This window comes from Cuculus canorus, chromosome 2 (genome assembly GCF_017976375.1).
Source record: "Cuculus canorus isolate bCucCan1 chromosome 2, bCucCan1.pri, whole genome shotgun sequence".
Taxonomy (NCBI): Eukaryota; Metazoa; Chordata; class Aves; order Cuculiformes; family Cuculidae; genus Cuculus; species Cuculus canorus.
In genome coordinates this window covers 156,996,050-157,284,407 of record NC_071402.1, presented here as the reverse complement: position 1 = coordinate 157,284,407, position 288,358 = coordinate 156,996,050, and the positions used below count along the sequence as shown (strand labels likewise).

The 288,358-nt window shown below is 38.5% G+C and overlaps 2 protein-coding genes across 12 annotated transcripts; one reads left to right on the top strand and one right to left on the bottom strand.

Moving 5' to 3' along the window:
- Nucleotides 1–46,338: 46,338 nt before the first annotated feature.
- On the top strand, nt 46,339–78,034 carry LOC104056966 (pituitary adenylate cyclase-activating polypeptide type I receptor). Of its 3 annotated transcripts, none has more exons than XM_009558273.2 (13): nt 46,339–46,451; nt 54,708–54,807; nt 59,752–59,859; nt 60,584–60,693; nt 62,906–63,003; nt 64,474–64,606; nt 65,035–65,188; nt 66,790–66,850; nt 68,003–68,072; nt 69,071–69,162; nt 69,836–69,965; nt 71,285–71,326; nt 73,948–78,034. In XM_009558273.2, the coding sequence occupies exons 1-13, from the start codon at nt 46,419–46,421 to the stop codon at nt 74,134–74,136; spliced, it is 1,320 nt and encodes a 439-aa protein (XP_009556568.1). In that variant the 5' UTR covers nt 46,339–46,418; the 3' UTR covers nt 74,137–78,034. The 3 variants fall into 3 exon arrangements, with proteins under 3 accessions (XP_009556568.1, XP_053916732.1, XP_053916731.1); XM_054060756.1 differs by lacking the exon at nt 46,339–46,451 and adding an exon at nt 55,754–55,863 and having other exon boundaries at nt 54,712–54,807; XM_054060757.1 differs by lacking the exon at nt 54,708–54,807 and having other exon boundaries at nt 46,428–46,451.
- Nucleotides 78,035–82,635: 4,601 nt separating this feature from the next.
- On the bottom strand, nt 82,636–238,608 carry ADCYAP1R1 (ADCYAP receptor type I). 9 transcript variants are annotated; one of them, XM_054059069.1, is made up of 19 exons: nt 238,527–238,608; nt 237,920–238,214; nt 205,232–205,401; nt 181,292–181,397; nt 149,747–149,854; nt 133,556–133,591; nt 132,865–132,906; nt 130,961–131,064; nt 130,314–130,411; nt 129,706–129,838; nt 127,400–127,553; nt 122,437–122,497; nt 117,895–117,964; nt 115,972–116,063; nt 104,766–104,819; nt 101,432–101,515; nt 95,555–95,684; nt 95,304–95,345; nt 82,636–88,944 (listed from the first exon to the last, which is right to left on the bottom strand). In XM_054059069.1, the coding sequence occupies exons 3-19, from the start codon at nt 205,280–205,282 to the stop codon at nt 88,735–88,737; spliced, it is 1,575 nt and encodes a 524-aa protein (XP_053915044.1). In that variant the 5' UTR covers nt 205,283–205,401; nt 237,920–238,214; nt 238,527–238,608; the 3' UTR covers nt 82,636–88,734. The 9 variants fall into 9 exon arrangements, with proteins under 9 accessions (XP_053915044.1, XP_053915047.1, XP_053915046.1 ...); XM_054059072.1 differs by lacking the exon at nt 238,527–238,608 and having other exon boundaries at nt 82,636–88,931; nt 237,920–238,275; XM_054059071.1 differs by lacking the exon at nt 238,527–238,608 and having other exon boundaries at nt 101,432–101,512; nt 237,920–238,275.
- Nucleotides 238,609–288,358: the final 49,750 nt, after the last annotated feature.

Below are 288,358 nucleotides of genomic sequence, written 5' to 3'. Positions count from 1 at the left end.
TTTGATTCAAGTTCACTTGGTGTCTTACATGTTGTCCTTCTAAAGTACATGATAGAGTTGCAGATATGAAGTAAGATGGGTTGGTAATACGCTGCAGGAGTATAAAGCAGAGTGTATTTACATTGATCCTTTCTAGTGCATTACTGAAGGATGTAGACTGAAGTACCTGCTCAGCAGAGATCCAGAGTAAATTAGAATCAAGAACCATGCTGAGCAGCAAAGCTCACCTGTATGAAATATACCAGACTTCTGTGTTTAGTATACATCATAACCACGGGTCCAAAATCCACTCTTCTCTGTTGTATAGCTCTCAAGATAAATTAATTTCAACAAAACTCAAAACCTGGAACAGTAGGGCTCACCTAACTAAATTTGGGTGTAGGTGACAATATTGATGTTTTTATGACATGTACGTGCCAGTTGTTGGGGAAGTACTCCTGCCACTTTACTACTACATAAAAATTAAAGCTTTTTTTAACACAAATTTTTTGTTCTTTTTTAACATTTATCTTCAACAGAGATGTCAGCCTCTCAAGATCCCTCTTGGACAACCATCAGATTAATTTCATTCCACCCTTCTACATACAAAAAGGTTACAAATGTCAAGTGATCCCTTTGTTCTGCTTATTGGAGCAGAGGCATCAAAGGTTTAAGCAAAAGACTAGCTCACAATGCTTATCTTGATCTTCAGGAATCTTGGTAGTGCTAGTATGATGTATTGGTTTTCTTACTGTGGAGAAACTTTTTCTTAGTCTTTATTTTCTTATTCCTACAAGTAATCCATAGTCATCACATATCAATAACTAATAAAGGAATACTTGAGGACAGCTCAAGTTTTTTTTCTACCACATTGAGGTTCAGACTGATAACCTTTGAAATTCCTCTGCTTCCTCAGTTGTTTAGAGTTTCTCAGCAAAAGGCTGCTTAAGCGTTGTTTTCTTCTTTTACTTGTCTGAGTCCTCAGATACTTGTTAGGAGAGAGATAGAGTAGTGGAGACAATTTCTCTTGCGAAAGAACTTGCAGGGTTGTGCAATGCTCGTAGCATATGTGACAATCGCTCATCAGCAGTATGTAGCAAAAGGGTCTTGAAGATAATTAATATCTTTCATGATCCAGCACATCAAATTTATAAATCCATTGCAAATATTTGAATCCCATACACAGCAATGGGTTTGCCTAATGGCAGAACAGGAACATAACAGAGAGCATCACCTGCATACTGAAATTAAAAACTGGTCATATCTCCTCTGAAGTAAAAATTCAGCAGTCAAGGATTAGGTACATGACAGTGTCTGTTGCAAAAAAATACTACTGGGACTAAAACTTGTGTAGAGCAAAAAATATGAGTTAAAAGTGTTAACAACTTGGAAATAAAGAGCTTGGAAAGAGATGAAATTGCTGAAAGAATATTGAACTGTTATAAGCCTAATGTTAGGAAAGAGATAGATAAAAAAGAACAATCCCCATCTCCCTACACACAGGTGGAAACCCTTGATTTGGCATTTTAAAGAGTAAGGTAGAGACTTCACAGGAATGAAATCTAAAATATATTGGTCCCTATTTTTCAAAAAAATCTGATATTTCTGTAAGTAAAATCTATACAAATATATGGAAACTCTATTTCAGTCACATGTATTACATAGACAAAATATCTCAGCCCTGCGTAGGGAAGCAATCACCACTGAAAGTTGTAGATTCTGATTTTGGGGTGATAAGTCCTAGGAAAAGTAAGTTCTGAGAAGTTTGTTTGTTTGTTTATTGTATGTTTGGGTTTTTGCTTTGAAAGGAAAAGAGATTCTGCACAAGGAGTTTTCCACCATAGAGAGATCTCTACATGAATCCCTCTGTCTCTATATGCTTTGTAGGGAACCTAAAAAGAGTCAGGAAGCAGGCATGGCAGAAGGTGATCAGAAGCAAAGTGAGCCAGGACAACATGTCTGTTTTGGTCACCAGCTCCAGTGATGCTGTCCCAGCCAACAACAGAACAGGGACCACAAAGAACAAAGGACCTCAGAAAACAAAGGGAATCATTCACTTACTTTAGGAGGCAACAGAATAATTGGCTTCGCAGTAGACTGATAATTACTCCTACAGTCCTTGAGACCTGAAGAAGGAAGTCCCATGAAGACTACTCTCTACCAATATGAGTAAGGTGGGACTCAAACTTTATTGAAACTTTCCACAAGTGTTACTACAACACAGTATTTACATCTGAATACCCTGTTGAATAGACTGGATTTTGGGCAATTTGTTCTAAAACACTTGCTGAATTCAGTAGCAGAAATACTCTTTCAGAAACTGTGGACTAGGTTTCTATGTCTCAATTCACTAGTTTATTATTGCATTATTCACCTTATAGCAATATAAGTACTTTCAAGGACTGCACGTATGAAGGAAAATTACTTCTGAAACACAGGGAATAAAGCACATTTACTGTGCATAAGACTGTAAATGTTTCCTCTATTTCAAATTGTAAATGCCTGTGATCTCTTACTGCTGAAAAAAAAAGTAATAATAATAATAGGGCTTTCATCATGGTTCCTGTTCCTTGTTCCCATATGGTTTATAGATTTATTGCCTCTCACATTCTGTGGCGTCTGAATTTTGCTACATTGCGCCACAATACTCTCATCTAGGAGTTTGCCACTTGTGCGGCTTTTCTTCCTCCTCTCTCAGGAAAGCGCAAATTAACACAGATCATCACTACATGTTATGAAGGGATGGACTTGAGAAGATGATTGAGGAGTGTTTCCTTGGGTGGCCAGTTGGTTACCTTTGTTAGTACAACTTTCATACACAATTATATTGCAGAAACAAAAAAGACACATTTGTCACAAATGAGACAAAACTGTTGGTCACAACAGTATTCAAACCATACAAATTCTTCTCTAACATTAATTTTCATTCTGGATTTATATGAGTTTATTTTGCTTTCGGCAGAACTAATTTAGAAAATGTAATTCATTTTGGAGTAATCACACCAGGGCTGTTTAGATGGGGGCAGTTTAATGAAAATGATCACAATAATTATGAAATTACCTTTTTCTATTTATTGGAACATGGATTTTATGAGTGTTTCCTCAAGAAAAAAAGTCCCAAGTGGCACAGAAGCAGGGTAAAAGAATACATTAAGGATTCATTTGCATTTCTACTTCTTTCCGTATTCATATTCTTCAGACTTAATATTCTGGTCCAGCTTAAAACTTCCTTCTGCCTGCTGTGCACTGCTATTATATGTAACAGATGCCCGTGGACCACTCCAGAAATACAATTGACTGCAACTCTATTGCCTACTAGGGAGGTGCTAAATCTGGGAGCTCATAGAGGTGAAGCTGCTGCAGCCCCAAGCCCCTGGGTCTGACCAGCAGCAAGGCTGGATGTATATTTCCAATAAGCCACACACACGTATAGACCACATGGAACCCATACAGATCAACACAGAGAGAAAACACAGCACTCATGCGAGCACAAACGGCACCAGTATTCTCATCCTGTTCCCCTCTTTGGATGATCAAGGGGAAGGCTGATTAGTGGGAAATACATGCTTATATAGATTACGGATCTTTCCAGTAACTGTCCTTAGACATTCAGCGTATCCAAAAGCAAGTCCTGGTCCCTTGGACTGCCCAGATGCCAGCATTTGGGTGCACAAGCCCTCAAAGCCTACAAACCAACTCCAGTTGTTGGTGCCCAAGCACACACTATGGATACCTTCAGTAAACAGCCCTAGATAGTTAGTCTTCCTACTATCTGGCCATGAAACCTTTGGTCTCCTCACACCCAGGCACACACATGCAGGTGTGCTCAGTTGACCTTCAAACACCACTCCAGTAGATGACTTGGACCCCTCGTGCCACCAGCAGTCAACTTGCCAGCCCTGTGTCTCTCCAGTATCTGGCCCAGATTTCTGTCCACCCCAGTACCTGGCACCCAAGTCAGGTAATCTGGCTTTATATCCAGTATTGCTCACACGCAGTAATGCATCCACACAACACGCACATATTCCGGTTTCTCCGGCTGCTGGCAGCATAGGCACACACGCTCTCCAACCTGTGGTGTGAACCTGGCTGCCACACTTAGAACAGATAAACACGCACCTCATCAGGAGCCCTTCACTGAAACACACTGAAATTTTAATTCCCATTAAAATAAACTTTATTTATTTATTTTATTTTAATGGGATGTGAATTTATTTTAATGGGAAAGCTTATCTTTCCCACTCCTAATCATTTCTGATAGCCATTAAGCTGCAAGTACATACGTTAGCCTGAGTGCATTTTGAAATACAATGGCCATAAATTAGTTTGCAGGCAGTCCTGTCTAGAAAGATACATTTTAGATATGCTTTGTGCATAACAAGGCAATTAAGCTGTTGTTGCATATGAAACACAGGGACCAGCAGCTTAGGTTATTGCTGCATTTGAGGCATAGGGACAAGTAGCTTTGGATTCCATTTGCATTAAGGTAAGAGTTGTGCAAGCCGGGAGGTTCATCTAGAAGCAGGGTTCTATATATATATGGGAAATTTTAGAGTCAGTCAAGGCATCTGGTAGGTTTAGATCCCACCAGTACAATCATCACAAAATAGTTTGGGTTGGAAGGGACCTTAAAGATCATCCAGTTCCAATCCCTATTTTGGTGTATTCCGCTTCTCTTTTGCTGTGGTAGGCTGCTAATTTTTACATAAGTGGTATAAAGCTGACATTCTTTAATGAAGTTTACAAAGTGCCATGGTCTGAGAAGACTCTCCAGGGCAGCTGCTGGCATTTTTTCACTATCTATGGAAGCAGAGCAAAGGAAAATTAAAACTGCTTTGTCTACCAGTGCGAAGGGTTACCGCAATAACAGAAATTACAGCTGGGAATTCTGAGGTAGAACTAAGAGAGCAAAATTGCAGCAGTTCTTCTAACAGCAACAGTTCGTATATGCAAAGATGACTTGGAAGCTTCAGCCCTTTGGTGAGGAAAAATAAAGCATCCAGTGTAAAACCAGCAGTTAAGAAGAGATAGGGAATTGTGTCTTTGCTGGAGGCTGGAAAGGATGTCTGGTATTTATAGTTTAATAACACACATTTTTCTCAACTCCACTGCAAGGTTATTTTTGGTTGCTTACCATGAATATTTGTGTTTTACACAAATATTAGCTAATATGAGAAAATAGTGGGGTCTCATTGAGAAAAAGTTTTTCAGAGTGTGTGTGTGAAACTAAACACTAAAAAAGGACCAAATTTCAGGGTAATTTTTAACAACTAGCTGAATTAATTTGGTTTATTTTTATGACTTAAGAATCCATTTCAGAAGCTGAGGGACAGTGGAGGTCAAATTAACTCATAGTGCAATGACACACCACATGCGCCTATCTGGGAAGACTAGATCATGAAATCATGAATCATGAAATGGTTTGGGCTAGAAGTTACCTCAAAGACCATCCAGTTCCAACTCCCTGCCATAGGTAGGGACACCTGCCACTGGATCAGGTTCCTCAAAGCCACATCTAACTTGATCTCGAACAATTCCAGGGATGGAGCGTTCACGACTTCTCTGGGCAACTTGCTCCAGCGCTGCACCATTCATGGTAAAGAATTTCTTCCTTATATCTAATCTAGTTGCTCTCTTCCCTTATCATCCAACTGTAACCCCATTGTAGAAGGCTACCAAGTTTGTCAAGCATGATTTTTCTCTTTGTGAAGCCATGTTAGCTGTTGCAAATCACCTCCTTATTTTCCATGAACCATAACATAGTTTCTTCTTCCCTACCTTGCTAAGCACACAGGAGAGACTGACTGGCTTGTAATCCCTTGGGGCTTCCGTATTACCCTTTTTTAAAAAAATGGAGTTTATATCTCCCCTTTTCCACTAAGTGGGAACTTCACTGGACTGCCATGACTTCTCAAATATAAGAGATACTGTTTTATCAACTTCAGTCTCCAATTCTCTCAGGACCCACTGAAGCATCTCGTCACTTGGACTTGTGCAGCCGTGATGCCAACCTCCCTCCTACAAGGTGCTGAAGCCTCACAAGTGCCTTGTAGTGGTTTATCCTGAAAGAGGCAAAGTTTGGGATATATATTCATCTTTTTATGTCCAGTTAAAGAAGAGAGTCTGATAGCTTTCCTTAAAAACTGCTATTACTTGGAAGGATATCGTATGACAAAAGTTTAGAAGGCTACCAAGGCTGATGAACAAAGTCCAAACACAATTGCTTGTCTTGCTCTATTTGATTCCTGTTGTTTATAATCTCTTCAAAGTTTTTCAGTCAATAAAATATCTCTGTTGTCTTAGAGTAAATGCCAAAAACTAGAAGAGTGAGGCTGAAAGGTTTATACCAAGGAAGCTGAAACTTGTAGTTTGAGTTACTCAGGTTGGTGACTTTATTTTTAACAAATTATTGTAGAAGGCAGAAAGTCAAAAAATCTGAATAAAAGCAACTGTAGCAGACAAGGGACATGCAGAAATTTTGCAAAGCCCTTCAGTGCCATGGGAACACAGTAAACATCTTGTGGTAATTTTTATATTGAGGAAATACAGAGTTAATTCATGATGATCTATTTCTCTAAGTAAAATAATTTACATGAAAGTAGGTTACATTGATTACTGCATGTTAAAATGATTAATTAAAAATTTTATGGGTTTTTTGTTTGATTTTAATGTCATAACACTATAAATCAGACACAATTCCATTAACACAGATAGATTGGTATAGTTTAAATTAGCATAATGAGAAGGCGACAGAAATATAAAGACTTAGAGGAAAAGCAGTAATGTCTTTAGCTTACACAAATCTGGACTCCTGTATATTGGAGTAACTCTATTGATTTGCACCATTAGGAAATTGTGATTCCAGGTTGGAAAAACAATCAAATACAGAATTAAATGATATTCCAGGAAAAGGGCCACATTCTCTTCATCAGAAGATGCAAAAAACTTCTGCAGTTATTTGATTTTCTGTACAAATAAAAAGAATTCTGGTTAGCTGTGTCCATAGTTAAACACTTGTCTAGACCAGGGTTATCAGAATAGGAGTCTTCATCTGAACAAGGGACCATAGCTGGTGCTCTGTAAAATATTTAATTACATACTCTAGACTGTCTATAGTGTTTGTACAGAACCAAACTGAAGTTGTGGGATCAAGTGCTAAAAAATTAATTTTTTTTTTTTTACCTTTAGTCAGACTGCTAAACCCATCATTTATTGTAGCAATAGTGTATTGATAATAACTCTTGCTCCACAATAAAGTCACAAGAAGCTATTTTGAAATAGCGTTGCACTGGGGTCATCTCTCACATAAGCCCTCCCCCAGCTTCACAGACCAATACTAATAAGTCTTACGTCCCTTCTTCCAGCACACAGCCCTTTTACTGGCTCCTAATAAGCTCCAAACCTTGCTGCTTCTTCCTTTTCTACTCTCCAAGCCTTTCACCAGTTTTGGGACCAAAGTGTTACAGACAATGCAGCTTAACAAATCAGGCATAAAACAAAAAGAAAGAAGCAAGGTTTTTCTGTGGTCTTCTTATGTTGGAGGCTGAGTCAACAAAAGATCTTATATGTAGATATTATTTGGAGGAGACAGGCATCTAGAAGTCTAAATGCAAAGCAAAACCCAAGAGCTACAATTGTGAGGGCTTAAAAACAGTTGTCTTCTTGTTATCTGATGCAGTGAATGAGAAAGAAATATGGAAAAAACAATGGCTGGGCTTAAAATGTTTGTCTACTTGTGCAGTTTTATTTGTTTTGAAAAGTATTTCTTTTAAAATGAGCTACTAATTACACAATTACATGAGATGACAAGTTACTCATGCCTTGTAAGGTATATACATATAAAGGTTAGATTCAAAGTTTATAAGCTATGGAAAGAAAACAGCTGAATTTGTATAAGCAGCATTTTCAAGATAAATAGAAAGACAGGAAAAAGTGGATTAAGAGTTTCCTGTGACCTGAGAGATGGTTTAATTCTTTTTCTATTTTTCTATTTTTTCTATTAATGGTTAGAAAACAGATTTCTGAGTTTACACTAGCTATAGCAACCATAAAGAGAGGATCACCTAAGAGATGTAGAGCAGAAAAAGGAAATTATATTAAATACAGGTAAGTGGGAGCAAGGAGTAATGTGTGACACAGCCAACAGGAACAGTGACAGAAGCAGGAAAAGCTTATGAAATAAGTAACACCAATAAATCTGTACAACTTCCACTTTTACCATTCAGCAAGTTATAATATGGGAAACTGTGAGCTTATTTTGCTGTCAGAGGAAGTAGAAAATAGTTTTCTGTGGTCAGAGTGTGGGGACTGAACCTGCGTTAAAAAATGGAATCCAATCCCTGCTGCTACTTTCCCAACAAAAGAGTCACATTTTGAATCACTGGAAAAGAACAATGTCTTTAGGTACAGTCTGCCTTTAGAAGTGCAGAAGGAAGCAGAAAAATCCTACCTGGTTGCTTTTTGCTAGGTCAGTGGGAGTTCTTCAGTGGGAAGCCTGGCAGCAGCCCAAGAGTTAATATAAATCCCTCCAGGTCATCATTGGAGTGACAAGTCTATAATGCACACTCTAGACAGCAGCGAAAGCGATATCAGTGTGTAGGCTGATAAAGTAAGAACTCTGCAAGGATTAAATTGGCTACTCAGCTTCATTCCCACAGCCCGTAAGTGAAGGTGCTCCACTGTCTAGAAAATGATGCCGTCTTTTCTCTGACAGCACTGACTCTAGCAACTCAGCTTTAATATGAAGCAATTTCCAAGTTTGTTTCTATTATGGGGCAGCTGAGAGAAATCAGTAGGTAGCTTATCCCTACTGGACCTTTTTCTCTCCAGCTTGATTTTACAGTAGAATGGAAATGGTTCGTTTGACACACTACGAACACATGGCCAAAGGAGCCAAGAATCCTGACATCCTCTCTAATGTGTTTTTTAAGCCACTTTCCCTCCAATAGAAGGGTGAATTGAATAGCTATACAGCAAACCTTCAATTCTAAAGAAAAATGACCACTGGTTGGAATACTCAGGTATTATTGCTTCAGACTGTGAGGACTTCCTTACAACCATTCAGCCACATTGGCTTCAGCAGAGTTGTGGACCCCTTGGGCTGTCTCATGACATCCTATTTCCTTTTTACTCTTGGCAGTATGGTGCCAATGGTAGGACTCAACTGCTTGTAAGGATAAGCACAAGGAGGTAAGTGCGTAACTCAAGCCCTTTTCTTACAGGGTGTGAAAAGTGACAGTCCTTGTGCATATTCATTATCACATATCTAATAAACCTGGTGAACATGCTGTCAATATAGATTATTGCTCATTATATATAATTAGAGAATATTTGACCCTGTCCTGCACAACATCTTTGTCTCTAAATTGAGAGACATGGCTTTAATGGATGGACCACTTAGTGGATGAGGGATTGGCTGGATAGCTACTCTCAAAGAGTTGTGGTCAACTGCTCAATATCCAAGTAGAGGCCAGTGACAAGTAATGTCCCTCAGTGGGACCAGCATTGTCTGACATCTTTGTTGGTGACCTGGACAGTGGGAACAGGAGCACCTTCAGTAAGTTTGCAGACGACACTAAGGTGAGTGGTGCAGTAGACCCACTGGAGGGAACGGATGCCATTCAGAGGAACTTTGACAGGCTTCAGAGGTGGGCCCACATGAGCCTCACGAAGTTAAATGAGTTTCCAGAAACCTCTGTTCTGTTCTTGATATCAGCAATGAGTCAAAACCCATCAGACAGAGCCATGCATATTTTCTTTAAGACTACAATCACTGTAAATTCTGGGAAAACTTTCTAGTCCCAGGTACTGAGAAACATACATTTTTAATTTTCTAATATCTACTGCTCACTTAAGAGCATAAACTGGAAGCAAATGGATTGCTGTGTCTGACTCTGGTCAGGAAAATCAGGCTGTAGGCTTGATTAAGAATAACAAATGTCTTATGTCCCCCTCCCCCCTGTCTTTCTGTTCTAAAACACTGAATTGTTAGTAATCAGGCTTCTTTGGATCATCCAAAAAGTCTGCTTTTCCTTATTAAATCACTTCTAGGGATTTATTTGGGGTTTCAGTTAGTCAATTGAGCAGTCATTTCCTGAGATATAGGAAAGCAACACTTTCAAAGGTGCTTAAGTAAAAAAAAACAAACAGATTTATGTATCACTATCATATTTGTAGGATTTAATTTGACTTTCCAAGGGAAAACAGACAAGACATTTTCTGAGACAGATTAATTGAATGAAATATGTGATGGAGAAGAGACCACATGGGGCTGCTTTTATTTCTTTAAATACATAAAATATTACTACGAAAACGCATAGAAAAACTCCCATGAAGCAAACATTTCAAGTATATATAAAGCCTGCCTGCCTCATTCATGCTAAGAAAATATTGATCTAAGCATTAGCTGATGCAGGAAAGAATTGATTAACATTAGATCAGATTCAGTCATCATGTCATTTTGCAAAAAGAAATAAGAGTGAAATGAGACTATGCCAATTTGTGCTTACTAAAGGTCTGGGTCTAGGCTTTCTACAGAGCAAATATCAGCTAAACAAGTATCAACAATTGTAACTAGGGGTTTCTATCAGTCATTTAGACTTAATTGGAATTCTTCACAGGTGAACGAGAATAAGATGTTGCAAAGTAGTTTGAAAGAAAGCTGCAAGCATGGTAGTTGAAATTGTTAGGCTCAGATGAGCATATTTACCCTTCACAAATATTAATTATTTTGATGTTATAAAATGATTAATATCAATCTCTCTAATACGCCATAGTGTGAGTCACTTCCAAGACTGAAGTAAAATAATCTTGAATGGATCAACCACAGGGTTGCGTTTTTTTTGCCTACTGCTAGCAAATATATACTACTGCTAATTCATTGATGGGATATCTGTATTGAGAACTTTCCAGAATTGACTTCTGAGCAAGATAATTAGGTTTCCCCATCCCCTCCACAGGCTTCCTTTTTAGTAAAGGCAGATGTGTATTGCACTATTTCTAGTATGATTCTGTAAAGATATTTTTAAGATATAGCCTGGACTTTAGTCTTCAAAAGCTCACCCTCAAGAATAGCCTACAGTCCAGTAATCATAGCATTCAACTGTGAGGCAAAAGTAAGGTAAATTCTGAGTTTAAAAAAAAAAAAAATATATATATATATACACACACACACATAGAACATTTTAGGTTGGAAGGGACATTAAAGATCATCTAGTTCCAACCCCCCTGTGATGGGCAGGAACACCTCCCACTAGATCAGGCTGCCCAAGGCCCCATCCAACCTGGCCTTCAACAACCTCCAGGGATGGGGCAGCCACAACTTCCCTGGACAACCTGTTCCAGTGTCTCACCACTCTCATTCTGAAGAAATTCCTCCTTATGTCTAGTCTAAATCTGCCTCTTCCCAATTTATTGCCATTGCCTCTATTTATTGCCACTCCCTGAACTCAGAAGTGATTTAACCAAAATGTGCATTAACACTGAAACCTGAGCATCTTCCTTTCCCACATGTATGCTCTACTTTTTAATAGATAGAAGGATTAAAAGGTAAAAGAATTTAACCAAACACAAATGCCTATGTAGACATAATGTTAATTTTTGACCCTTGACTCTCTTAATGGAAGATCAAATCAACACCATCAATGAAGTCTATGGTACAATTAACTTTACCATACACATCTAAAAAGACATGATGATTCACTTTGGAAATGCTCGTTTCTTTCCGCTGACTGTGAGTTTCCCAGAGGGAATAGCTGAGCTATCAACTGCAAACATCTAAAGTTAAATGAGAAGAATCTTACCCACAATAGTTAAATCTCATAATTTACTTTATCAAAGAGCTTTTCTCAACAGACCTGTACATGACGGGCATTTATAAAGTACATTAGTCTCCAACTACCTCATCGTAAAGTACCTAGAACAAACTCGGCTGCCAGCAGGAATTAAGCAGTTCATGAACATTTGTTGGGATTTACTGAGGATGACACGTCTCAAGGAGAAGTGAAAAACATTAATTTTGACTCCATTTAGGGCAAGCTTGAGAAAAGCAGAGCTTTCCTTTCTCATACTTGGAGTTAGCTTGGGCAGGCATGGATCCCCTAGGATCCCCAGCTGGGAGCCAGTTCAGCAATACAGATTTGTAACCCTACAGTCCATTTGAGCACATCTGTATGCTCCATGCTGGATGCAATCATACTTTTTTTTTCTCAAATTTGGCCCATTTGGCCCATTCAAGCCATGTACAGTTCGCTGTCTCGTAATACTGATGAGGCTATTTGAAACTTCGATTTGTACTCTAAAAGAAGATTCTCAGACAAATTGGTACAATGAGATGATTTGTCTACAAGGGCCAGTATTCTATGAACACAGAGGAGTGACAGTTACTGGACAACACATATCTATTTACCTACTCTGAAATAAAAATCCCTTGTTACTAGTTTAATTTTCAGGCTTTGTCTTTATGTTAATCAGTCTATCAGCTCTGACAGATAACCTGATTAAGCTATATTATTTTAAGCTGTACTTGCACTTTCTTTATAAGTAGTTCAATGTCCCCAGGCTAGATTTAACAGGCAGGAGCAGAGGGATGTGAGCTCTACTGCTTACATGTCTGAGCTGGTCAGGCATAAACCTGCTCTATTCTGGAAGCTGGAAAGCTACAATATCATAGCCAGTTTAATATACTTTCTTGATCATGAAGTCTCAATAGCTTAGGCATAGCAGAAAACCACCAAAGTCCAAAAGGCAAAGGCAAAGCGGTCTGTTACCTAAGAGCAGACTATCTCAGTAAAATGCCCACGTCTCCGTTACCAACTTTGCCTGTGGGAAGGCAAAATGAGATGACTGCCATTGCTGACATGTATCAGGATGGGTGGATGGAGCGGCAATAACTCCTAACAGTGAGCCGTCACTCTCTGCTGTCCCAGTTTTGAGACTGTTCAAGTAGACATCCTTTCAGCCAAGCAAAGTAAGATGACACATTCAGTCATCACCGAGTGGTTACCAAGAAGAGATGTAAAACATCTGTGCTGGACGGTCATGCTTCCTGCTTAGATCTTGCTTGGTTCCACCTTTATAGGCAAATCTACTACAAGATAAGTTTGTTTCAGCACTCCAACAGATGCTTATACAGGAGCAACAGTAGACACTATATGCATCACTACTTAAAAATTTTAATGAATAATCCAGCCTGAACATCTTGCCTTCAGGGGTGCCCCCAGAGATCAGAAATGCATATACACACGTGATTAAGGACACATGTTCTTCAGACTTAAAGAAAACTTCCCAAACATATATCCTGATCTACAGTGGGATGTGCAATGAGATTAAGAATTTATTGAACTCCTGGGTGTATTTATTATGAAGATAGTGTCCTTTTTAAGGTAGCATAGAAACTGAAATGGTCTTTGTGTTGAAAGGCTTTCTTAATGAAGAAAGTGGTATAAAAATAGAAGGAAAACAGTGTCTCAGGCTTATAATGCTGGTAATATGACAAGTATCACAGGACATAAACTGCTGTTAGCTGAATAATATTAACTGGAAACTCCTTAAGAGTCCAAAACAATTACATTAAGGATTTCATTCTCTCTCCACAGAAACAGAACTCACAAATTTTCCTTTTTAGAAGCATCTGGCTTTTTGTCTGACTGACTGAATTTGAGATAAATGTGAGATTCAGCATTTCCTTGCAGATTTGCCATGCTCTACCATTCTAAATATTTATTGTAAGCAGAAGCACTACATTTACCTACTTTTTCTTGGACCAAAGAGGGAAAACTTCTACATACAAAATGACTATGACATTTGTTTAGATAGGAACCAGTGGAATGTAACCAAACAAAAAATCAAAGCCAAGCTATTCTTTTACATCTTTAATGTTTTGAGGAGGGTTAAATGCCATCGTGCAGCCACAAAGCAAGTGAAAAAGCAATGGGATCAATCAGATAGAAACAACAAATAGGACGGAAACAGTCATAAGAAGTTGTAGAACTTGTGTATCTGATGCTGATCCATACATTGATGCAATATTGGATTTTGGTTTAAATGCTTTGGCACTTAATGGGAATTTCAAAGTCAATAACCTAAGGAAATTTTAAACAGGTAATGAACAACTGAAGAGGCATGAGAATAATCCAATTATCCATAAGATGTCACATGTGGAATTGACTATTGACAGCAGTATAAGGTTGAATGCTTCGACAGTACATTTTACAAATACTTTTATTTTACTTGCATGTTCAGTTTTTTTTTTAACTGCTTTCACTCTGGTGTCTGGGATACAGTGTTTTGTATGTTTTATAGCAATTATATCAGACACCCAGAGAGAATAGAATATTTAAGCTTGTCTCCAAACAGAATGGATGACCTCAGAAACTCTGTCCACAAAAGTAGACACCCTTACTTCTTTCAAACCTAAATTAAGGGATATTTTTGAACAAGGCAGTTAGCTTGTTCTCTTAAAACAAATACTTTCCCAAATGTCTATGGCTCTAATTCCAAATAGAAAAAGCATCAGGGACAGTCGTCCACTCACTTTCTAAATACTATTGAGAAACAAATGTATTTGGATGAAATTTGTGTTATTCAACCAACTACAGATCCTCAGTAAGGGGCTAGAGACATCACTGCAGTATCTCAGGTGGATCCCTTCCAACTCTTATGTTTGAGCTATAAAGCTTTGCACATATGGTTTCTCTTATTCTAGTGCAGAAGTCTAAATAGGTCAAGCAAAGCATGGACTGAAAGTGCCCATTTCACTCCATTGACTATTATGTCAACGTAACTCACTTTGGTAGAGATATCTGTGATACTCTAAAAGCAGGAGAAAGGAATTGTGCCCCTTAAATACCACGGTCCTCAAGTTTCTTACCTTTCCCTTGATATTTGTTGAGACGGTTTTGAGCTGCTCTATTTTAGACTACGGGACTGCATTTGTACTGTCTCTAAAATGGGGTAAGAGCTGCTCTCCTTCAACACACTGGCATAGCATAGCTCACAGCTGTTCAGCTAAATCTTTTCTCTCCCCTCAGTGCACACGGCCTCATCCAAACTGCTTCTTGGAAATAATCAATGACTTGCGCCAATTAATGGGGACAAATCTTGGAATTGCTTCAAATACACAGCCAAAATAATGTCAGAAATCATAATAATTCTACCACATGAGTAATCAAATCTGCCAGTGTTTAGGCTCTATTCTGGCTTTAGTTAGTTTGCTAGGAAGAAACTGTGACATATAGTTTAAAAGCTAATGATATTTCTGATCCTACCCTCAAAAATGAAGGGGCACTCAATTAAATCATAAGGCATTGGATTAAGCTCTGAGCAGTTATTAGAATACTGTCAATTACAGAAATACTGACTGGAAATCAGAAAACCCAAGGAGTGTGAGGGGCAAAGAGAAAAATAAAGAAGAAAAAATAAATAATAGAGCTTCTAAATTGCTTCAGGGTGGAAAAAGGACATCACAGCTTTCTGAATCTTTATTTAGTGTAGCTACCCAAACAGTCATAGACATTCAAAGACATGTTTATTCAATTACCAGCTTGCTTAATACAAAAACCTGCAATGGTTCCAACGTGCAATTAAACACTGATGATCTTCCCAAAAGGACAACTTTCTAAAGAAAGTGCAGTCTGAATGTAACCATTTCATCCATCATTTCAAATGACAACTTCTAGTGATGTGTCAAAAAAACAGAAAAAAAAGACAGGATGGATCCAGGCTCAGTATGTTCTGTAACAACATAATTGACATAACCCCTAAGGAAAAGTATTTGTCAGACATTGTCAGCTCCAACAGCTGCGCAGTCTCAATTTTCTCAAAATTATAAGGTTGGATTTAAGTACTTTTTGTAACATCATGAAAAAAGTAACATGTAGAAAAAAAAGTTTCTCAGTAGGGAATAAAAGATTCAGCGAAACTTCCACTCTTAACCCTATAATAATGAATGTTTGCAAGACGCATCTAAATTTGATTTGAAGTCCACTGTGAAAGTACCACAAATTGACAGTAAGAAGTTTTTTACAGCAGAAATTTGCAGCATAAAGACACTATTTGAGGCAAGATTGTTGATTTTAAAAAGTGTACTGATCACTGAGGTCAAGAGTAAACAGGTTTAAATAGGTAATAACCACTGTTTCAGTGAGGCAGTCAAAAATAGCTGGTAAAAACTGATGTTTTTTTGTTAATGGACTGAGCAACCATGGTTGCACATAGGTGTGACAGCACAGAGGGAAGGGTTTGATATCCACATCTCAAAACAGAAATAGTAATGAAGGGTCTCTTCTGAGCCATATTTCTCACTCTTCTTTGCTGCTTTCCGTAAAATTACACAGCTTAGGAGAAGAAGTCATATTTTAAATAGTTCATATGTTCAAGAGCGGACATTCAATCACTGTATTTTAGTAGATTAATAAATTTGGGCTTTTAGTAATGCTCAAATTCTTTTGTCTTACGGATTTCAGCCAGCAGTGAAAGTAAAAGTATATTGCATCTCTATCTCTTAAGAGAGTTGCCAAGATAGAAAAAAGACTGAAAGCCTCAGATCTCCCAATAATAGGGTCACATAAGACTCAGAATTAGATAAGAAGAACTGACAATGTTGCAAAACTACGTGAAGACTCTATGGATATTCCTGCTTGTTCTACAGATCCATTTAAGCTAAACAAATATTTTCCTAGTGTTACTCTTAGTAAACAGAAAAATCAATCTAGCAAGATCAAACTGAGTTTAGATTACTTGGATAAATGTCAACATCAGTAGTAATATTGAAATGAAAGACGAAAGAGAAGAGAAAAAGAACGTGCAACTTCTCCTTTGTTACATTAAAAAGTTTATAAAAGGAACCAACAAATAAATTTTGTTAAGAAAGCCAGGCCTGAAGATCTGACAACTTACATTTCCCTGCTTTTTGCAGAGCAAAGTCAATTTGAAATGGAACTAACACATCTCAAGCCTAAGAGATGCTGAGAAGTGTGCAATTGTGCAATCTGTGTGCCATTTAACCATGCTAAGTAGCTGTTTCAAAAGAAAAAGTGTTTGACACCTGTGGGGGTGTACAAATACAAGAAAATCTTGAGGCTGTTAGCCTCACTGGAGGGAGCAGGGAATGTCATAGCGATAACAGGAAACAGAGTCCTGCAAGAACAAGAACCCCACTCAATTTCTAGACCCTTTGTATTGTCAAGTTCATCTTCACTAACAACAGCCTCATCTGGGACAGTCAGTATTTTTACATACATGACAAAAAGACCCAACAATATGTAAATATTTCTGTTAAGTTCCAGGAAAAACACCCAACAAAAACCAAATCTGTGCTGTAGTAATGCTGGTAGTTGTACCAACAGCGTCTAAGAGCTTAGGTTTGTAGGCTAGACTGAGGACCCAGTATTCCTTTCTGAATTGGTACTGGAAACCAGTAACATTTTTCCCAAAACCACTTTTAGATCATATCAGCTTATACATGCCTGAAGCAACAAACAAAAGGTCGATGTATAGATTAAGTTATATAGGAAAACTAAAGGTCAGTGTTCATCTTTTAGACCATCAAATATTTTAACCCCCACTCAGCAACATGTAATAGTACACCACCACTGCTCAAGCATCACTATAACTGCTTATCAAATGCTCATAAACCTTACCATGTTGCTGTCTTAGAGACAAGGATAAAGTCTGAGTGAAGAGCAAAGTCTCAAACTCATCCCCTGCAGCATAAGAAAAATATACAGAACCTCCCTCTGAGATAGGCTGTTATCTATTTCACTTGATCTAATCAACCAGTTTGGAAGTGCTAACAATCCAACACATATGTAACTTTGAATTAACCATCGTACAGACTGTGTTTTCCTAGTAAGTAGAGGATGGCAGCTATGGATGGAGGATTACTGAGGGGAGGAGTAGGTATTATCACAGCTGTAGATATGGTTGAGGCAGAATCATGAGAATTAACTCCATTGTTTAGGGCAAAAAATGCTTTAGACAAACAGGGACAGCACCCTGAAAGAAAAATCGAATCAAAAATGTTGTTAAAAAAAAGAAATAAATTCTTTATTCAGGATTTAACATCATGGCAAAAACAGGGGTGTCCCAAGGTATTTCAGGGCTGAAACTTTTGGCTCATATTAAGACACTTTGAAAGCTTCCCTCTGGCTTGCGTAGAGCATCAGAGCCACACAACAATACACTAGTGTCTTTATTACTAGAGAAAAACGTGACAGGTGTATTCATAGCAAAACAACACAAACTTCTTCATCTCTTATCCTTATGGCTGCAAGCATTTTCGACAGAGATGGGAGAAGAGGTTCACCAAGGCAGGATAAAGAACTAACTACTCTGTGTTCATATGAGATCTTTCATAATAAGGAGAGAAAAAAGGACGTTTGTGTAGTTAAAACCCCATTTTTGAAGAGAGAGAAACTGAGACACCATTTCACACGGCAGATAATCTAGGAAGTACCTGATCTGTATTTCCAGCAAGTGCTTATCAGATGAATCCTGTCAGGAGGAAAAGGGAGTTATAAGACAGGCACTATTGTCCTTAGCACTTTCAAGAGTGAGATGCTCAGAGACAGACAGCCCATAAATATAGGTGTCTGAGGCATTTCAGCATTGAAAAGTAAATTAAGGTTAAGTGGCAGATGTGCAAGTGTTTTCAGGATGACAGTTTTAAATGTAGGCACCCAGATGATGCTCAGGTCTGTTTACAGAGCTTTCCTTTGGGTCTTAACTTTGCCAAAGGGCAAAAGCACTTTAGTAGTTTTCATGGATCACACCTCTAAAGTTAATCACGGGTATCACTCATATGACCACAAACAATTTAAAACCCACTTGATTTCTGTCAAGAGGGAACCCTCTATGGATCTGGCCTTTCTTACCTTTCATAGAAGGAAGTGCACAGCAATGCTTTTATGGAGTTGACAATTATTTAGCTGTCTCTGTCTCCCCACTCTCTTTCTCCCTTGGGTGACATCCCTTTGCCCCTCAGGTATCAACCACTCACTCCTAAAATGTCTCATTGACTGACCTACTCAATTTAAACACAGAGGAATTGCTTCTAGTTTGAAGTTTGCTGCTCCTCAGATGCAGAGAAAGGCAGAAGTGTCAAAAACCTTGTCTGTACCTTCCAGCTGTCTCAGACAGATGTCTGATAAAAAGCCAATATGTCTCCATCCAAACCTTTCCTTGCATAAGATAGTGTAATGTTCCCTCTGTGAACGTGGCTGGAACAGCACTTCTGGATTTATTCAGCACAAGTTTCTGAAAGGTCCTTGGGTCTTTACAGTTATGTCTTAGGAGCACAATCATCCTGTTGTCTTTAATTTGCATCAGTCAGGGGCTGAAATGACTCCTTTGCAGAGATTGTTCATTTTTTTGCTTGCTATGCTCCTTCTGACAGGGACAGGAAATCTTATATATGTACAAGGCTACTGTTGTTTTCCAGGAAGCACTAATTAGGGGTGGTTGACTAGATATAAATCACCAGAGGGAAGGAACATAATTGTCTTACAGATTCTGAAAGCTGTTTAGAGGCAAACAAATCAAAAGGCATCTTAATTGCTCAAACTACAGATTCTTTCACACAAGTAAGGTTTCTTTTTTCTCTTACTTTACCTTTCTAGCTGTTTTCTGACAGCCTTACTGCGCTTGGTTTAAATCGCATTTTTTATGCCTTCACCAATACAAGAAAGAAGACACTTAATAAATATTCCTAATCATACCAAAATCAAGGAGACTTGGGAACTTAGATTAAAATTAGAGCTAATGTTCTTGCTGCATAATCCTTTTACTCCTTCCTACTTGGATTCAGTGGGAGAGGAGAGGCCTCACATGGAATTCCTGAGCACATGGACGTTCAAGTGAATCTGTAATAGAGTTCATCAGTGCGGAAAAAAAGAACCCTTGTGCCTCAGTTTTTAAGTTGATGTATAAAATGTTGTCGCACTCGAAATTATGCAGAAGATACCCTTTTCCAGTGCTTCTTTGATGACATAACACAATTTGACATTGGAGGAAAAGAAAAGAAAAGAAAAGAAAAGAAAAGAAAAGAAAAGAAAAGAAAAGAAAAGAAAAGAAAAGAAAAGAAAAGAAAAGAAAAGAAAAGAAAAGAAAAGAAAAGAAAAGAAAAGAAAAGAAAAGAAAAGAATTTTCATGATCAAGGCAAAGAGGCAGAAACAATGAGTTCTAATGCAAGAAAAGTTTGTTGATAAAGCAAATATTTTAATATTTTATTATTATATTTTATCATACTGGAGTCCTAAAGAGTTTCTCCATTTTCCTTTTTATGTTATCCAGTCTGATGATATTTTATTGCTACTCAAAATAAACTCTGCCAACAAACCTTTTACTGCTTCTCTCTGTAGAACATCATAGCTACAAGATGTCACAATTATGATTTTTACATGTTTTCCATCATTTCTGCTCATTAATGATGCAGTTTTGAAGCTGGTCAACAAATAGCAGATTTTCAAAAGCATTGATGTGCCTAATGATGCGCAGAGACATGTAGTGATGTTATTAGGCAGATCTCAGACTTACATACATAATTAACATTAGCCTTCCATTGATTCCCAGAACAGTTAGACACCTAAATCCTTTATGTTTTGTAAAAGTATCTCATATTTTTAAATCTGTGTCAAATTTGAAATGTGGTTCTGCACAGATGAGCAGATAAAGATTGGCATTGACACTGCCCATTTTTGTGCTTTTGTGTGGATCACCCAAGACAGATCAATGATTAAAAAAAACCCAAAAAATTAATGTCTGATCATTGAATTGTTAAAATCCTGTAGGTTTCAATGTTAATGAAGCATAGGGAATAATTGTTTTGACTGCTTCAAGTGGAAACCACTGGAGAAGGGCAAGGAAAGAGTAAGAATACTTGGGTTTTAAGTACATTGTACATTGCTCCCCTGAACTCTCTCCATCTCCCCTCTTCTTCCTTCCATTCAACATGCAACAGAATTTGCTTGCATCTTGTTTATGTTTGGACGAGGGTGAAACCATTCTGCTGGAGCATTATCACGGAAGAGTGGGCAACCAATCCTATTGCCATATTCCTTGACAATTAGTGAATTTTCTGTCAACATATGGTTTCCAGTATAATTAAGCATTCATCAAGCTATAAGTACATGCAACAATGTTTTTCAAACCTGTAGTCCACATATGTGTGAAAACCGCATACTATTTCTAGAGTCTGCACAAGAAACCAAACATAGTGTAAACTAGCTCTAATTCCCTAATTAAAGAGAATGCTAAGAGACAGCAAACTAGAAGCAAATGAAAAATATGATGAACAGAGTCTTGTGGACATTTCTCAAGCAGGTCACCATCTGAAGAGAGGGAATAAAATTGTAAATAAAATTCAGAAAAATAAAATATTCCCCCCCAATATATAAAGAAACAAAAGAAACAAAAAAAAGAAAAGAAAATTCAGAGGAGTTTTTTAGGGGCAAGCCACAAAGGCTAGCAGGCCAAGTGAGGCCCTCATCCAGGGGCCAAATTAGAGTGCAAGGAAAGTCATTCAATGCGCCAATGGGCAGGAAATGTTCCTAAAATACCAGTGAATTTAATGCTAATACTGTATTCATATTAATTGGTCTCAGCTTCAGAAAAGCTTCCTTCAGGCTTGTTTTTCTCTTCAGAAGCTGACAGGACAACACCATTTACTGAAATTAGCACATTGCTCAGTCTTTCTTCAGTGTGCCCTATGACACTGGCTAGAATATTTCATATGGAGTAGCTTTCATTATTAAGTCCTTCTGTTGCTATAATTTTTATTTCAGGAAAGTAAGTGCTCATCTTCAAGAGGACAAAATAACTTGGATAACATAACTTGACATAGTTCTGTGAACTTACAGGTACTTGGACGAAGAAAAGTCCTCTGAAAGGGGCACTGAAGTTAAGACAAAGTCCTGGACTGGCTTCTTTCACTCTTACCTGGACAAAGACAGTTCTTTGCATCCTTACAGATCCTTCTGAGACTCATATAGGTTTGATTCTCGTATTCAGTATAGATACTCCAGGAGAGGGAAAGGAAAAAAAAACAACAAAAAGCAGCAAATACCAAACCCAATGACTGCAAATATTTGCCTACAAACAATCACTTAATATCTTTATATAGTTCTTCAAGGGGTAAAGAGGGAAATACAATAATTAATTTGTTATAGTGTATGCAATGTGCTAGGCATCTATAGACCATATGCAAATGTGAAAGGAAATAGTTCAGTCTCTGGCTAGGGCAGAATAAAAACTTTTGAGATAAGCAAGGAGAGCTGCAAGTCAAAGATTCCTGGGTCAGTGATGCAAAACCAACTTCTAACTGAGGAAAAAAAAAATAAAACCAACATCAAGGGCCGGAAATAGAGCAAGTTAATAAGAGAAAAAAAAAATAGGAGCCAATATTAAAAGTTATTATGGTCCCCTAGATGGCAAAGAACACTTCATTGGCAAAACAAGCTAGTTAAGGAAATCATGATTGTGACAATATGTATCTGATGGGTCCTGCTCTCTCCTCTCCACCACAAAACCCTCAGGCAAGATTTTGTCTGTCCATGACTGTAATTAGAGCTGTCTCCTAATTTAGCATGCCTCTCCTCTTCCTTTGAGTGCCTCAAACCAGTATGACCAAAAGCCTGGAAACAATTCAGTAAATAAAACAGATCCTGCAGCTGAGAGAGCTTTACTAAGAGAAGCCTAATGACCTGATAAGTCATTCCTCATAGCCAAACTTCCCATTAACATCTACGAGTGGAAAACCAGTATCTTGCAAGGCAAATGGAGAGGTTAGAGAAATATTAATGGCAGCACACAGCAGGAGCAGCCTGGGACCTAAACGCCAAAGACAGATGTAAGGGTTTCAGCTTTATCGTGCACTGGAGTAGTGGGTGCCTGCTTAAGTCTACCTGTTTTGGAGCTGTCTACTAAATTAAAGAGTGTCCCCATTGTAACGGTAGGGTATAATTCACTACTAACTCTCCCTCAGTCTCAGTAGGAGACAAGTGCAAACTATCAGGTCTAATGGTTCCTTAATATAACTATTTATATTCTAAACCACTGAGAACACCAGTGCACTGACATACTACAAGGGACCTCAATCAGTCTTGGTAAGCCTTTATTTTTTCTCTTTGGTGGCTTCTTCATAGGATTCCTTGTTGATTTTGTCTCAGAGGTCATTAGGCTCTAAAAGAAGTCATAAATAGACCAAGATGCTTCTTTTCTTGTGTGTCACTAACAGGTCCCCAGCAACTTGTGCTGGAGGTCTTGCAGTGATAACACATCCCTGGACTCAGGGACTGAGAGTCCTACAGTCATCCACTTACAGTGCCACTAGGGTAACACATTATTTACAGACCAATAACAGGCTTTTTTCCATGCTGGAACTTTTGATCTTGAGGTAGGTGTTTATATTTTAGAATAGATTCAGCCAGTGAGAGATCCATGCATTTTTTTACACCAGAGCCGAATGTAAGTGAAGTGGTGCCCAACTGTAAAGTCTTTGCATCAGTTGCATCCCTGACGTTTGTTCTTCATCTTCTACTGCCGTTGGTTAAATAGAAAGGATTATTCTGAATAAAAACTTGGCTAGTCCTAGAAAGCTACTGCAGCCCTCACCAAAATCCCACTCTTTGCATCTGGAAGAAGAGAGAATGCCCTTAACCTAACCAGATATTTTAGAGAAGGGGGGTAGAAGCAAGATAAGCCTGGGAGAAAGCCAGCTAATCTGGGTCACCAGATGGCAGGTTGTAAAGGAAAAGGCACAGTAGTAGGAGCTATCTGAATGACAGAAAACAAAAGGACATGGCCATTGTTGGTAGTTTTAATGTTTTTTTTACTAATGAGCATAGCAACGGAAAAAATCTGTAGTAGACTTCTGTGTGCTTATAAAGCAACAGACGTTTAAGAGAACAACATTGTATGAGACAGAAACAGTGTAGGCTAGCCAGAAAAAAACAGCTTCTATTTTCTAAAGAATGCTGTAATTTTCTCCTACATGTGCCTTTTGGCATTCAGGCCAAGCTACAATCCATACATCCACCCATCCATCCATCCATCCATCTCTACAGCTTTGCGGGTAATGAGCAAAATCCCCACTGTGCATTTCTGTTCAGTCACACCCCGTGAGGACTCTAACGAATACTGAACACCATTTTTAGCCCAAAAAGTTCTTATTTGCTTTTGTCTTCAAAATGTAGCTTCAGACCAAGAGTTCATTTAACACAATAGTCTTTTTCCAATATACAGGGAAAGGGGCACAAAGGCAAGATTCCTTCCTTCATCCAATATCTGCTGCTGATACAGCTGGAAAAAAACGGACAAGTTTTCTTATCTTCATAGCAGTTGATATAATAAATACTATTACTTTGCCCTAAAGACCTTGTATCCAGATATTATCCTTGTTACAAAAGAGTTATTATTGTGTAAAACAAAGGTCTGAAATATGTCCTTTAATATTCCTCCTTCGTTCCATTCATGTGAGAAGATGACATTCATCTCTGGTGATTTTTGGATGGAAAAATGTCCTCCAAATCTACTTTTCAAGAAGAACATGTAAACTGATCAAGTTTTTACAAAAATAGTTAAAAAAGAAAGACATCAACAAGGCCTGATTTGCCCCACCCCTGTCCAGTTTTACTGTGTGGGAGGTATCTGTCTTATTTTAATAACAATTCTGATGTCGCTTTCCAACTGAAAGGATTCATATCTTGTTTTGGAACAGCAGCTAACAGCTGCTTCTTGGTCACTTCACATGATAGACTTGAGATGAATGAGCTTTCAAGGTCTGCTCACATCTGAATTGTGTTAAGCTGGAGATACAATTGCTGTCAACAACAGAGACAGCACATCTGTGAGTTGCACCATAGAACTGAAAGACAAATATATTGCCTGAGGCTAAGGAGAGCATGAACCTCCATGCCTGTCAATAAGGTTTGTCATATACATTAATTTCACTTTTCCATTCTGTTACTCAAAATCAAAAAAATGCATTGTCTTGTTTTGGAAAAAACAAAAAACAAACAATAAAAAACCCTCATCCCCGGTTATGAGTTGGCTGGATACATTTAGGTTCCTTTGGCTTCAGTTCAGTGAGACATAAAGACATGGAAGACAATGTGGAAGACAAGTCTGGACTTGGGACACTTCTTTAAAAGTCAATGGGAACTTAAGGCATTTTAAAGGGAACTTTATTAAGGAAGGAAACCTGTCATGATGATCCATTTTTTTTAATATAATGCTATACCTATGATGATGTTCAGACATGACAGCAGAGCTTTTTTCCTTTTATGTCAATATATAGAGTAAAAAATATTACATCTCCATAAAAATATCAGCTCTCTGAAAACACAGCGCAGATGTGAAGGGATAAAAAAATATCAGTAAGACTGCAAAATTGCTTGCACTTACACAATATGATAAAAATAATAATAGCTGAAAAGAAAAATTTCATAGCGAGATCTACAAAAATAAAAAAGAAAAAAATCAGTCCTCAAAGGCCTTGTTTTAATCAGCTGTGCTAGTTCATAGATTTAGCTCATCATCCTGATTTCTTTCTCAGTCCCTTCTTCTGTGAACTGCCCTTAATCACCAGCAGTCTAACTGCAAGAATAAATGATCTCTGAGAGACTTGCTTGCAAGCAAAATCAGTGTCTGCCACAGCATGGGATTCTTGTAATTAGGGCTTTAATTCCCCTCCTTCTGCCATTAGTGGTCATCTTAGATTAAAGCATAAATGACTTTTTAATGCAGGGAAAGACTCTTAAACCAAAGCATTTTCCTACTTCACCAGCAAGCAGGTATATAAAAGGTATTCAAAGCAGTCAGATGGAAGGTTTAAAAGAGACAGTCAGTTCACATGTGCTCAGAGCAGAAATGTACCCATTAGAGTTAAAACAAACCAAGACATGTTCCCTGATGCACAAGTTCTTGTGGACTCTTCTCCCCAAAGTCTCTAGCATCCTTGTGTTTTGAGCATATTCTGGGTAAGCTTATTAAGTCATTCCTTTAATTAACTTGATAGTATGAACTTGCAGTTGGACTTACTGATTGTAGTTGGATTTTGTTGTTGTTTGTGTTCAGGCAGTTACAAGAAAAAGACTGATCATGGGGAAAAATGTTCGCTGATATTTAATGAAGATCAAACAGTGTCCAACTACTAGCTGAGATAAAAGGCATAGGTGAAGCATCCTGAAGAGAAACAACATCCCCCCAAATAAAACCCAAGCATCTGTTAGCTGACTAACTCCAGAAGGACAGCAGCTGAAGGCACAGGACTAGCCCTGCTGCAGGGAGACATTACACTTCAGCAATCATCTACATCACCTCAGAAGCACCTTTCTTATCTTCCAGGAGCAAGAGGAACACAAAACTCAGTTTTTCTAAATCTCCCTCATCCCATTTCTTGGGTTTGTTATGCCACATTCCCTATAAAAGAATTATCAGGCTTCAGTACTTCAGGAAGAGGAAAAAATCACTCAATTTTGGTTGCATTGCTAAAGTGCCTGCAGCAATGCATGTGGCTTTTAAATGATGCACTGGAGCGATACAGAATTTAAAGACAGTAAACCAGCCTGGTAGCCTATTAGAGTCCCTGCTAAAAGGCATCTGCCTCTTTTCATTTTCTTTTTTTTTTTTTCCCTCCTTTTCTCCTTTCCCTTTTTTTCTGCAGTAACTTTGTTTCTACAAGTCATAATTCCATTGTTCAAAGGACTTTACATAACAGAAGGGCAAATACAACTTTGCTTGGTACAAACCAGCCCTGCTGGCCTGGAGACCAAAGTTGGGCTGATTTAAAAAGATAAATGATGTAATTTTTCTCCAAATAGAAATAAAAACAAATACACTTGAGAAAAAAACTTTCCAGGCATCTAATTTATCAGCAAGTGAATAAAGAATAAATAAACGTCAGATTTACACAGACAGTCATGATTTTCCCCTTCTTCCAGGGCCTGCTTCTGCTTGTGTTGAGGCTGATCAGCATAACAAAGTTAACAGTAAAGCCATTGTCTTCAAGCTCTGTTTAGGCTGAGCATCTTTGCTACTGCTGTTTCAGACTTGAAGAAAAGAGAAGGTGCTCAAAATCTTTGCTTTTCTGAGCTATGTTTGCCATTCTAATGAAAAATATCACCTCTGTTTCCAGGCTTCGCTTCATTTACAGCTGAAAGCAATCTTACTGTTGAATAAGGTCAGATTTTTAATGTTGCTAACGTACACAAAGCAGATAATGGACATGTGAGTCAAAATTACTCACAAATATGCCCTTTTCAAAGTGAGACCTATTGGATCTCATTAAGGGAGAGACCTATGGCATATGAAGTCGGTGGAAAAAAATGTCCTGAACTCTACAAAAGGAGGAATCCTACACATAGTTCCAAAACAAAAATTGGAATCACACAACAAAGAGCAAAAGAAAAAACAAGTCTTTCCTGATAGCTGTCATTTTTGCCTAGCTTTATTGTTATGATTGACAGAGCAATAGAGTCAATTATTTCTCTTCCGTAAGCATCCTTTCTAACCAGTGCCTGCTCTTTCCAGACTGAATGGCAGTAATCATGGCAAAGTTTATCTTCAGTAGAAGGTAAATTTGTACAAACACGTATATATACCACACAGAAACATATATATTTATGTTGCTTATGTACTCAATGACTATTTACACAAAGTGTATGACTTGCGGGGGTCATCTGCCATTAAATCCTGTCATGGTGCTTTTGTCGTCTGATAAAGAGAAAGAACATCTATCTAACTTCCATTGGAGATGGGGAATAAACTTGAATCATTGCTATAGAATTGCCATTTTGTATATTATTATCATCATGCAGGATGTTATTAGGGCAGTACCTGGCACACTTGACCTCCTTGTAGTCTCCTTGTGGATGCTGCTCTGTCTTTTATCAAGCTCCTTTAACCACATATTAGGAAGACAAGAAATGGAGCTGAGGGATAAGTAGCCATTGTCAGATAAACACCTGCATTTGGAAACTGAGCAGCTCTGGAATGACTCGGTATTTGCCCGGGAGAGCATCAAGGATTTCTGGAGACCTTGTGCACAGGTGAAGGAGATGATAGTGAACATTAAACGACAGAGTTACATGAGTTGGCTCTGTGGGAAGTGACAAAGAAATGAGAGAGGTTTGGAACATCAGAGGAATCAGGATGACAATTTAGGGGCAATCTTCCAAGACATGCCGATGGTGGGAAGCAAGGAGGAGGGCTATGTCTGTCTCCTGTGCTTCTGCAAAGATTCAGCTTATCAAAGCCCTGCTTTTAGCAATCTGGTCTTTGGTTTCCCATCCTGTCTTTGCCCTCCCATATACGAGGACAGGCTGAGAAATCTGAGCTTATTTAACCTAGAGAAAAGAAGACTCTGGGAAGGTTTTATAGCAGCCTTCCAGCACTTAAAAGGAGCCTACATGAAAGACAGGGAGGGGCTTATTATCGGGGAGTGTAGTGATAGGTCGAGGGATAATGGTTTTCAGCTGAAATAGGGGAGATTTAGATTAGATACTAGGAAGAAATTTTTTATTGTGGGGGTGGTGAGGTGTTGGCACAGGTTGCCCAGAGAAATTGTTGATGCCCCATCCCTGGAGGTGTTCAAGGCCAGGCTGGATAAGAATATGAGCTAGTGGGAGGTGACCCTGCCCATGGCAGGGGTGTTGGAACTGCATGATCTTTAAGGTTCCTTCCAACCCAACCATTTTATGATCTTTCATTCTTAAGCTTGGGAAAACATCCCCAAACCATCCTTATCACAAACATTCACAAACTCTTTGCTGAGTGCCTTGTTGACCATTCCCATCTCTGAATACTTCCAAAAATCTAGATTGCTCAAGATACATTCCCCCCGGGGGCATCATTGTTCAGAGGAATTGAATAAAACTACATAATCTTTCTAAAGTCATTTTGTCTTCATCCTCCCGGCAGGATCATATGTCTGGACCATCGAAGAGCTTGGATGCCCTCTGCAGGCAGAAGGAGAGATGGATGTTGGCTCCTTCAGCAGATCCGCAGCTCCATCTAGTGTCACCACAGCCAAACAGCGAGGAAGCCAGCAAATACCCAGATTCCAGAGGAAATATCACAAGGAAACTCTTATTGTGTGAAGACGTCTTAGCAAAAATAGAAAGGAGGTTTGCTCTTTGGCAAGGGTTGTCTTGGTAATGTCTTGCAGCTACAGGTCCTTTCTTATCACAGTTCTGCAAGGGACAATTGATGCCTCCAGCAACCAGAGATCCCGAGTGACTCTCGGGAGCACAGTACCAAAGCACAGAGCTTTCTGAGATGAGGGCAAAGCTTTGGTCCTTTGGTGGGAAGCACAACATGAGAAGTTGGGAGCAAGGCTGAGTACTTCCACACAGTTGTAGATCAAAGAAAAACTATGAAAATGTAAGTATTAAAGTCCAAATCATGACTCTAAAAATCTCTGCACAGAATGGACCAGAACTCCATAAGCATATTATTGTATTTTTTTCCCCCTGCTTTTAATTATTCTTTTGGTCCGTAGAAGGTTCTTTTGCTTCCTAGAGGCAGTTAGCCTTCATGTGTTGAGGAAGTCTTTGTGTTTCTCATAACAATGTTTAAACCAGACCTTAAACATAACACATTTTTTACATTAGAATTTCTTTGATATCTTTCTCAGAGGCCTTTAATGGGCTTGCAGATGTTCTCTGAGGTCACCACATGACACAGGATGCAGCAGGCACGTGGAGATGCAGTTGTCCCTTCAAAGAAATAAATATATATTTAGAGCATTCACGCATTTCCAGTACCTGAAAGGGTCCTACAGAAAAGCTGGGAAGGACAAAGGCTTGCAGTGATAGGGCAAGGGGCAGTGGGTATAAACTGGAGAGGGGAAGATTTAGACTAGACGTAAGGAGGAATTTCTTCACTATGAGAGTAGTGAGACACTGGTACAGGTTGTCCAGGGAAGTTGTGGCTGTCCCATCCCTGGAGGTGTCCAAGGCCAGGCTGGATGGGGCCTTGAGCAGCCTGATCTAGTGGGATGTCCCTGCCCATGGCAGGGGGGTTGGAACTAGATGATCTTTAAGGTCCCTTCCAACCCAAATTATTATATGATTCTATGATCTCAGGAAATAACCTGGTGTAGCCACTGCCTCAGACTGTCTGAGCTCAAATTGAGCTTTCCCAGTGAAGTAGGTTTACTCCTGACTGCATGCTGCCCTATGTTGGGGGCACTCTGCTTCCATTCTCCCCTGAAGCAAAGAACGAGCCACTGAGCTCAGTGTGAGCTCAACCAGTCCCAAATCGGGGGTTACTTCCAACGATCACGAAGATGTACAAGCATTTCAATGTGAGATCCATACAGGCAGCCAGAGGTCAGATGTACTGGACTTTGGACTTGAGAAGAAATATTGATTTTTTGCCCAGTGGTATTTGTTCAGCATGTGCAAATAAAGCCTTGTAACTAACTGACTTTGTGGTTTTTTTTCCTTCCTGAGAAATGAGGAAAAGTGTTGATATCAAAGTCAAAGTCAAATGTGAATGTATCTGATACTTTTTTTTCCACAATTGAAAGGATATATGGCATTTTGTTTAGACCTGAAACTCTTCCTGTCTCTTCAAATACAGAGGTTTGAAAGTTCTCAAATATTACAAAAAAAAAAAATTAAGTAAAAAAAAAAAAAAACCTTTGGGAGAAATTACTTACTCCAAATTTAAAAAAACCCAAAACTAATCTTTTTACTTTAGAACGATACAGCTCTCTGTTCTTGGTTTTCAATATGTACATTTATTGAACTGAAGAAAAATTATGAAATTAGCATTTTTCACCAAATGGTCCTGTCAATCAAATCTTAATTTTTTGAAGACTGACCATCCCTCTCAAAGCATACCACACACTGCTATAAAGAAGTAGCATTTCACCTCTAATTAATGGCTTACAAATTATTTATTTGGTTTACTCCTCTATTCTTCCCCTAATTGCCCCCCATCAAGTACAGGAAACAATAATGTCTCAGTGCAAACACAAATAAGATGATTTCAACCACTGAATAATCAAATATTTAATGAATAACAAGGATGTTTTTACAGAAACAGCTTTATTTGCTGACACATATGATACTACTATGTAATCTTTTTCTCTGCCAACAGTGCTTCCTGGACACAAAAAAAAAGTCACAATTAACTCAATGTTTAGACCTTTTAGATCCTAAATAATGCAGATAGTTCTGTGACTAGTGGAAACAGAGGATTTGGTTGGTTGGTTGTTTATTTGTTTGTTTTTAAATGAGAATGAGCCTTAAAATTTAAACTCTGTTTAAATTTCTGTTATTTCTAGACTTGGTTTCATGCACTGTTCTTTCCATCAATGAGAAGTGCTAAAGACATCATCCTCCACTATATTATTCTTTATTTTTGTTAAACTGGACAAAAAGTGATGCTATTTAGCCACCGTTGCTTCATCAAGCAATCAATATTTTGGATTTCAAAATATTGAGGGAAAGTAAGAGCACACAAACAGACAAGAATCAGGAATTTTTCCTTCCATTAAACCGCTGAAGCAAAACCAAAGCAGTTTCATTTTAAGATGCTTTGTACAACTAATTTCAGTCCTGCATTTTGCTGTCACATCATGATTTTTTTCCAGTGCCTGGAGGTCATTACAAAGCCTGATTTCTACTTTCCCAAAGTAGATTTTTTTATTTCTTGATTCTTGTTAATCAAAAATATTTTCCCCGACATTCCTTTTAGCAGTTTGGGAGCAGTTCAGGCATATAAAATGGATATCTAGCTGCACTGCCAGCACCCCGGGGTACCTCAGAGGTCTTCCACAAGGAGGATGGATACAGCCTTACAGTTAAGAGATTGTACTGGGGAAGAAGGAGGAATTGGGAGGGTGTTCAGAGTGATGATGCTTGTCTTCCCAAATCAACAACATGTGTGATGTAGCCCTGCTTTCCTAGTGAAAGGCAAATAACTGCCTGCCAATGGAAGTAGTGAATTAATTCCTTATTTTCGTTTGCTTTTGCTTATGGCCTTTGCTTTACCTATTAAAATGTCTTTTTCTTAATCCATGAATTTTCACACTTTTACTCTTCCAGTTCTCTTCCCTGTCCCACCAGAGGGGAAATGAGTGAGCAGATGTGCAGGGCTGAGCTCCCTACTGGGGCTATATCTCAAAAGAGATTTTGTGTCCTTCTGGAGGAGCAGCTGGATGCTGGCAGAATGTCCTTGAGTATCTCAAATGAGGCCAGATGTCCATCCTTAGGCACTTGTATTACTGTCTAAGTAGTTGCCCTGGGAAAAAAAAAAAAAAGGATTATTTTGTCAGATTTGTTGTGGGAATATTTCTTTATTGGTTTGAATTTGAGAGTTTCAGTGAAACATTTAAACATTTTCCTAAGAAAGAGACACACAAAAAAAGTCACACGCGAAACAAAGTTACAGTATTTTGAGGAGGAAAAAAAAAAAGAAAAGAAAAATTGCATCTGGTTGGAAAAATTATTATCTAATGTTAAAGCACAGATCTTGGGTTACAGTTGTTTTGGAAGTGGGGTGAGGATGAAAAGACACAGTTTAGGTTATAGACTGTCTTTGGTGACATTCTGCTGGATTCAGTAAAAAGAAATAACCAATTTCCACTGCCTCCAGATCTAGCTTTGAATATTGCATTAAAATAAATTTCATATTTTGAGGTATGATTACAAGCAAGACACAGTCCAGAGCATCTCCCCATAGATCACCTTATTGGTCTGTTTGCAAAGGTAGGATTCAAACTGTGAGTGAACACTTTCCATGGATGGGATATCTACAATCTTCCTTAAAACCCAGATAACAATAAAATCTGATGATATTTTTTTGTTACCGGGCTCATTGACTTTGCTTCAAAAAAAATGCCTAGGATTCTTAATTTTGCCTTTGCTTTTCTCCTTTGTCATGGGATTGTCATTAATATTTATGTGCCAGCAGATCTTGAAAGAGTTGGGCTTGTACAAACACTTGAGTTTATGAATGTGCATTACACAAACGTTTCTTGGTATACCTAAATTTCTTTACTGGGTTCCATAATGAAGGTGATTGCTTATCAGTTTTAAAATTAGTCTATGCGATTTTTGTTAGCAAGTGCACACTAATACAATATCTAACTAGTTTCTGGCACCTTCCTGAGCTCAACACACCTTTCTAAGTACTTGATTTCTCTCAATTTTGCACATACATGTAGCATTTACATTCTAACACTTTGCAGTATTTGGCCCCTATTTTCTAGTGCTCTCTGTCCAGAAGATATCAGGAAGGAGATAAACTAAAGTGATTAATATATGAAAGAGGATTTTTGTGTCATTTTTCATTTACGGTATGTTGATATTTATCATGCAACATTTGCATGTTGTGATTTTCAATTAAGCTTATCTAAAACAATAGGGAATTAATAAAACTTAAGCAAATTAATCCTACTTGTTCTGACCCACAATTTTTTTTTGGTTCACTGCTGTTTTTTAGCAAGCTGAAAAAATTCATTATACCTGCTCCTCCACTTAAAAAATTCTCAGTTCAGTAATGACTTGCACCATGTTTGTTTTTTTATCTTCCTAACCAACAGCACTTCCTCCCTTCTAGTATGAAATTCAGGTGTCTGCACCTTGTCAGAGGTAAGATCTTTGTCTCTGCACAGAGGAGTGTGAAACAGCACAAAGAGTTTAATGAGAGGTAATTCCAACTCACCTGCCATTAGGTCTTCCTCTCCCTGCAGAAAACAACGTACAGGGGAGAAAGTACCTTGAGTAACGTTGGGAGATTTGGATGGATTATCTGCAATACCAGTGTCTTTAAAGGCTGCCAGCTATTTCTGCCTTCTTTTTCTCTATATATCCTTGAATCCTCTGCTGCATAAATCTCTTTGTGCTTAATTCACCATTGCAGCTAGGACATCACCACAATCGACTCTTGGGCACATAGTGCCAGTCCTTCAGACTCTTCAGGCCACAAAGTAGTTTCACATTCGACGAACAAAAAAGAGGACAATCTTCCTGTTGCCTCCTTGTGTTTCATGAATGTCTTTTTAATTATGATGATTCTGCCTCAGTAGCTTTTCTACTATAAAAAGCCCTCCACTGTCAGGAGGAGAAATAATAATAGCAACAAACCCTGCATTAAAAGGAAACATTTAAGCCCTTGATATGAAGCTCATTGCCATCTATTAATTAACAGAGGCCACAGGAGCTGTTTTTGTTGTTCTCAGAAGAGAATTGTATTCACAACTGATGGTTACAACCTTTGTAATATGAGGGTGCCGAAATAACCTATTAATCACCTGATCATTTCAACCGGAATTAAGGTGGTGATGTTTCCAAGAAAAGATCTGAGAATGGGTACTGAGGCCAGACCTGTACTCAAGGATGTAATCATGTGTCTTTTCATGACTCATATGCCCTCCTGAAAAGCAATCCTAAGGTTAAGCTAACAATGCAGAAAAGCCTTATTGCTTCATGCAAACTATCTTCTTCTATTAAATTTGATTTGTTAGTTAGTATTTTCAAAAGGAGTTTCAGATTTAGTAGCAATGGTAAATGGGAATGATGATGTTTTATTATTTCCTTAATATCTCAGGGAAAAAGTCAGGGTCTCTTAATAGCAAACATTAAAACAAAACTTTATTGCTCAAAGAGCTCTTATTTAAATAGCAGAATCAACCTTTTTTTTAAAAAAAATATTTAAAATAAGAAAATACATTGGGTTGTTGGGGGATTTGTATGTTTGTTTGTAAAGCTTACGTGCATGAAAACAGCAGTAGAGTTTAGCACAAAGGCATTCATAGCCGAATCTTTTCTCTGACAGTGGCTCTAGCAGAAAGCTCAGTAAAGGTGTAAAAGCACAACAAATATGCAGTGATTCTTCCAAGAATATCTGGCTGACTTCCAGCAATCTGCAGCTCAGCAGCTTCTGCAAAATGTTCTGGGCCAAACTGATCAACTGCTTAATTATTTGTTACACAAGTCATTCACTTTAAGCACAACGTTTTAGGCTCAGCTGGTCACATTTGAATCCCTGTTGACCCATTTGGTTCTATAAATTGGTGACTGACTGTTATTAAGAGTAGGTATTTGTTAAGGATGATGTGTGTTTTCGGGGTTTTTTTTTCATCAGTTTCATCATCATCATCACCCCTTCTGGTATTTTAGCCGGGTTGTATGTAAAGCTCTATTCTCCTTACAGACTAGAATGACATCAGGAAATTTTTTAACCATTAATTGTAAGGATTTTGTGAAGGACTTGGGATTTATTTTCATTTTTCAAAATTATTTTCCCCAGGGAGAGAAAGAAAAATTAGGGAAGCAATCGCTTCTTCAGGTGAGTATTCATACTACAGACTCAAACAAGCCCAAAACGTGAAATAATTGCTGTAATTTCTCCATCAAGAAATTGCACTAGGAGCTAAGTTGATGTAATTAGAAAATGTAAAGGTAACATCTGCCTGAGGCTTCAAGGCAAAGATAATTTGTTATTATGCAAGAATCATTCACTATTTTTTCAAATAATTAACCTGGGAGAATTAAATCTTGTTTACAAAAAATGAAGCAACAGGAAAAAGAGCTCAGTAAATATGTATAAATGATGCACTGTTCACCATGTTCATCACAGAAATCTAGCTATTTATATTTAAAAGTATAAATTACGTTATCCCTTTTCAGGAGGAACTTTATGGCTTTGTGTTCTCTGACCTTATCACCATAAGTCCAGAGGTATTTTTACTAGTTTTGAAATATCGCTGGAGAAAGCAGAGGGAGGACATCACAACTGTCTTTCAAAGAAAGGAAATTTTGGACAAATAAGCAAATTCAGACGATAGGATCTTTGAAAAGGTAAAACCTCACAATCCCAGACTGTAAGTCTGTCACTTTTTCTGTGCTCTGTGGCAAAATTACACTGCTCTTTATTCCTGCTTTCCTAGGTGTAAATCAATTGTAATACTGAGTTAGTTTTTATGTAGGTTCTATTCATGAGTTCCTGGGTATAGATCAATCCTAATATTTACTTGGTTTTCATGCAGCTATTTTTCATGGCTGTTTACAATCAGAATGTTCTTACATTACTCAACAAATGCCTTAAGAAACACTTTAATTCTCTTAATATAATTGTGCAACACACTCACTGTATCACAGTTCTCTCAAAAAAAACCCTAAACCACCTTATAGTTGAGTTACATGTTTTTTTTTAATGGGAAGAAAATAGATTTGATGCCTTTTCTTACACAGTTTTACTTTTGTTATTTATAATGCCCCCTACATAAATATCAGTGACAATGGGCAAGCCCTACAGAAAGAAACATAAATAGAAAACTGCATATTCCTCATATAACTTGTGATAAAAACAATATAGATAACTTTCAGTCATCTAGAATGGTTAAATCAAGAAATAGTTGAGTTGTTAGACAGGATTCAAATAATGTCACCTGAGTTGCAGAATTGGCTCATGTGGCATTCTCTGTCCACCACTGCTCTTTTCTTGAAATATAGATTTTCAAGTAGCACTCAAAATTACATCCACTTAACTTTAATACATTAAGATGATGAGAGGGCTGGAGCACCTCCCATATGAGGACAGGCTGAGAGAATTGAGCTTGTTCAACCTGGAGAAGAGAAAGCTCCAAGGAGACTTTATAGTGACCTTACAATACCTGAAGAAGGCTACAAGAAATTTGGGGAAGGACTTTTTACAAAGAGTTATACTGATAGGACGAGGGGAAATGGGTATAAACTGGAGAGGGGCAGATTTAGACTAGACATTAGGAAGAATTTCTTCACCATGAGAGTGGTGAGGCACTGGCACAGGTTGCCCAAGGAAGCTGTGGCTGCCCAATCCCTGGAGGTGTTCAAGGCCAGGTTGGATGGGGCACTGGGCAGCCTGATCTGGAGGGAGGTGTCCTTGCCCATGGCAGAGAGAGTTGGGAATAGATGGTCTTTTAGGTCCCTTCCAACCCAAAATATTCTAAAATTCTATGATCCTATGATTCCATGGTTCTGTGATATTGTTGAGTTACTACAAAAATATTTAATAACTAGAACCTGTATCAGACACCGCAATAAAATATATATTCTATTCTTCTGAAATGTTTGGTCAAAGTACAATCTCATTTAAACGAGTGCAGCATTAATTTTGGAACTTTACGGACCCTTTACGTGTTCTCAGATGGTATATTGACTTACTGATTTGCCAAAAGTTTAGACGATATTCTGACTTTGAGTCAAATCAAGATTTCTTTTTAATTTCCTTGTGAATGCCATGATATTGTCAAATGTAATTTTTCAGTTTTCCAGTGGATTACTTAAATTATTGCAGATCAGTCAAACTGCTGTAAGTTCACAAATTTTGCAGTATAAAACTCCTCCTTTGTTTCATCAATCTTCTCTTGGTGGAGATTCATGGACTTTTCCTCCTGCACTTATGGATCGGAGGAGAAGGTGATAATTATCTGATACAACCACACTTGTGTTATCATGAAATAAAAGCCTAGCTCTAAAAATACATTAGGATTTCATACTATTTTTTTTGATAGATATTTCATGAAAAAGATGTTCTGCCACTAGCAAATAGTCCTGTTCATTGCTTCTTAGCTTATATTGTCATTTTAGCTAGACATATTATTTGAAGTATGGTTCTCATCAAATCTAAAAGCTGTTAGTTGAAAACCCTTTGACAGACATAACTTTTTTTTTAACGTATTTAGTCTTTTGAGGGGGCAAGAGTGTGTGTGTGTGGGTACTTTTTACTAGAAAAGGAAAGAGAAAGAAAGGTAGGGAGGGAAGTGGGAATAAAGAAGAGAAAAATGATGAAAAGGTGTCCTGTAGCAGTTTTCATAGCCAAGACTGACAGTGTTTTGTTTTGTTCTTTTAATCTAGTTTATATTTTTCTTATTAGTAGCCTGTCATAATATTTGTGAAACAGGAAATACTTCAGCTCCCAAGAGTATGAAGGGATTGTTGTTTCTGAGATGTGTGGTAACTCATATTGTGCAGTTACTAACATGGACTCCTTGCAGTAGCATTTAGAGAACAAACTTGGCAGCACCTTCTTTGTCAATCGTTAAGTACGTTACATTAGGGGAGGGTCTCCCTAGGTACCCTGTAGTCAGTGGTAAAGGAAAGAAAGTTGCCCGTCTACAAAGCAGTGCAGAGCAGAATCCTAAATTTGGCACTCCTAGGGACTGAGTCTTTTTAGAGGAAACTAATACAAGTATTTCATTCAAGATTAATGTAAATGGAGGTATTCCATAGTTCTCCTTCCACAGTGCAAATACATATGTTGAAGAGAGTAGGCTGATGTTGGTATGTTTTACATAGGTACCAAAAGAATTCACTATTTAATCCTAAAGACTGATGGCCCTCCTGTTTTCCTCATATAGTTACTTTTTAGGGTACTAAATATTAGTATATTAGTGCTACGATGACTACAACTTTAGCTGTTACAAGTAATTTTCACCCCTACAAAGCTTTATTCTGCCCCATTTCAGGGCAGTGATTCAGAAATCTTTAGCTAATGTATTTTGCACTCCCAGAAATCGAGTCAATTAATTTCCCCCTAGGCATAGCTTGTAGTGCTTGGCCTTCAGCAGACAAAGTTTTCTTTACAGGAAAGCTTTTGGTTTCTGTTATGATTCCATTCTTCTTTAGCTCCTCTTTTCCCAAAATGCCAGCACTCAGTATAATGAGTCTCCAGGGGATAGATCACATAAAGGATTTATCTGTTGAGTTCATTTACTCAGTATAGGCAATGGCATACAGGATTCAGTTGGTCTAACATTAAAATAAAAATATATGAACAAATCAGGAAAAAAAGACACCTAAACATGTCTGCTTTTCTTCTTTCATTACAAATCAAGCTACCACGTGAGAAGCTCAGCTTTACATGCCTGCAACATAAAAACCCAAAGAAGGTGAGAGAAATTTCATATGTTTTAGGATCAGGTGTCAATTCATTACCTAGGAAAGGTGGCTTAATATGTATCAAAGTTGTGTCTTTGTATTTATTGCTATTTAGATATTTTGCATTATTTTTCTATTAAGCAATCATTAAAAAATCAGTGTGTTCATATACTGCAGTCTTGTTCTATGTGTAATTCTTGGCTAATCCAAAGGTAATAAACGCTTAGCTAATCATCCTCATAGATGGCTCTTCTTTATGCTGTCCTATGACTGTTAAGAAATTGGAAAACTCATCAAACTCAAGCATAAAGTGTTTACGTCTCTCTCATGTATCACCTTCTTTACACTGTTCCTCACAGAAGTGATGCTTGTCATAGGCTTCAAACCCCTCTGTGAAAATATTTGCACCTTTATCATCTCTTGAAAACTCATGGGTGTGTGTCTGAGTTAATTGGGTAGGTAGTGGTAGCACACAGGCTTGCTGTAATGCTCACTGTTTTCCTCTGTCTTCATTCATGGTCTTTGATGGATGTAGTGATTCTGCATCTGGTTCACTTCCATTTTAGTGACTCTTTGTCCTCACTTCTGCCCACGTCAGATTAGAGGAGGGTTATCAGCATGGCATGGAAAGAAGAAAATAAGGAAGGCCAGGGATAGATAGAAACATTGGTGTGCTGGTGGCATCTGTGTTGTCTCATTGTTAGCACACTACCTGCCATGGTTTGGTGTAACACTCCTTTAGTTCCTGTCTGGGCACAACTCAAGTGATAGCACAGTCCAGAAACTGTTTCCAATAGATGGTAAGAATGAGCCCAGGCTCTTTCTGGGGGAAGGAGAAGCTGGCCATATGGAGACGAACTACCGTAATACTCGTTCTTGCAGCCACAGAATGGGCACTTGCCCATTTTGATTTGCTGGCGTAGACACCAGCTCGGATAAATACTCGGAAAGCCCTTCCCAACAGTTTGGGGTTTGAGATGAACTGAATGACACACGATACTTACACAAAGCTGAGACACTAGAAAGAAATACTACGAAGATCATGTTGAATGACAGGAGGAACTGGGACACAAGATCTTTGCCGTTATTTTGAAAAATTAGTGGTGAAAAGACAGTCTTCTCTTCATTTTTAAGAGGAAGGTTTCTCTCTTGGTGTATATTCATAACAGAACTGACCATACTTCCTTATGTTTAATGAGAAGAATAACAGAGGAAGGTGCAGTAAATACTGCCCTACCATAATTTTTGACAGCAGAAGACTCTGGCTTGTTATAGCTGCATTGTATTAGCACTGGGACAGTTAGAATTGTCCAGCAATGTCTTCCAGTGAAAGAATGGAAATTAATGACATTAACAATATTCATGCAACTGCTAATGTTTGTATCAACATCTATGCATCTTTAAAATCACCTCAGAAACTACATTCTGCTATGAGCGATTATTTTACCTCACCTAGGAAGATGAAGAAGATAATTAACTTAGGGGCCCTCTACATGTTCTCAACTCTTTAGTGTATCTGGAGGAACTAGCATTGTACTTGTAAAGTAATGGATGTCATTCCTTCCTTAGCTGGAGTCCAGATATGAATTGTACAACATTTAGTTATGTAGTTCCTTGTAATATGCAGAAAGACAACAACCAAGAAACAAAAATGTAATTAGAATATTTCCTCTAGACTATATATTTATTATATATATATATTATATTTATATATTTATTATATTTTTAGGTGAGATTGAAGAGTCTGCTTTAAATGAAGGCAGTGAAATTATACTATAACCAGATCATAAAACCGTACAAGAAGCTTAGCATCCTAAGGAGAAACAGTTTCTCACTGCATGAAAAAACAGGTTTGGGTAAAGGAGTGCATCCAGGTGTTGGTATTAAAATAATCTTGGAGAAACACATAGCGTGAGTATCATCTTCCTGAAGATGTATGTTAAAAGTCAGCCTAAATCAGAGTGCTACTCTGGCTGGGATTTATTTTATTTGACTTCAGGGCTTGATTGATTTGCTCACATATAGGAATTTATGTCCATTTGCCCAGGTAGCCTCAACCTGCCATGATTTCAGTGTCCATGTTTCGTACCTGCCACCCTCTTATGAGTGTTAAAGATGCTAAAACATCCCAGTTGGCACTACTCACCTATTACTGGGCAACCTAATTGAGCCTTGAGGTGTATAAAGCTATATGGGTTCTTAGCCAATACAATCAATAGAGTCTAAAGAACCATTCAAAAGGCTACATGGAGGTGCCATTTTAGTTGACTACTGATCTCAGTGGAAGCTTAAACAATCAATCTGCATCTAGACACCTACATGCTGCTGTTTCTCAATGTCTTTAACAAATTCCAACTTTCATCTGTCTTTGAATTTACTTTAAAGAGAGAGAATGGTTCAGGGCTCATTACCTCCCATCACAAATGAGTTTATGACATAAACTTTCTATGATGTTGCCATAACTGTAAAGGAAATCTAGTTAATTAGTTTAGACTGGCTATTAACCACAGAAGGAGCTCACTTTTCCAGCCTACAGAGCCAAATAGATGCCTACATTAGGTGTTCATACCAGCGTGTGGAATTTCACCCCTAAAGTAAACACCTACATCTGAGCAATCATCCTATCCTCCTTTTAAAGACGGTGGAGAGGAGTATGCCCTGAGGAACTGATTATCTTCTCCTCTGTAGACATCTAAATTATGTCAGGTAAATTGTATTCAATTCTGTCTATGACGGTGAAAATATTCTGGAATAATCAGTTCACACGTACACTTCTAATGTCTGAAATGAGACAAATACTACTAGGGATGTAAGACAAGTTAGCTGTCTGAGCCCCTTCTACAGTCAGTGGAGAAATTGGCATAATCATAGAGAAAAGTCTGGACAAAAGATTTCCTTCTTTCTCTTTATTAAGCATTAAAGAAGCAGAGACAGATATAAACTAGTTACTGAGCTTCTGTGTTGTTAAAAATAGATTACGTATGTCTACCTATCATATATTGTGTAGATTCAACTTATAGCTAGAAGAAACATGGATCTTTTCTTGGCCCTTATGAAAGGAGCAAAATTTGTCTGAAGCCCACATTTTAGTGAATAAATATCAGTATTGTGGTACTCATCTTGAAAAACACAGGCGTGAATTTGAGTTGAAACAGCCAGAGGAAAGCAAGAAAACAAATGAATAATATAATGAATAAAACACTTTCTGAAGACAGGAACAGCTGGTTTGTCAACTCTTTAGAGACTATTAATAGGAATGAAGATTGCAGTGTGTGTCACTGGGAAAAGTAACTTCCCCTAGGTTTGAAAAAAATTCTTTCTTATTCAACAAATAAGATATAGTAGAACTACAGAAAGAATTGCTAACAGATTTATTTTTTAAAGTAGAAATACTAAAAAAGATTAAAGGAGTTTATTTTTAAAAGTATCTACATAGCATGTCTGTGGCAGAGAGGTGCAGGTAGGGTATGTTCTTCAAATTCAGAAAGCATCTTAGATGTTTGGGTGGAATTAAATTTACAGATTAAAACCTGTGGGACAGAATCCATATGACCCAGGTGTCCATGATTCTAGAAAATTAGACTGCATCTCTGCCTGTATTTCTGTGGTGTCTCTGGACTCAGGCCAGGTAGCAGTAACAGAATATGGCAACGTATGGAGTCAGAGCCTCAGGACACAGCAGGAGTCAATTTTACCTGAGTAAAATAGTAAATAGATAACACAGTTACTGTATACAAAGACAATGAATTGGATAACTTATCCTCATGCAACTCTAAGCACTCGTTTTCTGATATTTAGTGCCTTATGTCTTTAGTATCTCAAAGCCAAACTGTTTCTTCAGATGTTTTATCTTCCTGCTTTCACCCCACTCTCTCTAACATCACACAGAGGTCATCCTCAGGAGAAAAGTTTCCATCTTTTTTTATATACTCTCCATTTTTTAAGTACAGTAGAGTTTTGTTTTTAATTATAGTTGCAACATGTTTGTCAGTAATGCCATGTTCTCCCTGACCACTAGTTTACGTGCTTTCAGTAATTGCAGCCTTCTTCCCATACTTCCAGGGATTTTTCTTTTGTGTCTTTAGTCAGATTTATCAAAAGATGGTTTAGAAATGTCAATGGATTCCCCTTTATTCTCTGGCTGATGGCTCTTATTGCCATGTGGTGCTGGTGCACTATACTTTTACAGTCTAAAGACGTGCTTATATTTGCATGCAGAGGAAACACAACTGTCTATCAGAAAAATTTTTGTTATGCAGCAGCCTCATTCAAGTAGCATATGGTATCGAAAAAACATTCTCCAGCTTCTACAAAGGTTCTAAGTAGCTCAGTAAATGTCAAGTCATTTTCATTAAATGACATCAATTGATTCAGAATATCCATGATGGGGATTAGGAAGAATCTCAGGTCTATTGTTTCATTGATTAAGTTTCATATCATCGCACAGATAGAATGCTTGTTGATGCTGAAAAGAGGATGTTTTTATGCACATCAGTATTATATTCTGAGCCCAGGGTGGTGGTGTAGAGCAGTAGGAAAACAGAGCTGTTTGTTATCTTAGATTGGTTATCCTATGATTGCTGAAGAAAAACAAATTGCTTAGTTATAGTCAGCTTAGCAGGCAAGGAATGGTTTTGTGATGAAAAGTAGCAAAATGCTTCAGAGCATACAAGAGATTATGAAATTAGCATACAAGAGATTATGAAAAGTATGGTTACTTTCCTGTATATTTCATTATTGGGTCCTCTTTGGGTACATTCAGAGAAATAACAAAGAGTAGGAGGAATAAAGTAAACAAATATGATGAATAGAAATTAGGCTTTAGCCTAAATAAGATTTTAGCCTACAAAAAGATCTATTTAATATAAAGAGGGGATATAAGTAGATGAAGAAACTCAGACGCTTTAATGTAATGAGGTTTATAACATTAACTACAGTGAGATGTTAAAAAAAAAACAACAAGAGCAGGTTTTGTTTTCTGTATGACCATGGACAAAAACTGTTAGAAGAGGAGTTTTCAGCTAATCTATTTAGAGCTCAAGGATTGGAATGTGGCCTGGTTTTTAGATCAGATAGAGATCAGCTTGAAAAAGCAAGTGGAGGAGAGAAAATTTAGACCGAAGGAAGCACTGAGAGACCACATCTGCTAGAAGAAGAAATACTTTCTCCTAAGAACAGCTTATGAACACCTTTGTCAAGAAACTACAAAAAAAAAATCTACCAAGAAAATTTATTCTTGCTTGCTTTTTCTCCAAAGTGAGAGACTGGGTGTGATAACCTGAAAGATTTCGTCGGAAGTGACCTGAGAGGTCTTAAATAATGGTATCCAGTTGAAATATTTTGGACTGGAATGTCATAGAATCATAAGGGTTGGAAAAGATCTCTAAGATCATCAAGTCCAACCATCAGCCCAACACCACTCTGCCTGGTAAAGCATGTCCCAAAGTGCCCCATCTACACATTTTTTGAACACCTCCAGAGATGGTGACTCCACGACTGCCCTGGGCAGGCTTTGCCAATGTTTTCAGTAAAGAAATTTTTCCTAATATCCAGACTACACTTCCCCTGGTGCAACCTGAGGCCATTTTCCTCATCCCACCACTTGTTACTTTGGAGAAAAGAATGCGCAGCTTGCATGCTGCTACTAATTTAATTGCATTTTTGTATTTACAGTATGACCCTTAAGATATTTTTTTTTGAAACACAGACATCAAATCCCTGAGCAACACACCCTGACTTTGAAAACTTACCTGTTTTGAGGGGAGGAGGTGGTTGGGGTGAGATCTTCACGGGTTTCTTCTGACCTAAATTATTCTGTTATTCTATGGTCTCGAATGCTCTGTTCAACAGTAATTATAATCTTTTCCTACCCTGAGGGGTTTTGATAGGCCTCTGCTTTGCATTTTCCTTTGCATTAGAATTAGGATCTGCCTGATATCATGTCTGCCTTGTAACGGGATCCTAAAAATTATTCCAGTGTGATGAGAACAACCATATTAACTAGTGAGAGCTGGCCAAAGCTTTAAATCATCCATTGTAAGTGTGGAAAACCAGTCAAAATCAGATATGAAATGATTTTCTCTTAGGTTTTAATATCTTTATTTTATAAAAAATTTAATTTATGCAGTAGCATTTGAAGCTTATCTGTGTAAGTAAGTGAACAGATGCCATTATGTACTAATGAAAAACATATAGAAAAGAGGAGGGAAATGAGAATTAGGTTACAAATGTTATCCCAAAAATCTGTGCCTTCCTCTCTCTCTTTATTCTACACAGATTGTAGAACTGACTGTCTCTTTAGTATAAACTTGGGGACTATGTTTAATTTTAGATCCAAATTCCTTTTATTTACAATACCGAGGTGGGAAATATCCTCATAGACACCACTTACATTTCAGAACTTTAATACAATTGTCCACACACGTACAGTTTGTCTAGGTTCTCATTGCAACTGAGTGATTTAGTCAGGACTAGCAGGGTGCAAAGAGAGAAATTAATAAATTCCACTGACATGATTCAGTTTCTTAAACATAGGGAAGGAATGCTGCTGAAGGTGTCCCTGTATATCTGAAATATCTAGGTGGAGTTAGCAAACATGATATATAGAACTTATAGGAGAGCGTCACACTTACAAAGAAAGCTGCAGAAATATTTATTTCCGCTAACGGTGTTAGATGCCTATTTTGGGGTAACTTAGGAGAGCTCTGAATCTCCTCTGACTGAACTTTTGTGTTTAACACCATTGGGAAATAATGACTGATAGACAGGATATGAAATAGCACTTAAATCTTATTAAGAAAAATGCTTTTTCCTTGTCCACAAGCCCTGATCTCCCAGGCCCTAAAAATAGCTTGGTGCAATATTTACCATGATAAAACCCAGAAATGGTGCCTAGCTCTATGAACACTAACAAGTGAAAAATTGCTATAATTTTTGCCTTTCCCCCACCTAAAATAATCCAAGCTGTAGGCAAAACAGGCTTTAGTTTTTGCCTATTGCACTGAGAAATAAAGCTATGTTTGAGGCATCTTTGTTAACACAAGGACCAGAAAGACCTTATAGCTTGTGGAAGAAATCCTCTGCCACTGCTCAGTATTGGGATGCTAAAATGCAGAAACTCTATTGTTGAGAGTCCCCGGAGAATGTCACACTGAAAATCCAGATTCTTTGAAAAACATGCTGCCACCGGACACAAGCACGGTTCCACCAGCAAGAGAGGTGAACCCAGCATCTCTTCTTGCACAGAGAACATCTGCTTCTTAAATAAACCCTAGAAGACCAGTCGGAGCTCCAGCTCCCTGCAGTTTTGCAGGTGGGCAACCAGAAGGCGTGGATCTAAAATCCCACGAGGATGCTGAATAATCTCCTTTCCTTAGCCACAAACCTGGTCCTGCGGGGTTCGAAGGTGCCGGGCTCCTCCAGGAGGGACCTGGGGGTTCGGGAAAGGAGGTGCAAAGCTCTCCGGGGAGGATCTTGGGGAGGTGGAGGTGGAGGCGGGCTGAGCTCCGGCTTTTGGCAGCTTCACAACAGGCAGAGGGAGCGGAGAGGACCCGGCGGCTGCTGCAGAGGATGCTAAGTTTGTGCTGGCTGCTTCTCCCGCTGGTGAGTACCCCGGGGGTGATGCTTTTGGGTTCTGGAGGGGTTTAGGGTGGGACGGGACATCGCACATCTGGTTCCTGAGCCGATTAGCCACAGCTGGATGGCTCTGCCGCTGCCCCGCAGGGTGCAGAGTTGGGGCTCTTCACAGAGTAACTTTCCTCAGAGCAGAACAGGCAGAAATTAAGACAAATAAGGAAAGGATTTAAAAAAAAAAAAAAAAAGGGAATAGGGATTGGGAATGATGAAAAAAAAATATTTCCAGTTACAGGTTTGACCCAGCTCTTTTCTTTGAAATTTTCTGTCCCTAAAATGCCATTAATACATGTCTTTTCTTTTAATTCACTAGAAATATGGTTTCCAAAGGGCAGAAAATAATCCCTATATCAGAGTAGCTGTAGAATGGCTTTAGAAGGACAGAAGAGGAGGGTTTATTGTCCCAGTTGTCCTGAGAAAGGTAACTTTGCTGAGAAGAAGGATAACTGAAAAGGAATAGTTCATTAGTTCATTCTCAAGAATTTGATGCATTTACTCTTTGAAAAGGCACTGATGTTTGTACTTATACTATCACAAAGCAGGAGCATGAACTACTTATGTCTGCTATGCACTGGAGGCAGCAGGTGAGATTGTAACATTAAACATCAGGGAAGATATATGAGCACAGAGACACAATACAAGCACATATATCCCTCCCTAAGCTTCACGCTCTACTGCTGGAATTGCCTGGGCTGGTTAGCAAGAGCTGCTGTAAGTACAAGTACAGTCATATCTCCTTTTTCTCCTCAGCCTCAGAGAAATGTTTGGAAACCTTCCTGTGAGTGTGATTCCCAGGGACTTATTAAGTCTAACTTTAGCCATTTCACAGTTAAATGTTTAGTGTAGGCTGCGATTCAGACTGCTGCTGCAGTCAAGGGGGAGACAGTCATCTTCCTGGGAGGCATTTTATTTTGTCCTGAGAAAGACAGATGGGGTCAATGTTCCTCTGGGGCCTGTTTTCTTCCACTCATAATAGTGAGATCCTAGATGGCTAAAGATTAGTCATGACCCTTCGATTTTAAGAAGTTAAAGGTGGGATGTAAATTTTCACATCTTCATATTGCATCCTTTGGAACTCATTTTCCCCTCTGTATTTACACAGCTTTATATACAAGTGATAAGATATAGGTCCTTGCTGTGTAAACCTTGTCACGTGTAGTTAATATCAAGTGTAATACCCTTCTTTCAGAGAAAACTAATCAGCCTACAGTGTTACACTGCTACAGGTAGAGTAACTTTGGCATCTGGACTAGTCTTTTTATACATAATAGATGCACAACTTATTCTTGCAGCTGTCAGCAGAGTGGAGCTAACATGAAGTGATGTATAATGCACATCTGTGGGCTGCCACACATCATTTTAATGTTTTAGCATATTGCATCAGACTGTGCCCATAATAAAAGAAATTCTACAGACTACATGATTTATGTAGCTTTTGGCTGCAAACTATTTCTCGTATACAAACTCCAACTAGAAGTCTGCTAAGAGTCAGTGTTCTAAATATCAGTGGTTTTCCTGTCTCAAACTAGGTCTTGTGGGAAGCTTTGCACCATAAGTCAGACAGTCAAGGAAAGCCAGAGACGTACAGGATGTATTGAGTAAGCAGTCCTTTCATATTCAAAAAAATCATGTCAGAGCAGAGAAATAAACCTAGTGTGGATTCTGCAAAGAAATGAAGAATAAACCAGAAAAGTACTCCTGAAAACTTCTTCTGTGGAACTGGGTACTTTTACCTCTTATCAGCTCCACAGGAAGCTGTATTTTGCAGGATATACTTTGTTCCTTGCAGAATAGAGTCCTTGACATTAAAAATTACCATTTGCTTGTAGGTGACAAGGAACAGAGAATGCTGAAATGCATAGAGCTTACTTTTCCTGTTTTAAGAGCTCAGACTCTAAGGACACAGGGATGGGAAACAGAAAAGACTGCATTCACTGTCCTTCCTGCTGAGCTAAACTTCTTTCTTGTTCAGACACATACCAGCTTTTCATATTTCTGGGAAAGGGGTTCAGTCTGATCTAATGAATGGAGGTGAGAATGGAAATATAGGTGGGTTATCATTGAGCTGTACATTTGCTCTAACACAGCGTTTCTTATAGTAACAGGCATATGGATCCAGATCTGTGGCAAGATGCTAAGCTTCCAAGAGAACAGAATTGGATGCCTAAATCTCTGATTTAGCTACTCTTGGCTAATTCATATTGGAGGGATGTACATTTTTCTTTTAGGGATCTGGTCCCTGCAGACCTTAAAACTTCCTCCAAAGCCAAGTGAAGATGTGGAAAAATCAGTCTGTTTAAGCATTTCATTAGCGTGGAGGGAGTTAATGGAGGGAAACAGGCTTCTGTACAGTGAGTCACTGTCCTCAAATAGTTGTCTGAGAGAGGTAGGAGGAATCCTTCTTTGAAACTGCTTGTCTGCCTTCATTGATCATTGAGGGAGGCTTGTTGGGGAGTTTAGATTAATCATCTAAAATTATCTACCTAAAACAAGGAATCTTGTCTAAAGCTGCTCATTTAGCCCTTCTTCAAAACCACTGGGAAGAGGTGGAAACATTCCAAGAACAGTTGTTGTGGTTTCGGTTGAGTGAACTGGCTGATGGACTTTGACAGGTAGGTTTCAGTTCTTTGGGATTAGATGACATGAACGCCACCTTTAGGCAAGCATGCTACATGTGAAGAAAGGGATAAATTTCTCTTTAATTTCAAGGAACACTTGCAATAGTTGGAAAATAAGTATGTTCAGTTATTACTGTTCTGTTATTCTGTGTTCATGAAAATTAAACGCTCTACCAAATTCAGTGTAGAGCTAATAAAATTGTCTTCATTTTTCTCAAGATAATACTAATTACATAAGGTTTATAAACAAAATAAAGAAGTATGGCTGTATGGTCACATACAGAATACCTATGAGTAAATACATACCTTTATAAGCATGGGCGTGTATCTTCAAAGAGTACTGTTCTGTGTAAGCCTGTACAGTTAAATATAGTCAGGTAAACACAATCCAATACACAGAGGAGCATTCAAGCATTACTCTAATGTCTTAAAACCAATCTTGAAAATACATTCTTCTAAATGACTATAAGGCAATCCGTGTCTCAACTTCTCTTCTTCCATAGGTAATCAGGTTAGAAAGAGAAAACAAACACTGAAAATATCCTCTAGGCAGTCATTTTTAGCCAAAAAGACTCCTGAAATAATCAGCTTAACTGGCTGAAGAGAAAGATTGGAAATAGGTCTTTACCTTTGGGGTTGAAAGCTTCTGAGATCAAGACTGTGCCAGAGATTGCATGCTGAGGGGAGGACTTTCTAGAATAATTGAACACATTGCTGGTGATGGGAGTCATGTCACTCCTGTCGTGATTGCATGTTTTATTGTCCGTCAAAATCAAGAGTGGTAAATATGGGGAAGATATGGTAGCAATAAAGTGGATACTCATGTCTATATACAAGCACATTCGAGAGTCAGACATTTTTGCTGCAAAATATATCTTTGAGATTTTTGACAGTTTCTTGCAGTTTTCTGACAGGATATGATACAACATACAATACATTATAAATATCCCAGAATTGCTAATAGGACACAGTGGATAGGAAGATCCTTACTGTGGTGATTGTGAATGTAGTTGTATTAAACGGACAGGAGCTTACTGAATTCGAGGTCGGTCCTAGCTCCCTTCAAAGCCCGTCTGAAAAACTGACCCTGACTTCAGTGACCTGTGCTTCCCAGTCTCAAAGCTTTCTAATTAGCACTTGGCTTTTTGAGAAAGGAGTTAAGCAGATGGAAAGAGATAGACCTTTTAGAATATTTTGATGACATATGTTAAATAGCCTGAGAAATTATGAAATAGTCTGACGATTTGTCTTCTTAAGATGTTTGACCTGTGTTCAACATTTTTCATGACTCTACTTCCATCCTGTAAGCCTTTCCTGTTCATCAAAATTTCAGTTGAAAAAAAAAGCAAGTATTTCAGAGCATATCCTGGTTCTCCAGACTATCTTTTGCATCACCGTCCAACTTCCACAACTGACTGAATACTTCATTCCACTGTTAAAAATAGGCAGGGAATGCAGGATTTTTTAATGTCTTTACTGTATTCTTCTGTACCCCAAAATACGAGGTGAGTTTTGATCCTCCAAGCTGGGAGTCAGTGTGTGATGAGAATGGCAGGGAACTCTGGTTTTGCATAAGGGAGAGCTAAAATATTCAGCCATCGTAGTCATATCAGAAAAAGCAAACGAGAAGCACAGGCAGGGAGAACAGGGAGTACAGAGACGATTTCAGCGGAGATCTGAGATGAGATCTGAGACATGAATGCAAGCTGTAGAGACAGAGGCAAAAAGAACAGTGATGAATATTCTTAGTCAATGATTTATGTACTTGACGCAAAACCTATTTGTGAGGTTTTAGGATTGTACACCATTGGAAACTAAACCGGATCACTGGAAAGACCCTTCAAGTTCTTGAAACCTTGCCATCTTGCCAATTAATTCAGCCACTTCTTCTATTTTTTATTACTTTTCAAAAAGACTAAGTGTTACCAATTTATTCCTGGCTCTTTGATCCCTTTGAATTGCTTTTTCAAATGTGACTAATATATTCAGTGTCCGGCTTTGAAGCACTTCCCTTGTTTTCAGAGAGCATAGAAAATGTCCCTATTTTTCCTCAAGTGTGCTAATGGACTTCTTAATGAGTGAAGATCTGTCTTCTATGTGACATCTAAATTACAACTTTTCTACCACTGCAACAGCCTAGGGGCACCATCTTTGGATGGGTTCTTAGGGAATATTGCTTTTAACTAAGTTGTATTAAGTGTGGCATGAGGTTGTTTCTAGAAAAACTCTTCCCAGTGTTTGCTAAGTCTGGAGTTGTCACACAGGAGGAAATCAGAGCCTAAAGTGCAATTAAGTTTGGGGTTTTTTTCCCTCATGAGAATTGTGCAAATAAATAAATTATCACACAACACAGTAAATACAAAACATTATACTCCTTACTATCAGCTAGTATGTCGCTTAAAGTTTCAATGAAATTACCTACCAGATGTCAAGAAAATGAAGTTGAAAAGTGAGTGCAAGCCCAAAATCTGGCTCTCTAAACTCTGTCAGGTTTTTAGCATGCCCATGCCTGTCATAGGTAACTTTTTAATGTTGACTATGTGATTGCTTTCTTCCAGGCAAGATTGTTTCTGCGACTATGACTTAAAACACTGCTGTGATTTTTGGCTGGTCAGTAATGTTCCTGGTGTTGCGATGTTCACGAATGCAAAGCTCCAATACCTGAGTGCTGTCTACAACTCTCCATGAAAACCCTAAGTTTTCTCTATAATCATTGGGGTGAAGACACCCCACTTTAATTATAGTAAGGTTCATGCCAGATTACTGCCTAGCTGCTGGACAATGTTGATTCAAGAAATTGCATTTTCAATCAGCCTCTTATTATTACCATAGCAGGGATGACTCTGTGAGATTGGACATCTCTGCCTCAGAAACCTCTGCTTTGTTTTCATTCATAAATTATCATTCTCTAAGGTGTATAAAGCTAGTTTTCCTACAAGAGATTAGTCACCAAAGCAAATGCCTCCCAAATTGCAATACTACATCCCTTCAACAAATGTAGAGCCCTTTGTTTCTAGAGAGCCCCATCACCTAACCATTGTAGGCAGATTAGAGCAACAACAACATGCCATTTTGTCTCAAGGCAGTTTGAGATTAATAGGAAAAAATAAGTAAGTAATATACAACAAATCACGATATACTGCCCAGAAGGCTTTTCTTTGACTGTAAAGTCATTTAATGTCTTTCTTTTTCTTAAAGCCTGAGGAAAATCCACAAATTGAAGCATCATCACTGTTCTCAATTTCTTGTATATGTGTAATTTAAAAGTTTTTTTACTTCTTTTTTATTTTTCTCATCAGTGATATTACTTCTAGTAATCCTACAGGATTGTGAGTTAACAATATCAACCTCATTTTTGCTTCTTATAGGATATTTTGTACATTCCATATACAATTGCACTTGATGTTGATTTTCAAACAATGAAAGTAAAATTTAACCCATGCATTGACCTTCAACAAAAACTCTGGGCTTTGATGACTATAGTCATGTCCACTACAAATCTATCTATATCTGGGATATGTGCTAGCACAGACATTGCAATTGAATAGTGCTCCACTAATTCCAGTAGAGCTCTACTGAGTTACAGTCACTAAGGGAGTGGTTCAACAGATGTAGGTTTACCAAAGGAAAGAGAAAAGGACAAGCGACCTGCTCAGAGAAGCAGGCAGTCTGGCACACATATTCAATGTTCAATGTACCATTTGAGAGAGCTCAGCTGCTTATTCCCTTATTTATGTTCCACCTGCATCTGCTGCATATGTTGCTTGCTTTGGCCCTTGGAGAAAGGTACCCATTCCTCCTCTGAAACTTTTTGTAACTAATATGTATGTGCTCTCACCATTAGCAGCACCTCTGGCATGAGGAGGGAGTTAAGTTAACCCACATCTCCCAAGTGCTTGTATCTCAAAGGCATTTCAAATCTCCTTTCACGGTTTTTATTTCATTTTGGGTTATGACCAGCCATTGTTTTCAAGCCTTTTCCCAGAGGACTCAGTATAGATTGTAACTTGTATAGCATCATGTCAAATTGTCACGACTTTTAAGCATTAAGACTAAGAATATTCCACATGCAAAATTTCTAAGTAGTAACAAAGTCCAGAAAAAAGTAGAGAAAAAAGTAGAGAAATTACTTCTTTCTTGTCCAACTGAATCCATCTTTATAAACTGAAATATTGAGAGATTTATGTAGCAATCATTTTGTTACTACTTCTCAAATAATTCGATATATAAGCCAAATGCAAAGTGAAATATATTTTAAAAGATAAAACAATGAGCAGAGATCCTATTAATACCTGAAAAAATGCCTTTCATAGTTGTGATACTATAGTTGAATAGCAAGAAGAACTATTTTAAGAGCCACTCACACTGACTTATAAAATGTATTTTGAATTACCCACTGGAGCAATATAAAGAATTAAAAAAGTCATGTCTTAATTTTCTTTTCAAAGACTGTTCCTAATCCTTTTTCTGTTCTAATATGAGGATGTATGAAGCATCTCTAGGGCTTCATAATTAAAAGCAGTCTGTCCACTCTACTTTAAAACTCAAATGGAGGCAGAGCTTTTTAAGTTTTTTTAAGACAAAATAATGTTTTATTTTTTCCCCCCTTAAGCTGATATTATTGCTGAGATGTGATAGTCTACATGACTTCCAGTAAAGTTTCTGTGGAGTCTAAAAAAAGTCCTGGCTGCACTTCCGAGGGGCAATAAATCAACTTCCTGAGACTCAGAAGGCAATATAGCTGTGATGTTTTCATCTGAACCGTGTTTTCAAAATCATTAGAGGTTTAGAATGGCCTACAGTCTTCCCCAGAAATGTCTCAGAAAGTCTTCAACCTACCATTTCAAATAAAATTACTGCACTCTGAGCCGTTGGCTTTGTCTTGAAAGGCATAACTTACAAAGGAGAAATCCCTTGGCTGTATTCCATGTAGGGCTCCCTATGTCTTGAAGATCCCAATATCCCAAAGCAGATATTGGTGCAGTATTGTCTCACTTAGGGCTAATTCTTCCAATAAAGAACACTTGACTCTTGGCAGCTCTGAGGAATCAAAATAGGAATATTTTGCCAATAGATAGTTCTGAACACCCAAAAAAATTAACTGAAAAAAAGAAACCCCAAAATGTACACTTAAATATTTTTTAATTGTTTGTTTTATAGGGAATAAATATGGTCAGACTACATGTATGTTTGTGGGATTCAGTGTGAATATTTCCATAGCTGATAGATTAATCCAATTTTGGCCAGGTGGCAAAGAGGTAGAGATAGAAAGATTGTGAATTCCATTTATGTTTAGTGAAAATCATAGGTGTAAAGGACAGGTGGTATAAATGTCCAGATTCTAGAAGTAGTGCTACATGAGCTTTATTATCATACACTGAAGAATCCATATGAGAATGCATATCCAGACATGTATACAAATAGATAAAACTACCACAACCGCCTGCTGCAGTTTACACGTCCCATTTGCAGAAAAATCTTCAGCTGGAGTTTTCACATTCTCAGACCTCAAAGTATCAGCCACAGAGTACAAAGTGGAAAGAAATTCACTCTTCTCACTCTGATAATCATAGAATTTCTTGGTTTGTTTTGTCTTTCTCTTACTGAGGCTGTGGGAATCCATCCAGAATGCAAGATATTCCAGCAGGTGGTCAAAGAGGAGGCGCTCTGCTTAGAAAATAATGAATCTGTTTCACCTGATCTTAAAGGTAACAGTTCAGATTTCAAGCTCTGATATGAATATCCTTTGTTTATAATTTCAAGGGCACAATGTTAAGATACCTTTTGCTCTCCTGAGTCAAGACTTGATTCCTATATTATTTGGTATCTTAACTGTTTGAAGTGCTTCTTCTATAAGCTAGACTTTGCCTAATTTCATTACAGACATCTTTAAAAACTCAGTGTCTGAGTCAGTCTTAAACTATTCCCTAGAAGTAAAAGGAGGAAGATGGGTGTCCCTAGTACGTGTTTCATTGCCTCTGGTTTAGATTACTTTAGGATATGATTAATCATTCCCTGGAATAGGATTTCTCTTTACTTACTACAGACTGAGTCTAAGATGCTTAGTGAAGACCCTGACAAGTTTAGATGTTTAATTAGGGCAGGAAAACCCTGCCTGGAATTTTTTACATTGCTGAAGTATTTGGTGCCTTTTTTACTTACTTCCAAAATTTCAAAGAAACTTCCACAGAGGACATGGAAAAAGCACTACTGAAATTATGTCATACGGGGAATCATTCCAATCTGGTGAAAATGTACTGTGTGAAAAATGAAGAAAATGAAGAAAAAATAATCTTAAAAATACACTATTTCTGTATTTTTGGAGGTTTGTTATTTCTTTCTTTGTTTGAAAATCTTTATTGTAGTAGTGTTCTGAAATCTGTTACATGGTCAAATATAAATTTTGAAAATTAAAATGAATGTTTCAGAGAGCCTGTAAAATTGTTTTTAAATGCTGTGTAAGGGGTTTTCTTTGTGGGTGTTTTGACCTTGTGAAAACATTGTTTGAGTTTATTTGAAGTGAAATTTCAAAATGTTCGAACTCTTTCAATAGTTCAGTTATATTTTTTCTGGTCAACTTTGCTTAGAAAGGTATGAATCCAGCTCAGTAAGATTTTTCAGTAACGTGAATATTAGATGTTCATTTTTTTACAGAGGAGTTATGAGACAAAGATGCTTCCATACACTTGGAATGAACAGAAGTATTGTAACCACCTGGAAGTTGGCCTTTAGCAGCGTTCTGAAATTTAGAGACTAACTCCCAGGTTATCTCCTTTATCTTCATATTTATTTTTCTGCAGTCTTTCCAATACTCTAATCCCTTCTTGTACTTGCCTACTCCATTTTTTTGGTATTTTGCTCCCCCTTTCCCCTTAATCAAGTTCAGAATACCTCCTAGATACATTTTGCTCAGGAAACACCAAGTAGCTCACCGAAAAAGGTTATAGGAAATATCAGGCGATTTTGATAATGATTTATTACAGAAAATATGGTGTAAGTTTATGATATTCCAAGTATTTTTCTCTTAACCAGAAAAATAATTCTATGGTTTTGGAATCTGCTTTCTAGTAAAAGCTACTGAAAGAAATAAAAATGCCTCAAAGTTCTGTCAAACTATTTAAAATTTTCAGCCTTTTTGACTCTTATCTTCTCAAAGCTCTCTTTTTCACCTTCTATTCTCAATATATTTTAAAATGATACATCAGCTCCAGAAAAACAATTCATAGCCAATATTTTATCTGTGGTATTTTAAAGCTAGACAAAGATTGGTAAAAGTCCCTGCCTTGCATTCCAGTTTTCAGGAACTAACAAACTGAAGGATCCCAATTTATACAGTTACTTCTCAATGTTCATAGAGAATCTGTGTTGGAGTTAGTCTTTGTTGTGCTTTTTAATCTAAAGTAGTGCCACATTGTTGTTGTAAAGATCAGTGTAAAAGATTAGTAGAGTCCAGGGTGCAATTCCCACATCTTGAAGTAAACTCACAGCCCAGAAGGCCAACCATATCCTGGGCTGCAACAAAAGAAGTGTGGCCAGCAGGTCGAGAGAAGTGATTCTGCCCCTCTATTCCTCTCTTATGAGATCTCATCTGAAGTATTGCGTCCAGTTCTGTAATCCTCCACATAAGAAGCATATGGAGCTGTTGGAATGGGTCCAGAGAAGGGCTACAAGGATGAACAGAGGGCTGGAGCAGTTGGGGTTGTTCAGCCTGGAGAAGAGAAGGCTATGAAGAGACCTTAGAGTGTCGTTCCAGTACCTGAAAGGGGCTACAAGAAAGCTGGGAAGGGATTGTTTACAAAGGCTTGTAGTGATAGGACTAGGGGCAATGGGTATAAACTGGAGAGGGGCAGATTTAGACTAGACATAAGGAGGAATTTTTTCACCATGAGAGTGATGAGGCACTGGCACAGGTTGCCCAGGGAAGTTGTGGATGTCTCCTCCCTGGAGGTGTTCAAGGCCAGGTTGGATGGGCCTTGGGCAGCCTGATCTAGTGGGACTGCCCATGGCAGTGGGGTTGGAATTAAATGATCCTTAAGGTCCCTTCCAACCCAAACTATTCCATGAATCTATGATACTATGTGTAAAACAGGTCAATTTAATCCAGCTCTAAAAATGCTTTTTTATCTCCATTTTCTAAAAAAAAAAAAAGATAAGAGCTCCAGGTTACTGATAAAGACTTAAATATCTGTGTTGTCAACATAACTTGATACCCTTCCTATTGCCATTGTCTTTGTAGAGTCTCAGGTGACTTGGACAAGCCCTAGTGTCTTGAAAACCTTGGCATGTAAAATGCTGTTTCTGCCTCTGCGTTCAGTGGTTGCTTTGATGGCAACTGTAAAAGTCTTTGGAGCCACATCTAATATCTGAAACGTACAGGTTCCACTTTTATGTAAGGTCACCTAATTCTCATTTTTAGCCCCACACTGCCAAATACGATAGGCTTCTAAACCCAGCTCCTCAAATGTACTATAGTCCCTCCAAGAGGGAACATTTAAGTCCCTATGTCTAAGCGTGTGGGCCACTGCATGTCTAAGTGGGATTCATATTGCCTGACTTTATTAATTAGAAAATCAGCAGCCTAGTATTGGCTGTAATCATCAGAGAGAACTAAGTATTTGTAGTGAGTGATTCATCCTGTCCTCAGTAAGAAGCGCCAAAATGTAGGATGAATCACATGCTGGAAGTGCCTTTCTCTCTTTATTGATTACAGAGGGAACATAGCTAAGATTAACTCACATGTTTTAGACAATTAAAATTAGAGATAATGAATCAGGGCTTCTATTTTCTCATCTGGTAAACTGGGGATACCAGAGATTTCATCCTTCCTGTGAGGCTAATGGTATAGGAGATTCTCAGAACTATGCTTTCAGAAGCCAGGCAGTAATTTTGCTCAGCTACAGGCAACTCATATTGCTTCCACAGTTCAGGTATTGACCATTTGAGATGTGTCTTGTCATCAGTCACAGAGGAAACAGAAAAGAATCAGTGGAAGAAAACAATACCTCTCAAATGAAACTCATGCACTGCTTTATATCGCCTTTAAACTATCTAGAAATAGTTTCAGTTACAGCATGGTGACTTTTTTATTGAATCAGGCACCTTTATGTGCTGATAATTTTTCTTGTTGCACCCACACCTACTTGCTAACCGACGCTGTATGACTACAGCTTGAGTCTCAATGTGATCCATTGTGACTGACTATAACATCTGAAAATCCTTTTTATCGGACTCATAGCTAGGAGCATGCCTTGTGTCATCAGCTGGCAGTCTCTGCTTTAAAGAACATTGTGAATGCCAACCAATCAGATCTACTCCTGATGATGGGTATTTTATATGATGCTGAAAAATGCTCTAGTCTGGGATGAACCAAATCTCTGTTCAATTCCATTGCAAAAATGAGATTGACTGAATTAAACCAGGGCTTCCAAATATTCCCTGTTGCCTTAAACCCTTATTTCCTTTAAGCCAGGAGAAATTGGTAGACTTTAAGCATGGAATGAAGAGATAAAGCTGAATTTTTGAGGCTGCTATTTTTCAGTTAGACTCTGAAACAAGTAATGAGAAATCTCAAGTGCTAGTAATGTTTCAATATTTTGATGACTTCCGTTTTGACCATAGAAAGCGCTACATTTGATTTGATTTTCATATTGTATCTTGAATTTTAAGTACGTTTTCTTATGAGGTAAGGTAGAGTAAAATCTAGCTGGAATGCCAAGTGCATATGTGAGCATTCAAGAAGAACAGAAAAATGATACAATCCTTCATTTCATAGAATCATAGAATCACTAGGTTGGAAAAGATCTCTAGGACCATCGAGTCCAACCCTTCCTACCAGCCACTAAACCATGTCTGCAAGCACCTCATCTACGTGTCTTTTAAATACCTCCATGGGTGGTAACTAAAGATATCCACCAACCTGGGCAGCCTGTTCCAGCGCCCAATGACCCTTTCTGTGAATTTTTCTTTTTTTCTGATGTCCAGCCTGAACCTCCCCTGGCGGAGCTTCAGGCCATTCCCCCTTGTCCTGTCCCCTGTCACTTGGGAGAAGAGGCCAGCTCCCTCCTCTCCACAACCTCCTTTCTTTGTAGAGAGCAATAAGGTCTCCCCTCAGCCTCCTCTTCTCCAGGCTAAACAACCCCAGCTCTCTCCGCCGCTCCTCGTAAGACTTGTTCTCCAGCCCCTTCACCAGCTTTGTTGCTCTTCTCTGGACACGCTCCAGAGCCTCAACATCCTTCTTGTGGTGAGGGGCCCAGAACTGAACACAGTACTCTATGTGCGGTCTCACCAGTGCTGAGTACAGAGGGAGAATAACCTCCCTGGACCTGCTGGTCACACTGTTTCTGATACAAGCCAAGATGCCATTGGCCTACTTGGCCACCTGGGCACATTGCTGGCTCACGTTCAGTTGGCTGTCAACCAACACCCCCAGGTCCTTCTCCTCCATGCAGCTCTCCAGCCACTCTTCCCCTAATCTGTAACACTGCATAGGGTTGTTGTGCCCCAAGTGCAGGACCCGGCATTTGGCCTTGTTAAACCTCATTTGCAGCTCGTTGTGGCTCTTCTTGCATATGAATTAGTGGGAAAGCCTCAAACAATCTCAACGGAGTGGTGTTCTCTATGTGTGTGTTTATTTAGAGGCACTTCTTTTTCAGGATGCACCAGAGATTGGGATGGTCTAACTTGCTGGCCCAGAGCCACCTTTGGAGAAGTAGTTAAAGTTCCTTGTCCAAGATTCTTTGAAGAAATCACCAATATGCATGGCAAGACTTTTTTTCTCTTATTTATCCCTACATATATTTTTGAAGTAAATTCTAGTAGCTAAAGATTCAATAATTTGCATATTTTCCTGATTCACAATGCTATCTTATGTCAGTCAACATACAGTAATTATCCAGATGCACATCTTCTCTTATTGCCAATATGTGGCATCTTTTATTTTGTGTTATAGGCTTTGGTGGTCTAAAAAATACGGATAATTGCACTGTGTTACCGATGTTATAAAGGAATACAAATATGTCATAGAATGACTGATTTAGGAAGTGGTGATAGAAAAGACCTCTTAAGGTCATCTATTCCAATCCTCCAATCAGAGCAGAACTAAGGTCAAAAGTTATATCTGACTTTAAATCTATATCAGCTGGCTGAGGGTTTTGTCCATAAGCACAAATTATATTGTAAATGCAAGATAGAATGCGTAGTTTGATTTCCTCTGTGTAAAGAATGAATTTGCAGCATTAATTTCTTACATGAAATGCAGAAATTCCACTGCATCTTGAAGTTATTTGAGATTCAAAGTCTCAACTTTTTAGCTGGTAGATATCTAGAATATTGCGACTTTATAGGCAATCTCGCTGAACATGACTAGACCTGTAAGTACCTAACTTAAGAATTAAAGTAGGAATAAGACATTGTTGATTCTTGTCAGAACTTAAAGAACAACCCACACACACACAATTAATTTTCCAATATATTTTGCTGTTAAAGGCTTCCTTCAGAGAAACTGCACACAGGAGGCATATTGGTCAGAGCCATTCCCACCATACACCGTTGCCTGTGGATTTGATGAAGGTTCCAGTAAAGGGCCTGAGGATCAGGTAAGTTTATTTCCTGCTTGTGGACATCTGTAGCTGCCCAGGGTTGTTGTGCCCCAAGCGCAGGACACGGCATTTGGCCTTGTTAAACCTCATGCCATTGGTCTCAGCTCAGCGGTCCAGCCTGTTCAGATCCCTTTGAAGAGCTTCTCTACCCTCCAGCAGATAAACATTTCCACCCAGCTTAGTGTCATCCGCAAACTTACTTAGAGTGCATTCAATCCCCTCATCCAGGTCATTGATAAAGACATTGAACAGGGCTGGACCCATCACTGAGGCTTGCTGGACACCATTTGTGACAGGCCTCCAGCTGGAGTTAACTCCATTTACCACCACTCTCTGGGCCCGGCCATCCAACCAGTTTTCCACCCTGGAGACTGTGCGCCTGTACAGGCCAGAGGCTGACAGTTCCTAAGCAGAATGCTGTGAGAAACTGTGTCAAAGGCTCTACTGAGGTCTAAGAAGAATACATGCACAGCCTTTCTCTCGTCCAGTAGGTGGGTCACCTTGTCATGGAAGGACATCTGATTAGTTTGGCAAGACTTGCCTTTCATGAACCCATGTTGAATGGGCCTGATCACTGGGTTTTCTTGTATGTGCTTTATGATAGCACTTGAGATCACCAGTTCCATGACTTTCCCTGACACGGAGGTCAGACTGACAGGCTTGTAATTTCCTGGATACTCCCTCCGACCCTTCTTGTAGATGGGTATAACTTCAGCCAACCTCCAGCCATGTGGCACTTCCCCAGTCAGCCAGGACTGCTGGAAGATGATGGAAAGGGTTTTGGTGAGCACATCCACCTGCTCCCTCAATACTCTTAGGTGGATCCCATCCAGCCCTGTAGACTTGTGAGTGTCTAGTTGGCCAAGCATGTCTCTAACCACGTCCTCTTGGATCAGGGGAACTTTGTTCTGCTCCTCTAGCTCCTGGGTATGTGCACAAAGGGAACAATTTTCCTTAGTATTAAAGACTGAGGCAAAGAAGGCATAAAGTACCTCAGCCTTGTCCTCATCCTTTGTCACAGTTGTTCCATCTTAGATGCCTAAGGTCAGTAAGTTCTACTGCATTGTAAAAGGAAGGAAGGAAGAAAGAGAAATCCCACTCATATTCCAAGAGAACCACTTGTTTTTTAGTTTGTATCTGTAATGAAGACTTATGATGTCTTCTGTGTAGAGGGTTGGTGTTTTGCTACACTACAAAAAGAGATAAATACATTTAAATACTTCTTTTTTCAGATGAATAATCCATTTTCTAATTTTCACTTTTGTTTTGAAAATACTGTGTAAAATATTAAGACTATTTCAGAAACACCAGAATGCTTCCTAGGTTGTCAGAGTTGCACGATTTATTTATGGATATGCTTAAAATTGTTAATTGGTTGTCTCAAACTAGAATTGTTGCCTTTTAGATAAACAGAGTTTGGATCAATTAGAGAACAGCGTCCATTGCATTTGCAAGGGAGAAATCTTCCTGGTTTCAGAGTATTTAGTTTCTTGGGATTTTAAATAATTAGGTGATCTTGTAGTGAATCAGAATAAAATTTCCATAGCTAAAGCAATATAAAAATGCTTCATTTTTGTTAGGATTTCTATGTAAATGCAAAAGAAATTGAGAAAGGAACTATAAAAAATTTACAGTGTTATAGTTGATAGCAACTGAATGAACTCTTTGTCCAAAGAATTAAAGACTGACTTCATTTTTTTGTCTTTATCTTTCTTATCTCCACAATATGATGTAAATGTTTCATGATGTTTCAGTTTCCTCACCTGTAAAATAGTAGTTTTATTCTCCTTTTAGTTATGAATGCTTCTGAAGATCAATACTTATCAGATCTGGCCCAGGCCTAAAGTGGTGGAATCACAAATCACCCATCAGCACGTTTCAGTGCACTAAAGTCTTTATTATGTGCCTATAGGAGAAAATGTAATTACTTAACAACATAACAAAGTTAACATTTTCTTATTGAACACACTCAAAGGAGTCCCTGTTGCAGATGAGCCTGTGGGCTGTGAAACCTGTCTGTTGTGTAAGACTTCAAAAGGATAAATAAGTGTATTAGTGATGGAGGGAGAAAAATCTCAAGCATGCAAAGCAGTGCATAGGTGATGGGACTGACTAGTAAGTAAGGGAAAATGTAGCTTAATGAAACAAACAGACCATTATGCATGCTGCATAACCACCAGCTTTGGTCTGTGTTCTCTTTTTCTCATAGAAATCATATTATTCTGCATTTTGGCGTGTCTACACTGCTGGCTATGCAGCATCAGTGACTTCACTCATTACAGCTCTAATTGTCTTTGCTGCCTTCAGGTAAAAAAAAAAAGTCTCTTTTTCATGATGTCTTAAGAAATCTTCATCCTAATTCCTCTCAAACCCCTGCCATTTTGTTTTGTGGGAATTTTTGTTATTATTTTCATTGTTGACGGCAATGGGTCCTTCTCTACTCATGCAGCATTTCCCTGAAGATGTTAAAACAGCAACACTGGCTGGGAAGTTCATTAGTCTCTTTAATGACACCATACAATTGAAATACTTCAATCTGTTATCACTATTAACATAACTATTCCTTCAGATATAACTCTGCAGAAACTGAGTGTTTTATGCCCCTGAACCATCAGTAATTTTAAACTGTCCATTCCCTCTGTGGAGGACAATTGCTTCCATAATTAGAAGCTACAGAAAGAGATTAAAAGAAATTTAAATGTCATATTTTCTGATGCTGGATATTAGGAAACAAATTCTGGTTTTCATTGGTTCCAATACACTTGAACAAAAATCTTAACCTTGCCCTGCAAACAGGGGGGCAGAGCTTACAAACTGGAGTGAATTGGCAAGATCATATCATTTATAGAGAGGCTCAGGACGAAGAGGCTAGTATTTCCAAACCTTGAAGGAGATTCCTTCAACTCAAGTTAAAACTGTGGGCAGAGCAATCTAGGGAAACAGAATCACAGAATCATTTAGTATGGAAAAGACCTTTAAGATCATCAAGACCAGCTGTACACATAACACTGCCACTAAACCATGTCTTTAAGTGCCATATCTACATATCTTTCTAATACCTCCAGGGCTGGTGGCTTCACCGCTTCCTTGAGCAGTGCGTTTTGATGCTTTATAACCCTTTCTGTGAATATTTTTTTCCTAATATCCAATCCAAACCTCCGCTAGCCCAACATGAGGACACTCCTCTTGTCCTATCACTTGTTACTTGGAAGAAGAGACCAACATCCGCCTCATTATAACATCCTTTCAGGTAGTTATAGAGAGCGATAAGGTCTTCTCTCTGCCTCCTTTTCTGCAGGCTAAACAGTCTCAGTTCCCTCAGTTGCTCCTCATAAGACTGATGCAGTCTAGGGTAAGGCAGCTACTTTTCTAGGCAGCCATCCCACAACATCCAACTGACACCCATTCAATATTCTCTCCTCCCCTGGACAGAAAGCGGCTGAAGAGCTTGATCCATGCTTATTCAAAAACCCTCATGCTATTTAGAATAATTAAAAGGCCTCATTGTGATACAGCCCAAGAGTCCCAGAGTGTCTCTGGCACTTTTGACATCTCCTTTAAGTGTGTGGTGATTCAAGGACAACTATACTAGCACTTCTATTAGCTTGAACAGATAATAACTGCTCTGCTCCCTTATGTCTAGTGCACTATCAAAAAGTGCTAGATCATTTATTTGCTTTGGAAGGTGAATACAGTCATTCTGTATTTGTGTTTGAGTCTTGATGAGACTATGAGAAATTTTTCTTGATCAATTTCTATTTTCTCTTTCCACTTTAGAAAATTCCACTGTACACGGAATTACATCCATATGCACCTGTTTGTCTCCTTTATCCTGAGAGCAATTGCTGTTTTCACCAAAGATGCCGTTTTGTTTGCAGATGAAACTATGGACCACTGCCTCATGTCAACGGTACTAAACTACCCCTCTTTCTTATCTTTGGTTTAAGTTTTAATTCTTTACCTGAAGGAAACATGGAGATTTCTTAATCCTGTTTCACTTTAGTTTGCTGGAGTTGAAATCTTAAACCAAACAAGACTACACAAACCCAAAGACCAAATGCTATGGCTATATTCTGCTTTAATAGACAAGGTGCAGGTCTGTCAACTCTCATGAAGCTGTAAAAATTTCTATCAGTGAAGAATTTAATTTATAAGAGAGGGCCAATGTTTCCTTAAAAAAAAAAGCTGAGGTAAAATCAAATGAACTGACAAAATCTCAAACCTACTGAAATATTTCATCATTTTTGCATGGCAACATTAGATTGTGTCTATACTTGTAGAGAAACCAGAAACCATGGAGAGTAGACCTAATAGTTTTTTCTTCCTTTGCATTTCCAGGTTGCTTGTAAGGCTGCTGTGGCATTCTTCCAGTTCAGTATTTTAGCCAATTTCTTCTGGCTTCTTATAGAAGGGATATACCTGCAAACACTGCTTTTGCTTACTTTTGTTTCAGACAAGCAGTATGTATGGTGGTTCATATTTACTGGCTGGGGTTAGTACTCTTTTGCTTTTTGTTCCATTTTTGTATTTCCTTTTACTTTCAGAAATAGCTAAAATATTTCTTCGGAGATAAAATGTGCCTATTGAAGGTGCCATATTTCCAAAAAAAGTGTCCCTTCATCCAGCACTATTACATCAAAACTGTACCATTATACTATCTTCTTCTTATCTTGTTAGATATTTATACTGTTCAAAATGTCAAAGGAGACGATAGGATGGATTACTAGAAAAACTTAGAATTACTTAGAAAACTGCAGTACTTGTCTTTATGACTGGAATTAATTTCTTGCAACTTCAGTAATCTAAAAGACAGACCTTTAATCCATACCATCACTCGAGGTTTCTTCTGCACTCAGTAAAGTGAGGCATGCAAGCAGAATTGATTATTGAGACTTGCAGATATTCTTGTACCTCAGCTTGGCTATTAGAAAATAGAGACACCCAAATTCAATGGTTATATTAATATTTTGGCTTAGAATTGAAATCCAAATTCTCCTGAAATAAATAATTAGCAATTTATCCTTCTTCTACAGATTCTCAGACCTTTTTTTAATTTAATTATATTTAAAGAGTCTGAATTTTATAAAGGGGTCATAGATTTGGAGTTATTCCTATTATGATAGCCTGAAACTAGTTACTTAGACCTTGACTAATTACAGTTAACTTGAGATAACAATGGAAACACTTCAATTAATAATGTACAAATCCTCATCTCTTTCTATAATCAATAGAAAGCAAAAGATATCTCAGGGGCCTCTCAGACCTCAGGTGACATGGATGTAAATATTTCTCTTCATTAATTAAAAAGACAATTTGGACTAAATATGATCCCAACTCAAAGGCTGTGAACAAAGGTTTAAAATTAGGAAGGACAACTTATAGACTTTTCCCATAGATCTCAAATGATACTTGGAAAGATATTAACTATATTTCTATAGATTTATCAGTGAAAATATCACCAGATTAGAATCCCTTTTGTGGCATCTTTGAAAGTCACAGTCTTTCAAAATTCAATTTCACAGAAGAAGAGCAAAACCAATTGCTAGTTTATAGATCTACTTAAAAAAAAGTAAAATAAAAAAAAAACAACTATTCAGTCATAAATGTAGAACATTAAGCAGTGACAAAGTGAGGCTAGAAACCACCAGTTCCTGGATTTAGCTAAAATTTTCATGGAATGCTCATTGATTGATGGCTCTCCAGCACAAAAAATCTGATCTCTTCCAGCTATTGTATGGAGTCCTATGCTGGTCACAATTCACAAGAGAAAAGAGCTCTAGCTAAATCCAGCTTCACAAGTACTTGTAATCCATATCCAAACCTTCAAGTAAGACTTAGCTGCTGTTTTTGAAAACAGTTTTACCGCATCCCCTATTCTCCTTTGTTTTCATTTGATTCTCCTGCCTTTTTATGCTTCTTTTTTCCTTTCTCTGAACTGCAAGTTCTTTCATAAAATTATTTAAAATTGTCTGTTTCACTCTCTGAGCTTTAATGTGAATCCAATATGCTACACTGTGAACTTTCTTGTAATAAAACTTCCATGCAACGTGTTATTCAAAACAATTATATTGTGTTCCACGTCAATTTTCCCAGGAGCTCCAACTGCTGTGATGTTTGCTTGGGTCCTCACAAGAATCCATCAACAAAATACTGGGTAAGTCAGAGCTTGGGTAAAGAAATCAAAGATGTCTTATTTTGCATTGTGTTTTAATTTGCTAGCAGGGAAAAATATATAGATTAAGAACACGTCAGAACAAAAATATTTGTTCCCAAGTTATGCCTCTAACCTTTAGACTTCATACACAAGTAAGTGAGAAAATAATCTTTGGTCTTCCAATTTTGATGGAGTAATAAAAAAATGCAAATATTATAATAAGTATAGAAATTTCAAGTTTCCTAATGCCTAGTCCTTGAAATAATTGTTTTTTAAGAAGAACACTGTTTCTGTTTAATATATAAAAGCCATACATGACTGACTCTAATCTCTTCAAACAAGCACTTCCCAAACAAACATATTGTTATGTCCAGATAAGAAGTTTCTTCTTTTATTTCCATTCAGTTCTCTGATTCTTTTTTAATTTTTATCTTTTAATATGGGACACAGGTATAAAATAGATAATTGCTTACTAGGAGCTGCCCTAAAGGTCTTCAGCTCATTTCATATGGATAATAGTTATTATTTTACACTTACCTGGTCAGGACTCAGATTAAGGATGTGGAAGCAGTAAATTCTGTGGTCTACCACATTTGGCACAACCTATTTTCTTTTCTTTCAGTTAGAGGGATCATGATATGACCTATCATATATGATGCTTGACTGGAGAAAGCTAAAGCTGGAGTAGTTTTGACTTTAAATATGTGCACAGTCTCAAAACAAGGACCAAAAGCCCATTCTCCTCCCTCATTTCAGGGTGCCTTTACTAGGGCGCTGGATTTTTTCCTGTCTGCTTTCTTTATGGCACCAGAGGTCCTTACATTCATGGACGTACTGTAGTTTAGTCTTTGATCTGTGCCCTTTAAACCAGTCACTTTTTCAACAGAGGAGCAGAAAATAAACCTGTAAAAATAAAAGTGCATTTCTTGACTTCGCTTTGGTTCTTCAACCCTTACCTCTTACTGAGTAAACTTCTTTTAGATTGAACTGCACAGAAACTTTTAGGGAGGTACCAGTACTAGCAGAGGCCTTTAAATGCTGATTTAAAATGTAGTGTTCCTCAATCTCCTGTTCTGAGACAGAATCACTTTCATGTGCTGTGAAAAGCTCACATGGGATAGATAACACGATTGGGTTTGTTTGTTGTTTCAGATGTTGGGATGACGATGAAAATGGAGTGGAGTTATGGATCATCAAAGGCCCCATTGTGCTAACTGTATTAGTAGGTTTTTTCATTCTGTCTTGAGTATCTTTCAGAATCGTAGAATCATAGAATAGTTTGGGCTGGAAGGGATCTTAAAGATCATCTAGTTTCAACCCCCCTTCCATGGGCAGGGACATTCCACCAGACCGGGCTGCCCAAGGCCCCATCCAACCTGGCCTTGAACACCTCCAGGGATGTGAAAGCTAAGTTAGTGTCTCTTTTCAGTAAGGTGGAAGGAAAGCAATAGTGTATGCTATGTTACTGGATTTCAAAAACCTGGAAATTACTGCAGAACATGTGGTTTTGCTATTGTAGGTTTTGCTCCTTTTGTTGGGTTTTTTCCTCCCAAAATACCCTAAATCACAACATAAAGGCTAAGTCCGCTATTTTATAGAGTCATGCTAGGACGCAACGGAATCACCTTGACACCTCCATTTCACAAACCGTGGTCCTCTCTGTGTCTCTGTAAGTGATTTCTGAAGAAAGGTAATACATACTGGCAAGAATTTTAGAATATGGAGCTGCTTTAATGCAGGAAATGCATATAGGTAATTTTAACTAATGTATTTTTTAAATGAATACTTAGGATGTAAAGATAATACAAAAAAATCTGCCTTATGCACACGTTTATTCCACCTAAACTCAAGGAGGAGACAGTATATGATTTAGATCTCTATCCGTTATATTCCCTGTCATAAATAATGAAGGGAACAGGACGGACGATGTTAGATTCATTGGGTCCTGATAATAACTAGAAGGAGTTAATATCTGACATAAAACAATATCGAGATTTGTAGATTTATACCAATTTAACAAAACTTTCAGTATATTTACATATATATATATTGGTGGGAAAATGGATACTATTCCTAAAGTTATTGATTAGATCTGAGAGCAGATCTGCACTGTTTTTCAGTGGTGAAATCCTGTTACTAGGGATTTCTAGTTAATTTGTATCAACTGAAGATATGTCCTGAATTGTAGGAATTTTACAGATTTTTCTTTTGTCTTTTCAGATTAACTTTATTATATTTATTAATGTGATAAGAATTCTAGTTCATAAATTGAAATCTCAAGAAGGAGGAGGGAGCCATTCCAGCCACTTTGTGTAAGTATTTCTGGGTCACTTGATATTGACTCAGTCTAGCTGCTTTAAGAGACATTTTATGAGCAGGAGCACAAAATGTTCTACTCCTTACTAATAGAAAGAGAAATTCCCAGGAGAAATAACAATGTAAACTTCTCTTTTCATCCCAAATATCACATCTCTCTTTTTCTTCACAGAGAGGAGGGTAAGGTGGGTATATTGGGCACAATAAGAGAAGTAAAATATAAAGTATTACAACTCCAACAGGACCCAGCTTGAAAGTATACACTCTAAATGTTAGATAATGCATCCATCTTGCTTCCATTTTTTTTCCACACCAATAACCACATAGAGAAAGATGCAGATAATTTCCTTTAAATTCTTAGCAGTAACATGATGGTGATGTTCTGGTAACTGAACCTTATCCTTCCTGTTTACGATCCCTTTCACAATCAATTGGGATCTCATCAATGCAGTCAGGAGACTCTAGCGAGTTATTCGACTCATCCTAAGATATGTATGTATGGCTGTTAGCTATGGCACAAGACCTAATGTAAACCTGTGCCCTTCTGAAGTGAGCTGAAGGTCAAATAGAATAGCATAGGACACCATCAAAATTTATTCCAACATACAATTGCTATTACTAATTCCATATATCTAATAGTGTATTATTCTTTAATTCTTGTTTTGCCAGGAGACTTGCTAAATCAACATTACTCTTGATTCCACTCTTCGGAGTGCACTACATTGTATTTGCATTTTTCCCAGAAAGCACTGGTCTGGAAGCTCGCCTTTACATTGAGTTGGGATTGGGTTCTTTTCAGGTAAGCTGGACAAAATGTTAATCAGTCATGAGAGCTTTGATCTGAAACACTGCACTCTCAGGAGCTACTTTTTAAATTAGCTATTAGAGCAGGTGTTAATAATGTGTCTAAATTCAACACACACATTCCTTCTTACTCCTTTGCAAGCTCTTTCTCTTGTTTGTTGTCTTATTATTTGAAATCTCACTCTAGTTTTAAGTTCTGACTCAGGCTTTGTATTAATAATCACACCCCCCCCCACATCTGCTTTTATTGACTGAGTAGCATGAAGATGAGTCTATGGATTAGGGTGAACTGATTGAAACCATTTCCACATATAATAAAGATGATCATAAGAGGTCTGAAAAATGAAAGATAACGTATAACAACCTGTTCTGCCTTTATCCTTTAGCAGTAGTGAATACATCATGCTGGTACTTCTTCATTGCCTTTGTCTTGCTATACTACTGCTCAGAATGATTCTAGAATTTGAGAGGGCTACAGCTTGGTTATGGGACACACTGTAATAAAGAGATGAGGTCCTTTTCCTTCCCCATTCTCTTGTACCCCACAAGAGCTTGTCCACGTTGATAAGTATTAAAATTATCCCTCTTCCATGCTTGCCCTTTAACCACAGCCAGACTATGTTTGGGAAAATACTTGCTCTCCCAAGCCAAAGTTGTGTCACAGACCATGCTGGATTTTCGACCACACAGGGAAGCAAAGGCCAATATTCAGGGCCGTGCCTTGTTGAGTTTTACTAATGCAGACGTAGTCTGGCACTGTCCAGTGTTTGCCTGTGTTGGCACAGTCTGTGAAATGGCTTGGCCTCTGGCTGAATAACACTCCCCCAAACAATGCCTGACTGTAGTTCTGGCTAAATATGAACTCAGGACCATTCCCTATAGGTTGTCTGAACACAGCCATTGTCTTGTGAGGGAAAGAAGAAAATTTAGCAGTAAAGGCGTTAAACAAGAACACATTCTCACCCAGTTTATTCACTACAGTAAATGCAGACTAGAAAAAGACAGAGATACAAACTACCTTATCCATGGATGAACTTGTTTGTAGCATACAGTAAAAGTAAGTTAGTCCTTATTGTCTCCATACAAGGACAATAATACACATATCACGTCACCAGTCCATTGAGGAATTTACTTCTATTATGAAAACCCTCAGTTTTCATAACAGTGCCTCATCACTGAAATTCCAATGGAACAATGCAATATGTTTTTTTTTGCTGTCTTACACAAATTTTAAATAAAACTTGATGTCTTTCTCTAATTCTATGTCTTAAATCCTGACAGCTGACTTTTTTCTCCCTACCCTTCCTGTATTAGGGTTTCGTTGTCGCTCTTCTATACTGCTTCTCAAATGCTGAGGTGAGTAGCAAGTACATGAGATTGTCAAAACCTTCTAAACTCATGGGCATCTTTTGTTTTCCTTTTTTTTTTTCCTGTTTCCAGAACAGATTTGTGCTTTGATCTGCTCCTGAAAGCATGAAATACCCATATCTTTTTTTTCCCTTGGCACTTTTGTTGACTTTATATTCATACAGTTCTGACAGAAAGGCAAAAATGGGCTTTGAAGCAATGACCCTTTACAAATGATTGGTGACTTTCCTGTCAGGGGACTTTTTTTCTGCTTATTGTCTGATAGTCATCACTATGATTTCTCAATGGAAAGCTTGTAACGCTCCTTACTTTCTTCAGGTTTATTTTCTCCTAGTGAGTTTCTTCCCACTCTCTTTGCTTTTCCCTTTCACTTTCCCACTCATTTTCCCTCTCCCTTTCTCTCTTCTAGGGCAGCCTGTGCATTTTCAGTAGTTTTGTTCAAGCTTTTTCTTCCTTTTTTTTTATATCATTGTTAGAATTTGTATAAATTTCCTGTAGTATTTTTTAGACAGCCTATAATCTTAAAAAATGACTACATTTACTTGTGCTTTCCTCAAAAGAGCAGAATGAAAAAAAAGCTGTGAGAAAATGTGAAATACATCTCATCCTCAGCAAGGTATATGGGTTAGATGAGAGTAACGACCCACTAATGGTGTTTCAGCCTCCCAACGAGCTTAGACTGGACACTTTTCATGGAGGTGCATAAATGTAGGTGAAATTAATCCCACCCAAGGATTAATTATACCTAAAATACATTTGTTACTTAGGAAAACAAGTTATAATGACCATTCTAGTGTTGTTCTGAGAAAGTGCCTTCAGGACTAACTGTAAATACAGAATGTTCTACTTCCCACCTGCTCTCTGCATAGACTCCTTGCCAACAACATTTAAATAACTTACATATTGTATCTCCCAACACACAGGTCTACTAGGTGTTGAAAAAGGGACAGATTTAGAGAGATCTCTGGCTCCTGGATTAGATGGTAAGGGTTGGCTTGCATCCATGCTGCTTAGGGATAAGTGCTTCCGGAGAAGATTAGCCACTCATTACGAATTGACAGTGGATCCTTCCTACATCTGTTACGGTTCCCTGCAATCATAAAAAACAATGAATATTTTTGTCTATACTTCTTCAGTTTCAAGAGGCTGCAACGATGTGGGAGACTGTGCTGCTACCAAGCAGGATAGTACCTGGATGAGGCAAAACTGAGGGCTGGTGTTATATGCTCTGTTTGCAATAAGGTACACAGGAGTGTTGAAGGCCCTTGAGCTGACTGGCATAGTATTGGAATCCTGGATTGGTGCAGAAAGCTTCCTTTTGATTACTAGAGTCTTGACAGCTCCAGAAGGCATGTTCTGTCGTACTTGAAGTTGCACAGAGGAGCTGGCATGTCTGCGTGTTTAACAGAGAGAATAAAGGCAGAATATGGGCCACCTCAAAGATATTGCCAGTAACTTTCAGGGAGCCCTGATGTTCAAGATGTGCTTCTGTACATCCTATCTGCCTTTCTGTATATTGCTGTAGAGCCCGTACCTAGTAGAGGACTAGATGATAGAATTACTAGATTAATTCCTAAATTCAAAGTACTTAAATCATATTTATCCACACATACATCTCCTGTAAGGATTAACAGTTTAACTTAATAATTTATTTCTGCATTTAATTTGGAATACATTTATGCTAATGGTGCTACAACTAAAACACTGTCATAGACATTCAGCACTAATGACAGCCACAGTAGATGGCAGCTCTGTGCTTAGAAACATTTGACATATCTTCTTAGTTTAGGAAGGCATTTGTAAATAACTTTGTAGACATTCAGGAGAGCCACTCATCTTTCAGAAGAAGCGGACAGAGGTGAAGCTGATCTTAAACAGAGGTAACAGGGCACAGTGAGCAAACAATCCACAGGAGCAGACTGTTCATGTCAACATCAGCATGGACGGAGTGTTTACTGCAACTACTTGCACCCTCTTTCCTACAGCTTTGAAAGTGAGCTGGTTTATGTAGGACAACAGAATCTGGTTTCCCACTGTACCTTCACCCCATTTCCAGTAGTGTCAACAGCGGGCCATGGATCTCTTCTTAGTTGTGTGTCAGATGGTAATGAAATCAGTTTCACCTGTTCTTTTGAAGACACCTGAGACCTCTCTCAAATATAATATGTATTCCAGTTAATTCAGTATTTTTCAGATTCAGTAGGGATCTTTGGAAGGATCCAGTCTAAATAAACTGAAAGCCTGTAGAAGGACCCTTAATGCACATAACAAGTCAAAGCCAGAAGGCACAGAAGATTCAGTGTGAGGAAAAACAGATATTACACAAAATGGTAGAAGTATTTATGTAGCAGACCTAGAACAAGAAACTGCAGTCAAAACCTTCCCTGTCATCCTCTGAATTTTGGAAATTAAAAATATTTCTTTTCAAAAATTAATCAAGGCATCGATTAAATTCTTCTAAAAAATATGTTGAGGATTAATCCTTATTGACTGAGGTGTTTTTGTGCATCTGGGCTAAGTAATAAAGCAGATGTTTTGGCATATTTTACCTTCAATGCCCACTGTGTCTTAATTTTCTAATTCCTTGTTTTTAAATTCCTTTTCTGTAGGTTCAAAGTGAACTGAAGAAGCAACTCTGCAAATGGCAGTATCAAGAATACCTGAACTTCACACACAAGCATGGGACTTTGTCCAGAGAAAACAGTCCAGTCAACTATGTCACCCAGTTGTCATTGCTTGAAAAAATCAGTCCAAAGAGGAAAATGTCTGTGTACCAGAATGGTGTAACTTCTGTCTGAGCTTTTCTAGCAGGATGAGTTGCTGTGACATTGTAACATACTACCTAAGAGATCAGCTTGGATCATTTATGGCTTTCCATAGTGTCAAGAGCCTTCTGTGAATTTCTTGTCCTGAATGTGAGCTGCTTTTCTCACCTGGTAGAGATCAGTATCATGATGCTATTTCTACCTCTCTTTAAGCATATAAAATCCACCTATTCTGTTGTGAAAAGTCAAACCTCGAGCTAGTGTGAATCAACAGATTAGCACCCAAAATACCCCTGGGATTACATTTATTCCTCTCAGGGCCAGCATGTTTGTCATGTCTATGTTAGTGTTTTCTGCAATTTCCAGTTTTCAAGAGCACTGTTCCTAATCTTCCTATGAAACAGTTATGTTGTCACAATGGTTTGCCACAATGTTTAGTAATGTTTTACTAGTTGACACACAGAAACTTGCTAAGCACTTACCTACAGAGCAGCAACCTCCTTTAAAAGGAATCTCAAGATGTCTTGAGGGTGGCACAAAAAAAAACCAGGTTACATTATCTGCTTGGTTTTTTTAATGCCATTCCTGTTGAACAGAGAGATTGAATTAGGACAGAGGACGCCAAGCACTTTTTTGTCCATGAGAAAACACGAAGCAGCTGAACCTTAGGTGGACTATGAGTGTATGAAGGAGAAACATAGAGCTAACTCAATGAAGTATGCCAGCTGGGCTACTTTGAGCTCAGAATAACTTACACACCTAGTCCTGGTACCCAGATGCCAGTGTGTAGCTGGAACAGATCTTCTTCCTCTATAACCTTGAAAGTTAGCTGGATCCATCAACGAAATACACAATTAAACTGTATTTTTGTGCTTTTGGGGGGACCTCTGAGGACTAATCTTCTTTGATTTCTATGATTACCTCAGTCGTGCCCATCGTTTCTCAACCCGTTATCACATCATTCAATGATGTTTCTGGGGTTAGAATCATTGATTATTATTACTGCACTATGATCTAGTGAAGCAAACTATGCTTGAGTAAAACAGAGCCAACCAATGCTGTGATTTCATCGTTTCTATGGGTGACCTTTTTTCTTTAGGACTGAACTGGACTCTACCTCAAACTCTCCAAAAGTAAAGAAAGGACACACAAAGTACACTAGACACATCTACAGCTCCTGTTGGGAAAGGACCATTCCCAAAAGAGCCTGCAACCAGACTTGAAAACAGTGCTAGAGACCATGGCTAGTCAAGTACTTATTTGGCTTTCTGCAATCTGCAGGTTAGCTTTTAAAAGTACTGCTCTGGTCTCTCATTTTGCTATATTCTTGGTTATTTATTTAGGCCAGGAGACATTTGACTTCACAGAAACCTCTTTATTGATTTCAAGATTTTCGTCTCTCAGTCCATATTACAACAGAGATGAATTGTCCAGATTTTTATAAATATAATTCAGATCAGTTCTTTATTAATTAACGATTTACCCTATCTAACCCAATGGAACAGATGTCCTCTATAAGTTACCGTCTTGTTTATTCTGAGCTTGTCAGTTTTCCTTGTAAAAGTAATCCTTGCTCCTGTCTTGTTTGCTGCCTAGCATAGTGATGTGAACACATTTGTCTGATGTACATTCATAAAATGCACGTGATAATTAGAGCTGTTCTGAGTTTGTAAATTTTAATTATCTTATGTCAGTTTGCATATTTCATTTGAGGCTTTTTAAAAAAAGAACAGTCTTGTAATTGTGTTTACTATGGAACAGTTTTGAAGCCAATGAATATGTACAATTTTGACCTTTTCATCTTAAAAAAAGATTTACATTACATGATTCTGCAGCCTGAGTTACAACCCCACTCCCCTTCCAAGACATTGTTGCTAAGACAGGTCTGTGGTACCCTGTTTCTATTCATTTTTGAGAGGAGGCCAGTAGTTCAGGTATCTGACTGTTTCTGAAAGTTCTCTTGAGGAAATAACTGTATTAAACATTACTGGTTTTCTTTATAAAGAAACTGACCCTTATCTCTTTATCTGACTTTGAGGAGGAAATAAGTTGAAGTGAATTGTGCTTCTGCTTTTGGCTCACCTGGGAATGTTTCTTCGAAAAAATCTGGCATGAGGACTTATGCTCAGGAATGTGGTTTAGTAGTGGACAGGTGCGATTGGACTTTATGATCTCAAAGGTCTTTTCCAACCATACAGTTCTATGACTCTATGTTACAGATTTTACATATTGTCCCAGTAAAATCTCCTCATTAATTCTCTCCCATGTAACTTCATGCCTTCAGTGCATCCATCAACATTCTTGTGTCACACAGCGATTCACACTTCCCAGCTGAGCTCCCAAGATTGCCTGCGTTTGACTATCAGACCACCCATCTTACTATATGTCCTCTTCCTTTATTACTGGAAAGATTCTTTACTGGAAAAAGGGTCTAGGAAAATGACAAGTGAAGGCAAGGAAGGGTGATTGGTCCCAGTACACCATGAAGGACTTTTTCATCAGTCATCTGGTGTTCAGTCTCCTCAGAAAAATTCAACAGCTCTAGCAACCCCAACATTCCTGCCAGAACCCGCAACTTAGTTTGTATCCATATACCAACACCATGCATATTCAGCTTACGTTAACTCTCCTGATATCCCCTTTCGCCTCAAGCTTTTTTAGGTCACCCTCGCAACTCATAGGCATCCAATCCAATGCCTCAAATGTTGTTCAACAACCTCAGCAATACCCCAGCCAAGCAATCTGCCTGTATTTTATCTAGGAAGTCCCTGCATCCCTCTCTGTCGTTTTGATGTTACCAAGTCTTTAATGTTTCAAACATTTTGGATCAGAATGTGTAAGGCATAAGCTGGAGTTGAGGACTATATGAAGATATTCTGCATGTATGCAAAACCACTATTCGCATCATTTATATAGATCTAAAGGGCACAATTGGACAGGCCTGGTGATGAGGTTAATAAACCCGGGGAGTGTAAGACTTTCTGGGATAAAAGTTTTGTTTAGGCAGCGAAAAGGCTGCTGATCCCTTCTGATTGCCCATCTGAGAACACATTTGTGTGTGTAGGAGTAGGGAACAATTCAAGGATATGTTGCTTCACAGCACGCCTGCAAAGGTAGCAAGGGGGATTGTCACAAATTTTGTCTAGAAATGCTGTGCAATCTGTGTGGAGGCACTGCCACCTTGTGGAGCATGGGCTGGGCTGGGCACACTGCTGGATGTGTGCAGTCTGGATAGCCAGGCAGTGCTCCAAAGCATTGCCACCTGCTCACAGCCGGTACGAATCTGATATATGTTCTCTCCTGAGAGAGATTTCAATGATTACCAAGGGATACCTGCAATATAAATTAAGTTATATCTCCTAGGAAAACCTGCTTTCTCTTTCTCTAATCCCCTGGCATCTTTTACACAGTTTAACTCACTCAGTATCCTTTTAAAATGCCTTTTAAAACTCTGTGACAACCTGTAAGCGTTACAACCATTTCAACAGTTTTTCTTGGCAGTGCAGCAAAGACCAGTTGTTCAGGTGACTGAAATTTTTCAGAGCAGATTTTTAAGCCTTACAGTGTCAGCACTTTTTCTGCAGAAAGGTTGATTCTGTCGATTCCAGATTAAAAAAATAATTCCTTCCAACAGGTAGTTTTACCTGCTTTACTAAGCTGAGCTTCCCCAAGGTTGCCTAATCCACCCAGAACTAGATTTTCAGAGCAGTGCAGAGGTATAGTAGAAGCTATGGGTGAAAAGGCCTGAAATAATTGCATTTCAAATCAAGGGAAGAAACAGTTAATCAATTTAAAAGTGCATTGCATGACAAGAATGATCTTCAGGAAAAATTAAATGCTGTGGTAAGAAACACCTGTTGCAATACTCTTTCTGTAAAGCAAAGCTGGTGTTCAGAGCAAAGGTTATGATAGCTAATTTTAGGCATCTGTGTGTTGCAGCCTATATATGATTTGGACGTCAAAGCCAATAGAAGTCCTAGCAATACGGTTAGCGAAATCCATGAGCTGCTCAGCTAAAGTGAATGCCTACACTTGCCACACTGTATAGCTGTCTATTCATCATTGGTTACCGACTTGAAGTTGTATTCTTTTGCATAAAAGTGGCTATCAAACACCATTTGAGATGTCTTGGTGCATCCAAGACATCTACACTGTCTTGGAGATATGATTCAGAATTTTGGACACATATTTTTCTGAAAAAGCAGGTGAAGGCCAGTTAGGACACCTACACAGCTCCCAAAACCACACTAGCTACTTGTATTTAAGCATCCGATTCCTGCTGTTGGTATTTATTATCTGTAATGAAACCTTTATGCACCTAGTCCATATGTACATGTCTTCCTACTCCCTACTCTGTGAGATAAACTCCACCCTGCATTTAAAGCATACCATAGAAGTGTTGTATCTTGATTTCTTTGTATTCAGGCTACCTATGTGGTTGCATTAGAAAGTACATTATGACTTTCTTGTCATCTACTAAACAGCTGTGCAAAAATGACTCATCTCCAGTAAACTCAATCTCAAGTCAAGTTGTGTTGAGTGGGCAAAATTGATTAAATCCACATGCACGATTAGAAACAAACTTAAGAGGAGCCTAATCCAACAATGGGTGAGTGACTAAATAATGAAACACAGAGGTGTGACCAAAGTTTTTGGAAATCTATTGGTTAGTGATTGCTTAACAACTGGAATAGGCTACATAAACTGCCAAATAGAGTTTGACGGCTCTGCCCCATTGGGTAGACATTGTTGGAAATAGTGCTAGGGGCATAACTTGTAAGTTTTGATGACATTAAAAAATGCTTTAAAATAAGTTTAAATTAGAGATAAGGAGATATATATTAAAGATTTTTTTTTTATTATTATCTGAGTGAGAATTTTTCAATTTCTGAAAACACAGCTGGATAGTGAGGCAGCACTATCCTTGATGTGTTGACAGATCTAGAAAATGAAGTTCTCCTTGGGTCTGGTTCCTGGAGCAAAAGTGTTATAGTGTGGTATTGCTTCTTTAAAACTGTGGACACTTACCGTAGGACTTTTACAGCAGGATGAAATACTTTTGGAGGTGCCATTATTTTATCTGCCTCTTGGCTATAAAAGGAGCTTAAAATATCTCTTAGATTAGATGTAACCTTCAGAAATTTCCAGATTTCCTGTTCTGCAGTTGTTAATCTCCCTGTTTAGTGAGAGAGTGATTCATGCAACCTTTCTGCACATGGTGGAACAGGGAGACACATCCTGTGCCACATCATCCAGCACTCAAAGAAGGGTCTGAGTCTGCCTCAGATCACCTATTAAATCCATGTAAATGAGTATCGTAATGTCTTTACAATGGTTTGAAGTATAGCAAAGATGAAAATCCATACATCTGCTCTGTCTCCCTCAACTCCTAACCCATCCATGGGACCAAGATCCCATTTCAGACCAGGCCCTGCCTCAGCAATGCTGTAGAATGCTGATCTCTTTGTCTTGCAACAGCCTTGCCCTGCCAAGGGCTTCACTGATCTGGAATTTATCCATAGGCTGATAGGTTGGCCTGGCCTTGGACGTGTCTTGCCATCATTAACTTGCCTGATGAACTGGACTTTCTGTTGAACTCAGCCTCCATCTCCAGGCCTTCCTTGCTTCCTCATTGCTGCTGTGATTGGCCCTACTGCCCATGCAATGTCCCTTGTCTCCCAGACACCCCCAGCTGGTCCTAGCTGCTCCCTGACACATCTCTAACCTCAGTTTCAACAGACATATGACCACTTCTCCACCAAAGGATGAGACCTCAAAAATCTGACTTTGGCTAAACAGTGACAGAGAACAGTATCCAAAAGAAGTAGCCTTTGTGGAGGATTCATAGATCCATGAGAGCCAGACAAAGATTTACAGTAGCTGAAGCTGAGGAAAAAGATGAGAGAAAACTCAGAACTAGGTCATCTAGTCCCCTACTTCAGCAGGGTGAATGTCCCTAATCTTTTAAAAATGAAGTTGATAAAACACTTGGGGCTGACTAGAGGAAATGGCCTCAAGTTGCACCATGGGAGGTTTAGATTGGATATTAAAAAAATTTCTTCATGGAAAGGGTTGTCAAGCATTGGAACAGGCTGCTCAGGGAAGTGATGGAGTCACCATCTCTGGAGATGTTAAAAAAAACGTGTGGACATGGTGCTTAGGGACATAGTTCAGAGGTGACCTTGCCAGTGTTAGGTTAATGGTTTGACTTGACCATCAAGGTCCTTTCCAATTTATTCTGGGATTCTATGATACTGATGCAGTGTGCTAAACACATTCCTCAAATGACTCCATTAAATGATGATGAAGAAAGTGTGTGCACGGCCCACTAATGGCAAAGATTTCATGACTAGTTAAACTAGGACTGACTTTGCCCAGCAGAATTCAGGAACTCCTTCGTATCAGGATGTAAGCTTAACCATTTTAATTCCCCGAAACTCCATCCTGCTGCTTCAGGAAGAAATACACTACCTTGTAACTTCACAGACAAAAATTTCTCTTTGGTGCGTTTTTATATCAGAACAGACTTATACAAAATGACAATACATTTATTGTGTCATCTACAGCAGTATACATGTTAAAAACAATTTCTCAAAACACAAAAAAGGTTAGAAAGCAGCAATTGATATCTGTATTTCCACCTCATAACAAAGCTGAATAACCCCAGATCCCATTACCAATTAACCCAGTTTTGACCAAAAAAGGTCAATATTAGACCCAACAGGCCACTAAGTTTGTACCTTGACACAGTCAAAAGCCAAAATACAGCTTTCCATCCAATAACTTGGTACTTCTCAGAGCTATAGCATGTTACATTGCCACTAAAATGACAAGAAGAAGGCAAAGAGAATGAACACACCAAGTATTTGTTTTTACAGATTGTACCAGTACACAAAGCCCTCTTGAGACATGTCTGCAAACACATAATCATTTGGAAAAGACATATCCAGAAACCTAAGAAATTTCAGACACTGAGGGGTGTCTTATCACACAGTGTTGTATCACACAGCAATTCTTTACATGGATGAATTCCCCAAAAGAAAACCAAAGGGGATTTACAATTTTAATCATAAGAACGTGAAAGACGGCAAGGTTTAAAACTTTTTTCCAAGCTCTGCTGTGTGTTTCCATACAGAAAGTACAATGTGTACTTAGCTGAACTTATCTCTTTAGTACAGGTATGCATGGAGGTTAACATCAGAGTATCATTTACTACTGCATATTCTGTATCTTCTTGCTCTTAAATGTAATTCTGAGCTGGCTGCACGTGCCTCACTGCTAAAAGCAGAGGGTAAAATCTGAACATGTTTTTTCACTGCCTGTGCACTATATATCATTTTCTGTTTCTGGACACAGAAGCACTGGTCATATGGACACAATCTGACAGAAAGAATTAGACTTCCTGAAACCTACTTGTGGCGAGATTCACTAAGCCTTTATCAGGCAAGTACCTACCCGATATTTGATTGGTAATACCCAAAAAAAGTCACCTCAATGGTTTTCAAGACCATTATTTCTTAATTTGCATGAAAGAGAAGAACAGTAACTGTCCAAAGTTGCAAGGGGAGAAGTCATTTACATGTTGACTTCCACAGTGCCAACATTTGTTTCCGATCTGGTCAGCTAGACTTCCTGGTGGAAAGAAACAGATCCTTGAGAAGTATGAATCATCTTACCCTTGAGGAGACATCAAAAATATATTTGATGCTTGCACTCTCATTGTTCAATTCTCTTGTGCGACTACAAAGGCAAAGCAGAGAAAGTAGATCAAAAGAAGATACCTTCACTATTCATGGCTAAAGTTAAGTGGTATGGATATCTCCTTAGCTGCCTTCTTCGTGACACAGAATCTTTTACAGGACTTTGCATATGAACTTATTTCCAGCCTAATGCTGAAAGCATCTAATGTTGAAAGGGACACATATTTAATATAGCCCTTGGTATTTAACTCTTTGAGAAAGAAAACCAGGTAAAATCAGACAATTGGTTGCATCTTTGCATTATGCACATTTCTACAGTTGAAGACTGAGGAATCCCACAGATACTGCCTGCGTAAATCAAAGTTTAGCTATCTCAGTTTAGAGCAGAATCCCAACCAGTGAGTTTATTTCAGTGTCCTAGATATCCACACAAAGCTCATAGTTATGAGATAGCAACTTTATGAGGTGCTAATGTTGTCTGGCAGCTGGAGACCAAACTGTGTCCCATATATCCTGCTGTATCTGTTCTTACTACCATGACTTGCATCTCCTTACGCTTTCCATGCTGCAATAGCTCTGCTGACGTCATAATTATTGCTCTGCAGTGCCACGTAGCAGATAATTTTAAGCACCCTACACTCCTCTGGCAGCCTTGCCCTAATGAGAAAATCTCAACACAAAAAAAGAAATCTTGCTACCAGGAAATGAAATCAAGGAGGAAAAGTTTAATTTGTTGAGCTCTCTACGTACAACAACTCAATGGAGAAACAATGAGAGATAACTTTGGCATTCAGATCCTGTACTTTGTCATGCAGGAGGGCTTCATAGGGCTTCATGGCAGCTGTGAAATCACAGCTTGCACATTTCTGTAGATGTTGAGGAGGCAGGGGGGTAATTACAGTAACCTCATCCAGGCTGCAGCATCTGTTCTACTTGTATCTTCTCAAACTGATCACTTACTGTGAAAAGAGACCTGGTTACATTTGTTTTTTTTAATACTGCTTTTTCATCTTGCTCTTTCTGTAATATTGGGACGTAGATAATGCTTGTGATTATAGGTGGTTAACTGTGGTCATGCTTTCCTCACCATCTCCTCTCTATCATTATCTGTTATTGTGAATGTTGGATGGAAGGCATTGAGAAGTTCATAAAAAGGATGATTCTATGTGCAGAAAATGGAAAAAAACGGGCAGCCATCTAGATTATCCTGAGAAAACAGCCTGTAGTAACTCGTCCTCAGCTGTATTTTTCAACCTTTTTTTGATCTGTGGGAACCTTCAAGGAATTACAGTAAGACAAAAGACCTCCAGGAGGTTTGCAAGCACATATTTATAGAATCATATAATATTTTGGGTTGGAAGGGACATTAATGATCATCTAATTCCACCCTCTCTGCAACGGGCAGGGACACCTCTCACTAGATTAGGCTGTCCAAGGCCCCATCCAACTTTGCTTTGAACATTTCCAGAGACGAGGCATCCACAACTTCCCTGGACAACTTGTTCCAGTGCCTCACCATCCTCACTGTGAAGAAATTCCTCTTTGTTTCTAGTCTAAATCTGTCCCTCTCCAATTTATAACCATTCCCCCTAGTCCTATCACTACATGTCTTTGTGAACAGTCCCTCCCCAGCTGTCTTGTAGGCCCCCTTCAGGTACAGAAAGTTTATAGATTGTAATAATCATCTTCCATAGACAATACAGAAATAATCTATGGGTTCTGAAGTTTCCACAAACCATAGGTTAAAGTTCTCTGCCATAATCAATTTTTCCAGAAACACTATTGAAAAACAATTTCAAACAAACAAGGCAAATAAAGCCAATTAAACGAATGGAGTTTGCATTTGTTTTATTGCCATAGTTTACTAAAGTCACTCTGGACAGAACTTTTTTTCTGTACCCTCTGAAAAGTTTATATGTAATTTCTGGTAGGGCTGGGCTGGAAAGATAATGTAAAGTTAGGTGTCTGCATGGATCAAACTCCAGAGTTGGAACTGTGCAGTCATGGTCAGAATTTAGCAGCAGTGGTAGACACACGAGCACTGAAATCTCACAAGCTGTTTAATAAAATTTTGCCCACTTAAATGCTGATTTTCTGCAGTATCATGACTGAATGAGTGCTGTCTCTTTTTTTCTGGAAGAAGCAATAAAGCTTCCCTTGCAAGATTACAACTGAAACCAGCAATGAAGATACTGATCAATTCTGTCTTTAGACCTGACTGAATGTGAGCTGCTCAAAACTCAAACCTTGTCTATAGATTTTCAAGAATTGGGAATTTTTCTCTTAGTCTTTATAGTTATTTTTTTGTTCAATATCTTGGCTTGCCGCTTCTAGTTAGATTTTCCTGCTGTTCTCAGTGGATTTGCACATCTGTATTTGCTTCTTCACATTGTTTTTGCTGCCCAAATTCAAATTTGAGCTGAAATAAATACTGCTTAATAGCATGATTATTTTTAGTCTTGTCTTTCAGCTGCCTGATCAAAGACAAACTGTAGATTTTAGCTGAAATAAAGCTGTTCATATCTCAGGAAAGGAGAAACCAATGATAGGCTAGATTAGTATTACCATAATAATAGTTGGGTTGGTTTTTTTTTCCTAAAATCCCATGGACAAAAGAAATCTGTAAATAAAAATATACAAAGCCAAAATAGTAAAGAACAAAACATATTTAGCAGTGTTAGAGCTGTTGGTCTCGGATCCTCAGGTGTTTCACAGCAGCACAGTGCATAAAGACACTTAATCTAAAGAAACCTCTGTAATTGTCATTTTCACTCTCCCTTTACCCCATTTTAACACCTGGTTTTCAAATTCAAGTACTTGAATAAGGAAGAGGAACCTGGGTTTTTCCTCTATGAGGTGCTCAGGGACATGGTTTAGTGGCAAATAGGAATGGTTGGACTTGATGATTTAAAAGTTTTTTTCCAACCTAGCGATTCAGTGATTTCCTACGAAATAAAATCTCCCTCAACTAAGTTTTTAAATTTCATTACCTGGGCTCTTTGTTCCGGATATAATAAATGTAGGAAAAGGTAAAAGGAGGTAAAGTCACCATGCAGTAATGAAAGAAGCCATGTCCTTTGAAATATAGGTTGTCACTTTCATTTTGGCATGTTAACTGCCCTATTGTACCAGCACTCCATATCAAAAAGTCAATAATTAAACAGTGGTTAGATACAGTAAATAGTCACAAAAGCTGGAGCACAGAAACTTTTTGTACATTTACAAAAGCAAAGTAAGAAAATTAGACAAGAAATACATTATGGACATGGTAGAAAAAAATGGCTCAAGGAGCACTGCACAATTGTTTTTCTTGAATTACATATAGGCTTTTTATGTTTTTAATAACATAGGCTTTCTAGCTCCAAAGTATATTACACAGTGAAAAATAAAACAAAACACGGTTACACTCAATTGATATTTACACATGCTTAGAAGCCAACCACCTGTTGGTTTCTTCCATCCTGAAGCAAATAGAAATAACATCCACTGTGAATGGTGGCCATACATGTCCAGCATCTCCAGTTTACATTCAACATAAAGATTTCTTGAGAGCTAATTTGTACGATGGCATGAGTCTGGTTTAGATAACTATATACACCTGAAGTATGATCTTTTTAGTAACACTGAGAAAGTTCAAGTGACTACGGAAAGCCACGTTTGCAAGTGCATCAACACTGTCAATTAAAAAAAAATCATAATAAAAGGGGATTGTATGTATAATATATTGTATATTAAATATGTTGAGAGATATAATTTCTTACAGTAAATTCAGTGCTGGTGAAAGGTACTAAAGACTTTGATTTGTCCACTGACCAAGAAACAGAGAGACTGTAACAGCAGAAATTTTCCCCTACTGCCCTACCGAATTGTCTTCCTTCTGAGCATTGGCTTTAGGAATTTAAGGGGCAAGTACACACTTCCATCACGAGTCAGTCCTTGTGGTGAGAGTCCAGTGGTGCCTCTCTTACTGGCACCACTGAAAAATAATAGTAATAGTAATGTGTTGAGGCCAAAACCCGAGCCAAAATGAAGTGGCTCAGTTCTAACAATAACTACAGTTTGCCGTACTGATTTTAATCTAGCTGAGGACCTGGTCGCCAGTCTGCATGACTGGAGGGTGGTTTTGGTGATGTGACATTTGCCCACGAGGCACTGGACTGAGATCCACCCACTCAAATTGCAAAGCACTCTACAACAGCCCAAAAAACAAAAGAATCCCAAAGTAAGCTCTGAAAAAGCCTCAACAATAACAATTAAAAAGAGAAGAAAAATAAAGAGCCAAACACCACCTTGCTCCAGGCTGGAACATGGCCAAAAGTCTCCAGCTAGAAGCATCTTTTCAACACCTTTTTCTCAAAAGTTCTAATTTGTTAACGTTTGAAAGCTGGCTACTAGCCATTCGTGCAAAATATACTTTTTGATTTTTTAAATAATACTCTTATAATACTGTCAATATAATACCTTGTGAAAGCCCATACTACATAAAATACAAAACTAAATGTTATCTGTTCATCTAACATTAAGTAGTCCCATTTAAAAAAATCTGTAAGTACGCATTTACCTGATAGGTCTGACTTTCCTCATGTCTTTCTGGACTGCAAAGTGTACAGTTCCTTGTGAAACTTTCTAAAATAACTTCTAGCAGCGTCTTATGAGAGAGGAAGCTGCAGTCTATCAGTTAAAAATACTTCAGTGACTGTTGCAGAGTCCGGTAAAGGGGGACAAATTCTGCTCTCGGAGCAGCAAAGTGCTGAAGACTTGGAAAAAAACATGTTTGGATCATTTAACTCCTACTTAAGATGCTGGAATATAATACAAGTGACTCAAAACTTTTTGTCAGTCCTCTGTGCAAGGGTAGATTTCACCTGAAATGCGTGTAAGCATCTCATAAGAAGATGATCCTGTACAAATATGAAGTTGATCTCAACATTCCTGTCTGTTTCATATTATTTGTACATTCATTTATAATGCTACAGCTGAGAGCAGATTGTGTCCCCTAAAGCACTATGGAAGTGTTAGGTATTATAACTAATATTTTTACACAACTTTATGAGACCTTTTTTCTCCTTTTAAAAATAAGGAAACTTGCATTATTTTTAAAAGCCTATGCTTAAAATGACATTGAAACTTTTTTTTTATCTAACCTAAAAAACCCAGTGAAATTAAAAGCTCAAACTCAGCAGACACTAAAATTCTGAGTCACTTTTCTTTTTTTAGTACATGATCATGTCAACTAACACCAAAGAACAAGCCTGAATTTTTAATTTCTTTGTTAACATTAGTTCCAATTTGAACCTTCACATTTAAAATATCATTTCCATTTTTGCTTTTTTTTTAATATATGCATACACATACACACACATATATATTTATATATATGTATACCAGTTCATAAATCCAAAATGAAGTGAGTGTAGGACGGTCCTCAAAGCCTTTATGCACTGTATAAAGGCTTTTAAGAATTGACATCATCAACATTTGATTGAAGTAGATATGTAGCAGTCGTGGCTTCAGCTACAAGGCAAAGGTCGAAAGAACATTTTAGTTCCTCTCAAAGAAAAGCAATAAGACCATTGGTGGTTAAACAAACAGAATATCCAAAGAGCAAGAAAACCGCCAGGCGTGGGAAGTCATCCAAAGTCTTTATCTCTTCTTCCATACCATATTACTGTCCATTTTAGTTGCTTACCAAATGCAGATGGTGTTTTCTTTCCAAGAAAACAGGATTATGCCAGATCCCTTTTGTGCCTCTTGCTCTGGCAGGGAAGAGTCAACACACAGAAGTCAAAGGCACCACATCCTGTGTGACAGTACTACTCAAAACCATGCCATGTTTGGACACAGATGCAGAGGGTTCAAAGTTATCTGGAGGCAAAGGCCATCCTGGAACTGACTTTTGTTCTTAAGGTGAGAGGGAGGGGACAGTTATTTTATTGTTCAAAGAATCCAATCAATCAATCAATCAATCTATCAATCAATCAGTCAGTGCCAAAAATATAGATATATCTCAACTGCATGGCCCTCTTAGAAAATTCACAGCTTAGCTAGAACATAAACCATTCTCAGAAGTGTCCTTGGATGCAGAAAAAGACAGGTGATCCCATTTCTCTTGCCTGGAGCCCCCCACTTATTAACGGTAGCTATACAGCTTCACATTGGCACAGCAGTTTCGTTAAGTCCACTGGGTACATCTGACTAAATCCAGTCATGGATTTTCTGGAGTTCTTCCTGATTCAGCTGGTTTGATTAATCTGAGCATGTTATCTCCATCCTGACTCTAAAGAGAAACACTGCAGAAATTCACATGCCAAAAGACAGGGACAGATTAAGATAAGTTTGACCGAGTTAAAAAAAAAAAGGCAAATCTGAACCAAAATGAAAACTGATTTGAAAAATAACAACGATCATGTCCATTCACAGATTAGTATCAGTTTGGCATCCAAGGATCACAGCTGCACAGCAATCACTTGTGACTTTTGACTGACAGTAGATTACTTGCAGATGCTCTGAAATGTAAATCAGTGAGTGGGTGGACTTGGCCTGTTGTTTATCTGTTAAACATTTTTCCATTAATGGCCTTGAGTACAGTTGGGTATTTACAGTGGTTGTTAAAAAGATATATATACACATTTCCTTTGCTTTTTCAACTCTGCAAATATGAAGGAAAGGAAAGGAAAGGAAAGGAAAGGAAAGGAAAGGAAAGGAAAGGAAAGGAAAGGAAAGGAAAGGAAAGGAAAGGAAAGGAAAGGAAAGGAAAGGAAAGGAAAGGAAAGGAAAGGAAAGGAAAGGAAAGGAAAGGAAAGGAAAGGAAAGGAAAGGAAAGGAAAGGAAAGGAAAGGAAAGGAAACCTACACCACCACCAAAACTATCATTTTTTTTCTTCTTTTTAAAGGGATAGGTTTTGGTTTGCTTGTAGATTGATTTGTTTTCCTTAGCTGCTCATGTCGCTAGATTCTCCGCATTTATGCTGGACATCCGAATCTGAGAGCTGCTCTTGCTCAGAATGGAGAGTTGTGTCCCCCCGTTCACTCCGCTGCTCGCTAGAGAAGGATGACGATGTTTGAAATCCACAGCAAAATACCGGTTGACTTTCCAGCTCCTCCATTTTCTCTTTATTTCTGATTGCACCTTTAGGGAGAAACTTCAAAAGGTCATTTTTTATGTACTTAGCCGCTCGTGGACATGCTGACAAATTATCAAGTTTAGAAAAAAATACCCACAATGTGACAGAACAATTTTTAAGACTATTACTGAACTCCTCAATTCAGCAAAACCTGAAGTGACTTCTCAGTTTCGGAAAGAGGTCCAAGCATGTAGTGGGAACAACAGCCCAGGTCTCTATCTCTGCATTTAGATAATTCAAGATCTGCCCAGAGATTCATAGAAGACCTATTCAACACTAACTCCAACGTTGGTTGAAATAACCTCTCCGCAAAGGCAGCTTGTCTATCACCTGTCATTAATGGATGCACATCTACCAAAAACTTTGCCTCCTAGTTTCAGATACTAAGCAGATGACAGCTCTTGGATTCTTGTACAATCTATGACAGTCTGCTTTTCCTTGAGCTTTTTTTGTGGGCACACACAGTGAATCACTAACAGTAAAACAATCCATAGTCAGAAGTCCAATTAGATAATAAGCAAATCTACAGCATTTCTACTTTTCCTTCATAACTGATTACTTGGCAATCTTGGTAGGTGTATGCACATGCGAGTACATATTTACATGAGGCAGTAAGGATTTAAAATAAGATGCTGGTGCAGACCAACGTTTACTTGGTCTGTTACTAGTTCCTGACCATAGTCTGTCACATATTTCTGAATAAAAAGCATAAATCCAAGGAAATATATAAAGATATTTCCCACTAGTCTTTTCCAGTCTCCAAGGAGCTGCTATGTCAACGATGTTCTCCTTGTCTTTAACAGTGACTGCTAGAATTTCCTAGAGTAATACTCTTGTCAAAGTGGATCAGCACACCCCGAAATATTAAATATGCTTCAACAATATGAACACTAACTACAGGGGGGAAGAATCCAACTGGTAAACTTACATTCTCCTACTACTACCTCTAAATTTCTATTTGTTGAAGTATGGATAGATATACATTAGCTAGAATACACAGGTACATTACCTATGTAAAAAGAAAACAGTGCTTGCATCTAAAATTGTGTAATAAACCTAAGGTGAATCCTTTCTCACTCTAAAAAAGTTAGCGGGGACACAAGACATTCTTTAATATCTTGAGAGGTAAAATGGTTTTAATTAATCTTATTGTGTTAGTTTGGCTAAGAATCACTGTCACCCCTCCTTCCAAGGGGTTACAGGAAATCTGACCCATTGTGCCTATTACCTTGGTGCTTATCTCCAGATTTTAGATAGGACCTTTTGGGTATTCTTTTAGCACTCACGGAAGCTAATAGATGAAAAAAATAGTTGTAGGTGGAAAAGGTGGATATCCAGAAATGTCAGCCAGTGAAGTATGAATGAAGCCACTGATTCCATCAAGGCATGATCCAGAACTGAGCTTCTGGGGTAATTGGGATTGAGCTATCAATAATGCTTTAACAGACCTGTGGGTCCTTTAACTGTCACCTAGACTAAGCCCATAAGCAAAGGTGACCTATAAGTTTGTTTGATGAACTCAAGGAGATTGTTATTGTTAACTATGAAAGAATCACTTGGATCAAGGAGTTAAAGATCTTTTGTACTGGAGGCCCACTATTGTATGCTATATGTGAACAAGTATAGACCAGCTACTGCACTAAACTTGGTAGAAATAAATGGTCTCAGCCTCCTTGAAAAGCAAAAAAAAAGATGGTTATTTTAGAAGTCTTGTCCAGTTGAACTGCACAATAGATGTGTATCAGTGGAGAAAAGAATGGATGAGCTGTAGATATTCCTCTTAAGGCAGGCTTGAAGAGGTAGCCTTTTCCCGTTAATTCAGAAAATTATTAACTCATATATTCAGTCTATTAAACAAAGGGAAATTTCAATATACAGAATCAGAGAAAAAAAAACAAAAAAACCCAAACAACCAAATATGGGAAGTAGACTGCTAGCAGCAACAGCAGCAGTTGCCATGTGCTGAGAAGATCGTGAGGCTTGCAATGTACCCACGGAGAGTTTAAGAGTGTTTCTGGGCATCCGGCACCCTTAGACTGTCTGTGGAGGGAACAGGTGGCAGGTGACAAGTCTCACGAGAGGAGTGGACAACAGTTGAGTGGTGCCAGCTGCCCCCATGGCCAAGTCAAACCATGGGAAGGCACATATAACCAGCTCCCGGGGAGCAGCATCAGCACCTAGGAGTGCAAAAAAGGCATGATGCCTGCTGGGAGCAGCATCAGCTACAGGATGTGGCATCTGTAGGTTGCAGCATCAGCAGTTTGTGCAGTAGTTCACACAGGAAGGGTTGCACGCTCTGCCCGCTGGCTTGCTGTCTGCTTTCTTTACTTGCCAATTTAGGCTGCACCTCTGATGGTCACCTGAGCAAACTGCTGGCTGTGCACGCCTGCCAAAGAGGTTGAGGTCTCCAAGGAATTAGAAGATATATTATAGGCAGTGCTTTGAGGTTTTTTAGAAGTGTGGTGAACAGACCAGGAAAGGGCTGTGCTCTGCAGCAGACAGGAATCAGCTACCTAGCCAGACTCGCCTGGAAGAGTGGAAGCAGCCACCCAGACAAAGCTTCCTAACGGGGAAGCTGCTATTCAGGTGGAAGGATGAAAAGATTACAACCCTGCCTCCTGGATGGAGGAGGATGGAAGCTGTATCCGCTTCCACCAGTGAGCTCTGGTGGAGTTGTTCAGGCAGCAGGTGGAGGAGCTGTAGAAGGAAGTAAGCAGGTTATGCTATATTAGAGAGGGTCAACAAGAAATAGAGTATTATTTGAGACTTTGCAAAAAGACATATTAGGGCCCCTTAGTGTTGACTTCCAAGAATTACCAGACAAAGAACAGCAAACAGACAACACCTTGAATAAGGAAGCACTGTGGTCCCTCAGGACCCCTAGGAGAAGGTTATCACTTCGCTCTTCTTCTTATGTACCAGCCATCAACAGATATTAAGCCTTGTCAGCGGACATAAAAAATGAGCAATATTGACAGGGAGAAACTATAACAGCAGCACATGCTAAAAGCTGCAAAAAGAAGCAGTGAGTGCTAGCAGTGGGTGGCTCTCTGCTGAAAGGCACTGAGGCACCCAGCTGCCTGCTTGATTTGTGCTTTGCTGATTGCTGGGAACCAAGATCCAGGATATCACAGAGAGATTGCCACAAATAGTTAAAAGTACAGACTACTATCCCCCTACTTCATTTCCACATGATAAAGCAGTGCCTGGGCAAAATCGAGCAGGACTTCAGAGCCCTGGTGGTGCAAGTAAAAGGGACAGATGTCCAAGTGATCTTCTCCTCTATCTTGCTAAGAAGGCAGGCAGAAGTCAATGCATTAGGCAGATCTATATGTACCTTTGTGGCTGGTGTCATTGTCAGTGTTTTGTATTCTACAATTATAGGAGATAATTCAATGAATACAGCCTATTCAGGAGAGGTGGAATACATCTACCTAAAAGAACCAGGAGAATCCTTACTTGCAGATTTGCTGACTTAATGAATTGTGTTTTAAACTAATTAACTTGGGCAGTTGTATCCAGAGCTGTGACATCTGCATATTCATAAGCAACAAGTTGGATGAGTTCATCTACCAGAGTAGTGAGGAATGGTCCTCCAAACCTCTCTAAAGGCAAGGATCCTAAGTCACATCACCCTCAAGTTTCTGTTTACTGGTGTGTGTAGTCTAGACAGCAAAGAGCAGAAACTGGAGCTCCATTTCCAGAGAGCTATGACATTATAGAAAACACAGAAACTTGGTTTAGAAAACTTGCATGACTGGAAGATCACAATGGATGGCTAAAAACTCTTTTGAGAAGACAGGAAGGGAAGAAGAGATTGAGTTGCACTTATGTGAAACATAAGTTTGAGTGTAGGAAGGTGAATTATGGAGACCATAAAAGTTCTATTTGAATGCCTTTGGATCAAGATTATAGGAATTGTCACTATGGGAAATCTTGTTAGGTACTTGTTAGCAACCTCCAAATCAGAATGACGAGGCTGGTGAAATCTTACTTCAGGTGTTTAGAAATGTCTCAGGACAGTAGAACCTGGTTCTCACAGGTGACTTAAATTACCCAGACATTTGTTTGGAAAACAACATAGTGTTAAACAAGTCCTTTCTCGGGTTCCTAGAGGGATTGCTTCCTGCTACAGGTACTCAACACGCCAACTAGGAACAGCGCATTGCTGTTCACCTGAAAGATGGTTGTAGGGAGGTAGGTGTTGATCTCTTCTCCAAAGTATCAAGACAAGAAAAAAATTACCTCAGGTTGCACTAGAGGAGGTTTAGATTGGATATTAGGAAAAAAATCTTTACCAAAAGGGTTGTCAAGCACTGGAACAGGCTGCCCATGGAAGTGGCTGAGTCATCATCCCTGGAGGCTTTCAAAGACATGAGGATGTGCTGCTTAGGACCACGGTTTAATGGTGGACTTTGCAGTGCTAGGTTAGTGTTTAGACTGGATTATTTTAAAGGTCTTTTCCAATCTAAGTGGCTTTATGATTGCTAGATTTACTGCTTAGAAACTAAGAAGACTTACTTGACAACGTTAACTGATGGTAGCCTTGAATACAGTGATCATAACATAGCGGAGCGTAAGATGTTGCTGAGTACACCGAAGACCTGAAGTAGTAAGACAAGGAACCTAGATTTTAGCCAGTTTTAATATGCTCAGAGCCCAGCAGTAAGGGATTCCATGGGAAGCATCCATGGACCACAAAGAAGCTTGTGAGTGTTGGGAAGAAGGCTCAAGGACAGCCTCCTGAAGCACAAGAACACTCCATCCCCTACAAAAGGAAAGGAATAAGGCAGACCAAGACACCTGCTGTCTTACAAACTGAGTTTTTGCTTAAAAGCAAAAAAACCCAAACATACTGGCTATGAGAAGGGAGCCAAACACCCATCAAGGAGTACAAGGACCTCGCTAGGGCATGCAGAGATGCAGTCAGGAAAGCTAAGGCTCAGCTGGAACTGAAAATGGCCAAAACAGTCAAGAACAAAAGGAAAGGTTTTCTTCTGATACATGAGCAATAAACAGAAGCACATGAAAGGCATGAACCAGTTGCTAAACAACACAAGGAAAGTAGTCACTAATAATGCTGACAAGACAGAGGTTCTCAATAACTACTTTTCCTCTGTCTTTACTGGTGTAGTTGGACTCCAGTTCAAAGGATCAAGTAGCTACAACACCACACGTGTCATCTCACCAGTAACACAGGAAGATCTGGTTAACGGCCTCTTGCAGAAGCTCAAAGCACATTGGATCAGATGGAATTCAGCCCAAGGTATTAAGAGAAGCAGCTGACATTTTTTCAAGGACACTGTCTATAATACTTGAAATGTTACGGAGATCAGGATATCTCTGATGACTGGAAGAGAGTGAATGTCATACCCATCTACAAGAAGGGCCCCAAGGAGGTTCAACTCTATTCTATTCCATTCCATTCCAAAGATGACCCACAGAAACTGCAGGCCCATTATTCTTACTTCAGTTTCTGGGAAAATAATGGAATGAGACCTCCTAAAAACTTTCAGAAACTAAAGGACGCAAGTGACTGGGAAAATTCAGTAAGGATTTACCAACCATTTATGGTTGGACTCGATGATCCAATGGGTCCTTTCCAACCTTGTGATTCTGTGATTCTGTAAAGGCAAATCCCAACAGACTAACATGCTCATCTTCTACAACCAAAAAATATTTTCTGTTTAAATAGGCAACACAGTGGATATTGGATTTCAGTAAAGCATTTGACACTTTTTCCCACAGCCTTCTAGGCAAACTGGTAAGATGTAGATTGTGTGGCTGGTCTAGAAAGCAAGTAGGAAATTGGCTAAAAGGCCATATTCAGAGGGTGCTGAACAATGTTTCTTGCTCTAGCTGGCAACCTGTCACTAATGGGAGCCTCAAGGAACCAATACAGGTCCTCACACTGTTCAACAGCTTCATAAATAATCTGGATGATGGCATTGAAAGCACCCCCACCAAGTTTGCTGATGACACCAATCTGGGTGGTGAGGTGGACGCGTCACAAGGGAGAGTCACATTACAGAGAGGACTGAACAGCTTGGAAGAATGGACTAGCAACAACTGGCGGAAGTTTAACAAAGATAAGTGCGAAGATCTGCACCAAGGATGACATAACTAACGAGCCCAGTACACTTCCTACCTCTGTTAGGAAGCATTAATCTAATCATCATCTCTGGCAAGACCAATGTTTTGGTTTAATAAAGACATCACATATCCTCTTTCTTTTTCTGAGACATTGTGAAATTCAGTATAAGTTATTAGGAAATATGGTAAATGATGAGTTACAGTGAAGGATTAGAACAGCAGCTACTCCTACAAGTACATGGATGGGGATGGTCGTTGGGAATGTTAAAGATTAAAAGTCTTACCTCCCCATTCAAGAAACAGTAGAGAACAGCAACAACAAAACCCTAGGTAAATGGGAGAGAAAAAAAAATTGCAATTCAGATCCTTCAGTGAATGCTAGAAAATAGCTGGAGTTAAAATAAATAAACAAACAATCCTAGTATAGAAAACATTTACATAAATGAATACACACAGTCTGAGAACTGTGCATGCAAAGTAATTATAATGAATAGAGGTTTTTGTTTAACAAAAGCAGAATTCACTGTATAATCACCTGAAAAGATCCCAGTCCCAATTCAAACACTAGTCTCTCCCGCTTACTGACATTTTCAGGAGAAAAAGCAAACACCGTGTAGTGAATTCCAAACAAGGGGATAAGCAGTAGTGTGGAGCGAGCCAGTCTCCTGTTATAATAGAGTGAAAGAACTTTAATGCATCCTTGTAATAAACAACTTGTGCTTTAATTAAAGAAGAAAACACAGAAAATATTTTGTTGCCTGCCTTTTGGGAAATACATACACTGTACAATTATACAAACAAATATAGAAGATTCCCATTTGTGCCTAAACAGCGATTACACACACACTGTAGTTTGGTCCCATTTCTTCACACTGCTACAATAATAGCACATTAGTAATGCTTAATACTCTGTACTGTTATTTTAATTTGCATCATTATAAGCAGGAATCTTTTCCACCATGCCAAATGTGTGGAGGGTAATCTTGCTAATGGATTCAGACTGCTACCATAACACAATAATAAACCTCTCACCCGATTGCTTAATCTCAGTGGAGAGTTTGAAACCACTTTGTGTGTGTGTGTGAGAGAATTTATTTCTACATAGCAAAAAATCCAAACCAGCTATACAAATAAAGATAACCCTCTCCCTGTATGTTCTTGGATATTTCTCAAGGTCTTGATTTTGGACTCTTTTATACAGTTAGACACCTAAGTATAATTTCATTGTGTAATTCCATTTCCGTTACATCAGAATAAAGATGTTTTAGAGGGAAATAAAACTCAGTAGGTATAAACAAAAGGGCTGCAAATGAATGTGTGTGTCTGTAAGCATTTGACTGAGTACAGAAGAAATTCCCCAAAAGCAGGGGTCCAGCCAAGACTTATGCATGATTTAGTCACCGCCGTTTGCTGATGGAGCAGCAAAAAAGACCCAAGAGAAAGAAATGTTGAACTGAAACTAAGGCAAGCACTTTATCATCAACAAAGTGGCCTAAAGTTACCTCCAGGACATTTTCAAAGGGGAAAAAATATGATTGATTTCCTTCAAGAAGGGTAACGAGTTTGATGGAGGATAAAGGAAGCCAAAAAATTTAAAAGATTTTTAGAAAAGCTGCATACTTCTTAAAATGCAAAAATTCACTCTGTTTATACCTACACAGTATATGGCAGACATGTTTGAATTATCTCATACGTACTCAACAATATGCCAAAAATGATGGTTTTGTCTTATTGAAAGTGAAGACGTAAATAATACACCTCCAACGACTCTGCAAACATATGCTGTTATATCCAATACTAAACTGGAAATGAGACATCAGTTCCTTGCTGGTGTCCCTCAGTCATACTTCGTGCAGCAATTATGAGAAACACATTGCAAACCTTGTATTAAGATTGCACTAAAGCCACATGATATGTTAGTCTGATGTATACCAAATCTCAAGTCTTGGTGAAAGATCCCACAAACCAGAGAGCACAGTTCTTGTAAACTATCAAGCTAGACGTTGACCAGAAGCTTGATGAAGGTTGATGAAGAGCATACAGAGTCTCCAACTTTGGTGACCTTTAGAAAAATTAAGTGGCCCAGTATAACAGACTAAAAGACATTTCCGGGTCCCTTGTAGTCCTTTTCCTCTATGGACACGTAATTAGATTAATGAAAAGGAATAGAAACATTGTGGAAAAGACTACAGAATAATAATATCACCATTTAAAAAAAAATAATGTTAAGAACATAATTGTTTTAAACTAGCCATGGAATTAAAAAAAATAAATTAAGGTTGTAAATTGGACAAAGACACATCATCTTTCAAAATCCACTACCCTTTATAACCTCAGTTAATGATAACAACAAAAGGATAAATATTATTTTGATTTAAAAGTCAGAACAGAATTGCCTATTCAAATATTGTATCTCACCAAAATCATAGGAGATTAATTTTGATTTTGGGAAAGATGACGAGAAAGACTTTTTCTATTGTCAGTTTTCTGGCATTAATTATATCTAATTAAGCATATATCAACTTATTTGAGATGCTGTCTTCGATACTGTCATAAAAGTCAAGAAGAAAATATATGAAATGTAAGAAATAACACATTTTGAAGTCTATAGATTATTAAGATCTGTAAAAAAGGAAAAGAAGATGTTAATGATAAGAAAAATGAGAGGAACTAATGACCATGCGGAGTATGAAGAACTGTGTTTTTTTCAAGAGCATTCAGAAGAAACAAGGCTTAAAGCAACACCTATGAAACAGTTGAGTTTATCTGCAATGGTGAAATGAAGATGTAAAAGGATATTGAAAATTCTCAGGAGTGTAACAGCCAAACATATTCATCCTCTTTTCTTTCCACACTCTTTCAGACAAGCATGAAACTCTGGGGACAGATCCAAAAGGTTTGAGGACTATAATCACTCAGTTGGGCTTAAAATGGCTGTTCAGAAAAGAGATGTTCCCCAAAGGGTCTAGCAAAAACCTTGTTTACATTCCAACAGGTAGAGGAATATCTCTTAATTACTTCAGGAAAAATAAATATACATTTAAATTTTCGCTGAGGTCGTTACTCTATTTTGCAGCTGTTACTTTCTTTAAAACCAGTTTAAACATTTATTGCAGATTATTATTGCAGATTTTCTGCAATAGCATGGCTATGGGTGTGGCCTTTCCACAAAGCATTAGTACAAAACTCCATAGATATTGATGATCTCTATTTTTCCTCAGTCCTCTATTGAATTATAGACAGACATCTGTATAGTAAATGGAATACAAAGCAGCAAGGTTGTCTAGCTTTGACTGGTATTTGAAGGAACCATGTCTTTATTTTTCCATTGTATATCCACACTTACTAAGGAGATTGCTGAAGAGTCTATGGATATCAAATAGGACATGACTGGGAATGAATTGAAAATGAGAATGCACAATATATTGCATTGTCTAATAGGATTTCCAGTGATTTGTACTGAATATTCCAATACATCAGGTGAAAAAAAGAAATATATATATTGAGCAACTATGCAATAGGGGACGAGAACCAATGGGTTCTAAATGGACTAAATGGGTTCTAAATGGTCTAAATAGTTTCTTCCAGCATCTGTGAATGGAATGTAACAAAGATATATCTCTAGATTCTGAACCTGCAGACACAACTGTAAGAACTGCTGAGCTAAATATGTTATGATGCCATTTGGAATGAATGAGGGCGGCTGTCAGGAAACACAGATCCTCTGCAGCAGGGGTCCTGAAGCTTCAGAAGCAATCATGTACGGAAATTTATAGTTATTATGATTTTTTTCTGCCTCTAAGAGAGAGGTGAAAATCATAGCTTAGAGCTTACTCTTCTATCAGTTCCAGTTACCTCCACTGCACGGAAGATGTGTCTTGTGCTATTTCTGCTAGGACTGTAGCTGCTTCTGCTGGACTAATTGCAAGGTTGTGTAGCTCAGAAAAGCCACTGTAACTTACATAAGATTTGACAGATGACACTCTGTGCTATTAACCTCATGAAAAATTGAATATAACTTTTCCTCTAGCAAAGAGTTTGTTGCCTTGGTCTTGGAGGTTCTCACCACCCAACTTTTTTTGAGAAAAACATCACAGTCTGTCAAAAGAAGCAAAAGAGTTTTTGAAGAAAGACTATGGAGTATTAAGCTGCTTCTTCAAAGGAAGAAAATTGTTCAGTTCAAATGCTGAGTGTTCAGTGAAATGAATTTGACAAAATATAAACTTTTGCATTGAAGACATGAGGGTTTGTGGTAGCCATGTAGAACAACATTCATCTCTTCAAGGTCTGGACATATTTAATGTAGATATCTATACTGAAATTTTTAACATAACATCTCTAAAGCCAATGCAGTGAAAAAATGTACTTTCAAGGTATAGTTCTTCTGTGCTATAGATGCCTCTTTAAGAGATGAGTCCTGTTATAAACTGCATGGGTATATACTGAATGCATCTATTGATGTGTACTTTGACTAGCTTAAATTTATGAGATATCTGCAATGTTCACATCTATTTTTAGTTAAATTAATTCCACTTCTACATTCCCTTTATTGTCAATGAATTGTAACAGGCATTTATGGGCAAGGGCAAACCATCTGTCCCTAAGGAAGGCCTTACCACATCCTAAGTCTCTCTTTTGACTACAAAGGGAATCTGGACTGAGTTTGTCATAAACGGCTGCACTGTAGGCTTGTAAAGTTTAGGTTAGAGGAATCTCATCTCCTTGGCTGCAACCCAGTGATGAACATATACAAAAAAGTATCATGACAGTTTTTCAAATAGAAGGATAAAGAAGAAACCATAAAGATAGAGTATGTCATTAGCAGTTAAATGTTTAATATAGCTGATGTTTAATGAACGAAAGTATATATTTTGTCACAAAGATGCTAAGTGTATTTACTATGTGACTGTCAGGAACCTCAGTAATCTCCCTGACAGATCCATGTCTTTTCCAAAAGCTTATATTGGATCTGTAGGATCACTTTTAAAGACCAGAGGTAACACCTAAACATAGTGATTGATTACAGTTTTTTAATTTTCCTGTGCATAAACCACATCTTCACACTAAGAACTTCAAAAGAGGTAGAAGCTTACTAAGACTTTCATACTTTAGCACCAAAAAATAAAGTTTAATTATGCTTATTGGAAGTGTACAGAGTTATCCCGGGCTGCTGCTTAGGCTGATCTCTTCTTATCATCAACTAGATAGATTTTGTCAGTCTGCCAACTTTCTGAAACACTGCGCTTGTTTAACGTGAAATTTGTTTCTTTGCAAAGGCCCAACATGTAGTCTAACTGCATCCAGTTGTAGATTAAGTAGAACTTCTTATTTCAAACTATCTCCTCCCAAATGTAGATTTTAGTTTTACCTAACTGTTCTAAGACTTCAAGTTTCTCTCAGTGTATAGACCTGCTGACTGTTCTAGTCTCTAATTCTTCTATCTGCTTTTGCATAATTTCAGTCTGTTGACTGAATCTTCATTAGTCTTAAATACCTTGAGGAGAGGTAAAATCACAGGAAAAATATTTTCATGTTTTAAATGTGTTTTTTCAAGCTAACAAACATAACAAAATATGTAGCTATAAGTTACAGCATGTTTATTCCTTAATGGTGTCGAAGATAGCTACTAGGTATTCTTCAGCAAATTGTTGGACTGTTGAATCTGTGTGGCAGGATATCTCTGAGAGCGTTGATATACACTCATAGGACTGCTGGGAAATTCAGGGGAAAGTTCATCGGGAAACATGCTGCATAACAGATTTCTGATCTTGCATTAAACAAATCCTGTGAGCTTATTGAACAAGTAACAGAGTGAGGAGCAGTGTAAGAAAGTGGTTATTTCACGTGTCTAAATTAAATGGTATTTATTCAGTTTTCTAGATACTTCATTCTCCACAGGTAAATCTTTGACAAAGACTTCTGGCTAGATGCATAATATTTCAATATTGGATTAACTTTAGCCTTTCCTCACCCCTGGTTGTATACAAACACAACTTCACCCAGTTCAACGGACATAAACTGTTTTACACCACCTGATCATCTGATCCACTCAATCCCGCCCTGCTCCTGTTGTTCTAACAAATTTCCAGCTGAAACATTTAATCTCAGTATGACCAGTGCTCACCTCTTTGCTGTATAATAAAGAGCAACTATTAACATTTTCTATATGGACGCTACCCAACCCCATAAATAATATCAGTGATAATTACAATAGTTTTTTTAAGAATAACCTTAAAATCTTTGATTGTGGTGCATCAGCAAAAGCACAGAACAACAACAAAAAAATCTACATGCAACAAGAATTAAATGAATGCTTGCTCTCTGGTTACTACTCCTTTGTTAATTATCCATTCATTTACTTGCAACATGCGTCATACAAACACAGTAACGTCACAGGATTGCGTACACTTACAGGGTAATGGTTGATAGTTCTGACATCTTGCAAGAGTGCTGGTTAGCCCTCTTAGGCTTACAGTAGCATTTCTGAACGCAGCTGCTAAATATGACAAGATTAGCATTTTTTTCAGCATATTCTGAACAGGCCAAGGTAGGTCACTTTCAACACATTCCATGAGACACACCACAAAAACGGAAAGCGGACATAACAGAATGAAATTACAGCACAAACCAGCTGCTTGACTGAAGCAAAAATAAACAAAAAAATTAAAATACACTGGCTGTCGGAGGCAATTGTGATGTGTTGATTCACAAACAAAGCAAAGATTGAACAACCTGGAGGCAGGTGGGCAGCGTTACGCATCCAAAATACACATGACCTTTGTAGTCTGGTACTGTACAGAGGGTAACAGAGCAATATATTAAATGAAAGTTGACTGCACACTAGTGGAGAACAATTAAATCGTAACATAAACTTGTAGGATGGAGATTCATCTGAGATGAATTTGGATCAGGTGTTCCTCGGTTCTATGTGTAACTACACAAGGCAGTGTGGGTCCCTTCTTTTTAGTGAAGAGACACCAATGCACCTTTTCGCCCAGCTTCCTTGATGCATGGTGAGGGGAGTTCTTAATGAGAACTGCACCCTGGCTGGTAATTGGGAGATACTGCTTATCTTTCGTCACACACACTAAGAAAGGTGTGGTCATAAAAGCATTAGGCACATATCACATGGACCAGGACCATGGTTTCTCCATGTTGTATTATAGAAAGTGCTAGTCCGGAGAATGGAATGTTTATAGGTGGCTAGAGAGAGTCTAATTCAAACCAGCTGTCAGGAAGGGTAACCTGAAACAACATGGGAAGGCATTTTGAGGGATCTGAGCGATAGGAATTTTGTATCTGTTGTAGTAGGCTGAAAAACATGAGAATTGAAAATAGTAATCTCTTGTTGACTTTTGAGGAGAGATTTTTTTGTGGTGCTTTCATCACATGGTTCTTTTGATGAGATCCACCTTAGGGAAGGTTGGGTATTTATGGTATAGAAGTCTAAGTAAACTGGACATCCTTGGTCCCTTGAGAATCAACAAAGAGAATAAACAGTCAAGAGAAAAATACATATTCATTGGTCAGGGTATATCTGACCTATTTGAAGTATCCACTTTAGGATGGGATAAACAGCACACCAACCACCACTGACCACCCTGACCAAATCTCTGTGGACTATAAAGAGTAATATGGTTGTTATTTTAAAGCAATTGCCTACAAGGCAAAATCTAACTTTATTCACACAAATCAAAATCCGTGTCTATTACTCTGTTAATATTCCCAGTCTATGATTTATGTTCATCTAGCTGTAGATGGAAGATGCAGTTAATAATCTAAACTGTAGAACAGAATAAATTGACAACAGGTTAAATTTCTCCTTGCTATTAACTCCTTTAAGCCAAATCCATTGACTAGAGGTTTATTTTGTTTTGTTTTGTTTTCTTTTGGGTAATCAAAACTTGACAGTTGTGTTGTTATTAAAGATCCTATCATAAGAGCTATTATAAGAAATATCCTATCATAAGAAATAATACAGTATTGTGGCATGGACACATATCAGCAAATAGAAATAGTAATCATGTTTGAACTCACAAAATTAATTCCAGTTCTTGGATTATAGTAAGGAAGTAAACATGAAAATGTCTGTTCCTTTTACAGTTTCAGCTTTATGATAAATTTTTGCACTGCCAAAGCTCTTCTACATGGCTCAGTTGTGCATTAATTGGCAGGTAAGTCTGATCAAAAACAAGGAGGAAGTTTTGGAGATAGTTCATTTTTACTATGGCTGAGACTTTCAGAAGTGACTACGGATTATAGCAGCCTTCTAGTTCTCAAAGAGCGCCTACAAGAAAGATGGGGAGGAGCTCTTTATGAGGCAGTGCAGGGATAGGACAAGGGATGCTGGTTTTAAGATGAAAAGGGGGAGCTTTAGATTAGATATTAGGAAGAAATTTTTTACTATGAGGGTGGTTTGTTACTGGAAAAGTTTGCCCAGGGAAGTTGTGGCTGCCCCACCCCTGTAGGTGTTCAAGATCAGGTTGTATGAGGCTGTAAGCAACCTGATCCAGTGGGAGGTGTCCCTGCCTATGGCAGGAGAGTTGGAACTGAAAGATCTTTATGGTCCCTTCCAACCCAAACCATTTGGTGATTCTATTTTATGATTCTATGATTTTGAACATTTCACTCATTTTTTGATCATCTGATCTGAGACGCATTTTATCAGACAGGTTTCTACCACAAGAGGGCCGCTCAGCTTGTGTTGAAAAGACATTGTGCTTATGAAGGCATCTTAACCTGCATAACCTGACAATGAAACCTCTAAAAATCAACAACCATTTTGAAAACTTAGTCGTGTGGTGTTATGAGGCACTGTGTTTTCAATGACATTCTTAATGTTGCCATGGTAATCTGGAAAAAGATCCCCACCCATGTCTCCTTTATTGATTATACCCTGTTTTATTTGGCAGGCATTGATTTTCACTACAGGTTTTTCTTGTGAACTGAACTAACATGACAGCACTTGATATTTACTAGAATTATCAAAAAAGACAGACTTCATTTTGAAAATAGTATCTAAGAATTAATTATTGCTCCCCTTCCAATGAGGGGACATTTACACATGACCATGTAAAAGATAATTTTGCTATCACTTCACAGGAAAATATTTTAGTGCTCTTAATATTTTTTTTACTATTTCAGGTAGAATTATATCTCTGATGTCACATATTGTAAAGTGACCCAAAATCACAGAATTGATAGCTTTCTTCACTTTTATTTTTCCTAGTTTGTTTTTTTTTAAATTTAGTTTCTTTATTTTTCTGTTTATTTATCTATTTATTTATTTATTTATTCATTTATCATAAAAATAGAAGCATTTGCGGAAGGAAAGCGAGAAAGAGAGAAGAAACAGAAGGGGTAGGAACCAGAAATAAATGGGAAGGAGGAAAAAAGAAAAAAAGAAAAATAACCTAAATAAGATTATGGATATAAAAACATGACATTAATTAGGGCAAGATCCTCACATGTCTGTAGGCACACACAGAATGGAATTGGTCACATCTAACTATATGTATCTAAGACAAATGTAAATTGAACTATCACTTTTAACTCAGTCAGTCATGGAAAGAAACAGGTGCTTTCAGAGGTTGAGCTGACCTGTGTAACAGAGGCATCTAAGACATACGGGATGCTTTGTCTTACGGAGGTGCCCTGGTCTCTCAGATTGACCATAGACGATGACTAGACTGCTTAGATTAAATACGAGACTTTAGACAGCTAAAGGCAAACAAGCTGAGTCTCACCGCATGTGTCCTGTGCATGGACTGCAGCTGCATCTGGGAGGAAGAGGGAGAGTGCTAGAGTGGAAGGGGAAAGAAAAAGTTAAACATTCCCAGGATCAAATAAGTGGTATATCATGTGGCTGAAGACCATCTTTTCAGTTGAACACCTTGACATCTGGCAAGCTAATGCAAATGAGAGAGCACAAAAATCGGAGCCCAAGGTAGTTACAATTAAATCCTGAGTGCTTTGTAGTTTTCTCAGAGGTGCTTAAGGGAAATAAAACGAACATGTTGTTTCAGGGGAATGAAGTTATTCTTTCTTACCAAGGCCTTATTGAGCCAAAATTAAAAAGATTAGGGTTCTGGGTTTAGGTCACTAATAGTACACAGGGAATGACAGAGCTTGTGGATTATCTGAATATGCTGAAGGGGAATCCTTTGGAAAACATGATAAAGTTTCATTCATACAAATTAAAACTGTGCCTCATTAAGAATCTTCGTGCACCCTGCTCAAGTGATTCTATGTAACCTCACTACAACAGGACTGGCAACCACGTAGAAGTAGGAGAATTTAAGGTAGAAACAAATCAATAAAATAAAGTATTGAAAATAGAGTAAAAAATTAACCAAAGTGAAAGTAGAAAGATTGTGAGAGAGAGAAAGAGGAAAAAAATCGAAGAATTGTGCTATACGATCTAATATTTACACCACATGCCTACTTACCTACAGCTGATATTATTATAGATTGGGGGACTTCTTTTCTTTGCTAATCAGTAGCGAAGGATTTCCTGTAGCTAGATTTGTTTCCTGGACAAAACATCAACAACATTTACAAAACCTCTGGCCTTATAGATAAGATGCAAACAGTTTGGAAAACTGAACTTGTTCTATGAGCAGAAAAAAGACTGACCATACAATTCCATCCTGCTACAGTGACTGTGGGCCCTGATCCACTGTGTGCAAGTAGACTCATTCATCCCTCTCATCCAGACACAGAATAAGCACGACTGCTTCTCAGCAATGCTGTTATTTACTTCCTCTGATTTTCAAAGTTAACAGTATGGGTTCAGGCCTTTTACCTTGTTGTCCCATGTTAGCTTTGCAGTCAGTGTTGAGAAACTGAACATAAGGTGAGGTTTATCTGATTTATTTAAACACCTCGTATAGAATGAAATAAAGTGTACCAAGGATTTTATTCTCAGGACTGGGTAGATCTCTACTGACTGTGGAAGGAGCCAAGCATGATTATCTTATTGAAGCAGGTGAATCCCTTGCTGTCTTGCTCAATGTACAACTATCGTCTTCTCCATTAAAAAAAGGCAATTTTTTTTCCCTATTCTTAAATTGAAAACCATTCAAAAGTCTTACGCTAGTCACCTTTTGCCAAAGTCTTAGTCTTGTTACCTATAGCTCTATTTTTTACTGCAGACACCACTGAGCCAAAAAAACTTTCCCCTGGCTCTTCAAGGGGTCGGAGGTGTTCCAGGATCATCTTCTGACACATGTGAATAATCTGAATACAATTTGGAAAAAGAGACAAAGCATGAGGTGTCCCTTACAGACCTTGCCCAAAACCCATTACATTTAGTTGACTTTAATAGCTGGTAGTAATCTTTCATCTGACTTTTTTGGTCTCTACCTCTTTTACGGTTCTTGAACTGGTTTAACATGTGAGAGATGAGCTTTGTTTCACATCTTGTTCTGAGTACATGTGTCTTACACAGCTCAGGGGATTGCTTTTTTATTAGTGATTTGGAGAAATATAAAGATTTGCACTTCTACTGTCTCTGTACTTGTAAAGTCAACTTCAAGCTACAAACTACGATGTAGGTAAGAAACCTCAGAAGGGTCTTCACGGATTTCAAAGCTCCCACATTATAGAGAGCATTCAATGTCCCCTATACACTTTACATTGCTGCACCTTTAATTCCACTAAATTTAGATTTAATCTGTTGTAACTGAAAGTTAGCACGGTAATTGCAATGATAATTTGACACAGAGAAAGTATGTCTGTGAGGAAACCACTATCACCTCTCCAGAGGCTGAAGTTGAATTGTTTCTTGTAAATTATAGCTGTGGCTGAAAATGAATGTTTAAATCTGAAACTGAATGAGAATTTTTTGCCAGTAATTCTGACCTTCTCACAGAAGTAAGGTAATAAAACAGAGTGGTCAAAGAGAGATAAAAATCATCTTTACACTGTTCATTCTTGGCTTTTCTAACTTCTAACATACAAAGATGGAGAAAACCATCAGAGAATAGTAAAGAGGCAAAGCTTAATATTTAGCTGTGCTCTAGAGAAAAAAGCTGGGAGTTGAGAGCAGAGTACTTCCATAAAAGACAGTCTTCAAGTGAATCATAACTTCAAGATTATATATCTAGATCCTTCTTCTGTATTGATTCTGAAGATCCTTTTTTAAGGCTATAGGCAACCCGATGTAGTGAAAGGTGTCCCTGCTTATGGCAAGGAGGTGGAACTAGATGATCTTTAAGGTCTTTTCCAACCCAAACCATTCTATGACTCTATGAATCTACGATTATGCTTACTGCCTCCAAAGCATAGACTAATGTCATGCATTTTGAAACAATTCTGATGAAGGTGCAGTAACATAACTGTAGTGTAGAAGACAATAGCATATTTAGTGAGAAAAATGTACCACACCAAACGAGATTCTTAAATGTTTCTGAATGCAGGTTTACTATTTGGAATGAAAATATATATCCAAATCCAGGCATGAAATATCCAAGAATGTCATTAGCTCATTGTCCTTAAAACAAACAAATGAGTACTTATTGTCACAATTTGCCACAAGAAGTGGATTTTTCAAGCATTATAAACATGTCTTAGGATTGTTAACCAGCAGAACTCAACATCAGTTTAGCTACACTGGGTTTATGTAATTTGCCAGTCTGAAGCTTTACTTACATTATTTTGCCTCACCTGCCTTACATGTTATATAACATCCCTGCAGACATCAATCCAAGTTTCAACCCGTCTCTCAAATGATCCTTAATTAGAAAAAGGGAATGCTCCCTTTTTTTCAAGAGGTCTGGCCTTATAGACAGCTGAACAACTCCAGTGATTTCATTGGAAATATAGAAGAGGAATTACAGTTTTGAAACCTGTCTGTACTGATGGAAATTTAGAAGAGGAATTACAGTTTTGAAACCTGTCTGTACTGATACAGGTAAACAACAAATGAGGTACTAAGACTATGATGTGAACCATATGCACAACTTTTGACTGTTCCAGTCTTGAGGTAGTATGCATTTGTTTAAACCATCTTCATTGGGACTTAATTCAATATTAAGCCTTGATAACCTGCTGGCCTTTGAGTGTGTACTTGTACTCTCCAAGGAAGGAAGAATTTGTTCCTGGGTATCATACCAACCACCCAGTATATACCAATCACCCAGTTTGCAACACACAATTCATTCTATGCATATGACTAGTTATGAGAGTCTCAGGAGAAGTTGACCGGCCCAGATTATAAAACCTGCACTGTGTCAGCACCGTCTTTGTTGCTCCTTCTGTACCTGCAGGCTTTAAGTACTTGCTTAAAATACATCCTAATAATTCTTCAGATGTAAAACTAAAACCACTTGAAGCATGTTAGTTGCTGAAGTGAGACACAAGAAATCAATGGCAAGGAGAAGCAGAGACACTGAGGGGAAATTAAACTCCTTTTGTTCTGATGTGGCAGGGGCAAAAACGTGAATGGAAGCAAAAAGTAAATGGAAGACCATGGATGTTGGCTTGCATCAAGCTTTGATGAAAGTTGAAAGCACGTTCAAGATCAGAGATGTCAGAATTATTCCCCATTGTCTGCAGTCTTGCAACAACTGCTGCATGACCAGTTGCTTCAACTTCACATTTATGTTTACACTAAGTAATCAGTTAAAATAAGTAAAAGAGCAAGCTAACTTGAAGGTATATAAAATGCCAGATCTATCCCTTCGATCCTAACAACGCATTCAAAACAACAGACTTAGCTATAAGTAATGCTAGAGGGAAGGGGAAAACAGCCAGAATGGCCTAACTTGGATGCTCCCACATTAACTCTTAATCTGCATTTTCTGAAAAAATTATCTGAATCTCCAAAACCGTTATCTTTCCCAGCAAGCAAGCTAGCCTGATAAAGGGTGCAACACTGCACCCAAATCCATGGGTAATTAGTAAGGACGCATGAACTTAGGCACTGGACGTTCTCTATCCTGCTGATCTCCATGACAACAGAAATTTATCAATGCAAATCAAAATTAAGCTAGTCACTTTGATGAAGTGCAGTGACTTTAGAAACACTCGTAAGGCCTGAATCTCATTTTCTTCAGGTAGGCAACCTAATATTTGCTAGTAAGTAAACTTGAATGTGTGGCAAAAGTCATAATATTACAGAGAATATAGAGAAGTGTAATCACTTCCACAGTAAGGTAAAAAGATCTATATTGTGTACATTCCTAAAGTATTTGTTGTCATTTAAAAAGCAATGCTGGTTTAACTTTACATATATATTGCATTTTACACAGTACACATGTAGGCAAAGATCTATATTTACACAGGTACAGAAGCACAGATGCAAACACTGGCTTGAGCCTCCAGATATTGTTAAGTGCTGCTTCATACCAGCTGCGGCAATGAAGCCACTATGTTTTAGGTACGGGCTTTGAAAGACATTAAGGTCTGAAATATCCAGATACTACTAACTTTTCAATGGGAATTCATATATCACTAGCCTTTTTTGTGCCTACGACTCCTCAGAAACAGGGCTGTAGGTTTGATAGAACTGTTGAGAGTGCATCAAGCTTTGTATTTCTGCTTCTTCTTAAATAAATGAAAGGAACATTTTGATCAAGCGAACGACACTGCTGAATATAACATGGCAGCATTGTCTCCCTCACTAACTTGCCCACCCGGATCTTCCTTGAGAAGGACCATCTACTAGTGGCTTCTGTTTTAATGCACACACTTTTCCAGTTTGTGACTTGCTCGTAACAGACAGGGAAAGAATTCTGTGCTTTGCTCATTTATGTCACAATCTTGTTCTCAAAGGCTGCCACAGTGCATGGAGTCAAGTGGAAATTTTAAGTCACCATTAGAGAATTGTTAAGCATGAAGCTTAGGCAGATTTCAAAGAAGTCATCTAGTTGATCAGCCATGTAAATCAGTGTTGTATCCCTTCCTCTGTTTCTATATCCATTCAAACCATAGATTTGCCTATAAAAACACCTTACAGCAATGTGCACAAATAATGTTTAAAGACAAAATCATCCTGTTTTTCATTACTACTTCTAAACAGAAAAAAAGCAGGAATCAATATCCATCATACAGACATCATCTGTGCAGGCAAAGGCTCAATGGACTTACACTCTAACCACCTTCTAAGGATTTCAAAAAAACAGAAGCAGATAACATTTTAGCACTTCATTCATCACACTTGATCTTCTAACAAGAAACAAGTTTTGTGATGAACAATTTGAAAACCAGAGCCTGTCAAAGTGCCAGTAAAGTGCTTATATGTCACTGGAAATTGATGGAATTTCCTTGGAAAATATTGATTTTCTCTTCTGGAATATCCCTTTGGCCAGTGGTCTAAGAAATAACAAAACCGCTTTCAATGTGGACATAGTTTTTCTTCTGATCTCATCATCTTTGTAAGAATCTAAGAGATGCATACCAGATGAAATGACAGCTTTTATGTTAGGATGCTAGGTTTGACAACCAAAGATGTATGTTCATTGTTCCCCTACAAGCCAGAGACACCACAGGGAATTTTTAGTAGCTTCCTTTGTGCATCATACCCTCAGCTATTCAACAGGAATAGCAGGTCACAGGAACACTTTACCCACAGTAAATATTCTGTGCTGTTTGATTTTATACTTGTTGAGACCACAGCAAAGGTATAGGTATATAATCAAAGCAGAATAGGGGTTTTGATAACTTTATCTGAAAATAAATACATTCCTGTGCAACTATATTCTTATTAACCGTGGTACATAGCCTACATTAACTTACATTCCTAAGGAGTATGCTGGGTTTTTTCCAATCTCTACCTGAAAACGTTTGGCAAAAATTGCCATCCCTGCTTTTCCCCCCAAAATACAAAATAGAAACAAAAAAAACCCCTCAAACCAAAGCCCACAATAATAATTTGTCTTGGGAAATGTAAATGAAAAGTATAGTAGTTATGAATGAGAATATTTTCATTAAAGCATTAAATAAATCCATCAGGAATTATTGTCAATCAAAGCAGCACTAGTATTTTTGACAAATGAGAACTGACACCAAATGGTCATTGTCTATGTTTTCCACTTTATTTTCTTGTGATAGAAAATTATTTACCCAGGGACACAGGTTCCTTTCATTGCTGGGTTAGTGGGCACTCCAGCATTCGACTGATAGTACCTGGGGTTAAGAAATTAAAGTGCCATGCTAAAGAACATACCTTTCATCAAACATCTGCCATTTTCTTCTCAAAAATGAGACTTTTGGCACAAAGACCCTGTCGATAATTATTAAAGCTGGCAGTCTGAGCACTTGCAGCAAGACAAAGCGGTAGCAGAATGAATCACTGAGTGCCCAGTGACTTTGTAGGTGAACTGTAGAGGAGTGTTGTTTACCAAAACATTTGTGTTACAGCATTGCTTCTCCTGCCCTAACCCTCAAGGTTGCATCATATGTAAAATCATACCTACCTATGATATATGCCATGTTTCTCCTTTCTTTCCAGCAAGATGCTGAGGAATGACGTAGACCTGAATTAGCTAGATATTATGTGGGGTTTATTTTCTTTTCATTGAATTTTCAACATATGATACAAAATTTATGAAGAATCTGTTAAAGCAAAAGCAGAAACAAGCTTCCCCCTCCCAAATTATACTATTCATGATAAACTGGAAATAAAAATAAAATAAAAAAAGGTTTGTCAGTTATGTGTGATTTTTGAAAACAAATGAATTTTTTGAAAATGAATGAATAATCAAAGACTTGATGGAAATGTGTGGGACTTTTTAATCTTAAGGGCTAGTCCACCATGCATCTACATCATGCATATCTACTTAATTACTGTAGTAGTTTATGGTAGTGATACTGTTAGATGATCTTCTGTCTATAATGACTCTTTCAGCAACACAAAAATGCTCATGTAAATAATAGCATGAGTTTAGCTCTGTGTAGGCACTTCTATAGGAATATGTTTTTTTTCGGAGGGTGAATACACTCAATCACAACACCTTGACCAAAACTAGGATGCCTCGAAGCAGTTACTGACATACCATGTTACACACTATCGTCTGAGTTTCTCACAGGAAAAACAATGAAGCCTTCTTCTATCAATTTGTCATCTGTTTGCTAGAATTCCATACCAGGGACTGATGTGTGAAAACCCATCCAAATAATGGTGTTACACACGGTGTGCTGAATCACCCACAATAAGGCTGGGAATATGTGTTTCCAGTCCCCAGAACTATAAGTGTACATTGGAATTGGATGTATGGACTTCTGATGTGGTGCTATTTGACGTTAGCATATGGTAACAGCATCCCTAAAAAATCAACTGCCACTTTGAAATAGTTACAAACTGTGTAATTAGAGATTGCTAAAAAATAGGCAGTGCTTTCAGTTTGGAAGCACGTTACGTAAAATCTAACTGGATTGAATATACAGGTATAAATACAAGATACTTTAATTTGTACGATAAAAGTGAGTATGTCATGTCCATGACCATGGCACATTGCAATTTTTTATGGAATTCATTCACTATATAGAGCTAAAAGACTTGTCTGAACTATACAGATAATTGCCCTAATTACAGTAGGACTGCAATCTATATTACTTTATGCTTCCTCAGCACCTGAGGATCTCAAAACTTCTCACTCAGATAAATTTCTGTCGCATTTACATTATTGGACTTGCTTTGCTTTGATGCTTAGTTTTGGGGAATTATTCAGGACTGACACAGGTTAACTGAAACCAAACATGGTTCAAGAAACAAAGTTATGACTTTTTTATGCCTTTGGCATTTGACTTCTTACATCAAAAAGTAAATAATGATTATGATGGCTGCTGAGAAGAAGTATAAAAACTGCCTAAGGCTGTTAAAAAATCAAATGAAAAAGAATAATATAACCAAATTAGTATTAAAGGAAGTGGCTTTTATTTCCTTTTTAATTCCTACCTCAGCTGCTTAGATACTTTTGATGAACTTAACCACCAACCATTTCAGCTATAAGGAGGAGTTTCTATCTAAAATATCAGTAAAGGAAGGATGGAGTTATTGTTCTCTCAGAATCTGACATGTTTTGAGCCGTTTAGTCTGAAATGGGATCAGCAGCATGCAGGCAGCTTTGAGTAAATAAAGATCGATTAGGCAGGAGACTGGTAATGAATGACTGAACATATAAGTCAATAAAATGGAAGTTTACAATCATTAAAGCATTTGTCTGCTGCAGAAAATTGTTAGGAATTATCTACAAGTGTCCAAGTTCTCATCTACCTAAAGGCAAAGGTTATTGCATACGATGATCATCAGGTTATTTAGAGAGAAAATCTGTTTGTTTGTTTTTTTTTAATGGGACTAAAGTATTTGTAATCATGCTGGAAATTATACGAATTATTGTTCAATTTTTTAAAAGAAAGTGTTACAACCTCTAGCGGCTGCGCTATTTAAGCATTAGTTCCCCAGCAGTGCACTCTTCTGTTGTGCTCCTGTCATAGCTTGCAGCTAACTTCACTAGTGGGGATTTTTAATAATGAGTGCACAGTGGTAACAATATATAATTAATCTTTGAATTCAAGCACATCCCCAAGGTTTTTAAAGCCAAACACAGGCTTCAGTGATTCACAGAACCATATGATAGTGTCTATAAAATAGAACTGGAGGTAGATTTTCCTAACAAAAAAAATCATTATAAGGACCTGAATCTAAACATGTATCATAGATATAAGAAATTAGTAAATCCTACCCAAAATCAAGAAACAATTCTTTGTAGGACCTTTTCTTTTTTTTTTGATGATAGAAGTTTAGCTAAAAGGATTATTCCAAAGACTGGAAGGTAGATAGTAGAGTAAATTTCAATTACAGCTGGAGATATCATGTGATATTACCTTCAGAAACAGGCTGAACATCCTCAACCACAGCTGATCTGTCTCATGTACTAAAGGCAAAGTACTTAAATATGTTGTGGAGTAAGGGTCTGGATGAAGAATTAGGTCTGATGAAATGACATTTAATAGTTTGAAAATATGACATGGAAAATATTTAATATGGACCACAGTCTAAATGCCACAGAGATTTCAATATGGTGACATAACCATGGTATGATCTATTGTTTTTCCTCATTGTAACAGCTCTTTTTACAGGATATGTGTGCACAAATATTGAATATGCCTAGTCTAAATCTGCATAACTTATTAATTCCATTTCTTTTTCTAATTTCTGCGTGACTTTTCTGTTGTCGAATCTGTTTGGATAAACAACACTCCACTTCATAACACATACATAAACGCAAGATCAATTTATACACACTCATTTATAAAGCTGCAAATAAATATGAAAAATAATGGCAGCGAATGAAACAGAAAATATGATGGTTTTTTCTTGGTTTTGGTGGCTAACTATACACATAGGAAAAATATCAGTGAAACTCAGTCACCATATTGATCAAAAATGAGAAGGATGTTTTATAATCTACTTAAATCACTGGAGTCTATGGCATGCTTTGCTTCATATGTGAAAGATATGCATCAGACACCAAACATGCACGTAGCAGGTCATAATCACAACTAGCTCTGCAGATATTGGGCACTAGTTACAATCTGATTTTCAGTAGATAACTTCCCATCAGCACTTAGATGGAAAATCTTCATGCAAACCGTGGGCCAAACCATGCAGGGAGTTAACCTATTCACTACACTACCCTGAATTTTAATTCTGAGAGATATCCACCTGCAGAATGAATGTAAAGCTTTCTTTTTGTTTAGAACAAGTTTCAAGGGCACTGCTTTCAGCAAGTGGATGTCTGACTAGAGACATGCATAAAATATTAGCATTTCATGTAAATGTAAACAAGACAAAGAAGAGAACAAAAGCAGGCAGCTGCAGGACATATTTTTCCCTGAAAATTGTCATTTGGGGAGATGACATCATTATACTATGAGTATGGTTGCTTAGGGTGAAACTAGTCACCAGATATTCTTTTTTCAAAGTACTAAAAATAAGGATTTTGTACTTTACCCTGATATCTGTTTAATCCAGTGCTAAAACAAATTATCTGACCTATGTTTATGAGTGCTAGAAATCACTGCAGCTCAGAAAAAATTGTGAAGCAAATATGCGTGGTGTTAAGGCTGAAAATCCAACACCAAATGTGATACTACACATAGTACTTATTCAAAATGGTTCTATAACTGTTATATGGTAAATGAATGCATGCATTTAACATGGGAATGACGACTATCTCAAATGGACAATCTCTGCTCTCTAATGAAGTGGAAATCAGCAAAAAGGATGCTGACTTTTAAAAGAATGGGAATCACAAGCAAAGATTTAAAACTTCTGAGTTGTTGTGCAAGGAGGTGTTTGAGGCCAGGTTGGATGCGCCTTGGGCAGCCTGATCTAGTGGGACGTGTCCCTGCCTATCATAGGGGGCTTGGAATTAGATGATCTTTAAGGTCCCTTCCAACCCAAACTATTCTATGATTCCATGATTTTTAAGCAATTCTAACGGAGGGGGCAGGACTTGTTTAGCTTAGGTTGAATGCATTCAAAGTTACAGAAACACAAACACAGGCAACTTTAGGAGATCTTTCCTAAATTAAGATTCAGTCTAAAGCTGATGAAAACTTCACCATATCTCATTGCTTTCAATGAAATTGGACCCTGTTCTGAGAACTTATGAAGCACAGCAGACTGTCCCATGAGTATAATAATGTTTATGCCTGGTCAGTATGTTAATTTCCAGACAATGACCTGTAAAAAAATTTAGAGTTTTTTACTCTTGTATTTATGGTTTTATTATTTAAAGAAAGAGGAAAGCTGGCATTAAAATGCACTTTAGTGGATTTTGGATTAAAAAAAAAAAAAGCCAAAATCAACAAAAGCACTTTAATAAATCCTGTGACTATTTTTGAAAATGAGATTAATTCAGCTGAGGTACATTTTTCACTTTGTTTTTTTTTCCTATGTGTATATTAGATATTCAAATTGATTGTTGCTTTATTTGTACTTACAAGTAAATGCTGGATTCATTGCCCCCAATATCAGGTGACTGGAGTTTCTGCACAAGTATCACAATTATGCCAATAAAAAGCACAAAGTTTATCTAGGAGAAAAAGAAAGTAAAAAATTATTACAATGATATATTACATCAACTATGAGAATGGAGCTTTCCCAGAGACTTGTTTGCTCCATCATCTTATTTTTCACCAAAGTGCAGCCTATAGATTTTATAGGGTCAGGTGTAATGGCATAAGTTTATTTTTCCAGGCAAAAACATCACCCTCAATGCAGCTAAAGTAAGGCAAGATTTCTTCAGTTCCAAGCACCAGGTAAGACAGACGTATGCTAAAATATTTTGATATTTGTCATTATCAAACAGTGCAAAGAAGAAAAGAAAAAGATCTGGGCACATCAAAACCATATAGCAAAGATCTAAACAGCAAAAGAATCTTTAACTCCCATTTTCTGAACTAAGGGTCTTCTCAGTTTAGCAGCATCTGTGTTTAATTCACTCCTAATTTAGTCTCTTTTCTTTCCAGAAAATTCCAATTTGTGTCACTTTCCCTCTACTTGGTTGAATCTGTCTGAAGATAAGATGATCTCTAAAGTTCTTGGGAGAGGTCGCAGTGCCTGAGTAGGTGTTGGGAGTAGCAAATGTTGTTTTTCGTATCTTTTAGTTTTATGTCATCCTGGGCATCTTGTCTTTTGTAGAATCACTTCATTACAGATATAGTACTAAAAATTTAAAGATTAATAAAATAAATTTTGATGCCTTTGCCACAGATGTGGCTGTCAGCAACTACATAGCTTCTTAACATCAGAAGAAAACACTGGAATATTTACATTGGTCTCTTATGCAAGCTTTTACTCCTGTGAGGAGATCAAGATCTTAAATTAGATGTGAGCAATGTGAGCAATTCCTCTTTCAGAAGAATTTTCTGTCTGATCTGGGAACTACAAGTGAATGGAGAAGCCCAGTTGTTCCTTTCTGGGTTTCTTCAGTGTTTACTGCCTTCAAAAGAAGACAGGTATTACTGATTCCCCTAAGCTAGAATATGATCTTTTACAGAATATGTCTATAAAGCATGGAAAATCACATACATCGATATCACAAAAAAATCAGTCCATTTGACCCTCTTCATCTCAACTCTCTTCAATGTTACTAGCTGAATCATTTTTAATGTGTCTGAGAGTTACTGTACTTTAAAGAGTCATCCAAGTGCTTAAAAGGAGAAGCACCCAACCTGATGAAAACACCTGCAAGTAAATATATACGTCTGAGATGTATGTCTAAATTCCCACAAGAGTCATCGAAGACCTGGCCAGGCTGTCACTGGAGTATGGAGAGCAACTTAGCATGCCCAGAACTAGATGCTTAAACATGATAAGCCAACAGCTTTTCAAGTAAACTTCTTCTAAAATGTCTATGATACCATTATAAATATAAAGCTAATTATAGATAGATAAATATTGATGTGAAATGAATTCCATTCAACAGACTTAGTCTAGGTTCCTAGTCACTGGTATCTAGTATTGTTTTAGATGCCCTGGGCTGTCCCACTTGGCCTTCAGCTGCCACATCAAATGGCACAGGATTCCCATAAATCCTGTGTCATATCTGCCAGCCCCAGGCAAATGTTCCATATCCCTTAGGGTCTTACCTTTGGCATTTGGTATCTATGTTTAAGCAAGTGAATAACTCCTTGTCTACATAGTATTTGCTTGCAGAAAGAGCACCAACACTTAACTTGTACTAAACCTTTGTTATATCAATGGAATTATTTAGCTTTGTGGATGGCAAATGGAGGACATTTAGACAAGCTGCCCGGTAGTCCTACACAGCAGACAGCAATGTTTCCAAAGCCATTTGAAGCTATTTGTATCAGTTTGACCTCAGAAGTTTTGAGGAAGAACCTCCTCCATCTGCTACTTACCATGATTGATCCAACCACTGGACCCTTGATCACCCACCACAAGGCAGTATTGTCATTCATGTCCCAGCAGCTGCAGTTGTTAACGAAATAATGGGGTGGGAAAAGAGAAGGAAAGAGAAAGATATAACAAAGAAATGAATAAACTTACAAAAGTTTTTTAATTAGGCAGAGAGTGGGAGATTGGTCTTGAAGATCAATTATTTTATTTGGGTTCAAAGGTACTAGATGTTTAGCTGTCCCTGTTGTAGCTTTCTTTCACAGCTTTACTAAACATATCAGAAAGTAAAATAAGCATTTTTGTGGCCGTTTCAGTTGTACCTCTTACCTAACAGTTTAGCCTCTATGCATGTTTCTGTCTCTGCAGAAAGTACAACTGTAAAATTGTCCCTTTAAGATAACAACTCACAGAAGGGAAAGAAAGATGGGGATACCTGAAAGCGTAAGAGATGGTTATTCCAAAATTTGATGTCTCAGTCACTTTTTCACGTTAAACAGTTATGAATAGTAGTTCCTTACACTGACTTGAGGATTCTTACACATATCAAGTACATAAGGATGTACTAGAGACTGGATCTATTCACACAATGATTTTTCAGTCATTGAGTTGCAAGTCCAACCAAGGAACAAGGATTCATCTAAGAGGGTTCAAGTACTGGACAAGAGTTGGGGTCAGCTCTTTTTTTATGGTGTTGGGAGTGAGTGGGTATAAACAAAATGGCATTTTGACATCAGGATTTATAATCTTCCTCCAGATTCACGAGAGGATTTTACTGAAGTTCATTCCATATGGATGTATTTGTACATTCATTTGTAGAGAAAGCTAACTAAAGGACCCATATACATTTGGAATTTTAACTTTAAAATATATTTTTAAAGATAAACACTAAAAATAAAAAAAAATCTTTTTTCCCTTGTCACACCACCCCTGCTACACTATTTTAAATCATTAAGAATTTGTTTGTTAGTTAAATATGTCTTTTATCTATCTCTAATTTCTTCCCTTTGTACGTCCCCTGGGAAAATAAAAAACCACAGAAAAATGTCTACTTTGTACCTGCAGTTCTTAGGAGGAGGGTTTCCCTCCCACTGAGACAACAGCCAGAAGTCCCAGCACTGGTTGTCATGGTGCATTTATTTGTCGGATGCCCAGAAACAATTTGAAAGAGGAGAGAGGAATAAAACAGTGCTGATCTTAGGACAGCTTGATGCAAATTCTTTGTCGTTTAAATGTCTGTCTGGTAACATCTGGAGTAATAATGGAAATCTTTACTTTAAACAAAACTATAAATGTGTAAGCGTGAAGATGCAGAGCTAAAATTCCATCATCAAAGTGCATGAGAAAGAAATCCCAAGCAGCTGAGTGATGCCTGGCTTGGAAATTTTGGGCTGACTTACATATGCAATATTATACTCTATCCCCAGACATCCAAAAATAAGTATTTGTATGGTAGAGCTGGTGAGAAGAGAGAAAATTTAGAGCTGTGCTGCCAGATTTGCACAGAATTACACATTTTTGCTTCTGTCTTTGAATCCCTCAAATTCTTTGGGACCTATGGCTGAGATTCCTTCTCACCCGCAGTCTGGGAAGTGAGGTTTTTTTTCAGTTATCAATGATTGTATCCCACAAAACAAAAACATCTAAAGTCACCAATTATCTTTTTAATTCTTTGTATGCATTTGTAAATCCGGCACCTCTCCTCAAAATCACTCATTATTTGAAGAGATCTGTCTCTGTAAGATGAATATTTAATCTGCCCTGAAATTCTTTAGTGAGTTGACCGATACTGGAAGAATCTGAGCAAATTCTAAGTGCAAACCATCATTGATGTATGGCAATTTGCTTGTGAAGAAATGAGAAACTACGGAGGATGGAACCATATAATCACAGAATGGTCTGTGTTGGAAGGGGCATTAAAGATCATACAGTTCCAACCCCCCTGTCATGGGCCGGGCAACTTCCACTATATCAGGCTGCTCAAAGCCTCATCCAACCGGGCCTTCAACACCTCCAGGACTGGGTCACCCACAACTTATCTGGATGGCCTGTTCCAGTGTCTCACCACCCCTACATCAAAAAATATCTTCCTAATATCTAACCTAAATCTACCCTGTTTCAGCTTAAATTCGTTAGTCTCCAAAATCTACCTGTTCTAGCTCCAGTCATCTATGTTGAAGGCATCTACAGCTCAGCTAATTATCCCAAACTCCAACTTGGACAAAAAAGACACTTGAGGGTTGTTGGTGGATTTTTTTTCTGTATTGATGTATTTAAAATGTGTACCCTAGGGTAATAGATCATCCCCTACAAATGCCTACTCTTAGACCTATTCCTCTCCTTTTGTAGGATGTATCCCCAGAAAGATCAGTTGCCATTGTCTACCCTGGAGATGTCAAAAAACTAGTTAATCAAGCTCACACAAAGGGTTTTTCAAGGACTTTTTTGCTACAGTCCCTGTGACATCAATAGGATGGATGTGGTGGAAGAAACATCAATTTCTCATCAGACGAACATGACCAGGAGGAAAAATATGTAATGCACAACAGTCTGTGGTATCAGCCAACAAGCTGTGCTACATAAACAGGGTCCTTAATTTCATTCAAATGCATCATTAGAGGTCAGACACACAGGAGTGTTTTTCAGGATGGATGAAGGAAGGGAGCCAGTGTGATGGTGGAGGCATTGATTTCCATTTGAAGAAGCCTGATCTCTGTTACATCTCCAGTGTACATACGGTATAGCTCGATTTAATTTGGTAGCACAGCTCTGGATAAACAGACAGTTGCGTTTATGCCCACAAACCTGTCACTTACAGTGATGTGAATCAGGAGCTGAAGTCAAGGGAGCTCTGCCAGTTTTATAAGGAGACAACAGGAGGAGAGGGGGACTCGGAGTTTGTATTCTAGTCCATGCTTTTGCAACGGTGGTTTCCCCAGTTCAGTAATTTCTGCAATGTTTTCAGGCTCATGTTGGCTTCTCTCCCACCCCCAGAACAATTCTTGCTGATTTTTAAAAAGTAACCACTGAGACGCTCAGCTAGAATCTGTCTAAATGTGCTGCATGCTAAATAGCTTCTCTAATTAAAAGAAAGGATAGAGGTTTGGGTTTTCTTTTTTCTTCTGTGAGACGTTCCCCCTACCCACAAAAATGCAAGGAGTCTTTGGACTCCTAAGAGAAATTATTGCATTCAGGAGCAGAGTTGTAATCATAATAATGACACAACAGGGGTTTCTAGATTGTTTTGCATGGAAATAAACAATTTAATTGGTCTTAATTTTGAAATAGAACATTGCGTCAAAGCCGTGGCTACACCAGTGGAGGAAGGGCTTTATGTGCTTTCTAAAAAGAACATGAAAGAACAAGGATGAAGAAAACCTGACAGAGTAGTAAGTCTTGTGCAAAGTTTGGATCCAGGTATCCCTAGTATAACCCAAAATTAAAACACAATCCTAAGTGTCTCGGAAATGAGACTTGGGAACATAATGATGTCTTTCACTCAGACCAATGTCTTCAAAGGACCACAGGTGGATTTTCCAAAGAATAGATAGAATAGAACAGAACAGAACAGAACAGACTAGACTATTTCAGTTGGAAGGGACATATAACAATCATTTATTCAAACTTGAGTCTCCCTTGTTCCCAGCATTATCCCTAACATTTCACCAATGTCAAACACAGCTATCACTAAAAAACATTGTTAAGTTTGTATTTTCAAGGTGTACACTCAAGTCCATTCCTATCGGCTATGTCTGCTGCTCTATCAGACCAGTCAATCTACTGACTTCCAAGATGGGCAGGGCAATGTCTAGAAGCAGTCTTTCCTTCTGGTCCTTCAGAAAAAGTTACAGGATCTTTGCATTTATTTTTTCCTACAGAGAGACCATTTGGGTGGGATCTATCCTGTTGAATTCTTTCTGGAACTATTCCATTTCCTCATGCTTTTTTCACACAGAAGATGGTATGTGGACTTCTGTCTTACCTCTACTGATTTCCACCACTAGATTTGTGGAAATAAACTCTCCATAGGGAAGTTAAACTCCTAATTGCCTTTGTAAATCAAATCTCAGCAACTCCTTGTGCAGATTTCACTCATCACATCAGCGATATCTGCAATAATTTCTACAGATGAGCTCATCACATTTATCTTCCTTCATAATGAGTTGGAGAGGAGAAGACAATCACAGGTGTGATTCATCTGACAGCTCTTTTAAAATGAGATAAACCATAGCCTGGACTCCACTAAGTTAAATGAGCACTGAATTGAGGGCCACTGTGTCAGCTGCAGGTTTACAAGGTAGATGCCTATGTCTCCTTTCATTAATTCACCAGTGCAACAGGGACATAAAGACTAAACTATGGCTATTCATGCAGCTAAATAGGAAAGCACTCTTGGTTGAACAGAGGATCTAAACTACTTCCATACACAAATGAACGTTAGAAGTGGAAGGAGAAATTAGTCATGTCCTTTGATCACCACATTTCGGTTTCATCCTTGCCACTGTGCTGAATGCACGTGAAATGATCTCCCACACAGTGATACCTACCCAGTATCATCAAAGTGAAGTCTCAGCACTGCCCAGACAGTGACACATATTGTTGGGGTACCTGCAGAAGATAAAATGGTGATATCATTAGCAATCTAGACACATTTAGTACACAAAAATGAGCACATTTTGTAGCTTCTCCAATGAGGATTTATTTCATAATAGCACTTGTGCATGAAAAAATGCAATTAATTATATTAAATTAGAACTCCAGAAATATCTGTTTCAGTCAGCAGATTGGTTAATCTGGGATTGCAGAAGCAAAACTGAAAACAGGAAAGAATGATGCTTTTCAGGTATTATTGCCCAAAGTTGTTTTACTGCATCTTGTTGTGTGAACATTGAAACATAGTCTGTATAAAATAAAAGCAGTCACATCAGATTCCATGTCTACAGCTACTCTAATTATACAATAATTGGAGAGTGGCAGATGTTGGGCCGTAATGGCATTATTGTATTCTTTGAATTCTTATGTGATTTTCTTGTACACGATCTTGCATTTTCTCTGTTATTGTGTAAATAATTTTTTCTTTAGTTATTTTGTCACAAGAAATCAGAGGAGCATAGTATGCTATTACTTGCAGGAATATTTCATTTTTTAAATGAAAAAAACCTTCAAAACCAAACGCTTAAAAGAGAATATTAGGAGAAAGAAATTATTTTCCATTTCTGACCATTCTTTTACTCTTTTAAAAAAAATCCATGGAAAATACAAATTAAATCAAACAGCAAGAATTCAGTGAGAAATGTGGATTTATTTTCCTTTCTGAAAACTCTAAAGGTGCATTTTTTCAGTAGAAATATTTGTAAGGAAACTTTCAGCAAGTTTGTTCTAGATTTTATGGCAAATAATATCTTTGACTAGGAAACTGCCTAGACCTATTCAGGACATAAAGTGCTAAAAAGCAAACAAAACAAAGACCATGATAACCCCAGCTTGCAGTGGTGAAAGAGACTGTCATAAGTTGACAGGAACAATTATGTTTCATACATTTTGCAAGGCTGTGTTGATGTCATATTAATTAGTCATTCAAGTGAATCCACTTAAGTGAGTCTCTGTCAAATCTCATATTCCCACTATCAGAATTAAAAATATCCCTGTTAGACCTAGATGACTGATGAAGCCCTCCTTCTTTACAAAAGCACACAGAGAAATATTTGAAAGGAAAAATGTTAAAAATAAGTAAAATGACTTAGGGAGAAGAAATCCTGTATATTTAATTTAAATTGCAGTCTGCTTTTCTTACATGGTTACACCTATAAAACATTGAGATTTTTGTGCACTTAACAAATGCACAATAACAAAAATAATCTTTAAATATCAGTCAGGAATCTGATGTTCTATGGTTGGAACACAGGAAAAAAACAAGTTTATGAACATTGGAAGAAGGCACAGGCAACTCAGGAGGACTACATGGATGTTGTGAGGCTATCTAAGGAGAAAATAAGAAGGCCCAAAGCCCAAGTAGAACTTAATCTGTCTACTGCCATAAAAGACAATAAAAAGGTTTCTATAAATATATTAGCAGCAAAAGGAGGGCTAAGGAGAATGTCCATCCTTTATTAGATGTTTGCAGATGACACCAAGTTAATTGGGAGTTTTGATATGCTCCATGGTCAAGAGGTTCTATAGAGGGCTCCGGACAGGATGGAATGATAGGCCAAGTGCAGTGCTAAGAGGTTCAACACCAAGTGCCAGGTCCTGCACTTGGGTTAGAACAACCCCTGCATTGTTATAGCCTTGGGGAAGAGTGTCTGGAAATCTGAACAGGCTGGACCGCTGGGCCGAGGCCAATGGGATGAGGTTTAACAAGGCCAAATGCTGGGTCCTGCACTTGGGGCACAACAACCCTATGCAGTGCTACAGACTAGGAGAAGTCTGGCTAGAAAGCTGGAGGAGAAGGACCTGGGGGTGTTGGTTGACAGCCAACTGAACGTGAGCCAGCAGTGTGCCCAGGTGGCCAAGAAGGCCAATGGCATCTTGGCTTGTATCAGAAATGGTGTGACCAGCAGGTCCAGGGACGTTATTCTCCCTCTGTACTCGGCATTGGTGAGACTGCACCTTGAATCTTGTGTTCACTTCTGGGCCCCTCACCACAAGAAGGATGTTGAGGCTCTGGAGCGTGTCCAGAGAAGAGCAACGAAGCTGGTGAGGGGGCTGGAGAACAAGTCTTATGAGGAGCAGCTGAGAGAGCTTGGGTTGTTTAGCCTGGAGAAGAGGAGGCTGAGGGGAGACCTTTTTGCTCTCCACAACTACCTGAAAGCAGGTTGTGGGGAGGAGGGAGCTGGCCTCTTCTCCCAAGTGACAGGGGATAGGACAAGAAGGAATGGCCTGAAGCTCTGCCAGGGGAGGTTCAGGCTGGACATCAGAAAAAAAATTTCACGGAAAGGGTCATTGGGCACTGGAACAGGCTGCCCAGGGAGGTGGTTGAGTCACCTTCCCTGGAGGTTTTTAAGGGATGGGTGGATGAGGTGCTGAGGGGCATGGTTTAGGGATTGTTAGGAATGGTTGGACTCTATGATCTAGTGGGTCCTTTCAAACCTAGTCATTCTATGATTCTATGATTCTATGAAAGCTACCTTGTGAAAAAGTACCTGGGGGTATTTGTCCACAGCTAGCTGAATATGAGCCAGCACAGTGCCCAGGTGACCAAGGAGACCAAAAGCATCCTGACTTGTATCAGAAACAACACAGCCAGCAGGACAAGAGAAGTGATCGTCCCCCTTTACTCAGCTCTGCTGAGGCTACAGCTTGAATCCTATGTTCAGTTTTGGGCCCCTCACTGCAAAAAGACACTGTTTGCTGGATTGTGTCCAGAGAAGCACAATGAAGCTGCTGAAGGGCCTGGAGCACAAGTCTTATGAGGAGAGGCTGAGGGAACTGGAGTTGTTTAGTCTGGAAAAAAGGAGGTTGGAGGGAGACCTTACTGCTCTCTACAACCTGGTAGCAGGTTAAGGGTTGAACTTGATGATTTTAAATGTCTTTTCCAACAACCAATTTGTTCTCCAACTTAAACAATTATGATGCTATGATTCTATACATGTATCATAAAAATACAGTTCAAAAAGCACATTTCAATTTAGCTTGGAGTTCTGAACCATCTGCTTTATGAATATACATATACTCACGTTACTTATCTTTACATCAAAAGATATAAATATATCTTCATCACATTCTTTTCAGTTTCTGAGTAATGCTAGGAAACAGACAAGCCTCAAAGGCAGAGAAAAAAGCTATTCTTGCTGACAATATTTCAGCTCTGTAAGGAGCAGGCATTAGGAGAGATCTCAGGAAGATGGCAATCTATCCAGAGAACTTAGCAGAACATTGTATATTTAAGAGGAAAAAAAATACGTCTGTATCAACACAGCCGTATGTAGTTCTCATTAATCAAATGATGACACTGCTGTGCTCAGCACATTTTAAGAAACAGATAAACATCCAGATGTTACAAAATGCTGAGCTCTTGCTTCTTGCTGCTTTAGTGCAACTCCCTCTGAGCTGAGGGGCTGGTTTTGCCCTACGTGACTTGCATTCAGAGTCTGGAAGGGCTTCTGTTCTTGCAGAGTGCCGGTTGCCCCTATCAGGTCAGGGGAACTGCTATTATGCATGAGTTGAGAAAATACTGTATTATAAAAACAAAACAAACCCATGCATATTTGCAGATTGTCCTAGTGTTATAAGTGGACATTATTGATACAGCCTTGAAAGAGAAGTGATAAATAGAAGCTAAACAGCTAGATCTTAGATATGGTATTCAAATCAAGACCAAATATCTTGAGGTTGCAGAATGAATCAATTTGGGTAGCTATTTTATTAAAGAAATATTCAATTAATACACAACTTAAGTAAAGGAACCTAAATTTTGATTCAAGCTTAGATTTAAAAGATTTACACATTGGTTTTTTTTTATAATTGTCACATTTTCATGTACATAACCCCAAGTTCTTTTTGAAAATAATCTTATATCTCAGCTATAATGTAATTCTACATGTGTGAATAAGACAAAAGGAACTCTGAACATCTTTTTTCCAACAGTTTCATTTACAATAACTTTTTCCAATAGCCTTTATATGCCATATATTATTTCTGATCACTTGCCCTCTTCTTTCTTCTCTATAACTTTGTTCTTATTGTAAGGAGTCTTTGTCAAGAGATGGGAATTTTTGTATATATACAGCTGCTTCAGGAGGGAAAAAACAAAACCAGGTGTGGATTAACTGAAAGTTCAGGTTACAGGAGGATGTTTTTTTCAATGTAGACTAGTTTAAGGGATATGGTCTGCATGCAGACTTTGCACATAAATATACAGGATTATTTCCATGTTGTTTCAGAAGATGTTTGTTTAAATACAAAAACTGAACTTAAACTTCTTAGGGTACGTTTAAAATTGATATATTCTTCCCTATTCACCATCTGATCTCTGCACAAAAATGTCAGTTAAGAACCGTTTCAATTAATGTGTTGCAGGAATCAATTTATCTCCAGAAGGCCAGCCTGAAATTTAATTACACTTGTTACCGTTGTGCAACTGGCCTTTCTGAAACAGATCTTGTTTCTTCCCATTTCAGTTTCCCACCCAAGTATGATGGGCATATGTGGATAGCCTTTGAATATGTTTTCAATTTAGCTATTGTCTGGAAAAAAGGCACAAATGAAATCTTAGAAAATGGACTAGACATAACATTGTGGATTTGATTAAGCTGAAGAACTTGGCATTGAAATCCTATCTTGTAGAAGCCAATTTTCAGTTGTGAACTGCATTTCTGCAAGGGATGCAGCATCCTTCAGATTTCAGTTCAAGACTACACAGACAAAAGAGCACAACATTGTTCTGCAGTGATACTTCTGTCTAAAGATTAAAACTATGCTTTGGAACAGTATGGGGAAATACTAGATGGTTCGTGGAGTTGGAGTTGTCTTGCACAATGAGACACATTTTAGACAAGAAATGTCACGTACCCCAACCAATAATAGTATACCAGTAGAAATATCTCCTCTCTGGGAAAAAGGTTTCTACCAATAAGGTGAAAAGGTACAGGCCCTCAATGAACAGCCAGAAGTAGTTGGACATGACACAGTAGTGAAAAAACACCATCACAGCTTTGCATTCCACCTGCAGAGAATCAAGAAAAACAAAATTATTTCCATGTTGTGTCTGTCAAAGAGACAGAGAAAATGCTTTCAAGCTCTCTAAATCTCTTAGTGGAAAGGAACAAAACTGGGACTAGTGTTATATACTTTTAATAATAAAGTTTTAAAAGCATGAGAAGAATGTGTGGTGCCACTTAAAGAGGAAAACTCAAAAGGGCAGGTAGCCAATTTTACCAGTGGGAGGTGGTCGATGAGTGTCTGCAGACAGCTTGAGAATATCTTGTATTAGTGGGAGTTCAAATTGTCAATGGACGCTAATTGCTAGATTTAAGCCCCCTTCCAAGAATTAAGTACAGAGAAGAAAAGGCTCCAGTTGTGTATTGAGAACCCTAAGGAAGGATGTGAAATGGCAGGACGATTGTGGAAAACCCTGAAAGAAGGATCAGAAAGGCTGCACCCTCCTGTGTACAGTTGAGAATTTTACTTTCTTTCTGTTTGCGAGTGCTGTCACTCGGAGATAGAAAATGAAAGTAAGTGTAAGTGTAAATAAAACAGTGATTTACTGCAAAAACAATAGCTTTCATTCATTTATTGGGAGAAAAGCAGCAGGCAAAAGAAAAAAGAAAAAAAACAACTGGAGTTGTTTCGCCTGCAGAGGAGGAGGCTGAGGGGAGACCTCATCACTCTCTACAAATACCTGAAAGGAGATTGTAGTGAGATGAATGGTACTCTCTTTTCCAAACAATAAGTGATAGCATGAGAGGAAACATCCTCAAGTTGCACCAAGGGAGGCTTAGGCTGGATATTAGGAAAAATTTGGTTACTGAAATGGTTATCAAGCATTGGAACGGACTTTCCAGGGCAGTGGTTGAGTCACCATCCCTGGAGGTATTTAAAAGATGTGTAGATTTGGCACTTAGGGTCATGATTTAGTAGTGGACTTGGCAGTGTTGGGTTTGCAGTTGGACTAAAAGATCTTAAAGGTCTTTTCCAATCTAAATGATTCTACGATCCTATGATAAAAGCCTCAGGTGCAAACCAAGCCCTACCCTGACTCTATAAAAGTAGGACATCTTGTCTTTCCAATGTTGTAACCCAGTGAGATATCACTAGTTCTACAAAAGCAGGACTCTTCAACACATTAGACCAGAATAAACTTGACGCTTCTGCCTGGAGCAGTGGAAGGCTGACAATTTTGACTAGTTGTCACTCAAAATCCATCCTCTGGAACAAATCTAGTATGTTTAAACCATCAGAACTTGAGTTTCTTAATAGAAACTCTACTAGGGTTGCAGATCCCACCATGAGATGACCGATTTTAACAAGGTTAAACAAGGTTTAACAATGCTTCAAGGATTTCAAAACAGACAGATGGCACTATTATAAGAGTGGTGTGAACAAACTACGGACCTAACATAACTTCATCATGGAGAAGAATTAAAAGCAAAAACTAGTTTCAATGACAAAGAAAAGGCTGACTCAGAAACTACACAGCTGCACTTTCTTCATGGAAGTGACTCATTGGGAATTTAGCTCATAACTGGATGGATAAAGATGATCTCAGTCTGGGAACTCACTATAATTCCACCATAATTACAGCCACTGAGCTGATTTATCAAATAAAATACTAGACTTAAATGTGAGAGGGATTAGGATTTACATGTAACATATAGCCAAATGCATCTTTGAAAGAGACTGCTTTCCATGAAACCACACATTTCAGAGACAAACACGTGGCTAATAGTAATGATTGTTTGAGAGTGTGGCTGTCAGGGTTATTTTTCATCTGGCTGGTCATCCTTCCTACACAACTGCCTGACATCCAGAATAAATAAGTCTCTGGTGAAAAAACAGACCTTTGGATGAAGGAAATTACTTATGTCTTCTCTCATACTCCCTATCACTATGCATATCTGTGAAAGGAAGAAACAACTTCAATAGAATCAGAAACCGAAAGCTGTAGGTTTGTCCTGAAGGACAAGCTTGGACACTGATGACATCATGATACAATAACACCCACACTTTTGCTATGAACTGTGTGGTAAATTTACAACCAATTATCTTCCCTCCCAGTAGATTCTAAGCCTATACTGCTCAACAGACGGCTGCTTGCCTCATGGTATTTGTTATTTTATGCTGAAAAAAATAAAGGGAAAGGCTTTGGTTTTACTTACGGTTGAGATAAAACAGTGGTTTCCATCCTGTTCAGCATAAAGAACACCATCTTTAATAAATACAGATATAGCACGTAGGATGAATGAAACAAAGAGGTTCATGTGGATAAAATTTCGAGTGCAGTGAAGCTTCCTGGAGGGAAAGAGCAAGGAAGAGGAAAAGAAGAAAAAGGGAAAACAGACTTTTATTTTGTGGAAGTAGCACACTCTGACCTGTGGTCAGAGCTTCTAGCACCTTGGTGATAAGAACAGCAACAACTGAAAGTCAAGTGTGTGGATAATACTGTCTCTAAATCTGATTAAATGGAGAACTTGGGGATTTTCCTGTGAAAGCATGCAAGGTAGAATAAAATAGATCCAGTCCCACGCAGCTTCTGCATTACGTAAAACAGAGTCAGAGCTTCTGCAGTTGAATCTACAGTCTACCAAAATGCGACTACTGGGGCGTGTCCAAACTGGGGGAACAACTCTGTTAAAGAGATTAAAGAGTTGTCTCCCTCTTATTCTGCATTTGGTGAGACGGAAAATATAAACATTGTTCTGGGTTGATCAATTCCAGCTTCTTTCCCCCAGTGATTGAACAGCTCACTGCTCGTGTCCTGACTTACCTGAAACGACACAGGATAACCATGGCAGTGGTGAGGGAAACAAGAGAAGTGCTGTATCCCACTGTGTACAGAGCCTTCACAGACAGATAGTAGTAATCCTTGGAAGGCAAACAACACATGGTTAAATGGTTCATCTATGGTCACATCTTCTTTCTGTCAACGTGGAGGGGAAACCATAGGCAGGATTTGTTTCTTAAACAGCCTGGTTGTTTCCTCCTTTCGGTTCCCCCGAGATCTCACTGTGCATTAGAGCGCTGCTCTGTATTTGACATACCCTTGGGTCTGCATATCATGATGCTTATTTGTCAGTGAGCTAGAAAAAGCTGTCTACCATTCTTTGACCATTGTGCATACATATGTAGAAAAAAGATGTCTGACTATGGGAAATAATTAGTCAACAAGGGAAGAAGTGGGGTCTAATCCCTGCTTCTAGAAGTTATAAACTCTACCAACAGTAAACATTCATGTTTTGGAAATATTCAGTACCGGCCTAGGAAGGATTTAAATCTTGCTTGTCACATTTTTATGCCATAAATATCTGATTGCCTCATTCTAATCACCATCAAATCAGAACACAACCAGATGACAAAAAGCAGCCTGCTGCTCCCCCCCTTTCGTTTGTTTTCACTTAAAAGATTAATTCCCACCTGGTTATCGGATTCTGTTTCATTTTCATCAAAGCCACAGGCATCATAATAATGAGGAAAAGGTTCAGACCAGCCATCTTCAGTGCAATTTCTGCTGATGTCCCCTGTGTCAAATACAGTTGGGAATATGATATTGCTGAAGCAAACCCCAGGACACACCCTCCCTCCCCTTGGTACACGATGAAAGAAAATCCTACAGTATCACTGGAGGTATTATTTGTTTGGCACTCTGTAGAAGACTTTAATGGCATCTTCAAAGTCTAACAACATCTTTAACGAGCTAGTTCTACACTAGTAGACTACCATCTATGGATGTCTACTATTACCGAGGATCACCAGAGAACAAAAAAGATTCAACTGGCAGCGAAGTCAGTGCCTCCACGCCACAAAGTTCTCATTCCCAAGTGGGTATTTAAACCAGGGGTCAGCTAAGTATCTGTTTCTCTCCGTTTACTCTGAGAGGCTTCTGAGGAATACAGCTTTCATGTGGACATCTACATTTCAGATAGCCACAGGTTAAATCCAGTGCTTAAATGTAGGAATGCACTTTGCACTACTTAAAGTGGTCTATATATGAAGCATATGGATAGCACTGGTAAAAATCCACTAGGCTAACGTGATTTTTTGGAGCAGCTGCTGGAAGCCAGGCATGACACTTTAAAATATCTAAAATAGTCATTATATATCTTTGGTGATGCAGTAGGACTGTAGCCAGGTAACATGTATTCCAGTCATTTATCTACAAGCCTAGGCTCTGATCTGAGAGGGCCTTTGTGAGAAGGCTCTGTAGAAAAAAAAAGGGAAAGATGGAGTGGGAATCTCTTCTCTGTGTCTGTGTCTGTGTCTGTGTCTGTGTCTGTGTCTATGTCTGTCTCTGTCTCTGTCTTTGTCTTCACTTATATCTCCAGGTGTTCAGTGAGGCTTCAGTTGGCAATTTTAAACCTGTTTGAGAGCTTGTTGCATTCCTCTGTGTATTATTTGTTCCAATCCCAGTTTATAGCCTTACTATAAAGCAAGAATCTGAAAGAGGCTTAAAACTGGTTGGGAGAAAATCTCATTCTCTTTTTCTCTTTTTTTTTAACCTAATTGTTTGGCTAATCTTGGACTAGCTCCTAAATGGCTTTTACTAACACAGTCAAAAAGCTTAAAACTCTACTGAGAAATAAGAGCTGGGGTAGAAGAAGTGTCTCTTGACACTCACTTTGTTACTGAGGCTGCCTAATGTGGGATGGCCCGTGTGGTGCTCTTTTTAAGTACCGTTACTCTTGCCAGAGCTTAGTGACCAGGTAGAAAAATTAGAGCCAGGCTGCTGGCTGCATTTTTTCCTCTCCAGTTTCTATTTATTGACCTATTACAGGTTTCGGAGTTTGAGCTGTACCTTGACCAAAAAAAATGGAAATTTTCAAGGTACTTTTTTATTGAGGTTGTGCTGCTTCGCATTCTTAAAACAGTTTAGTCACATAGCTCATAACACTAGCAGTGACCTTATTTTTAGAGAATCTGTTTGCCATCCATGCAGCAGAATATATCTATTTAATCACACCACTCATTTAAGAACACTGCATTACTTGCCAAATTTTGGTAAATTACTCCTGCACATTCATTGCTAGTTTTCTAAAGAAAAATAACCACTGAATCATGGTGTTGACTTTCCTTAACACCATTAAGTAATTATCTTTAAGCAGGTAGATATAATTTATAACATCACACTTGCTAGATTGCAATGCTTAACAGTGGAGGAATAAATTTTCATAATACCATTAAAAGTAACGCATCGGAAAATGTGTCACCATAATTAGAACTGATTGGAAAGTAATACCTAATTGTCAGGGGAAAAAGCTTGGAGCTTCCTTTTTAACGCAGTTAAAATAAAAAGAGAAACACTCAGTGATTCCGATTCTTACCTAGGGGAGACTGGGCTGTGCTTTCCAGCAGGTCATAATCACCTATAAAAGTGGAAATTTGGTATTAAATTGTTTTGATTGTGTTTTCGGTCAGGACCCGAACTGGTCTCTGTGGAAATCAGTCCACAGTATCAAATTAATTTTTATTTGTTTGGATGAAGCCCAAAGGCGATAAATACTTGATTCTGTCTTTTCAGGAAGTAAATACAGGTTTACTTCTGAGTTTAAATCAAAGCTGAACCTATAAAATTAAAAAAATGCTACTACAAGCAGTGAGCACACAGTTAAAACTACATACAGCCAAACTAGGACCAATTTATCATAAAAATACACGAGTCAGATACTCTACCTTTAGAAATTTAAATTTATAGTCTGTAGATATTTAAATATGCTCGGTTTCCACGGAATTCATGAAAAAGCTTTTGCCATCCATCAATGACAAAAAACAATAATTAATTACTTTTCAGTAAGACAGTTTAATTTTGTGATTTTAGGTTAGATCACATTGGCTTCTGGAAACTTATCAGATTTTTACTATCACTTTTTAACCAAACGTTACAATGAAATACATATATTCATTATCACAATAGTTGATGCACAAAAAACTTTTCCATAATCTGAAATTATCACTTGATATACATACAATTCTGAGAACGGACTAACATAGGTAGTGGACATAACTTGTTCTTACCTGCATGGGTTTGCCCCAAGTTATCTACTTCCCAACCTGAAAGTAGAAGGATAATAATTATTAATTTGATCTTAATGATAGTTTGCCTCCCGTAAGAGGAATGGATGAAGCAGTGCCTAGAGAAGAACTGTGAGAAAATTTGTTTTAAATCTTTATTTTCAAGATCAATACTGTGTATTTACAACGGGAAAGTGGTTTTCAGAGGGTGTTCCATTGTGTTGTATTGTTGTCTCTGGTTATCATAGAGTTTCATCAAACTGCAGGAAGGATATGAAAAAGAAATTAGAAAGCTTTTTGTGCCTTTTTTTCCCCATTTTTTTTTTAATAAAGGAGACGGTTCTGAAATAAGAAAGACTCACACATTTCCAAGATACTGTGCTGAAATCCATGCTGATTTGTATAATGCAATTTCAAATCTTACAATGAAAAATGAGAAAACTATGTTTTTTGGCTCAAGCTCAGTGTTCAGGATGAATAAAGAGGAGCTGCCTTGAGCCACCAAGTGGTGCTGCTGCATTGTGCACAGGCACAGAGGAGCCTGACAATGCTGTCTGCGACTAGACTATCCACTAGAGAAAAAATGTTTCCAACATTTTGTTGACTGCTATGGCAGGTTAAATGTTTAGATCACCTTGGTTCTGTATCCTCTGGTGCAACCACAGGGCTTCAGGTTGTTCTTTAACCCTGACCGTATGGTCAAATCTGAACTAGGAATTAAAAAAGCCATTCACCAATTTGCGAGTATTGTTTGGAGTAAAAACAAACAAAGATTGATTTCGATCATAGAGGGAAGGAGAAAGACAGCATCTAATGAAATAAAATAGTAAAAGGGCTTTCAGTACAGCATAAAATGCATTTCATATTTTATATTTTCTCAAATTCCTTACCATGTAATGATCTTAAATTCTTTGATTTTTCTCCCCTAAAATAAATCAGATGTAATTTTTTTCTTCTAAGATGGAAAACAGAGGACTTAATGTGAAGATGGTGATGGGAGTCCAGCAAACTAAGCTGAAGCATCAGATAGGCTTAGAGTGTCTTTGAATGGATGTATTCAACATCATAACCTACACATTTAACCCACCAGTTACTATGAATGGTTAACACTGAAAGCCATGATAAGAACACCCTTGGCTTCCTGGCTTCTCTGCCCAACTCCAGCTGCTTTCATGACTTCACATGTGAGAATTCTTGGTTGTTTATGAATATTAGGTAGGTACTAATTCTGAAGAGAAGTCACTGAAGCTTTTTCCAAAAGTTTTTCCAGCAAAGATCATCCAGCTTACTGCATCAGACTAAATTACCAGATGCTGCAGAAGCACTATGGCTGTGCTACAGATTCTTGGCAGAATAATAGGGGTGCCTCAGTGGAATATTTTGGATAGATCTATTTCCCTTCCGACACTACCAAACTCTAGGTTTATAAACAGTGGTGCTGCTCGGATATAAACCTATGTTGCTAAAGTCTGAATTCCAAATACCAACTTTAGGATCATAGTATCATAGAATGGTTTGAGTTGAAAGGGACCATTCAGATCATCCGGTTCCAAGCCCCCTGCCACAGGCAGGGAAACCTCCCACTGGATCACGTTGCTCAAAGCCTCATCCAAGTTTGTCTTGAACACTTCCAGGGATGGGGCATCCATGACTTCTCTGGGCAACGAGTGCCAGTGCCTCACCACCCTCACAGGAAAAAAAATCTTCCTAATAGCTCATCTAAATCCGCCCCCTTTCAGCTTATAATCATTTCCCCTCATCCTGTCCCTGCACTCCCTGATAAAGAGCCCCTCCTCAGCTTTCCAAGAGGCCCCTTTAATTACTTGAAGGCTGCTATAAGGTGACCTTGAAGCCTTCCTTTCCCCTGGCTAAACAACACTAACTTTCTCAGCTCCAGACTTCTGTGACCATCCTCTGCACACACTTTAAAAGTTCCATACCCTTCTTCCTGTGAGAATTTTTGCATTTGTATTTATTAAGCAGAAGAACAAAGAGCAAACTGCTGTTCCTTGATCTCTCTCTTTCACAGTGTCTTTCATAGCCTGCTGCCACTCAAATCAGTAGCTCATAACGAAATTGCTTCCTTGCATGTTGGTACCTAACTCCATAGCCTGTATCTGACAATGACCTTACAAGACAAGAAGAAGCTGCAAAAAAGCCCTCCAGAATTCTTTGACTCATAAAACCCAGTTTTATTTTATCAGTTGTACATTGAGGCTTAAATCCTGAAATATGATGCAACAAACTTTCCAGAATTTATGCTGGAGAAAGACTAGGCCAATACTAAAAAGCTTGAAGCCTGCTGTTCTTGGTATCCTGGCATGTTACACTGATTGATGAGAAAAAAAATCTTTTTTGGAAATTCAAATGTTTTAAATTTAGTTCTTTTATTCTTATAATCTAAAAAGGAAGAAACAAAAATTACCACTATAAATATGATGTTAACACTGATGTTAAAATATCAGATTTCAGTTCATTTGGAACATTGTGACACCAGCAATAACAACTAAAACATTCTATAAATGAGCATCTGTAAAATGAAGAGATTTTTTGGGGTAATTTTTTCTATACCCAAATTATTATTGCATTTTAGCTGTGTTTGGACATCATGAAGTGATTCACATTTTCAACAATGTTAACTTTCTAATTGCTGTAGGAGAAAACTTGTGTTCTATTAACATATTTTTCTACATCTGAGGCTTTGCTAATGTACTGAAGAAGACTCCAGTACAACCTTTCACTATACAGGCTTTTAGGCTTGATCCATCAACCTAATTTTCAATAATAAGTTAAGCTACCAGAAAGTCAATTAGATTTACACTGAACATAATGCTCTGAATTACAACTAAAAGTCAACGTTCATCTAATGAGTGTTGGGATAACATACACACACACACAATTATGTGCATATATATAATAAAATGCACAGAATGAAGGAACATACAGCCACCATCTGGCTTTAAATTCCTAAGTGTTGCTGCTGCCCTTCTCTCTGAGACCATATGTTTATGTATCCTGCACTAGGATATCAATGTTTACACGACAGATAACTGTGCCAACAGCTACGTTTGCTCACATGTATGAGCGCGACAATGGAGTTCATTCAGATTCTTTCTGTGCTTAACACTTAAGATATCTGCACATATAGGGACAAAGCCTGAGCTTGCATTTGAGGTGGGGTTGTAGGAAGTCCAGACAGAGCGGACCCTCTCATTTTTTCAGACTATTACCCTGAAACTGGTTTTTAGGGCTTTTTTTTTTTTCACATAAATAACTCAGCAAAGTTACTCTCGTGTCAGTGATGTAACAGGGAAAAGCGCAGGGCACCTTGCTGTGCCTTCACAAGAGTCCTTCTATTGCCTTGCTGTTAGGACATGAACAATGAGAAATGTGTGCATCAGAGTTCAATGATGAAGCAGAGAAGGCTCATCAAGGTGATTAAGCAACACGCTAGATGAACTACATTACTCTCCCAGAAATGAAGAACAAATAAAATATGTTCCTCATCTGCATTTATACTGTAAACCCATCTTTCAGGATTTTAATTCAAGGGTTGCATTCATGACTTACATTGACACCTGTGCTCCTCACATGTAATCAAAAACCAGCACACCTTGAACTACAGAAAGATGGACCCAAGAGCAGCTGTTTAACAGTGTCTTAGAACACGATTTTTTAGATCAATAATTGCTCACATTAGTCAATAAACTCCGAGGAAGCTAATGTTATCCTTGACAAAGGATGGTCTACCCAGAATATTGACAGACAGTGTTATTCCCTATTTGACGAGACTGAGTAGGTAAGTGCCATTCTTTGGGAAGTAAAGAAAATCTTCCATTAGTGCTTTAACTGTCATTTTTAATTAGATGTTATTGCAGTACTATTCAGAGACCCTGGAGAAGATCCATCAGAATGCTGAATTGTCAGTCCAAAAACCAAACAGAGAAAGCAAACATAGAAAATATTGCTTATTTCTGATTTTTACATGAAGAGGTGAGAAAGAAGAAAAAAATAATCAAAGGACTTGCCAACAGCTTCCCATAGAGTTAGTGGCAGACATCCAGATCTTTCTTGCACATTTATCAGACTTTGTTCCATGGTTTTCATTTGCTGAGTCCCAGAAAACATGAATACTTCCTCACTATCCTCCAATGGATGAGAAATTTGATGCAAGCAATTGTTGCTTCTGTTTTAAAGTGAACAGTGCTGATAAAGCTAAAGCCAAGAAACAGCCTGTGTGTGATGAGACTCAGAGCCCAGCGCAGTCTTTTAGATGGTCTCCTTCTTGCCAAATTTGTGCTGGCTGCTTTCAGTGTCAGCTGGCATGGCAACTGCTTTATCTCCCATAGATTTGGTTATCTGAGCACAACTTGCATTTAACCCTTCTGTTCCAGCATTTGTCCCTTATTAGTGGTGGTGAGTGGGAATGAAAGGATTCCAAAGCTATTCTGCACTGAAATGGCTTATCATGCATTTCTTATAGTCCCGTGGTTCCCATTTGTATTACAGGTTGGAGGACTGGTCCACATAGGTAATCCTCCAAAAGGCTTTATTTTGACAGCATTGAGATCAATATGCAATGGTCACACTGTTTTGATTGTGTGTTGATTCTGTCCCTGTAGAATCTGCAGAGATTGGGGCAGAGAGAGGCTATGAAAACATTTCCTACTACCCCTTGTTATCGTCCTGTCTGGCCACATGGGTAATAAGCTGGCTAGGCAGGAATCTCATTGTTTTCCTGTTTTATAAAGCACTGACTAGAAGCTTAGCATTTAATTTATAAATACAAAATAAATCAGTGAGCTCTCACACCCGACACCACAGAATCCACTACACTCCACATTTTCACTCCCTTCCCTATTGCTGCATGCTGCTCTTAGGCACCAGCAATCTGTTCAGCCGGCTGGCAAAGCCGCAGTCGGGAACAGCAGTCTACTTAGCAGCTTTTCTGGGGCTTTCTGAGCTCCTCTCACAGCTACCACTTGCACACTCTACTCGCTGCCTCTAATGCCCTCTGCCCAGTCCTGTACCAGGTCACATATGATCCAACGTGCACACTATCCAACAATCCTGGTTCCTTCATTGCAGCTCTTTCTTTTTCTTTTTTTTTTTTTGAATGGAAAGGAATTGATCCAGAATCAGCTGCTAGTTCTTTACAATATTATTAACAGAATCTGTAGAAAGCGACAACCAGGCAAGACTACAAAGTATGTGGCCTCACAGGTTCTCACACCTTTCCCTATGCTTTGTGCTTCCCTTGACTCCTTCCAAGGTTTTTGGTCTCTCTAGCCTTATGCCTCACAGGCATTTTAAACTACAGATTGAAGGTCATTAGTCACTCTGCATTTACTGTATATTGCTGTTTGACTGGTCAAAGGGATTTGTGAGCACAATGCTCACACAGAAACAATACAAAATTAGGTGGTATAGTTCACTGTATTTAGAAAACAGGAAAACTGAGGCCAAAGAAAATTAAGGGTAAGATTAGGAAGCTTGGTTCATATTTGAATGTTCAAATGAAAACTGGTGCCTAAGGACATCCCAGGTTGGATGGGATGTTGGGCAGCCTGATTTAGTGGTATGTCCCTGCCCATGGCAGGGGAGTTGGAACTAGATGATCTTTAAGGTCACTTCCAACACTTACTATACTATGATATTATGATACTATGACATTTTCAGTGCTGGAACATGTCCAGAAAACAACAAAGCTGATGAAGGTTCTAGAGCAAAGTCTTATCGGGAGCGGCTGAGGGAACAGGGACTGTTGAGATCTGGAGAAAAGGAGACTTAAGAAGGGACCTTATCACCCTACAGCTACCTAAAAGAAGGTTGCAATGAGGAGGGTGCTGGTGTCTTCTCCCAAGTAAGAAATGATAGGACTCACATTGCACCAGGGAAGATTTAGACGGGATATGAAGAACGTCTTTGCTGAAAGGGTTGTGAAGAATTGGAACAGGGAGCCCAGAGATGTGGTTCAGGCACCATTCCTGGAGGTACTTAAAAGACATGTAGATGTGGCCTATAAGGACATGGTTTGGTGATGGACTTGGCAGTGTTAGTTTAACAGTTTGACTCAATGATCTTAAGGTCTTTTCCAACCTAAATGATTCTATCATTATATGACATATGAGGAACTGAACCTATGGGGTAAATGAATTCCATGCAATTTACACATATGAAAATAAGTTCATCTGGTCTTTAAGTCTCCTCCCATAAAGGGCAAAGAGACTAGCACTTCCAGAAGCTTATTTGTTTTAGGTATCTACTATAGGATGAGAGGAGCTAGCCTCTGCAACTTTGTTATCGAGTGAATATGTGCAAAACATTGCAGTTAAGGCAGTGACGGAACGGATTTGCAAGTCCTTTCTTCCTATAACCCATACTAATTTCAGGGTACATATATTCATGACACAGAAACAAGAAGACCCTGTGAATCACACCTTGAAATCATCTGAGAATACTGTTGAAGTCCCATAGGGAGAGCATAAAGGCCGTAGTACACACAGCTGGCTAAGGCAGGACTGATGTACAGTTATGATCAATAAAACAAAAAGGAGATCATGAATTTCTTCTTTTCTTCCTCTTATCAAATGCTATGAAACTAGCAGTGGACTGAGGTCACCATAGCAACCGCTCGACATCATCTAAACATTATGTGTATCCTTCCTATGAGGCTGGCTGTCAGAGGAGCATCCATCAGAGTACAAGAGAAATGCAAATAAAATGGAAGAGTGTCCTAGCTCTAAAAAGGGCAGGGGTCATATTTCAGAGGAAAAAGAAACATTGTCCAATGGAGATTATCAGTTATGCAATCAGTTGCAGAGGAGAAAATAAAATTACTTTCTTAAAGGTAAGAATGAATGTGTGCCCACCACAACTAAAATGTTGCAATCATCTGGAACTCCTTTCTTGGTCATTTGAGTGAAGAGGAGAAACAAGAATACAGCAAAGATTGCTAGTAAAGGTTGAAGCATCTTCCCATGTTGAACCTATGCTGATGTGCTATCTTTTTCTGTACAAGTGTCCTCCAAACCACTCAGCAGCTCTCAGCACGTTCCACTCTTGCACTCCTGCAGATGAGCACGATTTTTTTATTTTCCAGAGCCAAATTAGCTTTCGAATCATATTAACAAAGTTCTTGATCTACACTACAGCTTTTCCCTGGTCGCTGCAGAATGTTATCTTGCAAAGGACCAAGGACTTGATTTTTAGCTGAAATATTCTTGGTCATGTTATATGTTTGAGTATCAGAGGCACAGAGATTAACATCTCCATAATTTGGCAGGAAAGGCCATAAAATGTCCTTTTCCTGTAAAAAGCATCTATGAGGCCTTAACTACTTGTTTGGAAGTGTAGATACAGTTACTATTGTTTGATGGCAACATTTTCTTCACATTCCCTCTGCATTGCAGATAGACTTTGTGATGCTGTGACCAAGGAGGCATGTTAATTATAGCTTGTACTCCTTGCTTTGGAAAAGCTGAAGTAATCCCATGGCTTTACTGCCTCTGGAAAACCTGCAGATGAAAACCAGCACGAAAGGACTTGTTATCTAGTAAGCACTGTTATCTTGGTCTTTGGAAAGGCTTATTATTTTTAACTTCAACACTTAATACGTCTCTTGTACTCATTTTTATGTCACAATTCTTTCTAGAACTTGCTGAACACTAAGGAACAATAACATATATGAAATCTGCAGACAGCTTTGAAAGCTGTCCAAAGCTTTAGCTGAGATAGATACAGATATAGATATAGATGATATAGATATAGATATAGATATAGATATAGATATAGATATAGATATAGATATAGATATAGATATAGATATAGATATAGATATAGATATATACATACACATATAAAAACACAGATACCTTGGTGTTGAACTTGCTTCTAAATGCTACAAAAGATCTTCTGCACAGTGAAGGATGAAACTAAGGTATGCAGAAAGTCCTGATAAGCTTCAAAGACTCATTAAGCTCTGATACTTCATTATTATTCCCATGTTGAAAATGCTAATGGGGTGGGTCATGTCTGTTTTGCAAAGACTACTCCTTGGTTCCGGTGTTTTTCTTCCCTTGGTATTTATGCAGGATGTTAAAATACACACTAGGGCTGAGATTTACTCGAAAAGAAACCTAGACCTTTGCATTGATCTTTTGCCTTGCCAATTTGACAGGCAAACACAATTTCCAATTTCAGCCTGCTGCAATGCTGACCTTAATTTTGACTACCAGCAAAGAAAATCTGTGTCTTCTCCTTCAGTAGAAAATAAGTTCACAATCTTCCAGATAATTTTTTTTTGTTTAGAAGGCCCCAATATTTAACAGTCATAGTCATCTTTTCTTTCTTTCTATGTCAAAATATATTGATACATACACCAAACCAATTGAAACTAAAATCTGCAAACTTTTTTAAGAGCTCTCACCTTGGAAAGACAAAGATTTTTATTGCTTTTTCACCCATTTAGGGTGTTACATACCATTTTCACAGGGGTATGTAGTCAGCATTTAACGACTTTACCAGGACTGTTTCCCCAACAATGACACAGAAGGGCTTTCCACACATCAACATGTAGCATCACTTTCCCGCTCATTAACTCTTCTCTCGTCATCTTATTCTGTTTGATTAGAGATAACATCTAAACTCAGACAGGAGAGAAAAGCCACAGATGGCTTTCCAAATCCAATTAACCCTGCATTCATAAATCCCATTGTCCATGCATGATCTCTCCAGTGCAGAATATATGAGGCTTTGTACTTGAAGTACTTGAGCATCTCCCAGTGTTTTTAATGGCATCAGTAATAGACTGTTTTCAATTACTTGTTCTCAAAGACAATAAAGCTTGTTGATGCTGAAGTCATCTAACTTTCAGAGGAGCAGCAAGCCAAAAACTTGGGTTCAAAAATGTCAGCGTAGTATATCCCATCTTAAACTCTATAATACCTGGATACATTTTTTATTCTGCTGGATTTTAGTTAGGAGTCCTTATTCCTGGTATCAACAAAGGATGTGTTTTATGGTTTTTTTTGTAAAAATTATGTACATTTTCTTTATCTAACACAGTAAATCATTCTTTATAATAATATTCTTTTGGGTGTAGGAGGTAGTGTCCTGGACTGAGCACTAGATAATCATTCTGAATTGCTGGAAAATTCAGCAAGAGCTAATCATAATTATTATTTGGATTCATGAATGAAAACATTTTCTCAATGTAGAACATATGGCAGTGCTCACAATGTGCCTATTTATATTATTTTTTACTGCAAATCAAAGAACTAAAAATAGTCTTATTTCTGATCTGGCTATTTGGTTTCTTTCAATGGTCTGTTTGATTAATACGGCTTTATAGGCTCTAGAATATCTCAGCTGTGCAGGGCAAAGAAAGAAAAACAGACTTGGCTTATGTAGGTTTCTACCTCTAGGCAATATTACCTTTGTCTGGAGAAAAAATGTAAAAGTGAAAAAGAACAAAACAGAGAAAACTTTCCATCTGAGAGTGCATATCACAATGGTGGGGCCCTCTCTAGGTCTTACTATGTCATACTGAAATGCAGAAGCACAGCTTGACACAGTTTTCCTTTTTCTTCCTGTGAAAAGATGCCTTAGAATGCTTTAAATACACTCAATTTGAGAGTGGTTGTCTCTGGAATTGACACTGGGAAAGCACAATATACCACAGCGACATCATGCTAGTTATAGCTCCAGATGTAAAAAAAAATGTTAATTGATGGATGTATATCAAAGAAATCAATATTGTAAAGTAAAAAAAAAAAATAAATAAGAAAAATAATTATATTTAGGAATCGTCTAAAAGGAAAGACATAGTAAATTTTTAACCCACTAGATTAGAAAAGACTCAGAAGCTAATATGATTTTTCAGCATGGAGAGATTTTGAGAACAATTTTTTGTTCACAGTCTGCAGCTGAAAGGAAATGAAAAATTCTAGTGATTTTGGAGGAACAGAAACGTGAAATGAAATTTTACAAGGAAGGGTCACCAAACACACAGCATGGGATTTAACATTAGGCTTTCTGAATGTCACTGACAGCAGTTCAGATGTTACTCCTCAGTCCAATTACAGTGAAGGTTAGAGCAGAGTACATTTTCAAATTAAAACCAGCAACAGCATTAATTTTCAGCTAAATCCATAGACAATTTTTTAACAAAGCATCTCTCTAAATGACACTTTATTTTGCTGCCTCTTTTTTTCTTTCTCCATCTTACTGCGTACAGAAAACAGACACTCAAGCCAAGGCAGCCAAATTCCTTTCTGAAATTCATAATAGTAACAATCCCCTCCAGTGATTTCATTCACCTCAAGATAAGCATTTGAGATAGGTTAAAGTACTCGCTGCTTTCCACTTACTGAATCAGAAATCATAGAATAATAGAATCATACAATCATTAAGGTTGGAAAAGACCTCTAGGATCATCCAGTCCAACCATTAACACAACACTGTGCCTACTAAACCATGTCACAAAGTGCCACACCTACACATCTTTAGAAGACCCTGAGGGATGGTGACTCCACCACTTCCTTGGGCAGCCTGTTCCAATGCTCCATCACTCTCTCAGTGAAGAAATTTTTCCTAATATCCAGCCTAAACCTTCATTGGCGCAACTTGAGGCCATTTCCTCTCGTCCCATCACTTGTTACTTGAGAAAAGAGACCAACATCCATCTTGCTGCAACCTCCTTCCAGATTGTTGAAGAGGACAATAAGGTCTCTCCGCAGCCTCCTTCAGACTAAACAGCCCCAGTTCCCTCAGCCACTCCTCATATGTCTTGTAGTCCAGACCCTTCACCATCTCTGTTGCCCTTCTCTTGACACACTCCAGTGCCTCAACATCCTTTGGCTACTGAGGGGTCCAAAACTGAACAAAGTATTCAAGATGTGGCCTCATAATCACTTCCTTACTCCTGCTGACCTCACAAATCCATGTGAACAGTCTGAACTTTGACATATAGCTTTTAGATATCCAAAGCCAAGTGACATATCTCCTATCCCTTCTTTAAGATTAATATATCATATGGTTTGCCTGTTGTTACACAAGCAGCTATACCTACAGGTGCTTCAGTGCTTCATAAGACAATCTTTTTAGAAGTATAATATAAAGTTATTGCTACTGTTCATAAAAATTATTTACAGGAAGATAAAAAAAAATCTGTTAAAAATGAACATGGTATTAATAAATATTAATGTCAGTGCCTAGCTTAGTTACATATTCCAGAAACACAGCAGCAGCCAGAGGATACTATAAGAATCTATAAAATGTGATTAGACACATCTTAAAAACATTTTAGTTATCTAATAATGCTTTATTTAAGGAACCTTCATAAGATGAGACTTTTTTCATTAAACCCTCATAGAAAAAAAAAAATTATACTTAGCTAATTAAAATTAGAAGCAATGATAGTGTAAACTCATGCTGATTCACCCAGAAGAGTGATTATGGATGCAGATATTTCCACCTTGGGGTCACTAGTGCAAATCCAGCCAGATCTGTAGAGATTTCGCACTATTCCAGATTAAATGTTTATTTGTTTATCTAATGAATTATGAATCTTGGTTTTGTTCCTAGTGAACAGATGTCCAAAACCCCCTCAAACTCAGCACTACAAGAGGTAACAGCTGTCACTTTTATTAGCGATGCTGTAAGGAGATAAAGAAAGCAAGACATATGTTTACAGTGGACAGACTACTCCTCCCTTAGGGTCATACTTACATCCTGCTACAGGTCAAATGTGAATTACAGTGTGTGAGCAGGTCTGTAAAACCTGAGAAAATAAAAGTATAATTTCATCTCTTCATTTTACATAGCTCTAGTTATGACAGACCTTTTAATTTTCAAATAATTATTTTGGGGTTTATTTATCTAAAAGTTGGGGTTTTTTGTTTAAAAAAATAAAATAAATCTTTCCTATTAACAGGTAACAGGTTAGTTAAGCTCTGGGATAGATCATATCGAACTAACTTTGCCTTTGAGGAGGGAGATGGGTCAGATGACGTTAATGATGTCAACATTGGAGGCAGTCTGGGCTGCAGTGATAACGCACTGACAGTGTTCACTGCCCTGATGGATGTGGGTCAGGCAAAGAGTAAAGTCAGGACTCTGAATTTTAGGAAAGCAAAATTTCATCTGGTAAAGGAGTTAGTCAATATCATCCTCTGGGAAACTGCCCTCAGGGGCAGGGGAGCAGAACAGAGCTGGCAGGTCTTTAATGATGCTTTCTGTAGAGCACAAGAGCTCTTGATCCCTAGCTGTAAAAAAATCAGTAAAGGAAGCCAAGAGACTGGCATGAGTGAGTCAAGACCTGCTGGTCAAACTAAGCAAAAAGAAGGGAACGCACAGGAAGTGGAATATGGCGCAAGTATCCTTGGAAGATTATAGGGACACTGCCCAGTTGTGTTGGAATGGGGTCAGGAAGGTCACGGCACAGCTGGAGCTGAACTTGGAGAGGGACAGAAAGAATAATAAGAAGGGCTTCTACAGGTATGTCAACCAGAAAAGGAAGATGAAAGAAAGTGTAACCCCCTGGTGAGCAACATTGGCAAATTCAGATGAGGAGAAGGCTGAGGTACTTAACATTTTTTTTGCCCCAGTCTTCACTGTCAACCTTTTTTCCCACACTTCTTGAGTGGACAGACCACAGGGCAAAGGGATCAAGTGTATCCTCAGCAAGTTTGCAGATAACACCAAGCTGAGTTGTGCAGTTGACACACCTGAGAGACAGGATGTCATCCATCTGTCCTGAGGGACCAGAGGGCTTGTCCAAAGGAACCTGGACAAGCTCAAGAAGTCAGCCCATGTAAAATTCATGAAGTTCAACAAGGCTGAGCACAAGACCCTGCAAATGGTTGGGGCAACACCCAGTATCAGTACAGGCTGAGGAGGAAGAGACTGAAAGCAGCCCTGTGAGAAGGATTTGGGTATACTGGTAGATGAAAAGCTGGACATCAGTTGACAATGTGCCCTCACATCCCAGAAGAACAATCATATCCTGGGCTGCAACAAAAGAAGCATGGCCAGCAGGCTGAGGGAGGTCACTCTGTCCCTCTACCTGGCTCTGGTGAGACTCCACCTAGAGTACTACAACCAGCTCTGAAGCCCTCGGCACAGGAAAGACATGGACATGTTGGAGTGGGTCCAGAGGAAGGCCACAAAAATTATCAGAGGGATAGAACACCTCTGCTATGAGGAAAGGCTGAGAGAGTTGGAGATGTTCAGCATGGAGAAGAGAAAGCTCCAGGGAGACCTTATTGTGGCCTTTAAATACTTAAGAAAGATATGGTAGATTTTTTAGCAGTGCCTGTTGTGAATGGGCAAGGGGTAATGGTTTTAAATTAAAAGAGGGTAGATTTAAACTAGATATAATGAAGAATTTTTTTACAACAAGCATATTGAAATATGGGAATGAGTTATCCAGGGAGGTGGTAGATGCTCCATCCCTGGGAACATTCAAGGTCAGTTTCTATCCAGTTGAAGGTGTCCCTGTTCATTGCAGGGTGGGTGGACTTGATTACCTTTGAAGTTTACTTCCAACACAAACCATTCTATGGTTCTATGATTTCTCAAGGTCTCTCAGCCTTAATGCCTTTAGAAATGGAAAAGAAATTTCATCAGTAAATGTGAAAAGGTAACATGTTTGTGTGGGATATAAATAGAAACATAAGAGACAGCCCTTGAAATAAAGAATACTTAAAAAGTCCATGGCAGAGGTGTGTGGACAGATTGGCAGTGGAGATTTCCTGTGCTGTAGGTGTACACAGCATCACTCTCCACAGTATTAAATTAGCAATATCTCTGAGCTTTGCATGTAAAGCAGGCAGAGAAAATTGTCATGCTCTGTTACTATGTGTTAGCACAGTGTAGCCTGAGGGTATGTAGGAGGTATAGATTACAAACCACTGAAAAGGAGGCATCCTAATGGAATTTGGACAGGCGCTGTCTTGAGTATCAGGCCTCCTGCAGTTATATCAAAAGATAATGTATCAACCATCTGCTGATGTGCAATGAACAACATTTAAGTATTTTGCCTGCAGGCTGCAAGAATGACTGATAACTGGATAGTAAATATTTCTTGTTAAGTGCATACCCTGCATTTAGATGACCAGAATTAGTTTGAAAATCAGACTAAAAGACAAGTAGTCAACAAAAAATGATTACAAAGTCATGGAGAGATGAAAAAAAAAATATAAACAAACCAAAACAAAACTTACCCAACAAAAAAAAAAAAAACAACCAAAAACCCAAACCAAAGAAAACTGAAAGACAGAAGAGTATTTCCTTATCCTAGAAGCAAGGAAGCTGGATGCTCACATGTTGGTTATCTATTATCACTAAACATGGAAGGCTCAATAAGTGCCATTTTACCTGCTGAGTCAATACTGAACTGATTATATCTAATTATACCTTCTATAATTAAAGCACATTGAATTACAGTAGTAATTATATTTTTATACATGATAGTGTAAAGAGGGACTTATCTTCCCCTGTTCAAGCATCAGGTGCCTGGTTTAAGTGAATTGCCTTTAGTGCCTTCTGGATAAAGAGAGGTATCTCTGAGGTATGATTCATCTCACGTCTCTTGGAGTAATATAAATTGCCTTCTATGGGTCTCTTTCTCTCCATTGACTACACAGGGAGTCTAGAGGACTCATAGAGAAAACACTCGACGGTCTTATGGGTAAATTTAGATGAGGTAATGATCACCCATAAATTTCTTTCTGTTTCACGAGAGCTCTGACATCTGCTTCAGCATTGGAATGAGTTTAAATGGATGTATTTAAAGGTGAAGATTTCAGTCTTCCTGGAGCTGTGTATGGAACACTTGCTGTCCCCCACAAATTGTGCTCTGCATGTGGCAATGTAGAGAAGGCGGATTTTGGATTCAAGACTGTAAACAAATAATTAATTGGTAAAATAATCTTTGGGAAAAGGATCCTGGGAGATGAAGGTGAAATTGTTCCTCAGTGGAAAGTGCTAATGAAGTGATCTACGGGAGCCTAGATGGGTGCTGGTAGGAAATGGGCAAAACTGTATTTATTATCACGTAAAAAGCTTGGTTTTAGCTAATACGATGGAAGGACTTACCCTCTCTCAGTCATTCAGCTGGGAAGATAATTTCATGCAATCACACACACCACACAAAAAAAAAAAGAGAATTTCAAGAGAACACCTAATCAATATATACATCACGTTAACAACTTAGAGGTATTTCTTCCCATCCATATACTCTTGTTTTTACCTGGCAATTTTTCATACATTTCAAAGTTTAAAAAAAAAAATCAAGAAAGGACAAGGAAGTTTTGGTATTGTGCAAGCAGTAGCTTGCACAGAGATTCTTCTCATTGAAAAGCACTATGTAATATAAATAAGTAGATCAGTATTACCACTGCTGAGGTAGGCTCTCCTTTTAATAGCAACTCATGGTGATTGCATGGGACTTTTGGTCCGAGCCTGGTAAAGTGGTGGCAGAAAGAGACAAAAGAGAAAAAGTGCCAGAACAGCTGACTGTCTGCAGTTTTGCTTACAAGACAAGGGATGACTCTGATAAGCAGCAGTGCATGCTAGAAGCAGAAACTGCCCAAATATCCAATATTTCATTTGTTTGCTTGGTTGCTGGTGCCAGCTGCAAGTGGCAGAAGAATGACATCTCATTTCTACAGACCACAAAAAGGCATGATGGAACTTCTGCATCTCTCCGTGAATCTTTAATTCTGACTCTTCACTGGACTCCCAGTTTGGGAGCTCCTTACACTGGTCATCTTGTGTTTATGTTTTCCTAAGATATGAGAAGAAGCCACTCTTGAGTTTTATTTATTTTTTAAAGTAGGTTTGAACTTTGATGATTAGTTATCCAAGATGCAAACACAGTTTCAGGTCTCATTGATTTCGGGGGAGAACCACGAATGGTTCAGGGCAGAATGTTCTCTTTAGCAACTATAGTTCATGATATTTTCAAGTTGTATAGTCTTTGAAGGCTTTTTGCATACATTCCCTCCAAACTCCACATGCATACATACACTTCTATACACAAACATCCTGGTTTTCTATAGCATTTTTTTTAAACTGAAGCCAAGATGTAGACCACCGTAGTGTTTTCGATTTCCTTTAGTGAGCGTCTAAGTGAAGTTTTACACTCATGCTGGTCATGAACAGGCAAAGAACAAAGAGGAAATACTTTACCGTCTTCAGAGATGATAAACCTGAATAGTGCAGGACACTTGACAAAGACTATTTCACCCACACTTGCAGGTTTCCAGCATGTAATATTGTCCCACATTCCTGGGCAACCTGTAGGAGAGAAGGAGGGATAAAACACATTAGTGGTGGAAATCCATTCCTTCCTTCACTCTGTTATGGTGCTTTATTGTTGGTTCTTTCTTCATCCATAAAAGTGTGCTTGTTTAGATAAATAAACAGTATCACTTTTTAATAGACTTTCCCTGGAAAAAAAATAACTGTCATTCATAGGAATAGCATTAAATATGTAGTTGCATGGCACAATAATGGCCAGACTGTACCCTTGCAGAAGATGACATTTTTTCACTCCAATATATATGAGAAACAATTTTTCCCTTAAGCGTGAAATCTGTTGTCATTTAGCTCTCTTTCTGTAGTGCTGGGATAAGTATTTTATTTATGGATCTTTGATTTAATGTCTATACTTTTGCCTCTAATCCTTGTCAAAGTTCGGTACTGACACATTTTGAAATTTGATATATTGAGATGACTAGAAAATTAAAACCAGATTCTACTTCATCCTATAACCAGTTTTGTGATATGTGTGGGAAGTTTACCTCTTTCTTGTTTATTTCCTAAAAAAAATTGTTAATGGAAATGTCCTCCCTTAGTAAAGAACTGTTGTAATATCATTCAGTATCTTTAATGCAGTCTTCGCACTAGAAAATATAAACTCACAATGTCAAAGGGATGATTTTGAGCTCTAATGATTTTTTGCATGACCTAAAGACAGAATCAGACCTTTAAGGGCTGTTAAGAGATTAGGTTTTAGGTAACAAGCTTTGAACTAAAGATCTGAGCAGTAAAGAGCTAACGTCCTATTACATGCCTGCGAAAAGAGGAGGTGATGAGGTTGTGGATGGGAGTGGTCTTCTCTTAGGATGGAGGAAAAATTCAGGTCCTATGTGCTAATTTAAATATAATAAAGGAGCCCAGCTCCTGCTTCTTTCTGATCACTCCGACAGAGATATGACAAACTATGGCTGGCTTTCAAGAGGCACAAGCCCTCCTGTGATTCTGTAAACTGCCATATAACTAGTTCACAAACCTGGAAGAATTATCCAGTGTACGGAAAGACTCAGAGCAATCTCTCAGATTTCCTACTAGCGTTTAAAAAATTATCTTACTGGAGGAATCTCAAATGGCAATAATTTTTTACCTTGGCAGGAAAAGAAAAAGAATCTAAATCTAAATATCTCCACTACTTATTTGCACTTGATGTTGAGATTAAATACATAATCTTATCAACTGTTAAAAGCCACAAGCTCCATGAATTTGTAAGTGGTTTTCTGATATTATGCTTTCTCTTAGACTATGTGCCAGAAAACTAAGGTCTTCAGTAAAAGTAGATAATACTTCTGAAATGAAAGTGTCATACTTTCAGACTGGCACTGTTACAATATAATGAAGCATGGATGATCAGCTCACATTGTAAAAACAATGTGAGCTTTATCAACTTTGGTGACAGTAGCGGATTTCCATCGGTGGAGAATGTGTGCACAGAGGACTGGGATTGGTGTATTCTTTCCATCAGCTTCAGTGGCAGGGAATCAAGCCCTATGTTTTCTCACAAAAAGTATAGGCCAGATACTACCATGTGTGAAGGATACGCCAGTTCTGAGTTATAAAGTGTTGGAAAAAATAGGTTAGTGTCAAACAACACTGTTATGATGTAGCAATGACAGCACAGTCTAAGTAGTTGATAATCATTATTTCAAATTAAAGGATGCAGCATCAGATTATATAACATAAATTAATAACCATACAAAATCTGGACCCTATTAGATAAAAAGTCCCTCATCTTTCCCAGACCCATCAAAATACAATATTATTGCAAAAATGGTCATTAAATCATTGCAGGAGCTAGAAAAAAGGAATCCATTACATTTCCCCCTCCTCCTCTCTTTTCTCACTCCTACCACAAGTTGTTTCCTTTGTCAGATGAGGATCTTGTTGTATGAGTACTTTGATTCACTAGAACATCTCCAAAAGGCTCAAAGACTGGTGTTTGAAAAGTTTTGTGATACAGTTAGAGTACTAAAGATGGAAATTAAGATCATATTGAGTAGGAACTGTATTTACCATGTAAATCTGAAGACATGTAGTAATAGGTTTACAGTTCACTGATGTGTGGAACTCTGCACAAAAGTAAAGGATGTGTAAATATTCATGGTAATGAGACATTTGGTTACAAGACGTGATAGAAACAATCAAAATGGCTAATAAGGTCTCCTGAGAACCACCTGCTAGCATTACATGCTTAAATTAAATGGGGTTTGACAGGAAGATGGAAGGCTTTCTTATTTCTTGTTATTAGTTCAAGATCAGTTGTCTTCCAGACACCGGGATAGAAATAGACACTTGCAAAGCAATGTAGAGAAATGCAAGGAAATCCTTGCACTGCAGAAAAGAAAGTGTTTACATGGAATAAATATTTCATAGCACTGTGTATCAAATTCAGTTATATCAGGTGGCAGTTTTTGTGATACTATCATGCAGAGTGAAAAAACGAATCCATTTACAAAGATGCTGTAAATTCATTGTTCTCAAAAGCACAAATGTGCTTACATTGGAAGAGAAGGATAGAGAAACAGAAAGTCAGGTAATTTGCCTTAGGTGAGTATGGAGATTGAGAAGAATTCACTATCAATGAGAATATTGCCTGATCCTGCCCGGAAAATATACTTGAAACAAAAAATTTAGAAAAGCAAAGAAAAGGATGACAAATAAAATATTAAATGGAATAAAGGCTGGTGTGCACAATCCCCTTACATTTGTAAATAGTGATACAGCCAGCAACTCCTGCTGGGTGAAATCTGGCCACGGAAATCAAAGTGACTTGAGTGTGAAACTGCACAGCAGGGTTCTCCTCTGGCACTGACGGCATGTCTCCATTGCCATGTGATGCAGGGATAAGCAAGCTAGCGCTGAAAGAGGTAGCTCAGGCACTGCAAGTAGAAAGGTGAAGCTTCAAGTGGGTAAGTTTTCCGGGTTCTTAGCATGTTCAAATTAACTGATAACAACAGATAGTTTTGAAGAATAAGATTTCAAATGGGCCAGAGTGAAAAGTAGTGGTCTTGCTAATGGATGGTCTTGAAAATAAGGCACCTTGCAGAAAGCACAAATTCTGACTTCCTTTCCCGTGTTTGCTACCATGCAGTGCAACCTCCAGACTGAAATTTAGGTTTGATAAACTTTGTAGGAATGATCCTGGCTAATGTAAGATGCACAGCTAGACATCTGGTCTAAGGTAAGTACTTATGCCCTTTAAACGGTATGGGCAAAAGAATGCTTCATCTTATTCAGCTAGTCACCTCCTCTCTAATGGGATGAATGATCCTTTGGGAACCCCCATCCCTCATCATTGACTTTAGTCATTCACCTGGAAGATTAGTTGAGGTTCTTTTAACTACAGATGGCTAAGACTTACCCTTCAGCTGTCACTTAGCTAAACAAACTTTCCTCTGCAGTTCATGGAGTGTGACTTTCCAGATAGGGATGATCCCATTTTAAGGTGGCAGTGGTGGTGAACCACCTTGTAAGTGTATTTCCATGTCTCCACTGACTACACCCAGTAGAATGAGGCTAAGAACTAGCTTAGCCTAGATAAATTCCTATTAAATTCCCCATAGATGTGTGTGGCTTTTTGCAGTAGCCATGAACCAACTCTGCCCTTTGGGCAGTGGGCTGACCAGTAGCCATGCAGTGTCCCCCAGCCACTTTCTGAATGAAGGCATCCAGCTGAGGGTTAGGAGATGTTATGCAGGATGTGAACAGTGTCAGAACAGCTGTGAGGCTCCTGAGCAATTCAAACCAGACCACAATGGCTGTTTATTAAAAAAAAAAAAAAAAACACACATGATCAATCTCTACATCTCTGTCTCAAGCTTCTTCTTGTAGAAGTAAGACAAGACTCATGTTTAGACTGAAAGCTTCCTGTGGCTGGATCCTCCTTGTAATGTTCTTGTGAAATGTGCTTCAAAAAACAGAGTCCTGATTTCAGCTGAAGTACAATATGTATTTTATATTAATTTCCCATGAAGCCCCTGACACTTGAGTCTAAATTCAGTACTGTTGAAGCTGGGGAGAGGGGGAGTGGGGTGTGCCACATTACCTAAGGATGTATCTGACTTGGCAGCCACGGAAAAGGAACAGCTCTTTCAGAGAAAAGTCAGATTTCGTATTAAGGAGGAAACTATGGATATTTATCATTGCAGAATCTTCTGATGCAATTTTAAAATTATACCTAGCACTAAAACCATCCCACCTCTGTGGGGATGTCATCCTACCTCTGTGGAAGTTAACACAAGCCTTGCTTCTGTCCTTTGCTTCAAATTAAGGCTCTCAGAGCAAACATTTTCTCTCTAATCTGCTACTCCTAGGCGCTGAAAAGCTCTCTGGCCTGAAATGTCTGGACATGCACCAAGAGAGACAGATAAAAAAAAAAAAAAACAAAGTAAGCCATGCTGGCAGAACAGCAGTGATAAAGAGCTCTTCAGAAATTGCTTACGTTCCCTATCTTCTTTTTCTCCTCTGGCCAGAGCTGTCTTGAGAGTCCCAGTTTTGATAGTAGCTAGATATAAAATCAGATTTTAGGCAGCTAAAGACCACTGAGTTCAAGAAACAGATCTCACTTTAAATTAACTGAGACTGGAGTCTGTTATCTTCCACCAGCACACAGTCACTGTATCACCAGGACTATGTACAAACTGTTCTTTTCCTATAGATTTATGTCCTGTTTTCTCATGGTGCCCTACTGCAACACCCTCATTTACACTCTTTATATTTTAATCCTTTTTAATATAACCACAACATCCTCCCATGTCCTTATACTGTCCTTAGTGCATCATGCCTCCTTCTCATCTCTGCAAACATTTTGGCAAGAGACACAAAACCAAAGATGTGCTTTCTGAATGGCAAGACCCTGAATATAAATTCAGTGCTCACATATTCACTATTCGTAACAAAATGACTAAGCCCTATCTGTCCTCTTCTCCATTAAAATACATTATTTTGACATCTTTCTTGTACCCAGCACATAATTTTCACAAAACAAAAAGGAATTTGCAGCTTTGAGACTAGTACACCTGGGTCAAAGGTTGCTGAATTTATTCAGTGGATTCAAAATTATTGAGTGAAGGAGGGCAGTGAAAAAAAGGAATGGCAGGGCAATGGGATTTATGAGTTCATACACAGACAAAAAGGAATAGACAAGAATTTGCATAAAATTTGATTCCTTGGCAAATCACAAAAAAAAAAGTAAATACATAAGTCTTATACTTCTGTTACTTTTCAGGTATGGAAAAAAAGGCTTGAGATTAAAATCCACCCTTTTGTCTTACAGCATTTAGTTTGATTTTCAGTTCCTCTCCTTATTTATTAGTTTAAAATATCACCTTCAAGGTCATATTGCCTTCGGGAGAGTAATATCAAAGGAAACATAATGTTACAAGCCAGCATATTAGACTGAATTATATGATGCACAATAACTTTTAAAGGGCATATTGCATATAAAGCCTTTCAGAGAGAGGGGAATATGAGAGAGGTGCTCTCTGTTCTTTCATAAATCTAGGCAAATACCAAAACAAATAAAGGCTTAAGCAAGGCCTGGGTATAGAGCCTAAATTTTCAAAGGTAATTGACATTTCAAAGTAAAGGTATCTTACAGGAGCTCCTGTTACAGAAATGGTCATTAGGTGTTTCAAGTTAGGCAGCAAACTTATACCATTGTCAGATTCAATAGCCTCTTTTGAAAGTCCGGGATGTAAGAGAGTAGAAAAGAAAATACCAACAGAAATTCCAAAGTTATAAAAGAGGAGAAATAAAAACACAAAGAGGAGAAAAAAAAAAACAGTAAAGGAGCACAGGCAAAACAAAAAGTCATTCCTTCCTTAGAATGTCTTATATACAAAGCAGATATGAAAGATCAAGTACATGGGGAAACTGAACAGAGAAAAAGGAAAGGTTTTTTCCTTCTCAGTTCTACTCCCAATAGATTTTGGAATTGTTTGAGCATCATTTATTTTTTCAGCATATATCATCTGAACTAGCTATTATAATAATAATTTGTTCCTCTATACAAATTTTGCTACTGCTGGACTGAGATGTTGTCTAACCTTGTGTTGTCCAACCTGGTATTCATTCTCCTAAACAGTATAAACATTGTATGTGGAAACCTGAGCAAAGTTCTTCTACATTTCTTTCACAGTGCATGAAGAAAAAACAGATACCTCCGGAGGGCATTGCTAGAGGGTTTCTATGACATATTATCCTTTGGAGGTGTTTAATTTCATCCACTGATTAGAAAAGGCACCAAGAGTAAGCCTAATCTTAGGCTTAAAACAGCTGGACTTAGACGAGAGGAATTACACATGTATAGCCCAAGTGACACATGTAGGACTGTGTGTAAAGACAAACAAATTGGGGTCAAACTTACCATGAGTTGGCACACCTTAATACTTTCCATTACCTTTCTCTACATTATGACTATTGAGAATTGGTTGTTTATATAATGTAATTATATAAACTATGATAATATTTTCTACTGTTACATTATTGGTAAAGTTAATAATTTTATCGGATGACATTTCCAGAGATCTCAGATTTATTAAGTGCAGCACCATTTCCAAAGAACTATTATCAGCATAATTTATGAAAGAGAACATTGGAAAAAATATTTGAGCTATTTCACTTATCTACCAAGTTAATCCTAGATTATACTAAAAACTAGAAGTGAAAGAAACAGAAACACTGAGTTTTCTTTGACGGAACAGTGTATTTTCAGGCACAGTAGAAGAAAAGATGAGCTGAAGATAACATTCTTTAGTTCTCAAAAGATTAAATGCATATGGTTTGAATTTGCCAAATGTAAATTGTATATTTCAGAACTTTTTTTTTTTTTTATTTCACCTGGTTTCGATGTTCTATACCACTCTGGGACTTTGGCTCTTCTTCCAGGCACCTTCAGACTGAGTCACACAAATTACAAATCAGAATTCTGTCCCTATTCCTTCTATTTTGGTGGGGAAAAATCATAGAATCATAGAATGGTTTTGGTTGGGAGAGACTTTAAAGATCATTCAATTCCAACCACTCTGCCATGGGCAGGGACATCCTGCACTAGGTCAGGTTGCTCAAAGCCTCATCTAATCTGATCTTGAACACTTAGGGGGATGGAGCACACACTGCTTCTCTGGGCAACCTGTTCCAGTGCCTCACCACCTTCACAGTAAAAATTTCATCGTAATATCTAACCTAAATCTCCCCTCTTGCAGCTCAAAACCATTCCCTCTTATCCTATTCCTGCATTTCCTGATAAAGAGCCCCTTCCCAGTTTTCCTGTAGGCCCCCTTTAAGTACTCAAAGGCTGCTAGAAGGTCTCCCAGAAAACTTCTCCCCTCCAGGCTGAATAACCCCAGCTCTCTCAGCCTGTCCTCATATGGGAGGTTCTCCAGCCCTCTGATCATCTTTAAGGCTCTTCTCTGGACTTGTTCCAACAGATCTATGTTTTTCCTGTGTTCATGACTCCGGAAGTAAATACAAATACATACACAAGGCATTATTTGACCATGATCTGTCAGTGGAAAAGAAAATAAAGATCCTTCCATTTGTGCAAAAATTCAGCCATTAGAACTACTCTCCTCATGAGTGTGAAAGGTTCTTGTATACATCTCAGGTGAATCACATACAGCTCAGGTGGAAGGGTTAATACCAAATTACTGGTTTTTTTCCTTGAACATTTTATACATGGCAAAAATCAGCTTCTAGATGACAGCAGCTCTTATCTATAATTACAGAGGTATAAACATTTTTTACAGTTGTTTAATTCCTTACAATCACAGGATATTTATTCTAAGCTCACATTTGTTCTTGCATTATTACCTGCCAAGAAAACCTCATCCAAGAAAATCCTCAGAATCATTTAAATGCTGCCAACCAATTGGCCTTAGGTGAGCTTTAGAAGGTTTTAAAGGGAAGCTTCAATTTGGCAAAATCTTTGGAACATTTCTTTGTCTAATTATACAGATGAGTTAAAAGCCAATAATCTGGGAAATGGAGAGGTGTTTCTTCTTTAAAAAAACCTTTCTTTAAATACAATAAAAAGAAAGTTGGTTTATTCATCTATGAGAAAGTCACCATTTTGTTGCTCTGGAAGCAGAGATGCTGTGAAATTACTCAAAAAAATTGGGAGATATTATTCCAACACTGCTTGAGGACAGAATGATACTTACAAGCTGCCAGAACCTGAGCCAGTGGCAAACTCACCAGCTGTGGATAATCTGGCATCACTCAGGACATTGGCTATGTGAGAACATGCGGTATTGCTGGAGGCAGCCTTGCCTGGCAGCAGCTGGTACCCCTAAATTCTTTTATTGCTGGTGGCAGTGAAATTGCTATCATGGTCCTACCCCACGACCACACCATTCTGACTCACTTCCCTCTCTCCTTAGGATAAAAAGACATTATGCACTTTTCTTTATCAACTCTTATCTTCTATTAATTCTCCTGAGAGAGAGGGGGAAAAGGAGGCTATTTCTGCCAGTGGTTAGAAGGCTTTTTACACATCACAGTGGTACAAACCTTAATCCTTAAATGACTGGGCACAAAGTCATTTCTGGTAAGAGCATAGTAAAAATATCAGCTGAAGTCTATAGAGTTAAGAGAGACTTTGAGAAGAAGACAATGGAATAAGAACCAGGAACGTGTTCCTCTTCCACAAAGCCTCATATTCTTCTGTCATATTCCACCCAAATTGATCCTGCCCTTCACAGGCACAATCTATCCATAAAAAAGACAACAGGGTAGAACTCATCAACTTTGTCCTACCTTTTTGAAGAGTTTCAATTAACAATAATAACTAAGCATACAGCTGGTTATGGTGATGGAGGAGCAGGATAGAAGTATATAGTATACATTTATATGCATAATATAAAAAAATGTTATATATAATATGATTTTTTCCCCACAAGTGTTAATGTGCCTCACAAGAACTGTTGCTTTCAATCAAAGCTGCAGGTAAGGAATCTTTCCAAGCCGTATAGCCAGACAGTTCACCGGCATTTTACAGCCCATGGAGGGTGATGATGTTTGGCCCATTATGACACCTATGGGCTTGTGAAGAAGACATTTGTAAAGATCACCAGGATAATTAGTTGCTATGGATACAAAGAAACTAGATATTTTTCTAGTTTGTCTTTTGGAGTCTGCATTCCTTTGAAAATGGAGAGAGGATTTAGCTGCATGGAAGAAGATGAGAAGATTTGGTAGCATATCTCTTGAAAATTTAGTCTTCCCAGTAATAAATTCAGAACTTCAAATCTGTTCAGCCACAGAAGAAAAAAATGCTAACATATTCCTTTGATTTGTTAGCTTCTAACTAATCTCACAACAGCTTTGAAGTGGCATTAAACTGGGGTGTAAGTCTTGAACCAGCCTCGGGGTATGGGGTTATGCTTCAATCTTAAAAAATACCAATGCAGGAGAACAGGATTTTCAATGGGACTTATTCAGGCAAAGTTTGAGGTCAACAGTTACCTAGTCACTAACATTTGTCAGGAATTTGGGTTTGCTTCTTAAAGGACAAATAGAGCAAAAAAAGCCCACAGACATCAAACAACTGAAGAGGTGCTGACCTCAAGTTTACATGACTGATAACTTCAGAACTTATATTGAAATCTGTTACAAGTGTATTAATTTGTAATTCCCTCGGAGGAATTTACAAATTATTGTTACATAGATTTTATGCTAGCTTTGGGGGTGAGAAGACTCTCCTCCCTTTTTACATCTGGGAAAACAAAAATAAAACAAAACAAAATAAGTGGTGAAAGCTGCACAGAGGAGAAGGACCTGGGGGTGTTGGTTGACAGCCGACTGAACATGAGCCAGCAGTGTGCCCAGGTGGCCAAGAAGGCCAATGGTATCTTGGCTTGTATCAGAAACAGTGTGACCAGCAGGTCCAGGGACGTTATTCTCCTTCTGTACTCGGCACTGGTGAGACCGCACCTCGAATACTGTGTTCAGTTCTGCACCCCTCACTCCAAGAAGGATGTTGAGGCTCTGGAGCGTGTCTAGAGAAGAACAAAGAAGCTGGTGAGGGGGCTGGAGAACAAGTCTTATGAGGAGCGGCTGAGAGAGCTGGGGTTGTTTAGCCTGGAGAAGAGGAGACCTTATTACTCTCTACAACTACCTGAAAGGAGGTTGTGGAGAGGACGGAGCTGGCCTCTTCTCCCAAGTGACAGAGGACAGGACAAGGGGGAATGGCCTGAAGCTCGGCCAGGAGAGGTTCAGGCTGGACATCAGAAAAAAAGAATTCATGGAAAGGGTCATTGGACGCAGGAAGCAGGAACAGGCTGCCCAGGGAGGTGGTTGAGTCACCATCCCTGGAGGTGTTTAAAACATGGCTGGATTAGATACTCAGAGACTCAGTGGTTTAGTGGCTGATAGGAATGGTTGGACTCGATGATCCAAGGGGTCTTTTCCAACCTAGTGATTCTGTGATTCTTTGACATTGAAAGCTAAACACTCTCCAGAGCAAGAGTTTTAACAGATCTCAGAAGAAAGCTGCCCCTTTGTATTCAGACTCCTGTCCTCCCCAATTCCTTGTTTTTCTATTGATTATAAATAGGGTTATCTCAGTGGAAAAAGCATGTTTGTAGTAAAAGACAATTCAGTAGAAATCTTGGGCCAAATTCATTCCTGATGTAACCACAGTGACGCCAATGTGGATACTCTCAAGAGGCACTTATTCCTTGTTTGCTCCTTCAAATATTCTGACGATGAGAAAAGACTGAATTAAATAACTTAATTTCTACCAGTATGCAAATTCCACAATCTCTCCTGGAAACTGTTCTAGTGGTGAGTCAAGCAATTCCTTGTCTGAGCCCATGGGACTTTATAACCTAATGGAGGAAACAAAAGGAATAAATAAATTACAAAAAGCTGGTTCATACTCTGTTAAGAGGCATGCTAACACATTGCATTTCATACTTCTGATTATGAAGACAGAAGCTACATTTTGTTCAAGCTTTTGAAGTAACTGAAAAAGAAATCTTGAAGCAAAAGTGCAATGCAATAACAAAGTCAGAGTTTAAAAAAGCCTATCTCCTGTTTCATATGGAACTTCTTTGACTCTGCCTGCACTGTATTCAGAGTATTAAAAAAACAAAAAACAAAACCCAAACACTGGAAAATAAATACAATCCATCCTTACAACAGTTTACATACACCTGGGAAATTTCTGTCAGTACGAAAGAGACTAAAAGAAATGATATTACTGTTCAGTAAGTTCCCAGCTACCAGTTGTGTTCCTGTCAACAGCAGATATAGAAAGACATACACATTGATCAGGGTAGTCAATCTGAAGTCCGTGAAAAGGCAATGTGAGTGATATTAATAGATGAAAATGGAGGTGGAGTGCATGATGAAAAAGGACAAAGGAGAAGTTAGTGAAGCATGGAGAACTATCATGACCTGGTAATCATAGAATCATAGAATCACTAGGTTGGAAAGGACCCACTGGATCATTGAGGCCAGCCATGAATGAACCATGAATGATTTCAACCTATTTGTTTTGGTTTGGTTTTTTCCCTGGAAAGATTTTTTTACAGTGAGAGAAAGGGAAGAAATGGAATGGAATATAAAGTGGGAAGGAACTACCAGTGCATCACACCCAGACCAGCATTATCACCAGCATGAGAGGCCATGTAAATTTAATCCAGAAAACGTAGATGTGTACGCACTGCTCACGACTCAGCTAGGAACTCTTAATCCCAGAGTTGTGAGTTTGAGCCCCATTTTGGATGTTAAAATGGACTGTGGTGGATTGACTTTGGCTGGACAGCATGTGACCAACAAGCCACTCTATCAGTCCCCTCCTCAGGAAGACAGCAGGGTGAGAAAATGAGAAAGAAAACTAAAGGCAATTTAATAAAGTAAAAACAAAGGAAAATAATTTATTTTCCACTTTCAATCAGCAGGTGATGTCCATTCACTTCCTGGGAAGTAGGACTTCAGTACGCACAGCAGTTGCTACAGAAGACAAATGTAATAACAAATGCCCTTTCCTCCCTACCTCCTCCTTTCTCTTAACTTTTATCGCTGAGCAGATATCATATGGTATGGAACATCCCTTTGGTCAGTTGTCCTTGCTGCGTCCTCTCCAAAGATCTTGCTCACACCTTGCCTACTTGATGAGGAGGGGGAATATTGCAGAGACAGCCTCCATGCCACACCAGCAGAGTTTAGTAGCAGCAAAACCACTGGTGGGTTATCAACAACTCTGTAGCTACTAACACAAAGCACAGCACTATGAGGGCTGCTGTAGGGGAAAATTAACTCCATCTTAGCCAGACTCAATACAATTGTGTAAACTACAAAACAAAAAGTCTCACAACACCTTATAGTAAAGCACAGAACCCCCAAACTGATAAACATGATAATGAGACAGAGGAAGAGGTCAGAAGTATTTCTGATATTCAGATATATGAAACAAGTTAGGTGAAAATGCTCAGAAAACAATTGGAACTGGATACAGGAAGGCCCAAATTTATAGTGATGTTAATGCAAACTCTATACTGCTAGAGATAAGATTGCCTTTAGATTAGATCCTTGGAGACCAAGTGTGGTGGATCTGTCTTTCTTTGTCTGGAGACTGGAAGGATACAGGAAAATAATTGGAAGTCGTCATTACAGAATGTTAAGTTGTCATCACAGCTGGATGATTTATGGTAGAGGACCAGTAACATCAGTTTAAACTTCCAGATATGCCGTGTTGCTGATTTAGTCACTATCTCCATCAAAGCCATTAGTGCAGTCATTGTAGGAAGTAGTATTTTGGGAAGAATGTGGGTTTTAAGCACATTTGGGGAAAAAAAGTGTCTATAGACTCTCATTTTTCTTTTGCTTATCCTTATGAATGAGGAATTAGTTCCAACAAAGTCAATGGTTTTCTCTGTATATAAAGCTACTCTAAGTCAGACACTAATCGGTTTAGACAATTTAAGGATGTGTTAAAAAAGAAATATGAAAATGAACTATGTATATTATTCCCTCTCTAGAGGAGAAAACCAGTAAAGACTAGAATAAATAGAAAAGGTTAAAGACCTAGTAGGAAGAGAAATTGTTCTGTTGTGCCAGTCACAAATACATGCAGACAGGTAATTACACTCTCATCGGAAAGAATAAATAACTGTGAAAAATTCCATACATACAAACGATAGTATTTTACTCTTGGTTTTTATTGGAATGTGAAAAAATTATGGGAAAACAGAAAATAAGACCAAAAGGATCTATGGAGGTCGTGAAGACTATTAATCACATCCAGGAAAAATAAACCATAACTAATATAGAAAAGAAAGATTGAGAGTTTTTATTGTCTTTGATATTCTTATTATATGGGCAGCCTGATCTAGTGGGATGTCTCTGCCCACGGCAGGGGGTTTGGAACTAGATGATCTTTAAGGTCCCTTCCAACTCAAACTATCCTATGATTCTATGATCTGGACAAAGGATGAGGAAAGTACATTACAGGGCACAGTTCTGCACACTTGAGTTATAGCGTAAAGGTCCAGAAACTTCTTTATCTTTCAGTCATTTGATATTTTTTTACTTACAGGGACCATGATAGCATCAGAGTCATATAAAGATGGTAATAGATTTCTTCATTGTATTCTGAGAGTGAATAGATGTTTTATTCCTCAGAAGACAGAAAATTACCCCCTAGTGTAAAACCCAGTTAGATATAGAAGTTATTTATAGGTATTTATACAGGTACGGTGTAAAGGAATATACTTACATATATCCACAGATATATTATTCATCGACTAACTGTTTAGGGTACACATAGAAGAAAAATTAGAAAGTGCACAAAGAATGCTCCATTTTTAACCTAAGTAGGAAATCTTGTGTAATCTATTCCTGTGTATAGGAATGATCATCTGTTGTAATTATACCTTTCAAACTTTTCTTTATCAGTTCCCAGTCCAGGAAAAAAATGGGAAACAGATCAGTTATTTTGGTATATGCTGTATGAAGAGAGTGCTGAAACAGTTCTACCAACTAGGAGTACTGTGTTTAATATTGTTCTAACATATTAATTTCTGATACCAACGGGTTCTGTTTCAACTACTTTGCAGAGAAGAGGTAGAATTATATTAGTCATTTGGCTGTATGACCAAAAACCTGGAGCAGATTCAAGTACTTCAGTGTCTTGGGAACAAAGATGAGGCATGTTCTCAAAATGGATACAATACTCTTCAGAGCATAATTTCAATTTGGCTTTACTCTTGTCACATGATTTGGGTATACTTTTGTTACACGCTCTAATATTTCTTTTTCTCTTCTAAAGCATTTCATGTGCATTGACTTCTATTATTATTTTTTTTTTACACAGGTCCTGGTTAATCTCTCAATTATGGGTTATTTTAATGTTGTCTTTTGTTTTGGTTGTGATGTCTAGCTGTGGTGCTTCACTGTGCTGGCTTTGATTTGTATTTTTTCTGTAAAGGAAACAACCCAACAGTTCTAGCAACCTTGTGAGCACAAAATATATGGCTTGATAATGAAAAATGCAAGCTGCTGTGGAAAGGTAGGCATACAGGATGTCGAAAATGTTTTTTAGGGTAATCAGAAAGGCAAGGAGAAAGATCAATAAGAATAGCACCTCCAGGTGCTTATCCATAAGACTCAACTATATGGTCTTGAAGGGTTAAAATTGCACCATCTAATTTCAGACATGTGCCTTACCTGCCCAAGCTAGTTAGATAAAAAGAATAGCCATAAAGTAAAATAGCATATGTAAATTAAAAGAGAAAAAGGAAATCCAGGACTGGGAAGAAAAGTAGGCAGCTAAACTCTTTGAGATTGTGGATACATCTCAAGTGGGACTCAGCTTGCATACTAAGACAACTTAATTTACATGTCTGAATATACAAAGTGCATGTAAATCTCAGTATCTATCAACTGTACAAGCAGCCTTGGGACACTAGCCAGATAATTTAGCCAATAAATTGGATGTGTAACATCCAATGATGCAATTGTTCCCCAAGGAGGACATTTTCGCCTAAATACAGAGCCCAATATAGTTCTCTTTACTCAAACATGAATTTAAAACATTTGTTGAATTCAGCAGAAGTTGCAGTTGCACATCAACAGCAGCAGAAATACACCTGGAGAAGAGCAAGAGTTGTTCCTGGCGCTCACTGCAGAATCCTCTCACTGCCGAATCCTCTCACTGCCATCTGGGTAGTTCTTGTGCTTATTTTGGCAAAAGCTGTGTTTAGATTAAGAATTATCAAAACCCTGAAAGTGTGATTTCTTAGTGATCTTTTCAGAAAACTAGCTGCTGGTAGCTGTAAACTTATTATTAACTGGGAAAATAACTATTAGCTCAGAGGTCAGTCTCGATATTTCTGTATGGCTTGAGGCTCAAAACAGCCCATGGCAAAAGCAAAAGTGCTCAAAAACACGTTTACAGTATGGTGCAAGAGACAGGTGAGTACTTTGATTAATCTCTAAATCATTTATAAGACATGGTGTATTTATCGAGCTGTCAGAATCACGAGTCTTCATGGCATCTGGGAGCATATTCCAGAAATGAGAAAAGGAAGAAAGAACTTTTACTTTAACTAAGTACTAACTAAGTACTAACTTTTACTTTAACTACTTTGATCTGAAGTCTGTATGGCAAGCTTTCTAAATTTTATTCTTTTCCAGACAACTTGTAGGAATAAGGAACATATTTGAAAAACTAAGCAAAACCAAAAGCTGGTGTAGAACTGAGCTCTAATATTTAATGTTCCTGTAGTTATGAAATGAAGAAAAAACAGATCATACATCAATAGGAGAGAAAATATACTACTCCACTTCTGGATTATCTGAAATTAACAGATTATCTTTAAATATATATAAAATACAGTTTATATAAGTTTATTCTGGCTGAATAAACTATGATTATTTTTTTTTTTTTACGAAAAAACTCAAAACATTCTGCTTTCAGCCAGCCAACATAAGATTAATTTCACCTTTAGTCTTCAGCGTGACATTGCTGAAGTATTTCTGAACCACAGAATAACCTATTTCTGTGGTGGTATTCATAGTAGAAGATAAAATCTCAAGCTGGGACACATAGCAACAGCACAGAACAAATTAATTTCTTTCTAGTATAACATGCAAAATCCTTCTCTCTAGAATGCCATATTTCAATACATTAACCCTTATGACTCCCAAAACAAAACACATGAGGAGAGTTCTTTGCTTCATTTCTTCTACAAAAAGCTGGAAAACTGCTTGAAACTGAACGATCTTCCTAATTTTCCTTTTCTGCTTGTTCTATTTCACGGGATGAATTTAGGGAAGTAATTGCATATTTTCTTCTCCCTTTTGCCAGGAGCAAATTACTATGTACGTTCTGAATCAGCAGCGGTGGCTAGAAGCTCATGGGCAAAGCCAAGGGTCTCCCTTGCTGCCTGCCCCCATCCTGCCTTGAGCAGAAGCTAAAAAAATATATTGAATATTGGACGTGTGGTTTCTGCTGCCCTGCTTGCCTGGTAATGAAAGAGGTTATGAAGTTCAGCGGATACTGCAGGGTTGTCTCCACTTTCTACATCTCTTTAGTGTCCTACAGAGCAAATAAAAATCTGATCCACTGTAATTTCCAGTCAAAGAAGGAACACAGCTTAATGAAGCAGAATGAAGTAGAAACAGAAAGAATGTTGTGAAAAAAGAACAGGATTTCGATACAGAGTAAGAACTCAGGGCATTACTATTTAAGGTGTTATTATGCATGAAAGTTACCTTGCACTTCTACTTTTGAAGATAACTAAAACTGAATTATCTCATTTTTACTGTCGTGAGAGGAACATGTACAGATATTTTTCTGCTGCTTAGCAGATGGAGTACTTGATAACTTGTTATAGTTCTGTAACTTGCTTGTCTGTCTGAAGATGATTTAACACGTTTCAGTTTTATTTTGCTGAGGAAAAATCAATATGCACAATCTGTCAGGAGTCCAAATTATTACACTTATTCAATTGCATGTATTATTGAGTAGGCAGTTTCTTGTAATGAAGTTCTTGGCTTAAGTTTGTAAGATATATTAAGAAGTAGTGGGTGTAGCTTAGAATAAGATGAAACAAGATATTAAATTGTACATTTGGGCAATTTTAGATTTCAGTAATTGGCCATCTATGCGAGAACATCAACATTTGGTGAAGTCTTATCAGAAAAAAAAATTATGATAAACAACAGGCTAAGATTTTCTTGAGTCTTGGTCTAAATAACACTTTATTCATAACTAGAGCTTTCCAAGTTATTCTACAATACACACAGATACCAAAAGGAATGATTCCAAATGTATAAGAAGTGTTATGTCAAAATGTTCCTCCAGAAACCCATGCACTTGTGAAAAGGAGGTGATTCTTAGGAGTGTACAGAAAATCTTCCAACTGAATTTATTAACAGAAAGCCAGTGGAGTCGATTCCATCTCCTTGCTCTTCCTAGCATTTACTCTTCTCCTACTAGTGGCAAAGGACAGGCACCTATTGCCATTAACAAAGCAAACAGTAACTTGCAAATATGCTGACAAGAGTGGAATTCAACTGATCAATTGCCAACATCTACATTTGAATAGACCTCAAAATTTTTGTAGTAATAGAAATAGGCAATCCTTTCATTTGAAAGCAGACGTTTCAAATAGGTCTGATTAGTCATTCCCTCAAAAAGCCAACTTTTGTCCATTGATTGTGAAGGCAGATTTGGGACAATAGCTGAGATAAAAATACATATTGGCATACAAATCTCAGGTTCCATGAGAAAAACACCAAGCTGTCTCTCTGCAAGCAAAAAAAAACCCTGATACTGTTCTTATCTTCATACCAAGGTGCAGAAGAATAACCAAGGAAGTTTAAATACCACCGTCATAGCAGGTTCACAAAATTCCCATTTTATCCCAGAAAATAAGGTCCAACCAACTCACTTCCTTTTAGATCTACTTCTAGTGAGAGACTGAATGAAGGATTGAAAATATATAAGGCAAAAATGGCAGGACATTGCATGATGCCTGATGACTGTCATTGTCATCTCATGCAAATGATGGACTAAGTGACCACAGTCTTCATGTATAGGTAAAAGACAGAGTCTGACCATGTATTTCTGCTGGAAGTCACAGGCTGGAGCATTGTTCTCAACTCACGCTTCTCTCAGAAAACCTTTGTACATTCCAGAAGTTCATAGCTGATGAAAAAAACAGTGACACACACTGCTCTAGCATCTCTATTCCCTTTTGTGCTTCTTCTCAACACAAAGCCAAAAGAAAGAGGAAAGATCCAGAAGTCCAGATGTCCTGATGTCTAGATGGAGATCTGTGATGAGTGGTGTCTCTCAGGGGTCCGTACTGGGACTAGTGCTGTTTAATGTCTTCGTCAATGATCTAGACTGTGAGATCAAGTGCACCTTCATCAAGTTTGCAGATAACACCAAGCTGAGCAGTGCAGTTGTCACAGCAAAAAGATGGAATGTCATCCAGAGGGACCTGGGCAAGCTGTGGAAGTGGGACTGTGTGAACCTCATGAGGTTCAACAAGACCAAGTGCAAGGTCCCACATCCGAGTTGAGACAATCTGCGGTCTCAGGACAGGATGGGGGATAATGACAAGAAAGCTGGGGAGGGACTTTTTACAGGGGCATTTAGTGATAGGATGAGGGAGAATGGTTTTGTAATGGAAGGGGAAAGATTTAGACTAAACATTAGGAAAAGAATTCTACAGGATGAGGGTGGTGACGCACAGGAACAGGTTACCAAGGGAAGTTTGGATGCCTCCTCCCTGGAAGTGTTCAAGGCCGCCTTGGATGAGGTCTTGAGCAGCCTGGTCTAGTGGGAGGTACTCCTGCCCATGGCAGAGGGTTTGGATTGGATCATCTTTAAGGTCCCTCCAACTAAAACCACCCTATGATTTTACGATTCTACGATCCTGATTGTCATTGACAACAAGAAAGATTATTATATATATAAGCAGCTATTGTAGTATAGATTGGGAATCAGCAGGTATGTTAACAGGTCCTTTGTCATACCAGGGTGATAATACGTACCCTTAACACAGCCAAGAATCCTACTTTCAGTCTGTATTTGTAGTTCCTATTATATTCTATGGCCAAACTTTATGAATTCATTAACAACAAAGGCCAAACCTAAGGAATTATAGACAGGATCAACATTTGTATTAACTAGTAGCATATGTACCAATATCTCTTATGTCTTCCTAGGCTTTTATAAGCTGAAGCAGAGATCGTAAATTATTTCTTTCCTTGCCCTCGCATAATTTAACTGATACCACCAAACTCTGTAGATGTGTCTACAGTAATCCTGGAGTTTCCCTGTTAAAAACAGCTAAACATGTCTCTGTTATTCTGCTCAGAATACTTAACATCAACATTTCGCTTTTCTTTATCTCTTCAACCAATGCAAAAAGACATCTTTTCATAGGTTGATTAATATCCTTTAGCAAAAAAAACCCCAAACCTTTCTTGATTTTTTTAAAGGATTCTTTTAGGAAACTGATTCTCTTTCCATCAAATTCATAGAAACATAGAATGATTTTGGTTAGGTGGAACTTTAAAGGTCACCTAGACACCCCCAACCCCCCATTCCCCCTCTAGCAATTATCAGGGACATCTCCAACTAGATCAAGTTGCTCAGAGCCTTGTCCAATCTGACCTTGAATGTTTCCAGGGATGGGACATTTACAACCCTCTGGGCAACCTGTTCCACCCTTTCATCACCCTGATTCGGTGAGTTCTTTAAGTTCAGACTTCGGTGAGTTCCTTAAGTTCAGACTAAGAGTCCTAAATAAATATGATTGCATGCAAAATGAGATGAGCTTCACTTGCCTCAGTGCATGTCACGAGGGCCCCTTAACTATTGTCTTACCTCCTGCTTTCATTTCAATATTGTTGCTCCAACAAGTCTGTGTCCCCTCCCTCAGCCCTCTGTGGGAGTCACAGATACCCAACGCATTTCAAAAGGCACTGGATATCAGTCTCTATACAATAAACCCCTTTCCTCAGCATCTCCCCTTCCAATATAACCCATGAAGACAATTACTCAAAGTAATTCCAGTGATAAAATGAAGATAACTGGGGGTAATGATCTGCACTAAGTCTTCTGTTTTTCACTATTGATTATTGGGAAGCCTGGATAACTAACTTAAGAGTGAACGTGAAAATTTTAGGTAGCTGTATCAGGTATTTCCAATATAAGGATTTAATTTATTTTCACAAAGATAGAATTTTAGTGCAATTTGAGACATTTCAAGGGAACAAGTTGCCAGTTCAGATAGACACGGACTTTCTGTAGGCTTCATGTCAGAATGACTTGATACTCTAAGGAATTTAGAGAATTATGCTGTTTATGTGCACTTGAGCCTGGTCCTAAAAATCTTTAAAATAATTCCCTACCTCTCTAGCTTCAGTAACTTATTGAACACTAGAGTGCAATTTGCATGCAAAGCCTAGGGTTCATTTAGGATTTCTCTGAAATGTAGTCACTGCCAGTGCAGAGAAATTCAAAATCAATCAGTGCTGTCTTAATCCATGTTCCATCACCAGAAATAAAGATCCTAGAAACCAGTCAACTGTGCCATTGATTTCAGCAAGGATCGAATTCATGCTCTCGCTGCTGTGTTTTTTGTAAAGAGACTAACAATCTAGAAAAGCAATAAATACTCACTTTAGTCAGAAAATAGAGGAGCCAGCCGCAGAAAATGCCATGGGAACAGGAACAAAAGAGCATTTTTACAGAATTACCTTTTAGAAGAATAACCAGTTGTCTGACACGTGACTCACTTATTTTTACAGAAATATAACATGGTTTTAGGACCTCCATGAAAACACCATTTGCATGAGAGGAAACGCTTTAATTCAGCATTAAAATGTATCTGCTTTTGCAGAAGACTGCAACAGCTGCCTGATGGGATATAGCACAGAACACGGTTTAAGAGGAGTTGCAAAGATCTGATTAAAATCTTATGAAAATCATATAGTCACTCAGTTATAATTCAGATGATGTTAATAGTCTTTTTGAGATTTTTCTCTAGCACAGTCCTATAGGTATTAAAAATGATTGTAAATTGCCACAGCTTCCGCGACTCTGATACCAACAGATCACAGCAGCACAGGAAAGCCCATCACTCATTTATTGCATAATTTTTACTGCTATTCTTTGTTCATTTTTTAGCTGCGGTGATCTAGTATATCAGGTTTGCAATTACATGTAATGCTCACAGTTGCAGCTTGGGGCAACATGAATTGACATAGTCCCTGTGCCCCATGAGTAAACACATCTACTACACTTCGTATTTAAAAATGGTCATTTAAATTAAAAAAAATAAAAAAAATAAAAATGAAACTTAAACAAATTCCAAGGCAATGTATGGGGAAAACCCTCATTGATGGCCTCTGCTCACCCTATAAAGAAGCTGTCCCTGCTTAGTCGAGATCAGCTGATCATCAAGTGGGGTTTAATGAACTAGTTGTCACCATGGAAAAAATGAGATCATATTGGAACTATATAAATAATTGATATTTTGTTCCAACGGCTAAACGGGAAAAAAAAACCAAAACCACCCAAACAACACACCCTCCCCCCCCCATTCTGTTCACTTCAGTAATTTTTCCTTTTTTTTGTCTTGATAGGAAATACAGAGAGTTGTACAGGCAGACTGGAATTTTTCTTTTTAGCTTTTCATTTTTCACACTTCTTTAATTTGTAATTCTTACTAAATTTCATCAGCTATAATTCCGAAACAATGTTCTGTCATGAAATGTCAGTACATTTTTATATTCCAAATTTGTTAATGGTTGTTATATTTTGATCTAAATTATTTAAAAATTTAACCTTATCCTGTATTTCTCAATGACTAGACTGCTTGCAGAAGAATACTTTTATCCAGTCCTACTCTCAAAAAATCAATCTTATCTGAGTCAATATCTTACCCAGTTACCTAGACATATTCCATTCCACCTGTTATTTTCTTTTTACTTGTGTTCTTTGTTTATTAAAGAAGGACTTCCTGGCAATTCTGGAAATTACAAAAGTAATAGCTTTGAAAGAACCATATAGGAATTATCACAATGAATATACTATAGGATAGGAATAGTATTTCATACACATGCTTTGCAGTTAATGGTGTTTTCAGAGCTGTAGGCGTTAAATTCCGGTACTTTTCCTTCCTTTCATTTCCTATCTGAAGGAAGTGAAGCAAATGAGAAGATGACTAAACTCAGACTTATCAGCACTAGCTTGCAAAGGAAGCAGTCCTCATTTAAACCACCAAAACGCTGCTGAATGTGTTGCCAGAACATGCAAGGAGGTAACGGTAATTTCTGCTTCATTACAGCGATTTTTTACATCTTTTCTCTGAGTCATCTTAACTGACCGTTCCAAGGCTGATGATCACCTAAGTTTTAACTATCAATATAGCTTATTTTTCTCTCCAGCTCCTCTCTTGAGTCAGTAGAGAAAAAGGGCATTCCAGAGAACAATTTATCCCACAAATGTCAAGAACCCACAACAGCTTGAAAGGAATAAGGAAGGACCCAGAGCTCTTCAGTGGTTACTTAGACAATTGAGGTGCTAGTTTCTGAAATCAAGAGAGACAAATCACATCTTTAGAGACAAAACAGTAAATAAGAACGTGTAGGATTTAGGATTAAGGCTCTTAGGACAGAGACTAAACTAATGATACCCATCATAACTGCTGTAGAAAATCCATGATAGAACAATGCTCTGGCGCGGCATAATGCACCTATGTCCATACACACTCCATCAGTTTGTCATGACTCAGCAGTACACTGTGGGTGGCACATGGCACGGAATAGAAAGGGGTATTAAGGAAAGATTTCCTTGACAGTGAGGCACATAGGATTACCAAAGACAATGTGATCTCTAATGAAGAATGATACAGAGGTACCTGGTCTGATGGTAACTCAGCTATAAGTCGAAGCCGTAGGATCACACAAGCACAATATTGCCCTGCAGCAAATTATTTCTGCTCCCAGAACCATGATCCCAGCTGAGGCTTACAGTGTCAAATGACATTCCTGCTCAACTAATATTAATATGTACAGCAATATATACATATCTGCTTGAGGGTAGGGAGGGTCTACAGAAGGTTCTGAACAGGTTGGATCGATGGGCTGTGACCAACGGTACGAGGTTCAACAAGGATTAGTGCAGAGTCTTGCACTTGGGACATAACAACCCTGTACAGCACTATAGGCTTGGGGAAGAGCGGCTCATTGTGGAAAAGGACTTGCGGGTGCTGGTTGACAACCAGCAGAATAAGAGTCAGCAGTGTGCCCAAGTGGCCAAGAAGGCCAATGTCATCTTGGCTTGTATCAGAAACAGAGTGACCATCAGGAGGAGGGAAGCGATGGTGCCCCTGTACTTAGCATTGATCAGGTTGCACCTCAAATACTGTGTTCAGTTTGGGGTCTCTCACTACAAGAAGGACATTGTGTGTCCAGAGTAGGACAACGAAGCTGATGAAGGGGCTGGAGAACAAGCCTTATGAGAGGTGATGGAGGGAACTGAGGTTGTTTAGCCTGGAGAAAAGGAGACTGAGGGGAGACCTTATCACAGTCCACAACTATCTGAGAGGGGATTGTAGCAAATTGGGTGTTGGTCCCAAGTAACAGTGATAGGACGAGAGGAAATGGCTTCAAGTTTCGCCAGGGGAGGTTCAGATTAGACATAAGGAAAAATTTCTTCACAGAAAGGGTTGTCAGGCACTGGAATAGGCTGCCCAGGGAAGTGGTAGAGTCAACACCCCTGGAGTGATTTACAAAACTTGTAGATGAGGTGCTCAGGGATATGGTTTAGTAGTGGACAGGTGTGATTGGATTTGATGATCTCAAAGGTCTTTTCCAACCAAGTGATTCCATGATTCTATGATTCATATTAAGTTTAGAGTACAAAGCGGTTGGATTGTTAATCCCTGTTACCAGGAATTTTTCATGAGTAAATTTATTGTTATTACACTACTTGTCTTCCCAGGCAGACATATATCTATAAATATAGCTTGGCTGTATATCACAGAAGGATGAGAAAGAAATATGCTGGAGCTTTTCCTAGAAACAGGAATGTACCAGCTGTTCACCCATTGGAGGTTTGTCCAGTCTCCAGCTGTGATTGGCAAGAAACTTTTCTATAGATAATTCCGAAGTGGTTTGTCTGTGACACAGCACCCTTTCCTTCCCCTGCCTAGCTGATCCTGAAGTTTCTCATTGACAATGCACTTACAGGCTTTCAGCTTCACTAATGTGACTATTCACAGTAGGCTAGCATCCCTTTTGGGGGGGATGCTCCATTTGATAACAATATTCTTTTTAGAGCTTGCAGCTTGGTTTATGCCTAGATTGTGAAGATTTTGTTCATTCCAATACTGCTACATTATAACTGACAGAATTTGTACCACTTAACTTCAGATCTCCATAAAGACTGCTTTAATAGGCAATTGGGAGAAATGGGCACTTGTCATACAATCCTACTGATATAAGAGGGATGTCTAAAATATGTCAAGTTTAAGTTCTGTATTTGTAAGTGTAAGTGACTTATAAGTACTTCTTTAGATCTATCGTCTATAAACACAGGTTAAATAACTAGCATTGATAATGGCCTCTCTACTTTATAAGCCCATCCATTGTATCTGATGAACAGACATCTTAAAAGATTAGTTGATAAACTCAGAGACATTCAGTATGGACCTAAAGAATGAATCAATGCTTGGAAAACAGAGACCAGTGAAGGTCTTTTTCTTGCATTTACCTGAGAAAGAGTAAAGCTTGATCATAGCTCTGGTACTGAGGGTTGCACTGGTGTCTTTTTCAGTTGCACTGGTGTCTTTTTCAGTTATAGACCTCTACAGTATAGATGTCTGAAAGGAGAACAGATCCCAACCCTGGTATAACGTACTCCCTAACTTTTACTTTGAAATTCTTGCTTGTTTCTACCATCTCTAATATGAGATTAGCCGTAAACACTTTATGCAGTGTCACATGGATAAATCCATAAAAGTGCAAAAAAAAAGCGCCTGTGACAAAAGATAGATGTATTCAAGCAGATCAAAGCTATCTAGGTCAGTATCCTGGCTTAAATAGGAGCCAAGTAGAAAACATTTAGGTGTAGAGACATAAGTCTTTGCAAAACCCTTCCAACTTTAGGAACTCAATAACTTTCAAAAGCTGACCATGAGAAGAAAAATCCCAGTACTATTGTTCTTGTGCACAGCTGCATCAATAAGGGAAACATATGTAACATACACAGGCACACAATGAACTAATGTCTTCTTAGTGGTGTGAAGGGACAAAATAGCAGATAATTAAAAGGCTCTGAAAGAACAAGAGAGTAATGAGGCATCCAATAAAAATCTAAAACTAAAAAAACCTGCTCCATCATCATAGGAAGATTGAAACGTTTTTTAAAATGTACTCTCTCACCATTACCTTCTAATTACCACCTCCTACCCCCTTGGGACACTTGCCAGTTTATTTCATATTAATTTACATGGTAACTTGTTGATAGGATTCCTCTTAAAAAAAGATGTAAGCATTGCATACCTGTAAATATTAATTCCTTTTTATTTTCTTGATTTGCTTGGCTATGCTACTGACCTTCAACATTTTTCAGAGGAAGGACAGAAGGAGTGGGATAAGCTACCTAGAACTACAAGTTAAATATTAATTTGATAGTGAGTTGTGATATACATAAACACCAATGAGTCCTCGTCACTTCTATTTCTATTCAAATTCTTGAACTGCATTCACTATTAGCATATCTTGGCTCATTCTAGATTAGTGCATTTTAGCACTATAAACATTAAATTAGCAGCCAAAATATGTTGATCACTTAAGGAACTCCCCCACCATTTGAGAGAGAGCCACATTCAGGGGACAAGCAGACAGACTGGGGGAAGAGTGGCTGGAGAGCTGCATGGAGGAGAAGGACCTGGGGGTGCTGGTTGACAGCCAACTGAACATGAGCCAGCAGTGTGCCCAGGTGGCCAAGAAGGCCAACGGCATCTTGGCTTGGATCAGAAATGGGGTCACCAGCAGGGCCAGGGACGTTATTCTCCCTCTGTACTCGGCACTGGTGAGACCGCACATAGAGTACTGTGTTCAGTTCTGGGCCCCTCACCACAAGAAGGATGTTGAGGCTCTGGAGCGTGTCCAGAGAAGAGCAACGAAGCTGGTGAGGGGGCTGGAGAACAAGTCTTATGAGGAGCGGCTGAGAGATCTGGGGTTGTTTAGCCTGGAGAAGAGGAGGCTGAGGGGAGACCTTATTGCTCTCTACAACTACCTGAAAGGAGGTTGTGGAGAGGAGTGAGCTGGCCTCTTCTCCCAAATGACAGAGGACAGGACAAGGGGGAATGGCCTGAAGCTCCTCCAGAGGAGGTTCAGGCTGGATATCAGAAAAACATTCTTCACAGAAAGGGTCATTGGGCACTGGCAGAGGCTGGCTAGGGAGGTGGTCGAGTCACCATCTCTGGAAATGTTTAAGGAACAGGTATATGAAGTGCTTAGGGACATGGTTTAAGAGAGTGTTAGCAATGGTTGGACTCAATGATACAGTGGATCCTTTCCAACCTGGTGATTCTATGATTCTAAGCCCAGAATATAAACTTCTGAGAACAGAAAGCAAGACGGGTAATGTTGGGAAAAATCTATCATGCCAATCTTCAGCTGGAGAAATGTTTTACACTTCTTCAACAGGGTTCTTTCCATTATGGGATTTCTCTGAGCAGCATATTTCCTGGCTGTGACCCTGTGCCTCCATGGACAGTATCAGATACAACTGGTCAGTAGATCTCAGATCAAGCCAGACAAACATGTAAAGCCCTCACAGTTAAAACTAGGTGAGATACAGGCCCACCAGGAAGCAGAAGACAGCTGGGAGATTCTCTCTACCAGTTCATGCGTGGCAAGCGTGAATGTGCAGGCTGCTGAACACCTGCCTCTCTTGTGAGGTCACCACTCAAGAAAGTATTAACTGCAAAACTCGCTCACACAAGTCTAAGTAGATCCATTATGGTTAAGTACATGTACAGCATGAAAAAGATGCCTATATATGAAAAGGTCCCACGGTAAAAATAAAAGTCTAAACTTTTTTCGGATAACCAGACCTGTGGCGTGACCTAGTCAGTATAACTGAGCCAGGTGCTAAAGGTAGGATTTGTTTGAAAATGTAGATATCTGTAGCGTGAATGTTTATAGCTGAGACGGATACCCTTACTTCCATATATTTGTAGAGAAAAAAACCAAAACATCATTTAATGTACTTTGAGGCTTAAATTAATTATGTCTCAAGCTCTACCTATCCAGAGCTACTAAATGAGCTACGTTACTTGCTTATTCCTAATATAGATGCATTTGCAAGCATCAACATTTAATTAGATGAAATCCATGCTAAGTGTTCATGACCCAGGAAACTGTCATTAAGTGTCTGCGTAACTCCTGTGCCATTCTTTCCTAGCCCCAGGGTTGGGAACAGGTCATCAGAGTCCGGATAGGAAAAAATAAAACTGAAAAAGGGTGCATATGGAAGAGGAATGAGCTCTATCAATTCTTATCTGACAGAAAGTCCCTTGAGGACTGCTGACAGACAGAAGAGGGTACAGCAGGACCTGAGGCAGCTCTACACTAGAACAGGGATGAAAACTGAAATAAGAAAAAGTGGGAACATGGATGTAAGAAATAGCCTGGATCCACTCCCTGGAGAAGTTAAGCATGAAGTCATCATCCCTCTCCCTCTTTCCTCTTCTGCTTTTGGCTTTCATTATTTCCCTTTATCACTTTATTTCCCTATCCAGAGCAAAGGAGTCAGTTTCCAGGTCTTGATGAGATTTCATTTTCTTCAAATTCTCTTTCAGGCTGTACGCAATGGCTAAATCGGGATGGACACATAGGGCCGGCACGTGCCCCTTATTTAATTTCATTTAAGGCTCCTAAATAATTTAAAAGATTTAAGAGGAAGGAGGCAACATAAAACTCATGGAAAAAAAACAAACAGAAAATCTCAAGGCAATCATTATCTCTGAAGCATTATAGGTATTAAACAGCAACAGAAAGAGACAAAACATTGCAGTGAAGAATAAAACAATAATGAGCATAGCATCTGGGCATAAGAGCTAGAAGGGGAGGGAAGGGGGGAAACATCAGAGTCCTGACAAATCAGAGCTGGATGCTTTCCATAATGTAGTGCCAGCCTTGCTCTTCAAGACCTGTGGTTGCAGTTGCGGCATCAACATTGTGCTTGTGTTGGACCTCACCCAGAGGAGCTCTGGGGAACCATTTATTTTATGTCTGTGTTCACAGACGCTGAGCACAGCAAGGGGGCCATGCGAAGGCAAGAGACTTGAATTATTGCAAAATGTAGGAACCCATAAGATGTTCCTCCTCTTTTTATTTCAAAATGCATTACTTTCTGTGCACTACTTTTAGATAGGAGAAACATCACTGCAGAAAGCAAGGTCTCTAAACAGAGGCAGAGAACTTAGTATTGATATAATCACTACTATTTTTTGCACCATGTGGGCACCTTGCAGTAGGATTCATGATCTGTAGCATGATTGTTCTAGATACTGTAAAAATATAGATCCCAAAGCCTGTTCACATCCCAGATTCAATTTTTATGTGTGATCACTTGACATTGTGTTACCTGCAACAGAAGAACGTGGAATTACCTTGTTTACAGAGGTTACTATAGTTCAGCTGTTTTGGTGGATTTTTTTTTTTTTTTTATGGTGTGGTGACTTAAACGTGTGTGTGTATCTCTACAGACTCCCTAAAAACTCACAATCCCATTTTCTTTCCTACAGCCCTTCTGAGGAGAAACAAATCCTCAGAAAATTTATGCACTGAATTGTTCTAGGGAAATATGCATGCAGAAGTAGTCGAAGAGGGGAAGAGTCAGTTTTGTACTTCTCCTTGCTCTTGAATAAACAGGAGTTTGCTCACCAGCTAGGAGGGATTTCTTCCTTTTTTTCAGGTGTTTCTGACAAGCAAGGGAGTTATTTCTTATGTTTCTGTTTCCCTTAAATAAACAAGCTAATAGCATATTTCTCCACTACCTGCCATTAGTGAGCCTTACTGCTGCAGGTGAGTAACAAAAAATGAATGTTGGGCAATTCTCACTTCTCTCAAGTGAAAAATAGGTTGTCTGCAGCTAGTGAAAATCGAGAGCCATCAATACATTGTACGTATGACCGCTACGTTGATGGGCAGTCACTACCTCTTCAAGGAGCTTAATAATGAAACTTCTCCAAACAATGCTTGATAACCTAAAAGCCAGTTGTGATGATCAGTCCTCCATTCCCATAACAGACCAAGAGTTAAAGTTTTTTTGGAGTAAACAGATACTTGTGGTGTTTTCCCAAATACTTTGCACTGTGAATCCACCATGCACGAGAGTGTCCCATGTTCTTACAGCTCTTGTTAGCAGGAAGCAACTCGGTGTCATTCAAAACCCAATGAAGTCGAGCAAACAGTAAGAAGATGGTAGAATTCTGTTGTTGTCACATCCTTTAACTATAGAGATAAGGCTTTGTTGGGAATGAAGGTGGCAAGATCTGGCTTAAAACAAGTTTCATGTAATGCAAAGTGAGCCTGGAAGGTCAGGACTTAAAGGGGATAGAGTGGAATGATTCAGTCCCAGAGACGGAATGATATATGTGTAAAATATGTCTACAGTAATTAAAGAAAAAGGTAGAGAGGGCAACAAACAGGATTAATGGAATGAAATGGTTTTCAAACAAACAATATGCCACAACACTTGGCTGGAAAATAGATGGTTTTGAGGGGATGTGGCTTCTTTACCCAAAGCCACATAAACTGTGAAACTGATACCACAGGATGTGGTGTACAACTAAAAGATGCACAATGAGCCTGGGAAAATCTTCATAGTCATTCAATCCGAAATTACTGGGCGAATAGAATAAAGAGCAGCTGGGTTCTGCTGCTGAGCTAGTGCTTGAAAGGATTCAGTCCTTTTCTGCTTAAGTGGGTGATACATGTTAATCAGATAGAGATGCAAAAACCTTTCGGATGGCTCTTGACCTCCTCAGTCTCTGAGCTGTGCTCTTTGAATTTGGAACAGGCTGGGGGAGGAGCTTGGCCTGAAAAGTTTCCCAACTGCCATGGCTGTCCTGGATTTGAGTGATAAAGAACAAACTACCTGGTGAAATGATCTCTTTTGACCTGGGGAAATCCATGAATTCTTCAATCCAAATAATACTCATTGCATAATTGTAACAAGTAGAGCTCGTGATCAGCTTCTCACAGCATTCTTCGGGGACAGGAGCAGAAACATTTATTTTCCATTTTGTCCTTGTTTATGCCACTTCTGGACCAGGGAAGAACTGGGAATCCCTTCTGTAACGCACATTGAGGGTCTCCAAATAGCACATACCTGGGGCTCAAATGAACTGTCTGAAGTACATGCTTTCCTCAATTCCACTAAACCACACAGTTCATTTGCCCAAAGCTGGGAAGCAGAACAAAAAATGACCTTCTCTATTAGATGAATAGCAGGCCTCTGAAGGAAATACTAGCAGCTAAAACGCAGGAATGTCTTGCTTTAGAGGATGCTCTGGTAACAGGGAGATCTGCAACCTGCTCTCCTTTGCTTCTGGGCTAAAATACATGGTGAAAAGCAGAGAGAAATCTCCCATCTTTTATCATACACACAACGTGTTTTACCTACTTTTCTCTGCAGCTTTACCAATTCTAGTCACAGCAGAAGCAGTTTGGACAGGACTCAGAAAACAGACCCTGATTTCCAATTAGTTTCTTTGTCATTCTTTGCCCTTCTCTCTTTGGTGCTGGCCGTAAGCAGCTCCTGCCGCAGACAGTGGGAAATGAGACAGGATATTAAACTATTAATTTCTTCTTTGCCTGCTGCCTCAGTTTCTTATCGCAGCAATAGAACAAGTATTCTTTATCAAGATCACAGTCATCACAACATTAATCCCTGTAAAGATCATGTGAGAAAGACCCACAAATTATTACTGAACTGATGAGAGGGAACGAGCTGTTACAGAACAGACTAGTGATGCATTTAGTCTTATGTCCAATTCCCAATAGCTGTTGCCACTGCACCAGCAGAAGACATAAATACTCTCAAGGCTATTCCAAGCAGTTTCTTTTTTCTATTCCTTTATTTTTTTTTTTTCAGATTAGTTTTTCAGTTATATGTCACTCTATCACCTAAAGAACAGAAGCACATTCCTGACCTCCGATGACAACAAGCAATTGTTCTTATACATCCCCATTAACTGATTTTTTTGTCCTTAGAATGTTTGTCTAAGCTCACTCAGCGCAGTGGCTGCAACTCTTACAGTAGGATGTTTACTTTGATGTTGCTGGAAATCCCTGCGGATGTGACAGGAAAGCTTTAGAAACCATCAGTTCGATATACATGATCTATTCCAAACTGAAACTCACCTGGAGAAGAGTCATTGAGAGGATTCAGGGCAGTTGCCCTCCGTATCTTCTCCAGACAAGTCTCTTGCTCCTTTTTAATGATGCAATTGGAATGCGTTGCTGTGACCTGAAATGTAGGAAGAAAAGTAGAGGAAGAATAATTACAACTCAAAATAGCTAGTGAATTTATGATGATGAAAGGTAGCTTTGCTTCATTTAAAGTGGAATCAGAAATCAATTCAGTCTCAGTTCGATCCTCCACAAGTTTCTTACGAGTCTACCATAATTCATCAACCTTTCTCAGTACTCAAAACCAAATTAAAAGCTCTTTCTCTGTCTTTCACCCTGTCCATTCCTTAATGCTTCCTTCTTCCTTTATTCTCAGTGAATACAAGGCAATTTTCTTGCCAGAAGAGAATGCAATGCCAATTAAACTGAGATCACTTGGTCCAAATATTTTCTTCTTTTTTTTTTTTTTTCTCCTGTTTTTGAGGCACTAAGGCAGCCCACAACAAGGAAAAAATGTGGATTTAAAGAGAGAAAAAAGATAAACGAGTCTATAACAGGAATAGAATGCAGGTAATCCCAAAGCACCAACAAAATAAAAATGAGAGACATTCCCAGAAATCAATACAAGATTTCATTCCTCTTGCGGTGGCCAGGGAATATTAATTCAAGGGAAATACCATCTCATGTTTTATTAGATCATTTTATAGGGGCACTGCTAAGTTTCAAAATATACTCAGTGGAAAGCACCATGAAAATCATTTCACCGGCTGAAGATGGAATAGGGCATTCTGGTTCTCTGCAAGCAGTTTTGCTGTTTTGTATTTCTTGTCCCATTTCCTTCATTCTTGATGATGGAGAACTACGGAGGAAATAGAGTGTCTTACAGAAGCACTCTATTTTCCCTTAACTGCTTAGTAGGAAAAAGCAAATGGAGAAAGCATTCAATACCTTATTTTGAAGCTTTATCTGCACAGTTCAACCTAACTTCCCTCACACTCCAGCAGAGGGAATGAAGCGAACAGTTTGGGTTATTAATGCATTGAACTGTCATCACACATCAGATATACACTTAGAGTAAATCCCAAAGCACATGTAATCCTAGTTTGGTGGTGGTTGTGCTGTGCTTTCATGTGTGCTAGGAGGCAGAGAGCCAGCTGCACCCTTTTGACATTGTAAAAGTTATGAGCCACCTGTTCAAAGGGAGAGAGGCTTTCCTAATGAGCCTCTACATTTCAGCTTTACTTGCCATTTGTACACCATAATGCTGAAGTTTCATGTCCAAAATCTGAGTATTAATTTCAGCTATTTTCCCCACAGGATATACCAGGCATAACCATATTAGATTTGTTTATCTTCAAAACAAACATTGTTCTGTTCTAAGTGCTCTTAAGGGCCTGGAAAATATATATTATCAGTCTCTGGGATCTCCCAATATCATAATGGATTTTGCTATATCAATCCTTAAGCCTCACCAAAGATCAGGAAAATTGCATTGTCTGACATTCAAGTTCTTAAAATATCTTTTAAATAGAATAAAGAGAACTAGGAAGTATATTCAATTTTTGGTGCCAATATTTGTTCACTCTCCGCAGTTGCCCAGATCTGAAAGTGTTGCCCAGGAGTTGTTTCAAGATATAGGTATGGCAGTTCCTATACTGTTCGCTATGTGTAGATTAGACAAGCTATCATTTAATCATAATCATAATCACAATTAATTACATTAGTAGGACATGAATAAACAAAAGGAAAAGTTTCATACACTTATTTTTAATATGTAGCTAAATACTGTGGATGTTAATGATATAGAACTTGAAAACAGGTATGTATGCATGTATGTATGCACATATGCCAGGTCCATCAAACTGTACTAAGTACTAAGAAACCCATCATGCTCAACTTCTGATATCCAATAGAGTAACCCTAGACCTTTGAGGAGAAGGTTGAGATTCAACCTATAGCAAAAGGATGCAAAAGGGTGATTTATCCTTACTATTTCTGTTGCCTTTTTTAGTAAGAGGTAAATCAAAGTCAAGACTTGATTGATCATAAGGAAAGCCTCAGTTTAAAAGCTCAGGTTTTATAGTTTTCCTTTCAGGCAGGAACACCCAGTTAGATGTTTCTGACTAAATTGGCAAAATTTAGTCAATTTTCTTCTACGTAAGTCTGGATCAGTAGGTATTTGAAATGCAGACTGCTGGGCACAGACAGCACTAAAATGATGAGCTTCACTCAACCCAGCAGTCTTAAACTTTCACTCTTGGCAGGATATTTTGATGTGACTTCCTGTAACCATCATTATGCCATTATGTAACATTCTTCATCAACAGACTTAAAAAAAAAATAATATTGGAGAATATGGAAACGGAGACAGAAAACAAAGAAAAGGAAGAAATGGTAACCTCAGCACCAGAAGAGAGAATAGAAGTTGTCTGTCACTTCCATTAACTGGTAATGACTTATTTAAAAAAAACCCAAAAAACAAACCAAGTTTGGATGATTTACAGAGGGTTTCTCTGTTGAATGCAAATATGCATTAACATTACTATGTTTTCTTGAAACGATCCACATGTCCCATGCTTCTCCATTAGCTACAAGCTGGTTGAGACTCTCATCTGTCGAGTTGGTCTTCAACAACTGAATGGTACAGCACAATCTAAATGGAAGTGTAAACTTGAACTTCATGGCCTCCTGATTTAATTTCTTTTGCCTCAAGGACATTTGCAATTTCCTGAATTCAGAAGAGACCTCTGGTTTCAGTTTCCCAGAAGATATCCTTGATACGTGCGATTAAAGAATATTTTGACACATATTAGAAAAATCAAGAAACCAAGTGAGTAGTGCATGAAATTCTTCCTTTTTATAAAGTTTTTTGCTTTCAATGGAGTGAAGAAGTTAGACTTACACCAGTTTTGACAAGGCATACATTTGTATACATACAAACACAGTAAATACAGTCAATGTCTCTTTTAGTTCTGAGAGAAAACAAAAAGAAAAAAGCATATGGATAAGACATGATAGATGCACAAAAAATTTGAGAGCTTTCATTTCTCTTCATTTCTTTTTGTTGCTGGGGACACCACAGAGATAAACTGGCACATGCTGTGTGTAATTTATAGTACTTAACTCTTCGGTATTCCCTCGACTTTGTGGTAATAGTAATAACAATCATGTTATTACGTTGCAAGCTACATATAGTCTCTCACATACTCTCAAGTTGATGCTTTATGGTGAACTGTTCCATTAAGAAAGCCATTGTTATTACATAAACCTGAGCAGGTGAACACCTCTGTGCTTCTTCTGGACCTGCTCTGTCTATATTATCGATTTTAAAGTTGAGTTTAAGCAATGAACTGCTTAAACATCTGGATACTCCAGGGAAAGAACCACATGGAAGGAAACGTGCAGATCAGAAGTACACCATATGCTTCTCTACTTATGGAAATAAATACTCATTGCCAGGTTACTCCACATGGAAATTTAAATAAGCTTTGCTTTCTTCTTGATTTGGTTCAAGTATACTAAGCACTGGGAGTGAGGCAGGTGAAGGTAACTTCAAGAGTGATTTTCTTTGTTTCTCCAAGATTTCTATATGGGAAAGGCAACAAAGCACAAACAAAGGCTGTGAGTAGGCAGCTGAGAGGGCAGGACTGGACCACACTAAGAAGATGCTTCTACTGAGGAACAAAGGATTTGAACTTAAACTGAATACCATTCTTAGATAACTGTCCTGCCTTTTGCACTGTGTATATGACAATAATATATAGCTGTACCCGAAGCGAGCAGGTCAGAATTTAAGTACAGATGTTTCATGTGCCTTAGGCTACATCACCTGAACACCAGTTGCTACTGGGTGTGAGTCTTTACGTCTGTTCTTTGTCAGTATATTTTGGACAATGCATGTTATCTCCAATGGTAAAAGTAATTTGTATTTCAGCACTTGAATAATTTCCTCGTTTATATCAAGTGGGCGAGGAAAACCAAGACATTGTCTATGAATGGAACATCATTATTGCGCCACATTCATGGTCACTGATAAAGAGTCATGCATAGGAGAGGAGGTTGGGTGGCTGGAAGGATTTGGAATTTTTTAACATGTCATATCTGGACACTCAAAGAGCTCTCAGTGTTATTGAAATTAATCATCCTGTGGGGCAACAGTGCAGAACAATCTACCTGAGAAACCTTAACAGTCTTTGACTACATACAGTCATTAAAAAATACTGTTCTGCTCATTTTAGTCTCTGTGAGAATATTCACAATTGCTTTAATATGATTTCACTACACAAAACTAACTCAGTTGGTCTACAGCAGTGAGAAAAGCCACCAGTATCCTTGACAAACTCCAGAAACAGAAAAGATGCTTTGAAATCATAGTTAAGATGTGACAGCAAACTGTACAATTTGCTTGGCATTTTCCTTTCTGCAAAAACCTGATCAAATACAACAATTCAGTACTACCTGCTATTCTTTCTTTTTCTGCATTTTTGTATTATGCCTGTAAAGGTCTGATTCCTACTCTGCACAGCAAATGGGAATATTTCCATTCCTTTCAGGATATATCATATCAAATACCATGACAACAGCGACAGAAAAGAAATACAGGTAAGGAAAAATCAAAGAAAAAACAACCAAACCACCTTCATTAAATCCCTTATGGGCAGTGTTTTACATCAACATAGAGATAAAAGAGTCTGAATGGCCTTTTGTCTAAGTATTGTCTCTAAGGTAATGCAAGAGACAAGCTTAATCCACAAAGTACATTAGACCACTCACTTCACACTGAATTACATTTTTTACTAATTCTATTATGATTTTCAGGTTTAACAAGTTAGCTTAAAAAATGATGCATTATTATGTAAGCATTGCAGAAAGGAGTTTACTTTCTCACACGAACAACATTACTAGATTTAAACCCTGTTCTTATCAAGCAATGATTCAACTGGTCAACCCAGGGACAAGACTTGCAAAACACTATTAAAAATAGAGGTATTTAGACTGGAGTATTGATTATCTGGATTTTTTTCAGAACTAGTTTACATCATTACTAGTACCCACAATGCTGGCTTGGCCGTGAAACAAATTGCTGTCTTCAGGAAGGCCTTATGTTGTTACTTGATTGCATTTTTGTCTGCCTGTGTAAATGGCACCTAAACTGCTGTAATTTCAAAGCACTCTAGACTAAGCGAAAGGCTAAAGTGATTAGAAACTTATTCTAACTAAGGCACAATTGTACAATCTGTAGCATAGTTTCGACACCATGCTTTAGTCAAATTGTGCAGAGGAAAAAACACCAACAGAGCACCCTCGCAAATAAAGGCATTGATCCCTTTCAAATTGGCTTATATGAATTTAAGATACAGTTACTTTTGAACACTGATAGCTCCTGGAGAGATGCATGTCTCACTGCAGATTAGAAAACAACAGCAGCATAATCAACCATTCCCTTCGCTCAGTGTATACCTTCTGAAGTGGTAATTCTGGACAAAAGATGTGTTATGCAACATGGGGTAAACCTATTTTTGAGTTTACCTTAACTGGCTTTTTACCTTTGAGATCAACTGAAAAATCTCTCTTTGAGCTTCGTGAGGCTTTCTCAGTGTAGTTGATGACTTCACAGGAACTGACGTCTTGAGTTAAACCAAAGTATACATTTAGCCTATCCTTAATAGAAGGCAACACTAAGCAATGTTTCTTGAAGTCTTACACTGGCAGGACACAACCACTCATTGGAAAAGTGTTTAAAAATCTTTCTAACCATTATGTGCTTGAGGTGAAATTAAAGATTCAATAGCCCGTTCTGATCATGTGGATGCCTCATCCCTGTAGGTGTTCAAGGCCAGGCTGGATGAGGCTTTGATCAAGCCGATCTACTGGAAGGTGTCCCTGTCCATGGCAAGTGGATTAGAACTAAATGATTTTTAAGGTGCCTTCCAACCCAAACCATTCTATGAGTCTATAAATTGGCTTTCTCCCATTATTCCTCAGACTTTCTTCTCAAAGGTAAAACTCCTAGCAGCACAAATCCCACTAATACATGATAGATGTCATCTTCCTTCATTCCTTGGAGGTCAATCTAGTCCTGAAAAGCCTAGTGGTCAGAACATCAGCTGACTGTATTTTGTGCAGTTTCTGCACAACAGTTCAGACTGATTAATAAGCAGAAATGACTGGACAGGAAGTTGGAGGATAGGATCTACTTTTTGTTAACATAATGTGTCTGGCTGAGAAATGAGGAGTTATATTTGCAGAAATCTGAGATTCAGCTGAACACCTGCAATGAAAGAACTGAAAGAGGAACTCTTCAATTTTTGATTACTCTGGGACACGCTGTTCATTTGATCTACAAAACTGCTGATCCAATAGGATAAGCTTCTAGGTGACAAAGATTTTCCTTGTCCAGTTCAGAGAATGTCTCTGTCAAAACGATCCCTTATCCTGGAAAAATACTAGTCTACTCTGAAGCCTAAAGGTTTCCATCTAAACTCTGAATAGGAGATTAAATTGCTTACAGCTGATACCTAAGAAAGTCCCCGACAAATTGTCCTTAATGTTGCCCCATAATTAGAGTTGTCTGTTCTGAGAGCAATAGCAACAGATATAAGGCTTGTTCCACCCTCCTGTTACCTCCAGAGGACTTCTGGGAAAGGCCCACCTCTCTTTCACTTTTCAGGCAACAGCTGTAATACAGGAATATTCCCTCTTTAAACTAGTATTGGAAGGCTGTATCAGGTGTCAGAACAAATCAAAACCACTAGGATATAGAATATAACCTAAAGCTGTCTTAACCTTCTTTTCTTAGTCTACAGAATTTTTGTTTAAAGTGTCAGTCACTCACGTACCTTTGACTTCACCCAGACACCCTCACCTCTGGTGGTTGCAAGACCCTGATAAAAAACTATGGCAGATCTCTCAGACAGAATCACAGGATAATTCAGGTTGGAAGGGACCTCTGGAATTCTCCAGTTCAACCTCCCACTCAAATAAGAGTTAGCAATTGGATGAAGTTTCTCAGGGCTTTTTTTATCTGTGTTTTGGAAACCCCTAAGAATGAAAACTGCAAAACATCTGTGTGCAACTTATTCCAATGCTCAACTACCCTCAGGGTAAAAAGACCTCTCCATATCCAGTATGAACCTCCCGTGTTTCAACTTATTCCTATTATCCATTGTTCTTCCACCATGTGTCATGAAAGAGCTGAGCTTTTTCTTCTTGATGATCTTCTCACAGGTACTTCAAGGCTGCTACTAGTTTGTCCTAAAAGCCTGTCTCCTTCTACCAGCTAAACAAGTCCACTTTTGTCATCCTCTCCCTGTAGGCCATCCTGTTGGCCTTCCTCTGAACTTGCTCTGGTTGACTGACATCTTTAGTATACTGAAGAGCCTAAAATTGAGTCTAATATTCTAGAAGAGGTCCAGCAAGTGCTGCATAGGGGGGGATAATCATTTCCCTGGATCTACTGGCTATGGTCTACTGGCTATGGTCTTGTTAATGCAGACCAGAATACTGTTGGCCTTAATGTGCTTTCCTTGGGACCAATCTAAAGCGTGCAGATTCAAGGCTACCAAATATCCTTGAATGGTTTATCACACTGAAAAAAAGTCTTGATGAGTTTCACTGAATGAATGCTGAGGGACTCTGCTAGCATAAAACTTCTCTCACTGTGGGGACATTGGGAAACAAAGAAGCTTTTAGGTGTTCTGCATTTGTGTTTTTGTCATGCTGCCAGATGCCACATTCATTTGCAAGGCAAGTTCTTGTTATTACTCGTTATTATTTGCCCATTTATAGTTCATTACATTTAAACAAAACCCTGAAGAGAAAAGGTCTTAGACAGGAAATTTGTTTTGTGCAGTCTCCCAGCAAGTTTAACAGAACCCCGATTTGAGTCACACTTGGAACAGAAATGTGTGATGAACAGCTACAGGAGCCTGCTGAAACACTCTCTCCACACACACAGATATACCCTACCCAAGGGAGAAAGCTTTAATTAATCTACTAATTAAATTAAAGCTATTTGCCCTCAACTATCTCTTACATTCCTCCCTTTCACTCCTCCCCACAGGCGGCTCCAGCAAGTGTGTTGTGCTACAACTCTCACTCTAATATTCCCCAAAGGGCCTTTGGGACTGGGGAGAATGCTGAAGAACTGAAGCAAAGAGCTCGTTACAATAGTGGTAAAGGGAAGTGCTCGAGTTCATTCTCAGTTTTTCTCCTTCTCCTTTCAGTGCTAAGAGACATTGGTTTAGATGTTATGCCAAAGTGGAGGGGAAGGAAAGAAAACAGCGTCGGAAAAACCCACTCAACTCCCACAAAGAATCAAATCTTTGCACAAAACACTGTGACTAGAGTAGCTTTCTCAACAAACTCTTCTTTCTCCTTCCAGTCTCTGGAGGGTTCTGTCACTAACGCAGTGTAAAAACCCAAGGAGGGGAATAAAGTACATATTCATGAAGGAAAGGAGGAAGCAGACTGAATGGTGTGTCAAAGCACCAACACAGTGAGGTGAGCCAGCAGGGAGCTGAGTGGAGGAGATTGGGAAGGAGGACAGTCAATGCAAGAAACCTTCCTAATGATGATCAATGAGGCCATACACAGGAAAAATAACACCACTATCATCAATGAACTAGCAGAGATAGAGGAAATTCCTCTTAAAAGACATTTATAACAAGCTTGCTTTGTCCTTGGGCTATGAACACTGCCTGTAAGGAAAGTACAGCAGTGGCTGTAAGGAGATTGCTGGCAGAGCCGCAGTGCATGACCTACCTTGTTCCTCTGATGTCCCACCTTCCAATTATGAAGAATATGATGTAGCTGTGTTTTCCCATGTGTTGTCCACATTCACAGCCCTTTAACATTGGTACAAACACAAAATACAGTATGAAATGTTGCACTGATGCGTTGAGGAACTGAGGTGTCATTTAAGTAATCCAGTTCAATTGTAAGGAAAGTTCCTACTCTGCTTAAAGGTGTCAGTGTGAAATATCTCACTATTTTGGAATAACAGTCTTAAAAGGTAACGTGATCTACTTTGGCAAGCGTGAGGGAAGTCCAGGTATGTGAACATATTCCTGCAAAATGACACAAGATATTGAAACAACAGTTTTCCAGATAAAAGAAGATTCCAAAATTTGCCTGTATAAGGCTATTAACCACTGTAATCCTTCAGTCTATGTTTATACTACAGGGAATGATACTAATGTTGCTTTTATTTGGTGAAGCAATGAATTAGGTTTCCTATTCGGATTGTCTGCCTGATGATGGGTACCTTATCTCTGCATTTAGAACTGCATCAATGCCGAGAAGCATCAGCAAACACTCCCCTCACTGACAGTTAAAGGTTTGGATATGTGGTGTTGGTCAATATTTACGGCTTACGTTATCTGGGTGAGAAAAATGGTATGTAGAGAGATTTGCATGGTCAGAATTTGTTTCTTGCTAGTAACAAAAATGAGAGCCCAAGCTGGCTTGTGCAGCTGTAGATATTGAAGTAATGAATCCTACCCTCACCTTGCTTCCTGGAAACTCTTAACTGTGCATTGTTTTTCCACCTTAAGCACTCCAAATTTTATAGGCCAGCAGAAGTATTCCACTGTTATTTGGCACGTGATTTAACCATAGCTGATCACAAGCATTTAAATACCTGGCAAGAGCTCTTTAACAGCAACATTAAATGTAATTCTCAGAAAACATGATCTCTGGTGATTTGTAGTTACATCATGACAGTGAATAGCTAAGTTCTGGGTGCAGAAATAATTATCAAAGGGATGATCAGTTCTACCAACACAATTCCCTTCACTGATGCAGCAGACAGAATTTGGTATGTTTATGATTCACAGTACTTTAGCCACATGCAACATTTCTGTCTCAGGCATTTGTAAGCTTAATATTTATTCCTGTTTAGAGATGCCCTAGACATCATTGAATGTGAATGAAGCTACATTACTTGCTGTTTAGTATTTACGTCATTAAAATTGACAACTCAACTCCTCAACTAATGTATATTGACAAACAATGACTTACAATAGGAGCTTTGGTCTTTGTCTTTAACCCTATAACCTATATTTTCAGAACCTGAGAATATGCAGCTCTGAACTAGGATCATGCCTTGTGATTTAAATACGGTTCAAATGTTCTTCACTCAAGAACATGCAGTGAACAGGTAACGGAGTACAATTTTTGAACTGAATTCCCTATACCTCATATTTCAAAGGCACAATAAAAACATACTGCTTTCATATATGCCATAAAAGTAGTTATTTAGTAGTTCTAGCTGCATGTCTGTTAAACGTACAGCTCCCTCTTCCTCCCAAAGTGTCTTCATTTTTTTCCTAACATTTTATGTGTTAATATTATTATTTGATAGTTTCTGTGTCAAGAATATTCTGCAATTATAAGCTCTAAATCAAAGTTCTTATGATCCATGATGTAAGAATACTACCATATACTGCATACACTGCAAAAAGTGCGATTCATATCCCTGCAAGACTCCTTATCCAAACACTGTGCCCCATGTGGCACGAGGACACAGCAGCTGCACAGAGACTGCCCATGAGACAATCATGTGGGTAGGAAGTAGGTAGGAACCAGGTCCTGCTCTGCTAACTGTGCTGTTAACAGCATAAATTGCATGCAGCAATGACTTCATCGCATATGCACTGCTCATGCAGTGTTCTTAGAAAATCCTGCCAGTGCCTACACTATATTGCATGACTTGAATCTCAAGCAGGTTTCAAGAAGTGCAAAAATATGATGTGTTACAAAACAACATGGCAAAATTGCTAGAAAACAAAATAAACCAACAAAACACAGTGCCAGATTGCATAGCCTATCTCAAATTCCTATTTTACTTTTCTACCACTGCAGGGTATGGTGTGATTTAAGGGGAGGCAACAGACAGTGGTAGAGATGGTCTTCTTCTAAGAACAGATCTCCTCCTTAAAGGGTGACTTCATTCCAAATAAATCTGCAGGACTTGGATGCATTTCAGATCCTGACAGATAAGCCACAGGTCTCACTTTCAGAGTCTTGTCATGACCCAGATTCTGCTCCAGCATTATCTGCTCTACTACTCTACTGAAATTGGCTCAGATAAGGAATATCTTACTGAACAAAGACAGATTCAGGATGCCTTTTATTATCCTCACAGTACATTTCCTGTTGTTCTCAGCCCCAACAACATACAGCAGGCATCTGAAGTGTTAAGCCAGTCACCTCCTCTGGCAGGTACAAGGGCATTCTAGATGCAGAGCTTAGTGGTACAGGGGGTCTCCAAGGGTAGCAGATGCTTCAGCTGTGCTGTTTGCAGCTGACTGCAATGCGCAGAATCTTTTGCATATTTAAACAAGAGACAATTTTTCAGTGTCACAAAATAGAAAAGAAGAAGGAAAAAAAATGGCTTTAAAGCAGAAACATGCATGGTTACTACTCTATACTAAAGATACTAAGTGCTGGCTGACATGTTCAAGCCTCTCTTACCAAATTTAATTTGCTCAATGAGTGGAAGCGTCAATACATTGGCATCTTGGGGAAAGAGGTAAAGGTTCTGCTGGGGTATTTATGCACGCCCTATTTAAGGTAGTCCTTGTATGTTGACTAAAAGAACCTAATACTCTGTATTTGTGACTGAAAATACTGGAGCCTACTTCGTCTGTGACAATAACCACTGATACCAGGTTCTGAAATCTTCAGACAATCTAGTTTCCCACACGTTTTGAGGTGTCTTGAGGGAGTGTGCATCCCAGAAGTACAAGCTAAATTTTGCCTCTATAGTTAACAATGGTAGCTGCCAAGCCATGCAATACATGCAACACGACTTCCGTAAAGAAGCTTTCCAGAGTTCATGCCTGAGTCTTTCCCTCAATTGCTGTTCTTATTAAGTGAAAAGCTCAAAAGCTTAGGTTCAGATGAATTTTCACACTTAAATGTCTGCTCAGGGTACAAAGTGGCAAGAATTTCTCAGCTATTAACCTTTACAGCTTCATTTTCAGCTTTCTACTCACATCCTTTCCTTACAACAAGTTAATGTCTCTTCTGCTAGTGTAGTTCCAGTTACAGAAAGAAAACTCAGTTCCAACAGGTATGCTATTTTTACTTCTCAAGGAGTTCAGGCCCTTATTGTCCATCCTACAGCCATGGAATAAAGATGTGCAAAGCATTTCCTCTAAGGAAAATGGCCTGAATTTTCATAACTCCACTTGTTTCTGATTTGTAGTGTGACTTACACAACAAAAAGGCATATAGCTCCGAAGGCCTCTAAATAACAACATTAAATTGCAGTAATCTTTTAATTTTATTCAGATTGCAGTTAATAGAAAGGTTTCATTTTCTCTAGAAAAAGCTATGGTCAGAAATGGAGGCAATTGTTTCGCATGCTTTGGTTTTCGTGCTATCAGAAGGAAACATTAACGTATGTAAATACTGAATGTCTAATGCACACCAAAGAGAAAGAGACTCATCTGCCATGAGAGTAAAGGGTTATCATACTTAATGTAAACAGAGACTTGAAAGCAAAATTAGTGTAACCTGTTTTATATTGTTCTCATGGGTTATTCTGTGTGTCTCCAATACATGTTAACTGTCATTTACTTGATCTTCAAGATCACTGTGTTCAGAATTTCTACATTGCATCCTTGACAACAGATATAAATATCTCGTATTTTTGCTTAGGAAAAAAAAAAAAGAATAAAACCCACTGTCCCAAAATGCAAGCAATCAGCAATGAAAACAGAATTTTCTCTAGACTAACGTTATTCATACACATCCTTGTCATTTGCATTTAATAATTTTGTTAAACTCAGGATTTCATTCTTCCATAACTTTGATGGTGTTATTTCACAGTGGCTTCTGCCAGCTTCTGCAGCTGTTTGATGTTTGTTTTTTTCCCAAAGCCATGAACATAGTTGGAAGATCGCCACTTCACATTGCTCAACATCCAAAACTCTCCTTTTGTAAGCAATGCCATATAGTGAAAGTTGATCACAGTACAAGATGATGTGCTCCTCAAATATTAATCATCATCCACAAGGTGTTATTTTGAATTTCATTAAGAGACATACAGGAAAAATCAATTAACATAAAAGGGAAAAGATATTGAATTTCCGTCTTTGTGTCCCGTAATTAAATATCTGAAGAGTTGATGTTGTGACCAGTAGGTTGCAGTATGAATCATAGAATAGTTTGGGTTGGAAGGGAATTAAAGATCATCTAATTCCAACCCCCCTGCCATGGGCAGGGACACCTCCCACCAGACCAGACTGCCCAAGGCCCCATCCAACCTGGCCTTGAACACCTCCAGGGATGGGGCAGCTACAATTCCCTGGGCAACCTGTTCCAGTGTCTCATCACTGTCACGGTGAAGAAATTCTGCCAAAGACAGTTGTATGAGTTATGAGAAGTTTTGTTAATCTCAGTGTTGCACTGTGGCAAAGCCTGTGCTGGTGAGTTGCCTGGAGACCTGTTAAGGGTTAATGAGCTCTGTGAGACACCTGGCTTTGAGAGATTCTGAGGTCTATGCTTTCAACTAGTGTGAATTTAAAAAAAATATTGGGATCTGTAATGTTTCTCTGTCACAGCTCAAACCATAAACAAAACCATCGGTCTTATCTGAGTGAAACAGGACATTATTTTGTCAGCTCATTGTACTCGATTGACAACAAAGCATCTTTCATTTCTGTCTTTTCTCTCATATTTCTTTGTACATGACCTGATATCTAATTTATTCTCACCCGTAAAATCCATGTACATGTACTGATGGTACAAGGTGAGGGGGCTGGGGGACACCCCTAAGTGCTCTGGAAGAGCACAGATGGGGATGGCCTGAGCACAGCACACTACCTACTGATTTTCTAACACTGTTGTGAAGTCCCATGTAAATCTTCACCTGATGAATACCTTTATGTTTGCACTGGCGTATGTATTCCTTCTCCACTTCATAGAAGCTTATTTGTTTTCTTTGTCTAAGTGCTTACTAGCTATATTTTAATCTTTTAGGGATTGTTCTGTGAATTAAAGGAGAAGATGAGGACTAGAAATGAAGTTTATTTTGCTTTGGGCAGCCTGATTTAGTGGGATGTCCCTGCCCATGGCAGGGGGGTTGGAACTATATGATCGTTAAGGTCCCTTCCAATCCTATGATTCTATGATTCATCATACCTTAGCATTAAGTGGATTTATGTTTTCCACATCTTTTAGAGACAAGGCAGGAGACTGCCATTCTTTGACACAAAGAGCCAAGGAGAGGAAAAAGAATCTGCCACGTCTCAAATCAAGCACCTATATGGAGAAATGAGAACACACGATCTTCAAGCTCTCGTGCCTTTAGTTGCTACTTTCATTGTCAGTTACCTTGAATTGCCAGATACTTGAATTAGCTGTTAGATTGATCACAAAAGAAAAAAGCTGATGAGTTTTGTGAGCAGTAGTACAAGGCTTTAGCTACTGATCACATGGATGAGGTCCTGTCTGGATACTCTGCTGTTTCATGAGGCTTGAGGTTACATTGATGTTTATGTTTCTGTAAGGAATTAACAAAAATCTCTGTCTTTGCCTAAGCGTTTGTATAAAACTGCTAGAAAATTATTTTGTCTGAGAATTTTATCAGATTTAGTTGAAAACACCAGTAGCATTCAGGATTTGAGGATAAATAGATGATGAGGAGAAGTGGAAAAATAAATACATGTGTGTAGATGTGATCACATTTGTGTGCCCTGCTTAGGGAATCAAGGATCCTTTCGTGTCTTACAGCCTGTTCAAACTGATTTGCCTGCCTGTACAAAATTCCTACCTCTTCTACAGCTACTTTGCAAACAGACTGTGCAAGGGAATGCCTGCAACTACAGTGAGTTACAGGATGAATAGCAACTTCATCATTCTTGATGTCAAAGCTTTTAGACTGAAAAGCTGCAGTGAGATTCAATAGTTGTGTTAAATTAGCTTACAGTTTGTCCATCTACTGTTTCTGCATTACTTCAGACATAATAGACAATACAGAATGGCCAAAAAGGTTTAGATTTTCAATATCTATATTGCTGGAAGAGGTATTAAAAGCAGCTAGTATAGACAGCAATCGCACAAGAGTTTAGTTGCTATTGCAGTGCAAAAATGACATATATTTTGTTATGTTTTTTAAGTAATAGAGAAAATTATCATAAAGCTGGCTAACAGAGATATAAGAACTAACAACAGCTTGGCCAGAGGGCAGCAAGAAAATAGAACATTTTAATATTTGTGAGAAAATAAACAGAAATTTATACCCTTGAGCTTCAGCATATCTCTAATCTTATCTAATATGCGTTTTGCATTATTAGTCATTTGGCAAGCCCTTAGCAAATAAGAAAACCAAAATAAAGGTCTAACGCAGTTTTAAACCAAAATAAAGGTTTGAAACAGTTTTAAGTCAGAATATGTATCATACTCAGATGTGGCTATCAGGTAAGAGTAATTAAAACAAAAAAAACTCACCAAACCTCTGTACATTCCCTTCTCAAATCTTCAAACACTTTGAATGATCAATAAACTGTTCCAGGACTCTTCAAACAAGCAAATCAGCAGCCTGTATTTAGCCTAAATAAACCCTGAATAGCCCACTTTGGCCACAGATGCTGAGTCAGTGTGAGATTGTGCCACTGAAAGTATTTGAAAAGAGTACACAGAAACTCAAGTGTTTTCTTTTTCCATCCCTCTTAGAGAATTAATAGCAATTTCACCCTCCAAAAGAAGCCTGCTGAGCAATGTTTGACAGAAAAGGACATTGCACAGATGTGTTATCGGGAAGAGCAGGAACAGTAAAAGTCTTTATCAGTTTCGGTCCTAAAGAGAACTTTTCAGCATAAGTATATGTATACAACTACATGACCTTTAAAGTCCTTTCCAACACAAACCATTCTATGATTCTGTGATTCAATATCAGAATGGTGAGCACAGTAAGTGAACGCACACAAAGATTGGGAAACCCATGAATCCACCAATTGAAAGAAATTAAATCTGGCTGAAAGACGTTCATTGAGACTATTTTCACTCAGGAAACAACATGTTGATTAAGTTTACAGTTTGAACTGTATTGATAACAAAAGAAAAAACCAAAAGATGTCATTGGTTCTTTTAGATAAAGTAGGAGGAGAGTTATGAAGTGGTGTCTTTCCATACTGTGTCCTGTTTGAAAACAATATTTATTTATAAAGTTTATTTTCAACAAAAAAAGGGGGGAAAGGTGGTTGAAATTGAGGTTAAACACTTTAAACTTTATGACAAAGAATAATTCTATAAGACTACTACAAAGTATTTTTAAATATTATTCTGTGGGGATTGTTATATATAATACATATAATATATAATATATATAATATTATTATACATAATATATATATTATTCTCCCTGAAATGGATCTTATTCAATTTTTTAATGATCCTAGAGTATTTAATGGCATGTATCTTTTATTTTTCCTTACCATAGACACAATGATCCACTGACATCTGCCCTCATCCATATAAGAGCACACATTCAATATGCAATTTAAAAAAAAATATTCCAGGAAAGGCAGTAAACCATTTTTTTTATATTCTTACAAACCACTCTATGAGGATGAGTCTCAAGATGTGGAGAAGGCAAGACAATCAATTAGACAACAGTGATGTACTGTCATGTATTCATCATCCACATGACATTCATAACATGTAACATACTGTCCAATAAAAACAAAGTTTCTGAAAACTGAAGAAACCAAAGCCTAGTTTAAGCTAATTTTTAATGATCCTGCAGTAAGGAAAGCACTAGGATGGTTTATACCAATATCTAGAGGTGTCTATCCCTTGACAATGACTATAGAAATACAATTAGCATATTTTAATAGAGGTAAGTATATATTAATACAGGTAAATGCCTTAATCTAGACATCCAGTAATTAGGTGGCTAAATATTGGTCTGAGTGCATTTCCTGCCACCAGTTAGGTACACAGCTCTATCGTGCACAGGCAAGTACAAAGGCAGGTCAAATTCATCAGGAAGGTGATGTTCTCTGTTTTGGGCACAACTAGCATTATGTGACATGGAATAAATATACAAGACAGATTACCATATTTTAGTATGCAAAGGACCCATATCACCAAAATGTTCGCTTCCAAGTGATTTCCACAAGGACAGAAAAAAAAAAATAATCATAGAATCATACAATAGTTGGGGTTGGAAGAGACCCCAAAGATCACCCAGTTCCAACCCCCCTGCCATGGACAGGGACACCCCACTGGATCAGGCTGCCCAAGGCCCCATCCAACCTGGCCTTGAACACCTCCAGGGGTGGGGCAGCCACAATTTCCCTGGGCAACCTGTTCCACTGCCTCACGACTCTCATGGGGAAAGAATTCTTCCTAATGTCTAGTCTAAATCTGCCCCTTTCCAGTTTATACCCATTCCTCTTAGTACAGGTTAGACTGGAGTGAGATATTCATCCCTTGCCCAGAGATACAAAGACAGTTTTGTTGCGTTGGATTCTGTGCCCCTGGGGACTGCAGTGACAGCAATACTTAGGCTTTATGTTTGGCAGCATTTTTCTAATCGATCTCATAGATTTTGATTAAATAGTCATGTTTCTATTGCTTTGAAAAAGAAGCCCTGGAATCAGCCTTAAGCACAGTACACTCTGCCTTGCATCTACTTCCTAGCCCTATGGCTATTCCATAGGCAACTTCTGGACATTTCATCTGGAGGACCTTATGTTGTGTAACCCTGGGGCAAAGCACTGATCCTGTATGCTCCCTCAGGCAGGCTTACAGCACAGCTACTTGATCCTCAGGAAGGCACCAAATCTTGCTGTAGAACATACATTCACTCTAAGAAGCAGTAGAGTTTATTTCACAGATTGAGAGGAAACCATTCATTACAAGCCATGGTGAGAGGGGCAGGAAGGCATCAAAAAGACCAAACTCCTAACAGTGCAGTGATGGAAATGTTGGGGAGGGTGTATTCTTTTCATCTCTTATGGCTCTTTTTCTTCCTTTTCCTCTTTCTTTTTAATGTAGTTCTGGTTCTGCATCGTAGCTATCACTTCAAGCTGACTGCACAGTAAATCTTCTCAGGCTGCTGACTCAGCAAACCCAAGGAAGAGCAGGCCTGCAGCACATTTGCTAGGAACTTGAATAATATCCCTCCAGGTGCTGGATATTAATAGCTGAGCAATATGAAAAATCACTGATTCTGGTGGTGTTCTTTTTACAGGCTCCTTTTCTAACAGATCTTTTCTTATTTCACAGTTTGTTATTTGACTGCTCATCCAATGCTTCTCATGAATATGATACCAGCAGGGAAAAGAATCATATTAATGTCCTTAAATCAGTGTTGCCATCATATTATTTGCCTGTTGCAGACATTATTGCTACTACCATAGGGCAAAAAATGAACACATTAATGTAGGGCACCTTCTTTGTTACCTGCTGCCATGCATTTTTAAGACCCAGATATTTTGCCTGACTAAAAAGCAATGCTACATGTAGATACTTGTGCCTGTGCATAGCATTCTGAACAATGTGTTGGTAAAATATGCCTATTTCTAGATTTTCTTTTTTTTGGTTGTCATTCATGTTTTGTGAAAATAAGCTTAATAAGCTTAAAAACATTTTAATAAAGTCTGTCTTACTTCAGCTTTTCAATAACCATAACCAAATCCTGATATGCCCAGGATGAGATTACAAGTGCCAGCGTACTAGACAGAGCACCATCACAACATCAAGGTCTCTCAACAGTTTCAGGCATCTTAGACAGAAGTGTCAACGTGTTGGGCTCTCAGAAAAATCCAGCGACATATAGGTCTCTCAAGTGGAGATATCACCTGAGATATCTATCATGCTGTCACCCTCTGTAACCACCTATCCCACCTAGCTGACAAGCTAAGCGCCGTCTGGAACCTATGACCTTAATTTTTATGCCTCTGAAAGGTGCTTGAAGTTGCTTGTTATCAAGGGCACTGTCATTGCTTTGCAACATTGAATTTCAAAGACACTTTTTCTGGTATAGCTAACCAGAAATTCTGAATTTTCTCTTTGAAGCTACCCTACTCAAGATGACACATCCTAAGACTTTTTTTTTTTCCTTTTTAAATAAAGCATAGGCTTTTAAGAGATTGTTATATTTTCCTGATTGCCCTCAGCATCATCTACTTATAATATAACGGAAAAGCTATAGCAGCAGCAACGGCTTAGCTAGCTGAGTTTTTTTCTTCTCTGGAGAACTGGAGGACATTCCCAGCAGTTCCTTAGATATATTTGTACATATTTGTATTTGCATCACATAAGGAACAGGGGAGTCTCATGTAACTGCGCATTGTCTTGCAGACAGTTGCAATTCTCCAGATAACTTGACTTCTTTAATAGGGTTAGGAGAAGTTGCGAATCATAAAGCAGAAAGACTCATTAAAAGCTGTCTCATTAAGTTCTGCATGGAAAAAATAGGTTACTTAAAGAGCAGGGACCGACACAATCATCTATGTTTGTGCTTGAGGAACCTCACTTTTGGAATGCAGCAGAAAATGTATGCTCTAACAAACATGATAAGGCTGGAGAGAAACCAGTAGAATAGTACGTCTGAATACACCATCTCTCATCTTTAAAAAATGACAGATACTGAAATGCAGATGATCCTATTTGAATGTAGCCTGTCACTGGAGGTGACATCTACAGATGAATAATGGAGGATACAAACAGCTTTCTGATCTCTAGATTATACACTCCGTTAAAATATTGAGAAATATTACCCCTTTGGTAAACAGGGTCTGAGTAAACAGATCTAGTTTCTCTTCTCACCTCTTGGTGAATTGCTTAAAGATAATCAGATTGAGGTTTCATTCTCTGATCTGTGAGATGATATCTGAGCATCCAAATCTGTATTTGCCCATCTGACCCTCACACAATGATTGCACTTCAATGTTGGTGAACAAGAGGCATCATTTATACTTCTCTTTGTCATCTCTTTTGTGTTTTCTTTCGAAGTGGTGAACTTACATTTGCCACCTAATGAAACGCTGTGAAGAAGAACTTATGATTTGCAACATTCAAGTTTGGCAATATTAAAAATGTATCCACAAGAAATTCCAAGGATTAGCTGAAGAAATACATCTGATTGAATTATTACAGACAGTTAGAACACCTGCATTGCAGTTACATTTAAAATTCAGTTCATACACTAAGCCAACTTTGTGAGTCATGAATTTCATTGTTTCTCAAGCACATTTGGAACCAGACAAAGGAATCACAGTTTAGGATGCTATCTCCTCAATAATTTTATTATTACTGTTGTTAATACTTCCAATAAGAAACAAGCCCACTGCTATCACAGATGAATGAAATGAGAAATGAATCAAAATGGCAGTGAAAGTGAATTCAGAAGAAAAACTAGGTAGGATGAAGAAAACTGACTTGCAAATGAAAAGAGAAGTTCAGATGAAATGAAGAAAAGAATGAGAGTGACTAAAAATGAGCAAGGAAGCTAACGAAAGAGTGGATTTAAACCAGCTAAAACAGCAATGCAAGCATTTAAAATTAAGAAAGTGTTTAAAATAAAAGAAATAAAGTTCAAGAATTCCTGTGAAAGACCTAGCAGGCATCATGCTTCTAGATCCTGCCTCCAGTCCCATGTGATCAATAATTGGGTGATGCGCTTTTGTGATGGGGGAATACAGAATAGTCTGCTATACATGTGAAAAACCTAATCCCCTGAATCTCTGACAACTAGAATTTGCTTAATGTGCTACTTTCTAAACATTTATTAGTATATTATTTTCTCGTTGTCTAGTCTGAGTCTATACTTGAGGCCACTTACAATTTTCCATTAGTACACTTTGTCCCCTTTTTTACCTTTCCTTGACCTCCTTGTGATTGTAGACATTATTTTGGGCATTTTGTTTTCCTGTGGGTAAAATGGGTCTATCTATTCGTGGAGACAAAAAACTCAAACCAAGTAGGTGTACAGATTCAGGAACTAATGTAGCCATGCTGACTGTGAGGGATCGAGACCTGTGCCACAAAATAGGGATCAATCCCACCTGCTGAAAACAGGAGTTCTCCTTGAGAGTAGCTGGAGATTTCTTAAACAGTATTAGACGTGTTTAGAGGAAAGCAAGGTAGAAGAAGATTTATTTCAGGAATCTTTTGGAGGCTAGGATGACATTTAAATTTACCCTAAATTTTTAAGAATTCACATCTACTCCCATGGTAGAAAACTTGAAAATACTTATGACAAGAAAGTATTAATTTAAGGACACCAGCACAGCATATTAGGCCCAGTATTGAAGATAAAACGTGTGTCTCAATGGAGATAAAAAGTGTTGCCCCAAGTATTACAAAAGAATCCCAGCATAGGAAGAACCACAAATAACATTACATCATCCCTGAACTCCAGTCTGTGAAAAGAAACTTGAGGATATAATCAGGAATCATCACTATAGACAAATTATGGTACAATATCTGTTATAGGCATAAGTTTCTTCTATGACCAAATAAGAGTGTGAGCATAAACACACGTTCATGCATGTAAAAAATGTTAATTTAATTCCTGCAAGAGACTTTAATAAAACCTTTCACTTATAAATAAGCTCTTAAACATAGCAGAAACTGCATATATAAAAGCATATTTGTTCTTGTTAGTTCTGGTTTGCTTCACAGTATTTCATTAGAGAGCTGTTCTTTCCAAAACTGGAGCTGATCACTAATTATCCAGCTCAGTGATCATAGTTATGTCCTGAAATGTTAGGAATTGGAAACTTGCTGTCCTTCTGCATTTGCCAGGAAGGTCAGCCATCTGAAAGCTCAAGAGATATGTTCAGTCACATTTATTTCCCTTAATTAAAACTTCTTCACCTCTAAATAAGAAGACACCTTGAGTCTCAAGCTGCATGTCAAAAATCTTGAAACACTGAAGATCACTGTTCATTTTAAAAAATTGCCTTTTGCCTTTCCATTCCTATGACCATTTAATTAATTTTGTTCTGGTCTAAAAAATATGCTTGCAAACTCAGGAGTTCAGCAGCTCCTCTAATCTACTTTCCAGTTTCCCCCAGTGTAGGATGAGTCTCACCAACACTTATAGATGAAGAAACATTGAGGCTGTCCTAGGCTTAGTTGTAAGATGGGAGCTCCTAATAGACTGAGAAATGATAGTCGTCTTGTCTAAGTCTCAAACCAGAAGCAACAAGGTGAGTTTACATTAAGCTAATGTAACCTTGAGACCTTATTACTCTCTACAACTACCTGAAAGGAGGTTGTGGAGAGGAGGGAGCTGGCCTCTTCTCCCAAGTGACAGAGGACAGGACAAGGGGGAATGGACTCAAGCTCCACCAGGGGAGGTTCAGGCTGGATATCAGAAAAAAAATTCTTCACAGAAAGAGTCATTGGGCACTGGAACAGGCTGCCCAGGGAGGTGGTTGAATCACCTTCCCTGGAAGTGTTTAAGGAACGGGTGGATGAAGTGCGTAGGGACATGGTTTAAGAGAGTGTTAGGAATGGTTGGACTCGATGATCCAGTGGATCCTTTCCAACCTGGTGATTCTATGATTCTAATGTATGTCCAAAACCCTGCATCTGAATTTGAGCTAACCACCTTTCAGAGTCAGAAGACAGGAATCTCGTACTAACATAAGCATCTAAAACAGGTTCTGAAATGTGGGATTTTTTTCCCATCCTCAGCTTAGAGGAAGTCTAGCATAACTGATTTGGAGATACAGTATAAAAATTAAACATACTTACTTCATATACAGACAATGCTTTCTACCTGACTTGTAAAGCTAGGCAATAGTTAGAAAGCACTAGAAAGAAATTCAAAGACCAGATGTTTGTATAGTAAGGGACTATATTTCTTGGATGAACAGATGTATGCTACCAGTTCAAATACTATTCTCAAAATTCAGCTGAAAAATGCTAAATTTCAGATATGCAGTTAATTAAAGTGGTCTTTAAATAAGACCTAGGAGGAAAAAAATGTGCATTTTTGCCAAATAAAAATTTGCAAAAATGTGCAAAATTGCCAAAATAAAGACAAGCCTTGTATGCCAACTGCTATGCATTGTAAAAGACAGGTCTCCATCAAGAACATATGTATAAGAAACACTGCAAAAATTGCTGAAAGATACTCTGATCATATGACTACCATATTAAATAAGTCTTATTTTAAAATAAAAACAAAATACATGTCAAGAATGATTTTAAATACCTGGTTATTAAATCATAGACTCTCAGAGTCATAGAATAATTAAGGCTGGAAAAGACCTTTAAGATCACTAAGTGCAACCATAATTCCAACACCACCATGACTGCTAAAGTGCAGTAAAATAAGAATATCTGTATATTAGGCAATTGTAAAACATTTACATGGAAGTTATAGAAGAATATCAAGAAGAATGAGACAGAGGATATAAATACTAGTGCTATTTGTCACAGTATCTCTCTGTGTAATACTTCTTCAGAAGTGACAAAAAACGGAGTTATGATCAATGGTCTAGCAAACACCTGAGTTGGAATGCAATATGAGTTTATTATAAGGGTTGTATACTGTTCCTTGCATTTACAAAGTGAAATACTATGCTTTATTCAGTGGTCTTACGGGTATTACGTGAGGTTAAATACCTCTACAACGTGTAGGGCGACAATGGGCTTGGTAATCATAAACCAAAGACTTTTAAATAGGAGCCCTACTATTTTTTATTATTATTACTTTATTTTATTTTATTTTAAATCTGGGATACAAACAGTGAATAAATCCCTTCAAGGAATTGGCTTGACCTTCTACAGGGTGAGCAGTGATCATCGTTCTATTGCACCCACAAAGGACCTTGGCAAAGTCATAACATAATCTATGAGGCCACACAGAAAAAGCCAGAAACGGTGTCAGTAACAGATCCTTCACTCTTACCAAGTGCTGGCCTTGGGAACATGTATTTGTATCAGTACAATATAAATAAAAACATCTTTCCTTACCATGGGAAGCAATATGAGAGGGAAGAAGCAGATCTTCCAGTCGATGGCCATCTTCTCTCTTAATTTTGAACTTTAGTTTCTTTTGTTATTAACACTATTTCTAGGGCTGGCTGAAGCACACACTTTCTGCAGATCTTTTGGTTGAGGTCTTCACATCAAGGCTCAGATCTCTGCAGTGAAAAAGGAAAACTACTATAAATATTGAAAACATGAAAAAGCAAAAAAGATGGACATTAAACAGAGAACTCAACACTTGAACAGTGAGTTGTACATATTAGAGATCAACCATGGTTCTCTGGATTGCAAATATTATAGATGGTCTTGGAAACTTAATTCATAGCGAAAAGACATATCTGCATGATCAGTAACTTGTATCATAGAAACTACTGAAACAGGTTCTGTAGCTGCAAAAAATTAAATTGTACCCAAAGGAAATTAATCCATGACATAAAACAGGATTGACTCGTATGCATTGCTTGGCCTCTGCCAAAGAGCTAGGTCAGGACATAAAAAGAATTGTGTACCTGACATTAGTTTTTTCCTAACACCTCCTCATACCATAGTCTAGTATTTCAAATTTCCCACTCACTCCAAATCATGATGATTCCTTAATCAGTTTTTCATTTAAGAGAACCTCTCTGTCTCAATCTCTGACTGAACGCAATCCTCACTACCATTTAAAACACAATTCTGCCTCAGATCCTGATACCTTATTTACAGAGAGGTCTCATTTGATGACCTACCTATAGTTAGGATTTTAGCATGAATATATGCTTTCATATTCATTAGTTTTCTTCCCCCCATTTTCCCTCACCTGAGACAGATATCCTTGTACTGGGATTGTAGGGAAAGGTTTTGGTAGCAGGGGGACTACTGAGGCGGCTTCTGAGAGTAGCAGCAAGAGCTCTCCAAGTCTGATACAGCCAGTGCCAGCTGACTTCAAGATCGATCCACCACTAGCTAAGGCTGAGCCCATCAACGATGTCATAATGTCTCTGTGATAACACATTTAAGAAGGGGAAAAAAACTGCTGTGTGACAGGAGAAAGGAGTGAGATGTGAGAGAAACAACTCTGCAGACATTAAGGTCAGAGGAGAAGGATGGTGAGGAGATGCTTCATGTGTCAGAGCAGGGATTCCCCTGCAGAGGTTGGTGAAGAGCGTGGTGAAGTAATTTAGGTGCAAGCTCTCTGCTTAGGAAGCTTTGAGCGCTTAGCCTCACGAGCACGAGCTGTGTCACAGTAGTTTGTCTCAGAGCCAGAGAACATCCTTTGATCTGTTTTATTTCCAAGTGTAAATGAAGCCTCTAAATGCTGAGACCTCTTTTAAAATCTTCTTGTCTGATGTTACTTTCCTACATGTCACCACTAATCACTCTTGTGGGCATTAACACAACTGTCATACATCTTCACAAGTAGAGAAATGTTTGAACAGAAAAGTAAATGTTTGAGAGAAGAAAAGAAAGGGATTGTAGATAGAACAAAACAGAGATACAAGACATACAGTTAGAGAAAAGATAAAGCAAGGGTATACTGGAAAAAAAAATATCAGAGGGAATGTGAAGAAGTATAACAAAGGAGAAAAGACTGAAAATGGACTGAAAAAAAGGAAGAATAAAGGAACGACAAAAGTGAAAGAACTTTTACAATCAGAGCATAATCAGTTTTTATATTGCCAGCAATGTAGAGCCAAGACATCAGCATTTAGAAAGGAGAGATTCTTTAATTAAAAAAATAAAAAGGAAAATTAAGCTCTCTCTAAATTTTTGTCTTGTCTATCCAGATCCTGACTAAATGGAGAACAATGATTCATAATATTCTCTCTAAGCTGATCTGCTTTCTTCCATCCTCAGTCGATCAGTCACTCTTGCTCTGCTCTGGTACTGAATTTAATTACTTAACCGTATTTCTGATTGTTTATCAAATAATGAGGGACTGATAAGATCTCAGCTGAGGAGGAAAGCAAACATCAGCGGTGACATTCAGCAGTGACGAGTTGGAAAAAGAAAGTCACTCCATTAACAGAATCAACAGAGAACCAGACAGACACATTAACAATACCGAATTTGAAATTATTTCTTGATCATTTGCACTCCTGTGTGCAGACCGGTACAGAAAGGCCAGAGTGTCCATGAAGATTGAATTCTACCCTTGTATTCTGCCAGTGAAAAGCATCAGAAATGTGGTCTAAATACAATAGAAGGGTGGGAAATGCCTGACTAGATGGATGGACAGACATCCTGTGGAAAAGTGGTAAGCCTTCAGAATACACTCTTTCCAATATTTGAAGACCCAGTTTTACTTTAACCTGGTATTCACTAGATTTGAAAAGTGGAGAGAGGATGGTTTCTGTTTTATCTTGGTTTCAAAGGAACTTCTAAAGCAATGGCAAGAACATCTGTAAACCATTTCATTGCTTTGCTTTCATATTTTGCAGAGAAAGTAAAGAACTGACTTAATTTTTGCCTTCAAAGTAGTCATGGAAACCAGCATCAAAAACTGGACTGAGGTCTTCCAATCGTCCACAGAGACTCAAGTGTTTATTAGGTAATAACAGCTAATAGTTCTATGAACTTACAACCCAGACCTGCAGCAGAACCTGTATATACTGCTTAGCACCTCCTAGCATGTATGTTATATATAGGCACAGAGTCCCCTTATTACCAAAAAAAGGAAAGTTATGTCACAGACAGGTACTATCAGCTATGTTTTATTAGAAAAAATAACTTTTTAAAATACAGACAATGTTTATAAAACATTTCCATTTCTATTCAGTACCGTGAAAAGAAAGAAATATATGAATATAGAACTGAGAAGGGAAGATTGAATTATCATATCATCTTCTGATGTCACTGGTAGTCAAATCCTGTAATTTCATTTGTAAATAAGAGATATGGGTGCTTCATGTGGTTGTTTTATTTGCATCTGCTGCTGCAATTAAAATTAGTGAAGTCATAATAGCCAATAGCACAGGGATTGCACCTTTTAGTTGCACATATACAGTTCCCAAATATAAAAATCTGTATGTGAAAATCAGTTAATTGTTACTAAAATGGAATGAGCTTCAGGGAATTATTTCAAGCATGGCTGAAATACAAGAAGGAGAAAAAATAATTACTTGTTTTGGACAGCTAATGACTTAAGGAAGTCATTTGTCATCTATGAAGGTGAATTCATTTCTCTGCTGCAGAGACTTTCAGCGCAACAGCAGATTCATTGTATTACTCAGTGGCAAATCATAGGTTCTTCAAGGGCAGGTTAGAAAAGCTCCGGCGAAATGTGTTCTGTTTCAAGTCCCCATTTGTTTCCACTATCTAAAAAGAGTCTGTGGAGTGCTTAGTTCATATGTGAACTATGTTACAGATGCCAAAAGGCTAGTGAGGAGAATTGCAGTATGAGAAGCCCATAAATGACAAGTACATAATATGATGTCAGTAACATGTAGTGTAGTCCTTTCCAAGTAGGACGTGCCTACTCCCAGGGAAGGATGAAAGAATTGCTGTTTAAAAGAATCAAACCTCACCATACCAAGCACCTCAGACAAAGTGCACCCATGGAATGAATGAAAGGTTTTTTAGTGACTTTATAAGGCAGTTATGAGATGTTATTGAAATCTCACCCAAAAGAAACAACCTGATCTGCTAGGCTTCTTGTCATGGTCCTCTGGGGTGCGTGCCAGTGGTTTGAGAGGAAAGCAATAAATTTCAAAGCTGACCCACAGAGACTAAAGATGATCAAATGTGAATTCATTACTTAAGTAATCTTAATTCAGTGTTTAGTCAGGGCTGTCCATCTCATCGTTCTCCTATACTATGACGGAGCTACTACACCAGTGTGGAAATCTAGAAGCTTTCAACGACGTGCAGGATCAATTCACCTTCTGCAGACTGAATACTCTACATTGCAGCAAAGTCACTGGCCCTAGCACAGTTATCCCAGTACTTCCTCATGACTTGAATAGGATTCCCTAGGCATGATAAAAATCGATGGAGAATGATAGAGTGCAAAAGAAAGAAGACATGGAGAATACTCCAGCCATCAACAGTCATTCTGGCTCACAGACCACTCCAAGTTCTCTCCGGGGAAGAGAACTCCACAGCTGTTTATGGCACAAAGTTTGTTGGATGGGCATCTTTGGCTTATATATGAACAAGTAATTATGTCACTGACACTCTGTCTTCTTTAGACTCTGAATAGATGGTGTGAAATCCAGTGTATTTTATTATTTCCCTCCCAAAACTTCCCAAATGTAGTACACCAGGTTCATAGTTTATATTAGAAGGCATGGTGAACCTTCCTCATGTCAACTGACACTCTCGATAGCAAGAAATAAGCAGAGTTGGGGAAGCAATCCATCAGTCACCTAGGACATGTCACCTAATTTTAGAAACCTAGAAGACACACATGCGCATACGGGCTCATTGTTGAGTTTCTTTTTGTACCATCAACAGAGAAAGGTAGATGTTCAAAGAAAGCAATTGCCTGACCTATTTTAGTATTTTACATTAAACTTTCTACTTCTCTTCCATGAGCGTAAAGGAATTCTTAACACGTAGCTCATATGTTGACATCTACATTTGGATATCTAAATTTGGACAGAATATCCCACCCCTTGTCTTTTCTGAAGTATATGAATCAGCAATATGAAACCCTAAATAGCAAAATTTGACCTACCCCAAAAGCTTGTGAAGGAATTGGATTGTTTAGGGTGTCAATAAGTTGATGTAAGAAAACAGAAAAACTAAATGAAAATTTAACTGGATAGCAGACAGCAAGCGCTCTAAACACTCCCACAGAAAGCAGTCCGTAAAGAGCAATCCTATTAAGGCAAACAAAAAGAGCAACATCATGACATTTCTAGTATCTTTAACATACACTTATTATTTCTTGGAGTTTAAGTATTTCGAGTTGTTGTCCTTTACTGGATTAATCTTTGTAAATTTGGTGACATTAAAGTATTTGCATGGATTACAGCAGCTGAGAATCTTGCTCTATCTTTCTTTTAAACGTAGGAAGACATTTATCCACTTTTCTCCCCTTGTCTCCCTAGTGTCCTTGTTTCCACTCACCATATCTGTTGTCAATGACAAAACAGGATGTGAAGGGTGATAAATCAGGAGGTCTAAGAGGTGGATTTTTAGAAAGGATTTACTGCTACAAGGGACAGGAAAGGATTTACTGCTACACCTATACATGAATGTCTTGAGAGCCTCAGGCAGAAATGCCATGCTTTGCCTAGAATAGTTGGCAACCAGCAATCTGGATTTTGTCACAGGATTGCCCACAAGGAAAGATGCAAATTGTAGGACATCCAGCAGTTGTTCTAACATGTGGACTGATGTGGGTGTCATGTGCTGCAAAATGTCCATTAGTGACAGACAATGTAGTCTCTTCTAATATTCAGTATTTCCATCGTTCAGGCAAATTGTCGCATTTGACTTCAGAAAACAAAATTTAAAAAAAGGAGCTGATACAATGCTAGCAGTAATTTTGCATAGAAATAATTGAAAGTAATACAGTCAGCCTGCTGCCTGGCCTAGGCATTTCAATATTAAAAAATAACCAAGCTCGTCAGCAATTCTCAATAATAGTCCTTTTTCAGTCTGGAGGAATAGGTTTTTCAATTATTTTTTTTCCCTTGCATAGCATGCAGAAAACACCTATGAATTTTACTAAAACTCTCTTTTTAAAAATGAAGACAAAGATGTGATTACAAAAATAGGAAATAATAAATTGTAGATGCTGTGACTCCCACATGCAAATGAGAGTCCAGGTATTTGCTTATTTCTACATGAAGTAGGATTATCATTTCATTGACTATCATGAGGACTTGTGTAGGAAAGAAATCAAAGCAATGTAGTTTTGCAAGAAGAATTAATGATGAAAGTGATTCACAGAACTGAGGGTTGGTAAGGAGCTGCTCACAGCAGGGTCAGTTAGAGCATGTGATTTAGATTAATTCAAATCCATTTCCAGTCAAGTCCTGAAGATCTCCTGATGTTGAGACTTCAGCTTCCTTGTGCAACCTGTTCTAGTACTTGACCATTCTAACAATAAAGAAAAAAAGTTTTCTTATATTAAAATTGAATTTCCTATATATCTGTTTGTGCTTATTGCCTCTTATCCTGTTGCTGGTCACCACTGAGAAGAGCCTGGCTCCATCTCCTCTACACCTTCCCATCAGATATTTCTACACACTGATAAGATCCCCCTGAATCTTCTCTTCTCTAGGCTAAACAGCCCCATCTCTCTCAGTCTCTCCTCATAATTCCCTAATCATCTTTGCAGCTCTTTCCAGGACTCACCGCACCGTGTTCATGTCTCTCTTCTACTCAGCAGCCCAGCACTGGACCCAGCACTCCAGATGTGTCTCACCAGAAGGAAGCATCACCTCCCTTGACATGTTGCCAATGCTTTTCGTCATGCAGTTGACAATGCCTTTGGCTTTCTTTACCACAAGCCACATTGTTGGCTCAGGATCCACTACTCATCCACTGGGAGCCTTAGGACCTCCTCTGCAAAACTGCTTCCCAGCCAGCTGATTCACAGCCTGTCCTTATGCATAGGATTATTGCTCTCCAAGTGCAGGACTTTTCATTTCTCATTCTTGAATTTGATGAAGCTCCTCTCTGTCTATTTTTCCAGCCTCTCCATTTCCTTCTCAATAACAGCTTGATCAACCACTAGGTCTATTGACCACTCCTCCCAGATTTGTATAATCTGCAAACTTTTAGGAGGTAAACTCTGCCCCATCATCGTAGTCATTAATGAAAACATTAAACACCATTGGTGACACCCAATTATTAGACTTCTATAGTTAACGTAGTCTACCCAGGCTCTCTTTACAGTCAATGGAGAAGAGGTAAGTATTGCCCGGGGAGCAATTTCTATATGATAATGATCATTCAGGGAGAAAATTAGAAAGCCAAAAGCCCAGCTTGAACTCAGTCATCTGGCCACTGTTGTAAGAGACAACAAAAATTGTTTTTACAAGTACATCAACAACAAAAGAGAACCAAGGAGTACCTCCATCCACTACTGGATATGGAGGGGAATGTTGCTACTGAAGAACGGGGAGGGAAAGGGTGAAGTGCTCAATGCCTTCTTCACCTCAGTCTTTAATAGTTAGAAAAGTTATATTGGGCTGACAGCTGGACTCAATGATCTTAGAGGTCTTTTCCAGCCTCAGTGATTCTATGATTCTATACCTAATCTTGGACAAAGTGAGTTACTGCTTTTTATTTTCTTCTCCTTACTCAGGCTGATGAGGACAAGCGAAGAAAATTTCGTCTTTAAGACAGAAAAAGACATCTTTAGGACACCAAAGCACTAATTGTAAGCAAAACAGAGCACTAACTTCCATCTGTGTCACTGCCTTTTCTTACCTTCAGTACTATTTTTATACCTTTTATTAACACAACCTAACAACTTCCGTGTATGTTTTACTTCAGCTGTCCCTGATTATAATTTTGGTGGAGTGGTTTTTTTTTTTCTTTTCCTTTGAGTGGTTTCAATTAAATTGAAATTCCCTGAAGCAGTAAGGGTATTATAATTTGTCTTTACAAAGAACACTCCTTATCATTTCTGCGTAACCTGACAGCTCTTGCATTTCCTAGTACTTTAGCTTTATAGAATCTTCCTAATATTTCCAAAAAAAACCCTCTCAGAACTATTCTAGAACAGATTTTAATAAGTGTCACTCAGCCAGTTCAAGAAAAATATCCCAATTTATGCTTTCTGAAGATCTGATTTATTTCTTGGTCATCTGCAAATTTTGCTAACATACTGTTCGTTTTCATTTCTTATTTGAGATTATGTTAGCATAGCTTCTTGTAGCACTCACTATTACTTTGGAGAAAGAATTTTATACTCCTATTGCTTTGTTTTCTCTTTGTTTAGGGGTCAAAAACAGAGTAAAATTTTTAACAGCTTACAAACTTGTCATGTCACAGCTGATACACAGTATATATGTCCTTCTTGGTTCATATTGAAGTCCAGGCAGTACAATTTAATTTTCATTTAGTTTCATTCTGCTACATTCACCACAGGCAAAGATAACACAGGACAAGTTACATTAGGCCAGTATACGGTGGAAGCCTGTTAAATTAAGATAAATCAATCATGTTTGAGCCACTCAGCTCTTCTGATCTCAGCTGATACCTGCTTTCCCTCAAAGTAGAATCTTTATTTGTTGAAGACATTATAAAAAATTTTCTGAAAATCTAAATCCGCTCTATCCCATCCATCCATATATGTGAACATAAAGCCTGGCCTTTCTTGAGCTTTGAAAGTTTATATCCTTCCAGGATATAGTGTATAAATCTAACCAACTCTTGATTTTTTAAACAAATTCCAGTTAAAATGCCTGGCTTTTATAACTAATACAATTTTCTTACTGAAATCTAAAGGATTGTTCTGGATATCTGAGTATCTCGACATTATGACGACTTTGGAAGTCTGTTTTTTGGAACCGTTGCTGCAGGCTTTCTGAAAATTTGGATGGACGCGAGCAGATCGTTCATCTAAGGTCAATATTTTCTAGCTTATCTCTGCAACTACAGCAGCTATAGACTTAGGAAAGCAGAGGCTACGTAATACAATTCATAGCTCCCTGTGCACAGGTTTGCTCTTGTTGGCAGATTTCCCATATAACATCACACATAAAATTCATCCAGCAATTCTTGCCTTGATTAGCATTATTTTGTCTACTGTATAATCGGTCAGATTTATTGTGCCCTTACGTTGTTGATATCTCCGGAGACCTGGTGAAATGGCAGGAGCTCTTTAACTAAAGACCAGGTATACTCAGTTGCAGGGAAATATTTATAAACTACTGCACATTTAAGAAGTATCAGTAGGCAAAGTAAAAAATTATGTGAGAAGTTTTCATCCTCACAGGCAGGTCAATTACCCTTTTAAAGCATTGATGATATATGCGGCACTTCATGGTTAATATGCAACTAATATGGGATCATAAATGTAACTATGTACTGCTCTATTCCAACAGAGCTTTGAGTGCTGCTTGGCAAGGTCCTTCAGAATCATTACTCCACAGCCAGTAAAATGTGTTCTCCATCTGACATATCAAAGTTTTGCTAGAGCTACCTGATTAATTTGCTTTCCTTGACTGGTAGTCTGCATTTCCTGCCTTGCCTACAGGCGTAACTCGTTTTTTTTTTCCAGTACTATGTAAGAGCTCATAAGGACTCTTACCTATCCATCAACATTGCCATCGGTCTCTGTTTTGAACTGATCTGGCTGGATATAAGTCTGCTTAACTGCATCACTCTTGAGCAGACATCTATCACAGCCAGAGGAAGAGCAGAAAAACGCAGCTCTGGGCCAGAGCCCTTTATTCCTTTTGTGTCTGGAGATTATCCCAAGTGCAGTACTTTTACAGCACCTTCAAATCAACTCCTTAACTCAAAATATTATATTAACCGGAGTGTGATGCCACTCTTAACACACTTAGTTAGTTCTGTTCATGTGCTGAACTGATTATCTTGAGACAAAGCCATCATAATGAAGATATTGTTGCTCCCCAGACCCAAACCAGTGTCTGTGCAAAGTGTTGCATGCTCTCAGCTGCAAGGAAATACCTGGGGTACATTTAATAAGTCATTCTACTGTTTAGTACCGGCAGACTCCAGAGAACTGGCCCTGTAGCTAGCGAAGGACCCATGAGAAAGACACAGCAACTATGAACTCTAGCAACAGCACACCAAACTCATATTGTCTTTGGGAAACAAGTCTATCAACTGAAAGCAGAACTGAAGTAATAAAATAAGCAATGAAAGGGATTTATCTGTTGCTTTGGAAGGTAGAAAAGGTCAGCAATTGCCTGATGCCAAAGGAATAAATATGTGACAGCATACAGAAAACAGTCTAATATAACCTCGTCATTGACAGAAGGATGCTTGGAAGTGTGGAAAAATTCTCTGAGTTTGGAGAAAATAATCAAATGGTCTTTCTTTGCCTTATATGTGCAATTTCTTGTCATTTTCCAAAACAAATAGCAAAGCCATTCTGAGTATATCAGCTTGTACTTCATCGAGCATTTTCACTTGGCAGCCCATAATGATGTCTCAGACAAATATCCATTGGCCTCCTCTGCACTTGTAAACAACAACATAGAAAACTTTCATGGGCTAAAGTTCAGCCCATCTTGATGAAAAAGAGTACAGATATAATACGTTTCCTGACTCCTTGCTAAGTAGAGAAAATTATCACGATCCCCTTACTATTGTGATTCCTCAAGCACATATGGTCCACTTCACACAGAAACATATCCCAGGCTTCAGACTATAACCTCGTCTCTTCTGTCCTTAGGGAGACAAAAATCCTTTTTTTTTTTTAAACATTTTTGTTCCTAGCAAGTTGCAGAATTCCTTTCTTTTGTCTATGCACATTCCCTATTGTCCTCCTTTTCTATTGCACCTCAAACAGCCTAACTTCACTAACTTCACAGCTGCATCACATTTTGTGGTTAATGAACTCATTACATTTGGACACTATTAGGCTATTCTACAGCACGTGTTCTTGCAACACCAGGGATGGAATTCATGTCACATAAATTTGGCTGTCTAAAACTGAAACATCTATATCCAAGTTAGTTTCCCTCATCTAACTCCACAGCGAACAAAAGATGAGCGATTCATCCCAGCAGCACACGGGTTTGCCTTGCTCTGAGACAGATGTGCTACTCATCTGGGCACACAGAAAGCTAATAAAGCAGAAAACCAGTCTGAATCGCTCAGAAGAGTCTGTGTTGAGTAGGGGACAGCCTGTAGCATAGCAGAAATATTTACAAAGGAGGAAGAAAAGCAACTGAAATTAAAGTAGTGTTGGGACAAGAAAATGTTAGGCAGGGAATTAGAAGATAGTTTCAGACCATCAGGAGAAACAGGCCTTGGAAGTCCCTTCCAGAAAGAGGAGAATAGTCAAACTAGGTTAGAATTTTGAGAGAACTCTATAGAGTGTGAATATTTTGTCAACTGTTTTCTCTGAAATTTGGATTATCGCAGTGCTAATAAATGTAGGTACCCAATCACATGGGCTCTGACTCAGAGCTGGCTCCCATCCAGCAAAAAAAAGCATGTAAAGCACGGAGTGAACTTATGTCTCGGGAGAAAACTGCAATGAGAGAACTGCAATGTCTTCTCAGCCTTTCCTGTCCTCACTGACCAGGTTCCAGTCGCCTTACTTTGGCCTGACATAGAAAGAAATTAGACTAGAGAAAATGTTGTGGTATTCTTCCTTTCCTTTTTTTTTTTTTTTCCTTTATTTCAGCAGGAAATAAAGGCCTTTGCACTCTGTCTCATAAAACAAAGACACATCAGATGACACAATGATGAGAATATCGCAGGTAATCCCAACACTTTCAGCTCATTCTCTTAGCTTGCCTCTAGATAATTTGCCTTGTGAAAAAGCTGGAAACCCTAACAACGTAAATAGCATTGCAAAATGATTCTACACTATAAAACTGATTTCCCAAGCCATGGTTCACAATACTTATGATGACGTCATATTTCAGAGTGCCCAGTGCCTTAAAAAGGTGTGAATACCCAGGACTTGCAGCAGTGAAGCTTCTTATGGGCATTACTTTTAAAATACTGAAATCCAGATTTTATAAATATTCAGCTTAATTCATACACCACTGCTTCATCACTATTCTTAATAAAGCAGCACTACCACTTGTAGAAAAGAAAGTAAATATAAATGAGCAGAAGTTGTTCATTCCCCAGTAATCCTCTTCTCAGACTGTGATTAAAGCTAATGATTTCTCTATTCATCTTCATGATCTGCTCACTCATTTCTATATGACGATTTTAGAAGATAAGTTGGCCCTATATTGCCCTACAAGGTGGCAGAATATGGCCCTACATAAATACCTGTGAAAGTTTGAACAATGCAGGATCAAAACAGTTTAATACAGACATACATAGACACACATAAACATACATATACATGCCACATTTTTTGGCTGAGATATGATATGATCTTTTATTAATTCAAGAGATGTCAAAAAACCCCAACCAAAGAAAAGAAACCACAAAAACATAACTAGAAAATATCAGTTGTATCCATTATAGCATTGATTTTACTTCTGTGGAACCCAAATTTACTACAGGAGAATTCTTCTTACATACAGAAGCTGTGTGAACAGAAGTCAATAGGTTCTATAACAAAAAAAAAAAAGTGTTTTATTTTCCTATATTGCATGTGGTGTTGAGTTGAAGCTTAAAATGCTGATTATGGACATCAAGATGTGTGATGATGCATTTTATAAATTGACAGGACAGTCATCAGATCAGATGTAACCAGAACTTGGTGTGATTAACATTTTCCTTTAGAAATCATGTGGAATTGGAATATACAGCGGGGCCCAGAAGACAAACAAAATGTTATTCCTTTCCATGGGATAACTGACATTTTATCGTCAGAAGTAGTAGTAAAGCCTACGATACGAGGATGTAAATTCAATCAGACTGAAATCCTCCTCTTCTCCAAAATACCCACTGTTTGGATTTAAATAGATTGACTCATATTTCAAAGTCACAGTGAAAAACCGTATTCCCCATGGGTGATCTTTCAGGACCTTGGGTAAAAGTCACTTCACTAAAATGTGTACCTCTAACTGAGCTAATTTCCTTGTTTAGTCACTGAGACATAGACAGCACAGCCAATAGAGTTCAAACTCAAGTTAGATCATTCTAAATTATGTATCTCAAAGCATCAGATGAATTGCGCCCTATTTCTCTGTATCATCTCTCAGGAAGAGGGGAGAGAACAAGGGAAAGGAAGAGAAAGATTTGAGACAGACATACAGCATCAAAATTTCAGCCAAAATAGTAAAAGTCTGCCAAAGCTACAATCAGCTGATTAGTATCATCTTAGATAGAGAAGCAAAGGAAAGCCAAATAACATTTAAGTGTCCAGTAGCAGAAGTTTTTTCTTGTTGCTTCAGCCTCCTCCCTTTACTTTCCTCACATTCAATCAAGTCTAAATTCTGTTCAGGTCTTCGTTTGCACTCACCTTGAGTTTAATACCTAACTTAATCTCAGCAGAAATTGCACCAAAGAAACAGTGTCTTAAGAAGCAGTTGGAGCAGTCATGCAAAGCAAAGATTATTTAGGTTAGTTGCTCAAAACACAAATTAAGTAAAATCTGTGGCCTTAAAGTGATTCTACCATGTTGATCATCACCACACCTTTCAAGCACTCTGGGGATGAAACTTTGACCCCTTGGAAACTCATTAGGTAAAAGGATTTTAGCCAAAGATTTGACTGTCGTATAATACAGCAGTTCTCCATTATTCCTCTATTTTCCTATTTCCTTGTATGCTCTGAGGAGAGGATTCTCCTAATCTCTTAGAATAGTTACAATAACATTGCTGTAGGCAGGCACAGCTTTGCAGGTTAGTTTCTCACAGGAAAACAGAACCTGCCCATCCCAGTCAGCATTTGACAAAAACATTTTAAAAAGAAATGCAACCGAAGAAAGAGAAAGCTTTATTGATCTCCAGTGCTGGGAGATCCACTTCAGCAACCTCCAAAGGATGTAATTTATTAAGACGAGAAATAAAGATGTCCCAAAGCCCTCATTTCTGTGGGCTGCATCATTAATGACTCTTATGCCTGCAGATGGCAGAGAGCTACATGCAAGTAGCCTTCTTGGGCTTTTTTTCGCCCAGTGAGGTAGGAGTTAAAGATGGGATAGGACAACAAAGTAAAGGATGATGGTGGTATATGAGAGTCAGCTAGCAAAACGCAGGCCAAGGTTTGATGTTGCATAGGTGTATTGCCTAATAATCTGATAATCTCTGAGGTATCCATGCTTATAAACATGATAGTAATCCTAGGAATTGTCTAGTGGTAGCGCAGAATAACTCTGAATTACCTTTACATTTATTTTCTCTCTCAGTCCAACCTGCTGAACTGGCACCTCGGAGTCTTTTGTTGTGTCCCCTGGGAGTGTATTCTGCAGCAAAGACCAGCATTTCGTTTGGGGCACCAAGCAAAGAAAGCACATGCACCAAAACACACACAAAATCTCCACATACAATAGAAAGGTGAGTTCATATTTCATGGTATTTCTTTCCTCGTAACCCGGAGTTCACTCCAGTCCCTAGAGTATGTTGCCAGCTGGAGTAAATGAAGCATGGGATGAGTTTGTATGTAGTTCTGCAATGTGTAACTCAATGGGAGACCAGTGTAGGGACACATAAGGGAAAGGAAAAGAATGATCCTTTCTTGGCAAATAAAACAAAATGTCTGATAACCTGAAGTTGGCACAGTGTGAGGCTATTTCAGACAATCAGAATAAATTTTATGATAGAGTCTGGATAGGCTGGTACACAGTCACTGCGCAGTGAACTAGAGGACTCTCCAGGGAACAGCTTGGCTGCCATTAGACATGCCCAAAGGATCAGATATTTTATTTGAGGACTGCCTTATTCAGAAACAACCATGAAATAAGAATGCTGTCTGAGGCAGAGAATAATTTTTTTTCCAATGAAATTTCACACATTTTGGGTGTATGCATGCCTCCCACTTAGGTGAAACCAAAATTTTGTGATGTGGATTTAATTCTGCCTCATGATCTGTAAAGGAGTGATTCTATTCTACGATATCTTCAAAACAATAATGAAAAAATCTAATATTTAAAAAAAATAATAATGCAGAACTACATTCAAACAACTCTTCCAAAAAAGTCCTAACTAAATCAAGATATTAGGACTTACAGTTTATAAATATGTAGGTGAATAAACCCTAAGCACAGTAATATGTTATTCAATGTCAGTCATCCAGCTCCAATCCAAAAGGCGACCATTCTCCTTGTATTCTAAAGCAGATCAGCATCTCTCTAAAATGAAAGTTAATGTAGTTTTCGTTTTTAACTCTGCTTTTTTAATCTATTTTCCAAAGAAAACACGTCATCCCCCCCTCCTCAATTTGCTCATATATATAAAGGCAATCTTAGTGATTTAGGGTTATTTAGCTTAGAAATAAACACTGCTTTTGAAGGTATATCATATATTTGTGCTAGGGTTACTATTCTTATTTTGCATACCAGTGGAGCCATAAAGCAAATGAAAGGCCCACATTTTGGAAGGCATAAGAAGCAACTTCTGCTGTGAATGACTTGCTTGAGAAATCAGGGCATCCAGCACTTCATGTCTAGATAGCGTCCGTATTACAGATACACATAGGATTAATTTAGCTCTGAGTACCAGCTGTATCTTCTCTGATCACTGATATGGGAAATAACATAAAATTCTCTTCATTATTCTTCTACAATGTTTTCCTCTTAAAATATTTTCCAGCAAGTTGTTTCTGTTAGCTGAAAGGTAGTTGAGATTTCTTCACAAAATCACGTCAATTCTTTCCTTCTACTGACCCTCTGTAGAAATGAGATGCCCACCATTGTGTCTAAATCCCATAGGAATTCTTCAAACAGCTACCAGGTTTTGAGACCTTCATTAGGCTGCGGACATGCCTCTCTCCATCTGCAGCCATGGTGAAGAGAACATTACTCCCAGTCAGCACAGAGATACCAGTCCCTGCTGCACTGCTTCTGGTCTGTCTGCTGAGCCAATCGTACCAGCATTGCCTAACTCAATTTATTCCAAATAAAATGGGTTAGCTTGAATAATAAGGCTTTGCTAACCAAGGTCAATGTGATACGACAAGGTTAGGGAGTGCTCTTGCAAGCAGTTCAGCTGGCAGATTCAAGACGTGGTGACAAGTGGGTGACAAGACCTTATTACTCTCTACAACTACCTGAAAGGAGGTTCTGGAGAGGAGGGAGCTGGGCTCTTCTCCCAAGTGACTGAGGACAGGACAAGGGGGAATGGACTCAAGCTCCACCAGGGGAGGTTCAGGCTGGATATCAGAAAAACATTCTTCACAGAAAGAGTCATCGGGCACTGGAACAGGCTGCCCAGGGAGGTGGTCGAGTCCCCTTCCCTGGAGGTGTTTAAGGAACAGGTGGATGAAGTGCTTAAGGTCATGGTCTAAGGGAGTGTTAGGAATGGTTGGACTCAACGATCCAGTGGATCCTTTCCAACCTGGTGATTCTATGATTCTATGATTCTATGAAGGTGCTGGAGTTGGCTAGTTGTGGTGGTGTCTTCAAACACCTACTGGACTTCACAGCAATTACATAGACGTCAGCCTATACAACTCAAAACCTCAGTCTTCCTATGACACTATTGCCTTTTTTCCCTTTTTCTTGTACGTACTATTGACACTCTTGATGCTCATAATTTTAACTATCGACTGGTAGATTCATTCTGCCATTCTTGACAGAGCAAGTAAGTGAAAATGGGTCTTAGTAATGCATATTTCTAAATTTTGTGACAAGAAATATTTTAAAGTAAAAAAATATGCAGAAAATTCTGCCATTTAATCAATGCATTCTTTTCATATACCTTAACCAGTACATTGTCAGTAATTAAGCTTTTATTATGGTTCTTTTCTCATTCCCTTTATTTGCCCCTTCCTCAATACGTAGCCAACACATGATTTTGCATCCCAGGCAGATTTCTCTGATTTAACCTAGCAAATCTTTTAATTCCTAATTTGGTATTCTGCTCTGATACATTCACCTGGAAGCCTGAGTGGCTAATGTTAAAAAAAAGATCATTTTCATTTTCTTAGATACTACTGAGTGGTTTAACGAAAAATACACATGCAGTGCACAGTTTGTGATCATAGATTGTATCATCCATGCGCTTCACAGCTGAGTCAATCTTGATCAGCTTTTCAATGACGGGATAAAGATTCAAGTCTAGGCTGGAACTACTTAATAATGGTGAGTTACTGAAAAAAGTGCTTGCATGAGAGCAAGGAACAGTTCACTAGAGAGAAGGAAATTTGACTCCAAACCTCTAATGTGAAGTGTGGATATAAGCACAAGTAGTCCAAAGCAGGACTTTGAGTTTAATTAACCTTGCTGCTTAGTTACAAAGGCTTTCCATTTAAATTAATGGTTCAAGTCAAAGTGTTAGAAAAGCAAACAGACAATCTATATTCTAATAATAAGTACTACTTCCCTTTGTCATTTATATTTTTAACTTTTTTTTCCTAATAGAAACATTGAAGATAACTGATTCAGTATTCAAGAAAAACTTCAAGTGCAGTATTCAAGAAAAACTTCAAGTGGACATCTATTTTAATTACTATTTGAAATAGCTTTTGCTATATTAGACTGTGTTATGTGATGGCTTCTGATTTACTTTATAACAATTCACAATTTATTCATGATGTATTGTGTCAGAATTGTGCAGAAATTAAAACACATTCATAAATGCACATATTTCCAGTTTCATGACATCACATTTTGTTTATCATTACATGATACCTTGAACAAAGAAAGTATTATGTGGTATTAGTGGACTGACTGTACTACTCCTGCTCACCTGGGCTTATGTTCTCCCCAGTTAATTATTGGTATTTAAATTATGAACAGAGATATTTTAAACTCTTCCAACTGGTAATAAAAAAACCCCAGGCACCTCCATTGCATGAATCATATTTTGACTTCAGTCACTCTTTGCAGACGCCCAGCTCTCTTCTTTGGTTAAAGAGGAAGCCTATTCTGACCACACTCCTAAGTCAGACATGATAATAGAGTTTGCTTTTTAGTATTATCTTTAGGGTTTCACTTCTTAGGACTTTCTTCTGTCATACCTTATGAGTCCTTTCACTTTTTTTCCTTGTTATACTTCTGTTTCACTAGCACCTTGTGATCTCTAAAAGATCTCCCAGCTTCCAAACTGCACATTTTTGTGCCAGTTGCAGTCAGTCAGCCTTTTTTTCTTGGAAATAAAAAATAACTGCTCTGTTTGTGCTCAAGTTCTTTAATTATTAGGAGGCAGAGTAAGGGTTCATCCTACATGGTTTCTTCAGCAAACAGTAAACTAAAAAAGTCTTATCACTAGAGAAGTCCCATTTAGCATCTAGTTTATTTTTTGCCCCCAGAATCAGGTTCCATAAACTGTTTTAAAATCTGTTGTGTATAGTGGCACATATGGAGATTGCTGACTTACGGTAAGTTTTGTTTCTTCAACACATTTTTCTGAGATATTTTGCTACTCTTTCCTGTTACAAGCCTAGTTTTGAGAATTGATAAGTACCTTCACATTGGAGTTGGGCAGGTTTAAGGTTTGTCTACCCTACGTAGCCCACAGCACTTGCATTCCAGGATGATGTCCTGGTTTGTTATAATCTACAAGAAACATTAAGGATCCTGCAAGATCTGTACCTTTAGTTCCCATGATGTCCATGGATTTAAAAAAGCCAACAGTATCGAGACAGACAGATCCCTACTACAAACAAGAATTCCTATGTGTTTATGTGAGCTTGAGCTACAAAAAGAGAAGGGAATAAAATAAAAACAACCAAAAAAACCCAAAATCCTTTCTGCAAGGAAGTGCAAGTTGTACTCTTCGACTTCTGAACATATCTAAAACACTAAAAACAGATATGAAGAAAATACTCTAAAATTGTCCTTGTTGTTATTGTCACTAAGGAAACAAGTCCCTAGGAATCTGCAAGCTGAGTATTCAGACTCTTTGATGTGCAGCCAACTCTCTCTTCTACACGATTTCCAACTCTCTGAAGAATAAGATCTGCCCACCAAGGGAAATCTCTCTTGTTCTGTCTCAGCTGAGCCCTTACTTCACCTGGAGATTGAACTCTGATGCTCCAGAAAAGCCGTAGTCCAGGTTTGCTGCAACATGAGATATCAAAGCATAGAGTCAAGACTAAGCCAAGGGATTTTTACCTTAAGATATTCCCCTCTGCAGTCCAACAGCACTGCCAGGAGACCTAGAACAGCACAGGAGCAAAGGAATGCGGGAGGCACGAGACAGAATTTTTTCTCTGTTTCCCTGTGGTGTTGTTTTCAGCCATATTTCATCTGCCCCATCCTCTGTAATAATAATTTAGATGTATGGGGCTTTTTTGTGTCTGGGTCAACAAGGTACGTATACGTTGTTTAACCTCTTCAGCCCTTCAAACAGAGTGGTCATCTGAAAACTGCTTATTGGAAATGATGTATGATATTTTATAATTTCTGAACTATACCCGGGTGTTGTAGAGAAGAATCTTAGTTGACCTGTCTGCATACCCATGCAAATAACTTATTGACCAAATTGCAGAGGACCTAGTCTTTCCCTGGTGGTCTTTATTTTCTCAGCCTTGGCATAGTCAATATATTCTACAGTCACAGAGTCTTTTCTTTCCCAAGGAACTCAATAAACAGCATATTCTGTTGAAATACATTCAAACAAGGGTGGGTATGCATGCAGATATCCCTTCTCCAGTTCTGCTGCAGACTAAGAAGCAAATAGTGGCTAAATTCATTGAAGAAAGACATGGCTGATAACAAACATTAACGAGGGAACAGGATTATTTGTTTCAATCACTGGAGACTCAGTCAAGACTTACATGCAATGGGCCAAATGGAATGTGTGAAAAAACTCCATAATAAAAAATCATTTTAGAGTATTTGAGATTTGAAAATAATTTCTTGTAATCAGTGACACGCGTCCATGTCAGACTCTACTTCCTAAGGTTCCTTGGCAATGTCACAAGGGCTTATGTACTGTTATGTTTATCCAAACTCCAGGATATCTCCCTGTAGCAAGTTTATTTCTGTTTTGTCTCTAGCTCTTTGCAGTCTTTAGTCTTTCGTTTTCCTCCCCTTGTGTAAAAGCATAATCTGTCTCTCTGTAACTCAGGATCTTTTGTGTGGCCTCTAGACCGACCAAAAATGCTTAAAAGGTCTAAAAGCAAAGCCGTTCTGTCCAAGTAAACAGCTGGACCACAGTGAATCCATCTGTCAATGGCAGCAATTCAATAACCACTGAGCAATCTTCTACCAAGGTAAAAAACTGTCTGTCCAGCCAGTCAGGAATCTTTGCTTTTATGTTAAATTCATCAGTTGCCTTGGTATCAGATGAGTTTTGTCAGCTACTTGTTTGTGAGTACAAGACTGCATAATAAAGTGGAATAGCCAACCACCACCAATGGTGGGTTCATAACAGGGACAAGGAAAATAAATGACCTCAATGTTACAGCTACATTGCTAAATACATCGAGTATAAGACCCCTCCTTTGCCTTGAGGTCAAGTAACATATCATCACTTTTATTCATTCTACTAAACTGTTTTACCACAAATCAGAATGGTCTCATCCAAACATCCTATGAGAATAGTCTCTGGTCATGATTTTCCCCGAGCATTGTTTCCAATGTGGTGTTGGCCTTTATTTGTTAAATATATTATTTATTAAATGTTACACAGAGAGCAACTTATTTGAAAATTGAATTCTCCCAGGTTACTGCAGATTCTTCCTGTTTTCCTCCCATTACAGCAGTGAAAGTGATTATCTGTTTTCCTAAACATTTGCAGTCTAATTGGTATTCGTGCCAGTGCTGAGTCAAGCAAACGCACCATTGCTGAACAGATCTTACTGAAAACAGTTTCTTCCACATCAAGGGAGTTTTATTTTATTTTTAAAAGGCAGCAGAAATTTCCACCATTGTGTAGCACAAAAACAAAAAGACACACTGCAAAACCTAAGCAACTGATAACTGTTTGATCATGTGCTTCTCTGACCGCATAAGAACTCTGAGGTTGTGAGTTTTCCACAGATCATTCCTTATTAACTACCTATTTATGATGATGACAATGATACTTTTAAGAATTTTTTTGGGAGAAGATGAGCAATTATTCACATTTAAATGCTATAGATCTGTGAAGGAAATGCATTTTGTTTGGTTTTTTTACTTTACCTATTAACCCTAGTGTGTCATAATTGACATGGAAGGCCTTCGTTTTGTAAATCTCTGTGAAGAGTTAAGAGAGGATTTTGATAGCAAGAGTATATGAAACTTCAAAGAAATTGTACTCAACTGGTAGCTTTTCTTCAAATATTCTGTATATCTTTAAGCAAATCAAATTGGATTTCCCTCCAGTAACTTCAGACATATACTTTGCGGATGTTTATAGATAAACAAATCATCCCAGAATCCCTTACTAGACAGTGGGGGAAAAAAAGGACATTTAGGGCCACAAGATATTGGGCTTACTTTAAATGACTGCTTCAGGAAAAAATGAACTAAACCCTGTATTCTTATGCTCCTTAGACGTGTTTCAGATATAGTTATGTTGTTGAAATCTACTTAGACTGTAAGCTCTACAGGAGTATCCTGTGCAGGGTGCTGTGCTTTTGCAGTGGAGCTTCATGACTATTGGAGTAACGTGTTGAAGAAATCACCACATGAACAAACAAGTTTCAATTTATAGACTGATTTGTTTAAATTATTTATTTTTAAAGTGTTCAAAGCACATTGGTAGAATATTTGATGAGAGGTATATTAGGAAATCAGGGTCATCTCTCGTTGATTTAATAGTATTGTATTAAGGCCAAGTTGCACAAGCAGGGAGAATATACTTGACAAATATTGCAACGTCATTGGTGTTAACAACAATGGTTCATTCCCTTAGGCTGCTGCAAGACAGTGTAAGAGCTTTCCAAAACTACTCACTGTATTTCACCTGTTTCATATTGCTATTTAGGGGTCACTAAAGACAAGAGTCTACTGATACAGACAATAAAGACTAAGGCATAGGCTCATATAGAACATTTTGCAAGGCCAGCCATGAAACAATAGAGCTACCAGCCATGGATCTGATCATAATGTTGACTGAAGTTGTGGCTGCCCCATCCCTGGAGGTGTTCAAGGCCAGGATGGATGGGGCCTTGGGCAATTTGATCTAGTGGGATGTCCCTGCCCACGGCATGGGGTTGGAACTAGGTGATCTATGAGGTCCCTTCCAACCCAAACTATTCTATGATTCTATGAGACTATGAGTCTATGAACTCACGGTACGGGGTACTGGACAGGCATGGCTCATAGGGGAATGGAAAGTACTTGCAGGATTGGACACTGGTTTTACTCTTTTGCCTATTTGATTATTAAATGGGCTGGCAAATCAGTATGGTTCATTTTGCTGAGTATGGAAGAGTTTATATCTTTTTAGAGACTAGCTCTTTGTTGAAGGCTAAGGTCAACTTCAGATGATATCACTACTACCAGTTCAATTTAGAATGTGTTAAGTTTTTTTCTTTCTTCATGTTCCCTCACATCAGTCATTTTTCTTAGCCTTCTTGATCTTGGAGGAGAAAAAAGTGCCGCGAAGGTTAATGCATGTTTAGAAGTGCTGAAAGTCAAGGCAGGAGGACGACCAGTAAGCATTCTGATGTAAGTTACTCCACCAGCCAAGGAAGCTAAATCTTGAGATGCATTTTCAAGAGAGATGCAGATTATTATTTGTTGAGGGCAGTTGCAGAGATATGAAAAAGCAAGACAGGCCCAGCCAACGTCAAGTATGTCTTCATCTTTGTAATTCCTAATACAAATGAATATTGTTTTCTATAGTACATATTATGAACTCTGGTCTGATATTTACCTGTTGCAGTCTAGATGTAAATACTGAGGCACTAAAGCTGGTGATTTTTCAGAGTCACACAGAACAAGCAGCTGACAAAGGTAATACATTTCGGACACGGCAAAGACACAGCACAGAATCAAAGTTGTTTAAATTGGAAAAGACCTTTAAGACCATCACGTCCAATCCTTAACCTAGCACTTCCAAGGCCACCACTAAACCATGTCCCTAAGCAACACATCTACATGTCTTTTAAATACCTTCAGGGATGGTGGCTCCACCACATTCCTGGGCAGCCTGTAACTTTATCTCACCCATCTTTCAGTAAAGAATATTTTCCCTAGTATCCAATCTAAATCACCCCTGGTGCAATTTGTATCCATTAACTTTCATCCTCTCACTTGCTACTTGGGAGAGGAGACCAACATCCACCTGCTACAACCTCCTTTCAAGTAATTGCTGAGAGCGATAACATCTCCCCTCAGCCTCCTCTTCTCCAGGTTAAACAATCCCAGTTCCCTCAGCTGCTCCTCATAAGACTTGTGTTCCAGACCCTCCACCAGTTTTGTTGTCCTTCTTTGCACACACTCCAGCACCTCAGTGTCTTTCTTGTAGTGAGGGGCCCAAAACTGAATACAGGATTCGAGGTGTGGCCTCACTGGTGCCAAGTAGAGAGGGATGATCACTTCTCTAGTCCCGCTGGACACACCATTGCTGATACAAGCCAGGATGCTATTGGTTTTCTTGGCCACTTGGGCACACTGCTGGCTCATATTCAGCCATCAATCAACTAACACCCTCAGGCCCTTTTCTACTAAGGCCGTGGTGTTGCATGGGGTTGTTGTGACCCAGCTTCAGGACCTGGCACTCAGTGTTATTGTATCTCATACAAATGACCTCAGTCCATCAATCCAGCCTGTTCAGGTCCCTTTGTAGAACCTTCCTTTCCTCAAGCAGGTCAACGCTCCTGCTCCAGTGTGGCATCACCTGCAAAATTCCTGAGCGTGCAATTTATCCCCTCATCCAGATAACTGAAAAAATTATTAAACAGAACTGGACCCAACAATGAGCCCTTGGGAACACCAGGAGACATGTAGAAAAATGCAGACTTGCAGAAAAATTTCGCAGGTTGGAACCAGCCCATGAATCACAAGCTGTAACATTTTGGGTTAAAGCTCTGAAAGCTGATTTAAAAAATGCAAGTTTGAACATGCTGTTGAAGAAAGTGATATGGATTAGCCTGGACATGCAGTTAGAGATGCCTTCATATTCTTTTCCATGTGGCAAGTTTAGATGAAATGGGTAGATCTCATTTAACTTTTATAGATCATCTGGTCTGTCTTACCTGGCTCTTCCATAGCACTCACTGTCTGATATCCCCATATATTTAATGGTGGTAAAAAGGATATCCTATTACTTCTTATGAAAACCTAGTTTGGGATCAAAAAATCTAAACTTGGACTCCAGTGCCTGTTAGGGCAGGATATAATAAACAGTCATTTAGTCCCACCCAGAAATCTGCAAACGCAAAAACTGTGCACGTTTAGGGCGAGTACTTATAAGAGAATCAAAAAAGAAATTACGTAAAATTATATATGATTATCTGAAAATTCTGACAACTCTTTGTTTAAATGACAGGATGTTGAAATTTTAATATTTCGGTATATGACATGCAGCATGGAATTGTCTGCCAATTGATTAAGCAGAATATCAGGTGAGAGTTTCTCCATTCAGCAAAGAAGTTCAGGCAAACTTCCTTTTCATGTTTTAAGAAAATAGTCATGTGTTACGAATTATCTGATGAGAGTTCCATGGTTGAGCTATCATATTTATGCTTTCATATCAATATTTATTATGACATTTCACACACACTAAATTTCTTGTGGCTGGGAATAGATTTGACGTGGGTCATATCCATTGTACAGCATTAGGCAGTAGTGATGTACATTAAATTCCTGCAAAATATGCATAATCTATTTATTGAGGTTTGTCTCAGAAGCTGATTGGGAATAGCAGAGCAATAACCCTTGTTCTAATTAAGTAGGGACAGTGGAAGGAAAGCAAGAGGTCAATTTAATGGACTACCAGAAATAAAAGATAAAAATCAGGACAACAGAGCAAAAAGGAGAATATCTTCGTTTGGAGAATCCTTTATTGTTTCTGCTAGGAAGATTTAAGGCTTATTTTCCCAGATCAGGAAACTACAGATAAAATGGATCTTGAAAAGTTAAAAAAAATCCCGACTTTTTCTTTCAGGGACAGTTACATCAGAGTTTTTTCCAAACTGATGCACAGTTCTCCAGAAAAGCTTGAAGAAGCAGGGCCTGTCAGAATGATAGTAAAGGTTGCTCATCAGGATTTTGCTTTAAATAGGTCATGATTTGCTTTAATCACCTTGGACCCAGCTCCATGTTCTTTGGATATAGAGAACATGCCAGAAAAAGAAAAAAAAAGCCAAGAAAAATAATACAAACTTTCATCAACGTTAAGTGTGAGGTTGACACTCTTCATCCCAAACAGGAGAGTCTAGAGAAACTGGGACAGTCAGATAGTAAAGTCAATAGCACTAGGGAATTTGGACAGAAAAGTCTTTCTGCATTAACGATCCAAAAACTTTGGGGAACCTACATCTCAAGGAAGCTGGGAAAAAGAGTCACAAGGAAAAAACCCAGGCTGAAGGTTGTGAAACAAGATCATTCAAAGTAGCTAAAAGCAACAGAGGAGAGAAAGCTGGGCAACAGACGTGTCTTGGACATCCAGAGATGTCAGGATACAGTGAAAATATTAACTCAGATTGTCAAAAGGAAAGTAAAGCAAGATCATTGGTATGACCCCAGCACATCTGCCACAGATTGACCTTTTCTTCTGCTTTAGACTAGGACAGCGATAACGTACAGATGAGGGGAGAACAGCTAAGGTAAGAGGACAGAGACAGCATAGACTAGTGATCTGTTCAAGGCAACATACCAAAAGATGAAGTATAGGCTGTAAATACTTCAGCCATAAATTATAAAGAGAGAAAACCTTCCAGATTATTTTGTCACAGCATAACTGGGACCCGGCTGTGGTAGTCGAATTTGGAGAAAGGTGAATGCAGTCTTAAGGTTATCTCATGGAAAATAATTCCAAGAATGATTTGGAGCTACGTAGATACACCTGCAACGTAATAATTCTTTTCTGGCCCAGATTCTTAACTGTGATATCCCAAGACAGCAATATCAAAGAGTGTTTCCATTTATTGCATTTAGACTTTTCAGGCTAAGGAGTTAAAGAGCTCACTCGATAGTAGATACCTATATTTGTCTATACAGACTAGGTATGGGCCCAGGGCCAAAATCGTAGCCTTAACACCAGTGTTTGGTGTCATCGATAGTCCAGGGTATTTAACCTGTCCTCATACAGACAGTAAAAGGTGTGGAGTAGATAAGCATCATCATATCTACAGATCCTTAGTAGATGTTAGAAACCCCAGGGGATCTCAGATGATACTTAACACCTATGTTTAAGTGACTGATGTGTGTTCTTCATCTCCATTGAGTGTAACAGGATCTTATATACCTAGATGCAGATAGACACTTCAAAATATACATCTATTTTTAATAGATATTAAATATAGATATTAAAAATAGATATGCATCTATTTTTAATCTCCATGCTAAATCCCATTTCTGGTCAACAAGATTGAAACTGTCTTGGCAAAAGAGACCTGCGATTCTTTCATACAGAGAAAAGGCAATGATTTGAATATCAGAGGTGAAAATCTATCATAGATACACTTGCTGGAGAAACCAAAAAGGGTGTTACATTTATCTCTTCTCTTCTTCTGAATAACATTCAGGCTTTGGTAGTCTCTGAAGTTTTTTTTCCATGACCATCCAATGGCAGTACAAAGAGCAAGTCAGGGAACAAAGAGCCAGAGAATACAGAGCATTGTCCAGAGGCTTGAATGCTGCAAGAAACAGCTTCAACATGGCTAATAATGCCTTTTCATGCTGCTCTCTTCTCTGCAGTCACCAAGCACTGTTCTCTAATGAAGTTTGTTCCAGCTGTTCTCCCACTGTACATAATCATCTCGACTAACTAACCCGTTCACTAGTGCAAAAATGCCATCCAAGCTGTCAAACTTCATGCAACTCAAATGAGTGAGTGTGGATTGTGGAATCCAAGGCTCCAGTGACAGCTGTGACACATTCACAGCCTTAGTCATGAAGAGCTTAAGCATCTGCAGTATTTCTGACGCTCTCTCATCTCTGCATCTTAAGTTAGAGAACAAAACTCCTGGAAGGGATCCAAAGATCCAGCTCTCTAAAACACAGGAAATGAGTAACTTTACTAACTTTAACTTGGGCCTTTATATAATGCACTTGTGCTGGCTTCTTTATATAATTTGTTTCTAGGCCAACTCTAAGAGAGAAAGTTCTGTTTTATGTCCAACATCCTAGAAATGCACTAAGCCCAAGCTCATACTGGCTCTTATAAACTTAATTCACAAACGTGGCAGTAAGAATACAAACAAAAATGCTGCGGTTTAATAAAGTCTTACCATTCCAGGAAAAGGAATTAATAGTTAAGGATATCTTTAAACACTCTTTCCAAATAAATACAGGTTTTTTCTGCAGCAAAGAAGCATAACTCTTACTACTACAACTTTGATTTCAGTCTACATATCAACATGTTCTGAGAGGTTCATGTTTGCTTTCTTTATTCATTGTTCAGATTTCAGTAAATATTTTTAAAGGCCATAGTTAAATAAGAAGGTGTTAGGTAAATCCATTTATCAACTGACTAGGGGATTTTGTTAGCTTAGGACAAAAGGTGGATGCATTGTAATAAGAAAGCATTGAGCTAGTGATTTACGGCAAAAAGCTGGCTTTTAGGTCACCTAATTCTAAGCATGTCAAGTGCTCCAAGCTGGTCAAAATGTATTGCACAAGGTGCCAGCCCTAAGCTAATGAGATCTGGTCAGCATTCATCTCCATTTTCTTGAAATTAGAGTGTAGCTATTCACAAGGAGTTTATGTTAGATGAGGCTTGGAACATTGCACAGCTTCTGGCTGGCTCAGAGAACAGGCAGAAAGAGCTCGCACCTGCCTGCAGAAAATCATGTAGCTGTCCTAGATGTGTCCCTGTGTTGATATATCCCCACCTGTTCATAAAATTACATACCAGCTTCAGTCGGCAAATCCGTTTTACTAACTGGAATTGCTCCGAAGACAGAAAGTATTGATGCACTGAGGAAGCCTCTGAGATTCTAAATAATCAATGATTAATTAGAAGGAAAAAAAAAAGGCAGTTGGACGGGATGGACAGGATGTTGCCTGGGATGTGTGGCATGAATTCTCTCTGCAAGGGATAGGTTGAGGCTGCCATTGGTTGAATAAAGAGAAGATGCAGGTGAGGAAGATGTGGGAGCCACCACATCACGCTCAGGACTTTTCAAAAAACTCTACCACAAAATGTATTGCTATGAGCAAGCAAGAAATTACCATTATTTCCCCTAAGCAAAGACAGGAGCAAGAGAAGACTTGCACTTCACGGGGATATATCTGAGATACCACCGAAGGATTCATCTCATTCATTCTGGATACGTTTCTCTAAGCCAGCTGTTGCAAGGACCTCTACAGAGTGATTTATCACTTCAGCATGAGATGAACCATCCTCCCAGTGTATAGTACAATGAATTGGGTTGATTACCTTGATGTGACCATCTAGTTTTCAGATACATAAGTGAGAGTAGATGAATGTCACCCAAGCTTACAAACACTTCTGAGTGAGAAAACCTTCTTCCACATAAATGAATGATAGTTTTGCCAGGGGATGATTTGGGGCAAAGTTTTTGCCTTAAGAATGAGGGAATTCATAACTTCTCCACTGCTCAGAAATGAACCTAACTATACGTCTACTTCTCGCAAAAGAAGAACTTGATTCTGTCATTTTTCCTTTCAATAAGGCTTTATTCCTTAAGAATCCCCACCCAACCAGATAGAACAATACATCATCCCTCGCAGGAAAAGAGAGCAGCAAAATTTGCCTCATTCTGAGGAACTAAGGAATAAAAAATAAAAAATCTTGGCTAACCCACCATGCAGATTAAAGGGGTTTTTCCTGCCCTAACCCTCAGCTCCATTTAGCAGGCCCAACAAAAAATAGATAACGAATTATAATTATCCTTCCATTTGCAGCTCCTGAGCAACTGTGACCCAGTCGTCTCTAATGGATTGCAAAAGCCACTGTGATTGAGGCTTTTCATGAAATGCCTCAACATTGGGCAGACAAACCTGCAAACATACCTGAGAGATGTTGAATGTTCTCTGATCAGTAAAGAGCTCTTAGACTTCAATATACCCAACGTTATAAATTATTATTGCTATTGTCATAATTATATTAAGAAGAATTAAACTATATAGATATTTGTCCTCTTTTCTGTCATGTTACAGTGAATTATGATTTACACTAACAAAAACTAGAATTATTGAGTTAATTTTTTGGGGTTCTTTTTTTTTGGTTTGGTTTGGGTTCTTTACACAGTGCGAGTAAGCAGAGGTTGTCACACCTTTTCAAACATTTCTTTTTGATGAATCAGTTAAATAAATAGCTCAGAGCAGTTTCAGAACATAGTCCAAATGTAAAATGTGACACCTAAATGAGCAGGAATGAGACTGTCTCTAGGGCAGATAAACTCTAATATCAAATGCAAATCAGCTTATTTCATGGGACTTACAAGAATTTGGATTCAACAGTAGCATGGAATCAGAGAAGCAAAAAAGAGTCCCTGCAACTGCATCCATATATTTCTACAGGAAGCTTTCCAAGGGAATATTCCTCAGCACAATAGCCATGTTATCTTCAAATTCTGTGTGACGATGCTTCTACCTTTTCTTCAGGAGATGGAATGATTTAGTGCCTCCTAAGAAGTTCAACCCCAAAATTATTCATCTGGCTTTACTGCAGTCAGCCTATCAGCTTGCATGGGGATATAATCAATGAACTGCAGTGAATTACATAAACAAGACTTGAACAATCTGGTTTGGTTTATGTGAGTTCCTAGTTTGTCTTGTGGAGATAAAAGTTCAAGCCTAAGAAGACAGATCAATAAATTGAGAGAGGAAACGCTGGTCACAGAATACATCACAAGCAAAGCATTGGGATCAGAAATGGATATTCCTCCATGAAGCATTCTGCAAAAGAGTCTATCTTTTTTTCCCATACATTTGTGCCTACTTGATTACAAACGAAACAGCGTTTTAACAGCCACCACAGACACAGGAATTCTAGTGGAAAACTACCAAATACTTTTCCATGTGCAAAGCATTTCTTAAGAACAGAACAAGTCCAGCACCACGGGAACTGGGAAAGTACCTCATCAAAGGTTGCTGTATATATGGGGTAGCAGGAGTACTCTGAAACAGAGTAGTGTTACAGCTATCTCTGATGATACATTTTTGGCAAAGATGAATTTAAAGTTGTGAATAAGAAAAAAAAAACCAAACAAAACAAAACCAGAAGGTCCTCATTGGTGCATTTACATCCCTTTCAGTGGAGTTGTACCATTTCTGCAACAGCATAGAAAAGTCACTTCAAAATCCTGTTGACTGCAGTGTGCACCAGATCCCACCCCTGCTGCCTTCATAGATTACATGGGATGGCTAGATGTGAAAGGAAAACAGGGAATAAAAACAAAGGAACATGAGACAACACAAAAATACACTTTGCTGACTTAAAGGTTGAGGCTGCACTCTCTGGGCAAAGTAGTGGAGTGAAATAAAATTCAGTATCTTCACTGACTTCTATACCCTGATATTAGTTTACCTTTCCTGAGAACTGTGGCAAATAAATAACTCCTCTGTTAAATCAGGACTAACTGTAAAACCTGATATTTCTGCAGGTCTTTCCGCCAGATATGAGTTACAGCATGATCCTATCCTGAGTTTAATTTTTCTCACTGCTTCCCAACTCAAATATTCTGGTTTCATTAAAAGATAATCTGAGCTAATTTAGGAATTAGACTGTTGGTACTAAGTGTGCTCAGAAGGAAGGAAAGGAAAACAAAATCTGGTGCATTGAAATGAATCAGCTTGGGGACATGGCTCTCAACTTAGCAAAGGCGTAGGCACATATGGAACTCAACCCCAGAAAAAAATATTTCCAGGATGCCGGCTCAGTCAGCCAAATGAAGAGAGATGTAATGAACAAAGGTCTGAACGTGATCAACAGTGCAGCCTACAATCTCAGAAATCTCTGTTTTTCTCTCCCTGGTAGCATTCCACAACAAAGCTTCTGCCTTCATGTTTTTGAGCTTTACCTATACACCAACAACAGCAGATCTAGAGACCCACATGCGGCTGTGGCATCACCATGCAAACAGCAGACATCTTAAACCTAACAGGGAGCCAGGAACCCTCTTGTTTTCTTGTAGGCACCCCGACAAATGATGAAACGCTAAAGCTAAAGAGACATCACAAAGTTAGTTCCCTGTTTAAAGATAGATATGTGTATTTATCAAAAACGTAAAGCCCCCCGTGACCTTGAAGTCTATTCAGTGCCAATGGATATCCTTCCAATCACTGCCCACATGCTTTTGACTGGAGAAAATAAAACAGAAGAAACCTTCCCCTCTGTGATGTCCGAGGTAGATTGCTAGTACAATAACAGATCAATTGTAGCTGTCGTGAATGAACGACAAAGCAGCAACCACTGCCTTCAGCACACAGAAACAAGGGGGGAAAAAAAGGTAAAAGACTATAACCCAGAACTGTAACCGAGAGACAGAGACATCAGCCTTAATCCAACTCCTGTTATTACACTGAATAGCAATCCTTAATTATTCATCATATCAGAACAGCGTTGCCTTACCCGTCCTTTAGGACAACTTCTTTCGAGACAGCTCCAGTGTATTTTGCATTAGCCAAGTATAGATGCTTGTACAGTGTGTTCTTTCTCTGTTGCTGTACCAACGCCACTTTAAGGAGTTTGCCTTCGTGCTATCATCGACAAGTAACCCTAGGTAATCACACATTCTCTTTGATTAGCATGTGCTAGCCGTGGAAACATTTCCCCACTCTGTACCTGCCCAGCATTGCATAGGCTGAATAGGGAAGTGAGATGTCTGTGTACCCACATAACATCAAACGAAAATCCATTTGTAGTTTGTTGACTCCAACAGATTTTAAAAGAAAAAAAAAAAAAAGCTACTCAAGAGCTACTTCAGTGACGTTGTGTACTGCCATATCAGTCCAACACTTGCACTCTAATTAACATACGCAAGACGGTTGGTAATCCGTAATATCCTAAGAAAGAATCAGGTCACTTTGTTGCCTTATTCATTTTGGTTAATATTTTTTAGTATTATTGTAATTACCTCCAGCGCTACTCCAGTATATTCTTCAAGTTAAAAACCTGATTCTGTTTACCAGCAGATTAGATGTCGGGGAAAGCCATTGACTTCCAGGGAGTTCTTCCAGACCTGTTTCTATGTAAGTGGGGTGGTCGTCTAATCATAAACACTGATGTGACACTAAACAAATATCCCTCGTTTTTTAACATGCATTTTCCATTCCTGAACAGCATGCTGCATTATCTCTTTCTACCTGTCTGTAAACTCTTCAGATTCCAATACATACCTGAACTATTCACATGTTAAATTTACAGCATAGCATTAAAGAGTCTGTCCTGTATGTTGTCCCTCTGACTTAAGATGTGCTTTGCATATAGATGGTATTATTAGAACCAGCTGTTCAAATACTGATAAGGAGAGCTGCACAGAGTCATGCAAGCAGAGGTCAAAGGCACATTACCAGCAATTTTTACTACAGTAAAAATAGAGAAGTCCTGGTGCACTGCTTGAAGGGTGAATCAGAGTTTCTGCGGCAGGTGAAGATGCAGAACTGCAAAGGGAACCTTGAGCTCGAAAACGCCGACAGCAGCACCAAGACTATTAGCAATCAGGTTTTATTTACCAGCCATATTGTGTTAAAACCAGACGTGATTCCCATACCGACTACATTAACCTGTCACCATTCGTATTTGTTTGCAAAGAATCTCTCGCAGACGCATCCTTAGAACCTGCAGTTCTGAGGCTGAGAGCAGAAAGCCTGCATGCAATTTCCCCCCACTAAAGAAGTATTCCCAGGACCTGGGAAGATGAAGGAAGAACCGGTAAATCAATGTCAGCGGTTCGTTCCAACCCTGAACCGGAGCGATGCTATCCAGGGCGGAGGAAAGGACTTACCATTGCAGCAAGGATCCGTCCCGGTGCTGGAGATGCTGCATCCCCGCCGTGCCGGGGCGGGGCGGGTACCAGTGGGGTCGGAGCCAGCTGTAGGGGGGAATACTGACCCCTTTCCAAGCAAAACCTGTCCTGCTAAGGCTGCCGGTGGTGCAAATGAGCGGCCGGAGTCGGGCTCCCCCCACCTCGTTCGCACCGGGCGGAGGAGGGGTCGGTGCCTCCGAAGGGAATCCAAATTCCTCCTCCCTCTCCTGCCGGTCATGTCCAAGCTGCCTTTGCTCAGGGGATGGGCCAGCTCCTGGCCGTGAAGGAATTTGCCATCACTAAATATATATCTCAAAAAAAAAAAAAAAAAAAAAAAAAAAAAGCAAAACCACCCACCTCCTCCAAAAAAAATAGAAAAAAAAGATTTGCAAACTTTTTTTTTCCTCTTTTTTTTCCCTTGTCTTTTTTTTTTTTTCTTTTTTTTTTTTTTTTCTTTTAAGAGGGACTATTCGCGTTCGGGAAGTAGAAGATGGGGTGTGGGAGGAGAAGGGTATTCAGACTGGATGAGATGCTCTGCCTGTGGTGCGCTCGCCCCTGTATTTCTCTGTGTGTGTGATTCTCATACCCAGACAATGCTCTGCAAAGCGAGCTGGTCCTGCGGAGAAATGCAAACACCTCCTCCCCCAAGTGCCTCAGGAAAGGAAAAGGGATATGGAACCAATAGCTTTTCCTTGGCTAGTCTCATTAATATGGAGGAGGAGAAGGAAACCAATGGGGACGAGCGGGAGGAGGGGTTTATTCAAATCCAGTTTCTTAAATCAAGCACTTTTTTCCCCCCTTTTTCTTTCCTCCTCCTACTTCCCCCAAATCCTCCTTCTCTCTATCACTTAAGCACCGTTTCTCCTGTCCCAGAGATTTTATTTCTTATTTTATTTAGTGTGACAGGGTTAGCAAAAGACAGTGATGGGAGGAAGGATAGCACTGCTGCTGGAACCGGGGAGTGGGTGAAAGGGAGGGTGAAGGGAGGCAGTTTCTCCCTGAGCTAAAGAAGAGTTGATTGCAAAGAAAAGCGATAAAGTAGCCGGAGTTGGCAGGAGAGGGACTGAGGGGAAGTGGAGAAGGAATTTCGTGTAGGAGCAGCATTTTGCAGATGGTATTTCCAGACAGGCAGGTGGCCCATGTCCAGAATGATCTGATCTTATGGAAAGGATCTCTTCCCCTCCCATAACAGGCACACACGCACAGAAAGGGAAGTGGCTGCACAGGAACAATAACGTCTGCACAACATGATCCCTACAACATCAGTGTAGGAGTGGTACATGTTGCTGGAGGACCAGTGGAGTGGAGCTGTAGAAAGGATTAACAAGGTTGCTGACGAAGAGAAAGGATGTCCAGCTGGTTCCTTTGACTTGTATCTGGAAAAGAACACAGTGGCACTTACTCCCTGCAAGGCGTTGTGCATCCAGTTTTGGTCCCCACTATACAAAAAAAGGTGCGGACAGGCTGGAGGGGGTCCAGAGAAGAGCCACAAAAATGATCAGAGGACTAGGAAACCTACCATTTGAAGTAAGGCTGAGAGAACAGTATTTGTTCAGTCTTGAGAAGGGAAGCCTTAGGGGAGACCTTATTAGCAGTATATAAAGGGTACCTAGCAAGAGAATGGAGACTCCCTTTTTATGAGGAGTCACGTGGAAAAGACATGGGGTAATGGGGATAAGTTGCTCCTGGGGAGATTCTGATGGGATTCCAGAAGAAAATTTTTCACTGTGAAAACAGTTAAACATTGGAATAATCTCCCCAGGGAACGTGGATTCCTCTATACTGGACGCTTACAAGACTCAGCTTCACAGGGCTCTGGGCCATCTCATTCAAACTGTATATTAGCTAAAAGGTTGGACTGAGTGATCCCTGAGGTCCCTTCCAACTTGTCATTCTGTGATTCTGTAAGAGCAGCAAAGCATCCAGTCCCTGCTCCCTTCTGCAGAATAGCACCCAAGGAAAAGCTCTTCAGACCTGGAAAATGATCACTAGAAGGAGTCTGAACATTTATAGCAGGCCTAGAGGAACCCTCTGCCAAGGCATCCCATGGAGACACTTGGTACCATGCTGCTTCTACTGCTGCCAGCCAAGCTGCTCTCAGGTCCCACAGACACATGTCAAGAACTTGAGATGCTGAATGCCCAAGTCCTTAACCAAATTCTTTGAGACCTGTGCTGTAAGAGCAGCTGCCTGCCGATGAGATTCTTCTAATTACCCTGAAACTTCACAACACCTGGTATATCCATACTGTTGCTCTTCCCATTGTGGAAACCTTTTCCTCTGTTTATCTTTTAGCACCTCCCCTTCATTTTCTGAGTCTCCCATCTTCCATTTCCCTTAACATCTAAGTTAATTTCAAATCCTCCTTGCCTTCAGCCTACTCCCAGATTAAATAAAGGAGAAAAAAAGGCAATTTGGTTAGAGAAGAAACTAAATCCATTACCTGTCCAGTGTGAAAATCCCTGACCCAATTACTTACTTGCATGTTATAGTCCCGGCGGCTCTCAGTCCAGGTGCAGGAGCCTGAGGGGACACAGCTTCACAATAGAAGCAGTAGAGCAGACAGTCCTGCCCCTGGTCCTGTGGCACAGTAACAGCCCCATGTCAGTATAGATGCCTTCTCTTGAGAAAAGCATGCACCGACACCTTATGAATGCATTCAGCTCTGGTTTTATTCCAGCATCATGAAACAGTCCAAAGAATCAACTAGACTTTTCAAAGCTTTCCTTTGCACATTTTCCTTGAGTTATGCCATCTTCTCTAGCTGCTTGTCACAGCTTTCAGTAACCTCACTCAATGCAAAGGGGAAAAAAATGGGAAAAAAAAAAAAGAACGTAAATGTTTACATTGTACAGCTGAGCTAATCAACCTGTGCACTCTATATAGACATTAATAAGAGGCACCTACTTTATATACAGTTGACATAGTAGAAAACACCTAACTAGATTTTCATAAAGTATAAAGGGAGCCAAGACTAACTAAATCAGATTTAGATTTGTTTGTCAGGTATATTTGACTAACAATTTATTAGTCAGATATATCTCATCCAGCTTTATTTTTCTGCATCCTAAAGGGAAAGATACAGGACATGTTTGTTCCTCCCATGAGGACCCGTCTATGTTTGCAACTTAAAGAACTTCTTCTGCCCTCAAAAAAAAAAAAAAAAAAAAAGAATACCCTGCAACAAAAAAAAATAAAACTCGCCTCAAAACTTCCAGAATTTATGGCAGTCCTACCTCAAAACCAGAAGCCCCACTATGAAGTGTTGTCGTGGGTTGCTAAGCATGGAGGAAGGCTGTTGAATTATTATGTGCTGCTCCAACATCAGTTCCCTGTCTTTCCCAGGAGAAGGGCAATGGGCCAGGGGAATTATCTAGTGACCCAAACCCAGCCACAGTTGGGCTGCCTTAAATGATCTCAGCTGATATTCGTGTCAGGTTTCCAATTGAAGTAGTCTGGAGAGTCTAAGAACTTTATTCTTCAAAGAAGGCAATTTTCTTCAGGAGTAAACAGTTAAGCCATTTTCAAGTAAACAATGTTTTATTGCTATCCTCACGAGCAGTCTATTAAAGAGATTTTTATTATTTCAGTGTGTGTAAAGCATAATAGACATTATCTCGGCTAACGTGAGAGACTGACAGGGGCAGGAGAAGGCTTCTTGAGAGAGGTGTGAGTTACTGTGAAATGACCTAGACAGCCATCCATCTGTCATCATACAAAGGGGCAAGACACTGGCAAACTGGCTGCAAGAGTGTTTACCAAGACCTTAAAGGTATCTTGTTGGAAGGTCCTTGTCCTCTTCTTTTATTTTGACACCTCAAATATGATTTAGTAGACCAAACACCTAGCTCTGAACTGGCCAGCTACCTCTCCCTTCATATTGAGGTCAGAACTTATCAGTGCAGTCATTGGAATATATGGCATGATCCAACTCGCCCCAATTAGATAATTAAACCAGCTTACAGGAAATGTGTCCTAAATATGCCTGTTTCTCTTTCTCTTCAGTGATGCAAAACACACCGGGAACACCAGCCCAGCTCATCAACACCCACAAAATAGACCTCTAAGGTTTAATGAGATGAATGCCTCTTTCACTATCAGCTTTGACAACCCTGAAATATTGAGATTCGCCTAGTTGGCTTGTTCCTTTCTGCCAGGACAAGAACTACTCCCAGACAGTGCCACAACTTCCCACCCACACTGGGATCCTACCTGCCAGACCCTATTGGCCTGCAGATCCTCTGATGGGACAGTCAGCTGTGCTGAGGATCAAAAATAGACCCAGAGGAAAGGAAACCTCTCTTGTGCTGCAGCTGAGGTGCGAGGTTGAGAAATGCCTCATGCCAGATGGAACCCTCTGCTCTGCCTATTCACTTCCTACCAACCAGTAGATTTCTAACAATCAGAAAGAGGCATCTCATGGCTCCTCCTCCTGAGGACAAGATCTGATGGAAGTAGAGAGTGAGAGAAAACAGCTATTTATGCAGACAAGTAATTTGTTTCCTTTCAAGCTATGCAAACTAGTTATACTGTTTTAAGACATTTCTACTGGTAGAACTGTGTCCACAACCAGGGATTATGCAGTATGCTAAATACTCCACATGCTCTGATTAATTGAAGCATACTTAGTGTGTAGGCAAAGGTATACATCTCTGTTAAAAGGCATTAACTCAGAGTGTGAACTTGAAGAGCAGTAGGTATCCTGCTGCATACCTGCTCTTTGCTTTTAGTAAATATAGTGTAGCTTAGCCCACAGAGTGTGTACTTCAGGATGCTGGAAAATGCAATGGCAGCCCTCAGTGAGAAGATATGGTGCTGCAAATTCACTCCCAGCTGACTGTATAGGAGGCTGTTGACCTAGCCATCCTAAAAGGGAATTTGATTGAATCAGACCCCTTGATTCCTGTATTCAGGCTTTCTTTGCCTCCCCTAGTGCTGCAATGAGGTCTACTAGAGAACAACTGCATCTTCCCTCATGAACTCCCCTCTCTTCCCTCAAACATGTTCTGTTGTGGAAGATGTAGTTGACTACTAGGAAAAAAGAAGGGAGAGAGGACACGTATTAGGCTTGGTTTGCAGTGCATGCAGGTAAAGTTAACCTGCCTCTGACTCAGGCTTTTGCAAATGCAGGAATCACCCTTCAGAAGCTGGGTATGACAGGAAGGCATGCTCTGCTCTCTGGCTTCCAGGCCAGCTATAAAGAAGGGCTTGCTTATCCAGATGGTGGTACCTTGATACCTTACCTTGATCATTCTTCACAGACTGCCACATACAAAGTATATTATCCCAGTGACAAAGGATGAGAGTCAGTTTGCAGATTGACAGGTAAGTGTAGATGTCTACATGTGAGCTAGGTGGTATGGTCTCACTATAGTCAACAGAGATCTAGTTATCATAGTCAACGAAGACTAGGGATACCTGCGCAGAAGTATGGAATCATAGAAACATAGAGTGGTTTGGGTTGAACCTTAAAGTCCATCTAGTTCCAATGCCCCTGCTATAGGCAGCAATACCTTCCACTAGATCAGGTTGCTCAAAGCCCCATCCCACTTGGCACTGAACACTTCCAAGGATGGGGCATCCATAACTTCTCTGAGCAACCTATTCCAGTGTCTCACCATCCTCACAAATATATCCTCACAGGAAAGGTGCTCCAGTTCCCTGATTAACTGCATGACCCTCCTGTGGACTTACTTAAGCAAGTCCTTGTCTTTCATATGCTGGGGGCTCCAGAACAGAACACAGTACTTCAGGTGAGGTCTCACAAGAGTAGAGGGAGCGAATCACCTCCCTCGACCTGCTGGCCACACTTCTTTTGATACACTCCAGGGTGTGATTGGCTTTCTGTCCTGTAAGCACACATTGTCAGCTCATATTGAGTTTTTCATCTTCCAGTACCCCCAGGTCTGTCTCTGTATGGCTGCATGTGGTCAACCAAATAGCTCTCTGGACTCTGTTGGTTCATTTAATGTTTATAGCTCAGGTAACATTTAGGTAGCAGTGTACTGCCTAGAGATAGGTGTCCAGTGCCATTTGAGGTGCCCTAGAGGACTTTCTCTTGCACCTGCTGTTGCTCCAGAAGGTCATGAGTCTCCTGCAGCTCCAGTATTGTGTCTGTCAGTCTTAAAGATTTGTTTTAAATACACATGGTCTACTAATCAAGTGTGTAGTTCAGGTGATCAGTGCAAGGCTCCAGTAACCAACCTTTATTGAAGTCATGAATACAGTTACCAATGAACTCATAGTTATTTTCCCTGTCTGACTCACCTCCTCTTTCTAGAGCCACAGCCCCACTTGGCATGAGGGAAGAATTTGTTCTTTCCTCTTCTCAGGTAAATAAGTTAAAGATGCCCTTGTGAAAGTCTCGTGATTCATGACCAAATGTTTAAAGAAATTACATTGAGTGAATCATCCTTCCAGTGAAAGTTACATCCCCACTAAAAGGAGTCAACAGAAGGGAAAGCGCATGATCTTCTCTGATGGAGAGAAAATGGGCAAAGTAGTAATGAACAAAACACAACAGGAGGTCAGCAAGAAGATTAAAGATATGGAATAAATTACTGATAACTGACTAGATTAGGATCCTTCAGCTTTCAATAGAGTCTATTGAGAGAGAAAATGATGGTGGTTCATAGAAACTGGTACTGAGAATGTGAATAAGAAAACAATGTCCTTTGCCCTTCTTAATGCAAGAATAAAAAGATGCCACACAAAAATCAAGGAGGCTTTGTTCAAAACAATACAAAGTCTTAACATTAAATATTATATGACCCAGTGGATACTAGAGGCTTCCAATGATTCAAAGCAGATCCATGGAGGAAAAGTCCATAAAGGCAATTAAATGCCATGATACCACTTCTGGCTCAGAAAGTCTCTGAAACACTTTCCAGTAGATGCTGGGAGATAATTTAGGTCACTTATACATCAATGCCTGCCTTTTGCTTATTATTTTTCTAGGGGCTTGCAAGGCTGCATGCTGGTTTCTGGTCTAACTCAGTGCAGACATTCTTACATTTCCTAATGTCACACCTTGTCACCCAATCCGTTAGCCAATACTGATATTTTTTTATGTCTGGTTGCTAGACTGTGATATATACAGCTCACACAGCTATACTGGCACCATTTCCCATATCGGAGGGCAGGAGGGAAAGGTATGCAATGCCTCAAAGAGCACAGGGCACAAAAAGAGGCATTGCTTCTTACAGAAAACAAAGCTAATGATGAGAACCTGTGATACAACAGTGTAGAAAACACTCTTTGTTTGTTTGTTGTTCAAACTACACATCAAGCCCAAGCTGTGGCTCTGGATTTTGTCGTGATGAGCCTGTGAACCCGCTGTTGTCATATCCAAAGTCATACTCAAGTTTCACACGGAAGACAATAGCTGATGTTACTACCACTCAGTTGAGATGAGAGCCAGTCCACTGATTTCTCTTCATTTTCTTTGTTAGTGGAAGTCTGGCATTCAGATCATTTGCATCCAAGAAAAAATAATCATAGATTAATTAAGTTTTCTGCCTTCTAGGAAGGCAGGGAAGAAGATGCACTGGGTATTGTTAGCTCCGGTCAGAAATGGAAAGCAGCAATAAAGTGCTGAGAAGCTGCAAAGGACAGGCTTTGAGCTGTGACTTATGTCCTGCTCAAGCACATAACAAAGCAAATAAAGCAGGCAGGGTTGTACCATGAGAAGTTCCATGTGGAGAGAAAGGATGGATCACTATGGCTATCAAAGGTCCAGTTAGAGTCACAATCCTCAGAACACTTACTCACGTTCTTCACTTTGCTGTCATGAGACTTCCCACTGAGTGACTTTACTCAGAGCTGTGCAGAATCCGTGTGTCAAAAGGAGGTTCAGAAGAGAAATTCACAATTTTCAGTGAAATATTCTTGACTTCCTCTAGGCTTGTTTTATTTATTGGGGGGCATGGCAGTTGTAAGAACAGTGGTAGGATAGTATGATGACAGGGTTGTCTTTAAGTGCCATCAGAAGTCAATGATTTGGTGAGGCCTTCTTTTCAATTTCAAAACAGATATAAGGAAAAAAGTAACAATATATTTTTTTATATTTTCTCAAAACAGAAATTCAAAACCATTTCTTACTTAAAAGAGTTACTACAATAAATTTATTTCTCAACCAAAGATTCTGACTACCTGTAAAAATAATTGGAAAAAGCAGCATTAATTTAGAAAGTCATACACGTCTGTCCCTTCTCTCGTAATCCAGAAATCAGTAGCTAGGGGTCTGCAGAAATATTAATGGATAAATCTTGATGGATTTCCTCCTACAAACAGAAAGAAGTCCAATATACACAATGGTTTTAGGAATAGTATTTTAGTAAGAATTTGTGATTATTTCAAAAGAAATCATGCAATCATAAGTAAATAAAGGCATAAAGAGTATTCCTTATCAGTATTTATCTTAGAATAGGGGATATTGTAGTGGGATAAAGAGCCTGAGGCAAAAATGCTAGAAGAAATATGTGTGCTCTGAAGGATGAAAGTTGTCTGTAGTTCCTGCTTGCCAACAAGTATGGAAAAAGCCCTCCACAAGCAAGTAAACCTTCATGAACATTTGTAGGAATGTGATTGATGAGCAGTCCTCCTTTCAAGCATTCTTATTCTATCCAAAGAGTGTGGATGCCTATCAGAATTTATTAAATCTTTTCTTAAAACCAAAGCCACATGAGAAAATTTTCACTTTTATCTTCAAACCTAGGAGGTGGTTGAAGGTGAGTCCACATGAGAATTTTTCTGCTGCAGACCAGTGGCTTGAGGATTTGTGGCCTAGGCTCTGATCCAGACAGCTTCTCCTTAATTAAAGCACAATAATGACACTAGTGAAGCATATTTGAGGAAAAAGTCACTGATCTATACAGCTTCAATCTCCTGCTGTCGTAGAACTTCCACCTTCCTTCATCTTTCAGAGAGAGTCTTCTTTTGCAGCAGCAGAAAGATGCAGTATATCCTCCTTAGACAGTTCTTACTAGAGTTATTAATGACCAACTTGTGGCTAAATACAGAGGTCATACTTCCTATCTGAACTATCTTGATTTATAAGCCATTTCTGTCACTTTGGATAATTCTGCCTTCCTTTATCTCTAGGCATAGATATATGGCTGTCATAACCCTGCTGTCAAATGGTTTTCATAGAATCATAGAATTGTAGAACAGTTTAGGTTGGAAGAGACATTTAAAGGTCATCTAGTCCAAACTCTCTGCAATGACCGGGGAGATCTTTAACTCAATCAGGTTGCTCAAAGCCCCATCCTTTCTGACCTTGAGTGTTTCCAGGAACGGGGCATCTGTCACCTCTCTGGACAACCTGTTCCAGTGTTTCACCACCCTCATTGTGTTCCTTTTTAGATCTAGTTTAAATCTACCTTCTTTTAATTTATAACCATTATCCTTTGTCCTATTGCAAAAGACCTTGCTAAAAATTTGCCCCCATCTTTCTTATAAACCCCCTTTTGAAGTCCTGAAAGGCCACAATAGGGCTTCCTCAGAGCCTTCTCTTCTCCAGGCTGAACAACTCCAGTTCTCTCAGTCTGACTTCGTAGGAAAACTGTTCCTTTGATTACTTGTTACGGCCTCCTCTGGACCCACTCCAACAGGTCCATGTCTTTCCTGTGCTGAGGTTTCCAGAGCTGGGCGCAGTAGTGCAGGTGGGGTCTTACCAGAGCAGAGTAGGGGGCAGATTCACCTCCCTCAACCTTCTGGTTTTTTTGACGCATCCAAGGATTTGGTTTCCAGAGCTGGACGCAGCCTGGGCTGCAAGCCTTTTGGGCTGCAAGCACACATTGCTGGTTCATGTCCAGCTTTTTGTCCACGGGTACCTCTAAGACCTTTTTGGCAGGGCTGCTCTTAGTCTCTTCTTCCCCCAGCCTGCATTCATACCAAGGGTTGCCCTAACCCAGGTGCAGGACTTTGCACTTGGTCTTGTCGAGCCTCATGAGGTTCACATTTCTCCAGCTTGTCCAGATCCCTCTGGATGACATCCTGTCCCTCCAGCACGTCAGTCACACTAATCAGTTTGGTGTCATCTGCGAACTTGCTGAGGGTGCATTCAATTCCACTGTCTGTGTCATTGATGAAGGTGTTAAACAGAACTGGTCCCAATGTGAACTCCTGAGGGACATCACTTGTCACTGATCTCTATCGGGACATTAGGCCATTGACCAGTATCCTCTGGATGCAACTATCCAACTGATTTCTCATCTGCTGAACAGTCCACCCATCAAATCTGTACCTCTCCAATTTATAGATAAGGATGTAATGGGGGATCATGTCAAATGTCTTGAGTCAAGTTCCTTGCTGCACTTGTCTTAGTGAGGTGAAGATCATCCAATTATGGTCATTGTCTTTGATTCTGACACTTAAAATTACTTAAGTCTAATATCCAATATTCTCTCCTTGCATGAAACAATACCTTTGTAGAGAGATTCTTCTCTACTGCTGCAGGAGGACAACTGGAAAACTTTTCAAGTGAAGGAATCAATCAGCAAATGTCTTTTCTGTCAAAGGAGGAGAAGATGAAAGCAAATAATGCTCTACTGTGGGATGCAGTATGTGTATAATTAGTCTTAGTATCAGATCTGCGTTAGCTAACCCATAGTGAAAAGGTTTTAATGGAAGGAGATTACTGCTACATCTGCAAATGCCACTTATGATATTTTCTTGTCTGGGACCGATGCCTGCTGGCTGTTTTACCTGGTGCAATTCTTTTTGTGAAATAAGGAAATAATCTTTTATCTAGAGAATGAAAATTGTTTGTATTTCTTTCAGAACTTCTCCACCTCGATTTCTTACTCCTTTTATTACATATATTTTATTTTCTTAATAAACTGTCTTGGATCCTAGGTGCAATATAGTTTTTATTATGTGAAATAGTACCTTCTAATATAAGTCATAAGCAGTGAATAAAGATGCAACTTTAACCATTACAAAATATCCTATTTGCACTCACATCAGTGGAATAGCTGTGACTGTTGCTAGTAGTAGTTTGTCATCATTTAGTAAGCCAGACTATGTAATAATGAATATATTTTGTCACTGGAACGTAACTGGTAATTACATTCAGATATGGGGGTTTTTTGCCTCTATTTTCTTCCTGTAAATGTAATTTTTTTTTTATTTCTATTTAAGTCACCTTCCTCTGCTTTTGGCTGAAAGCCAATTGTTGTAAATGAAATATGACAAAGCTAAAAATCTCTTTTTCCTTTTGACGTCTAGTAGATATCCCTTCTGCAGTTCTTATGCTTCAAGACACTCTTTGCAGTCTAGTGTATATTGTAATGAAATTTGGTCTCCTACAGGACTCCAGCCTCCCTGACAATCCATTTCCCTTCTTTGAGGTTGAAAATACTATACGTAAAATCAAACACAGGTTAATACAAAATTTCTGTCTTCAACTCCTGCAACACGAACATATGAAAACATTAAATTAAAATAAATATTCACAACAGGAGGCTTGCTCCATGGCTTCTGTCAAACCTAGCAGAGAAAAGAAAAAGAAAAACTCGTGATTGGAAGCAAAATCCAGACAAAAGCATTTCAGAAATAAAAAATGCTTTCTTAAATCAGTAGGAAAAGTAACCACTGGAATAACATACTAGACGAAGGAGAAAGTTCTTAATCTCTACTGGATCCATCTAATCAAATGTTAGATGTACTTGCAGTGTAAATTCCTGTAGCTGAACTAATCTTTGTTTCCCTTTCTAGTCAAAAGAAATCTACTTCATACAGTCACCAGAAATCCATGCATGAGTCACCTTAACGTAAGGGAGGCACATAAAATAAGTGAGAATAATCACATCCTAAGAGTGTTGTTTCTCTCCATTAGCTTTAAAGAAACATTGAATCAGAAGACACCTTTGTGGTCAATATCTAAAGATGAGTGAGTTGAATCCCTCTCTAGATGTCTTCAAGACAAGTTTCTTTGTCACTTTAAGGAGATACTTTATCCAAACATAAATCATTGACTTCAATAACTGAATAAAATTTAGAGCCTTATGATGGCCAGATGAACGATAGAATGAGGAACTCAACCCTGATAAAAGGAAATACTCTGTAAGATGAGATTTCAGTAGCAGAACACATCTTCTTAAAAATTTATAGAGACCAAGAGTACAATTCAGAATGGAAGGAACCAGAAAATAAGAAAAATGCTAAGATTATCCAGAAGAATAATAATTGCAATGAAATCAACTTAGTATGTTAAAGCTTGAAGGCTTAATCTGTCCCTAATTACTTAACGCCAGGGCAAAAATAACACAGAAAACATGTACCCTATGCACCAGATTCTTAAATTTTCATCTAATATACCTTGTCTTGGGCAAAATGAAGACTGAATTAGACAGGAAAAGGAACTGATGGAATTAGGAGATCGCTATATTCTCAAAGCTTACTGGAAAAGGAAATCTTATTTTCTTACATAAGTAATATTCGTATCTGGATTTCTATACTATGTTTGGATTTATCATTTCAATTGTTGACATTCTTATGATTTCTTTAAATGTATTATGGGTTCTTTGAATTTGTCAGTTCTTTTTCAACAGCAACAAGGATTATTATTAGATTTACACATAGAAATACGTGTTGCAAGGACAAAACAGAGAGTGAGTAACTTAATTACTAAAATCAAAGTCATACAGAAAAAAGACCTCATACTTCACACCCTAGCATGGCAAAACCAAGACATGATAGAGCAGAGTGTCATCCCAGTGAAAAGCCCCCAAAAATGATTATTTAGCAACCTTTTTTTCCCCCCTTCTTACTGGGTAACTTTATTAATTAATTATTTATGCTTGTTTTACGTAATCTTACAATAAACCATGTATAAAGTCAGTAGGATTAATATAACTATTCTTGTGTTTTTGTCATGCCAGTATTATCTTAGAATTTAGCTTAACTCTACACATATTCTACATTTGAACTGAAGAATTACATGTTGCTTGTTTTAAATACCAGCTTTTTTTCTGCTTTCTATTCAATCAAAGCACAGCCTGATCCTACCAGGTTGCCACAACATAATGTAGTTATAACAGATCCTCATCATAAAAACCTGCTGGTTTATGAGGGATTTTTTTGCCTTGTAATAGCAAGATTAGCAAGAATCAAATACTACCCATGTCCAGGGCAAATAATTATTTTCTTTTTTTTTTCTTTTTTTTTTTTTTTTTTAATAAACATCTCAATAATTTGCTAAATGTCTGCCTAACAGCCCAAATCCTTTTTTACTCATTTTAGTCTAAAACACTGTCTAATTGTTGCAGCAGTCTCTCTTCAATCACCTCTGATTTCTGCACTTCATCCAATTATAGCCATCTGCATGTCTCTTCTATTATTCATTCTTCTGGCTTCTGTCTACCTATGCTGCTGCTTTAAAGATGCTGGTTTCATACAATCATAGGATGGTTCAAGTTAGAAGGGACCATAAAGATCATCCCATTCCAAACCCACTGCCGTGTGCAGGGACACCTTCCACTGGACGAGGTTTCTCAAGCCCCAATCCAATCCAATCTGGCCTTGAACACCTCCAGGGATGGGTCATACATGACTTCTCTGGGCAACCTGTACCAGTGCTTCACCATTCTGACAGTAAAAACTTTCTTCCTATTCTAAATCTACCCACTTTTATCTGCTTATGTGCTGTCTTTTAGTTCTTTCTGTCATCTTTTCATTCTTCTTTGGACTTTTCCAATAAAAAAGGCTCAGCTAGATGTTCATCTGATTCAGCTATATTATTTCAGAATCTTCTGCATCCATCTGCAGAGCCATATCTGACTGCTCACAACCTTCAGGAACAAATTTACCACCATCCTTACAAGGACTGATGAATGAAAGCTTTTAGAAATACTGATTAAAGGGATTCTTAAAATAGTTTGTCTCCACTGCAAGTAAAAAAATGTTTGTTCCACTAAGTGACGATATCTGCTGTATAAATATTTACACATGTAAGTGTGGAGGGACTATCACTACAGTCTCCTCTTCCATATGTACATGTACTTAGTATATCTAAGGTCAATATTTTCTGTTACAATACACATTGCTCATGATGCTTTTAAGTGCCTTTAACAGCCAGAGATTAAAATACATCCCTCAAATGTCTCCAACAATGTTCTTGGCTTCTCACCAAGTACACGCACACTTAATACTGAGATTTACATACAGTATAAATTTATGTATTTTAAAATTGCTATAGTACTATTTAATCTTCTGAAACAATTTCTCCACGTATTTTTTAAGCACAAAATAAACATCCTGAAAATACATTAAGAATCAAACCAAGGTTTTTGTTTGTTTGTTTGTTTTTTAAGGGATGGCTGTGCTTAATGTTTTAAAGTCCTGAGCTGAAGTTGTGACAGTGGTGGAGTGACTGTATTGCCTTATTTCTCCTTCTCTTCCTCAATTTCTCCCTTTGAAAAACAGCACTTATGGCACTGGTCTCCCCTGGAAAACACCAACAAAACAGCTACGAAATACAGAGTATTTTTCCTTCATTTCATGGAAACACATGCTCACACACACATGCGAGTTACAACTGCATAACCGCTGTTATTGTGTTTTCTGAGTGACTAGTACTTCAGCACAGGGTAACCCACATTCCATTAAGACTTCTCCATCAGCACCGAGAGGCCAAAAGCAAAGTTGGTTCTCTATGTATTTGTGACTATCACAGATAATTTTGAAGCATCTACTTTGCTGATAAATATTTCAATGAACCACAGAGACAATAACATTGTAGCATTATGCAGTTTTCCGCAATAAGCATGAAAACACACTCCAGCTGCAGTGCCTCTGAACATTAAATGTTCCCTTTATTCATTTCTAGCTCTTTTTTTTATGAGCAATAAAGCACATCATCCTATCAATTCTGCTCGTTTACACTGAGGACCATAATTAAATGCTCTGAATGGACATGGATTGGAAATCTAGGAAAAAAAAACCCAACAAAATATTGTCACTAGGAATAAAGACTTTATAAACTGTAGCTCTGTAATTTTTGTGGACATCTCTCTCAGTTTTTTTTCTAAAGAGCTTCCCAGATCATACCAGGGAAGCAGACTGGCTCAACGCAATCACCTCATATTGCACAGAAGTGTTTCCAAGTAAAATTGCCGGTGATTGTTCTCATTTGAAGTACTCCATAGAATCTACGAGGGAATCATAGGCAGAAATTTGCAATATGAATCAGAATTAGCTCTATGGGGGAACCAAACAGCCTGGGGATTCCTGAATAACAAACGAAGTGTTGGTGAAATAATAATTATCCTCTGTGCTTGCAACACGGTTCATCACAGAGAGCTGCAATGCCCTCAAGCAGGGGTTTGTATTCTGTGTCAGTGAAAAGCTGTGTCTCTGAAGAGAAGCACGGTACCTGCTAACAACATATCACCTCCGGATAATTTGGTTTATAGAAGGTATAGACATTCACAGTGATGCTTAGAAAGCTTCATCCTCTCTTCCTTTTCTACTTAGATTCTTTCTGAACATAAAAGAGCTTTCCCTGCACAGGTAAATATAAATGTTGACATGGTAGAGAAAAAAAAAAAAAATAGAAGGAAAGGGGAGCATTTTATAGATTTGAGACTGCTGACAATCAGACACGGATTTTAAAGACATTTACGTGCCTGGCAGTTCCTACAGGGAACTATCTAAGTAGCCTTGATTGGGAACCTAGAAGTAGTGTTTCCTTTGCAGACTTTTCAACCCAAATGTATCCAGAAAACCAAAGTAAGCTGTCCATTTTCTTGTTTCCTTCAGTATAAATCTAAAGCAGTGATTTTCAATATCTTCTGATCTATTAACTAGGTTGTTTTTTTATTTCCCTCCAGTGCTATATAGCAAATTTATGCCTAAAACATCTCAGCTGTGCTAGTTACCACAAGCCATCAGGGAAAATGGGTCAAATGTCATTCTAGAGGAATCCAAAATTACTGCTTTCCAAGCCACTGAAAAAGTTGAATAGGCAAGAAAGGCATAGTGCAATGGCACCAGTCCCATCTTCAGGCCAGGAAGCCCTTCGATGCCAATGAAGCAGAGATGTATTTAACCCTACTCAAAAATAAAGTCACATTTTAGATGGCATTTGGTAACTATGTATTTGCGACTATGGGACAGGACAGCACAGAGAGTGGAAGAAGTTGTAATTTAATAAGTAGACCATTTGGAAGAGATGAAGACTAAGACTGTGGAATGATGGTGTCTGACCCTGAGTCAGCCTCTTTGAAGCTATCTCAGGTCCATGTGAGATGGAGAATCGTTGTTAGACCTGCTCAACACTGCGACATCTGTGACATTGTGACATTTGCTGCAGCTTGTCTGTAAAAGAGGCACCTTTGGTTCTTGTGACGCTCTCAGGACTTTCACCTTGAGAGGTTTGTACAGTACCCTGCAGAACATTGCTTTGCTCTTATTTTCTCTTTCTTAATCTTATGTAGTTGATGAATTTTTTTTTCAAGGGAAAAGAGGGAAGGAAAGGACAGGAAAGGAGGGAGGAAGACTACCTGTTTTTTTTTGTTTTTTTTTTTTTTTTCTTTTTTCTTCTGTTAAGAGAAAGACAGCATTTACAAAAGGATTTGGTATAGAGTCACCTCACTTAGTTTTCTGGGATCAGGCATGGTGTACAGCCCTGAACTGGAGTTAGCAGTCTCAACAATCCCAGAGAGGTCACTGACAGAGCTGCTGAGAAAAGGAGTCTGTACTAGGCTTGTAGTGCTCAGCATGGAGCCAGGTTTGATCCTCAAAATGCATATACTTGGGCTTCATACTGTGTGAATGCCAATAACATTTTCTTTGACAGAGGTGACCCCGAAAGCAATGTCGCTAAATTCGTGCAGGCTTTATGCTAACAAATCCACTGAGCTCAAACAGACTCTGTACAATGTAATGTTTATGGTCAGAGTGTCCAAGGAACAATTAAGTTGCAATCCCAGATAAATCATGCTCAGACTGTGATGAAGGAGTAGCACAATCTGAACATTAGCTAATTAAAGGGAGGTATGTGGGGAGAAAGCCCCACAGCACAAGCCGTTGAGGTGATCTGATATAAAGTGTAACAAAGCTTTCGAGCATGGCAGACTTCTTTTCCCTGGCAAGCAAACTCCTTGTTGTGCAAGGTTTGCTCAGAAGTATAACTCAGGGACACGACTTTATCTCTTCATCTTCTCTTCATCACTAAAAAAGTGACTTTGAATCATATTTTGTTACAGCATCTTCTTTCAGAGGTCTGGTCAAGACTTCCAGTATGTCTAGAACACCTCTGATCTAAAAGAAATGTCAATCAACTAGGCTTACATTCTTTAATTTAGCACACAAATTAACTTCATCTCACTCTGGCAGGTATCTTTCCAAGGAATAGGTGTTTATTTCTTAGCCAAGGTGTTGCAAGTGTGGCCTGAGAATCTTCCCTTCTTCCCACTACAGATTTTACACAATCACTCATTATATTCAGCCTTATTTTACTAAGCAATAATTACTCATCCACGAATAAACCCACCATGAGGCAGGCAGTGGGGAGACTGTATGTGAAAAAGATGCATGTGCATCAGCTTCAAGAGAAAATAAAAAACATCCAGTTCTATTCCATGAGCCTTGTAGTATACCCCATATCATGAGAATCTCTTTTATCTCAGGCAGTGGATGGCTGGAGAAACAATCACAGAATCATAAAATGGTTTGGGCTGGAAGAGATGGCTAAAGGTTACGTAGTCCAAATCTTCTGCAATGACCAGGGACATCTTCAACTGGATCAGTTTACTTAGGGCCCTGTCCATCTTGACCTTGAATGTTAGAGGTGAGGCATCTACCTTTCTGGGCAACCTACACTAGTGTTTCTGCATCTTCACCATAAAAGAATTTCTTCCTTAGAATCAGGGAATTATCCCTGTGGTCGCTCTGGAACAGCAAACAATTATCACACACAGCAAATCAAAACTGGACTGCCCCTGCGTGTATTGGATTTGTTACAGAGTGTTTTGTTTATCTAGTTTCTGGCAGGTTTATAGCTGGGTTTGTTATCTCTATCCCTGAGCTGCATATCATGTGCCTGTGAAGAGCAACATGGGGCAAAGCAGAGCAACAATGGCACAGAAGTGCTGCCTGGAATCCACAAGCCCCCATAAGCTTTGGTTTGGTTTTGTTTAGCTTTTTTCACACCACTCATGCAGTAGCAATATTTACTTGCTGTGTGTAGTGGTTAAGTGATGTAAGGATGAACTCTGCAAGGAATCAAAGGCATCGTTCCTGTTAAAGCAAAATGAGAAGGTTTTTCTAAGTATAATAAAGGCTACTTAAAATTAAAATATTGCAACTGCCAATCCAACTAGACCGTCTTAAATATATGAGATTAAAGATGTGGAAAGTATTTTAATTCATAAGTCAACAAATATAAGAGCTTTAACATGGAGAGTAGAAGGTAACTGTAGGATTCCTATCCAGCTCACAAAAGATAAAAGTAAGTAGGATCCCATACAGAGCACAGGCAACCTTTTCAGTCACAAGTAAAGCTATTGTTCACAGAGGGAGCTCAGGACTGTAATAAGAAATGCAGAATCTTCACTTATAAATAGAATTATCTTCAGATGTCCAATCTTCTTTTAATCACCACTAAAGGTATCACAGCAATTCTGAATCTATTTTTTCTCGCAGATAATGAGATTAATTGACAACTGCAGTATCCTGATAAGGCCTAGATGCAAGATGAAATGCAGGCCCAGAGACAGACAAAGTAAGATAGCTCTAATGACCAGCATTAACAAGGATGACAACCTTTATTATATCTGTGGTTTCATGGAAAGAAAAAAAATAATGTATCTATATGTGGTTTATTTTGCAAAAAGTAGTCTAATGACAACAGAGGCACTTAAATCCAGGACGATCAGTGCAATGATTCCTAGTGATTAGGAGAGTTACATGCCTGATAATAAGGAATGAAAAACACAATAGGAGGTGTGTTTTGACAAGCAGTTATTTCAAATAGATTTCAGAGGGAGAGGAGGTAAGATTTGCTGTGATCCTCTTTGTCTATGCAAAAAAAGACTGGAAGCAGTTATGGGGTGTATGAAGAGAAGAATAATGTGCTATTTTTGCTGTCTATGCTGTTTCTATGGAATTCATCCAGGAAAACTGTGTGTCCTTATGCACTGCTGTTGAAAAAAAAAAAAAAATTAAAATTACTAAAAATGTTTGACTTTAACACTATTTATGTGCAAAACAGCCACTTGCTGCTGAGTAGGTCATACCAGATTCATTTCATAGTCAGTGAGAAAGAATAGGCACGTTTTAGGTGCAAGTTGTATAGCATATTTCAGATATTTATTTTAGGGTAAGATAAATCCTGTCTTTGTTTCCACTGACTGTTTTCACTGGTTCTCCAGCAACTGCCAAGAGTCAAGAGGGAATAACTCCAGTGGAATTATTTTTATTGCAACAAAATTATATTTAATTGCATAAATCACAGACTAAAAGACAGAAAAAAAAAAATTGTTTTGTTTCGATTAAAAATGACTTGGAGATTACTGATAATGGCCCAATACAACTATCCCATATTGTAAGGAAATAAGGCTTTCTGATAAGCTTTTTAATCTAACAATAAAAGGAATAGGAAGAGTGTCTGGAAATTAAAGTCAGGTCACTTCACAGTAAAAACAAAACACGGCTTTAGTACTTAAAATAGGAAACAACTTTAAGTCAAGCCATAAGTTCTTCCTTTCTGATGTCTTTAAATCAAAATCACTGCCTTTCTGGAGGAGATACTTTAGCCAGACACAAATCATTGAGCACAGACTCAGCATGGGTTGAATTTCATAGAAACATAGAATCATTTAGGTTGGAAACAACCCTCAATGTCATCAAGTCCAACCTTTTGTGTAACACTGTCAAGACCATCACTAAACCATGTCTCTGCGCACCATGTCTACATGTCTTTTAAGTGCTTTCAGGGACAGTGGCTCAACCACTGCCCCTGGGCAGCCTCTTCCAAGGCTTTACAGCTCTTTTGGTGAAGAGATTTTTCCTAATATCCCTTCTAAACCCCACCTGGTGCATCCTATCACTAGTTAGTTGGGAGAAAAGACCAACACCCACCTTGCTACAACCTCCTTTCAGGTAGGTGTGGAGACTGATAAGGTCTCCTCTCAGCCTCCTTTTCTTCAGAGTAAACAGTCTCAGTTTCCTTATCTGCTTCTCGGAAGGCTTGTTCTCTAGATCCTTCACCAGCTTCATCACTCCAATGCAGTCCCGAGATACAATATGATCCTTTTCAACTTTTCCTGTAATGTTATTAATAAAGACACAGCATACCTGGCCTGTCAACATGTATGAATTCTAGTAGTATTAAGGTGGGCTTTTGTGTGCAGAGGATCATATTAGATCATGAAAAATCATATTGTATTATGATTTTTCATCTTCAACTCTATGAGTTTAAGCACTTCTTATAAAATCTCTATACTGCCAAACACACTCATCATGATCTACTACCTTCATTGCAGTCAAGGTTAAAAATCAAAGTCTTATTTCCCATGTAATTAATTTCCATCTTTGTCAAATATAGTCACCTGAAATCAAGGTGACTATATTCCTTCCTTCCTTCCTTCCTTCCTTCCTTCCTTCCTTCCTTCCTTCCTTCCTTCCTTCCTTCCTTCCTTCCTGTCTCTTTCTTTCTTAAGAAAGAGTGCATTCACAGAAAATATTTTTTCCTGATTCACAAGAAGTAGTCCTAAATAGTTCATTTGGTTTTATTTTTATATTTTAGTTTGCTCTTCTTTTTCAATATATGTTAAACTGTAGTATGTAAAAATATTCAGAAATAATTAAAACCAGAGAAAAGACTTTATAGTGTAGATTAAGGAGAACTCAGTTTGTGTCAGAAGGCTCTTACTCTCTATATGATTCAGAGATTCAAACAGTTTGAAAGGATGATATGTGAGAAGAACTTAAAATACCATGTGTTTGCCAGATATGGTGATTGCCACAAATTCTGCTAAAACTTTAAGCAAGGTCTTATACCTAAATTTGTGGCTTTACTTTCCAGATATCTAAGCAATGTAATAAAATCAAAGCAGACACATTCATCGTTGCCTATTAAAATTACCCGTGGATTACTGATTAAGAACTCTGCCCTGGACTGGTGGATCCAAGTCATCTCCATCCAAGAGAGCAAAGAACTGAATCCTTCCTTGCTATTGGGGCAGTATGACCATATGGCTACTATATTAAAAGAAGGAAGATAGAGAAACTCTGCTTCATTTGACTTTTTCCTTTTAAAAAGTTTCAAGATCTGGATCTGGGGAAGCAGCTCGTATTCGATATCTTCCCTGAGATTCAGGAAAGGAGCTTAGATACTGCACTAATGTCAACATTGCCGATTTATTCTCAGAGACTGTATAAAGATATTCACAAAGTAGTTTAGAGTAATTAAATCATCCTCTTTGGGTCATGCACCTTCTTCTTAGGTGCATCTCGACATCTCAGCTAAACATCCAATGCCAGTAGCCTGGCTTCTGCCTTCTGTTACTACCTAGTGTTATTTAATATTCTATAACCTGCTACATCTGAATTTTGATCACTGGCCCATGAATTATTTATAGAAAAGGACCTTGACTATGATCTAAACGTAGGACTATAATTATGTTATAACTCATTAATTAGGAAAGCAACCTCATGTTTGACAAGACTGCTTTTGCCATTCTGTCAAATACATTAACCTTGTTAGAGGTGTGCGCTTGTTTCATCCCATTAACCACCAAATAACTACAACATCAATATACAAAAAAAGTTGTCTGCCTTTTGCCTGCAGGAATAGTTTACATTCTCGTACACCGATGATAGTTGAGTCCCTCCTAAAAACTTTATGAAAACAAACAATTCAGATCTGTCTGTCTCTGCCTGGTAGTCCCTGTTTCCATGACGCTGCTGTTTCGGGTTTCTCATGTCACTCAAAACCATACCTGTGATGCCATGAATAAGACCAAACTCAGTAATCAATGCTAATTTGATTATTAAGCAGGTATTGTTTCAATAAATTGCAACGCCGGACACACACGGAATCATTTCACATAATGTGTCCACTGAGGCTGATTACAGAACTTTTATACTGGTTAAACATACATATTCGTATAGATTCCAAGAAATACTGGTTATATATTCTGGAAATATTGGTTAAACATACATAGAACTCATTATCATATCTTATCACCCACTGTCCAATGTACATCACAGTTCCTTTCTGTCTTCAGAATCCTCTGATGCTCTTTATCTTATCTCCTCTCTCATTGTGTCCTCTTGGTGAGCTCAGGTCTGTCCTTTGTTCCTGCTGGAACAGGACCTGGGGACTGTCCTTGTTTCAACTAGTAAACAAGCTAAACTCCTGTTACAATCAGATTCTTTCTTACTGCAACCTGTCCAAGATTTGATTCTTATTATTCTTATTATCCTTAATGATTTATTCCTTCCTTCACCTGTAACGCAGATCATGCAGAGTAGTAACACCTGATGGACTAATTCACTAAATTTAGTGAATTTTTATTTATTTATTTTTTTAATACGTATATCCATTGTCTGAAACATTATTCTGAACAAAATAAACTTTTATTTTATATGGCTAAAATTAGTCCACCTGTGGGACATAACTGCAAGGAGACCACATGGTACAGTGAAACACAAGAGAAAACCTTTTTTGTAGATTATTTAATTTCTAAAGACATTTCTGAAGAAACTATTAGTCAGTCTTATTATTCAGCAGCATAGGTCATGGTCTCCAGTTGACTAGATTAACAATGTATTTGCAGGTTTCTAAGAAAAGAACATTTACAGCAAGATAATGAGATTCTCTGGGTCCTTATGGCAACTTCTTTCCAAGCACAAGATCACAGGAGCAGATTACCTTAAGACAAAGCTTTGTGAATCTTTACCACTTCTGGGTGACAGTCTCCACAGGTAGATTTTGGAGATTAAGATCACTCTTTTTCTCCAAAGAAACGAATTGACAGATCTTATAACCTAATAGTTGTACAGTATTAATTTGCAAATATGACCATATGATAAGAGCTCTTGCTCACTTTTATTCTCCTATCCCTCCTCTCCCTTTCTTCCTCTGTTTTCCCTGATCCACAAAAAACCAAATAAACAAACAAAAAAAGCAACAAAACATATTGGTCATACATTTATGGAACAATTTTAATTTTTCATATATTTTGCTTTCATGAAAAATTCAGATTATGGCTGTCAACTCTATTTCTCTCTAAAATGAGTACTTATGCCAAAATATTTTCTGTTTTATAAGCTTCTCTTCTCCACAAAAAATGCAAGTTTTCACCCAGAGAATGTTAAAAACCTCATCCAGAAAAGAGGTTTTAGCCAGTCTATGTTAGACACAACGTTTTATTTGGAGCACAGCATTGCGGAATAGCATAGCAAATGATCTTGTCATGCTGAAAATATGTTTGATTTAAGAAATATTTGACTTTTTAAGCCCATGCTCACAAGGGAAGAACTTGATGTATTCCAAGTGATGCTGTTGTATACCTTAAGTGGAACTGGATCTTCCTGGGCACACCTTGAATGTAGAGGCACATTAACACTGCTGATGTCAAGTCAAGCTCTTGCTTTTGCCTAGAAATGATCTGGCAGCTTTCTTCTTCTGTGCAGTTGAATAGTCACTAATGTCAAATCAGTGAGTGCTGAGACTGAGCTGATGGCTGATCTTTAAGCAGCAATAGATCCCAAGTCTTGGCAGGCGGGGACTCTTGCATACATTTGTAACAGCCTTTCTACCCCTGGAAGCAAAACATTTGACAAGGAGACAGAATAAAATAAGAAGGAAAAAAAGTTCACAAGTATACACTGAAATAGCTGAGCTAAACACTTTACTGAAAAGAAATGTCTTCTTTTGTGGTTTTCATACCCCCTTTGTTCTGTAAGTGCAAATAATTTGACAGCTCAGTACTTGGCTGTGGTCAGTACTCTAGACACCTCTGTGCTCTGTAAATAACATTTATATTGCCAAATTTGTAACATGCAGAAAAAGGGTTTTTTTGTCATCATGATTCCCTTGGGTGTCATCTCTCTCTTCTGGTAAATTCTCATTTTTATTGCTTTCCCTTGAAGAACTTCTACTTTTTTCTCTCTTGAAATTGTAATCCTGTTCTGGAGGAAAATAAGATTTTCAGAAGGTCTCAAAAATACACAGGGACCTTAGTCACATCCTTTTTGCTTTTTCCAGTCTTCCTTAATTTTGGTTTATAAGTTGTCCATAATTTCAGTTTTTACTTACCTTTTCTTTAATCCCTTCCAATTGGGCTCACAATCAGACAATCAATCAGGGCAATCTATACTGAAAGTTTAATGCATGTCATTCAGTTCTCAGAGCTTTGCTCCTAATGCACATTTCTAATGCTATGCAGCACCTACAAGAGACCAATGCCTTCTAGATCAGCAGTTGGAGACCATTACAATATTCCTTAGGTAACCAAGAAGATATCAAAGGGAGAATTAGTTGAATAAATAATGATATTTATTTAGGGTCTCCTGCTTAGCCTTCACCTCTGGAACATAAATGTACAGGTTTCCTACAAGTCCAGCAGCAAAAGCAGCTTTATTGCATAAGTATTTTAGATGTTTAAGATGATTGTGTTTAGGCAGCTGCCTTCTATCCCATCACTGGTGTCTTATGACAAACTATTCAGCCCCTAGCAAACTGCCTTAAATTATTTTCTTACTTAACAGAGTGTGATAGATATAATCAACACAAACTTGAATAAGCAAGAGCGATAAGACATAGTGCAGGACAACTAGCTGACTTCAAATGCTAAATTTTAATCAGTAGCCTCTAGTTCAAGAACACTGGCTGTGAAACTGCATCTGTGTTGAGAGCTGCAGCTCCTGCTAATAAAAGGTAACTTCTTACACAACTCTGTCTTCAAATACTTCCTAGCCATGATTTTCACTTCTTTTCACCACTATTAATGGTGTACTTTAAGAAGAAAAAAGATAAAGAAAACCAAACAAACATGGTCTTTCTTGAAATAATCGCAGGAAAAAAAATGGCAGTCTAGTGATTGTTTGGTAAAATCCAGATTCTTCAGCAAAAAGTGAATTTAACCATTGTGTTTGTTTTACTGCTTAGCTGGGAAAGCTTAATGTAAACTGCTAGGAATGTCATCATTCTGGTGATCCTGGATCAGTCAGGATGGATCAGTCCATCATCCTGGATCAGTTATTCATCCCGACTGTCCTCCCTTCCTGTAGTCCCTTAAGACCCTCTCTTTTTTCCTATGAGCATCCCTAGGCTTCAATGCAAAATAAGTGAAGGTGCATAATGGGATAGTTTTCTGCTGGCATGTAGTAGAGGTACAATGGCATACATCTCCAAATCACATCACCATCTTCTGTCACTTCCAGGCTGCTGGACAGACGTTCATCACATAATGAGACCCTTAGGAACAAAATTAATACAGATAAATCCACTACAAAGTGTAGTGATTCTCAAGTGAAATACTGCTTAGATTCTACTCTATAGGAATTGTTTTAATTAATTGCTGAATTTAATCTTCTTGTGAGATTATCCTAAGGTATTCAGTAAAATACATAATTTATGTATCTTAAGATGTAGTGTATCTTAATTTGTTCCATGAAATACACTGAATGTCTCATTTCTATGAGAAGGACAGAATTCAATGTGATAGTGGTGATTTAATAATATGTAGTAATGACCTAGAAAGACAAACAAAGAAGTAATTCCTGCCTTCCTTTATTTTTTTCTTTAAAAAAAGAAAAATAGTTTTAGGAAGGAAAATGAAGCTGGTTAAAATTATAGATTTGACTATTTTTTCCCCCTAAAAATCTATTTTAAAATGCATTCCATTATTTGGATGAAAAAGCCTTTTCACTGGAAAAATAACATTGCGAGATCTTCCAACATATTAATCACATTTGCCATTATTAAAATTTCAGCTCGTTTCCCTTATCCTCTGAGAATGGAATAAAATAACATCTTAATCAAGGAAAAATTATTTTTTTCCCCTCTGGCAAAAAAAGGGATCTTATTCTAGACATGTGGGGACCAATTAAAAACACAGCCAGGAATGGTAATGAATTAGCTCGTGTGGGTAAGATTTACCATGTCAAAGTTCATAGCAGAAAGTAATTTCCCTATGTGGAAGTGCCCGCTGGCATTAAGGATGCTCTCATGTTGAGGATACCAGACATCCACACAGGCTTAGCAAACGTGGCAGGGTGTATAGGAAGTTTACGTAAATCTGGTGTACAACTGTAAATCTGGCAGGATACTAGCAAGCAGTTTTATTTAGGAATCAGGATCCTACCCTACGTCTCCATTGATTGTAAAGGGAGCAGTAAATGGTATATCCTCCTCAGAGTTAAATGTCTACAATGTCAGTCCCTATTTTAATTGAGCTGGATCTTGCTTATTCTCTCCTTACAGCTGTATATCACATCAGTTGCAGATAACAGACCAGATACCTTTCAATCTATAGCATTGGCACTATGAAGCCTAAACTGAAGAAAGCCAGTTCAGTTCTTCACGGCAGGTAGCGTTGTGGTCTGGTGTAAAACAAATCTGCTGTGCTCCTATGCCTTTATCTCCCCGCATCTCAGGCAAGAATTGTTACTTTCTCCCTGATCTCCCAAGGCAGAATTTCAGGTGATTTCAGCACAAGCTACACATCAGGTCTTTATTTAGGTGCACAACAGCCTTTGAGGGCCATATGCCAAGTGGGAGAAGACAGGACATGCCAGAAAAGGTTTTAGTCTTCATTGACAATTGTATCTACGATTCTTGCTGATTTCAGGCAAATATGTGGCCTATGGAAGGTGGACTGAACAACCTGCCACATTATCAGACAAAGCCACTTCTCACCATAAGCCTCTTTCTGTCAAGCACAGGTTCAGCTGCTCAGTAGGGGCTAAACAGACAAGTAAAATTATCTTCTGTTGAGCTATTTGCCAGGTCAATCCATTTTACATGCCTCACTGCAGTGACCTGAAAGAAACATATGATTTGCTGCACACAATTTTTCTTCCATCTGGCTTATTTTAATATTGGGAGGTGGAAAAGGAGAATGGGTGGAAGAGGCGGAATGAATACATGCAGCCCTAAATGTTTTCAATAAAGCATTAATTGAATTCTTGTAGACACTGTTTGCCTCAGTTGTGGCTGTTCGTAACAATTAGGTTGATAGATTCAGAGAGGAACAAAAAAAATCTCTCTTCTCAGGGAGAAAGTAATTCAAGCACTGTGTTGGGGATTTGGGAGTCTACTAAACTCCTGAACCTGGTAAACAGGACATGTGCAATTCCTGGGATCAGATGGGATGTATCCAACGGGGAACTGGCTGACAAAATATTGCCACTCTCCATCTTCTTTGAAAGTTTTTAGTGATTAAGAGAGGTCGCTAATGTTGAAAAGTAAAGAAAAGCTGTGTTAATCCTTTTTAAAGAACACAACAAGGAGGGTACAAAGAACTACATGACTATTTCCTTACCTCAGTACCTGGGATGAAGCAAGACCCCATACAAAGTGTTTTCAAGACACATGAAGGAGGAACTTAGTTGGATTCTGCCTGAATCATCGTTCATCCTTTGTTAGTCCACAGGGAAGGGAGTTTTGAAGGCAAATAAAATATGTTTTAACCATTTCACTGACAGGAATGAGGTCCTGGTCTCTACGACAGGTATTGGGGAACCTGAATTCTCCAGCGTTACTTGGGATGGGTATTTGTATACATCCTTCTTTTAATACAGTTCTGATATCAAAGAAGGGTGTAGAATGCAATATCTGATACTCAACACAAAGGACAGAAAGCTATATTATTCAAGGTACTTTCAAGACGTTATGAATTACACATAAATAAGTCAACATACCTGCATTTAAAAAACAACACTTACCATTTTTGAGTGTATTCAGACCTCAGACTGTGGCACCTGAGATGATCTCTAGGCAGTTAGTAAGCATGACCTCCAGGGGTAGGATCTTAAAAAGTAATGTGGAAGTGCAATGGAGATACATGACTGGCAAGAGGGGGAGAGAAATGCCTAACACGGCCAAAGTTCCTTGCAAAGGTTGTTTCTTTTGACATTGGAAGGAACCAATACGACTATACTCCTAAATTATGCACTTTCAAAGTCATGATGAAACTAGACCATACACCTAATTCAAACAGAAGTAAAAAAAAATGAAAGGATAAATTTATGTATGATTTAGGTCTCTATCCATCTTGAAAAATATTCTCTCAAGCTCTCTTGTTGGCAGCTATAATTAAGGCAGGCACCTCTTCTGTGAACTGATTCCATGTTATTTTAAATGGATCCTAGCAGCAGGCAGACAGAGATCCAAGATGAGATTCACACTTTGAATGACCTGTCCATTCCACAGCTATCACACATTTTCCAGTTTGGTTCTGCTTATTCTTTTACCATGAGACCCTTCAGCATAGATTTCATTTGTAGGAGCAGGGAAGCAGGGGAAGGAGAAATACTAGCACTCTCTCTTATAACTGAGTTAGATAAAGGTCTAATATTGTCCTTAGTTGAAAATTTTAAATTCTTAACTTAATTTGAGTGTGAATCTGAATATTTCTCAGTTGAAATTTTTTTTTTTTAAGATTGCCAAAAGAGTGGCTTCTTTCCATTTTCAGGAGTTTCAGAGTCTCAGAAATACTGTTGTAAGTTATGCAAATGTACAGAATAATTATTTGTAAAATATTATGGGTACAGGAATAAGCATAGTTTTGGATTATGGGTGTCTCTGAATGAACAGCAGCAGCAGACACAGAACTTCATTCGATTAGCTATTCACTTGTGGTGAAAAAGCACCAAGAATTTGCATCGAATTTTCATCCAGTCCCATTTCTCTAAACCTGGGAGATGTTACCAGCATCAGGCAGCCTCATTGCTAGGAAATTTCCAAATCTGCTGCTTTAATGAGGTCTGTGTCAAACTCAATTTACTCCTTTGCTCTGGGGAAATTCTTGTTCCTGTGTTTCCTTTCTTAAAACATGCACGGACTACAAACCCCACATCCTTTGTGATCAAAGTAGACAGACTTTGCCCACCGAGATTCCTAAAGGTCCTTTGCCCACTCTGTCAAGCTCATGAAGTTGTCTTGGTAAGAACAAGGGTGGAAAGAGTGGAGCTGAGAAAGCAACACACTCTGTTCTATCCCATGCTATCCTTAACAGCTAAGATGTGACTATAAGCAGTGTGTACACTCCTGTTTTCTGGAAGTTCAAACTAAAACGGGGTCTTTTCTGTCCTGACATGACTGATTTTGCCGTCAGGGCAATGGAATAACAGTAAACACTCTCAGTTGTGACACTGTGGCAAGAAAACTTAGTAACATCTCAAAAAGCAATCACTCGTGATCCTCTGGCTGTACCTTAAAGCAGTCATTTCACCAGAGGATTTACAGCTTCTTAAACTGCCTTTTGCTTTTACAACAACACAGATGATACAAGCACACTGTATGTGCAATTTCACCTTGGGCAAATCTCCAGGAAAGCCACATCTCAGTAGCAGTTCATTTAATTTGCCAATACCATGACCACAACTATACAAGAATAGGTAACTGCTTTTGCTGGCAAAATAGGTGACTACTACGACCTTTACCTGATATATCACTTTTTTCTCTAGCCATGAAGAATAGGGAAATACCTTAACAAACTTTCTGGTGCCTCTGCAAGAAGTCAGACAAATTGCAGTTGAAAGTCTGGGTCAAAAGTAGGCTTTCCTTTGATGACATCAAAGTTGAGGTCCATCAGCCATCACAGGTGTGGGAGATCTCCATCAAACTGCACTACCAATTCCCTGTGCTAAATAGAGCTGATCACTCAGATCTGCTCTAATAGGGGCACTTCAGTTAAGCATTTGAAGTCTGAATACTGTCAGTACTTTCCTCCTAGCTTACATATGTAAACATGTTGGTATGGGATGCCTAACAGAAGACAGTTTGGCCGCCTGGGTCTCGAAGACTGACTTGTGAGGTCATAGAATCATAAAATAGTTTGTGTTTAAAGGGACATTAAAGATCATCTAGTTCCAACCCCCCTGCCATGGGCAGAGACATGTTCCACTAGGTCTGTCTGCCCAAGCCACCACGGCTTGATCCAGAGAGTTGCCAAACTGCATGTCATTGCTCCACCTTACAGCCTTGTAGGGTTTCACTGTAAAATGTGACCTGCATGGGGAAGTCACAGTTTTCCATTGAAGGAACGCTTACTTGCATCTGAAGATCTTGCAATGATAACTATTTGCAGCAATGCCCCCACCCAAGAAGGCACCACGAACATAAATAATAGTTCTTCTAAAGTGGTATACACCATGGTTCCTTTTATTTTCCTTCTTGATTCTGTAGAGACGTGACACATTTTAATGCCTTTCAGTGACAATCAGGAAGGGTGGATATTATTTATTTTCCTTTTCAATTGTAGCTAAGTTTTTCTCTTTATTCATCTTGACACAGCAACTGGGCTTTAAGAGAAAAATATTAAAATGTGGGGTTTTCATTCAAATTTAGTCGTTTATCTTCAAGGGTATATATTTTATATTAGATGTAGGGTGTCCAGACAAAATAACACATTGGATGTGACAGATTCTTTTCACTGACCACAGGGGGAAATTGAGACAGGTAGTCTGGATATTTTTATGTAGCTACATTTAAGTGAAATGAATTTCACCCTGTTTTCTAAGAATTACAATAAATGTCATGACAATTGGGAACACTCTGGTTCCCTCATACATGGAAAGTACTATTTTCTCCTTCATTGTCATTCTGGTGAAATGTTAGCATGATATTTTCTCCTTTCTTGGCTAATGAATGTTAGGCATGAGCTTAAAACTTACTGCTCCCTGAGCATGTCAGAAAATAAACTATTTTTAAATGATTTCATATTGGTAGTGGATTATAGTATAGTTTTTTTTCTCATTTAAACAAGAAGTTAAAATCTAATTTTCAAGCTAATATTTAAGGATTCAAGAAGTTTTTTTCAGTGATCTACCAAATTTATGATTTGCAGTAGCAAGGATATGTAAGAAAAGGGTTGTGCTCTCAAGCTGACTTTGGAGTAAGTTCTTTTGAATAATACAGGACAGGAGGTTCTCTAATTCTCTGAAAAGCAGACCAGAGAGCACCTATGCTACTGCAGTCATGTATCTGCTTCTGCTGCTTATTTTTTCAGCTGAACTAACTACCTTCTGGTTGAGAATCCCATTAGTTACTGTGGAGATAATTATAAGTCCAGAAGGGAAAAAATGGCAATTCTAGGTGAGTATATGAAAACAGGAAGAGAGAAATTCCTGGAATCACACAGAAGTTGTGTGCAGATTTCTTAGTAATTAAGAAAGAAAGAAAGAAAGAGAAAAAGGAAGAGAGAAAGAGAAAAAGGAAGAGAGAGAGAGAAAGAAAGAAAGAAAGAAAGAAAGAAAGAAAGAAAGAAAGAAAGAAAGAAAGAAAGAAAGAAAGAAAGAAAGAAAGAAAGAAAGAAAGAAAGAAAGAGAAAGAAGCAAACAGAAGACTCTGGACTAAAAAGCAAGCTGCAGGCAACTGTGTGAAAGCAAAAGAGAAAAGATCTGTTATAAAGGAAAGGATTTACCTTACTATTCATAAGGACCTGCAAAGTAGGCATTTCTGCCTGAGCTACTCCCCCAGGGCTCCTTCAGGAGATCTAATCAATTCAGTCAATGGACAATAAGCTTCAATTCCTCTTATCCTCAACTAGATATCTAATGTAGGTGAGATGAGGCATGCTGCACAAATACCTAATTTTATTCACTGGTGGTCAGAGAAGCCTTGGGGGAAGAAGCTCACATCTGCATTGCAGACACCTGATTTAGAGATGCAGGAAATCCCATCCGAGGGCAGGACAGCAGAGCAAGTAAATTCAGCACATCACATACAAGAATTATCCAATGTCCCCTCTCCTTATGACTCATGTTTCCTTGACATGCATTTGTGGTGGCTGAAATGGACATGTTGGTAGTGAAGTAGGGAAGTATTTCTCCTGCATCAGCTGTGTGGCGGGCCCAGCTGCTAAGTTACCAATGAAAAAACAGGTGGCATTGTGTAGCAGCCACGGAACAGGCACTACTTCACAGGGCTTTATGCTTACAGGAGCATCTAAAAAGCACAGTAACACTAAACTCTCACATAATCCAGTTCATGCATTAATTAAGTAGAAACTGAGCAGCACAGTCAAAGGTTGCAGATGGGCCACCATCATGACCAACCACCAGGGAAATGAGTTGAGGAGTACCCAATCTAAACCCATAAACAATAATACACTTTGACATGCAAAATCAAATCCCTCTGGCAATGGAGTGGAAAAAATTCTTCTCCTCTAAGCTGGAAATAGACTGAAGACTTGCATCTACATGTCTTATCAAGAACAGAGGAAAATGTATTTTACCTTTCATTGTGTCTGCACAACAGAAACCGAGGCTCAGCCAACAAAAATATGCTGAAATTCACATCTTGGGATATAGTATATATGTAGAAATGTATCTTGAGATATAGCTTGGATGAATTAAAAAATACTCCAGCACAGCTGCCTGAGGATTTAAGAATGACCAGGAAAATGTGTTGTCATGTAATTAACTAATTTTGAACGTTGCTCCTACACATAAATGTTAGCCCAATGTAATAATCTTTTTTTTTTTTTTTTTTTCTGTTTTTTCTGGGCCTTTGGACTATCAGGTGATAAATTCCTGAGCAGTCTTCAGCTCTAGGAAAGGAAAGGAGAAAGGCAAGGGTAAAGGGGCCATTCCATCCCAGGAGAGGATTATCTTCTCCCTTCCTCCCCCTCTCCATCAAAAAAGTGACATTTTCTCCTTGAGTCAAGCTTTGTGATATAACCTTCTTGGGTTTATTTTCACACTTTATCAGTTTCTCCTCTGGAAATTTCTCTTTCTTGTAAAAACAAAATTAAGAAGAATTATTAGGATAGATTAAACCCAGATTAGCAAATGTTTTTTTTGCATTCCTGACTCTATCAACCTAGATGCCCTTTTGCAGGTTAAGTGGGAGCTGAGAAGTATAAGAACAATTTATAGATAAGAGTGTTCCAAGAAAAAAGGTCATAACCCATTTGGATAGTTGAAATTGTACTGCATTTGTCAACTTCAGTTTTTCTTGCACTTTCGTATGAAACACTTAATTCTGAGCATTACAGTATCCACCAAGCTGAACAGATGGGGTAAAACTATGATAGTTGTAGAGAATATGTTCTGTGTTTCACCAGCCTTTGGGAGTTTATGTGTATTAGCTGAATTCTTCTAAAGTCATTAGTTTTTTTCATAGATTCCAATGAGCAATTTGTAGCTCTGTGAAGTCATTCCTTGGTGGCCTTCGTCAAGTCTAAACAATTAGAACAGGAAGCAAAATCTGACATGTTAACCAATGTTGCATTGTCTGTCTGCAAACAACAAGGTTTAGTAAGATGTGAAAGAATATATTTGATTTAAAGAAAAAGAAAGCTGAGGCAAAAAGAGGCTAAAAACCACTACAGTAAGAAAAAGAAATCAGTGCAGGCTCAATTCTCAAATATAGTAAATTGATGTCATTCCAGCAAAGTCAATGGTGCTGGGCCAAATTACACTAGTTGTGGATCTGGACCCAAGAGGATAAGTATGTGATAACACTACAGAATCAAAGACAGATGAAAACACTGCTAAACTGGAGTGAGTATTCCCATCTCCCTCCAGAAAAAAAGAAGAAAGGGAAAAACAGGTCATGTCCCTGCTGTTTTACCACAGCTTCCAAAGTAATCATGGTTTACTGCTAAAGGAGACTTTTCTATTTTAGTACTACCTACTCTGTATTTACACACACACATTCATGCACCCAGCATTATTTTTATCCATATTTTTCTTTTCTTTCCATTATCACAAATTAAATTGATGGCTCTGGACAGTACACACTGAAAATACTGTCCTTAAGATATGAGTCTAAATCCCCAAATGTATTAGTATAAATAAAATGCTGAGGTTTTGTTCTTCTGTCATTTGATGAATCAAAAATTAGTATATATTTTTTCCTGTGTGCTCCTCTGAAGCAGGAAATAATTTTCTTTTTCCTTAACTGTACCACAATCAATGTTCGTAGGCATCCATTCAGTAGTTTAGCTTAATCATACTTACGCAATTACTGTCAGGGTATGACATTTTCCTTTCACCTTTACTATTCCCTTGAGATTAAGCTATCAACCCTTCAAGATCATTACAGTTGTTTACATGCAGGTAGCAAAAGGAGTCTCAAAGAGATAGAAATCTTTATATCTGCCTCTAGCAGGAACAAAACTCTTTGTACTGTGGGGATTTTTTATTTTGTAACATAGAAGCTGTTTCCGCACTTGAGAAATAGACTAACTGGGGGAATACAAATGTGTCCCAGGATACCGAGACAGATATTCAATTTTCTGTAGCTGTGGTAGTAATGTACATGTTGAGTTTAAGGCCAGGAGGTACCACTGAAGTCATTTATTATGAAAAACATAAACACCAAAGTTTCACTTTGTGTTCCTCTCATACTGCTCACAGTGAACCTAATTCTCCACTGATCTAGTTCTTCAAGTCTTCAATTACTCATAAATGAAAAATAAATGCGTTTAAAGAAGCAAGGTAGGATGGATTAGAATGGATAGTTCAGGATAGAGCACGGCTGGGATGGTGGGAGTTGTGGATGGGAAGGAGGGCAAATGACTAAAACTGCCTCTAGAGATAAAAACCTCTTTGGATTTAATGCAATTGGCGGTGCCAATTTTGTAAAGGAAAGGAGATGGAGCTCAGCAAAGGGTGAATATATTAAGTTGTGCACCTACTCTACATTGGAATAAACGCCTTCTCTTATTCATAACTCCTTGAAGGTGCTTGCCCACCATTACATAGGTGACATTTCTAGCCATGCATTCAGCAATTACAAGACTACCTTAACAAGTCATGATGTTTCAAAGAAAATAAAAGGGCTTCAATTAAGTAAGTCTGAACAAATACATCCACCTTCCCAAGCCTCCTCTTAGCTACAGTTATGGGTCACATCTCCCTGGGACATCATCTGATGCCTGATTTTTGTCATGTGTTTCTGATTTATTAGGTAGCTCCTCAAAACTAAGAGTAACTTTCCACGTTCCCTTTTGCAAACTGGTGGAGGAGACATTGAAGGAAGGGAAGAGAAGGGAAGGTCAAAAGGAAATACCCATCTCTCTTTTATTTGTTTTCGATAGCTCTCCAATTTCGTAGTCACTAGAGACACAATAGTCTCTCCAGACGGAACTTTTCTCACCGAAGAAGATGTGTTTAAGATCAAAAGGAATACTCTGGATGTATCTTTCACTATCCATGAACTATAGAAGCCAAATCAACTAGATGAAACTCAATGCTCTTGTTTTAGAGGGTAAACACACACATGCTCCACACTGCCATCAGCCATTGACTTAAAGGAAAGCTTACATTATTGCAGAGATCACAAGCCAGCCTTACCTAGCAGGAAAGATGAAAATGAGGTTTTATTTTCCTTAGTAAGCAAGAAATTATGCAGCAGACAGGCACAGCTACAGGGAAGCTACCTCTGTGGAAAGGGAATAAGTCAGTGTTTGCTGTTTGTCCAGATCTGGAATAAAGTCCTAAATTTCTGATTTTGAACAGAATTATAGCCTACTTATGTTTTTGAACTTACCTGAGTATTGGGACAGACTGGAAGTTCCTTAAGAGTGGATTAAGAACATTGAAAGCTTTTGGAACAGCTACAGAGAGAGCAGTGTAAAAGCTGTTTGATTCCCAAGCAATGTCAAGTCATATGTGTGCATGTGAGAGAAAACCTCCCTTTCTGCTCTTAAAATACAACCGGACACAATATTTCATCATCATCACTGCATGAACACATTAAAGTATCTGAGATGAAGTATTTTGTGTGATTTTACTCTACACAATTTTTCTTCTACCATTTTTCTCTACCATTAGCTTAAGACAGCAGAGAAATCTGTAAATAGTGTTTTTAACTTTCTTCTTCTTAAAATCAGCTGGACAAATTGGAAAGGTAAAGATATAATCCAAATGGAAAAAGCCTTAGACTTTTCATTAATTCTTCTGGAAGCTTCTGTGCTACCTTGTAGAAGGACACTAGTGTGAAACTCTACACTTGCAATTAAGATAGCAAATTAAGTACAAAAACCCCAAACCCAGCAGTTGATCCCTGCCAAAGAGCCTCTTCCAGGTAAAGGTGCCCTCGTGCTGTTACAACACTGAGAAGCACCATCTCACCAATATGCCAGCAGGAGTAGAGAAATCATTGTGCCTCTGTAGTTGTCACTGGTGAGGCGATACCTCAAGTATTGTGCTCAGTTTTGGGCTCCTCACTACAAAAAAGACATTGAGGTGATGGAGCATGCCCAGAGAAGGGCAACAAAGTTGGTGAAGGGTCGAGAGCACAAATGTTAAGGTGAGCAGCTGAGTGTAACAGGATTGTTTAGCCTGGAGTAGAGAAGGCTGAGGGGGGACCTTATCCCTGTCTACAACTACCTGAAAGGACAGCGTAGTGAAGTGGGTACTGATTTCTTCTCCCAACTAACAAGTGATAAGAGGAAATGGCCTCAAGTTGCATCAGGGGAAGTTTAGATTGGATATTAGCAAAAATATCTTTACTGAAAGAGTGGTCAAACAGTGGCACAGGATGCCCAGGGAAGTGGTAGAGCCTCCATCCCTAGAGGTGTTTAAAAACCATGTAGGTGTGGCCCTTTCGGACATGGTTTAGTGGGCGTAGTGGTGTTGGGCTGGCAGTTGGACTGGATGATCTTAGAGGTCTTTTCCAACCTTATTGATTCTTTGGTTCTATGTTTACCTGTTAAAATGATGGGAACCATCTGTATGTCAGATAATACTTTAGACTTTTCTTCCTCTATTAAGCTGACATGCTTAGATTGAGATGGTTGTTACACTGAGAGAAAACTGCAAAAGTGACAAGTGACTGAGGGCGAAAAGAGAGCAGCAGATGAGTCTGGCAGGTTTTCATCCTTCATTTTTTGTTTTGGGCCAATTAAACAGTACCTTCTGCAGGTGTTTCTGCCCCTGGGGAGGCTGGGTAGAGCAGTTGCTCTAAGATTGACCAGTGCCAAGGCTGTGTGAGGTTCTGAAATGTCAAGTTTTGAAAACAGCAGCTGTTTTTGCAAAGCTCACGTAGCTGAAAGGAGTTGGCAGAGACTTAAAAAATCTGTCTTGTTTCTCAGCTGTCCCCTCATTTGACCTTTAGAAAACAGTTCTTGCTCAGGTGAGACATTGTTATAGGAAGAAACACACTCCCTGGCAAGTCCCTGGACTTCCAGATGTGTATTTGCTTATAAAGATCTGCTTAGAAGTAGAGCCATGTAATATTAACCTAATTATACACCTCTTCTCTCTTATTTGCGGTAATACAAATATGCTCTCAGTTTCATTTTGACCTCACCAACACCAATAACTTACAAAATGCAAGACCCAAAAGAAATCTGCAACATTTTTTGTTTTCTTAAGGAAAGGAAACTTTTGCAATCTTGCTGTATGTCTGCCACTCCCCCCAATTCATTAAATATATTAAACAGTTTCAACCATTGTTAGACAAGAGGTATATATTTCAAAGATACTAAATCTGCTAAGATTAGGAAGAAAGTGGAGATGGAATACAGCTGATATTGCAACTATAAGAATTGGATGTTCGGGATCACAACCATAATATTTGACACCACAGAATGTGCAGAATAGAAGAGAAAGAAGATTTTGTGAGGCCTTCTGCTAATGAAGGTCCTTATTCTTTCCTTCCCAAACCCCTTTGACAACAAGCGCAGTCTGGTTTATATGGTTAACCTTAATGTTGTTATTCATGCTGTATGAATATGAAAATTATTTGTTTAATTACTCCACTTTTTCCAGTTGTTAAAACCACATCAAGATTTTTCATTTCTCAGTGCATCACATTGTGCATTTCATTAAACCAGCAGTTACTTAATGCTCACAATATTCACGTTCAGGTCTTGATCTTCATCTGGGGTAAAATGACTTCTACACAGGCATAGAAGTCAGTGTTACCTGGAGCTCTCTCCCTCTTTTTATCACTATATAATCTTCTGTTTCTTTACAATGTAGGAGTAAATCCTCTGTTATTGTTAAAGAATATTTAAAATCCTTCCAACAAGCTGTCAAACTTGTTTTCAAAGACATTTGGAATAAAAATAATTAAGAAAGGCATTTCCAAAAATTTCATGAAATCTGTTTCTTCCCTGAATTTACATTTCTGTTTGAAAGGTAGTAGTATGGTCATATAAGTAAAAATTACTGTAAATTTAATGAACTGCATTGCTCAACATAATAGAAAATGTATCTGTTAAACAAAGGAATTCTTCATTTGAAGATAGGATGATAATACGTTTTTAAATGCTTTTTCCAGTGACGCAAATGCAGTAAACATTTCTCTTGCTGAATCAAGAAATTAAATAATGAAGATATTGTTTTCTACCCATGATTCAGCAGACTACAACAACCTGCGTGTAGCCTCAAGCATATGCATAACTAGACTTCAGACATATGCTCAATAGATTTTTTTGAAGTAAAGCTGCATATTTTATTCTGTGCAGTTTTCAACCTCTCCTAGCAGCTCAACTTCAAGCGCAACACAGTTCTCACTTAGAAACCCAACTAGATAATTAATGTCTTATAGGCTTTCATTAAGGAAATCTTTATATATCAATGGTGGATAGGATTTCAAGATTTGATGTTTCGCACATAGAGGGTAATGGATAAAAATAATCCTTTCCAAGCTCAAATTAATCGTTGTGCTGACTGGGATGCATAATAAATAAGAGAAGCAGCAATTTGTTCACTCTCTAATTAGAATAGTTTCACTATGACAAAGAGCAGGGAAATAGGCACAGATAACAGTGCTCTATGAGTATTTACCATGAGTGGTCATATTAAATGCATGTGATTCTTCAGAATCAGATAATAATTGTTCTCTTTGGTTGCAAAGACTATAATTTTTGGGTTGCATTTATCCCCTTGCTGAGCAATACCTTTTAAAGTTTGAAGGTGTACACTGCAAACATTAAAATGGCACGAATATCAATGACATTCCTAGCAGAAGCAGTTCATTTAAGGGAATTTATTAAAAGTAGGAATCAAGACTTGCCTGTCTTATAAACTTCCAGGAGTGTCATGCATCGAGTCTTTTGAAGTCATGATTGCAAGAGCATGACATGCAAGACATGAAAGTATGGGCTTAATTTTTAGGCTATTATTTGTTAAAATCTTGAGTAAAAGCATTCTGAACAAGTGTACTAATTTCCTGTTTAATTACTGCTCCTTTGGCTTCTCCCTATGTACAATAGTGAGTTAAAGAATTTGTCTCCATGACCGAGAACCGTTTTAGAAAGAGATCAAAAAGCACAGGCAAAATGATCATGAGCAATGTGTTCACTGGACTCAGTCCAATTCCCAAAGGACTGTAACACTGCATTAGGCAAAATATTTGAACAACATACAAAGCGCTGAGCAGTAACAGACATAACATGAATTTCCTTTGATCTTTCCTAAAGTCAAAGATAAAATGATACATACAAAAATATGGGAAACCTCACCTTAATTTTACCAATACCTTGTAAGTCTTAGGTTCTATCTATCATGGTAGGCCTTGTCCTGTATATTTCCTGAGGACTCATTTGTAATAGATTTTCTCAAGATAATTTATAATGATTTTTTCTTAAAATGCAGCTAACAGGAAACAGATGGTATTTAAATAATTCCTCCTCTGAAGTAAACAAGATAAATATCATAGAACAGAATTGCAGAATAGTTGGTGTTGGAAGGGACTTGTAAAGGTCACCTAGTCCAACCAGCTTGCAATAAGTAGGGACGGCTTCCACTACATCAGGTTGCTTAGAACCCAGTCCAATCTGACCTTGAATGTTTCCAGGGATAGGGCATCTACCACCTCTCTGGACAACTTGTTCCTGTGTTTTACCACCCTCAATGTAAGCAATTTCTTCCTTATATCTAGGCTGATGTCCCCTTTCTTAGCTTAAAAATGTGACCCCTTGTCATATTGCAACAGGCGCTGCTAAAATATTTGTTCCCACCTTTCCTTTTAAACCCCTCTTAAGTACTGAAAGGCTGCTATGAGGTCTCCCCAGAGCCTTCTCTTCTCCAGGCTAAACAACCCCTCTGAGCCTTTCCTCATAGAGAGGTGTTCCAACCCTCTGACCATTTTTGTGGCCTTCCTCTGAACTCACTCCAACAGGTCTATCTCTTTCCAGTATTGAGAGTTCCAGAGCTGGATGCAGTATGCTTTATTTGACCTTCCCTTTCTAGCTGACATAGCTGTAGAAGTCATTCTTATTAATCTTTTCATCTCTTGGCAAGTTTAGTTCCAGCTGCACTTGACCACAGCCCTACACAACCGGGCAGTGTCCCTCTACTTTTCCCAGGTTACCCATCCCTGATTGCAGTGCCTGTGCATTTCCTTCTTCCCTTTAATTTGACTAGCAAGTCTTGACTCAGCCATGTCTCTTGGCTTCTTTCCTGATTTCTTACACTTGTGGTTCAGATGCTTATATGCTCTATGGAAAGTGTCCTTAAAGATCTGCCAGTTCTGTTCTGCTCTTTTGTCCCTGAGGGTGTTTTCCCAGGGACAAAAGTCCTGTTTACTAAATCCTTGACAAGCTGAAACTTTGTTTTCCTAAAATTCAGGGTCCTGACTTTAATCTTTGTTTGACCCCTGTCCCTCAGGACTGCAAACCCAACAAGTGCACGATCGCTATAGCCCAGGTTGTGTCCAGTCTTTGATTCAGAATATTGACTCAATGATTTGCCTAGGTCAAGTTAGGTAAAGTTGTTAGTTTGATATTAATTGCTACTGTAATTACACTGGCAGTAAACATAGTTTGTAAATGAGGACTTGTAAGGTGATTCAGAAAAATGTTTAGTTTTCTCATGGTTCTGCCTTTAACTTCCCATGTTACATACACGAAGTCGTCTGAGCTTGGTGTCCCATATTTCAGCTATAAAGTGGCTAACACTACATCCCTCAATGTTTGTTCTGTATTTTTATTTGCCTACTCCTGTGCCTTAGATCTGGCACCATCCACATCTTAGAATTAAGAAGGGATGAGACTCATCTGGCTAAATGCAGACATGTGCAACGCAGGTGTCTACCTTTGATCTAGTGAATGCTAGATCCTTCTGTAAATGAATGAAAACAAAAGGCAGTTTGGGGACACGTAAAGTCTGTAACAGGGCTGATGAATCGTCCCGCTAAGGTGCATCTACTTCTTAGAAGGAGAACCTGGGATGACTGGTGCAGATCTATATGTCTGCATGTATAAACAGCTGTCTGACATGAATCCCATCTAAGCTAATAAAACATTTAACTACTTAGAAGAGCCAATGAAAGTGAAAATATGAAGTATACTCACTGAAAGAAGCATGGCCAGCAAGTTGAGGGAGGTGATTATCCACCTCTATTCTGATCTCATAAGATCCCAGCTACAGTACTGTGTCCAGTTCTGGAATTCCCAACATAAGGATATCCACGAAGATCATTGGAGGGCTGGAACACCTCTGCTATGAGGACATACTGAGAGAGTTGGGGTTGTTCAGCCTGAAGAAGAGAAGGCTCTGGAGACACCTTATAGTGGCCTTCCAATACCTGAAGGGTACAAGAAAGCTGGAGAGGGAATTTTTACAAGGGCATGTAGTGACAGGACAAGGGGAAATGGTTTGAAATTGGAAGGGGAAAGATTTAGCATAGACATTAGGAGGAAATTTTTTGTGGTGACGGTGGTGAGACACTGGAACAAGTTGCCAAGGGTTGCCGAATAGTGGATGTCCCATCCCTGGAAGTGTTCAAGGCCAGGTTGAACTGCCTTGAGCAGCCTGGTCTAGTAGGAGGTGTCCCTGCCCATGGCAGGGAGATTGGGACTAGATGATCTTTAAGGTTCTTTCCAACCCAAACCAGTCTATGATATATATACTCAAGTAGATACAGAACACATTTATATCCTTATATATGAAAGCATACCTTATGTGTATGCTTTCAGAGTATGTTAAAGGTTTTGTTTCTGTACCATATCTACTACCTGAGAGAGTGGCAGAAAAAATAGCTAATATTCTGTTGTAGATAATAGATACATATGAATTGAAGTCATCTCCTAAACATCAGCAGACTCAAAATCCTCAGTTACAGGTTGTCTTCACAAACTGTCCAGGCTGTAGAATCTGATTCTTTCATTCAGTGAAAATTGATAATGTAAGAATGAGGCGGCTTTATTCAAGTTACACAGAGAGTAAAGTTACTTTCCTGAGAGATTGTAGAGTAGAATCAATAGCTGAATTAATTTGATCAGGCACAATCTAATTTTATGCAATGGAAGCATTCTTACTCCCCAACCATCAGAGCTAAAGTAGTCTATCTACACAGCATATTTGTGGGTACATTGTCCTCAGCCAGGCTGTAAATTATCCTTTCATATCCTTAAGTAAAATTGTAGAGGTCTTTGCTATAAAAATATGCAGGCCCAAATGTGATGGGCATATTAAGCAGAGGTGACCTCTTGTGCCTAGTTCCTGAAGATGAACAGCTAGACTGCTAGCAATTATCTCTAATTACAGTTGGTACAGAGGGTTTTTCATAATGCACTTTTGTACAATGTGCAACCTTGAAATGAGGTCCCAAGGCTGAAACATTTGTTCCTCATTTTCCATTAAGTGCCTTTTAAAAAATAATAATTAGACAATCATCGAAGAGGAAAGATAACACTCTGACATGGTCACTTAGTAAATGCATAAGACTTATTATCTGCCTCTCAAGAGGCCTGATCCTGTCCCAATGATTTAATATTAACCATCACATAATTCATTTCATTATCAGAGCTGAAAGAGGATGGAGAAGGAAAGTATCATCAAATCCATTTTCCAGATAAGGTAACTGCCACAAAATGTTCTTTGCATATGTTGTTTAGTCTGAAGAAGAGGAGGCTGAAGGGAGATCTTATTCTTTACAACTATCTGAAAGCAGGTTGTAAGGAGGTGGGTGTTGGTCTCCTCCCAAGTAACAAGAGATTGGACAAGAGGAAATGGCTTCAGGTTGTGCCAGGAGAAGTTTAGATTGAATATTAGGAAAAATTTCTTTATTGAAAGAGTGGTGAAGTGTTGGAACAAGCTGGATAGCTGTTGGACTCCAATAACTTCGAATTTGTCAAGAAAATTTTCTTTATCAACTTCAGTTGTAGTTTTCATTACTTATTTTTCCTTCTTAGGATTTTGCCTTGTCCACATTGTGGTCAATAACTGTAAAGCAAAGAGATCAAGACCTCTTAATAAGACAGAAAAAAAAAGGATAAACTTTCTTCAGTGCTTGGAGCTTAAATATTAGACTGGTCTTGTCAAGCAGATCCTACTATAAGACCTTGCCAGATGCTTATAATTTTGTTAATTCATGAATCATTCCAACCGGGATTTTCTTGGACTGTTTTCTCAAGCTGAGTTCTGTTGGTAAACAACTGCTTCTGAGGAAACCTCGGGATTAAAATTCTGCCTTTTCTTAGACACCATTGATAGAGCTGAAAATGAAAAATCAGCCCTTATACACTTTTAGTGGGTAAAAACTTCTTCAGCACCTGTCTCCTCATATACTCTTTATGTTACCACTGATACCATGAAGTCCTTGGTATTTACTACACAATGTTTACTTGACCCACTCAATTTATTGTGTTAAGAAGTGAGATTGTTTTGAATACTCTGCTAACAGTAATTACTGGAAACAGTAAATGTCAAGATTTTAATGGCACACCCTGTAACTCTTTGTTTTTAGAAATTGGTTCAAATGTCCATTTCATTAGCCAAAAGAAAAGAACAGAGAAATACAGAAATGAAAATGTTACTTGTCTATGAGTTGTCTCATCTCAGAATTCTAAATACTTTCCAAATAATATAACTCATGAAAATCCCTCTAAAAAATGAGCTTCAGCACACTCGTCTTTGGCAGTTACATAATTTGAAGGATATAATTCTGTGGAGGGCTGGTTGTGATTTTTTCTCTTCAAAATCAAAAGAAATTGGTGTCCCTTCTCACCTTTAATGATCAAAAGATTCTCTTGAGCCATTATGCTAATTAGTCTCATAGGTAACACTGTAATAAAATAGAACACTTTATACTTGCAGAAAGCCTTGAGATCTGCAGATCAAGCCATCTATATTATTATCTCCATTTTACAGATGGGAAAGAAAAGTGACTGATTCAAAATAATCCAGGAATAAACCCAGAAGCAGACCTTTCAAGTCTCAGTTCAGTGCTCTAGGCATAGTTAGGCAACCTTGTTTTGAAGCACCATTCCTTAAGCAGGAGAAGATATGCTATCTGCTGTAGGTTTTAAGTGGTCATGTTAAGTATTTTACAACAAACTATGTTGTAAAAAAACATGAGCCCAGCCATTAGGACTAAAAGAGTATTTAAAATCAATTTGATTATTCATATGAATACAAAACTATAACATGCAATACTGAGCTGAAGGAGAATAGCTTGACAGCTACTGGAAAAAGTGGCCCACTGAACATGATAATTTCAGTTAATAGGCTATTTAAGTTATTAAAGAGCTATTATAGCTGTACAACACAGCATAATGTTTGCTTTGCTGTTCGTGATCACATTTGGAAACCAATGTACGCTTCGATATGTTGAGTTCGATCTTAAGCTTTTGTCAACTACAGGTCTGACACTGTATGCAGGCTGAATCTAGGTGGTTTGCTAAGTTTTACTGTCAAAAACAATGAACAAGACACAACTAAAAATATTCTTCTTTACATATAACTGATTTTAGTCAACTCTGAGATTGCACTTAGGGTCCAAAGAAAAAAACATTTCAAATGAAAAATTTTGTGGCACAGGCGGAACTGGGTGCTTCATGTCTTGCCTCAACATCAGATATGTTGCCTTAGAAATACGGAATATGTTTGACAAAGGCAGTCTCTCTACTGTTTAAAAATATTACTGTCTCTATTGTGGTCCTGCTTGGTGTAGTCAACTTATCAACAAATTTCAGGAATCTCCCACTCATCGTATTTCGGAAGCTTAGAAATGTTCAAATACATGATTTCAAACACATAAGGGATGAGTTCTGCCAAAAACTGAAGAAGGTTTAGTCTATCACTGAGACCATGATTCTCAAAGAGGTACACACTCTATTCTGAGACAGATGGTCAGAAGATGGATTTGTGCAAGTGGCTACGATATCAGTAGATAAGATACTGATGGCCAGCACCTTGCTGTCTCTGTGCTTACTCTGAAAAGAATCAGTTCTAAATTGAAGTCTTGGAAGCTGAACTTCGTAGTAGCTTCACCTCATAGCATCTGCTGCTTTTCAATCCTACAAATAAAAGTTTGAGGACTCTGCTATGATTGTTAATTTGTAAGGAAAGTTGGAGGTTCCATAAGTTGTGTTAAGAGAATATTAAGGAAGAAATTCCTTTCATTGGGCTGGAGAGAGTCAGTTTTTCTTGCTTTCTCTTTTCAAAATAAGAAATATAATTTTGCAAATGCACTGTCACCAAAGAAATTTGACTGTGGGTTTACAGGAAATCTGAAGTTACCCAAATAGGGGACATAACCCTAACAGAACTTCCCCAAATCAGCTACCAACTATTATCCTTGTTCCTGATGAAAATCAGTTTTCTTTTTCCATGACATTCCTTGGATTTAACCAGGCTGTAGGATAGTAATGATGCACACTTCCTGGGTATTAATTCATGTGGGACAACGGATCTGCCTGACTTGTCAAAGTCAATCTTGCAAGAAGGGGCAAACACTGAAGGCACTGTGACTTTGCAAAAGGGAGCAGTTCAAGTCAAACAACTTTATCTTGTAAAACATATAGATCAGGTGGTCGTCTAATGCTCAAATCAGGACAGTGGCACCTGTGGTGAGGCAGAGGCCTCACAGCCTGATGTTGATTTGGTTACGAAGAATCACAGAATCACTAGGTTGGAAGGGACCCACTGGGTCATCGAGTCCAGAGAGAAACATCCCCCGAAACATGTGCTTAGCTTTCTGCCCTGAGGAAGTCTCATACTCAACAGCTCAGCGGAAGATACATTAAGCATATGCACTGAGAGGACTTCATGCTTCATTCCAAGCTTAATTGCTTTCATGTAAGTAGCTTAACAGACATGCTTACTTATTCCGAGAACAGGCATTTTCCTGCCTCAGGGTCCTCACCAGTATGGGCAGTTCTTCAAGCAATTTTCAGTCTACTTTCTTCTCTGAGACAGCCCTCCTCTCATTTTCCACTTTTTCTTTTTCCCTGCTTCGAGTCAATTTTATTTTATTTTTTTTTCTCACTTTAAAAAAAGTCTCTTTTAAGGCCCTTTTCTGCTTAGTGCTCTCTGCATGGCAACAGACAAGAAATTTTTTCTTCTATAGTCTTCAGTCATACACTCAGGTGACTCCTGGATTAGCCGCCTCAGGTGGCCAAAGTGTCCTTTTAATTATCTGTTGCTAAGTTACTAAAGGTGAGATCTAGCTATTGTGAGATGGACTCCTAAATGGTAGATCTTTAATTTGGAGCTGATCTTGTCACTCTTTTAATTGATAAATGGAAATATGCAAGAAATCTAAAAGTTTAGTGGTGTCTATCTTGGATACTGAGCTTAGCATGACCTGAATCATTCTCTATTGGTGATTATTTTAGTGTGAGATGATCCTATCATACTAACTGGAATGTTTAACTTTTATACAAGGTTATAATAATCCCAGTATTATGACTCAGAGTTGGGGGAATGTATCTCCAGGAGATGAGCCCATGTCCTATTTTAAGTCTTTCAATGCAATGATTTTGATTGTGTTTTCTAGAAAAAGTATTGGAAAAAAATTATGTGGAAAGGTTACTGAAGATTCATTCATACTTTAATTAGAAATTTTGAAAGACCAAACTGTCTGTTGAATCACAATGATAATACTAATACATGTATAATGAAAACAACTATGTTTCTATAATAACCAGCTACTGACATCCTTAGTTGCTAACTTATTTTGCAGGGAAAAAGTAGTGAGCACTCAACATTAGAATTTGCTTTGTTTCTTTGGCTTCCTGATATTTTCAGGACACAGCCAAAGGAAAATTATGTTCTCTTCTCTGAAAATGTATTTTCAGAGTATAGACATGAACTGCAGAATTCAAACAATGTATGACTTCTTTCCTTGTATAAAAAGACATACCAGCTTCCCTAAATGGCTGATTGTCAGAAGCATAAAAACATGTCAAGACAGAGACAAGGTGATATTTGCCCTGTTTCTTTTAACCTTTGTCAGACACGATGGCGAGTTAGGCAGAACTTCCATCTGACCAGAGCAAATATTCTTATAGTGCCTCAAATAGACCATGAAACACAGATGTCAGTAACTAAAGGTCATCAAAAAACCCTTAGTCATTTTATAATAGTCATGGATTTAGCATCAGATATGACTAATGTCATGGTCAAAAACTCTTACAGTCTTCATTTCTACATTTTCTAATGATACAGTTTTTTCCCTCTCCTGTCTGGTTAGTAAGAAAGTAACAATCAATATATACCCATTGTCATATTTTTTTAATAGAAGAAATGGATAAAGGTCTGCAGTAAGACTATACAGTGTCACTAATTGCCAGTGCTTCAAAATTTTACCAATGTTTTATTGTTTTTTATGCAAAGAGAGTATTTTTTATTTTCATCTAAAAAAAACCAAACCCAAAAATAAGCTTTTAGCAGCAGCTATTCAAACGTTAAAAAACACCTATCATGGACTTGAAAGGCTACAGACTTCTACATTTTATGCAGAACATGAATCTCCTTCTGTCACCACCACAAGAATGACAGATACCGTAAAAGAAACAAGAGTTCTAAAGCAGGCAGTGACATTTGGTCAGCTGAACCACTCACCGTGTAGATTTACTCACTCATGCAGTCAGGCAACATCTTTTGAGAGTAGGATAACCGAGATATCCACTCAGAGCTGGTAGATATGACACCACAGCTATGGAAGATCCTCTTGAAAATAAAGTGAAGTTAAGGCAAGACACGCTATGGTGTTGCAAACAGGCACAAAGGTGTGAGCAACTAAAAGAGATCCAAGCACAGAGAGAACTGAAAGACACACCTCATATACGGGCACCTGAGTGCTTATTCAAACAGATGTTTCAATCTTTGCTTGAATCCCACTCCACCTGTTGCACCTGCAGGGAAAGTCAAGCAAACACATCCAAGCATAACATGCTCTATAGCTATCAAGGATGGCTATCTTTTTTTTTTTTCTTTTTTGTGTAGAGCTACTTTGTTATTTCAGTGACATGAATGGCAAATAAGAAAAGAAATACTTGTGCCTCCCAAACAAGCCTGTGTGTGTATTGTCGGTTTTCATTGCTAAGGGACATTCATCTATTGTGGAGGTGGCTATGTATGGTGACTGGGGTAAACAAAACAATCCAAACAAACACAAAAGCAGTCCCTTCCTTGCAGCAAACAGGCGACACGGACAGAATTGCAATCAAACAGGGCAGCTGTAATAGAGATTTTACCACAGAAAGCCCAGTAAAGCCATGAGGGGTTGTGAGTGTGTGATTAGGGGTGGAGGAGATGGAACAGCGTTAATCCTATTATAAATTAGTTTCTGCTTCCTGCTTTGGATGCTTGGGCTACTCTCTTTGTTTCTAGAAAACATGAATTGGGAAGCTTGGCTTGCACAAACAACTGAGTCAACAAGTCCTGTGGATGCAGGAAAGAAATCAGACAGCTCTGGTTTTTTTTATCAATTCATGGCTGTTATAATTGTGGTCCTGGCTGTTATAATTTTGTGATCTCAGAATCACAAAATGACCCAAATTGGAAAGGACCCACAAGGATCATTGAGTCCAAATCCTACCCCTGCATAGGACATCCTCAAAATTTACTCCATGTGTCTAAGTGCGTTGTTCAATTGCTTCTGGAATATAGATCACCAGAATCTGAATTCCTCTGTGAAAATTTAAACCTGGAATTAATTTGTTGATTACCTTGTTCCTCTTTGGCAGCTGCTAGTGAATCATGGCTTGGTAGGTTAACTATATGTAAAACATCCACCAGAACTGTGGACTCGTTTTAGTAAGTCTTGATGCTCATAGATCTCACTCATACATATAATGTGGTTAAAAGATTCACTCCACTTGTAGCAAAAAAAGCAAATAAATCCTAAGAATAAAGGAGGAGATTTCATCACATCTAGGACTGGCTAGAGTAAAATCACAGTTAAGGTGCAAATTCCACATTCTATTTGTGTTAATTATTATATTTGCTTTTTTTTTAAGGATATTATCCTATCACTGAAAATTCACACAACACACACTCTGTGTAATTGGGCAGGGAGTCACACTGAGATGACACAATTTTTTTATAGAAATCCAAAAAAGATTATAATAGCTAAAAACTGAGTGTATTATGCATGTCTGACAATTTTATTATTTCCTTTCAGACTTGCAAATTTTTTTGGGAAATAGAAAGTTCTTTACTCTTTGGCATAGACTTAATAGGACAGTTTTACATTAGGTGAATATTAAGTAATTGTTAAATGAGATGTTCAGGCATGATAAGTAAATAAGAGCTTAATCTACTTCCTACATAATTATCTTAAAATTATACGTACAGCAATATGCAATTAAAACTATTCTTCTACTATAAAAATAGGAATTCAAACATGAGAGCAGTGGCTAGCCTTGGAAAAAGAATATTCACTGTTAAATTATTTTAAATATATCTACACACTTTAATGAATTCTAAGAGAATGCTTAAATATTAGACTAGAAAAGCAAATATTTCTGAGTCTTGATCTAAGATGTATTGAGGAAAAATCTCTCAGACAAGATATTAAAGTCTTGCATGCATCACTGAATTAAGTAAACTGTGGATGTCTACACCTATACTGTCTTGGGATACACTCTACACAAAACAAAAAGGGAAAGATGCCTCCTGAAGTGGTTCAGTTTAGCTATGATCAGGGCAGGTCCTTACCACATACTCTAGAGTACTAAATATAAACAATGAAAGTCAATAGCGCTTTTCAACATTCAGTATTGCTGGAGCATGCGTGGGCATCTACCAACCTCAGATATTCAAGGAAGTCACGCTTAATAATGCTGTCTGTGTATATCTGAGTATCTGAGATGAAGATGTTAATTCTGGATGGGTTTGATATGTTTTTCAGTTGTATTCTAGAAGCATGACCAAATTAAGAAAGGAATTTCCAGATCACAAGCTCTGAAAGGAAAAACATTTAAAATATGCATCAGAACATGCTGGCATGGGTTGTGGTTTTGGTTTTATTTTTTCTGAAAAAAAATCTGCTGTTTCTAAGAATATCTGTTATCCTCTTTGCTTATGTTGTAGATGTGATTA

Coding starts and splice junctions, on each gene's coding strand:
- LOC104056966 (XM_009558273.2), top strand. CDS start 46,419: ATGCTAAGTTTGTGCTGGCTGCTTCTCCCGCTG. Junction 66,851..68,002: donor ATCCATCAACAAAATACTGG/GTAAGTCAGAGC, acceptor TTGTTGTTTCAG/ATGTTGGGATGACGATGAAA. Junction 68,073..69,070: donor CCATTGTGCTAACTGTATTA/GTAGGTTTTTTC, acceptor TTGTCTTTTCAG/ATTAACTTTATTATATTTAT.
- ADCYAP1R1 (XM_054059069.1), bottom strand. CDS start 205,282: ATGGCCATCGACTGGAAGATCTGCTTCTTCCCTCTCATATTGCTTCCC. Junction 181,398..205,231: donor CTCTCATATTGCTTCCCATG/GTAAGGAAAGAT, acceptor CCTACATTTCAG/GTCACAGCAACGCATTCCAA. Junction 117,965..122,436: donor CTTCACTTTGATGATACTGG/GTAGGTATCACT, acceptor TAACAACTGCAG/CTGCTGGGACATGAATGACA.